The sequence below is a fragment of the Leptodactylus fuscus genome, chromosome 1 (genome assembly GCF_031893055.1).
Source record: "Leptodactylus fuscus isolate aLepFus1 chromosome 1, aLepFus1.hap2, whole genome shotgun sequence".
Lineage (NCBI taxonomy): Eukaryota > Metazoa > Chordata > Amphibia > Anura > Leptodactylidae > Leptodactylus > Leptodactylus fuscus.
Genome location: NC_134265.1, coordinates 247,924,889 through 248,180,291, shown reverse-complemented (window position 1 = coordinate 248,180,291; position 255,403 = coordinate 247,924,889). Strand labels below are relative to the sequence as shown.

The 255,403-nt window shown below is 43.7% G+C and overlaps 1 protein-coding gene across 3 annotated transcripts; it reads right to left on the bottom strand.

Annotated features, from left to right (window-relative positions):
• Positions 1–81,240: 81,240 nt before the first annotated feature.
• On the bottom strand, positions 81,241–221,476 carry LOC142217416 (melanopsin-B-like). Of its 3 annotated transcripts, XM_075285657.1 has the most exons (10): positions 221,300–221,476; positions 165,258–165,397; positions 162,670–162,803; positions 148,405–148,608; positions 142,851–143,022; positions 118,318–118,473; positions 117,049–117,156; positions 113,124–113,298; positions 95,667–95,810; positions 81,241–81,720 (listed from the first exon to the last, which is right to left on the bottom strand). In XM_075285657.1, the coding sequence occupies exons 1-10, from the start codon at positions 221,312–221,314 to the stop codon at positions 81,313–81,315; spliced, it is 1,656 nt and encodes a 551-aa protein (XP_075141758.1). In that variant the 5' UTR covers positions 221,315–221,476; the 3' UTR covers positions 81,241–81,312. The 3 variants fall into 3 exon arrangements, with proteins under 3 accessions (XP_075141758.1, XP_075141766.1, XP_075141775.1); XM_075285665.1 differs by lacking the exon at positions 95,667–95,810; XM_075285674.1 differs by lacking the exons at positions 162,670–162,803; positions 165,258–165,397 and adding an exon at positions 156,599–156,717.
• Between the last annotated feature and the right edge of the window lie 33,927 nt (positions 221,477–255,403).

Genomic DNA, 255,403 nt, shown 5'->3' with positions numbered 1-255,403 from the left:
ACGCAGCGCATATGATACACCACATACAATACTTGCATAATAAATAAATTACATTCCCATACCTCATGGAGCAGGGCAAGGCAGAGTCACAGAAAGAAATCTCCCTGAGTGCTCCACCTCGCCCCCACCCCATACCAGTATTTCCTAGCCCCACAGCATGCATGCATTCAACAACTAGCTATCTGACATGTGGAGGAGGGGGGGAAGGGAGTAAACACAGTGCCTGAAGCTTTATTGAAGAACACACAAACACGAGAGAGCAAAACAATACCTATTCTAACTTAAATAATAGCTCTGCCAGAGCACCCGAGCCAGCGTGGGGGAGGAAGGGGAGGGAGAGAGAGGGAAGACTGGCTTAGGGCTCTGACAGTGCAACCACACCAAATACACAGTCCTGCAAAAACAAAAGCACAAAATGGAGGAAACAATCGAAGAAAAAGGCCTCAGTCTTCTTCGTCTTCGCCTCTCAGGCTGTCCAGGATGGTGTAGTCCCGCAGCAGGCAGTGGATGAGCCTGCAGTAGTCCTGAAAGGTGACTTGTTCCCTCCTGAGAACAAGCCGGTTTCTGGCGAACCAGATGGCGTCCTTGAAGCAGTTAAGGATACGCCAGGCTTTCTCACAGTCAGTCTCTCGGTGGGTCCCCGGGAACAGTCCATAAAAAACGGAATGGTAGGAAAGGTGGTTCCTGGGGACCGAGTCCTGCAAGTCGTCCTCCAGGGCGTCCAACAGACCCTGAGCAAACGGACAGGCCCAGAAAAGATGGTGGGTGGTCTCCTCCTTGAAGGGACATCTGGCACAGTAGCGGGCATGCATGAACGACCTCACCGCCAAACCTCCCTGCACGGCCATCCACGACATGTCCTTGTGCCCGTTGGTCAGCTGGGCTGAAGAGATGTTTCACTTTGCACTTCCCGTCTCACACAGATGGCTTCAGATTTTTGTTCCTCGACAGTTTTGTTGCAAAACTCAGAAGCCACTGTTCTTTTAAGTCTAGGGTCACACATTGCTTTTACTGCGGTTTTCCTTTTTTTTTTTTTTAAATGCAAGATTAGAATAGTTGCAACTAAAGTTGTCCAGAGGTTATAATATGTCCAGTAGTTGCCAACTTTCCTTGAATGTTCAGGAAGAGCCGCAAAAAGAAGAGATAGCACAAGATAGTTGGCAAATCTGCCTGGGTGATGGTCTGTTGTAAAAGGGCTTGCTTGTGCCCCCCAAAAGGACTTCTGAGACTACATTGGTCCAGATGTCCCGAATGTCTGCTGATCTCAAGTTGCTTTAGAGACCAGAGTGTATTATGGGGCCACAAAGAGGGGACATTATAATGTGTGAAAGTCACAAGGGAGTCAATATAGTGTGTGAGGTATTATAAGATGTAGGGGCCACAAGGGGATATTTCTGCTGTGCGGGGACTACAAGGCGTCATAATAGGATAGGAGCCACTGTAGAGGTATAAAGGAATTGGGTGGGGTCAGCTAGAGGCACGGCTTATTATACAGAAATTTGCCCAGTACGTCCCTCTTACATTAGGATTGAAAAAATATGCTCTACATGTATGTATTTTAACTCTTTCCCACTTCAGGTATTTCTTTGTTTTTGACTCCCAGCCTTCCAAACCTGTAACTTTTTAATGTTTCCATTTACAGAGCCATATGAGGTCTTAAAGGGGTATTCCCACCTCACATACTCATCAGTCTTTACTGCTGTAAAATCTTTCTTCCTGGTTTCTTGCATCATTTGGTGGGCGGGGTTTCACGTGCAACCTGCCATTTAGCTCCGTCCCCAAATCGTGTGTAGCTCCGCCCACCCATATTGGACTATGAAGTACAGGCAGCAGCAACTCCATTCTGTGTTACATATAGAGACTGCCTGTCTCTGCCATAATGAACACAACTGAATTAGCTAGCCTGATAACTGGGAAAACAGAAGAAATGAAAGCAGCTCCTCTCCTCTATCTGAGTGCATGACCTAGGTCACGTGGTGTAGACACAGGAATAGCTAGATACACAGGCTGCTCGTGCACTTAGCCCCTCCTCCCTCCCCCCTGAGAGCAGCAGATACATCCACGTTACATTGTGTGCACGGGCCCTAACTCACAGATAAACAATGAATGCTTACTCCCTTGGTGACCTGCATGTGTTCTTGCTCAAGATGGCTCCTTCCTAGTCTCCAGAATGGTATTTCTTTAAATTGTGGTCCTCAGCATGGCTCCCCTTTCTTTCCTAGTCCACAAAATGGCATATCTTTAAGTAGGGGCTTAACTAGCAAAGACAGGACCCAATAGCATTTTTTTTTTAATGTAGATTGTTAGCCCCACATAGAGCTCACAATGCACATTTTTTCCCCTATCAGTATGTCTTTGGAATATGGGATGGAAATCCATGCAAACACGGGGAGAGCATACAAACTCCTTGCAGATGGTTTTTTGCCTTTGGCGGGATTTGAACACCAGGACTCCAGCGCTGCAAGGCTGCAGTGCTGACCACTGAGCCACCGTGTAGCCCTCAATAGCAAATTTTTGACTCGGTTCCCCCACCCGGTATAGCGCCTCCTTTACTGGCACCCACATATTATATTGCCTCCATATTTGCCCCCCTGAAGAATGCTGCCTCCTTTACTGTCCTCAACACAGTAAACGCCAGCAGGTAAAGGCTGCTATTTACTTACTGATCCCTGCTCTTGCCCATGGTCGCCTTCGCTCCCTCTTTAACTCTCCAGGGGCCCCATGCATTGCATATCATGTCACTGATGCTGATCATCTCAGTGCATGAGACCTTGTGGCGGGAGTGGATATAAATAGTGTCTGTTACCTGCTGTAGTAATGTATAAGCAATGGGCCAAATCGAGCCTTGCAACAGAGAGTAAACTGTAAATAAGCTAAAAGGGAGACACCTAGTGGCAGGAACTTTAGAGAGGTATTTCAGGCAAAAACTTTTTTAATGAAAGTGAATTACTTTTCATCCAGGATCACATTCTTTAGAAAATAAGCTGAATGTGAGAGAGACAGGAGGCACAGTATGATAACGGTAGAAGCTAAAGAATAAAAATCCACCTGTGCCAAAATGAGTAGGGCAGCAGCTATTAATTAATGTAAAGGGATGGACTTGTTAGAGGTGATGCTTTTTAAAGTTTAGCTTTATTATTTTTCTTATCAGTATTTCAGTATATGCCGGATTTTTCCTCTACTGACTGAGCCACAAGCTTCGTTAGCTTAAATAGGAGGGTTTTTCTTCTTATACTAAGCTACTATTGTAGTGTCCCAACAAAATGTATTCGTATATAGAGAGATCCCAATATCCCAGTACATTGTATACTTAATAATACATTTTTTAAGCATACTGTACACTGTACTGACACAGAGATTTCTCTATGTATCATTCGTATGCAGGGAAAGAAAAAGCTTTTTATGAGTAAAAAAAAACTAATGAAAAAATTTAAATAAGGCTTTAGCAACTAGCATATTTTTTAAATCAAATATACAGTGATCACTAAATGGTGTAAATAAAAATGGCACAATTGTTTATTTTAATTAACTAGTAACAATCTGGGGGGTCTATTATTATTATATGGGGTCTGGATATATGTAACTTTGCCCTTTTATAAAGGCCACATCCCTTAAAAAGGCTACTCCCATTTTCCCCACTACTTGCCATTCACAAATAAAAACACCCTGTGAAAGGATCTCCCAGGTTGAGGTCTCTGCCTCTGATAATGTTGTTTATGACTGAGACTATTAATAGTGAAGTACCTACAAGCTTCTAATGGCTAATATGGGTCATATGAATACTGTTCTCTGATAATGACTAGAGATGAGCGAACACTAAAATGTTCGAGGTTCGAAATTCGAATCGAACAGCCGCTCACTGTTTGTGTGTTCGAACGGGTTTCGAACCCCATTATAGTCTATGGGGAACATATACTCGTTAAGGGGGAAACCCAAATCCGTGTCTGGAGGGTCACCAAGTCCACTATGACACCACAGGAAATGATGCCAACACCTCTGGAATGACACTGGGACAGCAGGGGAAGCATGTCTGGGGGCATCTAACACACCAAAGACCCTCTATTACCCCAACATCACAGCCTAACAACTACACACTTTACACACTCAATACCACCTCTCTGACAGTAGGAAAACACCTTGAAACATGTGTATTTGGCACTTGCAGTGAGGAGAGCTTGTCACCAGCAGTGAATTTGGCCCTTGTAGTAAGTTGAGGTTGGCACCAACATTTGTTTTGAAAATCAGGGTGGATTGAGCCTCTAACCAGCAGAGTTTGGGCAAATTCATGGTGGAGGGAGCCTCTAAAAACCCCAGTTTGGACCAATTCATGGTGGAGGGAGCCTCTAAAAACCCCAGTTTGGACCAATTCATGGTGGAGGGAGCCTCTAAAAAACCCAGTTTGGACCAATTCATGGTGGAGGGAGCCTCTAAACAGCCCAGTTTGGACCAATTCATGGTGGAGGGAGCCTCTAAACAGCCCAGTTTGGGCAAATTCATGGTGGAGGGAGCCTCTAACCAGCCCAGTTTGGGCAAATTCATGGTGGAGGGAGCCTCTAAAAACCCCCGTTTGGACCAATTCATGGTGGAGGGAGCCTCTAAACAGCCCAGTTTGGGCAAATTCATGGTGGAGGGAGCCTCTAACCAGCCCAGTTTGGACCAATTCATGGTGGAGGGAGCCTCTAAAAACCCCAGTTTGGACCAATTCATGGTGGAGGGAGCCTCTAAAAACCCCAGTTTGGACCAATTCATGGTGGAGGGAGCCTCTAAAAACCCCAGTTTGGACCAATTCATGGTGGAGGGAGCCTCTAAACAGCCCAGTTTGGGCAAATTCATGGTGGAGGGAGCCTCTAAAAACCCCAGTTTGGACCAATTCATGGTGGAGGGAGCCTCTAAAAACCCCAGTTTGGACCAATTCATGGTGGAGGGAGCCTCTAAAAAACCCAGTTTGGACCAATTCATGGTGGAGGGAGCCTCTAACCAGCCCAGTTTGGACCAATTCATGGTGGAGGGAGCCTCTAACCAGCCCAGTTTGGACCAATTAATGGTGGAGGGAGCCTCTAAAAACCCCAGTTTGGACCAATTCATGGTGGAGGGAGCCTCTAAACAGCCCAGTTTGGACCAATTCATGGTGGAGGGAGCCTCTAAAAACCCCAATTTGGACCAATTCATGGTGGAGGGAGCCTCTAACCAGCCCAGTTTGGACCAATTCATGGTGGAGGGAGCCTCTAAACAGCCCAGTTTGGGCAAATTCATGGTGGAGGGAGCCTCTAAAAACCCCAGTTTGGACCAATTCATGGTGGAGGGAGCCTCTAAAAACCCCAGTTTGGACCAATTCATGGTGGAGGGAGCCTCTAAAAACCCCAGTTTGGACCAATTCATGGTGGAGGGAGCCTCTAAAAAACCCAGTTTGGACCAATTCATGGTGGAGGGAGCCTCTAACCAGCCCAGTTTGGACCAATTCATGGTGGAGGGAGCCTCTAAAAACCCCAGTTTGGACCAATTCATGGTGGAGGGAGCCTCTAAAAACCCCAGTTTGGACCAATTCATGGTGGAGGGAGCCTCTAAACAGCCCAGTTTGGACCAATTCATGGTGGAGGGAGCCTCTAAAAACCCCAATTTGGACCAATTCATGGTGGAGGGAGCCTCTAACCAGCCCAGTTTGGACCAATTCATGGTGGAGGGAGCCTCTAACCAGCCCAGTTTGGGCAAATTCATGGTGGAGGGAGCCTCTAAAAACCCCAATTTGGACCAATTCATGGTGGAGGGAGCCTCTAAACAGCCCAGTTTTGGCAAATTCATGGTGGAGGGAGCCTCTAAAAACCCCAGTTTGGACCAATTCATGGTGGAGGGAGCCTCTAACCAGCCCAGTTTGGGCAAATTCATGGTGGAGGGAGCCTCTAACCAGCAGAGTTGTGGGAAAGCAGGGTGGAGGGAGCCTCTAACCAGCAGAGTTGGTGGAAATCAGGGTGGAGGGAGCCTCTAACCAGCAGAGTTGGGGGAAATCATGTTGGAGGGAGCCTAGTATTAGCAGAATTGTGCAACGCTTATGGTGGATGAGTATGAGGATGCGGAGGAATTGGAGAGGTTGAGTACAGACATGGAGTTTCATGTTGGGGTGCTTTACACAGGTGGGCACAAAAATGAAGGCTCTATCCAGTGGTGGTTCATTTTTATCAAAGTGAGCCGGTCGGCACTCTCAGCTGACAGACGGGTGCGCTTGTCAGTGATGATGCCACCGGCTGCACTGAACACCCTCTCAGATAGGACGCTGGCGGCAGGACAGGACAGCACCTCCAAGGCATATAGGGCAAGTTCAAGCCACAGGTCCAACTTCGACACCCAATACGTGTAGGGCGCAGAGGGGTCGGAGAGGACAGGGCTGTGGTCGGAAAGGTATTCCCGCAACATGCGCCTATACTTCTCACGCCTGGTGACACTAGGACCCTCTGTGGCGGCACTTTGGCGAGGGGGTGCCATCAAGGTGTCCCAGACCTTAGACAGTGTGCCCCTCGTTTGTGTGGACCGGTGAGAACTTGGTCGCCTACTGGAGGAACTGTCCTCCCTGCCGCCAACGTCACATGCTGGAAACATCTCCATCATATTCTGCACCAATTGCCTGTGGCAAGCATTGATGCGATTGGCCCTCCCCTCTACCGGAATAAAAGACGAGATGTTGTTTTTATACCGGGGGTCAAGGATAGCAAAGATCCAGTACTGGTTGTCCTCCATGATTTTGACAATACGCTTGTCGGTTGTAAAGCACCCCAACATGAATTCAGCCATGTCTGCCACAGTGTTAGTTGGCATGACTCCTCTGGCCCCACCGGAAAGTTCAATCTCCATTTCCTCCTCATCCTCCATGTCTACCCATCCGCGCTGCAACAATGGGACGATTCGAAGTTGCCCGGAAGCCTCCTGTATCACCATCACATCATCGGACAACTCTTCTTCCTCCTCCTCCTCCTCCTCCTCCTCCATTAAACGCGATGAAGCGGACAGATGTGTGGACCTACTCTCCAGCTGTGACGGATCGGATGCTATCCCTGACTCCTCTGTGTGATCTGAGTTATCCCTGATGTCAATCAGGGATTCTCTCAGAACACACAAGAGCGGGATTGTAAGGCTCACCATCGCATCCTCAGAGCTCACCCTCCTTGTGGACTCCTCAAACACCCGTAGGATGTCACAAAGGTCTCTCATCCATGGCCACTCATGGATGAGAAACTGAGGCAGCTGACTTTGTGGCACCCTAGGGTTTTGTAGCTGGTATTCCATCAAAGGTCTCTGCTGCTCAACCACTCTATTCAACATCTGAAACGTTGAGTTCCAGCGTGTGGGGACGTTGCACAAAAGCCGGTGTTGTGGCACATGCAGGCGTTGCTGGAGAGATTTTAAGCTAGCAGCGGCTACTGTCGACTTGCGAAAGTGGGCGCACATGCGCCGCACTTTCACCAGTAGCTCTGGAACATTGGGGTAGCTCTTTAGGAAACGTTGCACCACTAGGTTGAAGACGTGGGCCAGGCATGGAACATGTTGGAGTCCGGCAAGCTCCAGAGCTGCTACCAGGTTCCGGCCGTTATCACAAACGACCATGCCTGGGCCCAGGTGCAGCGGCTCAAACCATATTGCCGTCTCATCGAGGAGGGCATCCCTCACCTCGGAGGCAGTGTGCTGTCTGTCCCCCAAGCTGATCAGCTTCAGCACAGCCTGCTGACGTCTACCAACGCCAGTGCTGCAACGTTTCCAACTCGTAGCTGGGGTCAATCTAACAGCGGAGGAGGAGGCGGTGGCGGAGGAGGAGGCGGTGGTGGAGGAGGAGGCGGTAGAGGAGGAGGAGGAGGGGGGTGTTCTTCTCGTGTCCCTGCCAGGAATGTTAGGCGGGGAGACGAGGTACACCGGGCCAGTTTGGGAAGCAGTCCCAGCCTCAACTACATTCACCCAGTGTGCCGTCAGTGAAATGTAGCGTCCCTGTCCGCATGCACTTGTCCATGCGTCGGTGGTCAAGTGGACCTTTGTGCAAAGCACGGAACTAAGGGCCCGCCTGATGTTGAGTGACACGTGCTGGTGCAAGGCGGGGATGGCACACCGGGAGAAGTAGTGACGGCTAGGGACGGCATAGCGAGGTGCCGCAGTTGCCATCAGGTCCAGGAAGGCGGGAGTTTCAACAAGCCGGAAAGCCAACATCTCCTGGGCCAGCAGTTTAGCGATGTTGGCGTTCAAGGCTTGCGCGTGTGGGTGGTTAGCAGTGTATTTCTGCCGCCGCTCCAATGTCTGAGAGATGGTGGGTTGTTGTAAAGAAGCGCCTGATGGTGCCTTTGATGGTGCAGGAGAAGGAGATAAGACAGGAACAGGGGAGGATGAGGGAGAAGTCAACAAAGTGGCGGAGGCAGATGAAGTGGTGTCCTGGCTCGTCCTCTGGAGTGCATCGCCAGCACAGTCAGCAGTGGCAGTGGCAGAGGCAGAGGCAGTGGCAGAGGCAGTGGCAGTGGCGTGAACGGCAGGCGGCCTTTGTCCTGCCGTTGCTGCCTGCCACTGATTCCAGTGCTTGGATTCCAAATGACGGCGCATTGAAGTGGTGGACAGGTTGCTCTTCTCAGAGCCCCTAATCAATTTCGAGAGGCAAATTGTGCAGACAACACTATATCTGTCCTCGGCGCATTCCTTGAAAAAACTCCACACCTTCGAGAAACGTGCCCTCGAGGTGGGAGTTTTTCGGGGCTGGGTACGAACTGGAACATCTTGGGAGATTCCGGGTGTGGCCTGGCTTCGCCTAAGCTGCTGACCTCTGCCTCTGCCTCTAGCTACCCTTTTTGGTGCTGCACCTGCCTCAACATCCACACTACTTTCCCCGCTTGACATCCCCCCTGTCCAGGTCGGGTCAGTGTCCTCATCATCCACCACTTCCTCTTCCAACTCCTGTCTCATCTCCTCCTCCCGCACAATGCGCCGGTCAACTGGATGCCCTGACGGCAACTGCGTCACATCATCGTCGATGAGGGTGGGTTGCTGGTCATCCACCACCAAATTGAACGGAGATGGAGGAGACTCTAGTGTTTGAGCATCTGGACACAGATGCTCCTCTGTTAGGTTCGTGGAATCGTGACGTGGAGAGGCAGGTTGAGGGACAATGAAAGGAGCGGAGAACAGCTCTGGGGAGCAGGGACAGTTGGGGTTATTGTTCTGTGAAGCTTGGGAATTTTGGGAGGAAGGAGGACAAGACTGTTGGGTAATAGGAGGAGAGGAGGCAGAGTCTGACTGGCTGCTGGACAATGTGCTGTAAGCGTTCTCTGACAGCCATTGCAAGACCTGTTCCTGGTTCTCGGGCCTACTAAGGTTTGTACCCTGCAGTTTAGTTAATGTGGCAAGCAACCCTGGCACTGTGGAGTGGCGCAATGCTTGCTGCCCCACAGGAGTAGGCACGGGACGCCCTGTGGCTTCACTGCTACCTTGCTCCCCAGAACCATTCCCCCGACCTCGCCCACGGCCTCGTCCACGTCCCTTTCCGGGAGCCTTGCGCATTTTGAATTTCCAGTTAGAAATTGGCACTATATACCAGTAGCAAAAATTGTGGGTGCACGTAACCCCAATATATTCTTTGAATTCCCAGTCAGACAATGGCACTATATACCAGTAGCAAGAAATGAGGGTATTTATAACCCCAATATATTCTTTGAATTCCCAGTCAGAAACTGGCACTATATGGCAGTAGCAAGAAATGAGGGTATTTATAACCCCAATATATTCTTTGAATTCCCAGTCAGACAATGGCACTGTATACCAGTAGTAAAAATTGTGGGTGCACGTAACCCCAATATATTCTTTGAATTACCAGTCAGAAACTGGCACTATATGGCAGTAGCAAGAAATGAGGGTATTTGTAACCCCAATATATTCTTTGAATTCCCAGTCAGAAACTGGCACTGTATACCAGTAGTAAAAATTGTGGGTGCACGTAACCCCAATATATTCTTTGAATTCCCAGTCAGACAATGGCACTATATACCAGTAGCAAGAAATGAGGGTATTTATAACCCCAATATATTCTTTGAATTCCCAGTCAGAAACTGGCACTATATGGCAGTAGCAAGAAATGAGGGTATTTATAACCCCAATATATTCTTTGAATTCCCAGTCAGACAATGGCACTGTATACCAGTAGTAAAAATTGTGGGTGCACGTAACCCCAATATATTCTTTGAATTACCAGTCAGAAACTGGCACTATATGGCAGTAGCAAGAAATGAGGGTATTTGTAACCCCAATATATTCTTTGAATTCCCAGTCAGAAACTGGCACTGTATACCAGTAGTAAAAATTGTGGGTGCACGTAACCCCAATATATTCTTTGAATTCCCAGTCAGACAATGGCACTATATACCAGTAGCAAGAAATGAGGGTATTTATAACCCCAATATATTCTTTGAATTACCAGTCAGAAACTGGCACTATATGGCAGTAGCAAGAAATGAGGGTATTTGTAACCCCAATATATTCTTTGAATTCCCAGTCAGAAACTGGCACTGTATACCAGTAGTAAAAATTGTGGGTGCACGTAACCCCAATATATTCTTTGAATTACCAGTCAGAAACTGGCACTATATGGCAGTAGCAAGAAATGAGGGTATTTGTAACCCCAATATATTCTTTGAATTCCCAGTCAGAAACTGGCACTGTATACCAGTAGTAAAAATTGTGGGTGCACGTATCCCCAATATATTCTTTGAATTCCCAGTCAGACAATGGCACTATATACCAGTAGCAAGAAATGAGGGTATTTATAACCCCAATATATTCTTTGAATTCCCAGTCAGACAATGGCACTGTATACCAGTAGTAAAAATTGTGGGTACACGTAACCCCAATATATTCTTTGAATTCCCAGTCAGAAACTGGCACTATATGGCAGTAGCAAGAAATGAGGGTATTTATAACCCCAATATATTCTTTGAATTCCCAGTCAGACAATGGCACTGTATACCAGTAGTAAAAATTGTGGGTGCACGTAACCCCAATATATTCTTTGAATTACCAGTCAGAAACTGGCACTATATGGCAGTAGCAAGAAATGAGGGTATTTGTAACCCCAATATATTCTTTGAATTCCCAGTCAGAAACTGGCACTGTATACCAGTAGTAAAAATTGTGGGTGCACGTAACCCCAATATATTCTTTGAATTCCCAGTCAGACAATGGCACTATATACCAGTAGCAAGAAATGAGGGTATTTATAACCCCAATATATTCTTTGAATTACCAGTCAGAAACTGGCACTATATGGCAGTAGCAAGAAATGAGGGTATTTGTAACCCCAATATATTCTTTGAATTCCCAGTCAGAAACTGGCACTGTATACCAGTAGTAAAAATTGTGGGTGCACGTAACCCCAATATATTCTTTGAATTACCAGTCAGAAACTGGCACTATATGGCAGTAGCAAGAAATGAGGGTATTTGTAACCCCAATATATTCTTTGAATTCCCAGTCAGAAACTGGCACTGTATACCAGTAGTAAAAATTGTGGGTGCACGTAACCCCAATATATTCTTTGAATTCCCAGTCAGACAATGGCACTATATACCAGTAGCAAGAAATGAGGGTATTTATAACCCCAATATATTCTTTGAATTACCAGTCAGAAACTGGCACTATATGGCAGTAGCAAGAAATGAGGGTATTTATAACCCCAATATATTCTTTGAATTCCCAGTCAGAAACTGGCACTGTATACCAGTAATAAAAATTGTGGGTGCACGTAACCCCAATATATTCTTTGAATTCCCAGTCAGACAATGGCACTATATGGCAGTAGCAAAAATAGTGGGTGTATATAGCCCCAATTCTATTGCTAGGGGACTTGCAGGGTATTTCTGGGGTGAAGGTGGGGGGGCACACCGTTGGAACGGGTATCGGGGGTATATATCGGGTATATGGGAATACACTGACAGTGTATTCCATTCAGGATCCTGGGAAAGCTGGGTTGCGGCGATTGAGCCCGTCAGTGCCACGTTACACTGACAAGCTTCTCCCTGGAATTTAGCTCTTACAAGAGCTGTTGTGGTTGTCTTCTCCTTCCTATCCCAGCCTGTCCCTGCCTACCCAGAATCTAAGCCCTAGCTAGCTGGATGGAAACCTCCGTCCTCGGTGAATTGCAAGCTCAGAATGACGCGAACCTGGGCGGCGCTGTTCTTTTAAATTAGAGGTCACATGTTTTCGGCAGCCAATGGGTTTTGCCTACTTTTCTCAACGTCACCGGTGTCGTAGTTCCTGTCCCACCTACCCTGCGCTGTTATTGGAGCAAAAAAGGCGCCAGGGAAGGTGGGAGGGGAATCGAGTAATGGCGCACTTTACCACGCGGTGTTCGATTCGATTCGAACATGCCGAACAGCCTAATATCCGATCGAACATGAGTTCGATAGAACACTGTTCGCTCATCTCTAATAATGACTGATAATAGAGAACAATATTGAGTGAGCACTGCAATCCCCTGATGGTAGATACTAGAATGGAGTGGGTAATATCAGGTGTTGGCTAGTATGTTGTGGATTCAGCAGGTGGCACTGCCTCCTGAGACTGTTGAATGCTTCAAACAAGGTGGGTTAGGGTTACACGTAGGAGAGGTGTAGTTAGTCTCTACTTCAGCAAGTTTAGGCTCCGTTCCCACGGAGTAATGCGCCGCTCATTTAGACACGTAAACACGTGTCAGAGTGCAGAGCTTCAAAACAGATCCCATTGACTTCAATGGGTGCCGGCATACGTGCGCTACACATTGAAATCATTGGGTTATAAAGCCTCCCATTGAGTTAAATGGGTTCGGTCTTACGTGCGCTATGGGATTCTGTTTTACTGCGCTCACTCTGAACGTGTTAACTCCGTGTGAAAGCAGCCGTACAGTATGGGAGCTAACACAGGATTTTCTGTTTTAAACTGTCCTCACAGAGTTTTATTCTACAGTTTGCAAAATGAAAACAAAACATATACTCGAAATGTTAACCTTTGTCCAGTAGCTAAATAAAAAAAAAAAGCAGTTTCTGACTACTGTAAAACTATGCTAAGCTCTTCTCAGGCCAGTCAAACACAACCATAGTGGTTGCAGCAACCTGTTATACTTGCAGTTTTCCTTGTTCAGTATTGAGCAGTGTCCTCTCTCCTTTTCCAGATGTCTGAGGAATCTTTTCCTTAGGAGTCTTCTTAGCTGAAACGTAATGAGGTTCATTAAGCAACCCAAACCTCGGTGCGCCCTGCTAGATGGAGTGGAACTGACTCTTTTCTTCACACTCCAGCAAATTAGCCATTTTTCAGATTTTACACACAATGAAAAAGGAGAAAAGTCACACATTCTTATTTTTGCATTTCACATTGCTAACAACCTGACCTTGGACAGCTGTATTGCCACAATATATATTTATGTCTATCTATCTATAGATATATAGTGATATATTGTAGTCCTCAGGGGGAGGTGCTATAGCTATACGCTTACCTCATATTCTGGAAGTGATTAAAGCCTCATTCACATGAGGTATGAAATGCTGAATTTGTTTTGAGCTTCAGAACTTTCAGTGAGTTGCCCTCTAGTTTTCCCAAAGACAGACAAGGGGAATATCTGTGACAACTATCAAAAAATGCCGAAGGAGCATACTCCTCCTTGGATTCACAAATTCTACTTAATATCCACCTAATTTAGACTAGTCTGTATGATGAGTGTTCCATTTCGTATTTACATGTGTTTCCTGCAATATGATACTGGCTTCTTGAGACCTGCTCTTTGCTGAGAATACTGGAGAAAAGTGATAACTGCTATGTTTAAATATATGTATTACTAGCTGGTACCCGCGACTTCGTCTGCGGTGATTGTAGAAGTGGGTAAATACAGGCGCGGGTAAGGTTTTCGTACTGTGTACAGGGCCGCCGATAGGCCAGTACTACTGGTACTGGCGTCAGGGGCCCGGCCAAATTAAAAAATGGGGGGGGACCCGGTTTTGGCCCGCTACCGTGTGCCAGCCCCCTGGCGCCCGTAGCAGTTATTGTGTATGTCCTATTTCAACTCAGATCTGCATCCAGAGGACGCAGATCTGAGTTGAAGACATACGCGGCTGAAGCAAGGAGCTGACACAGGTCAGCTCCTCACTTCGCCGCTGCGCGCCTCTCTCGCTGTCACATATGCGGCTGAAGCGAGGAGCTGACCTGTGTCAGCTCCTCGCTTCGCCGCCTCCGCTACTGGCTTGTAGACGCGATGTGATGACGTCACATCGCGTCTATAACTGTGCGCCAGTGAGAGAGAGGCGCGCAGAGAGCTGCGAGGGAACGAAGGAGAAGGTAAGTCAGTCAGTGTAATGTGGAACGTGAAACTGGGGGCAGAGAGAGGACGGCATGACACTGGGGGCAGAGATGGAGAGGACGGCATGACACTGGGGGCAGAGATGGAGGGACATGAATATGGGGGCAGAGATGGAGAGGACGGCATGACAATGGGGGCAGAGATGGAGGGACATGAATATGGGGGCAGAGATGGAGAGGACGGCATGACAATGGGGGCAGAGATGGAGGGACATGAATATGGGGGCAGAGATGGAGGGTACATGAATATGGGGGCAGAGATGGAGAGGACGGCATGACAATGGGGGCAGAGATGGAGGGACATGAATATGGGAGCAGAGAAGGAGGGGACCTGAATATGGGGACAGAGATGGAGAGGACGGCATGACAATGGGGGCAGAGATGGAGGGACATGAATATGGGAGAAGAGATGGAGGGGACATGAATCTGGGGGCAGAGATGGAGGGGACATGAATCTGGGGGCAGAGATGGAGGGGACATGAATATGGGGGCAGAGATGGAGGGGACATGAATATGGGGGCAGAGATGGAGGGGACATGAATATGGGGGCAGAGATGGAGGGGACATGAATATGGGGGCAGAGATGGAGGGGACATGAATATGGGGGCAGAGATGGAGGGGACATGAATATGGGGGCAGAGATGGAGGGCATGAATCTGGGGGTAGAGATGGGGGACATGAAACAGGACAGAGATGGAGGGGACATGAAACTGGGGGCAGAGATGGAGGGGGGGACATGAAACTGGTGGCAGAAATGGATGGGCGGACATGAATCTGGGGGCAGAGATTGGGTGGGAGACATGAAACTGGGGGCAGATGAAGGGTGTATATGAAGCTGGGGGAGAGATAGAGGGGGGACATATAATTTACGGGTGACTGTAGGAGGATTATACTGTGTGCAGGCACATGAAAAATTAATGAGAATGGATGGAGTCAACATAACAGTGGGTGGGGCTAAATTTTCCGCGGCGCGCAAAGCGCGCCGCACATTTTGTCCCTCTTTTGATTCTTCAAAAGTTGGGAGGTATGGGTACAGGGGGCAGTGGAAAGATGTTAGAAGGTGGACGGGGGGGGGGGGGGAGGGGGATTGTTGGGGCATCGTGTGTGCGGCACTGCGGAGAGGGAACTGGGGCAATAATATATAATATATAAGTTTTTACCTGGAGAACTACAAAGCACACAATACCTCCAAAGGTATTTGTGCTTTGTATTAATAATGATGTAGGCTGCTATGTTACTAGCATAGCAGCCTGTTTGGGGGTGGGACTTTCACTTTAAAGGAGTGTTCACATTGCGTTTTTGGCCTCCCTTGCCGGGATACGTTGGTAACCAGTCACAATCAGCTCCCCACTTATCCCTGCACGGAGAACTGCAGGCCCCCCTATTTTTTAATGGCCAGTTCTTCGTGCAGGGATAAGTTGACAGCTGATTCTGACTGGTTACCAACGTATCCCGGCAAGGGAGGCCAAAAACGCAATGTGAATAAGCCCTGAGGATTTAGAGAGCTCTTATAGATGGTGTTGGCTCTCTATAGGCGCTGTCACACTGAGCAGATTGTACCTGCAAATAGAATCTGATTAAGCCTTGTAAAGGTGCTAAATAAAGGGAAATGTAATACATAATGGGTATGTCGCAAATTAAAGTAGTTTTAAAATGGCGGCAGGGGGGGGGGGCAGACACTTAGGCTGTATGGGGCCCCAAAATTCCTGATGGCGGCCCTGACTGTGTATAAGGTGTGGGATATGAAATGTAACTTTGTATCTTGTTTTTGCTGTAATTCCGAGAATACGTGAGACTTTTGTGTTGAAGCTAATTTGTATTTCAGCTGCTATATGATGTTGTGAGAAACTGTACATAGTGTCTTTGGGACAGAGGTATTTGAAGTTAATATACTTCGATATACGACATTGTATGCGTTGTTATTTTCTGCCAGTAGTGTGTTGACATTTTTTTGTTTGTAAAAGTCGCCATATTCTGACAGCAGTCACTTTTTTATTTGTCTGTGTCAGGGGATGTGTTTTTTTGCGGGGCCGGGTGTAGTTTGTAGTTGTTGCATTTTCGGGAAATGCTATTGGTTTGATCACGTTTGATTGATATTTGTATGATAATGAAAATAGTGAAAAAACAGCGGTTTTGGACTTTTCAGTATGTTTGCCGCGACGGCGTTAAGCGTCCAGGCATAATATTTGTATAGCTTTGTAGAGCGGGCGATTTCGGACACAGGGATACCTAACATGTATGTGTTTCACAGTATTTAACTACTTTTATATGTGTTCTAGGGAAAGGGGGGTGATTTGAATTTGTAGTACTTTTTATTTTTCATTTTATTTTTTTTTCCCTTTTTTTGTTTTTGTTTTTGCACTTATTAGATTGCCTAGGGCTATTGACATGGGTGGGTGGTGTCGCGGATTGTCAGAGCGATGGGGGTCGGCAAACATGGCTGCTCCGGAGCGTTAAAGAGAGCCTCCTGGAGTATCGTTAAGGTGAGGGGCAAAGTGGTAAAGTATATGTATATGTGATTGTGTGGGGTTAGGGGCTAAGCTGTAGAGGGCAATATGAATTTTGGGACTTGCTATGGTCCAAAGTGTGTGAGATTGCAGAGATGGTGGTGTGAGTTTGGGTTTTGTGGGGGTCCTGGCACAAACGTATGTGTGCTACTGTGACGAAAAGTAGCCTATTGCGCAATCGGGTGTATTAACTATGTTTGTGGAAATTTTCAGCCAAATCAGTCGAGCGGGTTTTGCGTGATTGAGGAACAAACATCCAAACATCCAAATTTATAATATTAATAGGATTGTCAATGTAATGTATTTTTTATAAATTTTTATTTTCATGTGAACCATCAAACCACAGGATAAGATTGGTGCCGGAATTTTTATTTGCAATTTCAAGCTTAGAGCTCCATAGCCTATGTATAGCACATTACATAAAGAAGCGACAATATTTATTACTTATATATAATATAATAATAATAATAATAATAATAATAATAATAATAATAATAATATATATATATATATATATATATATATATATAATTATTTAATGTTATTCAAATAACATTTAAATGCTCAATAAAAATATATAATTAAACCGTGTGATGTACAAAATAAAAGGAATCCATAAAGAAATGAAGGAAATTCCCCAGACATACAATTATAAACTACCATATAAAAGGGATTCTACCATTAAAAATCTTTTTCTGTGGCTAACATATCGGAATAGCCTTTAGAAAGGCTATTCGTCTCCTACCTTTAGATGGGATCTCCGCCACGCCGTTCCTTAGTAATACCGGTTTTTACCGGTATGTAAATTAGTCCTCTGGCAGCGATGGGGGCGGGCCACAGCGCTGAAAATGCGATGAGGGCGTCCCCACCGCTGCCCGAGAACAGGATCCTGTGCCGCCTCTATCGTCTGCTGGATCCTCCCCTTCTTTCTTCAGCAGCGTCCCTCTGTCGGCTCTTACACTAGTAGAGCCGACTGCGCATGCTCGCAATTGCGGCCTCGGAACTATGGCCGCGCATGTGCAGTCGGCTCTACTAGTGTAAGAGCCGACAGAGGGACGCTGCTGAAGAAAGAAGGGGAGGATCCAGCAGGCGACAGAGGCGGCGCAGGATTCTGTTCTCGGGCAGCGGTGGGGACGCCCTCATCGCATTTTCAGCGCTGGGACCCGCCCCCATCGCTGCCAGAGAACTAATTTACATACTGGTAAAAACCGGTATTACTAAGGAACGGCGCGGCTGAGATCCCATCTAAAGGTAGGAGACGAATAGCTTTTCTAAAGGCTATTCCGACATGTTAGCCACAGAAAAAAGATTTTTAATGGTAGAATCCCTTTAAATATTTAATATTTGTTAAAATTTTCTTGGTGGTCAAAGGAATTCTAGAGTAGGTGAGGGTCTTAATAGCTAGGTATTGAATCCTGTTAGACCTAGCATATCCTTATGACCAAACTGCTATTGAAAGGGTACCTGAGTTTTTATGAAAAGTTGAAATATGTGCAGTTTTGCTGGGTAGTCTGTTCTACGACTGTATAAGCCTTCACATGTGATGTCCTAACAGTTTTTTTTCTGCTTCTAAAAATCACATTATGACTGCAGCACATGTTGCATTTGTCTTTGAGGCTACAATAAGAAGCAGTCTGCCCCCTTCCCTATCCATTACAACTAGATTGGTTTGTTTACATGCTATTCTGTCAAGCGTAACAGTACAATAGCAAACAAATAGCTGAGAAAAGTGCAAGCAGCTATCATATAGGAGATTCAGGACCACTGAACTATAAATATAGTGCAGATACATGCAAGTACCCACTCCATACTAGCATTCGCAATGCAGACACGACACAGGAAAAGACCACTCTATGAGCACAGTCAGGAAAGCTGTTTTCTGTCTGTGTATAATATCCCATCTGTAATCACACAAGCAGCAAGAAGTAGAGACAAGTACACAGAGGATGTTTCTTACATTGTAAGGGCTGGTTCACATCTGCTTTTGCATTCCATCCAGGGAGAGTCCGCATGGAGACCCCCCCCCCCTCCCCGAACGGAATACAAACGCAATTACAAGTGATGTCCTGTAAAAGTACGCGGACCCCATAATAGTCCCCATATGGGGTCCGTGTGCTTTTACAGCACAGTGCTTGCAATTGCATTTGTATTCCGTTCAGGGGTCTCCATGCGGACTCTCCCCAGACAGAATACAAAAGCAGATGTGAACAGGGCATAAGATGTGCGAACTCTTCACTCCTGTGCACAGAGCAGTTTGCAGATGTGCTGTGAGGAAAATTGGTCCCTCAAATCTGCATTCACTATTTGAAGAGATGAGCCACCTCCCCCTTACACTCACTGTGATCTGAATCACATCTATGGATAACAAAGTTATCAAGCTAAAAAGTTATCGAGCAAAAGAGAGAACTAGAAGGTAGACACCTAGTGGCAGAAACTTTTGACGTTTTTTCGACAAAAAGCAGCAATATTTTTTTATTAAAAGTACATTACATTTTGGTCCAGAATCACAATTTCTATTGAATGAGACTAAGTTGTTTGAAATGTTAGTGGCTATTTAGGTTTTCATTTTTTGTTGTACACCATTATATGCAAACAGACCTGTAGTATGCACATTATACACATACATCACTCTACAACGAAACACAGCTCTGCTATATAGCAAACACAAACCCGCTATACAACACACAGCAAATATAGCTCTACTATACAGCCCCCCAAATCCTGTGCACATACCCCTGCTATACAGCACACACAACAGACTCACAGCTCTGCTACAGGCTACATTTATACAGCCACACAGACTGCACGCACACCCCTGCTATTTAGAACATGCAACCGGGTCATGCGACACACTACATTTACATACAGCGCTGCTACATATACTTACGTTTACTAGGAATCTCTTCATTATTTTCTTTGAAGTTCATGGTGAGTTGATGCCAGAATGGAGTGGGTAAAATGAAGAGCTGCCTTGTGTGAATCCAGTAGGTGACACTGCCTCCTGTGACTGACTGGGTAGAGTTAGCATTGCATAGAGGAGAGGTATAGTTAGCCTATGTAGTGAAACACAGCTCAAAAATGCTGTAGAAATCAAACAGTAAAATTAATAGAAAAATACCTGAAAAAAAAGGCAAACAGGTATAAAGCACCATGTAGAATTAAAAAAGTTTTTTCAATGTGTGAAGAATTTTCATGTAATAAAATAAGACAAATTGGCACTGTTTTTTCAGCAAAAAAAAAGCCACAAATATATTGCAAAAAAACACCACAAAAACACATTTAAACCCCTTGCAGATGACTGTGTGTTAGGTGAGTGGGCTATCCAGGTTTTTTCCCAGATAGTACACTGACCCATTCATTTCTGTGGGACTGTGCACATGACCATGAATTACGTGGTTTCATATGCAGGCCAACAGTCCGGACTGCAAAATATGGAACAAGTCCTATTCCTGTTGGATTTTGCAGGCATGCTTCCGTGGTCCCTATTTATTGCAAAAATAATGTCTGCGTTTCGCAGGTTCACCAGCTGCGCTGTTCATTCACGCCCGGCGCTAACACACATTGCATTTTTTTCTGCTATTTTGTTCACTTTTTTGCTGAGTTTTTGCTGCGTTTTTCTCTATAGAAAAAAATGTGTGTAATTCCGCTTCTAAAATCAACATGCTGCAGTTTTCGAAAATGCGTGATATCTCATTTACTTTGTTAGCACAGAATTTATTTCCACTGCATTTCTGCACTAGGCAAAAATGCTGTTTTCGCAATGTGGAGCTGTGAGTACAATCTGCTCTAAGTATCACCGTATTGAGGTCTAAAGTATTACATTTATTTTTTACTAGCAGTTACCTGCAACTTCGTCTGCGGGTTGGCAGCGGCGCTGAACCGCTTATATTTCTTGTCCCCCCATCTCTGCCCCCAGTTTCTTGTCACCCCATCTCTGCCTCCACTTCCTTGTCCCCCCATCTCTGCCTCCAGTTCCTTGTCCCCCCATCTCGCCTCCAGTTCCTTGTCCCCCCATCTCTTCCTCCAGTTTCTTGTCCCCCCATCTCTGCCCCCAGTTTCTTGTTCCCCCATCTCTGCCCCCAGTTTCTTGTCCCCCCCTTAATCTGCCCCCAGTTTCTTGTCCCCCATCTCTGCTCCCAGCTTCATGTCCCCCTCCCTACATCGGCCCCAGTGTAGTTGGACTCACCTTACCACGCTCCCCCGCCGCTCTCTCCGCTTGCTCACTGCACATAGTTGTTGGGTGTCTGGCTGCATGTGGCATATATGAGGCAGAGTGGGGGCTGGCGTCAGGTTGCTATTACAGCCGGAAGCCTTGCGCTGCCTCCCTGGCCTGTCAGTTTTTTGCTTCTATTGCAGCCTAGGCAGGTAGACTGCAATAGAGGTGCCGGTATTCTGCAGTGCATTGCAGAATACCGGCACCTGTATTGCAGTCTACCTGCCATACGCAGCCAGCCGCCCGACACCTATGTGCAGTGAGCGAGCGGAGACAGCGGTGGGGGAGCGTGGCAAGGTGAGTCCAACTACACTGGGGCTGATGTGGGGGGGAGACCTGAAGCTGGGGAATGTGGTTGATCCCTGGGGACACCGACCTAGAGACACCCCCTCCCCAACCCCCTGTACCCGCTGCACTGACCTGTTATGTGGTTTGTCGGGTGCAGCAGCCTCCTCCTTAGCCATCCGCAAAGTGTGTAGGTGGCCTGGGATACCTGTGGCGCCAGGAACATGTGGGCTGGCCACATCTTGCTCACTGTGTCCCTGCTGAATTGGCATGCCCACCTTCAGCCCCCAACCTATGGTGCCGCAGCCCTGGCTTCAGAGCCCACCCACAGCCTGCCATGCACCAATAGGAGGTGCGTGCACAGACCAGCGCTGGCGGAATGCCAGCTGCTACAGCCGTGCTGGAGGGTTCTTTGGAGGGTCACAGTGGCGATTTGACGTGAGTGACCCACATTTAAAGTAGCCTATTACCTTTTCCTGGGCAATATGTGTGTGTGTGTGAAATTTCCCCAAAATCCATTCAGCCATTTGGCTGTGATTTAGGAACAAACATCCAAACTCACAAACCCACAAACATCCAAACTCACAAACTTTCACCTTTATAATATTAGTAGGATGCTAGCATAGAGAGACACACAAATACACTCAGCTATGGTGTATATAGTGGGTTCTGCTTTAATGGTGGGAAAGAGGAAGTTTAAAGGGGCTCTATCAGCAAAATTATGCCATATGAGCAACACATATGCCTCCCCCCCCCCCCGTTTTTAAATAATACGATTATAAAAATTATACTTACCCGTGCACAGTGGGCGGTTCGTGCACAGGATGTCGCTGGAAGAAGAAAGAAGAGGAAGGCGTGATAGCAAGATGACATCCACCAGTGCACAAACCGCCCACCAGTGCACGAGTAAGTATGATTATATAATCGTTTTAAGGGTATTATTTAAAAACGGGGGGAGCTTTTAAAATAAGATTAGCTGTGCCTGAATAGCCTTTTTAAAGGCTATTCAGGCATATGTGGGGCTCATAAGGCATAATTTTGCTGATAGAGGCCCTTTAAATATATTGTACATACAAAGGACAGCTTGGACTAGTATAAATAGTATAACATGATTGGTGGCAAAGTTGTAAAATAGTTCTGGCGCATGCCTATTGGATACGAAACTGGAGAGAATTTGTATCCCATTAAAGGGGGATGTGAGCTCTCTAAACAAAGAGGAGTTGTAAAATGGCTGCAGGCATGGGAGCACATGCCCCTGGAATCCAAAATGGAGGTTACACAAGCTGACAGCCTCCACAGGAGCCTTCACCTAAAACACAGTAAACAGTTATTTTTACTCACCTCCCCTGGACTAACTGCTACTTTCCACTGAAGGCTGGGTAGTGCTGTACTACAGATGTGTCTGCTAATCTTTATCAGCAGCCATATTGGGACTGCAGCAAAGCGGTGCATAGCATAATTACCCTTGGTGATTGACTTCCCTGGCAGTTTTCACATGACCCTCCCCCCAAACTATCACAAACTAAAGAACTGCTCAATATAGTATGGACAGTGAAGCTGTGAGGAGGCAGGGACTCCCAGCTTCATAGGTCACATAGATCTCCTGACTAGGTTTGGACCACAGAATTTGGCAGGTGTATAGAACAGATTTTCCTTTCTGTATTACCCCTCGTACATAGTGCTTAAGGGTAATTTCACATCTATGTTTATTTAGTCCCTTTTTCTGTTCCATCATCTGAAAAGAAAGATGGACTATGAAGACTGATCTATCTAATAACAGACACTAGTGGTTCCCAAAGTCGAAGAACTCCAATAACGCCTAACTAAGCCGTCGACACATTGTGTTGTATTTTTGGTATGAAAAGAACAATTAAAGGAAAGAAGATAATGACTTAAAAACTGTCTAAGCATGTAATAAAATTTACATATAGAGTGATGTGTTTGTAACTAACTGGTACTCTTTTAGGGGGCTTTCACCGTTTTTTTTCCGGCTGGAAACAAAGTCCTGCATGTCCGACTTTGTGACCAGCTGAAAAAAACGGTTTCCCCCGGACAGGCAGCAGGCGGACACAAACGGTCACCTTTACAAAGCCATTCAAGTGAATGGGCTTTAAAGCTGACCTCTGGATTTCCATCTCCTGTCCAGTTTTGCCGATGCTGAATGCACTCACCGGAAACCGGGTGCAAGTCTGAAAGCTCCCCTAGACAGAAAACATGGATGTTTCCATGGTCCTGAAAATGTTTTGTTTTCACTTTTATGAACAGTTGTCATACTCTTCGGATTGTTGATCATGTCATATAATAATAATTAATAATACATTTGAATTTTATAGCGCCTATATATTCTGCCGCACTTTACAAATCATAGAGTTCATTTACAGACAAAATGAGACATTATAGTGTAATAAATCAATTTACACAATAGGAGGGAGCTCAAGAGCTTACAGTCTATATGGTAGATAGGGGTAACACAAGAGTAGACGTGGTATACAGGGGACCAGTCTTTTTTTTTGTGGAAAAGGTTACTATAATTATACAATTAATAAAGCTGTATTAGCCAGTCAGACCAGACACATCTTAGGTTTTTTTTGTGCGGTTTTCAGCGTAGTGCATTTTTATCATATATGTTATTAAACTAATTTTTGTGTTTTTTTTTCAGTGACACATAGGGCTTTATTTTTATGTTGTTTTTATTTTTGCATGTGTTTTAATTTTTTTTTATATCCAGGAAAATATAGACAAAATAGGAGGGAAATTGTGTGTTTTTCACTTTTTTTTAAATTTAATAACACAAAGTGCTACTAAAAAACTTTAGAAAATAGTTTTTCCTCTCCATTACGGTAATTTTTATTTTGTATGGTGTCATTGGGGGTGGGGCTATAACCGTTAATAATGGCATTTTATTGGCGTATTATTTTATATATTTTTTAATTATCTTATTTACATTTTTTTTAAGCTTTTCTATTAATTTTTTTTTCTTTCTTTCTTTTTTTTCAGATTGTGTCCCCATAAGCTCATAATAGACCTTTGGGGGCATCAGATCATTTTATTTTTTTTTTATGTATTGAAGACTGATTTCCCCTGCAACTGGAGATGGTACATTTAGCCCAAGTTGCAGGAGGAATCCAGCCTCCTGCACACTACCATACATCTTATAGAGTGATCTGGGTCCTGTAGGACCCAGCATCTCTTACAAGATGCTGAGCCCGGCAGATCAAGTGGCCGCTGGGTCAGAGGGTGGCCGCATCATGGTGGCGCCCATAGCTGTGTATACAGCACTCATTGTGCTGAGCGCTGTATACACAGCGATTGAGAAGGCAGGGAAGTTAATAAACCTTCCCTGCATTCTCTCTGGGAGCTCTGGCTGAAGTTACAGCCGGCTTCCAGTTTCAGCGGCTGCACAATCTCGTGCAGCTTCTGTGTTCTGTTTGGACATACTGGTACATCTTATCAGAACAAGGAAACCACCCTCAAGACGTATGTAATCTATGGGCGGTCCGGAAATGGTTAATGAACAGATCCAAAGTGCCTGGGCATACATCAATATTTTTTTTTTATTATTATACACAGTAATTTTGTTCAGGATTTAACATCTGTAGCTGTTTTCTGAATCATATAACACTTTCTGACACTTATTTCTGCTTTTTTTCAGAAATTAGTCATCAGTTTTAAAACACTTCTTTGCATGATTTGTTATTTTCTATTATCATCATCAAAAAGTTGTAAGAATCCCTCTCCCTCTTTGAGAATTGTCAGTTGTTTCTTGACAGCAAGGTCAAGCCACATGTATTTTACAGCTGGTGTGCATAACGTTAAAGGCTATTTTATAAATTTTCAAATATGTCAATTTTGTGGTTTATTCCGATCCTGTGATGCTAATTGTTATTGTTCTAGAGAGTCCATATGGTTTGGATAACATCTGCAGTTTATTTTAAAATTAACCATAGTGGAAGAATCCTAAATACGCAGAGTATAGTTGTATATGTTTGATCACTAATATATCCAGCACTGATGGAGCCAGATGGGTTTTGGATTATCATTCAGCCATTTTATAGGAATGAAATTAGATTAGACTGGTAATGGAAGAAAATAAACATATTCCTGAATCGTATTTCTCAGTAGTGCTTCTAGTCAGCTTTGTATCCTGAGGTTAAAAAATGAAATTGTGCCCTCCCCAAACTGGAACATTTTCCAAAATACATATTTTTTTTACCTACAGTGACTGAGATTTACTATTTTAGCTACAACTAGAAACTGGTGAAAATGTGACAGATCTTTAATGCATCATGGCTCATCTAGTGTAGGTTAAAAATTTTTTAACTTGCTATACACATGGTTGTGAATGGTAAGGAAATGGAGTGTGGTTTAAATGAGCCATGATTCACCAAAAGTGCGCCAAGATGGTGGTGTAACATTTTAGTTCAAAGCAAAGCTAGCCATCTAAAAGGTGGTATAAACTTAGACTAGACAGTCTAAAGTTACACCACATTTAACATCAAGCATCACAATAAATCTGGGTCATGATATTTTTTTAAATTGACTACAGTAGATATAACTACAGTGTAACAGGAGATGGAAGTTGTGCTTACTAGAGATGAGTGAGTAGTATTCGATCGAGTAGGTATTCGAACGAATACTACGGTATTCGAAGTACTCGTACTCGTTTGAATACTATAGCTATTCGCAGTAAAGTTTTGATTCAGAACCAGCGTTGATTTGCTGAATGCTGGTTCTGCAGCAGGCTTGCGTTTATGCAGAAGCTGACCTTTTTCTCATAGGAATGCATTGACCAGCGTTGATTGGCCAGTGTACAGCATTCGGCCAACCAACGCTGGTTCTGCCGGAGGCTCGTCTGTGAGGAGGCGGAGTTTAAGCTCGGACAGCAGTCTCCATTTTGCTGTACACTGTGTAGCATTCGGCCAATCAACGCTGGTCAATGCATTCCTATGAGAAAAAGTAAGCTCCCTTGTATTCGCAAGCTGCCAGCTGTCCTGACTAGCAAAGATGAGCCTGCTACAGGAGTAAGGGCTGGTTCACAGCGTTTGCCTCCCATCCAGAAGTAGTCTGCAGGAGGACCCCTCGAACGGAATATCAGCGCAACTGCAAACGCTGTGCAGTTAAAGTGCACGGACCCCATAGACTATAATCCTACTCTTCCTAAACATTCTCCTCCTGCTACTCGTAGACTTGGTGACTCTCCTTTAGTCGAATAGTGGTTTCCCCTGAAACGAGCATTTTTCCCCATAGACTATAATGGGATTCGATATTCGATCGAGTAGTCGAATATTGAGGCTCTACTCGAAACAAATATCGAATCTCGAATATTTCACTACTCACTCATCTCTAGTGCTTACTAATGAGGAAAAAAAATCACAAAATGTTGGGAGGAAACAGAGATCTTGGTGAGGATTTGAGAAACTCTCAGACCCCAATCATGCATGTGAAATGTTATGCCGATGGAAAAGGGGCTGATTATGTTAAAGGCCATGGACAACTTTGCATCAACACGCTTTTACTGAGTTCCATCTATTATGCATTAAGTTATTCACTGGTTTTAAATCTTCATTACCAAATAAAATACACTTTAAAAACGTCAACTTAGAAGATTTTTCATGAGAGTAGCGATAAGGGCTAGAGAAATATGACATATTTCATGTTGAACAAAATGTGTATCAATTGCACCCAACACCAAGGGCACCCCAAAACACCAACGCTCAGAAAACTCACAACGAAATAATATATTACATTCTCCATTTATTAGGCTGAGTTACTTTATATCTAGAAGTCTATGGAGAGGGGATGGAGGAGGAAGAAATCTTGGGTACTGGGTACTGTAGTTGTATCCTTTTCAAGTATCATTAGATACTGCTTTAGTACCCATACCAGTCACTGTCAATAACCCACTGTTGGGAGGGGGTAGGGAGCCCCGGACAAAGTTTGCAAACAAGTCCACAAGACTTTAGTTAAGCCACGGTCTCCTTGTATTGTTCCATGTGCTAATAAAGTAGTAAAATAAGATTAGGGATTGTTTGCTGGATTTCAATTAGGTAAATACAATAATATGAAGACATTTATAAGTAACAGCTGGAAGCTTTTTATGTTTTGTTTCTTTGTCCTTTGCAACCAAGCTCCAAGGGCAATGAGGATTAAGTTGGTATTATCTATTACCATATTGAAAGCAGTTGGTATTTTAGTAGGCATGAAGTCATTGTTTCTGTTTTGATGTGATTACTCATGTGATTTACGTAGCGGAAAGTGTTTTTCTAGGATCTACATGTACAAGTATATGTGATCTTAGATATTTTACTTATATTTTACAGCATGCATAGTCAAACCAAACTAGGACTAGGAAATATGTGCATCGAGTTAAGGGAAAGCGAATAACCCTCTGAAATCAGGGATGAAGAGAGACCACTTGATAATTTGCAAGGATCCAGCACCAGTTTTTATTTCATGTTAAAGGGGCTCTATCACTAGGAAAAGTCATTTTTAACTAATCACATCCTTGCATAGCCTTTAGAAAGTCTATTCCACACCTACCTTTAGTATGTAGATTGCCTCAGTGGTTTCTGAATAAGTCAGTTTTTATTCATATGCTAATTAGTCTGGTGCATGATACATCGTGCACTCCTCTCCTGTTGTTTCCTATGGGAGACTGATGATGATGATGACTCAGCTTCCTGTTTGCCTCACACACATAGGAGATAATGGGAGAGAGGAGGCTGCTGGGAACTTCCTGAGCTGGCTGGAAGCTCATTAGCATATAAATAAAAAATTAATTATTCAGAAACCACTGAGGCAATCTACATACTAAAGGTAGGTGTGGAATAGCATTTCTAAAGGCTATGCAAGGATGTGATTAGTTAAAAAATTACTTTTCCCAGTGATAAAGCCCCTTTAAAAACTTGATGATGTTTGAATGGGTGACTGCTTACGTGTTTCAAGGCACAGCGGCCTCTTAGTCATAGCCATAAGCCCAAATGACGCTAAAAACATTTAAAACCACAATCCATCATATGATCATCATACATATAATCAAAACACAGGGACATAAATAACATGCCAATATTATTGCATAATTAAGTTAAATCAAATCATCTCAATGTTACCCTGCATTCACACAGCCAAGTTTCATCTCTGAAACTCATTCTGTGTGTTGGCCGGATTTACCAGCCTGAACAGTATGCTAGGAGAGGGACTACTAGCATAATAGTCATGTATACTGTATCTATCTATCATGTACTGATTATATTACAGAATTAATCCTGCACTGATTATATTACAGAACTGTCCGTCTCTGGGTATACTGTTCAGGCCAGTAAATCCAGCCAGCACACTGACCACGTTTCACAGGTGAAACATGGTTATATGATTGCAGGATTACTGTAGTCCATATCGTCTTGCACAAATATATTTCTCGCTCACAATATGTTAATTATGCCCCATATCCATTCAAAACAAAGTTAAGTATCAACCAGCCTTACAAAATCCTGAAAATCTGTGTATAAAAACCAAAAACATAACATCAACACGAGTGCATATCATATTGTATATGGCACACCAAGAAACTTACATCATTGTAATGATAGTCCACACATAAATTCATAGAGAAATACAATAATAAAATTTTCACATCCTATATAGTATGCTCTATAATTCAATCATACGATCTCAGTTTGATATATAAACAAACACTGATGATGACATCAAAATGGTGCCACAAAAAATCCCCATAGGCAAGATAACAAAGTTAAGTATTGACACATTTATATAAGAGATAATGTAATGGGGGATCACAATAAAAAGTTATCAAACATTAAATATCCCATAATAATGATGTTACTTGATATTTACAAAAACCTGCATCCAAAGACAATGAAAAACCACCTGTGGCTTACCTTATGTTAATCCTGGGGTAACATGGATGTTAATAAAAAAAAATATACACACATGGACAAAATTGTTGTTACCCCTCGTTTAATGAAAGAAAAACCCACAATGGTCACAGAAATAACTTGAATCTGACAAAAGTAATAATAAAAATTCTATGAAATTGATATGAAATTGAACAAATGAAAGTCAGACATTGCTTTTCAACCATGCTTCAACAGAATTTAAAAAAAATAAAACTCATGAAACCTGGCCTGGACAGAAACGATGGTTCCCTTAACATAATATTTTGTTGCACATCTTTTTGAGGCAACCTTTTGATTCCTGTAACTGTCAGTAACTGCACCTCTCAACAGGTATTTTGGCCCACTCCTCATGAGCAAACTGCTCAAGTTGTCTCAGGTTTGAAGGGTACCTTTTCCAGACGGCATGTTTCAGCTCCTTCCAAAGATGCTCAATAAGATTTAGGTCAGGGCTCATAGAAGGCCACTTCAGAACAGTCCAATATTTTCCTCTTAGCCATTCTTGGGTGTTATTATCTGTGTGTTTTGGGTCATTATCCTGTTGTAATACCCATGACCTGAGACTGAGACCAAGCTTTCTGACACTGGGCAGCACATTTCTCTCTAGAATCCCTTGATAGTCTTGAGATTTCATTGTACCCTGCACAGATTCAAGACACCTTATGCCAGATGCAGCAAAGCAGCCCCTGAACATAACAGAGCCTCCTCCATATTTCACAGTAGGGACAGTATTCTTTTCAAAATATGCTTCATTTTTTCGTCTGTGAACATAGAGCTGATGTGTCTTGCCAAAAAGTTTAATTTTTGTCTCATCTGTCCATAGGACAATCTCCAAGAAACTTTGTGGCTGGTCAACATGTAGTTTGGTTATTATTACTTTTATTAGATTCAGGTTATTTCTGTGAACATTGTGGGCTTTTCTTTCATTAAACGAGGGGTACCAAGAATTTTGTCCTTGTGTTTACATATTAGAAAACCAGGGATGCAACGGTGATGTAAAGTAGTTGATTGTGGACTACTGCCTATATGAACACTTAATTACCATTGTTTTATTACATATATACATATTTTTAAAAATATAGGGCCTATAGCCACAGTAAACAATCCACGTTGCGTAAATGCCACGTTTTACAGTACTTGCAAAGTGGATGGGATTCTGGGTAATCCCATCCGCACATTGCAGAAAAATATTCGCAGCAGAAATGCTACAATTTCAAAAGCCATCAGGTCTTTGTAAATCACAGCATGTTTATTATACCCACAGAAATGCTGGTGTTTTCCATATAGGAATAATAGGGACAGAGAGTCGGCAAAGGCAAACTCTGGGGACTTTCTGTGAAAAGTGCGGCGGAGAAAAACGCAATGTGTTTCTGCCGTGTTCTTTTCCACAGGGCTCGCTAGTTGAGACCTTAGCCTAAGGGTTGGTTCACATCTGCGTTGGTATTCCGTCCGGGGGAGTCCGCATGGGGACCCCCCCGAACGGAATTTCAAACGCAATTGCAAGCGCTGTGCAGTAAAAGCACATGGATCCCCATAGACTATAATGGCATCCATGTGCTTGCCGCCAGATCTCCACACAGAACATGCAGACAGGAAAGTAGTTTACAATCTACTTTTCTGTCCGCATGATTCATGTGGGCAGCATGTAGCAATCACACGAACCCCATTATAGTCTATGGGGTCCGTGTGCTTTTACTGCACAGCGTTTGCAATTGCGTTTGGTATTCCGTTCGGGGGGTCCCCATGCGAACTCCCCCGAACGGAATGCAAATGCAGATGTGAACGAGGGGTAACTTAGGTAATAAGAGAGAGGCCTGAATTTAGACTGTATACTGTGGCTATATGTCCCTATTAGAGATGAGTGAACACTATTCGAAACAGCACGCTCCCATAGAAATGAATGGACGTAGCTGTCACTTTGGCCGCTTCCATTCATTTCTATGGGAGCGTGCTATTCAAAACGGCTGTTTCGAATAGTGTTCGCTCATCTCTAGTCCCTATATGATAACAAATCTGAATAAAATTTTTCTAAGTGTTCAGTCAGGCAATAATCTACATATATAATTTTAAAGGGACACACACCATATGTATCATTTATTTTTCTTTTGAAAGTAGTCGATTCCTCTGATTAAAAAACAAAGATTACTTTAACATTGAGGCCATTATCTTGATAACCAGAATGTACACTTCTATTCAGTACAATATAAAACACAAAATGCAAAGGCAAATTAATAAGTAAAATCCAAAGAAATATGAAAAAACGATGTCTATACCAGACTGGATCACTTAAATATTAAATAATTTTATTAAAGAAATAAAAACAGCACAGCTGTATGTAATAATAATAAAATTGCAATACATAAGGGAGGATGATTATAACCCAAAAAGGACAAGTACAAAAACCAGGTGGTGGGAGGCACTATATGATGGTAAGGCTGGAATATGCAATATAATTATACTAGGTAAGGTGCTACATTCAATACAAAGGCAACAACATGGAGTGTTAAACATGTGATCAATGAATACAACATAATACATATAGTGGAGTAATAAGAACACATGTGAAAACTAATGAAATAATGTGACCAACCAAGTAAATAAAATACAATACAAGTGGAAGTATAATAAGAGCCAATGCCTACCCGTGCCACCTGGGGACCCGACGCGCGTTTCACCTTACTCAGGCTTCGTCAGGGGATATACTTTCTCACTGCCCCTCTAGTTTATATAGTGGTAATTTGATTATTATTGGCCACAACCCCTGCTCCTAACTCATTGGTGGCAGTGTATGCCGTACAGCGGGAGCCGAAGGTACTGCGCATGCGCGATGTTAAGAAAAAACATCGCGATAACCTAAAGGCCGGCACGAACGCCGGGAACTCCAGGCGGAGAAAGTGCGCATGCGCGACGCAGAGAGAAAGCATCGCGAGAGCATCACTGTCGGCAAGAATGCCGGAGACCAAAGCAATAGGTCAGCAATAAGTGCGCATGCGCAGCATATATCGTGGAGCGCCGAAGATAAGGGCAATCTACTGTAAATTGCCAACCACAACACGTAAGAGAAAGATGGTATATGGGGATGACATGCCTAGATGTCTGAGAATATAAAGACATAGACAATGGCCACTGAATACATGAAACCACAAACAAGACAAACAATGACCCACATAAAAAACGCACAGTGTGAATACAGGCCAAAAGGCCAATATTATAAGTAAGGACGAACATAACTATGACAATGAACATAAAACAAAGATATATAATAATAGTGATGAAAAAATAAAGTGAAAAGCAAGTGCCAGTGCTCAGTGCAAAAAAAATGATAATAAATCATAATAATAAATTGAGAAATAATAAATAATATATGGAATCAAATCCAAAAGATGAATATATCATACGATGGTAGAAAAACACTGTGGGTAGATAATGATATAATAATTAGAAGCAGTGAAAAGTACATGCACAATAATATGAGGAATATATATATATATATATATATATATATATATAAACTGCTGACCAGAGAACCAATACCTTGATATAGCCAATGGATACATCAAACAAATGAAGCAAAACTCATCGACTCATTAAGGCCCTTAGGGTGTACAGTGTCAAGTTGGAATATCCACTTACATTCTTTTTGGGCCAGAATTTGACGCCAATTTCCTGAACGTGTATTAATCTGTATTTGGTCAATAGCTCGTACCCGGAGCAATGCTGAATCGCAATTATGCTGAGACTTAAAATGTCTCGGTATCGTTTTTAAAGTATGAACATCATTGCAAGAGCGTGCATTTTCAACACCTAAAACATGTTCACGGACACGTCTTCTAAGCTCTCTAGAAGTAAGTCCCACATAAATGAGATTACACGGGCACTGGAGAAAGTAAATAACCCCTGAGGAATGGCAATCAAGTGAAAACCTAATAGAGTACATTCTGGTATTGTCTGAATTCCAGAATGTATTACAGGTGTCAACATTAGAGCAAGCAACACAATTACCGCAGGGTTTACACCCATTAGTTGGTGGACCAGAGCCAAAAATATAAGGTTGGGACATAGAACGATAATGACTATGCACTAATGAATCTCGAAGATTGCGACTACGTCGGTATGTAATCATTGGACGAGATTTGACATAATGACCAATGATAGGATCCTGTGTAAGCAGATGCCAATGCTTTTTCAAAATATTATTGAGTTCAAAACTCCGTGAGGAGTAATTGGTGATATATCTAACTGCATTGTCTGAATCCAAATTCCTATGCCGTTTCTGCAGAGTATTACTTCGATTAGTAGAGACGGCTCGTCGAAAGCCATGCATAATGTCCTCCTCCTGATATCCACGATTGCGGAATCGGTCGCTAAGTTGTCAAGATGACTCAAAAAATGCCTCGTCTGTAGAGCATAACCGCCTGGTACGAAGAAATTGGCCAGTTGGAATGCTTTTAATAAGACTTTTTGGATGTGAAGAACTTGCATGTAATAGTGAGTTGGTAGCTGTCTTTTTCCGGAATAAATCTGTTTCAATTCTTCCATCCGTCGCAACCCTCATCTTAACATCCAGAAATTCCAATTGTAGTGCACTGTGTTGATAAGTGAGAAAAATATTCTTAGTGTTGGAATTAAGGTGATTAAAGAATAAATCAAGTTCTTGAACAGACCCTTGCCAAATAATAAAAATGTCATCAATAAAACGACCCCAAAAGTGCACTTGTTCAATGAAAGGTGTAGGTTCAGTAAAGAAAATTGTGCGTTCCCAAAGTCCCAAAAACAAATTAGCATAAGCCGGTGCGCAAGAAGCCCCCATAGCAGTCCCTTGTGTCTGTAAATAAAAACCCTCTTTAAAAGTAAAAAAATTGTGTGTTAGTGAAAAATGTAACAGATCTAAAAGGAACTTACCTAAATTTTCGTCTAAATTCGACATGGAGAGAAAATTCTGGACGGCATCGATGCCGTCATGATGACGTATTGAAGTATACAAAGATTCCACATCGCATGTTACCATGAGCATATTTGGCTCCAGGTGAATGCCATCAATTTTAGACAAAAAGTCGGTAGTATCCCTAATAAAAGAGGGTAATGTCTCAACCAGGGGCTTAAGATAATGACTTCTAAACACTGGGTTGGTAGTACCAAAGTAATTTAGTAGCAATTTAGTAATTTAGTAATTTTAGTCGGACTCGCTTCTATACTGCAGCCCACCATCTGGGCTGCAGTAAAATGTGGTTTTAACCGCAAATTATTTATTATTTTTTGTGACGCTCTACTTATTATTTGAACATCACTCTCCTGAAGAGTTTGAAATGAAACGAAACGCGTAGAGAGGGAATTATCTATATATGTAGCCCACTCCTGCATGTGAATACTGCCGGAGTGGATAGATATGACTCATGCAATCTTGTAAGCAATCTCCCTACCTAAAGAGGGCTCCCTTAATCTAGGGGTTGAGATATAAAGCCCTCAACGGAGCAACAGCTTTGAGACACTTAAGGGGATACAATTGTAACAACTTAGGCTCATGATCGAGAGCTATAATGTATGTCGGATGCTATTATGCATACGTGACCGACCACTTCAGTCAAAGCTGTGAATGTATGTAGTCATAACAGAGTGTCATTAGGGATACGGAGTAGCGCCCCTATATGAAGCTCTAGTGTTAGAATATCGCCGTTGTTGCACTGCAGGCAATAACATAGAGCTATTTTTGGGGTTTATTGCGGCTCCTCCCCCATTTGAATTATTGAGTGTGAACTTAGGGCTGGGAATTGAAAGAGTGCACCACTCCCACCCCTGGTGTGGTTTGATTTCACTTATAGATGGGACCGAGTCCCTAGATTTTAGACTGAGTAATAAAAGTTATGTTTTAGCGATTTTTTTGTTAGGAGTACCCTTCCCTGTGCTGCTTAAGATAATGATCAAGATATTTGCATATGGGTTCGCACAAGCTAGCGTTACCTGAGACTATGGGACGACCAAGTGGACAAGTTGTATTTTTGTGTACCTTAGGTAGTAGATAAAGGGTTGCGACGGATGGATGAGCAGGTAAAAGGTAAGTAGTTTGTTGTTGTGAAAGAATGCCTTTTTCCACAGCCCCCTGCAAAAGAATGTATGTATGTATTGCAATTTTATTATTATTACATACAGCTGTGCTGTTTTTATTTCTTTAATAAAATTATTTAATATTTAAGTGATCCAGTCTGGTATAGACATCGTTTTTTCTATTCAGTACAGTCACCTGTATGGCTGAGGCTGTGTATATAAATTCAACAATGATTCCTGAGACCTGTTTGAACACAAATTAGATAAAGATACATTAAATAAAACAGATGTACAATTGGAGTTGTTCTTTCAGAGTTGCTAATAAAACAGCAGACTAAAGGAGTTGTTTCAGAGTAATAAATTGGCAATCTATAACCATTAAGAACTTAAGGACTTTATCAATCACAGAATCAAATTGCTACACCAGACACATAAATAGTAAAATTATATTTCTGGAGACTAAACATGTAAAGATTAATAATGTAGGCTAATGAATTAAATATGTAGTTGCAGTTAGAAGTTATTTATGTGCTGCAAACAAAGCATGTGTTTTAGATTTTGTTGAAGTTTCTGAAAGAAGAATCACACCAAAAATAATTACACATTGCAAAATATTCCAATTGTAAATAGTATTTTTACGTGCATGCCCAAAGTATTGGCCAAACACATCCATGCCGGACCTGAATGGGTCATTCATGCTCCTGCATGGAACATTCCATTATAGTTGCAAGAAAAAATTGCACTATTTTTTCCAGTTTCGTGATGGACATGAAACGGCAATGTGCGTCAAAGCTAATGTAATGGCTGGCTGCACAAACTAATTTGTAATTCAAGCCAGGAGAGTTAATAAAAAACAGCAAAATAGGCCTAAAATGTAACTATTAATAATAATAATCTAAGATTATTAGAGATGAGCGAACAGTAAAATGTTCGAGGTTCGATATTCGTTTCGAGTAGCCCCTCAATCGAATCGAATATCGAACCCTATTATGGTCTATGGGGGGAAAATGCTTGTTTCAGGGGTAGGCAACGTTCGATCAAATTATACTTACCAAGTCCACGAGTGAAGGTCGGGCTGGATCCTCCGAGAAGTCTTCTCCTTGCAGCGTCCCCGTGGCGTCTTCTGGCTCTTCATTCACTCTGCCAGGCATCGGGCCTGGGCAGAGCCGACTGCGCATGCCCGCACTACAAGTGGACATGCGCAATCGGCTCTGCCCAGGCCCGATGCCTGGCAGAGTGAATGAAGAGCCGTAAGACGCCGCGGGGAAGCTGCACGGAGAAGACTTCTAAAGGTAGGAGAAGAACCAGCATTGATTGGCCGACTGTATAGCATTCGACCAATCAATGCTGGTTCTGCATTGAACTTTTACAATCGAACAGTGAGTGGTACTCGATCGAGTACGAGTATTTTGAATACCGTAGTATTCGATCGAATACCTACTCGATCGAGTACTACTCGCTCATCTCTAAAGATTATCAATTGGTACCAATTGATGATCTTAGATTAATTTATTAAAAGTTACCTTTTAATCCTATTTTGGTGTATTTGAAGTCATAAACACCATGATGAAATCTGTTGAAACCCCAATGGAAAAAGTCAATAGGATTAATTTTCTCCATTGTATAAGTTACTGATCATAACCACTGATCCATAACCATATAACCTATGACGGAAAAGAAATATCGAATGTATAAATAGAGTGCTTTACAGGAGTATATCCCTGTGCTCTATACAGACACATAGAAAGGCATGGATAGTCAACTGGCATAATTTCTTTTTCTATTATAAAGTAAGGGTACGTTCCACCCTGAATCTGCCTTTCATTGTTTTCTATAGGATGCAGAGATCTAAGCAGGACACTAAAAAAAAAAAACAGCATCCTGTTTGATCTTCCACATATTCCAAGAGGAATATGTCTAAGTTTTTGTCATGTGAACATACCCTAAAAGCCCTACCTTAAAATATATAATATTAATTTTACCCAATGATATTTGTTTAATAGTAGGTGGGGAAGGTAACCTGGTAGAAGCAGTGGTGTGGACAGTAAAGACAGGGATACAAAATGTGCAGCAAACAGGTTTATTTAAAAAATAGGAAATAAATAATCCTTCACTTCAAGCACAAATGAGCAAAAACAAAATACAGCCTTAAAGGGGTTGTCCCACGTCGCATACTTACCAGTCTTCGTTTCTGTGAATTCTTCTGTCTTCCGGCTTTGTCTCGTCATTGGTGGGCGGGGTCACATATGCAAAGCCAAGCGGCGAGATGCCGCCGGCCCTGCGTGTGCGCTCATAGACCAGTCTAGCCTTCACAGTGCAAATACAGACCCGACAGGGTGTCGGGTCTGTATTCGCATAGTGAAGGCTAGAACTGGTGTATGAGCGTGCACGCAGGGCCGGCGGCATCTCGCCGCTTGGCTTTGCATATGTGACCCCGGAGCGGAATAACATCATCGCTTCTGCCGCTGCTGGCTTCATGCAGGGCAGAAGCATAGCGATGTTGCTGGCTTCACCTGTGCCGGCGTCTAACTGTCCCCGGCATCCACCTCTCTATTACAGCGGATGCCGGGGAGTGTAGACGCCGGCACAGATGCCAGCAACATCGCTATGCTTCTGCCCTGCATGAAGCCAGCAGCGGCAGAAGCGATGCTGTTATTCCGCTCCTCCGCCCCCTGCCCCGAAATAGCAGCATCGCTTCTGCCGCTGCTTGCTTCATGCAGGGCAGAAGCATAGAGATGTTGCTGACTTCACTTGTGCCGGCGTCTAACCCTGTATTGGCGGCCCCTTCCCCCAAAGGGTAAACTACCCCTCCCTCCCACCAGGCTCGCTCCCGTGCACTTAGCCCCTCCTCCCTCCCTCTGAGAGCAGCAGATACATCACTTGACTCATGAGAAGCTAAGTCAGGGCTGTGGCCACAATGAATTGAATAAAGTAAGATAGTGGACAAACAAAGCAATTTTGCTGAAGCAATGTATTTAGGAAAAGTCTTACATTCACATTAACAAGCATTATAGATAGGATCCTTGTGACGGGACAGCCCCTTTAACTTCAGACAAAAATAAAACACATTTTTGCTTGTCTGAGCTACTAACTAAACAGAAGTAATAACCTAACTATACGTGTGGCTTACTACTAGCCACATGAAAAACAAGCACAATATTTTTCTCACCTGATTCAGGTTTACAGGACAGACCCTTGGGGTATACAGGAGGTATTATTATTTTAAAATGCAAAGAGGTATTATTCATTTCATTGGGGACTTTATACAAGTGAGGTCAATGTGGGTCCGGTACCTGAAAAAGAGAGGAGCCAAAGATGTCTGTGTTGCAAACTTTACAGAGACAAGTCTCAGCTGGAAGAAGTGGTCATGATGGCTTAGTCCAGATGAAAATGATGGGAAATGAGAACGATTACAGTCAGAGACACCACACAATCTTTGCACTGTACTGCACTGTATTGACTCGAATGATCTGCAGAAGCCTGTGGAGATCAAGTATCTACCACTAGATGTTCACTTTATGGTGGTAATATTGGTACTAGTGACTTGCCTCGGTACCGGTGATCTGTAGATCTAAAGTTCTACAATGCTTTTTTTTTTTATTTTGAAAGGGGGGGTCCAATTTTGACTTTTGCTTTGGAGCCCCGTGATTTCTATGTCCAGTCCTGTTTAACAGTCAAATATTTAGCAAAAAGAAGGTATTTTGTATTATAGTAATGGAAAATAGTAATGGAAAACTTCAGTTCATACTGTAGCTCCTTAAAGAGAAAATATCTTCTTTTTAATTAAAACCATACTCCTGAAACTTGAATTGTACATGCATTGTTCTTGGACCACATCGTCTAAACTCTGCATAACATTCTCCTCCAGCATTCCTCTGTTAATCCTCTGTATCAATCTTCTATATGTTTAGACCAGCTGTTGGTAAGTCCATATAAATTGTACTATAAATTCTTATGCTACAAATTTCCATAGAAATACCCACCAAATATTTTAGGATTTGTAAAAGAAAGAGACATTATGCTAAACACTTTTTTTTCCAGTTCTTGTCTTTTTCTTTTTTAAGACAGCAGAAGAATAGTTCAGTAACAGATAGGGCTTGGTACGTATCCTCTTTGCTTCTAATTTATGATACTTTGTAATGGTAAGGACACACGTTAGGGTTTGGTTGATGCTGTTTTTGAAGTGTGGCATAACAAAGCTGGCTGTGGCTCGGCTGAGGGTGAGCTCTGTTATAATTGTATTGAATTATGTCCTATTGCTTTGTAGCTTGTGTAACATCACCACACAGCACCACCTAGTGAGTCTCACACACATGCATCACACCTCCCATAGGATTGTATAGTAACCAAATGTCCAATGGGAGAACATCACCTGGGTAAAGGGGAGTATTCAGCTGATCATTGGTTTTCTGTGTGTTAGTGAGGAGATGGTGCAGTTAGGAGGAGGAGATGAGTGTGCAGTCTTGTCAAGAAAACTGTGAGCTTAGTGCAGGTATCTCAAGTTCTAGACAGGCCCAGGAAGGATGGAGAGTTGAAATACTGCAGCAGTTCAGAAGATCCTGTACCATCTACCTAGCCATTGCCCTGAAGGAAGTCAGGCATCATCATCTTGTAAGCATGAGCCTGTGGAGAGAACATTCTGGGACATAACGCTCCATAGTAAGTATCAAAAGATCCAGGGGCCAAGGCCAGACCTGTGGAACATCCCGCCACCCTGATTATTACACCCCAAAACTCTGAACTATCAGGACCACATAACATGAGTGGAGAATATTGTGTGCTAGTATCGTGGTGGGCACCCTCCTATAAGCCAAATAGGAACCCATATGCACCTTAGGGCTGTAACCCTGAAGTTTAAAAGGGCTAGGAATACCTTTCAGCAAATCTACCCTGCACCCCAGGACTTTGCTGTGTCACCAGGTGTCCCCTGTTATTGCCTATTGAAGAAACTGTTTAAGCATTTGTGCCTCCACACCCTTGAGGCCGGGGCCCCACAGGCCAGAAACACCGCGATTGTACAGTACTTGCGGCGCTGTACAGTACTTGCAAAGTGGATGGGATTCATGTGAATCCCATGCCCACTTTGAGGAAAAAAGCACAGTGTGGGCACACTGCGATTTCCAAAACTGTTTTGAAAATCGCAGCATGTCAATTATATCTACGGAAACGCCGGCGGCTTTCACATAGATATCATTGTAACAGAAAGTCTGCAGAAAAAAACTCAGTGAACTTTCTGTTCAAAGCACTGCGGGAAGAACCGCAATGCATTCACGCTGCAGTTGTTCCCGCGCGGTTCCGGCCCATGGGGCCTTAGCCTTCAAGTGGAATGAGGAACCATAATCCCCAAGTGAAGATCAGGAGCAGGTGTGAACCTAGCCATAATTGTTAGCAACACAACTTGCCTTTTACATACTATAATATTAGTATGACAATGGTATCTTTTTCTTCTACAGTACATTGTTGCCTCATTGTTTTGTCAAAATTGTTTTGTGGTATTTAGCATCAGCTTGATCTTCTGTAACCACCTTTGTGAACATAGAAGTATTTACAGAGGTAATGTAATGATGTAATATTTTCATATGCAATCTATTCACTCCCCCTCCCCCCACACGCCTTGTAACCTTTCCATTTAGTTCACAGGGTTACATAATATCCATAGGTTTAACTGAATAGGAATAATGGGGGGATTATTGTTGTTGTTGCAACCAGTCAGAGCTCAGCCTTACTTTTTTTCAAACTGCTCTAAAGGAATGAAAGCCGTGATGTGATTGGGGGTTAGTCTTGGCAAATTTGCTCCAATATATACAGTTTACCTTTAAAATAACTCATCTATTACAATAGTCCATTCATTGAGATGAGAGGCAGGATGAGAAGCCATGCCTCAACAGTTACACTAAACGCTTTGTATGTTTGCTTCAAGTGAAGGGTTTACACCAGGAGAGACAAAGTGAACCATTGGCAACTGAGCTTGCCTTTTATATACTAGTATGATGGGCACATAACTAAAGAATAATACTGTATATTCTATTACAAACCTAATACTAGTCTTAAAGGGGAACATTCATGATGCTAAAACTATCCTATATGAATGACATAATTAAAAGATTCTTAATACAGAGCACACCAATAAGCTTCTCTGAAAAATATGTTTAGTCAGATGACAGCGACATCTACTATGATATTGCAGTTATACAACTTTACAAAGGACCTATCACCACCCCCAACAATTACAATTTGTAATATCAAGTAATAGGCACTAATCCGCAGATTTTGAAACAGTTGGAATTTTTTCTCTAGCCCTCATCATTCCTGAGCAGTCAATGCTGTTTGTTTTGGTTAATCCCCCCTCAGGAATGAATAATGTCAGTGTGCCCTCAAAAATACTGCACTTATTTAATAATGTCCCAGTTGGACCCCTAACGAAAGAGGTTTTTCAAGTCATCCTACTAATATTATAAATATGAAACTTAGTATGTTTGTGTGTTTGTTACTTGACCACAAAAAAAATGGCAGAATGAATAACGCAGACAGATTGAAATTTGGCACATAGATAGTTTGTAAACTAGATTAACACATAGGCTACTTTTTATCCCAGTAAATGACATGGCTTCACGACTGTTATGAATTTATGTTCACATACTATATTATACCGCTCTTGCCAGCAGCAGTATCTCAGCTAATTGGAGTTTGCTGATAAAGACAGGTCTGTTATCTCTGTATGTACAACAAAAAAAAAATTTCCGCGGATATCTTGGTATACAATAATCAATCTTAGTCAATTTGAACATGCTGATTTCAAATATGCAAACAGTTTTTCTGTATCACCATCCATTCTTGAAATATCCACAATCTTAAATTTTATATTTCAATTAATTACTTCAAAACTTAAGGAATGTAATTTTTGCACAAAAACTTGTATTTTAAAAGTTATTGCTACATGAATTTTAAATGTAAACATGAACATGGCTATAGCTAAAGAAATTATATATATATATATATATGGGGCGTGGCCTAGGACATGGCGCTGTAGAGACGCGGTCTTTCAGAGCTCCCGGACCCCATCGGTAACTTACCTGCATTCTCGGGTCCCAACACTCACCTGCCTTCAGCCACGCGATGGTCAGACGGGTGGGCCGAAAATCTTCTGCTCCGGCCCGCATGGAACCTCCGATAGCGCAGTTTCTCCTCGCTGCGGCCTCTTCCAGTTCTCCGGCGGGGATTTCCAAAATGGCGCCGGCGCGCGCTCCCTGCCAGCAGCCTGAAGCTCCGGCTCCCTCCTCGCACCTTCCGACTGTGTCGGCTCCAGCTGCAGACCTGCCCAGCTTCTCTCCTGCCTCCGCTCTGCTCTCCCCTGGTGTGGGGACTCCCGGGACAGCTACTGACAAGGTACACTTAACCCCTGGGACTGTCTCCACTGGCCACATGGCGACCCCCCCTCCCCCACTCACTCCCCACTGTGCCTGGCTCTGGCTCTCCATTGCTGCCCTCTGCTACCTCTGTGCCTCAGTGTAGTGGGATGTCCCAGGAAAATGACTCCCCTCTCCCTCCTGGTCCTGCTGGAACGCCTCCTCTCCTGGCCCCTTCCACAGCTCCGGTTCCTGGCCCTGATTGTCCCTGGGCTCCTGTACCCCCGATCTTGGCCCCCCAGGCCTCTCCCATTTTGCCTGTGGTTCTCTCCCCTGAGACCCCTCCTGGGATAGACTCTCTGACTTTGCATTCCTCCCTGACTACCTGGGATGACCCCCAACGGCCTCAGCGACCCCCGGATTGTGATTTGGATTTTTCTTCTACTCCTGCGGCCCTACGGGCCCCTGTGGACTCTGATTCTTCTGGATCTTCTTCACATGCCTCCCTGTCTCAGGGGCGGCCTAAACGCCCTAAGTTATCGGATATATGGGAACTGCTCCAGGCTATACCCACTAAGCAAGACATAGAGGCTATGGTGCGCAGGGTAGAGGAGAAACAAGACAGGATTCTGACTGGGTTCAAGGCGGACCTTCATTCCCTCTCGACTACTGTTACGACTCAACAGCAACGGACGGATTCCATTGATCAACAACTCCTTGCAGTGGAGAACTCCTTGTCTACTCAACGCACGTTTAATCGCCAATTTCTCCTACAGGTGGACGATCAGGAGAATAGGGGCCGCCGGAATAACATAAAATCGAGGGGCATCCCTGATGCTGTTGCCACCAAAGAGCTCCGTTCTATTGCGGTTTCGGTCTTCAACACTGTCCTGTCCAGACCGATGGATACGGAGATCAATATTGATAGGATCCACCATGTGCTCGGACCCAAAAGAACCTCCTCTCCCGATCCTAGGGACGTCCTTTGCCAGGTGCATTTTTACAAAGAGAAAGAGGATATTCTTCAGGCAGCCTGGCGTCATGGTCCGGTTCCGTTTCTTGATGGTTCTATTACCCTTCTCCCAGATGTTTCCCGTCGTACCCTGGCGATGAGGCGCCTTCTGAAGCCTACTCTCCGCAAAATTCTGGACTCTGGCGCTACTTATCGTTGGGGTCACCCCTTCCATCTCCTAATCCGCCGAAATGGTGCCAACTTCACTTTACATTCCCCTGACCAGGTGGAGGATCTAGCCCATTTTCTCGACATCTCGGACTTAACCTTGCCGGACTGGTTAGAGTTCCCACTCCCGTCCCCACTATCTGCTGCTGGTCCCTCCTCTCCCCCACTGCCTCGACATTGGCAGCCGTGCGATGGGTTCCTCTGGGGCCCCCCTGGAGAATGTTTCATCTGGGCCGACGGTCTAGACTGTGCTGGGCCCGCCGAGGCCATTTGACTTTCTTTGTCTGATGCTCTTTTGTATTTTATTGCTACAAAATCTCTGTTCCCTCCCCGATCTGTTCTTCATGCTAAGTTTTGTGCCCCGTGGGCGCGTGGGGTGGATCCCTGTCCCCCCCGCGTATTCGCGGTGTTGCCCGCCCTCCTTCCTGCCCTTCGGCCTGTCCGGGGCACTCCGTGTACGCCCTCCCTGTGTCGTTGCCTCCATATATTGGGGCTTCGCCGCACGGTGGTCTGTTGGGGAGTGCTCTTTTTGTTTGCCCCATCCGCTGTACGCTCGGGCTGGCTCGAGGGTGGGTCGTTTGCTCCCCTGTAATTGTGGCTGGCCCTTTAGCTGGCTTTTGGTTGTGACCCCTTTTCTTTTCCCCCTGTTGTTGGTTAGGTTTTGCTGGTGTGGGAATGGGTGGCTCTGGTTTCTGAACTACCTCTCCCCAGCTTAGATAGTTCTAGCGGCTCTCTGGGCGCATACTGCGGTGTGCCCCTGAGACCTGCTCTAATGGGATTACCCCCACTGTTTGGTGTTTTCCCGAGCTCGGGTTAGCTAAGCTCGGTTCTAGCAGGTGTTTGTTTTTTGTCCTCTTGCTTTTGTTTGTTTTTTCCCCTTTGTCTCTCTCCGCTCCCCCTTTCCTCTCCTCCCTCCTCCCACCCTTTCCTCCCACTCTTCCTTCCCGATTCCCTCCCCCCCCCCTCGTCTGTTTCTCCCCTTACCTTTCCCCCTCTCCCTTCCCCTCAGGGGTGGTCCCGGGCCCCTTGTCATGGATTCCTTGACCTTTTCCTCTATTAATGTGAATGGGCTTAATACCCCTGAAAAGAGGTCCTCCCTCTTGCGATTGCTCTGGAGTAAGAGGACAACTGTGGCTTTCGTGCAGGAGACACACTTTAGGGAGGGCTCTGTCCCCTCTCTTTCCTCTCTAAGATACCCTGACATATATCATAGTTGTTTTTCTGAGTTCAAGTCTAGGGGAGTTAGCATTTTAATTGGGCGATCGGTGGCTTGGAAGTATCGGGCGGCCCTTTCAGACAACTCGGGTAAGTTCCTGTTTGTTAAGGGGGAGCTGGCGGGCACTTTATTCACCTTTGCTAATCTCTACCTCCCCAACTCGGATCAGATTGGTTCCCTGAAGCACATCTTAGATAGATTATCCGATTTTGCTGAAGGGACCCTTTTGGTGGGAGGGGATTTCAATTTGGCTCTGGACCCATCTATGGATGTCTCTAGAGGTGTTTCACATATGCCAACTCAGGCTCTATGCAGACTTCTCCATTCCCGCCAACTAATTGATGCCTGGCGCACGATCCACCCAGATGGTAGGGACTACTCGTTTTACTCTCACCCCCGAGACGTCTACTCCAGATTGGATTATTTTTTCGTTCGACACTCGGATGTCCCCTTGCTTCGGGGTTGCACGATTGACCCTATAACCTTCTCTGATCACGCGATGGTTCATGTTGTTCTGTCATCCCCCTCAAAGCGGCCTAGGTCCTGGCAGTGGCGCCTCAATCATTCGCTTCTCCAGGACATACCGACTTCCCTAGCGGTCACTTCCACCCTTGAACTTTACTTCAAGGAGAATAACACGTCTGATACCTCCCCTGTTATGCTTTGGGTGGCTCATAAGTGTGTTATTAGAGGGGTGCTGATCCAACATGGCTCTCGCTTGAAAAAGGAGAGGTCGCGGGAACTTGCAGCATTGATAGCTGACGTGGTCTCTCTGGAGCAGACACACAAACGCTCGCACGCGCCTGACGTTCGCGCGGCTCTCCTTTTGGCTCACAGGAAATTGCGCGAGCGACTTGACGTTAGAACCCGTCGCCTCTTGGCTAGGGGGCGCCAACACTTTTATGAGTATGGTAATAAATGTAGTAGAACTTTAGCCCGTTCCCTCCAGGAGCAGCGCTCTCGTAACTTTGTCCCCCTTGTCGCTGGGCCCTCGGGTACTCGTCTCACGGATCCGAATCGCATCGCGGAGGAATTCGCCAATTTTTACCGGCGCCTTTATAACTTATCTCCCCTCTCTGCAGTTCCTCCGGGTTCCCCGCTCCTCCCGTCGATTAAACAGTACATCTGCGAATCGGGATTACCCCGTCTCTCAGAGGAAGCCCTGGCGTCCTTGGAAGCCCCCATATCCGGTGAGGAGGTTGCGCAGGCTCTCGGTTCTATGCAGCCTAGCAAGGCCCCCGGCGCAGATGGCCTTCCCGCCTCTTACTATAAAAAGTTTGCGCTCTTGCTCTTGGGTCCCCTGGCGAGTGCCATTAATGCGGTTTCTGACCGTGCACCATTACCCCCAGATATGACCAGAGATCACATCACCGTCATACACAAGGAGGGTAAGGACCCCGCCCTGTTCTCCAGTTACAGACCCATTTCTCTCCTTAATGTTGATCTAAAGATTTTCTCCAAGGTTCTGGCTATGCGCTTGGCCCACCTCCTTCTTGACCTAGTGGATTCTGACCAGGTCGGTTTTATCCCCTCTAGAGAGGCCAGGGACAATACTGTTAAGGTCCTTAATGTTGTTCATTTTGCCTGCTCCCGCAATCACCCGCTCTGTCTTCTCTCCACTGATGCGGAGAAGGCTTTTGACCGGGCTGGCTGGCCTTTACTCTTTGCGGTTTTGGACCATATTGGCCTTGGCCCTTCTATGAAGTCCTGGATTTCCTCTCTGTATTCTGACCCCTCTGCATCCACTAGGGTCAACGGGATCTTGTCCTCCCCCTTCCCGATCAGAAATGGCACTCGCCAGGGCTCCCCGCTCTCCCCTTTGATTTTTATCCTCACCTTGGAGCCTCTTCTCAGGACACTTAGAGCTAATTCTGCCCTATCGGGACTTGAGATGGGGGGTAGACACGTGAAAATAGCGCCTTATGCGGACGATCTCTTGTTCTTTTTGCATGACCCTTTGACTTCGCTCCCGGTTCTGATGTCGGAGCTGGATGTGTTTTCCCGCCTAGCTAACTTTAAAATTAATTATCAAAAGTCGGAGGCGCTCGACGTCTCGCTCCCTCCGGGTCTTCGGGCAGCTCTTACCCTTGCTTTCCCCTTCCGTTGGTCTCGGACTGCCATAAAATATCTCGGTGTTTGGATCCCTAGTGCCCTTGACGAACTCTTCTCTCTTAACTACCTACCGCTACTTAGGACCGTCCGCCTCAATCTAAAAAAGTGGTCCAGAGGCACTTACACCTGGTTTGGCCGTTGTGCTATTTACAAAATGAATGTAATGCCCAGATTTCTTTATTTGCTGCAAACTTTGCCCATCCATATTCCTCCTAGTTTCTTCAAGTCGCTCTACTCAGACCTGATCCGATTTGTTTGGCAGGGCAAGCGCGCCAGATTGGCGCGTACCACCCTGACCCTCCCGAAAAAATGGGGCGGCCTGGGTCTTCCTGATCCTCGCCGCTACTATGAGGCTGCCCTTTTGCATCGGGTTCTGGATTGGTGCCGTCACTCTCCCTTCAAGCAGTGGATCTCCTTAGAGCAGGGGTGGGCAATTAATTTTCCCATGGGGCCGCATAAGAAATTGAAACTATGCTAGAGGGCCGTGCCACGGCCAATTTAGCTCCACCCACTTCTACGTTGACCCCGCCCACTCCCAATCATCTTTCCATGTGCCCCCACACAGTATAATCCTCCTACAGTCACCCGTACACTATATGCCCCCACATTATAATGTTCCCTTCCAACTGCCCCACAGTATTAGCTGCCTCTCCTGGTGCCCCAGTATAAACTGGGGGAAACTAGAGGGGACACAAAACTGGAGCAGCTGGAGGGGGACATTAAACAGTGGGGGTAGTTGGAGGGGGGCAATAAATTGACAGCTGGAGCGGGACATGAAACTGGGGGCAACTAGAGGCAGACAGGTCCCTCTACAGCTTCCTCCATGGTTTAATGTCCCCCCAGTCTAAGTGCCCTCTTCATCTACCCCCAGTTTCATGTCCCCCCCTCCATTTCTCCCTCAGTTTCATATCCCCCTTTATTTTCCCCATTTCATGTCCCCCCTCCATCTCTCCCCCAGTTTCATGTCCCCCCTCCATCTGCCATCTCTGCCCTAGTATAACATTCCCCTTCCATTTTTCCCCCCTAGGTTGCTGAGACACACACATACAGATAGACAGACACATATAGACAGACACACACACATATATATAGACAGACACATAGACAGACAGACAGACACACATATAGACACACACACACATATAGACAGACACACATATAGACAGACACACATATAGACAGACACACACACACTCTCCCCCCTGCACCTCACCTTACATCTCTCAGTACTTTATGACATGCTCCACATCTCCATCTTCGGCCGGCACTAAGACACGCCCCCTAGACACACCTCCCTAGTCAAAGCTGTGCGGGCCGGACTGAATCAGTCAGAGGGCCGGATGTGGCCCGGGGGCCAGACTTTGCCCAGGTCTGCCTTAGAGGGTTCCTTCTCACTTATCCTGTTGCACTTGCTCCCCTGGCTGGACTCGGTCTCTACCCCTGCCCTCACCTCTCATCCCACGATTGGGCCTACCCTCCGGGTGTGCCAACTGCTCTTTCACAAGGACTGCCTTTCCCCTTCTCCATCCCCCCTTCTTCCTGTTCTGGGTTCTCCATCCTTCCCTGCGGGGCTCTCACCAGGCCCGTTTCGCTCCTGGTTGAGGGCCGGTGTGCAGAGGGTTTTCCATTTTCGAGCTAATGGTCAGTGGCGTCCCCTTAGTGACATTCAATCGGACATGGCTCTCCCTGCTCTAGGGCCCTGGAGAGGTCTGCAGCTCACCCACTTCCTTTCCTCCTTCTCTGACCCTATCTCCTTTGATAGACCTCTCACGAGCTTTGAGAAGGCCTGTGTTGGCGCTGGTCTTCAACGCCACTCCCTGTCAGAGTTTTATGCCCTATTGGTCTTCCCTTCTCCGGACCACAGACCCTCTTTCCTCTCCAAATGGGAGGCTGATATTAACCTCTCCTTTTTGGATGCGGACTGCTCTAGAATCTTGGAGCTTGCCCATAAGAGCTCAATGGCCTGTAAATACCAAGAGGCGGGCTACAAGATTCTTACCAGGTGGTACCATGTCCCTTCCCTTCTGCATAAATTTTTCCCGTCCGCCTCTCCCCTATGTTGGCGGTGTGGTTCGGAGGAGGGGACACTTCTTCATGTTTTCTGGAGCTGCCCGGTTCTGAGAGAGTTCTGGGATGGTGTCCATCGTTTAACGTCTCAGATTTTCCAGACTGATTTGCCTAATACCCTGGCCTGCTTCCTCCTTTATCTTTCTGGGTCCTCCCGCAAGGCCTACCGAAAGTCTGCAGTTCGACACCTGATTAATGCAGCTAGGGTTTGCATCCCGGCCTTGTGGAAATCCCCTAATCCCCCGTCTCTTTGCCACTGGCTTCGCAAAGTGGAGGACCTCCAAGCCATGGAGGATCTCACGGCATCCCTGCAAGACGCCTATGATGTTTTCCTGAAGGCCTGGACCCCCTGGATCCTTTTCCATGATTCCGGTCAATACAGGGCCATAGTGGGCTGTGGGTGAGATTTTGTGGTAGGTGTGTCCCGGGACTCCCCCCCCTCCTACTCCCTCCTCCTCCCCGACAGCTCCCCCCGTTTTTCCTCCCCCTCCTCCCTAGCTTACCCCTTGTCCTCCCCCCAGATGCTTTTCCCTGGCTTCCTTCTGTCCCTCTTCCGTCCCCCTTCATTTTCCGTATTGACACTGTATTGGCCGCTCCTCCCCCGTATTGTTGGTTGTGGTGATGTCCGGCCCTTGAATTTGACTGTCAACCGTTATCGTAATTGGGTCCCCCTTGTTCTGTTGTATGATTGTTTATTTTGATATCTCTTATTTTCTCTCCTCTGTGATCTTGTTTTCATAAATAAAGAATTTATAAAAAAAAAAAAGAAATTATATATAACATACATAATTGTATGATAAACAAAAATTCAGTTTAAGGTCTAATATCTGTAAAATATGTGCAAAAATTTGTGAAACATGTTCATGGTTTAAATTTCTTGGCTGTGGACTTCTGCTTATACTGATGAGTTGACAAATCACGCTGAAGCATCCAACGGTAGTCTGCCAACATGGCTGCACTCCCTCGACCCTGATAGCGTGAGTCCATCACCGAAATGTCCTGCCGGTGGAAGCACTCGCCATGTTCATTGCTGACTGCGCCTAGGTTTTCTAGAAAGGCTATTCCACACATACATTTTGTATGTAAATTGCCTCAGTAGATTTTGAATAAGTCGGTTTTTATTCATATGTTAATGAGCCTTCTCCGGTGCATCCCGGAAGTCTCTTTGTGAACTGTCTCCTGTGTATACAGCACAGGCTGCTGCTGATGACTCCTCCCTGATCTCATACATAGCACACAGCAGGGAGATGAGAGCTGACTGTCAACTTTCTGTGTATGCAGAAGCTAATTAGCATATGAATAAAAAACGGACTTATTCAAACATTGCTGAGACTATTTACATGCAGAAGGTCAGAAGGTATGTGTCAAATAGCCTTTCTAAAGCTTATGCAAAGATGTGATTAGCTAAAAATGACTTTTGCCAATGATAGAGCCCCTTTAATAAATAATTATAATGCAATATTCTTATATATATACTAGCTGGTACCCGCAACTTCGTCTGCGGTGATTGTAGAAGTGGGTATATACAGGCGCGGGTAAGGTTTTCGTACTGTGTATAAGGGATGGGATATAAAATGTAACTGTGTATCTTGTTGTTGCTGTAATTCTGAGAGCACATGAGACTTTTGTGTTGAATGTAATTTGTATTTCAGCCGCTATACGGTGTTGGTATAAACTGTACATAGTGACTTTGGGACAGAGGTATTTCAGGTTAATATACTTCGATATACGACATTGTAGGATTTGTTATTTTGCACCAGTACATGTAAGTTTTGGGCACAGGATACTCTTGAGCAAGCAACATAAAGTCTGGCCCTGTGCATGACAGTTTAGTAACTCCATGTGCCTCTTATTAATAGCAATTAACCCCATCATGTCCCTCACATTAACCCCTGTGTAAGAGTTACTGATAGAGATGAGCGAGTACTGTTCGGATCAGCCGATCCGAACAGCACGCTCGCATAGAAATGAATGGACGTAGCCGGCACGCGGTTCAACGCTGGTTCTTCTCCTACCTTTAGAAGTCTTCTCCGTGAGGCGTCTTCCGGATGGAATTCACTCTGCCTAGGCATCCTAGGCAAAACTATTTTTTTCTCACTAACACGTAGGAATAGCCTTAAGAAAGGCTATTCTTTTCCTACCTTTAGATGTCTTCTCCGCGCTGCCGTTCGGTATAAATCCCCTCCATATATTTCTGAACAAATCTCCCACTACCTGCCCACACGTAACCTCAGATCCTCCAACAACCTCCTACTCCACTCTTCTCTCATCCACTCCTCACGCAACCGCCTCCAAGATTTCTCCCGTGCATCTCCCATACTCTGGAACTCCTTACCAAGACACATAACACTGATCCCCACAATCACAGGATTCAAGAAGGCCCTGAAGACTCACCATCTGAACTGTCTCCCACTCTCCTTCTGTCTCTACCCCCTTCCCCCATAGATTGTAAGCCCTCGCGGGCAGTGCCCTCTGCCCCACTGTGCCAGTTGGTCACTGTCAGTATTATATCTACCTGTATATTTTGTCTATTGTATGTAAACCCCCAAATGTAAAGTACCATGGAATTAATGGTGCTATATAAATAATAATAATAATAATAAATAAATGCCGGTTTTCGTCGCTATGCAAATGAGTTCTTTCACAGCACTGGGGGCGGCCCCAATGCTGTGAGAGAAATCTCCAGCGCCGCCTACATCTTCTTCAGGAACAGCCTCTTCACACGTCTTCTTCCAGCACTGGCGGCTAAACTTCTAGGCCTCGGGCAGAGCCGACTGCGCATGCCCGCGGCCACAAGAAAAATGACCGCTTACACAGTTAATTGTCCCTCTTCAACCCTATGGGCAATGTTCATTAGTCATCTGAGGTCTATTACACTTTGATTTCTTGATAGCTACTAATTTACCATACAGGTACTTTCAACTGCATTGCAGATCATTCCAGTTAAGGGGCTCAGACTGATACTGTCTGCAGTAGTAGCAAATTGTAGCAGGCACAGTCACAACATAAAAAACCCTTATTATCAAGGGTGGACAATCACTGATGGTTCTAGTGGAAGTTCTAGGTTTAACCACATCCCCTTGACCTCCACAAAGGTTGCTAGACACTAGCAAACACTGCAACAGTTTATTTTATTAGTCGGAGGATGCAGTGAACTGGATGAGAAACAATATACTTCGTCTTATATTCATCCATTCCTTCTAAGGATGCCACATGAGGGGCGATATATATTTCCGTTGGTATTGAGAAAGCGACTCAAAATCACATAAGCCTTTCCAATGAATAACACAATATGCTTGCTTCAGAATTGGAGCCTGAGAAGTTACCTGACGAGGTATCGTCTAGTCCTTACGTTATCCTTATTACCACCTAAATGAAGACTCAACACAACTGCAAGTGGAGTTGATTTTGGCCACAGCAGCCAATTTTATTAACAAACACCATTAACAATTCAAACATTTATGAAACATTCCTATCCCTTAAATTACCGGAGGTCCTCAGAGCCTACACCTTGGCCTATTAAACCAATTAATGATATGAACTTACCTCCAGCCGTAAACCTGGCTCAGAGGCACCAATTTTTTACCATTTATAGGTAAAAATATCCTTGCATAAGGATCCCGACTGTCGTAGGCCAAACCAAAATTCAGTTCCAATCCAACCAGTTGTTATTGGGAGGTCCAGAACCTTCCAGCTCCCCCCCCCAACAACTACCAAATAATTGCCCAACTCCGAGGACCCCCCCCTGCCACTAACGCGAGACCTTGAATACCTCAAGCCCTCACGTCCCTCCACACCTTTAATGCTAGCTCGATTCCTTCTTGAATCCCTAGGCTCCAGAGATCGATCCCAACCGCATTTAAATGAATGCCATCGTGTCTCCAAAAATTCCCCTCTCCAGATTCCAATTCCTTATGACGAATGGCAACGTGACCATTTCTTTGAAAGAACCGAGCCACCGATCTATTCACTTTAACCCTGGCTCGATTAAGACTGACCACACATCGAACTCCTCTCCAATTATGTTTATAAACAATATCTGACCAGACTGTGATCAAATTATGCTCAGTGGCCCACAATCTTAGCATGTCAAATTTTATGTCGCGTATAAGCTCCCGAAAAGGTCTAACACCTAAATCGTTTCCAACGTGAAGGACCATAATATCAGGAGATCTATCCAATCTAGAGAAACGCGTAAATTCAGGCAAAAACCTGGACCAGCACATTCCCTGTAAACCCAACCATCTTACCACCATCCTTTCCCTTGGGAATCCCAGTTGACGGCCCTCGTGACGAACCAAAGCCCTCAAAGCCCCCCAGAACACAAACGAGTGGCTCAGGATCCAGACTAAAATTGAGTCTCCACCTGCGAAAAACAGAAAAAAACGTAACTAAGAAATTACCAATGATATAGCCCAACATCACCCTAATGCAACCAATCTAACCGTACATAGGATTTAAACCGGATCGATTCCCACGTCCCAATTTTTTTTCACTATTTCTTCATTAAGACCATGTCGAGCAGCCTCTGTGGCGGCTCCAATCCGAAATGAGTGGCCACCATATTCCTTTGGATCGCGGCCAGAAACAATCAAACACTTCTTAAAAACGGCTAAGAATTGGAATCTACACTCACCGGCCATTTTATTAGGTACACCTGTCCAACTGCTCATTAACACTTAATTTCTAATCAGCCAATCACATGGCGGCAACTCAGTGCATTTAGGCATGTAGACATGGTCAAGACAATCTCCTGCAGTTCAAACCGAGCATCAGTATGGGGAAGAAAGGTGATTTGAGTGCCTTTGAACATGGCATGGTTGTTGGTGCCAGAAGGGCTGGTCTGAGTATTTCAGAAACTGCTGATCTACTGGGATTTTCACGCACAACCATCTCTAGGGTTTACAGAGAATGGTCTGAAAAAGAAAAAACATCCAGTGAGCGGCAGTTCTGTGGGCGGAAATGCGTTGTTGATGCCAGAGGTCAGAGGAGAATGGCCAGACTGGTTCGAGCTGATAGAAAGGCAACAGTGACTCAAATAGCCACCCGTTACAACCAAGGTAGCCAGAAGAGCATCTCTGAACGCACAGTACGTCGAACTTTGAGGCAGATGGGCTACAGCAGCAGAAGACCACACCGGGTGCCACTCCTTTCAGCTAAGAACAGGAAACTGAGGCTACAATTTGCACAAGCTCATCGAAATTGGACAATTGAAGATTGGAAAAACGTTGCCTGGTCTGATGAGTCTCGATTTCTGCTGCGACATTCGGATGGTAGGGTCAGAATTTGGCGTCAACAACATGAAAGCATGGATCCATCCTGCCTTGTATCAACGGTTCAGGCTGGTGGTGGTGGTGTCATGGTGTGGGGAATATTTTCTTGGCACTCTTTGGGCCCCTTGGTACCAATTGAGCATCCTTGCAACGCCAAAGCCTACCTGAGTATTGTTGCTGACCATGTCCATCCCTTTATGACCACAATGTACCCAACATCTGATGGCTACTTTCAGCAGGATAATGCGCCATGTCATAAAGCTGGAATCATCTCAGACTGGTTTCTTGAACATGACAATGAGTTCACTGTACTCCAATGGCCTCCACAGTCACCAGATCTCAATCCAATAGAGCATCTTTGGGATGTGGTGGAACGGGAGATTCGCATCATGGATGTGCAGCCGACAAATCTGCGGCAACTGTGTGATGCCATCATGTCAATATGGACCAAAATCTCTGAGGAATGCTTCCAGCACCTTGTTGAATCTATGCCACGAAGAATTGAGGCAGTTCTGAAGGCAAAAGGGGGTCCAACCCGTTACTAGCATGGTGTACCTAATAAAGTGGCCGGTGAGTGTAGATAAATATGAACCATCCCTATGCCTAAGAATTGGTTCCCCAGAAAGGCGAATTCCAGTTATAAAATCCCGGGACTTGGCTACCGGGCACATGCCACAGCCAGGAACCTGATATAAAGTAACCTTAACCCCTTTCCCATACTGATCAGTCTTGGATCGTTTAATTATGAACTCTACTCTGTCCGCCTTAACCTCCACGTCCTCCCCATACAAACCCCCTGGTTGCTTGGTAGAAGGGCTCACTAATTCCCCAACCCTCTTTGCCCCAAAGAAAGCTAACGAGAAAACAAATCTAAACAAGACGATGTACAAACGGTTCCTAACGCTTCCCCCACCTCATTTAACAAGCTAAAAGAGACAGGTCGTCTCTGGTCTAAAGTCACCCAACCTTTTCTCCAACCCTTCAGTGCCTGACGCACCAAAAATCCCTTTGTGACGTCTTCCAATCCTCTAGCCTTAAAACCAAAAGCCAAACCTGCTATCAATTTATTAATTCTGGACACAGACCACCCTTCCTCCTTGCAATGACCAACAGCAATAACAGCCCCCCATCCCCTAATCCATGACCTTGTAATGAACCTCTCCAGGACATCCACTGTTGCCAAGCCGAATCGTAAGATCTCCTTGTCTCGCCCGCTAATGATGCCTCAATTAACACGTTTGCCGACCGAATGGCAGATCCCAAAGCTCCTCCGGGAAGTTGACCCCAATTTCCTCTGCCTCCGGCGCTAATTCCCGAAATCGATTCCACTGCAAACGAGACAAGGCATCAGCGATACAGTTCTTAACCTCAGGAATATGTTTTGCCACAACCCATGCATTTAAAGACAAACAAAGCAAAACCAATTTCTGTAATACACACACCACAGGAGGAGATGACGCTGTCAAATTATTGATGGCCATAACAACCCCCATTTTGTCACAATTGAATCGAACTTTTTTATCCTGGAACTTTTCTCCCCAAATGGTTAATGCCACAACAATCGGAAATAATTCTAATAAAACCAGATTCCTCGTCCATCCCTGCTCCACCCACCTGTCCAGCCACTGACCAACACACCATTGCCCTTGGCAAAAAGTGCCAAAACCTATGCTACCTGCAGCATCTGTGTATAAGTCCAGATCCACTGACTCCACCACTCCACTCATAACCAAGGAATAGAGATGAGCGAACAGTGTTCTATCGAACTCATGTTCGATCGGATATTAGACTGTTCAGGATTGTTCGAATAGAATCGAACACCGCGTGGTAAAGTGCGCCATTACTCGATTCCCCTCCCACCTTCCCTGGCGCCTTTTTTGCTCCAATAACAGCGCAGGGTAGGTGGGACAGGAACTACGACATCGGTGACGTTGAAAAAAGTAGGCAAAACCCATTGGCTTCCGAAAACATGTGACCTCTAATTTAAAAGAACAGCGACGCTCAGCTTCGCGTCATTCTGAGCTTGCAATTCACCGGGGACGGAGGTTTCCGTCCAGCTAGCTAGGGCTTAGATTCTGGGTAGGCAGGGACAGGCTAGATAGGAAGGAGAAGACAACCAACAGCTCTTATAAGAGCTAAATTCCAGGGAGAAGCTTGTCAGTGTAACGTGGCACTGACGGGCTCAATCGCCGCAACCCAGCTTTCCGCGGATCCTGAATGGAATACACTGACAGTGTATTCCCGTATACCCGATATATACCCCCGATACCCGTTCCAACGGTGTGCCCCCCCACCTTCACCCCAGAAATACCCTGCAAGTCCCCTAGCAATAGAATTGGGGCTATATACACCCACTATTTTTGCTACTGCCATATAGTGCCATTGTCTCACTGGGAATTCAAAGAATATATTGGGGTTACATATCACTTCAATTCCAGGGAGAAGCTTGTCAGTGTAACGTGGCACTGACGGGCTCAATCGCCGCAACCCAGCTTTCCCAGGATCCTGAATGGAACACACTGACAGTGTATTCCCGTATACCCCATATATACACCCCAAATCCCCGTTCCAACGGTGTGCCCCCCCACCTTCACCTCAGAAATACCCTGCAAGTCCCCTAGCAATAGAATTGGTGCTATATACACCCACAATTTTTGCTACTGGTATATAGTGCCATTGTCTCACTGGGAATTCAAAGAATATATGGGGGTTATGTGCACCCACAATTTTTGCTACTGCTATATAGTTCCAGTTTCTGACTGGTAATTCAAAGAATATATTGGGGTTACGTGCACCCACAATTTTTGCTACTGGTATATAGTGCCATTGCCTGACTGGGAATTCAAAGAATATATGGGGGTTACGTGCACCCACAATTTTTGCTACTGGTATATAGTGCCATTGTCTCACTGGGAATTCAAAGAATATATTGGGGTTACGTGCACCCACAATTTTTGCTACTGGTATATAGTGCCATTGTCTGACTGGGAATTCAAAGAATATATGGGGGTTATGTGCACCCACAATTTTTACTACTGGTATATAGTGCCATTGTCTCACTGGGAATTCAAAGAATATATTGGGGTTACGTGCACCCACAATTTTTGCTACTGGTATATAGTGCCATTGCCTGACTGGGAATTCAAAGAATATATTGGGGTTACGTGCACCCACAATTTTTGCTACTGGTATATAGTGCCATTGTCTCACTGGGAATTCAAAGAATATATTGGGGTTACGTGCACCCACAATTTTTGCTACTGGTATATAGTGCCATTGTCTGACTGGGAATTCAAAGAATATATGGGGGTTACATGCACCCACAATTTTTGCTACTGGTATATAGTGCCATTGTCTCACTGGTAATTCAAAGAATATATTGGGGTTACGTGCACCCACAATTTTTGCTACTGGTATATAGTGCCATTGTCTCACTGGGAATTCAAAGAATATATTGGGGTTACGTGCACCCACAATTTTTGCTACTGGTATATAGTGCCATTGCCTGACTGGGAATTCAAAGAATATATTGGGGTTACGTGCACCCACAATTTTTGCTACTGGTATATAGTGCCATTGTCTGACTGGGAATTCAAAGAATATATGGGGGTTACGTGCACCCACAATTTTTACTACTGGTATATAGTGCCATTGTCTCACTGGGAATTCAAAGAATATATTGAGGTTACGTGCACCCACAATTTTTGCTACTGGTATATAGTGCCATTGCCTGACTGGGAATTCAAAGAATATATTGGGGTTACGTGCACCCACAATTTTTGCTACTGGTATATAGTGCCATTGTCTCACTGGGAATTCAAAGAATATATTGGGGTTACGTGCACCCACAATTTTTGCTACTGGTATATAGTGCCATTGTCTGACTGGGAATTCAAAGAATATATGGGGGTTACATGCACCCACAATTTTTGCTACTGGTATATAGTGCCATTGTCTCACTGGGAATTCAAAGAATATATTGGGGTTACGTGCACCCACAATTTTTGCTACTGGTATATAGTGCCATTGTCTCACTGGGAATTCAAAGAATATATTGGGGTTACGTGCACCCACAATTTTTGCTACTGGTATATAGTGCCATTGTCTCACTGGGAATTCAAAGAATATATTGGGGTTATGTGCACCCACAATTTTTGCTACTGCTATATAGTTCCAGTTTCTGACTGGTAATTCAAAGAATATATTGGGGTTACGTGCACCCACAATTTTTGCTACTGGTATATAGTGCCATTGCCTGACTGGGAATTCAAAGAATATATGGGGGTTACGTGCACCCACAATTTTTGCTACTGGTATATAGTGCCATTGTCTCACTGGGAATTCAAAGAATATATTGGGGTTACGTGCACCCACAATTTTTGCTACTGATATATAGTGCCATTGTCTGACTGGGAATTCAAAGAATATATGGGGGTTACGTGCACCCACAATTTTTGCTACTGGTATATAGTGCCATTGTCTCACTGGGAATTCAAAGAATATATTGGGGTTACGTGCACCCACAATTTTTGCTACTGGTATATAGTGCCATTGTCTGACTGGGAATTCAAAGAATATATTGGGGTTACGTGCACCCACAATTTTTGCTACTGGTATATAGTGCCATTGTCTCACTGGGAATTCAAAGAATATATTGGGGTTACGTGCACCCACAATTTTTGCTACTGGTATGTAGTGCCATTGTCTCACTGGGAATTCAAAGAATATATTGGGGTTACGTGCACCCACAATTTTTGCTACTGGTATATAGTGCCATTGTCTGACTGGGAATTCAAAGACTAAATGGGGGTTACGTGCACCCACAATTTTTGCTACTGGTCTATAGTGCCATTGTCTCACTGGGAATTTAAAGAATATATTAAGGTTACGTGCACCCACAATTTTTGCTACTGGTATATAGTGCCATTGTCTGACTGGGAATTCAAAGAATATATGGGGGTTACATGCACCCACAATTTTTGCTACTGGTATATAGTGCCATTGTCTCACTGGTAATTCAAAGAATATATTGGGGTTACGTGCACCCACAATTTTTGCTACTGGTATATAGTGCCATTGTCTCACTGGGAATTCAAAGAATATATTGGGGTTACGTGCACCCACAATTTTTGCTACTGGTATATAGTGCCATTGCCTGACTGGGAATTCAAAGAATATATGGGGGTTACGTGCACCCACAATTTTTGCTACTGGTATATAGTGCCATTGTCTCACTGGGAATTCAAAGAATATATTGGGGTTATGTGCACCCACAATTTTTGCTACTGCTATATAGTTCCAGTTTCTGACTGGTAATTCAAAGAATGTATTGGGGTTACGTGCACCCACAATTTTTGCTACTGGTATATAGTGCCATTGTCTCACTGGGAATTCAAAGAATATATGGGGGTTACGTGCACCCACAATTTTTGCTACTGCTATATAGTTCCAGTTTCTGACTGGTAATTCAAAGAATATATTGGGGTTACGTACACCCACAATTTTTGCTACTGGTATATAGTGCCATTGCCTGACTGGGAATTCAAAGAATATATGGGGGTTACGTGCACCCACAATTTTTGCTACTGGTATATAGTGCCATTGTCTCACTGGGAATTCAAAGAATATATTGGGGTTACATGCACCCACAATTTTTGCTACTGGTATATAGTGCCATTGTCTGACTGGGAATTCAAAGAATATATGGGGGTTACGTGCACCCACAATTTTTGCTACTGGTATATAGTGCCATTGTCTCACTGGGAATTCAAAGAATATATTGGGGTTACGTGCACCCACAATTTTTGCTACTGGTATATAGTGCCATTGTCTGACTGGGAATTCAAAGAATATATGGGGGTTACGTGCACCCACAATTTTTGCTACTGGTATATAGTGCCATTGTCTCACTGGGAATTCAAAGAATATATTGGGGTTACGTGCACCCACAATTTTTGCTACTGGTATATAGTGCCATTGTCTGACTGGGAATTCAAAGAATATATGGGGGTTACGTGCACCCACAATTTTTGCTACTGGTATATAGTGCCATTGTCTCACTGGGAATTCAAAGAATATATTGGGGTTACGTGCACCCACAATTTTTGCTACTGGTATATAGTGCCATTGTCTCACTGGGAATTCAAAGAATATATTGGGGTTACGTGCACCCACAATTTTTGCTACTGGTATATAGTGCCATTGTCTGACTGGGAATTCAAAGACTATATGGGGGTTACGTGCACCCACAATTTTTGCTACTGGTCTATAGTGCCATTGTCTCACTGGGAATTCAAAGAATATATTGGGGTTACGTGCACCCACAATTTTTGCTACTGGTATATAGTGCCATTGTCTGACTGGGAATTCAAAGAATATATGGGGGTTACATGCACCCACAATTTTTGCTACTGGTATATAGTGCCATTGTCTCACTGGTAATTCAAAGAATATATTGGGGTTACGTGCACCCACAATTTTTGCTACTGGTATATAGTGCCATTGTCTCACTGGGAATTCAAAGAATATATTGGGGTTACGTGCACCCACAATTTTTGCTACTGGTATATAGTGCCATTGCCTGACTGGGAATTCAAAGAATATATGGGGGTTACGTGCACCCACAATTTTTGCTACTGGTATATAGTGCCATTGTCTCACTGGGAATTCAAAGAATATTTTGGGGTTATGTGCACCCACAATTTTTGCTACTGCTATATAGTTCCAGTTTCTGACTGGTAATTCAAAGAATATATTGGGGTTACGTGCACCCACAATTTTTGCTACTGGTATATAGTGCCATTGTCTCACTGGGAATTCAAAGAATATATGGGGGTTATGTGCACCCACAATTTTTGCTACTGCTATATAGTTCCAGTTTCTGACTGGTAATTCAAAGAATATATTGGGGTTACGTGCACCCACAATTTTTGCTACTGGTATATAGTGCCATTGCCTGACTGGGAATTCAAAGAATATATGGGGGTTACGTGCACCCACAATTTTTGCTACTGGTATATAGTGCCATTGTCTCACTGAAAATTCAAAGAATATATTGGGGTTACGTGCACCCACAATTTTTGCTACTGATATATAGTGCCATTGTCTGACTGGGAATTCAAAGAATATATGGGGGTTACGTGCACCCACAATTTTTGCTACTGGTATATAGTGCCATTGTCTCACTGGGAATTCAAAGAATATATGGGGGTTACGTGCACCCACAATTTTTGCTACTGGTATATAGTGCCATTGTCTCACTGGGAATTCAAAGAATATATTGGGGTTACGTGCACCCACAATTTTTGCTACTGGTATATAGTGCCATTGTCTGACTGGGAATTCAAAGACTATATGGGGGTTACGTGCACCCACAATTTTTGCTACTGGTCTATAGTGCCATTGTCTCACTGGGAATTCAAAGAATATATTGGGGTTACGTGCACCCACAATTTTTGCTACTGGTATATAGTGCCATTGTCTCACTGGGAATTCAAAGAATATATGGGGGTTACGTGCACCCACAATTTTTGCGACTGGTATATAGTGCCATTGTCTCACTGGGAATTCAAAGAATATATGGGGGTTATGTGCACCCACAATTTTTGCTACTGGTATATAGTGCCATTGTCTCACTGGGAATTCAAAGAATATATGGGGGTTATGTGCATCCACAATTTTTGCTACTGCTATATAGTTCCAGTTTCTGACTGGTAATTCAAAGAATATATTGGGGTTACGTGCACCCACAATTTTTGCTACTGGTATATAGTGCCATTGTCTGACTGGGAATTCAAAGAATATATGGGGGTTACGTGCACCCACAATTTTTGCTACTGCTATATAGTGCCATTGTCTCACTGGGAATTCAAAGAATATATGGGGGTTATGTGCATCCACAATTTTTGCTACTGCTATATAGTTCCAGTTTCTGACTGGTAATTCAAAGAATATATTGGGGTTATGTGCACCCACAATTTTTGCTACTGGTATATAGTCCCATTGTCTGACTGGGAATTCAAAGAATATATGGGGGTTACGTGCACCCACAATTTTTGCTACTGGTATATAGTGCCATTGTCTCACTGGGAATTCAAAGAATATATTGGGGTTACGTGCACCCACAATTTTTGCTACTGGTATATAGTGCCATTGTCTGACTGGGAATTCAAAGACTATATGGGGGTTACGTGCACCCACAATTTTTGCTACTGGTCTATAGTGCCATTGTCTCACTGGGAATTCAAAGAATATATTGGGGTTACGTGCACCCACAATTTTTGCTACTGGTATATAGTGCCATTGTCTCACTGGGAATTCAAAGAATATATGGGGGTTACGTGCACCCACAATTTTTGCTACTGGTATATAGTGCCATTGTCTCACTGGGAATTCAAAGAATATATTGGGGTTACGTGCACCCACAATTTTTGCTACTGGTATATAGTGCCATTGTCTGACTGGGAATTCAAAGAATATATTGGGGTTACGTGCACCCACAATTTTTGCTACTGGTATATAGTGCCATTGCCTGACTGGGAATTCAAAGAATATATGGGGGTTACGTGCACCCACAATTTTTGCTACTGGTATATAGTGCCATTGTCTCACTGAAAATTCAAAGAATATATTGGGGTTACGTGCACCCACAATTTTTGCTACTGATATATAGTGCCATTGTCTGACTGGGAATTCAAAGAATATATGGGGGTTACGTGCACCCACAATTTTTGCTACTGGTATATAGTGCCATTGTCTCACTGGGAATTCAAAGAATATATGGGGGTTACGTGCACCCACAATTTTTGCTACTGGTATATAGTGCCATTGTCTCACTGGGAATTCAAAGAATATATGGGGGTTACGTGCACCCACAATTTTTGCTACTGGTATATAGTGCCATTGTCTGACTGGGAATTCAAAGACTATATGGGGGTTACGTGCACCCACAATTTTTGCTACTGGTCTATAGTGCCATTGTCTCACTGGGAATTCAAAGAATATATTGGGGTTACGTGCACCCACAATTTTTGCTACTGGTATATAGTGCCATTGTCTCACTGGGAATTCAAAGAATATATGGGGGTTACGTGCACCCACAATTTTTGCGACTGGTATATAGTGCCATTGTCTCACTGGGAATTCAAAGAATATATGGGGGTTATGTGCACCCACAATTTTTGCTACTGGTATATAGTGCCATTGTCTCACTGGGAATTCAAAGAATATATGGGGGTTATGTGCATCCACAATTTTTGCTACTGCTATATAGTTCCAGTTTCTGACTGGTAATTCAAAGAATATATTGGGGTTACGTGCACCCACAATTTTTGCTACTGGTATATAGTGCCATTGTCTGACTGGGAATTCAAAGAATATATGGGGGTTACGTGCACCCACAATTTTTGCTACTGGTATATAGTGCCATTGTCTCACTGGGAATTCAAAGAATATATGGGGGTTATGTGCATCCACAATTTTTGCTACTGCTATATAGTTCCAGTTTCTGACTGGTAATTCAAAGAATATATTGGGGTTACGTGCACCCACAATTTTTGCTACTGGTATATAGTCCCATTGTCTGACTGGGAATTCAAAGAATATATGGGGGTTACGTGCACCCACAATTTTTGCTACTGCTATATAGTTCCAGTTTCTGACTGGTAATTCAAAGAATATATTGGGGTTACGTGCACCCACAATTTTTGCTACTGGTATATAGTGCCATTGTCTGACTGGGAATTCAAAGAATATATGGGGGTTACGTGCACCCACAATTTTTGCTACTGGTATATAGTGCCATTGTCTCACTGGGAATTCAAAGAATATATTGGGGTTACGTGCACCCACAATTTTTGCTACTGGTATATAGTGCCATTGTCTCACTGGGAATTCAAAGAATATATGGGGGTTACGTGCACCCACAATTTTTGCTACTGGTATATAGTGCCATTGTCTGACTGGGAATTCAAAGAATATATTGGGGTTACGTGCACCCACAATTTTTGCTACTGGTATATAGTGCCATTGTCTCACTGGGAATTCAAAGAATATATTGGGGTTACGTGCACCCACAATTTTTGCTACTGGTATATAGTGCCATTGTCTGACTGGGAATTCAAAGAATATATTGGGGTTACGTGCACCCACAATTTTTGCTACTGGTATATAGTGCCATTGTCTCACTGGGAATTCAAAGAATATATTGGGGTTACGTGCACCCACAATTTTTGCTACTGGTATATAGTGTTATTGTCTGACTGGGAATTCAAAGAATATATGGGGGTTATGTGCACCCACAATTTTTGCTACTGGTATATAGTGCCATTGTTTGACTGGGAATTCAAAGAATATATTGGGGTTACGTGCACCCACAATTTTTGCTACTGGTATATAGTGCCATTGTCTCACTGGGAATTCAAAGAATATATTGGGGTTACGTGCACCCACAATTTTTGCTACTGGTATATAGTGCCATTGTCTCATTGGGAATTCAAAGAATATATGGGGGTTACGTGCACCCACAATTTTTGCTACTGGTATATAGTGCCATTGTCTCACTGGGAATTCAAAGAATATATTGGGGTTACGTGCACCCACAATTTTTGCTACTGGTATATAGTGCCATTGTCTCACTGGGAATTCAAAGAATATATGGGGGTTATGTGCACCCACAATTTTTGCTACTGGTATATAGTGCCATTGTCTCACTGGGAATTCAAAGAATATATTGGGGTTACGTGCGCCCACAATTTTTGCTACTGGTATATAGTGCCATTGTCTCACTGGGAATTCAAAGAATATATGGGGGTTACGTGCACCCACAATTTTTGCTACTGGTATATAGTGCCATTGTCTGACTGGGAATTCAAAGAATATATTGGGGTTATGTGCACCCACAATTTTTGCTACTGGTATATAGTGCCATTGTCTCACTGGGAATTCCACAAATAATTTGGGGATTCATTCACCCTACATCTCAGGCTCTTGCCATATTCACCCAGGTTGTCAGTGCTGCACCAGCTCGTTCCCAGACAGCTCGGCCCGAAAAACACGTTACCTCTATAGAGGATTTGGACAATGAAGACAACATGTTCTAAATCTAATGTCTGCACCTTCTCCAGAATTAAAATAAAGGCAGCGTTTAACTTTCAAATAGCACTGCACAAAGGAAGAGCTTATCAGCTTGTCTCATGACATGCTACTGAAAAGTGTCATTTGTGTATCTTAATGTAAATATAGCTGTATAAGCTTTTTGGGTTTTAGGCACTGCCAAGTTATTTATTACCACCCGCTCCCTTATAATGATGATGACGCCAAAGTCACTGTGGGTGTTCAGAGCTCACAGCTTTGGTTGACATTTGTCTTGCTCTCTGTCGGTACCAGCTGTCTTTCTGGATACCGTAAAGTTATGTTGACTTTATTAACAGCTATAGAAGCTTTAGCCAGGTTGTGACGGTGTGTAACCCTAACAACACTAAGTGCGATACACATTAATAGTCAGTCTATGTACGCTAAACGTATCACTGAAGTAATTTTTTTTCCCCTCTCCCCTAATATAAGAAAGGAACAGACATTAGACCTAGACCGGGGTTCGAGGCTTGTAAAAATCCAGTATTATTTGTTCTTCATGATGTGAAATATGTGTTGAAAAGCAACCCAAGATGAAGTCAGCCATGTGTGCCAGTGTGTTACTTGGCATGCCTTTGCTGGCCCCAACTGTAAGGGTCACTCTCCATTTCCTCCATTTTCCACTCCCCTTCACACCATTTGTGGTGAAGCAATGGGATGCACTGAAGTGCACCCTCTAGCCTCGTGTGGGACAGGGACATCAGATGCCACTCCAACCCCCTCGTCTTCCTCCGCCAGCCAACGGTGCGAAGATGAGAGGAGTGTGCTCTGAATGTTTTCTGCCTAGCAGAGGCTAGTTCTCACTTACAAAAATGGCCCCACTTTGACCTGTATATCAGGCACAATGGTGTAGGTTTCAAAGAAACATGGCACCAACAAGTTGGAAAACGTGGGCCATGCGTGGACCGTGTTTGAGTCTGGCAAGCTCCAGATCTGCTACCAGGTTCCAGCCATTATCACAGGCGCAAAAATGCCAGGCCCCAGGTGTAGCAGGGAAAAAAAAATGCCATCTCAGCCAGGATGGCATCCCTGACCTCGGAGGCACTGTGCTGTCTGTCCCCCAAGCTGATCAGTTTCAGCACGGCCTGCTTACATCTCCCCACGCCAGTGTTACAGTGTTTTCCGCTAGTAGCTGGGGTGGAGGTTGCAGCATCGTAGGGTTTCAGTCTACTCCTGCCATGAATTTTGGCCTGGGAGAGGAGATAGGCCACCCCAGTTTGCACCCGGGGACCAGACTCCACCACATTCACCCTGCCTGTCATTAAAGATAAGCACTGCAGCATCCCTGACCACAGGCGCTTGTCCATGTGTCGGTGGTCAAGTGGACCTTGCAGCAAAGCGCAGAGCTCTGGGCCCGACTGATGTTATGGGACACATGCAGGCGCAAGGCAGGGACTGCACACCAAGAGAAGTAGTAACGGCTAGGCCCAGCATAGGGAGGTGCCCCAGCTGCCATCTGCTGACGGAAGGCCTGGGTCTCCAGAAGCATAAACAAACACCAACATCTCCAGGGCCAGCAGTTTATCGATGAGGCTGTTAAAGGCTTGGGCATGGGGGTGGGTTGTGTTGTACTTCTGCCTGCAATGAAAAGCTTGGGAAATGTGGAGTGGCTGGGAAGGCACATGATGGTGCAGGCCAAAAGGGCGCATGAGGGTGAACTCCCCAATGTGTCAGAGATAGGTGTGTAGGTGTCCTTGCATCATATACTTGCACCATATTTGGCTTTGGAAGTTAATTTTGTGCCAAAAAGTGGTTAAGACAGCGATCCCTCAGCTACTCCCGTTACACTGTCTAGTGAAATTACCATCTTTGGAAGTGGACCACCACTTGTAAGATCCCAAAGGACGCAGGCAAGAGATGTGCAGTGCAGAAAAAAAGATGAGAAAATAAGTGTAGGCTGTAGAGCACAGAGGGATCGGAGAGGACAGAGCTGGTGTCGGCCAGGTATTCCCACAACATGCGCCTATACTTGTCCCTCCTGGTGACACTAGGCCCCTGAGTGTCAGTAATTTGTCCAGGGGGGCCATTAACGTGTTCCAGACCTAGGAATAAGTCTTCCAACAGGGTAGAGTTTTGCATGCCTTTGCTTCTACCCACTGTTTTTGCTGCTTAGCTTCCCTCCACATCTACACTGCTTTCACCCCTAAACATCACCCCAGTTTATGCCTTTGTTTCTACCCTGTTTTTTTTGTTGAATTAGCTTCCCTCCACATTTACACTGCTTTAGCCCCTAAACATCACCCCAGTTTATGCCTTTGCTTCTACCCTGTTTTTTTTGTTGAATTAGCTTCCCTCCACATCTACACTGCTTTAGCCCCTAAACATCACCCCAGTTTATGCCTTTGCTTCTACCCTGTTTTTTTTTTTGTTGAATTAGCTTCCCTCCACATCTACACTGCTTTAGCCCCTAAACATCACCCCAGTTTATGCCTTTGCTTCTACCCAGGTTTTTTGTTGATTTAGCTTCCCTCTACATCTACACTGCTTTAGCCCCTAGACATCACCCCTGTCCATGTGGGGTCGGTGGCCTCGTCATCCACCAACTCCTCTTCCAATTGCGCACTGGCCCCTTACTGCAAACCGCACATGACCACAGCTTGCCCTGATGGCAACTGTGTCTCATGATCCCCACTTAGGTCCAGACAAGTCGGTGGCGGGTCCAAAACCCCAAAATTGGAAGGAAATGGCGGATGCTGCAGTATTTCTAACACCTGTTCCTGGTGCTCGGGCCTGGTCTGTGTTGTACCCTGCACCCTGCTTAACGCAGCTGCCATATCCGAAGTTGTGCTGAGCGCATGCTAATGTTTCGTGTCCAGTGCAATGGATGGGATTTCACATAAGTCTGCCACCCATGGCCACTCATGGTTGAGCAACTGAGGGAGTTGACTTTGACGAACCCGAGGGTTTTGGAGTTGGAACTACATCAAAGGTCTGTGCTGCTCACACACTCTGCTCAACACATGATATGTTTAGTGCCAGCAGTGTGGAGACGTCGCACAACAGCCGTTGTTCCAGCAGGTACAGGCGTTGTAGGAGTGCATAGAGGCTAGCAGCGGCAACTATAGACTTTAAAAACTATCCGCACAAGCGCCACACTTTCACCAGTAGCTCAGGAACATTGGGGTACCTTTTTCAAAAGATTAGCAGCAATGAGTTAAAAACGTGGCCCAGGCATGGAATATGTTGCAGGCTGCCAAGCTACAGAGCCGATCCCAGGTTACGGCCATTATCACACATGACAACATGCCTGGGCCCAGGTGCAGTGGCAAAAACCACATTGCCGTCTCATCGAGGATGGCATGACTCACTTTGTAGGCAGTGTGCTGTCTGGCCCCCAAGCTGATGAGCTTCAGCACGGCCCGCTGACGTCTCCCCACACCAGTGTTGCAGCGTTTCCAGCTCGTAGCTGGGGTCAATTTAACAGCGGAGGAGGGTGGTGTTTCAGCCCTCCTCCCAGGAATGTTGTGTGGGGAGACAAGTCAGGCCACCACATTTTGCGACCCGGTCCACGCCTCAACTACATTCAACCACTGTGCCAAAATTGAAAGGTAGCGTCCCTGTCCGCATGCACTTGTCCATTCGTAACTGGTCACGTGGAACTTTAGGGCTAAGCGCTGAATTTAGGGACCGCCTCATGTTTGGGGGAAAGTGCTGGTGTGGACGGCACAGTGCAGTGGCGCAGTAGACACTCTGTCCAAAAAGGGCAGAGTGTCCCCCAGCCAGGATTCCAACATCTCCTGGGCCAGATTTCTTGAGATGAGGCCGTTGAAGCCTTGGGCATGTGGGTGGGTTGCGCTGTACTTTAGCATGAAATGAAAGGCTTGGGAGATGGGGAGTTGCTGGGAAGAGGCGCATGATGGCGTGGGCAAAAGGAGAAATGGCAGGAAAAGGTGAAGATGAGGGTGAACTCCCCAAAGTGTCAGAGGCAGATGTGGAGGTGTCCTGGCTGCTGGCCTGGACTGCAGCGCCAGCCCTGTCAACAGTGGGAGAGGCAGTGGCCGCCAGGCCAAACGACGATTATCCTGCGCTTGCTCTCACCCACTGAGCCCAGGGCTTGCCTTCCAAATGATGGCACCCGCAAGAGGTGTTGAGATTCCTCTCTGCAGATCTCCAACCCATCTTGGACTTGCAAATTGCACTAAATTTGTCATGTAACTGACATGTATATGATGAGTCTATCCATTGTCTGTTCATTTTGGTGAAAGTCAGCCTGTCAGCTGACAGACAGCTGTGCTTGTCAGTGATGATGTCACCGGCTGCTTGTACCCCCAGTTTTTGCTGCTTAGCTTGCCTCCACATCCACACTGCTTTTGCCCCTACACATCACCCCTATCCATGCCTGTGCCTCTAGCCATAAGTCTGCCACCCATGGAAACTCATGGTGCAGAAAGTGAGGGAGCTGACTCTGAGGAACCCTTGGGTTTTGTAGCTGGTACTCCATCAAAGGTCTCTGCTGCTCACACATCCTGCTCAACATACGGTATCTAGGGTTAGATCGTGTGGTGACCTCGCACAACAGTGGGTGCTTCAGGCAGATGTAGGCCTTGCTGGAGTGTATTGCGGCTAGCTCCAGGTACTGTAGACTTGGGAAAGTGGGTGTCCAAGTGCTGCACTTTCACCCTTAGCTCAGCTAATTTGGGGTATGTTTTTAAAAATCATTGCACCACTACATTGAACACATGGGCCAGGCATGAAACGTGTTGGAGGCTGGCAAGCTCCAGAGCCCTCCAACAAGACAAAAAAGCCTGGCCCCAGGGGCAGCGGGGATAAACAAATTGCCATCTCATCCAGGATGGCATCCCTGACCTCAGAGGCAGTGTGCTGTCCGTCTCCCAAGCTGATGAGCTTCAGCCCAGCCTGCTGACGTCTCCCCACACCAGTGTTGCAGCGTTTTCAGCTCGTAGCTGGGGTCAATCTAACAGTGGAGGAGGAGGAGGGTGGTGTTTCAGCCCTCCTCCCAGGAATGTTTTGTGGGGAGACAAGTCAGGAAAATTCTTGAAACGGGAGAGTTTTGCATCTTTGCCCTTGCTGCCTATGGACATCCCTTTGCCTCTAGCCACCATTTTCCCTGCTTTGCTTGCCTCCACATCCACACTGCTTTTGCCCCTAGACATCACCCCAGTCCATGCCTTAGCTTGTACCCCCAGTTTTTCCTGCTTAGCTTGCCTCCACATCCACACTGCTTTTGCCCCTAGACATCACCCCAGTCCATACCTTAGCTTGTACCCCCAGTTTTTCCTGCTTAGCTTGCCTCCACATCCACACTGCTTTTGCCCCTAGACATCACCCCAGTCCATGCCTTAGCTTGTACCCCCAGTTTTTCCTGCTTAGCTTGCCTCCACATCCACACTGCTTTTGCCCCTAGACATCACCCCAGTCCATGCCTTAGCTTGTACCCCCAGTTTTTCCTGCTTAGCTTGCCTCCACATCCACACTGCTTTTGCCCCTAGACATCATCCCTATCCATGCCTCTGCCCCTAGCCATAACTCTGCCACCCCTGGAAACTCATGGTGCAGAAACTTTGGGAGCTGACTTTGAGGAACCCTTGGGTTTTGTAGATGGAACTCCATCAAAGGTCTGTGCAGCTCACATACCCTGCTCAAGATATGGTATTGTAGGGTTTCAGCGTGTGTGAATGACGGACAACAGCCTGTGTTTGGACAGATGTAGGCCTTGCTAGAGTGTTTTTAGGCTAGCAGCGACTCCTGTGCACTTGCAACAGTGGGCGCACAAGCGCCGCATTTTCAACAGTAGCTTCGGTACATTTGGGTATGTTTTCAAAAAACTTTGCACCACTAGGTTAGACGTGGGCCAAACATGGAACGTGTTGGAGGCTGGCAAGCTCCAGAGCCGCTACCAGGTTCCAGCCATTATCACAGGTGTAAAAATGCCAGGCCCCAGGTGTAGCAGGGGAAAAAAAATGCCATCTCAGCCAGGATGGCATCCCTGACCTCGGAGGCACTGTGCTGTCTGTCCCCCAAGCTGATGAGCTTCAGCACCGCCTGCTGACGTCTCCCCACACCAGTGTTTTAGCGTTTGCCGCTAGTAGCTGGGGTGGAGGTTGCAGCGTCGTAGGGTTTCAGTCTACTCCTGCCATGAATTTTGGCCTGGGAGAGGAGATAGGGTACCTCAGTTTGCACCCCGGGACCAGACTCCACCACATTCACCCTGCCTGTCCTTAAAGATAAGCAGCATCCCTGACCACAGGCGCTTGTCCAAGTGTCGGTGGTCAAGTGGACCTTGCAGCAAAGCGCGGAACTAAGGGCCCACCTGATGTTGAGTGACACGTGCTGGTGCAAGGCGGGGACGCCACACCGGGAGAAGTTGTGACGGCTAGGGACGGCATAGTGAGGTGCCACAGTTGCCATCAGGTCCGGGAAGGCGGGAGTTTCAACAAGCCGGAACGCCAACCTCTCCTGGGCCAGCAGTTTAGCGATGTTGGCGTTCTAGGCTTGCGTGGGTGGGTGGTTAGCGGTGTATTTCTGCCGGCGCTCCAATGTCTGAGAGATGGTGGGTTGTTATAAAGAAGCGCCTGATGGTGCCTTTGATGGTGCAGGAGAAGGAGATAAGACAGAAACAGGGGAGGATGAGGGAGAAGTCAACAAAGTGGCGGAGGCAGATGAAGTGATGTCCTGGCTCGTCCTCTGGAGTGCATCGCCAGCACTGTGAGCAGAGGCAGTGGCATGAACGGCGGGCGACGTTTGTCCTGCCGTTGCTGCCCGCCACTGATTCCATTGCTTGGATTCCAAATGACGGTGCATTGAAGTGGTGGACAGGTTGCTCTTCTCAGGGCCCCTACTTGATTTTGAGAGGCAAATTGTGTAGACGACACTATATCTGTCCTCGGCGCATTCCTTGAAAAAACTCTACACCTTCAAGAAACGTGCCCTCGATGGGGGAGTTTTTCTGGGCTGGGTACAAAAGGGAACATCTTCGGACATTCCGGGTCTGGCCTGGCTTCGGCAAAGCAGCTGACCTCTGCCTCTGGACATGTCTCTGCCTCTAGCTACCCTTTTTGGTGCTGCACCTGCCTCAACATCCACACTACTTTCCCAGCTTGACATCCGCCTTGTCCAGGTGGGGTCGGTGTCCTCGTCGTCCACCACCTCCTCTTCCAACTCCTGTCTCGCCTCCTCCTCCTGCACAATGCGCATGTCAACTGGCTGCCCTGACAGCAACTGCGTCTCATCGTCGTCGATGAGGGTGGGTTGCTGGTCATCCGCTACCAAATCGACCGGAGATGGAATGGAGGAGACTCTAGTGTTTGAGCATCTGGACACAGATACTCGTCTGTTAGGTCCGTGGAATCGCGAAATGGAGGGGCAGGTTGCGGTACAGTCAAAGGAAGGGAGAACAGCTCTGGGGAGCAGGGACAGTTGGGGTTATTGTTCTGGGAAGATTGGGAATTTTGGGTGGAAGGAGGACAAGACTGTTGGGTAAGAGGAGGTAGAGGCTGACTGGCTGGTGGACAGTGTGCTTTAAGCGTTATCCGACAGCCATTGCAAGACCTGTTCCTGGTTCTAAGGCCTACTAATCTTTGTACCATTCAGCCTAGTTAATGTGGAACTTTTGTGCAAAGCGCAGAACTTAGGGCCCGCCTGATGTTAAGGGACACACGCTGGTACAAGGCTCAACTCACCCTAAGTGCCAAAAACACTGCTGGTGCAAGGCTCTACTCATGCCAAGGGCCTCAATCTTTGCTGGTAGCTCAGCTTAAGGTCCTGTAACTTTGTTTGGAAGGGCTCATGTTAAGGGCTAGAAAAGTGAATTTTGGAAGGTCTTACCACATCACACACACACACACACACACACACACACACACACACACACACACACACTCAAAATGACAGTTAAGGGTGAGGGCTTTTGGAATTCCCATTGCCTATTCCATTTGTGGTTGTCATGGGGAACGTGATTTAAAGGGGTGGTTGTTACTGTTTGTTGAGCTTAAATTGGGGTTTGTGTCCATCCATTTGGGGAGTAAAGAAGGTTTCCAGGTATTTTCCCACTTTGATAGAGGTTTTTTTGAATGTGGAAAGTGTGTAGTTGTTAGGCTGTGATGTTGGGGTAATAGAGGGTCTTTGGTGTGTTAGATGCCCCCAGACATGCTTCCCCTGCTGTCCCAGTGTCATTCCAGAGGTGTTGGCATCATTTCCTGGGGTGTCATAGTGGACTTGGTGACCCTCCAGACACGGATTTGGGTTTCCCCCTTAACGAGTATCTGTTCCCCATAGACTATAATGGGGTTCGAAACCCGTTCGAACACACAAACTTTGAGCGGCTGTTCGAATCGAATTTCGAACCTCGAACATTTTAGTGTTCGCTCATCTCTACCAAGGAAGACTCATTGTACTTCTCAAAAAAACTTCTCCAAACCAATAAATTGTCTCTCAGTACCCTACCCAGGCGCACGTAATGCTGAGGAGCAGTAACTCCAGCCATCGCCGCAGCTAAACGCCTGTTGAATATCAATTCTCTCAGCTGCAGTTTTTTTTCTTTTACAAGCCCGCCCAATGTCTACCTTAAGAGCAGCTAATTTGTCTTCGGGAAATTTACATTCAAACCTCTCAGCATCGATACAAATCCCCAAAAATATCAAACTTATGGTGGGACCTTCAGTCTTCTCTCCCACCAATGGAATCCCAAACCGACCCGCAATGCTCTCAAGAGTATGTAACAACAACGAACAAACATTGGAACCAGGTGGACCTACGCACAAATAATCGTCCAAATAATGTATAACAGACGACCAACCAGATTACTTCTTTACCACCCATTCTACAAAGCTACTGAACGTTTCAAAGTATGAACAAGACAACGAACAACCCATTGGCAAACAGCAGTCAATATAAAAACCCCCGTCCCAAAAACAACCTAAAAGATGCTGACTTTAAGGGTGTACCAGTAATAACTGGAACACCAACTCAATGTCCACTTTTGCTAAAAGAGCGCCAGCTCCAAATTTTCTAACCCAATCCAACGCCACATCAAAGGAAGTGTAGCTGACAGAGCATAACTCAGGATCAATCCCTTCATTCACTGACGCCCCCTTTGGGAAGGACAGGTGATGAATGAGCCTATATTTGTTTTACTCCTTCTTCGGTACCACCCTTAAGGGGGACACCCTAAGATTAAGCAAAGGTGGCTCCTTAAAAGGACCCACCATCCTTCCCAAAGAGACCTCTTTGTTCAGTCTCTCAGTAACTACCCCCAGATATTTTAACGCCGAACCTAAGTTACGCTTAACTATTGGATAATCACCCTCAACAAACGGTATTCTAAAACCGAAAATGAAACCATCCTCCAACAATCTCGCTGCACGTCTATCTGGATATTTATTTAGATATGGACGCATCACGTCCACTAGTACTGGCATCCGACCCTTTGCTAGAAGATTCCCCTCCTTTCCCCTTCCCACCCTTAAAACACCTGGATGCCCCATGTATTTCCCCACAGTTGGAGCACTCGTGCTTCAATTTGCACTTGGCCCCGAACTTGCAAGAGCCTTCATTGAAGGAAAAGCATAATCCTTTCTGAGAGGCCGCCGAGCGCCCTGCTTCAAGGCCGCCGAGCGCCCTGCTTCAAGGCCCCCGGGGCCTGACTGAAAGGACTCTCCTGACCTCACCGGAGCCGTCACCCGTAGCCATAACGCTATATCCTTATGGTCCCACCTAATGTTAGGGCGCACGGCCTTCCTCTGCCTGAACTGCTCATCGTATCTGAGCCAGGCCTGACCTGCATACACTCTATATGCCTCTCCAATGGCGTCCATGTAACAAAATAAAGCCGAGCAGTGCTCCGGCGTTTTTTTGCCAATAATACTAGCTAAAATTGCAAAAGCTTGCAACCAGTTTGAAAACGTGCGAGGTATCAGCCGATACCTCCTTTTTTCTTCCTCTTTTTTAGATTCATCTTTTTTGACCCTGTCCAGATTAAATCTCTCCAACGGTAATAGCGAAAAAATATCCACATAATCACCTTTCCATATTATTTCTCTAACTTCTTGTTTCAAATGAGCCCCTAGGGGCCCTTCGAAACAAACATATACTTCTCCCTTGGCGGAATCGTCCAGCCTTGGAGAATCTTACTCTTTTTCTTCTCGTCATCCTTTTTTGCCGAGTCGGTACTCTGCGACTGATCCTTATCTACCTCCCCTTCCACCACCGGCGCCCCTGCCGACAACCTACTAGCAGGCTCAGACATAGACCCGCCCGCACTACTAGTGCCCCCTATACCCGTGCCTACCCCCGACCCCATTAAACTCGATCCTAACCAAGCTGGCACAGGCGACAAAATCTGAGATGGGGCAGTAGCCCCTCTCCACAACTGCCCTAAGAAACATAACATATCCAACATCCCCCTGCTAGCCTCCCCGGGGAAACCTACTAACCCTTGGGCCTGCAACGGGGGAGCTAATAATGGAAACATAGTACTGGACTCACCTGACTGACTGGGTGCTGTGGGCCCAACAGTTGTCACTCCTGTATCCAACGACGACATAGGTCTTTGAGAAGGTGTAGGCCTCACCGGCATATGGATGGTAGACGGCATCTGGAATGAGGCGGATTCAGGCACACCAGCTCCCAGGAAGACGAGGCCGACGGTGCAGGGGAAGGCGCAGGCATGCGCATCTGAAGGCTGGCTTCTGGAAGGTCCTCGCCGCTAGAAGAGGCACGCTGAAGGCCCGAAACCCGAGGATCTTCCTGCACATCAAGCCGGACAACCCCAAGGTAAGGCATATCATACTCTGGGGGAAGGGGTGCCGCACCTGCTCCGGATCCCACAGACGCCATTGCTAGCAGCGGAGGCGCGGCTTGCCGCCTCCGCTCTGAGTCCCGCCGCCTTCCAGGATTCCGCCCTTCCCTTGAACGCAGACAGGCGGAGGTCCTGCTGGCATCTTGGGTCTGAGGGTCCCGTGAGGGGCTCCTACGGCGGCGCCGGACTCCAGAGGGGCCTTCATCCGGGCTTAGGCGCGCCGGAGGCCTTGTTCTCCGCGGCCGTCTGAGTGATGAAGGAGGAGGTGGAGCGGACGCCTCACTCGGCCCTTGTAGCACGGCTGCTACTCTCTCTTGCAGCCATTCAGCTCCTTGTGAAGTGGCTGCTTCCCGAATCTGACGAATCAGCTCTTCAATCGTCGCCATGAGGTAAGATGAGGCTCTGTAATGCGGCGCTTTCGGATGTTTACTTCGCCTCAGGGCAACTGCCTTTCTTCTTCGCGGGCTTTTTTTATTTATAACCCTTCCCTACAACCAAACGTGCCTCAACCTAATGTTGTTAATTAAACTATCCAATGACTGCTTTCCCTCCGAACCACGTCATGTGGTCCCTCTCCTCAGCGCTCCGCTTGACAGTCCGGTCCCATCTTTATTATAAGTAGATGGGTGGCTAGAATAGCTCTACTTTAAACATAATTTAATAATTTTTTTTTATAAATTATTTATATAGAAAAAAAGGAAAAAGAAGAAAAAAAACCCATAACAAGCCATACAAAATGGTCTCCGTACAAGTAGGAACCAGTAAATAAAATGTATCAAATACAGAAAAAGTCAACTTAAGAGTTTGGAAGACAACATAAGTAACAGCTCATGGAAAGGTTAATACTTGAACAGAGGGAGGGGATGGACAGGGGGAAAGATTAATATAAAAGAGAGGAAAAAAAAAAGGGGGGGAGTATAGACCAGAAGCTCCAGAGGACTCACTACAGGAAGCGTCTGTTGCTAGTAATAATTCAACACACGAGGTCCCTGTAATCTTGTGAACCCTGGAATAGGATCAATGGCGACCAGACGGTAATTAAAGATTCATGCGTGTCCCTGTGAGATCCTTCATTCTCTGGATATTCTCCACTCATGAACCCAGTGAAGCAGTGGAGTGCAGGTGAAGCAGAGGATTTTTGAGATTCTCTTTTTACGTGTTTACTACTAATCTAATATTCTCAACACATGGAATAATTTATCGCTTAATCACAAGTTTTTTTGTATTAACAGACAGAATTAACAGTTTTTCACTGCAAATGGAGCATGGTGTTTTTTACCCTGGTGAAGAAAATGGCAGGAAATGGTCCAGAGAGGATCCAGAGGAGGTGGATAGGCCTTACATGGTGTTGGAACTGGGCCTGCACAGTCAGAGTGAAACTAACACCTGGCGTTGCTGCATTTCTGGATTGTGGCCGATGCCACTCAAAAGATTAGCTCAGTGGGCCATGAAAGCCATGTATTGTCCTTGTCCATAATTACTGCTCCACATGTCGATGGTGGTGTCAACCTTTCAACAGACTCATGTATACAAAGTAAGGTCCACGTTATGAGACACATAAAGATATAAAGCAGAGACAGCTTTTTAGCGAAATAATTATGACTAGATATCCTCCATCGAGGCATTGAGGTTTAGTGCATGACAGAAGTAGAATCCACTAAGTGGTATGGCAGTGACTGCACCACCAGCAGCTTAGCCAGGTGCAGTGGTGTAACTACAGCCATAGCAGCAGAGGCAGCTGCCACAGGGCCTGGGACATTAGGGGCCCTGCGACAGCCGCTACCGCTGCTATCATTATACTATGGGATCTTTTCGGACCCCCGAGTATAATGATTGGCGGACCGGGAGAGGTAAGAAACATAAAAAACACTGTTACTTACCTCTCCACGATCTGGGCAGACATCGGCCTAGTCGTCTGACGTCTCATGACCCAGGCCTACGTCCGGGGTAATTGAAGATCAACTACTTCAGAGGCCGACAGCGTAGGAGACGGGAGATAGGTGAGTAACAGAGTTTTTTTAATGGAAGACCCCAGAGTATAATAATTGTTTATGGGTGTCCACAGTGGAACATAATACTGAGTGCAGGAGCCACTATGGGGGATAATACTATGTGCCATGTCAAAAGTTCGCCTTGGGGCCCCGCCATTCCTAGTTACGCCACTAGCCAGGTGTGAGTTAAGTTACACATCTACTGAATGGATGGGTGCATATTTTGGTCTCCTGGCCATACATTCCCCTATGGATGATTGACATTGACATGGAAAAGGAGGAGGAGATGGAACAGTTGATGATGATGGTGATGATGAGATTAATGACGACCATGTGCTAATACTACATGTAGATATGGCCTGCCTACCATGAAGATCACGGAGAAGTAGGAGAACAGCCTTGCTCACTTCCCCTGCCACTGTCACTGTCAAGTCTATTGTTCCAAATAAGAATTATACTGTATCTTTTAATGAGAGCATCTACAGATGTTGTTCCTACGTTTCTTCCTGTATGGCCATGGGTAAGTCTCTGCTTGCTGATCTTGCCCATCAACATGGGTTTATCTTTGGCTATATACAGCAACAAAAGAAACAAGTCTTCCACTACCACCACCAGTTCGACAACCCCTATCTAGCAAGGTTCCACTAGGTCTGCTCCAGGCAGACTTTTTGTTGACCTTGGGCCTGTGTAATGGCCTGAATTGTTACAACAATCACCTTCTTCGTCTGATGTCACCTTGTCACCCTGACCTGGTTTCCAGATCCTATCCAAAAGAGAATCATCAGCAGCAATAATATCATCACCTTCATCATCATCAACATTTTCCCCACTTTTTTCTAACACATCATCATGGCTATGAACATCATTAGAATTTCCACCTCCAGATATCCCCCTAGCTCTCATACCGGAATGACTACCAGTAGTAGTGCTACCACCACCACCCTGCCCTCCTCCTCTGCTTGCATACAATACTTATTGTTTTTATCCAGCTAATCAAATGGACGAGGATAATTGCTCTGACTTGGAGAAATAGTCCAAAAAGGCCCTGCATTAAATGACATTATGAAGGAAGAGGAGGAACATACAGAAGTCAGGCTCAACACCACATGAATCTCAGATAAAATATCCTCTTGAGATGAGTCCGCTAAATAATGTAAAAATATCAACAGTCTCAGGAAGTACCACAATCCTTCAGTGTTGCTAATGTCACCCACATTCTAACAGTTAGTAGTAATACTTACACAAGTGTTTCCTCCTACCCCTCCTTTTGTCTGTCCTATGTCCTGTTTTTTTGCACTATTTTTTTTAATGCACACATCGATCCAGGGTTTTAACCGCGCCGCGGTGTATTCACCCTTCTCACCATCTCAGAGTGGTGTTAGAATGTCAGGGAGTTATACCAGTAGACAATATTAGACCGAGTTGACACATTCTTAGTAGAGACGAGCGAGTAGTACTCGATCGAGTAGGTATTCGATCAAATACTACGGTATTCGAAATACTCGTACTCGATCGAGTACCACTCGCTATTCGAATGTAAAAGTTCGATGCAGAACCAGCATTGATTGGCCGAATGCTATACAGTCAGCCAATCAACGCTGGTTCTTCTCCTACCTTTAGAAGTCTTCTCCGTGAAGCTTCCCCGCGGCGTCTTCCAGCTCTGAATTCACTCTGCCAGGCATCGGGCCTGGGCAGAGCCAACTGCGCATGTCCGCTTGTAGTGTGGACATGCGCAGTTGGCTCTGCCCAGGCCTGATGCCTGGCAGAGTGAATTCAGAGCCGGAAGATGCCGTGGGGACGCTGCAAGGAGAAGACTTCTCGGAGGATCCAGCCTGACCCTCTCTTGTGGACTTGGTAAGTGTAATTTGATTGAACGTTGCCTACCCCTGAAATGAGCATTTTCCCCCCATAGACTATAATAGGGTTCGATATTCGATTCAAGTAGTGGAATATTGAGGGGCTACTCGAAACGAATATCGAACCTCAAACATTTTACTGTTCGCTCATCTCTAATTCTTAGTTGATTTGTCTCTCGATCTGATGGGTTGTTAGATATTCATTTACAGACACAACTTCATATGTGAACAAGGTCGCAAACAAAATATTTTTTGAGCTCTTGTATCTCTAGTAAATCAATCCTTGATACAACTGTCATATTACATTTTAACTTTTCACACACGTAATTTTTCTTTTATTTTTGCATCTGTAATAAACGTTAAGTTTAATATTTACACAAGATTGTGGCTAATCCCATACATTGCAGAAAAAAAATAAATCTGCAAAGGAAATGCTGCAATTTCAAAAACATGTAGAAAGAACTTGGCACTCCACGGGTTAAAAGTTTCAATATTACAAGTGCTTTATTGTGGAAAGCAATCCAAAATCAGTAACATGAGTGCATTTCATGTTCGCACACGCTAAAATTTCCTGGATTCAATGTGGTATTGTTTTCTATGTGTACGGTATAAAATCTACTCTTATTTTCTCACGCACTTTAGAACATAATAATACACGAATTCAAGTAATGTTAATTCCTGGGTTTAAAAAATGTACTACAATCGCTTGGATTGTCAATATTTTTGAGGACAACCCCTAGACAGGCACAAATGCTGTCAATTGTTGCTTATAGATGCCTAACAAATAAGGCTATGTGGCTTTATAATGATGTCACTGAAGTGTTCAGAGAAAGATTTGTCATTCTATAGTCACATTAAAGCCATTATAAGAAATTGTCTCTTCTCCCCAGTAACACTGTATGGATAAACTAAGCTTATGCTGCCAATGTTTGTCATGTATTCCTAACCTTTTAGTTCTGTGCATTCCTGACCTAAATTCTAAATTTTGTGTAATTCTTCAAATCTTCACAAAAATATTTGAACACTGTGTGTTTAACCTACCACGTATGGACTATTCTGGGGGTATTCAATATCTATATCTTCTACTTCTTTTATGACAAAAACTTCTCAACTACTTCAAAAAGGTCAGCAGTTGATGATAATCCTTCAAAGTCCAATAAACTTGTATCAATCTTAAAGTTGAAGAAATCATCATCCAACTCATTTACACTTCTTTCATCGCAGCTGTTGTCAATATCCTCTGGCCCTTCAGAGATGCTGCTTTCGGAAGTAGGGATGATGACGATGCGTGGAACCGTGGCATGAATGATCCAATCTAGACTTACACTCCCATCACTATCCTTCAGTTTTGGATTACTTACAATATTGTTATTAACAATGGGTTCTAAACCAAGTGGATAGGTAACTGTATTAAATGAATTTGATAGTAGAATTTCTTGAGTGCTTCTTTTTCCAGACTTCTTAAGTGGACGGTGCAGTGAACGTATGGTTGATATAGTCTAAAAGACAGAAATATAAGTTGAATTATTGAATGGAATGAAATTGAACTTTTTAATGAAAGTTTGTCAGCAGGAAATTTGTTATAAACCTATATAAGTCAGCTCCTGTATATCACAAGCTGACAGGGATCCCGACGTAATACAGTGACTTGCGCATGTTAGATGCCCCCAGACATGCTTCCCCTGCTGTCCCAGTTGCATTCCAGGGTGTTGGCATAATTTCCTGGGGTGTTATAGTGGACTTGGTGACTCTCCTGAGTCAAAGAGTGGGATCCCCTGAAACGAGCATTTTTTCGCCATAGACTATAATGGGGTTCGATATTCGTTCGAATAGTCAAATATTGAGGGGCTATTCAAAACGAATATCAAATATTTTACTTTTCGCTCATCTCTACTAAGTCAGTAGCAGATTTTTCCTCTAGCTCATATTTTCAGCTAGAGAGAGAGAAAAAAAAAGCAACATGACATATCTTCAGGCGGATTCTGCCTTGGAAAGCCCACTGAAACCATTGGGAGGCGGAAAAAATGTGATGTGGTTTTTCATGTGGCTTTTTATGCTTTTTGTGCAAAAACCTCATAAAAACAGTTAGCGGTTTTTTTTGTTATTTTTTGCTTCAAAGGTATTTATTGAATTACAAGGTACAACATAGCTAATGACAAGTTAATATCAAATATAAGCAGGAAATGATATAAAAGAAAAAAATACAGCAATCAACAGGATTAGCATCCATACAGTGTGCTGGTGTAAAAAACAAAAACAAAAACAAAAAACCCGTAAAAAACGTATCAAAAAAAGTTTCCTAACCCCTGAAGCAGATTTTTTTCAGCCTGCAAAAAACTGTGAATATACACTTGAGCCGGGGCCCCACGTCGTTTAAACACTATTTGGCTGTGGTGTAAAACCTGCAGAAAAAAAATGTGTTGTTTTACAGTTACAGCAAGTTGAATGGATTCTAGCAAATCTAATGAATCTCATCCACAACTTGTGGAAAAATACACGCAAAGCCATTATGGTTTTGGAAACTGGATAAACAGTGATTCACAAGAAAATGGGTGTTCAAAGTGCAGAATCACCTCCACAAGGTATTGTGTGATATTAGGTGTATAACAAATTTACTGCTGACAGACTCCCTTTAAAAATAAATGTTAATATAATATAGTTAACATAAAACACATACTGTATAATAAAATGTCTGAAAAAGCAGTCAAAGGCATTTACAAGCTATAAGTACTGTATTCTCAGTAATGTACCGTATATACTCGAGTATAAGCCGAGTTTTTCAGCACAATTTTTGTGCTGAAAAAGTCCCCCTCGGCTTATACTCGAGACAAGCGCAGGGGGGGATATTGTTATATACACTCCAGACACTGTATTGTTTGCACGGTGTAGGTTGCACTCCAGCCAGAAGGTCCACGGGGAGTGCAGCGGGATTCCCTCACTATCCGGCTCCTGCAGCAGCTACTCGCTCTCCGCCTTCAGCTGCCGCCGGTCCGGACCCACGGGGAGCGCCAGCATTGTCACTAGCTGTGCAGAGAGTCATCAGTTTCAGCGTCGAGTCCACAGGAAGATGGCGCTCCCCGCGGGTCCGTAGCGGCGGCAGCTGAAGGCAGAGAGTGAGGAGCAGCTGCACCTGAACAATCACCAGCCTGTAGCTGCCGCAGGAGCCGGACAGTGAGGGGATCCTGATTCTGCGCAGTGCGGGGTCCACAGGAAGATGGCGCTTCGGGCGGGTCCGTACCATGCCGCCAAAACTGCTGATGCTCTGCGCAGTTAAGGGACGAAGATTGCCGGGGTCCACAGGAAGATGGCGCTCCCCGCGGGTCTGGGCCGGCGGGAGTTGAAGGCACAGAGCGACGAGCAGCTGCACTTGAACCATCACCTGGAGCTGTCGCAGAAGCCAGACAGTGAGGGCATCCTGCTGCACAACCTTCTCTCCCTGGAACAACTGCAGCAGAATGTAAGTACACCGTGCAAACAATACAGTGTCTGGAGTGTATATAAAAATATCCCCTTCCACCCCCACCCCCCTTGAAATGAATAAGTAAGAGTGATCTTTCAACTATTTATCCCCTATCCATAGGATAGGAGATAAATACTAGATTGATGTTGATGGAGGGTCAGGGTTTGGGGTGCAGTAGGTGCTGGGGAAGGGGGGGGGGGGTTGGTTGTCTGTCTGCCCCTTCCCTGAGCTTAAAGGGGCAGACCCCCCCCCCCCCACACCACCACCATTTGGAATTCAGTCTGACTACAGCCAGGCTGAATATAGGGTATCTGCAGTGCTACTATTCCGTCGGGAATGGGTTAGTAGGAGCACTGCAGATACCCTACATTCAGCCGGGCTGAAGTCCAAGTGGGGGGAAAAAAACCCAGTCCTCAAGCTCAGGGAAGGGGCAGACAGATAACCAAAACACCCCCTCCCCTTCCCCAGCACCTACTGCACCCAAAAACTTCAACCATTTTAATTTTTGAAATTTTCCAGTAGCTGCCACATTTTCCCCCTAGGCTTATACTCGAGTCAATAAGATTTTCCAGTTTTTTGTAGTAAAATTAGGGGGGTCGGCTTATATTCGGGTCGGCTTATACTCGAGTATATACAGTACTCCATTTACAAATGTTATACTTACCGGTATGTTTATCCTGCAATATTAACCTCTTCCTGACATGGAAGAAATTTCCACATTGCACTGAACATGAAGCTTACAGTCAATGCCCTACTGAAGCATCTGCAGAGAGCTGCCACAGTGTATAGCAATTGTGGCATCTAAATTAATAAAAGAGGGGGCTCCTGCAGAGAGATTGCAGAGGATTGCCATGATGGCTTGCAGCTGAATATCTTCTATGCCAGCCACGTATGGTAGCCTGTTAAGTACAGCTAGTGCTAAGTGAGAAGTATGGCAATGAAATTATACAAGCAAACAATGACAAAATGATGACCCATAATTGGAACTAAAAAGTATTAAAAATGTTTTTGAAAATTAAGTAAAAAAATTATGTAAAATAACAAGGATTTACTATTTTCAACTACCAAACACTTTATTATTTTAAATATTGGGTTTGTAACTTCCATTAATGACCCAAACTATAAAACTAGCACATTATGCAGCACAGTGAACACCATGATTTAGATTTCTCTCTTGTTCATTTACTGAATTTTTATAATTGACAAAAATAAACTGGTTAACACAGACGTCCATTATGTTTTGTGACGCCAGCCTGGGTCAGGTGACGTATGGTCCAACATTGAAGAGATATGCGGGAAGTGTGGCGGAGCCAGGGAGAGGTAATTAACAGTGTTTTTTTATGTTTGTATCCTCCCTTGGGGCTGAAAAGAACCCAGAGTATAATAATTGTTCATGGGAGGTCCACAATGGGGCATAATACTGTGTATAGGGGCCACTATGTGGCATAATATTGTGTGTGCAGGGGCCACTATGGGGTGTAATACTGTGTGCAGGGGACACTATGGGGCATAATAGTGTGTGCAGGGGCCACTATGGGACATAACAGTGTGCGCAGTTTGGGTGGGGGTGGTTTTTTTTAGGGGGCTGGAGGGGCCCCACGTCCAATGTTCATCTTGGCGCCCCCCCCCCCATTTCGAGTTACACCACTGAATTTGGAACTGTCCTAAAGAATGTTTAGTACAACAAGAAACATAAATCAGTAGTCTTGATGCTTTGTAAAGAATTGTATTTATATGTCAAACAATCCAAAAGTGACGTTTCAATCATATGACCATCATTAGACTCAGCAAAGGGCATGCATTACAAAAATACAAGCTACATACAGGGGTACAAAATACTGTACAGGAGAAACAAAACAAAAGTGACATGCAATGTCAATGTAATATGCAAGAGTGCAATAAATCCATTAGGAATACCCAATTCAGTATGTCTACTGTATGTGAATAATTAGTCCACAAGGTGTCACTGTAGTACCATAAAGAAGATAGCAAACAAAACAACAGTCTATGTATAATAAAGCATGTCAAGAAAAGCTAAAATAAAATATGAATACATAAAACTAGCAACAAGATATACTGAGTATATTTGTTATCCACAAACTGGAGGTCAGTATATACACAAAGAGTAGGGTAGGGCAAAAGGTGGCAGGATGAAACAAATTTGATGGCAGGAGGTAACACAACATGTTACTTCTTGTACAAATAGAAAACAACTCATAAGGGCTCGTTCACACGGGGCAAGAGGAGGCAGATTTTGGTGCTGAATCCACGTCATAATCCGCCCCCTCACAATAGAGGTCTATGTAGACCGCTAGCTTACTTTTATGCGTGAGCGGCATGTTCCTCAGAGCTGCCCTTTCCTCAGGCGGATTCCGTGGCTGATTCAGCCCCGGCATCCGCCTCAGGGCAGCACCCTCTAGACCTTCCATAGACGAGCACTGGGGGGGGGGGGGGGTGTTCCTCACCGCTGAGCGTCATCCCCGGGCGGTAAGCAATGCAACCTCTCACAGTACAGCGCTATAGATGCTTCCGTGAGGAGGGGCGTTCCTGACTGACTGTCAGAAACACCCTTCTGACAGTGAAGAGCTACGGTACAGGCACCGAAAGCTCTTCACACGGGGCACGGGAAAGCGCACTGTCAGCTTTCTAGCGGTATATTACACCGCAAGTGCCCCGAGTGGTGAAAGGTCCTCTTTAAACCAAAGACAACTAATCTGCAATACCTGACCTGGCCACTACACAGAGAACAGAGCTATCTGCTTCCTGCTCCATTCTCTGTTTATCAGTAGCTGAGAACAGCAGATCAGTGGTGGATTTGGGTGTAGAACCCCTACAGACCTGGTATTGATGACCTATGCTTAGGGTAGATCATCTTCTTTCATCAGATTGTTGATGATGCATCAATACAGTAATTTAGGTTTAAGAAAATCCATTTTTCCATATGTTCCACCCGTTCACCAACAAGGTTCATCAGATTATCAGAAGACATTGGAATTTACTTACTAGAGTTATCCTCAGATTACCAAATTCAAAAACCATTCTTGCTATATTTGAGGAGACTGAAGAACCCTTGTGATATGTTATTTAAGGCTGATGTTGGTTCAACAACTAAAAGACTAAGACAGACTTCCTTTCACACTCCTCAAAAAGACATGTTTCAATGTTTGTCATGTCTGCAATACTCTAACGTAATAAAAGGGGACAAAATATTTCACCCACTCACAGAAGTTATTCTATCCAGCAGGTCTTTACTTGTAACATCGATTTTCTTATTTGCATTCTAAAGTGACCTTGTGGTTTCACATACTTTGGTGACACCTGTCATAATATACAACTACAGATTCCTGCAAATTTTATCCAATATAAACACAATGGTCCAGATTTAATAATGTAGCTATGACTAGATACTGGAGAAAACATGGTGCATCTCTGACACAATGGGAGACATCCAGTTTTTCGACTTACTAGATACGTGGTTGTGGATTCTTAGGAAAAAGGGGGCATGGTTTAAATGCTCCACAATGAGCCAAAATTGTGTTATAAAATTCTGCTAAAAGTATAATGTGTTATGGTGTATAAAAATAGACTGGACAATCTAAAGATTTATCATCCAGCCTCTACAACTGTGATAAATCTGTACTAGTAAATCCAGGCCAATGTATCTCAATTAAAATTTCAAGTAGTGGACGAGGTTCCCCCTCTGTAATGAAGTCCAAATGCTGAAGCACCACAAGGCATTCTGGATATACAGGCTAAGGGTATAGAACCACAGCCTGAACTGTGAATATGAGATTCATCTTTCAGTTATGTTTCTCATTGAAGAACCTTTTACCAAGAACAGACTTGTTTCAGAGATTTCCCCAGGTGTCATACTAGATCCCGCTTAGTCTTCACTGTATCCTTTCTCCTATGGCTCTATCAACTTTTATTTTTATTTTGCTTCTATGGGTATTTCCTTTGCCTTCCTTTACACCTTTGAGACCTATCATTTTTCTTCAGTTCTCTTTTAGCCTCCAAAGTGATTTGTGCTATCCTGTTAGCACTTATTGCTCTGTTCATAACCTCCTCTTTCTCTTGGCACAACGCCACTTACTGAGCATCTGTCTCTTTAGTCAGCCTTTGCGCCATCATCTCAACCCCATCCACTATTTCTTCTTCTTTCCTCTCATTGGAGACGCAATGACATCCTTCATTGAGCGTGCATGCCATCCACATCGGGGTGTTGCCTTCAGACTTCTATATTACATACTACCTTTTCTACTACATAAGTACTTACCTTGAGGATCTGCAACATGGTCTATCTTAATTGTTGGATTCTAATTTTTGCCACCTTGTGTACCTCACTATTTTGTACCTCCTATGTATTTGTTATATTTTTGTATTTCACGTCTTTCTCAGTATCTGATGAAGGTCACATGACTGAAACATCACTGGATTGCCTCACAAATAAATACAATTACTTATAAAGCATCAACATTACACAGTGCTGAATCTTATACTACATTGATGTTGGGTTGGGACCCTACTCTAGCACCCTGCAACCTTCTATACAGTGTGCCACTAATGCCTTTTTTTAATGGCAAGTTCCCTTAAAAAATTAGATAAGATTAGAGAAAACAGTAATGTTTGAATGTCTGTTCCTCAATCACAAAAAACGGCTGAACAGATTTGAATGAAATTTGATACATAGATAGTGTGTAACCTCAATTAACACACAAGCTACTTTTTATCCCACAAAAAGATATGACTTCATGACTGTTATGAATTTATATTAATATACTATATTACACTGTTCTTGGCAGCACCTTATCTCAGCTTCTGAGAAAGCCAGGGCTGTTATATCTCTGTGTAAACACACGCCAACCCTCAGTGGATTGTGTACATGCATTTGCATATTATCTGATCTGCTCCAGGTAGTGCGGACAAACTGACATGGGCAAACATCTTTAATCCAAATTGCAACTTTAAACATGCCTGGAAAAAGAAAATATAATTTGTCACAAACAACGACAGCTATGAAGGTAACCAGAAGTCAACAGAGTTCTCCTCAAGCAGAGCTGAGGGGGATCATTGACACTAACAACACACTCATTATATGGCATTCCAGTGAGCTGCTGAGATGCCAGAACAATCACGAGCACAGCGCGAGGAACGAGCTCAGCAGCAGGCCAGCTTGAGAGCTCCCGAAACACCGGAGCATGCGGATCATCAAAGCGAACAACACGCTCATTATATGGCTTCCCAGCAAGCTGCTGAGATACTGGAACTTTGCTGAATATAGGCGGATCATCGATGCCAAGAACCCACAGACGAAGTCGCAGGCAAAGGCTAATATATATATATACTGTGTATATATGTAACATCCGGCCGCATGCTGCGGCGCAGGAGATGTGTTCGGTTGTGATTTTTTTTTCTGTTTGGTTCTTCTTGCTCTGTCTGAACACTGCCCTATTCTTTCACCTTGGTAATTGATTTTCCACCACACCCATCTCCTTCACCTTCAGTTTACTCTGATCCTCTAGAGGTTAATCTGGCCTTGCCCTGTGATTGACAGCTGCCTTCCTGTCAACTCCATGGGCGGGTTCTTCCTCCCTATTTAACCTTGGTTCCTATTCACACCAGCGCTTGCTATTGCCGTGCGCATACCTGCTCTGACTTTCGCTGTTTTTGATTACTTTATTATACTTGACCTTTGGCTTTCCTCACTGACTTCTCTTCTTGGACTCCGATTTGGTACTGTATTGCCCGACTGTTACTGACCCTTGGCTAAGTTGACTTCCCATTGTTGTTGTTCGTCTTGTCTGCGTTTTGTGTGTCACATACAAATGTCTTCGTGGTTGCCGCCTATTACGTAGGATAGGGCCTGGCAATAGGAAGGGAGAGCGGGGGGCATAAGCCTAGAGCTCACTGTCTCTTGTGTCCCCGTTCCAGGGTTCCCTAACATAATAGCAAGCCCATAAAAAAAAAAAAAATTCCCTCCTATTCCTTACTATGGCTTCTGTTCAAGACCTGGTATCTCGGATGGAGGGTTTAGCAGGTTTGGTGTCTGAACTGGCTAATCAGGTGCACAACCTCTCCCAAAAACAAGCAAAGACTGCGGCTACACCTACTAATGTCATTTCCCTTCCCAGGGTTAAAATGTTACTCCCGGACCGGTTTTCTGGGGACAGAGGGAAGTTTGAGACATTTCGAGAGTCATGTTTGCTATACTTTCGTGTCAATCCTCATGCATCTCAGTCTCAGATGGTGGGGGTGGTCATCTCTCTCTTACAGGGGGATCCACAGACTTGGGCCCTGAAACTTCCCCCTGAAGCAGAGGAGTGGGCAGATTTGGGAAGCTTTTTCAAATCTTTGGGGGCCATTTATGCAGAGCCTGACCAAATTGGACTTGCTGAATCACAACTACTTACCCTCCGGCAGGGTAAACGCTCCGCTGAACTTTATTGCTCTGAATTTCGGAAACTTAGCATAACCACAGGTTGGTGTGATGCAGCGTTGGGGGCTCTCTTTAAACAAGGTCTCAATGACTCAGTTAAAGATGTTTGGGTAGGTCACCCAGATCCCCCCACCTTAGAACAGGCCATGACCTTAGCTGTTCGCATTGACCGGAGACTCCAGGACAGACGTAAAGAGAGGGTAGGGTCTGATTCTGTTAAGCCTTCTGTCTACCACTCTTTTCCGTTTAAAAAAACTAATTCTCCTCCTGTCACCCCTGGGGACGAGCCTATGCAGCTGGGAGCGCTGGATACCAAGGCTAGATGGGAATATCGTGTCCAGAATAACCTCTGCCTGTATTGTGGTAAACCAAGTCATTTCGTCCGAGACTGTTCCCTCAAACCACGCACACCAGCAGAAAAACTTCAGGGCCTGAGTGGTAATCGGGAGAACCACTCAGGCAACCAGGTATCTCCCGAATACTCTCATAGATTGATGTTACCTGTTTCTCTGTCCTCTGGAGACAGATCTGTGTCTGGGCAGGCCCTGGTAGATTCTGGGGCTGCCACTAACTTTGTTAAATTTTCATTTATTTCTGCTTTGTGTATTGATCTTGTGCCATTAGACACCCCCCTAGTGGTGACTGGAGCGGATTTTACTCCCCTGGCCAGGGGTAAAATTCGTTTTAAAACACCGCTGATCTCATTACAAGTGGGCTCAATACACACTGAGATCATAAGCTTTTTTGTTATGGAAAATTTGTCATCTGACATTATCTTAGGACTTCCCTGGTTAAGTCTCCATAATCCTACTTTCGATTGGGCCACTAAAGAATTGGTAAAGTGGGGAAATCAATGCTCTTCTCATTGCATAGCTTTGTGTACCTCCAATTGTCTCAGTGAGGAGACGGTTATTCCTGAATTCCTGTTTGACTTTTGCGATGTATTTGATCCTAAATCTGCTGAGGTGTTACCCCCGCATAGACCATATGACTGTGCGAATGAACTCCTTCCAAACTCTAAGTACCCTAAGGGAAGGATTTTTAATCTCTCTGCTCCTGAACGTAAGGCTATGCGGGAATACATCAGGAAAGCCTTCTGAAAGGTCACATTCGTCCATCTAATTCTCCCATGGGAACTGGTTTCTTTTTTGTGGATAAAAAAGATGGGGGTTTACGACCATGCATTGACTATCGGGAACTAAACAAAATTACTGTCAGAAACCAGTATCCGCTTCCACTGATTCCGGATCTTTTTAATCAGATTGTGGGTGCCCGCTGGTTTTCTAAGGTAGATCTCCGGGGGGCATACAATTTGATCAGGATCAAGGAGGGAGATGAGTGGAAAACTGCATTCAACACCCCGGAGGGGCATTTTGAGTACCTGGTTATGCCCTTTGGGTTGTGTAATGCCCCAGCAGTGTTCCAGCACTTTATTAATGATGTTTTTAGAGATCTCTTGGGTCGGTATGTGGTGGTCTATCTGGATGACATCCTGGTTTTTTCTCCAGATTGGGCTACACATGTGCAACACGTCAGGAATGTTATGTTGCTATTACGCCAAAACAATCTGTTTGCTAAATTATCCAAATGCCTGTTCGGAGTCCAAAAGGTCACTTTCCTGGGTTATGTCATTACCCCTGATTCATTCTGTATGGACCCACTCAAGGTCATGGCAATTAAAAAGTGGGAACGCCCTTCTAGTCTGAAGGCACTGCAACGCTTCCTGGGCTTTTCCAACTATTATCGAAAATTTATAAAAAACTTTTCTATCATTGCCAAGCCATTAACGGATTTAACTAAAAAGGGTGCAGATTTGACCAGCTGGTCTTTTGAGGCAGAATAGGCATTTGAAAAATTAAAGTCATGTTTTGCGGAAGCTCCGGTCTTAATACCACCAGACCTGGAGCAACCCTTTGTTGTGGAGGTGGATGCATCAGAAGTGGGGGTTGGTGCGGTTTTGTCCCAGTGTCCAGAGACTCTCACATGTTTGCAGCCTGTGGCATTTTTCTCCAGGAAGTTCTCCCCTGCAGAGTGCAACTATGATGTAGGGAATCGCGAACTTTTACCCATCAAATGGGCGTTCGAAGAATGGAGACACTTCCTTGAAGGGGCTAAACATAAAGTCACGGTCATTACCGATCACAAGAATCTGTTGTATCTGGATGGGGCTAAACGACTATCCCCTAGACAGGCTCGATGGGCCTTGTTCTTCATGCGTTTTAATTTTGTTGTAACTTATCGTCCAGGTACTAAAAATGTGCGAGCCGATGCTCTCTCCCGTAGTTTTTGTCCCAGTGGGGACCAAGAGATTGTGCCAGAAAAAATCCTGTCCCCTGGTGTGGTAATGGCCACCATAAACCCTGACCTGGCTACGTCTGTGGTTAATTCGCAAGGTCTGGCTCCCAGAAATACGCCGACTGGGAAACTATTTGTACCCCCCAACCTTCGTCTCCGTGTGTTGGAGGAGATTCACTGCTCCCCTTTAGCAGGACATCCTGGCATCTCTGGTACCAAGTATTTGCTCTCTCGATCATACTGGTGGCCCAGTTGGTCCCGGGATGTACAGGAGTTTGTAACAGCCTGTGAGATATGCGCTAGGATGAAAGTACGTAGAAGGTTACCAGAGGGCCTTCTTCATCCTCTTCCTGTACCTAGTAGACCGTGGTCCCATCTGTCAATGGATTTTATTACTGATTTGCCCTGTTCCCAAGGAAAAACTGTGATTTGGGTGGTTGTGGATAGATTCTCAAAAATGTGTCACTTTGTACCGCTCAAGAAAATCCCAAGTGCTCCACGTCTAGCCTCGCACTTCATTAATCACATACTCCGCCTACACGGCATCCCTGAAAGTATTGTATCTGATCGTGGTGTGCAATTTGTATCTAAGTTTTGGAAAGAATTTTGTGGTCGTTTTGGAATCTCTCTGTCTTTTTCATCAGCATTCCATCCTGAGACAAATGGTCAGACTGAGAGATTCAACCAAACCTTGGAGCAATATCTAAGGTGTTTTGTGTCTGATGCTCAGGAAAAATGGAGAGCCTTTCTTCCTCTAGCAGAGTTCGCAATAAACAACAGGGTTAATGCCACCACTAAAATGTCGCCGTTCTATTGTAACTATGGTTTTAACCCCAGGTACTCCTCTCTCTATAGTACTGAGTCTGTTAATCCCAATGCTGAGCAGATTTATCAACGACTGTGCACAGTCTGGGCCCAGGCTCGCCTGAGCCTGGTAAAAGCCCAAGAATACCAAAAAAACGACAGGCTAATAAAAAACGCTTACCTGGTCCAGAATACGGGGTGGGAGATCGAGTGTGGTTATCCTCCAAGAATCTGCGTCTTAGAGTTCCCTCAGGGAAATTTGCGCCGCGTTATATTGGGCCTTATGTAATCACAGAATGTATTAATCCAGTTTCTTTTAAATTACAACTTCCTAATTCTTTCCGTATCCACAATGTCTTTCATAAGTCGCTCTTGAAAAAATATGTTTCGCCCGTCCTTCCTTCGTCCAGTCCACCTGCGCCTGTGGTGATTCAAGGGGAACTAGAATATGAAGTAGAAAAAATTCTAGACTCCCGTCGAGTGCAGAATTCAGTCCAATACCTCGTACACTGGAAGGGGTATGGTCCAGAGGAACGGACGTGGGTTTCTGGTGGGGATCTCCATGCGCCACGTTTGGTCAAACTTTTTCATCGCCAAAATCCCTCGAAACCTGGTCCATCTGGTGAGGGTCCGGAGGCCCCTCGTAAAAGGGGGGGTACTGTAACATCCGGCCGCATGCTGCGGCGCAGGAGATGTGTTCGGTTGTGATTTTTTTCCGTTTGGTTCTCCTTGCTCTGTCTGAACACTGCCCTATTCTTTCACCTTGGTAATTGATTTTCCACCACACCCATCTCCTTCACCTTCAGTTTGCTCTGATCCTCTAAAGGTTAATCTGGCCTTGCCCTGTGATTGACAGCTGCCTTCCTGTCAACTCCATGGGCGGGTTCTTCCTCCCTATTTAACCTTGGTTCCTATTCACACCAGCGCTTGCTATTGCCGTGCGCATACCTGCTCTGACTTTCGCTGTTTTTGATTACTCTATTATACTTGACCTTTGGCTTTCCTCACTGACTTCTCTTCTTGGACTCCGATTTGGTACTGTATTGCCCGACTGTTACTGACCCTTGGCTAAGTTGACTTCCCATTGTTGTTGTTCGTCTTGTCTGCGTTTTGTGTGTCACATACTCAGGGAGGGAACGTCTTCGTGGTTGCCGCCTATTACGTAGGATAGGGCCTGGCAATAGGAAGGGAGAGCGGGGGGCATAAGCCTAGGGCTCACTGTCTCTTGTGTCCCCGTTCCAGGGTTCCCTAACAATATATATATATATATATATATATATATATATATATATATATATGTAATATACACTTATATATGTGTGTATGTATATATATATATATATATATATATATATATATATATATATATACACACACACACACACAGATGTAACATATTTAACCTGAGCTTTGGTTAAATCGGTTAAACTGCTGCAGCATTCTATCCTATCACAGAAGACAACAAAATTGTCCAGTGACGTTTTGTTGGTTTGTGTTGTCTTCTGTGATGAGATATCACACCGCAGAGGCTTAACCAGTTGCAGAAGTTTGGGTTAACACTCCTACATCTCTATTTGGAAAAATAGAAAATAGGAATATTTAATGTGTAAACAATTCCATAAAAATATATTTAATTGATTTGATGTTTCTACATAATAACTACAGATGTGGATAGGTTTTGCTATTGTAATGCTATACATTTCCTATCACTCAGAATCAATTCATGTAAGAATATGAATTAATTACATCTCTATCCTCCTTTCTACAAGAATTCCATCAAGAAAAATTGAGGAGTACATGGTACTGGGATTAAGACCGGAAAAGTAAGTAGTAACCATGTTCCAGAATGGCATGATAGGTACACAACTCTACCGATGTTATAATGCAGGGGTAGGGAACCTTCGGCTCTCCAGCTGCTGTGAAACTACAACTCCCATCATGCTCCATTCACTTCCATGGGGGTTCCAAGAACAGCAGAGCAAGTATGCATGCTGGGAGTTGTAGTTTTGCAACAGCTGGAGAGCCGTACGTTCCCTACCCCTGTTATAATGGAATGTACTTGGATTACATCCAAGTGGATTCCATCCCCCATTGACTTCAACAGAGCACTCCATTCCATTCTGTAGGTAGAACCTGCTCTATAATCATCAGAACAGAACATCAGACCCCTCATCGGATGAGCTTTGGCCGGCACACTCAGTCATGTGAGCAAGGCCTAATAGGTTACCATGGAATGTGGCGAAAAAGGAGATTGGCAGCAATAAATCTGTGGCGTGTGTGTGATATTATCATGTCAACTTGCATCAAATCTCCCAGATTGTCTCTAGTATAGCAGTGAATCCATGCCCCCAAAATGTAACTATTTAATTTGTCTAAAGAACAACCCGCCCATCTCCATAGTACAAGAATAGCATCTAACAAAGAAGTCTTTACTTAATCACCATGTATACCTTGTCTTCAGGTAAAGCATTGCAGCTCCATGCCTTCAAGAGCAGTTGTGCCTTTTGTTCTTGTTTCTGACTTGAAGACAACGAATTGCTTCTTTGAAAACACATATTCTTGTAGACTGCTTCCTGTTCTACATCACTTAATATCTAAATATGAAATAACAATTGTGAAGAAGCATGAATATTCACTCTTTTAGCCAATACTTAATAATAATACAGGTTAGCTTACATGATAGTTGAGGATTAGACTTTCTGTCTTTTAATTTGCAGTCATTTTGGATTACCATATCATTGTAAAAAGCAATGAGATGCAACCTTGAAAATTGTTGACAGAAATTAGTACTGCTGCTTTTTTTTTTCTAACAAAAGCCTGTACTTGACACAATTTTATGAAAAACTGGCGTTTCCATGGTGTTTCTTTGTTTAACATTGCATGTAATGATTGACTATGATCATTTTATAATATGCACCTTCTGCGACAACTGTCCAAAAAAATCCAAAAAATTTAATTTTTGTGCAACTGTGTAATTCCTGAAGCCAAGGTCAAAACTCCGAAAATATCTCTTGAGCAACTCCACCACCCAAATCTTTATGGAACAGAAAAACACTTTTCTCAGCCGTTGCAGCATCTCTAAGAGGTCACCACCAGTAATAATAATAATAATACATTTTATTTATATAGCGCCAACATATTCCACAGCACTGTACAATTTACTCTGGGAACTGTGGTTATGACTGCACTCTTCATTATTTTGTAATTTTGACTACTTTAATTATTTCTCTTGATGATCCTGGTAGTAATAGTCAAGGAGAAACGCGTAGAAATATTGTATGAGATACTATATATTCAAGATCGGTCTTTCCTGAGGGTGGATGTACGTCTTGACAAGAAGAGATTTACTGTGGTTGTTACTAAGGGGAGAAGAAGTGGTCATGGGGATAAAGGGAAAAGATCCTAGTGATCTCAGCACAATAATAATAATAATAATAATAATAATAATAATTAATAAATGTTATTTATATAAAGAACATCCCATTGATATTGGCATGATTCCAACCCCATAGAGATGTATACCATTTATATATATATTATGATCTCACTCTTATGGTGGAATTCCTACTGTTATTACAGTATGATGATCCTAACTACATAAAACTGATATTGTTGTGATCTCAGAATTTCTCTGGAAACTGAGAAGTTTTATATTGAGACAATACATTTTTTTTCTTATTTTGATTGCTTTTCACCGTAGACCTTTGTGTTTCTGGTAAATACAGAAACTTGATGGACAGGGTTATTTGTCAGCAAACGGGAACCTGCTGCTGGATGGTTTTCACTCAGTAAGTACTACGCTAATGGTTGAATTGAAAGCAGCTATCATTATCAGGATGCTTCCCTTTAACCCATTCCTACTCTCTGCACCACACTATTATTTCACGCTGAACTTATAGTTAACGCTCAGCACTTTAATAGTATGGCGCTGTAATACTGCAGGCACAGAATATGAGGGCCAAGACCATCCCCCTTAGTAGCTATCACAGCATCCAGGGTGTCAGGTGCAAGATACCCCCCCCCCCGTCACCACTCGGACCCCCCGCGATAAGATCACAAGTTCTGGGAAGTTGCCATGGGAGCCAGGAGGCCAGGCAATGGCCTTATGACTACCTATTGCACAGTTCCCATAGGAAGTAATGTGCGATGTTCTGCAATACTATTGCAGGACATTGCACTGGGGATCTAAGATCCCAGCTTCAACTCCCCTTGTGGGACATGTAAAAAGTAAAAAAAAAAAAAAAAAAAAAAAAACCCAAACACACAGTTTAAAATAAAGTGTAAATAAATATACCAACAATAAAAGTAAAAATTACATAATGTAAATGCTTGTGATGTGGGAACATCACAAGCGGAATCAGTAGATAAAGGGAAATCCGAAAGCAAGCCAAGAGGTCAGTTTGAAGCAAATGCGAACAACAGGTAACAGAGCCACACCAGGAGTAGTGAACAATTAGTTGGCGCCTATGTCAGGATGGAGTGGTCTTATATACGTCTCCTCAGCTGCTAGTTGGCCAAAGCAGAGAACTTCTGAACACAGGAGCTTCTCCAGTTTGACATGGCAACCTTAAAGGGATTCTACCATTAAAACCTCTTTTTTTGTGGATAAGACGACGGAATAGCCTTTAGAGAGGCTATTCATCACTTACCTTTAGATGTGATTTCCGCCGTGCCATTCCTTAGAAATACCGGGTTTTACCAGTATGTAAATTAGTTCTCTGGCAGCGATGGGGGCGGGCCCCAGGGCTGAAAATGCGATGGGGGCATCCCCACTGCAGCTCGAGAACACGATCCTGCGACGCCTCTATCTTCGGCTGGATCCTCCCCTTCTCTGTCATCTTCCTCCTGCGTCACCTCTGACGCCTGTGCAGTTGGCTCTGTCAGTGAGACACAAGCAGAGCCGAGTGCGAATGCCAGCCGGCGGCCATTTTTGGGAGGCCGCTCCTGCATTGAACTACAAGAGCAAGAGTGGCCTCCCAAAAATGGCTGCCGGCCGGCATGTGAAGTCGGCTCTACTAGTGTCTCACTGGCAGAGCCAACTGCACAGGCGTCGGAGGTGACGCAGGAGGAAGACGACAGAGAAGGGGTTATTAAGGCTATTCTGTCGTCTTATCCACAGAAAAAGAGGTTTTAATGGTAGAATCCCTTTAAAGAAGTAGCAGCTGACCTGACACTCCTGATAATAACTTAAAGCTCCTGAGCCCAAAGAAAAAAAATTATAGCAGTGTCTACCAATTAAGATGTGCCACTTATAATACACATTTTTTCTCATGTAGAAAGGCAGCTTCAGGGACCCACAGACATCTTGACCCAGATACAAATGCTACAGATGTAGCAAAGTGTAACATTACAAATCTTGGTTTAACTACACTGTAACACAAAGCATTACCTTGACTTTTTAAATAAATTTCAATGTTGTCTAATGTGACAAAATATCGCAGCACATTGTGTTATAGTGTAATATAAATTTTGCTACATCTGCATCCCCTTTGGCTATAATAGCAACGATTAACTTGACTTGATTAACTTGATTAATATGTTAACCAGACTGTGGAGAGACCTTTAACTTGACTTTTTCATTGACAGTTCAACGCTGTTTATTGAGTCAAGTTACAGTTTGCTATAGTACATCCGTGTGCTTCTGTCTGGCTGTAAAAAAGAGTTCCTGTTTCATCAACAGCTGGCATATAATAATAAATGTATATGGTGGAAAAAAAATAACAAAACATAGTATATCTAAAAGTATATACCCTAAAGCTTTGTTCACATGAGACTTTAAGTAGTCCCTTTAAGTAGCGTACTGTGTTTAGCTCCAATACATAATAATGCTTCAGAGCAAAAGCTACAATTTTAATTGCATGTGACTTGATGTCTTCTCTCATAAATCCAAAAATATCTTTGCAATCTGTCTAAACCGAAACATGTTTATTTTTAACATATCCATGCTTGCATGTCATAATATATGTAATGTTTTTAGCTTTGAGCTCACAGCTGTTGATTAATTGTAGCAGACAGGAACATCTTCAAGAAAGTCTCCAAACATTGAGCAACATGCAGTGTCTGCTAGAAACTTACCATGTCTTTGTTTCAGTCTAAGAGGCAGATACACTAAGCAGATACATAACTTTTCTAATGTGTAATAATTAGAGATGGGCGAACACTAAAATGTCTACCTTCTGAACTTCTCAGTGTACCAAAAATCTATAATTACCTAGATTTCCTAGGCACATTTTCCGAAGGCACACACCCACCCACACACACGCCCTAATCTGGGCGACCCACACCTGTACAATAGAGATCTGGACCGGAAGACAGGTAAGTATGATAGGGTGGGGGTGGGTTGAGTTAGTCACAAAGAGCTAGTAGTGGATGGCCTACCTAGGGAAATAGGGAGGGGGTGTGAAAGAGAAAGGGAGGAAGAGGGAATAATAAAGGGAGGGGAAGGGAGCCAGCTCTGAGTGAAGCCCAATGTATCATGGTAGTTGTAGGAAAACACAAAACACGAATATGCCCATGCAAACAAATGCAAAAGATGCCAGGATCTCACAGAGAAACCTAGAAATCACTCAAAACACTGTTAAAGGTATTTGGATGCACTAACCTATAGATAGCACAAACAGACCTTTTTTTGAAAAATTATTTTGTGCCCAGAAAACCCTTTAAGGCTGAAGCCCCACATTGCGGAAATGCCGCTTTTTTGTTGCAGAATTTGTTGCTGTTTTTTGAGCCAAAGTCAGGAGTGGCTACAAAATGAATGGGAGATATATAGTTAGTTCTTATACTTATCCCTTCTGCTCAATACACTCCTGGCTTTGGCTCAAAAAACTGCAACAAAATCTTCAACAAAAAAAGCTGCGTTTCCGCAACGTGGGGGCCTGAGCTTTAAAGATGGCTAAAGTAGTTTAAAGAAAAGACACTGAGGAAGGGGTCTGGAAACACATTGGGATAGAACCTCTGGGGTAGTAACAGTAAAACCCTAGGACCAGTAATAAAAAATAGCCTAATTAGTCAGTGTTTCTACTCCTTATAAGTGAATGCACTGCTGGCCCCAGCATACTATGCCACAAGAACACTGTGACTGTGCATTGTTACTCTTTGTTCACCAAAACTACTGAAGTACTATATTATATATCCTACTAATATTATAAATGTGAAAGTTTGTGTGTTTGGATGTTTGTGAGTTTGGATGTTTGTTCCTCAATCACGCTAAAACGCCTGGACGGATTTGCGTGCAATTTTCCACAAACATAGTTTTCCCTTAGGATTGAGTCACAGGCTACTTTTGGTGCCACTAAACAACATGGCTTCCTAGCAGGAGACTCACAAAAGCAGGACTCCTAACCCCAGCTATAGACTCACACACACTGCCTGGCATTTCCTGCCTCAACCTGCCTGCACACTCCTTACTGTCTCCTCAAGAGTAGCCCTCACTCTACTCACTCACATTTTACATATAGCTTTCCACTATATAACACATCACATTGTCTGTATCACGACATACACAATACAACACATCACATTGTCTGACACAATACAACACATCACATTGTCTGTATCACGACATACACAATACAACACATCACATCACATTTGCTGGGCCACCAAACTTTTTACAGCACTTTTACAGTTTCACACGTCTGTGTTCGCCCAATTCTCAAATCACCGCAGACGAAGTCGCGGGTAAAAGCTAGTTATATATAAATGTATATAATATATTACCGTATATACTCGAGTATAAGCTGACCCGAATATAAGCCGAGGCCCCTAATTTTACCACAAAAAACTGGGAAAACTTATTGACTCGAGTATAAGCCTAGGGGGGAAATGCAGCAGCTACTGGAAAATTTCAAAAATTAAAATGGTCAGAGTTTTTGGGTGCAGTAGTTGCTGGGTGCTAGGAAAGGGGAGGAGGGGGGGTGTTTTGGTTGTCTGTCTGCTCCTTCTCTCAGCTTGAGGACTGTTTTTTCTTCTCCCATTTGGAATTCAGTCTGGCTGAATATAGGGTATCTGCAGTGCTTTTATTAACCCCTTCCCGACGGAAGAGGAGCACTGCAGATACCCTATATTCAGTAGACTGGGCACTTTAAGACACAGGATACCTAATGTGTATGTGTTTTGCAGTAATTTTCTACTTTTGTATGTATTCTAGGGAAAGAAGTGATTTAGAACTTTTATTTTTTAAAATCTTCTTTTTTTTCCTTTTGCACTATTTTATGGGAGATTCTATACATTGATATTGTGGCTGGTCATAGACCCCCCCCCCCCCTATAAAAAAAAATAAATAGATAAAAAAAAAATTCCTGACTCGAGTATGAGCTGAGGGGGGCTTTTTCAGCACAAAAACTGGGCTGAACAATTCGGCTTATACTCGAGTATATACGGTATATATTAATATCTCTCTATCTTATAAAAATGAATTCTTGTCTGTCTGTTCTTTATGCGCGACCAAATGACTGGACCGATCTTCACCAAATTTGGTACAGAGATACTTCAGGTATCCGGGAAGGTTTAAGATGAGACTCCAACTCGCTTGGAAGTACCGTTGCTGAGATACAGCATTCCCAACACAATGCCTCCCCCCCTTAGCCAATACAAACCTGCAAGTCTTTCACTAATATTCAACCCTGCAATACACACGGTCATTCCACATGCACAATCCAACACTGATATCCAAACTGAGATACACGCATCAGAGGATTAGATACACAGATCAGCACACAGTATCACACGACAGAGAATTAGATACATGCGTCTGCACACAGTTCCACACACTTAAGGATTAGATACGTGCATCTGTACACAGTTCCACATGCCGAAGGATTAAATACACACGTCTGCACACAGTACCACACGCCGAGGGATTGGATACATGTGTATGCACACAGTACCACATGCCAGAGGATTGGATACGTGCATCTGTATACAGTTCCACACACCAGAGGATTAGATAGGCGCATCTGCACACAGTTGTACACAGGGGTGAACCTACCCCTTTCGCCGCCCGAGGTGAACTACAGAAAGCCGCGCCCCCCCCGGAGGAGGGGGCGGAGCAAAGGGGCGTGACGACGTGAAGGGGGCGAGGCTTAGCACCTTTCGCAGGCAGAGAGCAGGCATGGAGAAGACCGAGCGTGAGGGGAAGCTGAGCGTGAGGGGAGGCTGCTGGAGCAGCGCTGCTCCAGTGGCCTCCCCAAACCACCGCAAGCCAATCCAGGACAGATTTCCTGGACTGACTTAGATAATCAAAAATGCCGCCCTCCCTGGGGTCCTGACATAGCGCCGCCTGAAGCGCTCGCTTCAGGTCGCCTCATGGGAGGTGCGGCGCTGGTTGTACACGCCATAGGATTAGATACACCCGCCTGCAAACAGTTCCACACACCATAGAATTAGATACGCGCCTCTTCACATAATACCACACAGGGGAGGATTAGATACGTGCATCTGCAGACAGTTCTACATGCCAGAGGATTAGATATACACGTCTGCACACAGTACCACACGACCGAGGATTCGATATGTGTGTCTGCACTCAGTTCCACACGCTGAAGGATTAGATACGTCTGTCTGCACAAAGTACCTCATGGGGGAGGATTAGATACGCATGTTTTCACACAGTACCACATGCCGTAGTATTAGATACTCACGTCTGCACAAAGTTGTACACGCCATAGGATTAGATACACGTGTCTGCACACAGTACCACGTGCCGTAGAATTACATACGTACATTAGATACGCACCTCTTCATCTGCACACAGTACCACACTTTGGAGGATTAAATACATACCTCTGCACACAGTACCACACGCCAAAGAATTAGATATGCATCCCAGCACACAGTACCACACAGGGGAGGATTAGATACGCGTGTCTACACACAGTACCACATGCCAGAGGATTAGATACGCGCGTCTGCACACAGTTCTACACACCATAGGTTTAGATACACACATCTGCGCACAGTACCACATGCCGTAGCATTAGATACACGCGTCTGCACACAGTTTCACATGGAGGAGGATTAGATACGCACGTCTGCTCACATTACCACACGTCGGGGGATTGGATACATGCATCTGCACACAGTACCACATGCCAGAGGATTGGATACGCGGATCTGCACACAGTTCCACACACCAGAGGATTAAATATGCATGTCTGCACACAGTACCACATGCCGTAGGATTAGATACGTGCATCTGCACACATTTCCACACGCCAGAGGATTAGATACGTGCATCTGCACACTGTTGTACACGCTATAGGATTAGATACATGCATCTGCACTCAGTATCACATGCTGTAGGATTAGATACACGCATTTACACACAGTTCCACATGCCGTAGGATTCGATACCTCTTCACACAATACCACACAGGGGAGGATTTGATATGTGCATCTGCACACAGTTCCACACGCTGAAGGATTAGATACGTTTGTCTGCACAAAGTACCACATGGGGAGGATTAGATACACACATCTGCACACAGTTCAACACGCCAGAGGATTAGATACGCATGTCTTCACACAGTACCACATGCCATAGGATTAGATACGCGCATCTACACACAGTTTCACACACCGTAGGATTAGATACGCACCTCTTCACACAATACCACACAGGGGAGGATTAGATACGTGCATCTTCACACAATACCACACGACCGAGGATTTGATATGCGCATCTGCACACAGTTCCACACGCTGAAAGATTAGATATGTGTGTCTGCACAAAGTACCACACGGGAGAGGATTAGATACGCACCTCTTCACACAATACCACACAGGGGAGGATTAGATATGCACATCTACACACAGTTCAACATGCCGGAGGTTTAGATATGCATGTCTTCACATAGTATTAATGCCAGAGGATTAGATACGTGCATCTACACACAGTACCACATGGAGGAGGATTGGATACGCACATCTGCACATAGTACCACATCCCATAGGATTAGATATGTGCGTCTGCACACATTTCCACACGCCAGAGAATTAGATACGCATGTCTGCACACATTATCACCCGCCAGGGGATTGGATACATGCATCTTCACACAATACCACACACTGGAGGATTAGATACACGCCACTGCACACAATACCACATGGGGGGAGGATTAGATACGTGCCTCTGCACACAGTACCAAACGCCAGAGGATTAGATACGCGCCTCTCCACACAATACCACATGCTGGAGGATTAGATACGCGCCACTGCACACAATACTACATAGGTGAGGATTAGATACCTGCGTCTGCACACAGTACCACACAGGGCAGGATTAGATACATCTGCACACAATACCACACGCCGGAGAATTACATACGCATCTCAGCACACAGTACCACATGCCAGAGGATTAGATAAGCACGTCTGCACACAGTTTCACTTGTCGGAGGATTAGATAAGCGCCTCTTCACACAATACCACACAGGGGAAGATTAGATATGTGCATTTGCACACGGTACTACACCAACAAGTATTAGATACTTGCGTGTACACACAGTACTACATGGGGAAGGATTAGATACGCGCATCTGCACACAGTACAACACGCCAGAGGATTAGATACACGCCACTGCACACAATGCCACACGGAGAAGGATTAGATATGTGCCTCTGCACACAGTACCACATGCTGGAGGATTAGATACGCATATCTTCAAACAGTACCACATGCTGGAGGATTAGATATGCACGTCTTCAGACAGTACCACATGCCAAAGGATTAAATATGTGCATTTACATACAGTACTGCATAGGAGAGGATTAGATACGCACATCTGCACACAGTTCCACACACCGGAGGATTAGATACGCCCCTCTTCACACAATACCACACAGGGAGGATTAGATAGATGGCTCTGCACAGAGTACGAAACATTAGAGTTTTACTCCAGGTTTCCATAGCAACCCAGCCATTTTTCTTCACTGCTGTACGTCAGCTTTAAAGAAGCAGGGCACTGTGGATGACACTGTTGCACAAGGTCACATACACACAGCTTTACTCCAGGTATCCATAACAACTGATCAAAGGTTTTTCACTGATATCCAAAATGAGATACACATGATCACGTGATGCTTATGGACACACACAAACGACATAAAAAATATACCAGTGCAAAATTGGACAATTCTTATGGGGCCAATATACAAACAAAAAATGTAATATACCCGTGCAAAGTCGGGTCCTCCTGCTAGTAAAATATAATACCAATCAGCAGCAGCTATTCTACTTCTGAAATGTTCTTCAAAGGCATAGAATGAGAGTAAACTGAGAATATAATCAAAGCTAAAAATGATTAGCTAAACGTTTGATAATAAACTGCGAAGATGCCGGACTTATCCCAATCTGCTACCATTCATAGTAAAAGATGGTGTTTCCCTTTAAAGTAAAGAGAGAGTAATCTATGTAGGGTTTTTGTAGTTTAGAACTTTTAGGCTTTATTCTTATTAACCAAACTTTGAATTTATATGTATTTATGAAGATTATAAATTATGCTTTATTAGTATAGCTTCATTTTACACTCTATAAAGCCTATTATGCAATTAACAATTATGCCATATTTGTTTATTTTTCAACCAACTTTTTATGTAGTTTAGAAAAATTATACTTTAATGTTTTTGTTAATCTGTAAAAATATCTCACCCATCATTTCTCTTTCAGCTTTAAAGAGCAAATTAAATGAACTACTTATAAAAAATTAAAACATATCTAATGCATTAATCTTCTTATGTGTGGATTCCTATTAAGTGATTGAAAACAAAAAGGATTTTTTAAAATTATTTTCTACAGTGAAAATATATTTATCAGTCTGTGCTTTACCGTCAGAAGCTTCAGCCTTTTAACCTTGACAGGATTTATAGAACTTAACACCACAGACTTCATATTTTCTGTCAGCTTGAACTGTTTTTCTCTAGAGCGTAACTTTGGCAGTCTAGTGATACTTCAACCCACTGCTCGAGAACTCAAATAAAGATCGACAGGAGCAATGCTAATGCTGATGGACTTTGTCAGTAAAGTTCTTACTCAGGGTATATTGGGGATAGACATGCGTGTAGCAAAGGTAACATCCAAGCTACAGGAATGGCAAAAAAGCCAAGTACCATTACATGCTAGAACATTTGTATTTTTCTGCATTACTTGGATTGTTGTTACGTTTTGAAAGCTTGAATTTAATGATAAAAGAGGAAAGAAGATAAAATTGTTTTTTATTCGATCATGTGTTATCTATATTTAGTGTTCCCCGACCTTCCAGGGAAGGCCAAGCCATTTATGAAAGGGCGATCTGGCAGCTAGCTGCTCTTGCTGCTCTTGCTACTTCACATGATTATACTGTTATTTTTGAAGCCTCCACTAGTGAGTTCACTGCATAGAGATTTTGCAGCTCCTACTGAGTTACAGTTTTATAGCATAACTGCATTGAAGAATATGCCACTTGGTCTGAATACAATATTTATAAAAATATGGGGCTAAATGGATCATATATCGGGAAAAAAAAAACAATTTTCATTTACATGTCCCAGTGCAAAAAAATCTTGTGAAGTTTATATCCACTTGTGGGGTATTTGTGGAAATGAAAAATTGGGGTCAAAGAGACCCTTTCATATTTTTATGAACGTGCAGTTTTATATATCGCTAGAAAGCCGACCGTGCAATGACGTGAAGGCTAGTGTATTAGAGCAGATCCCATGTGTTGTTTGCAGGAAACACAATTCTGTAGTGTCCTGAAATAATGTAATAAATACTACCCCACATGGTCTCATAGCAGCAACCTAGAGAGTAAATCTAAGAGTGTTTTGATTTTCACGATAGCAAATGTATATGTCCAAAATGGTAACCAGATTCCATTTTACTCAAAACCTTGAAGAAATGTAAAATTTTTACACAGACCACCTCCTACTGTGCAATGATCTCAGCCTGACTAGGAACCCCCTTGTTGAAATGACCTCTGGTAGATCTCCCCTAGCCTACAATAAGCTGAATATACTGATGAAGGAATTCCATACCATGCACTTGTGTGATACATGGTGTCTAATGCATCCTGACAATACAGATTACACCTATTTATCCCATGTACACGGTTCATATAGGTGACTTGATTACATCTACTCTCATCACAGACTTCTTACATCAGTGGTCTTCTCTTCCATTGGAAAATACACTTTTTGGGTGCATTCACACTGAGTAAACGCTAGCTTATTCTGAACGTAAAACACGTTCAGAATAAGCGGCGTCTAAAGCAGCTCCATTCATTTCTATGGGAGCGGGGATACGAGCGCTCCCCATAGAAATGAATGGGCTGCTTCTTTCACTCCGTGCAGTCCCATTGAAGTGAATGGGGAGTGCCGGCGTATACGGCAAGCTCTGCTCATGCCGGAGCGTACACGCCGGCACTCCCCATTCACTTCAATGGGACTGCACGGAGTGAAAGAAGCAGACCATTCATTTCTATGGGGAGCGCTCGTATCCCCGCTCCCATAGAAATGAATGGAGCTGCTTTAGACGCCGCTTATTCTGAACGTGTTTTACGTTCAGAATAAGCTAGCGTTTACTCAGTGTGAATTCACCCTTTGGCCCACACACCAACAAGTGCTCCTTTCAACTCTCTTTCAATTGAGGATAAAGCCTTTACGTGACTTATTGAGTATCTTTTACTTGACCCTGCATGTCTCACAGATCCAAAGCAACTGAAGCACATTTCATAACTGATCATGAACATGGTACGTCTGTTATGACCCGGTCTTTGCAGTCTCAGCCTGTTAGGTTCAGGCACAGAGTGTCTGAACGGCTGCAGGGGAATGTTCACACTGGGTATGCTATTTCTGCAGTAGCACTCATGCATGGATCACTTGATGAGTTGCATTGTGGGTCAGTGCCTTAGTGTGTCTTTGCCTCTGAAGGGGTTAAGTCCTCTGCAGTGCTGAGAACTCATTACAGGCTGTGGGCGGTTCTTAGTGCTGCTTCCTATACCCTCTCCGGTTACTCCTTCTCTTTACTATTGAAATTCAACATGAGCCAACAGTGCGGTGCTGCTGCAAAAAAGGCTAATAAAATTCTGGGATGTATTAAGACAAGCATTGAATCTAGATCAAGAGAGGTCATTATTCCACTGTACTCTTCCCTGGACAGACCACACCTGGAATACTGTGTACAGTTCTGGGCGCCTCAATTCAAGAAAGACATAGATATATTGGAGCAAGTCCAGAGAAGAGCAACCAAAATGGTGGAAGGTCTGCAAACCATGTCCTATGAGGAGCAGCTAAAAGAATTGGGATTGTTTAGTTTGCAGAAGAGAAGGCTGAGGGGAGATTTAATAGCAGTCTACAAATATCTGAAAGGTAGTCACAGTGCAGAGGGATCTACCCTATTCTCATTAGCACAAGGAAGTACAAGAAGCAATGGGATGAAACTAAAGGGAAAGAGATACAGATTAGACATTAGGAAAAACTTTCTGACAGTGAGGGTAGTGAGAGAGTGGAATAGGCTGCCACGGGAGGTGGTGGGCGCTCCATCAATGGAAATCTTCAAGCGGAATCTGGATAAACATATAGCTGGGATGATTTAGGAAAACCTGCACTCGCAGGTGGTTGGACCCGATGGCCCTTGAGGTCCCTTCCAACTCTACCAAAAAATAAAAGTAAGTAAAAGAAATCCACTGTGCATGCTGTGAGGTGCCGGTCTTAAACTTCATTTTCCTGTGTTCCCAAAATGGTCTGTCTGGCTGAAACTGCTTATTCATCTATTTCTGAGTCCTGGCCCATTCAGCCTTCTTTGCTGCCTTTTCATACTATTTGGAAATTGGCTAAGTATTGAGCATTTTTATCCAAGCATAGTTGTTCCGGTTACCGTGAACCCTAGCCTTTTTACTGCTTGGATGGTTAGACTTTTCGTAGGGTTTTTGTTGTGTGATATTAAGTTCTGTTCATCCTATCGCTTTGCATAGTGTCAGTATTTCTGTGCTTCACGTTTATTTTCTCCTCTATACTTTGTGTTCCCTCACATTCACCATTAGTCCAGTCGGACACCTGTGGGGGACTTTTTCCTTTCCTTCCTAAATGTGAAACAAGTCATGTTTTCTGTTTCCCTTGTAGGTGAGTTTTTTCTCCAGCTGTGTTCGCGCCCACTCAGGTTAGTCAGTCGGGCCCACAACTACTTCTAGTGTGCAAAGCAGGGATTAGGAGTATCACACACAAGATAGTCCAAATGGCTCATACTCTTGTTTTTGTTTTTCTTTTGTGTTTTTCCTTAAACTTGACTGAGAGGTTATCAGTCAGGGACCAGTCCATAGTCAGAGATCCCAAGACCATAACAACTTCTTCCCCGGCACTGAAATGGGAAACCCTTAAATATGTTTTACATGGATACTAATCAAACACAGGTCCTGAAAGAAGAAAGTGACTTCACAATCCGTGAAAACCCTGTTGACAAAATTGAGTATCCTGCAGTCCCAACATAAGCAAGCTTTGCAGGCACACACATTAGGAGAACAGATAAAGGCTTGCCACAATATTGGCCTCCAAATATGCTCTAATTACAAAATAATCTCCGTCATAATTACTGACACCAAATTACTTGCAAAACTCTTTAACAAAGGGAACAGACTTTCCTAATCCACCCAAATCAAGTGGGGTTTGTGCCCACTAGAGAATCTCAAGATAACACTCTAAAGACCTTCTCTGTCAAACCATTTAAGATACCCTGTCTGTTTTTATACCTGGACGCTGAGAAGCCATTTGACCACAGCTCCTAGAGGCCACATTGTGTCAGAATGGTTTTGGATGTTCAATGTTAACCTGTATATGGGCACTATATAACTCACTGCAAGCTCACTTTAAGGTTAATGGTGTTCTATCTCCTCTACTTGCGATAATTGAACGCACTATAGACTATATAAAGATGGAGCTTCTAATCTCTTTTAGGAAAGACCCTAGCACACAGGGAATATGTGTGGATAGGCTCCACCTGAAGTGCTCAGCCTTTGCGGACGATGTCCTGTTGTATATTACTCAATCTATCATCACCCTACCTGCACACTTTAAGTTTCATATACCTCCTCATGGCAACTACAAGCTGTGAAGTACTTGGTCCTACATATATCAGTCAAAAAAAACATTCAAAAAAGGAAAGGTTCAGCTCACCTACATAATGCTTGGTTCCATCGGCTGTATCACATATAGTCCGGGGTGCACGGCACAGACACTCTATTCCGAGAGTGTCGAATGTTCAAATATACATGAAGAAAAAGATGTCCGGCAACTCTCCGATAAAATATAACTTTTAATGATAATGTCATAAAATGACAAAAATTGACATAGTACAGAAAAAAGGAAAATAATAAACCCCCTAAAAAAACGCGTCTGCGTTTTTTTAGGGGGTTTATTATTTTCCTTTTTTCTGTACTATGTCAATTTTTGTCATTTTATGACATTATCATTAAAAGTTATATTTTATCGGAGAGTTGCCGGACATCTTTTTCTTCATGTATATATATCAGTCAACTCCATGGACAATTATGCCCTGAAGTACACCCCACTCCTATGGATGATAGAAAAGAACCTCAACACTTGGGAACCTAAATATTGCTCCTGGTTGGGTAGAAGTAATATTCTGAAAATGAATGATCTTCCTCGCCTCTTATATCTCTTTCAGTCCATTCCCATCCCCCCACACACACACTCCAGATTCTTCTTTACCACACTCAAGAGAATCTTCACAGGATTAATATTGGCTTCCAGACACCCTGGAATAAGCCATATCTGTGCTCATACGGACCAAGTGCTGAGTTGGACTTGCACTCGCTTCAGGTAGCATTTTGGTTCTCAGCCGCCTATGATTATTATATTCAGAACTGAAGTTGCTTTACCACAGAATGTCTTATGCTAGGTTCACACCTGCGTTCTGGTCTCCGTTCTGTGGTTTCCGTCTTCTGCATGCAAGACCGGGTCCGGCCGTGAGTGGCGGTGAGCATCTTATGCTCTCCGCCGCGAAACCGTTTTTTTTAATCCGGACACAGAGTACTGCATGTCCGACTCTGTGTCCAGATTAAAAAACCCGGTTTCATGGCGGAGAGCATAAAACGCTCACCGCCGCTCACGGCCGGACATCTTTCTCACCCATTCAAATGAATGGGTGAGAAAGACTCCTGCAGGTTTCCGTATCCTGCTCTGTTTTATGCAGGAAACGGAAACCTGCAGAACGGACACCTGGGTGCAGATGTGAACGAGCCCTTAATCTCCCACTCTGACTTAGAGCCGTGCCCCCTGGATAGCATCCTCATTCCCTAACCCTTCCTTATTCTCTACCTATTTGGTTATCCTTTTTCTTTGTGTAATTGTCTAAAATGTTTACTAAAATAATGTTAAAAAAAAACCCAACTTATTGAAAACAACTCTGGGTCCAACCACAGTGGGATGGGGTCAATTCTGTATCACTACAGGGGGTCTTACAATTTTTGCATGCCCCTTCATTTATCAGAGTTCTATTAAAATTTTACATGTAATATAAATGTTGAGTTACAGATTTGCGCCCTGGGTCACTTTAGAGTACTTTGCCATCAGCATTGAAGAACATCATTTGTACAGATACAATTTTCTGTGTTGATGTTTTACAGCAATCTTCCACCACAGACTTGTTGAATAGCAGAACTTGTAGTTTCAGAGCAGAACTGACAGTAAACTAGATAGTTTTCAGTGCTTTCAGATCTGCATCTCCATGATGTGTACCTGTTGTTTGGTATCCAAGACTGATATCCTTGAATGTCTTTGTGCAGCACAGGTAAGCTGTAGATTTCTTTATTTTCTATGTCTTTTCATTGTCATGAATCACAAATCATAGCTCATTTTACATGTGAAATAGTATTGTAACACTCTTTAGAGCATAGTTGTCATTAAAAGTGAATAATTTACAGCACACTAGGCAATGCAAAGAGTTTCCAGTGCAGTATTTTTAGCCATCATTATCTGTTCCCTTCCCACAACAACATTAAATAGTGCAGGTCAATGCCTGGACAGATAGTGATGTGCTGAAAACCAAAGGCCATTTGCTCAGTGTGATATCCCTATTGGATGCAACCTTCGGGGACTACGAATATTTCTATTATCAACAGTTGCATAGTAAGATTTGTCGTGATTAGGAAATCAATGTATCTTGTTAAGAAGAGGCATAAAGATAAAACAAAAACTTTCATATACTGTATATGAACATTATACAGTGTATGCACAGTATACAGCTAGTTTATATAGTGTGTGGAATAACTAGAAGTGGTTGAACAGTACAATGGTGAACAAATAACTATTCCTATTTATAAACATTACATAATAAAGGGGTTATACAGGCTTATTTTTTATGGCTTATCCTCAGGATAGGCCATAAATATATGATCGATAGTGGCCTGTCCAGTACAGTGCTGTAAGCAGAAATCTCCGTCTGTTGTCTAGCGGCTCAGTGCCTTCACTGCAAGTCAGCTACCAATGAAGTCAGGACCGTCACCAAAAGTGGCTCCATACAGATGATTGGAATGGAGCCCAGATATCAATCAATCAATCAATCAATCAATCATATATTTATGGCCTATCTTGAGGATAGGCCATTAAAATAAATAAATAAATAAATAAATAAATAAGCCTTTAAAATTTGTTTTGGAAATCAACAAATCCTGTTAATAAGATGCATAAAAATAAAATTAAAAAGAACCAAAACTTTCCCATATATGAACTTTATATAGCATATGTACAGTGTAAAACTAGCTCATATTGTGTCTGGAATAACTGGAAGAGGTTGGACAGTACATAAAGTACATCAGTGGGTAAATGTTTACGTACTCTAATAATATGCTCTGCTCATTTATCCCAGCCATACCTACAATTTCCACTAGGTGGTGTGATTCAAAAAGTTGAACTTACTGTTTCTGCAGTAGATACTGTAGAAATGCAGCTGTTCTTTTTCCTTAAAGCTAGGGATTGGCGACTGTATACCGATCCTCTGAATGAAGATTCAAAAGTGCTTGTAGACATACTGTCCTTTTTAGGCAGTCTGATGAGGAATCGAAGACATGGTACAGTTTTGTGAATAGTTTCCCTAGGAAGATAAATTACTTTATTATATTGCTAAAAACCAGTTTTCATTTCAATTTGTGTCATATCAAAAACTATGAAACACTCTAAGAAAACAGGATCACTGTAGGAGTAAATAATACTAAAACATAACTTTTAATGATATTTGTTTAAAATTAGCCTAAATAAAATGATAACACAATTGCAGTATGACTTCACTATTATCAGGCAACAATTAATATTTTTATTGCCTTCCCTATACAGTCATCTACAAAATATCTTTTTTCCCATATGTAGCTCTCAGATAGTTTGTTGAGAACCACACAGTTTACCCCTTGATATCTGGGTACTAACAAATGCAGAGAACAGAGACCCAGTTGATCAGGTAGCAATCAACATCTCCCAACGGGTGAATGAAAGCTCTGTGGTCTATTTATTACATATGCAAGGCTGGCTGTGGAACAACTGGTCCCAGCCAGACCTTAAATAGCTCCATTCATCACAACGTTTTGATGTTCACATATGCTGCTAGGTATTTCTATATTGTGGAGCCTGTATTTAGCATTGCATCCACAGTATACCAGTAATAACGTCTGGAGCACTTCCTAGCACTGCAGCCTAGCCACAAGCCATAGTTCCATCTCTCCCTGTGTAGTGTTAGTCAAAATGTCTACCCTACAGCCTCATAGGAGCCCAGATACAGCACGGCCCCAGGGTTATTTAGTCTCCAATTTCTCTGCTATACAAAGTTATCAGGTCCTCCCCATTTACTTTAGAGGTCCCTGGTTTCCCCTCTACGCGGCGTTTCGCTAGGGAAACTAGCTCACCAGGAGGATATTGATATGGGAAACGTTGTCTCTGCAGTTAAAACTGCAATTCCCGTGCCCCTGATGGTGGGACACGGTACCTCTGTACTGGCAGTACTGGCAAGTTTTATATCCCCACCAGTGACTCCTGTGACATGAATGCTCTGGTCAATAATTTACTGGAGCAGCCATGTGTCAGAAATTCATATAATCCCTTCAGCAAGGCAAACTGCGACCAGTGATGGTGAACCGAAAATTTAACGGGGTTACCCACAGATGAGCTGTTTTGGAACAAGTAATGTCTGCATACTGCTAACCATACTGCCAGTGGCGTAACTAGGAATGGCGGGGCCCCGTGGCGAACTTTTGACATGGGCCCCCCCCATCCCAACTGACGCCGAAGACCTCGACTGACCCCCTCCTCCGCACTCTATTATGTCCCTTACTGGCCCCTGTACACAGTATTAACCCCAATAGGGGCCCCTGCACACAGTATTAACCCCAATAGTGGCCCCTGCACACAGTATTAACCCCAATAGTGGCCCCTGCACACAGTATTAACCCCAATAGTGGCCCCTGCACACAGTATTAACCCCAATAGTGCCCCTGCACACAGTTTTAACCCCAATAGTGGCCCCTGCACACAGTATTAACCCCAATAGTGTCCCTCTGTGGACACCCATAAACAATTATTATACTCTGGGGTCTTTTCAGACCCCAGAGTATAATAATCGGAGACCCGGGGAATAAAAACATTAAAAAAAAAAACACTGTTGCTTCTTACCTGTTCCCCGGCTCCTGTGCTGTGCTGTCCTCCTGTGCTGACCACCGCTCGCGTCCTTCGTTAATGACGTCGGACGTCACATGACCCGGGAAGCATGCCGGGTTCATGTGACGTCAGAGACGTCAGACAACAGTAGGACGGAGGCCTGGCAGGATCGCGGAGAGGTAAGTAACAGTTTTTTATGTTTATTACCTCTCCCGATCCGCCGGTCATTATACTCGGGGGTCTGCAAAGACCCCCGAGTATAATGATAGCCCCTGTGGGGCCCGCGGTGTCACTTGCCGATCCCGGCCCAGCCAGGATCGGCAAGTGAATAGGGCTCGTAACAGCTTATTTAAAAAAAAAACGCAGCGGTAGCGGCTGTCACCGGGCCCCCTAATGGGACGGGCCCTGTGGCAGCTGCTACTGCTGCTACCACGGTAGTTACGCCACTGCATACTGCATACTTGCCATACAATGTGTAGCTGCAGGATTATATACTTCACGCTTGACCTATAAGCTTTAGTGTGACACTGTTGCAGTACCTAAACTTGCTGCTGCTTGACCTCCGCAGATCTAATATTGATGGCTTATCCTAAGGAGGGGCAGACACCAGGCAGAGCCAGGGGTGGGTCTTAACACTGTTCTTTTCTGTTCAGGCTTTGTATCAGCCTGACAGGACTTCTGAACAGTAGCGTAACAGTAGCGTGAAGTCGCCATATTCTGACACCCTTACCTTTTTTCATATTTCCGTATACAGGGGTGCATAGGGCATCTTTTTTGTGGGCCCAGATGTTATTTATAGTTATACTTTTTTGCGGAACATCTGTTGCTTTGATCACTTTTTACTCAAATTTTTATCAAAGGTTGTAGAGGGGGCATGTGTGTATGTTTCAAAGTCATTCTTTTTGTTTCTTTTACATGTATTATAGGGAAAGGGGGGTGATTTGAATTTTTAGGGGTTTTTTAATATATATTTTTTTTAAACTCAGTTATTTATTTATTACTATTTTTATTAGCCCCCCCCCCCCCCCCCTCCCCTTAGGAGGCTGGAAGCTGCAATCTTTTGATTGCAGGTCCCATAGACTGTAATACAACTATATTGCAGTCTATGGGACTTTCACTGCATTACTATTGAGGTTGGTTATAGAGCAGCCTCAGTAGTAATATACCTATGACAAACCTGGAAGCCTTCATAAGGCTCCCAGCCATCTTAGGAACAAATTGGCTACCACAATCTTGCCATGCTGAAGCTGGTCTGCAATGACAAAGGTACAGATCTGATGGAGACTGGCCCTGTGGACTTTTTTTTTTAACTTTTTGGGGCCTTAGGAGGTAGCAATGCTACTCTGATTGCAATCTTGGGTATTAGCGCTGAGTCTTCGCTGTACAGTACATCTTTAAAGACCCAGCAAATATCAGAAAGGGGTAATGAGACAAATGTCATTGTTTGCATATTGAAAAGTTACACAATTTTCCAATATGCTTTCTTTATTAATTCCTCATATAAAATATGCGCAAATACCAGCAGGTGGAAAACATTATCCTTGATCAATGACTTCTGTGGAAAGCCAAATCAAAGCTTCACCTGCTGATGAGCTGTCTACTGGCCTCCACATGGTATAACACCACCTTTCCTAGCATCCCTGCATGGATGCCCCTGCATCCCCCTTACTGACTACCCACACAATATATTGCCCCTTATAAATCCCCTAAACAATAACTAGGCCACTACCTGGTGAAGTAATCCAGAAGGTATCAGCCATTAGTTGTAATCCAATTAGTAACTGCCTATTGATAAAGCAAAGGGGAGGGGGGGGGGGGGAAGGGGGTCTCTAAAGGTGTGGAGCCCACCAGGGGTTTCACTATGAGCCAGTCTGAGCCTTTATAAGATAGACAGCATACAGATAGACAGCACTTTGTTCTCTATTCTTTATACACAGACTGTAACTGGAAATGCCCAGTCAAGAGGAAAAGTAAGAAAGGACACATTTAAATACTGAATTAACGGTGTTTTTGCTAGTGGGAGACATGGTCTTCAAAGGAAATATTTTAATCATACATCAATTGTGTTTCGTGGCAAACACAATTGGTCTGAAAATTGTGAAAAGTAAGCCCATATGGAATTATAATTGGATAGCAAAAGAAAAAAAAAAAAAAAGAAAAAGAAACATCGCAGTTTTCTTCATCTTCTACATTGATTTACCTGTATTTTGGATGTATTATTCCATAGATAATAGGATTATAAATTGCAGAAGCTTTAGCTATAACTGCAGGAACTGTCTTGGTATATGGAGTTAAAGATTTTCCATATCTAAAAAAGAAAAGATTTGTATATTTTTATATCCTCTTTTAAAATAATTTAAATGAATATGTATTTGAAAGATATGTTGATACATGTGATAAACAAATATGATTTACAAAGCACTGTAATAGAAGTCTATAGATAGATAGCATTGTGCTGGATAGATTAACCCATTGACAGAGACAAATAATACACTGTGAAGAAGTAGGGGTTATATTCTCAGCTACTAAGAAGATAGACTTCACTCCTGTATTCCAACACCAAAACCACAGAATGATGGACCAGCACCTCAGTATTCAAGAGAAGTAATTCTCAAACTCAATGTTGCAATCATTTTTAAGCACCATTGTGGAGTTGATATGTTGTATCTGTGTACTATGGGTGAATACATCCTTCTCTTTACATTACTAGAATGCTGCTTCCATCAGTCTAGGATTTTTCTAATAGATGGATACATATTTGAGACAATGAAAGAAAGACATAGATAAATAATTTAAATGTTAAAAGTGACAGTATTTCAAAATTCAGAAATATGTCAGGGCTTTTTAGTCCATGTGCCAGTCTGACTTTTTCTGGATTTTGGAGTGCTGGGGATTGTTTTAGATATTGACATTTTTGTATTCAAACAACTACATTTCCTAAGGGTACAGCTACAATTCTTTGTTTTCTTTTCCAAGCGCCACATTATTAGATGGTACTGTTCTTAAAGACACAATAAAATGTATTGAGGTATTCTCATGGGCTATATTGATAGTATATGCCATAAAAATCTGCTGATATATATAGAACATACAATTATCCAAAGAATAAGGGTCTCCTGCTACCCAGTTTGACACTTCAGAGTAAAGGAGTTCAGATGAGAATGGCATTAGCATAGCTTTCTCCACTGTAGTTTATGAGAGTTATAGAAACAGCCCCTGTAAATTGACAGGTCAAATAGAGATACTATGATCCAAACCAAAGGAAGGAAGGAATCCTTGTATCTATACTAATGAAAACAGGAATAAACTGCAGATCCAAATATCAGAGAATCATTATATAAAAAAAACACATAAGCACTAGAGAGGAAATTAATAATTCATCAGAACCATATCTATGTCATACCATGACATAGGTAAAGTGCAATTATTTCCATAAAAATAAAACTTACATATCTTTTAGTTTGCTTACCCAGCCCATGCAATCAATGTGACACAAGCGTAAGGAGACCAAGACAACACGTAAACAATTATAATGACAAATGCAATTTTTGCCATTTTCCACTCATTCTTCATAGATGATGACAAGACAGTTTGTCGTCCACATGATGCAAGCTTCTGAACATTCCTAAGGAAGAACATACCATTAATACCATACTCAATAAACATCTGTAATTTGGTTTCAGCGATGCTTCCAAATCCTGAGTAAAAGCACTTTCACATATTAAATGCTTGTTCAATTTGTTACAAAAATTATTACTCTTGGGTAAATTGAGAGATCTACACTAAGATGAAACATTTCAATTAGTGCTAAGCCTAAAGATTCTTGAAGGGGTTTTCTATACTTTGTAGCTTTACATATGCACCATTGCCATAATAACTAGCAAATCCTTTGACTTTTATATCCCAATCCCAGTCTGTTTTTCCAGTTCTTGAATCAGAAAAAAAAATGCAATTTATTTCTATTTCACTTCCTAAAAGCAGATTATATAAGCCACAGTTTGAAAGTCAGAAACAAGGACAAGTAAGCTCCCTGGGTGAAAATGCAGATTTTAGTAATCTTCCACAATGTTTCCTAATGTTACAAAATTAACTGGTTCTGGTTGTAACAATGTAAGACCAGATGAAACCACTGTAACTTAAGATCATTACTCTGTGGAAAACTAGTAACTGTTTCCAAAGTTCCAAAATGTTCCGAAATTAAAGAAAATAAAAATAACTAATATCAGTATAGCAAATCCTTAACATAAAAGTCAAAAATGCCAACTGAAAACTGAAAACTGAAAACTGAAAAATGCACATGAAGGGTGGGAAATCTTCCGTAGGGAAATCATTAAAGCACAGGAACTAACAATACCTAGAAGGAAGAAAAATGGGAAGCACCTAAAAATATCAGGATGGATGACCAAAAAATTACATAACCTGCTAAAAAGGAAAAAGGAAACATACAAAAAGTGGAAGATGGGAACTATACCTAAGGAAGAGTACACAGCAGTCTGCAGACTCTGCAAGACAAGCATCAAAGGAGCTAAGGCTGAACACGAATTGAAGCTTGCAAAAGAGGCAAAGAGTAAGGTAAAAGGATTTTGGGGATATGTTAAAAGCAAAAGAAAAGTGAAGGAGACCATTGGAGTCCTGAAGAATGACAAAGGAGAAACAGTTAACATGGTGGAACAGCAGGTGGAGCTACTAAATTCATATTTTGTATCCGTCTTCTCCCAAGAAACTAATGGAAATATCGACATTAATGGTGATGGAGATGAGGGGAAGGAGGACTCCAAGCTGACTATAAGCAAAGGTCTGGTAAGAGAGCACTTAGCCAAGTTACAGGAAACCAAGTCCCCAGGACCAGATGATTTACACCCTAGAGTCCTGAAAGAGATAGCAGAGGAAATAACAGAACCCCTTGCTATAATCTTCGGTAAGTCATGGGAAACAGGAGTGGTCCCTTTAGATTGGAAAAGGGCAAATGTTGTCCCCATCTACAAAAAGGGGAAAAGGGACGATCCAGGAAATTACAGGCCGGTAAGTCTGACCTCGATAGCAGGAAAAATCTTTGAGCAAATTGTCAAGGAACATTTACTTCGGTACTTGGATGGGAAGGCATTAATTAACCAGAGCCAGCACAGCTTTAGGACCAATAAATCTTGTCAGACTAACCTGATTTCCTTCTACAACAAAATCACTGAATGGTTGGACCAAGGGAATGCCGTGGACATAGTATATCTTGACTTCAGTAAGGCATTTGATAAAGTATCACATAACCTTCTTATTGAAAAAATTATTAAGTATGGCTTTGACAAAAAATCAGTTAGGTGGATTCACAACTGGCTTAATGATCGGGCACAACGAGTAATACTAAATGGCTACACATCCAACTGGAAGAAAGTCAAAAGCGGGGTGCCGCAGGGCTCTGTTCTGGGCCCAGTACTTTTTAATATCTTTATAAATGATCTGGACGATGGAATTATTGGGGAACTCATAAAATTTGCAGATGATACGAAGATAGGAGGAATAGCCAACACTAGAGAGGAGAGAGAGTATATTCAAAAGGACTTAGACACACTGGAACAATGGGCTGAGGCGAACAAAATGGTATTTAACAGGGACAAATGCAAAGTTCTACATCTGGGTAACAGAAATGTAAAAAACATATATAGTATGGGAGGAATAGAACTAAGTGATAGCATAGGGGAAAAGGACTTGGGCATAATAGTAGATCACAAATTCAACATGAGCCAACAGTGCGGTGCTGCTGCAAAAAAGGCTAATAAAATTCTAGGATGTATTAAGACAAGCATTGAATCTAGATCAAGAGAGGTCATTATTCCGCTGTACTCTTCCCTGGTCAGACCACACCTGGAATACTGTGTACAGTTCTGGGCGCCTCAATTCAAGAAACACATCGATATATTGGAGCAAGTCCAGAGAAGAGCAACCAAAATGGTGGAAGGTCTGCAAACCATGTCCTATGAGGAGCGGCTAAAAGAACTGGGATTGTTTAGTTTGCAGAAGAGAAGGCTGAGGGGAGATTTAATAGCAGTCTACAAATATCTGAAAGGTAGTCACAGTGCAGAGGGATCTACCCTATTCTCATTAACACAAGGAAGTACAAGAAGCAATGGGATGAAACTAAAGGGAAAGAGATACAGATTAGACATTAGGAAAAACTTTCTGACAGTGAGGGTAGTGAGAGAGTGGAATAGGCTGCCACGGGAGGTGGTGGGCGCTCCATCAATGGAAATCTTCAAGCGGAATCTGGATAAACATAGAGCTGGGATGATTTAGGAAAACCTGCACTTGCAGGGGGTTGGACTCGATGGCCCTTGAGGTCCCTTCCAACTCTACCATAAGAAAATAAGTAAATTACTTTCTATTATCGTATAGAAAAGTATACAGAATACACCTGAAAAATATCAAGGAACTGCTGTCCCCTGGTGTCCAAATGAGCAGCTTATCTTGGTATCTAGGTAAAGAGCATTACAGAGTATTACAGAACATGCAATACTGCAGTATACACTAGGGAGGCACTACTAGGCAGACAATCAGTGCCTTCCCTTTTCTATTAGGGGCATTTTACCAGTGCACAGACCATGCTCATTTGTTGGAATCTACAGCCATGTATTATATGTTGAGTCCGGTTTCAAGTTACAATGATTTGAAAAAGACCATGGTGTGTTGAAAATAAGTTGAATTCTCAGGACATCCTAAGGAACCACAGAACAGATGTCACCTTTCTTTCCAATCTTCATGGCTAAATATCCAAATATGTGTGTCTCAAGATCATCAGCTTTTTAAAACAACGCTATTTTGTGATATTCTGTAACAAAATGTCTCTCCTATATGTGTGTGTATGGTCACCCAGTCAAGGATTTTGCCGACATGCTGCAATGAGGTATTGGAGTCCTTAACCAAAATCAAGCTAAGGTATGGGTGGGCATACTTGTATGTTCACAAACGTTTTAGAGGGAGATGAACAATAGCGATGTAATTGGAAACTCACAAAGAGTTCAAAGTTTACAGATTCTTAAAGGCCTAATACACCTTACAGACACAGACTTGATCAGAGCACCCATCGTGAGAAAGACCAGAGGGGTAGGCAGAGCAAGGATGCTGAAAAATGTGGCCAAGTGATACTACAACTATATATATCCTTGTACCGTGTTAGCCAGTGGATATGAAATGAAAGAAATTTTCTGAGAGAAGTCCTCAGTAGTTGATACCTTTTTTAATGGCTAACTCAAAAAGTTTTTTGATGACATATCGAGCTTTCGGGACTACTATAAAGGTCCCTTCATCAGGATGGTATAACACAATGTCTGAAGGTAGGCATATATATACAGAGAAATGGAGTGTTAGATGCAAAATAGATGGAAAACAGAACATAAACAGTTTAAAAAAAAAACATATATATCAGTTCGCAGGAAAGTTCTCTGGGTTTATGGCTTCTTTGATCAGTGATGTGGTGTCTAGTGGTTATAAAAGGCCATAAAACCCTGGGCCCTGTTTAAACCTTGTTGGAGAGTGCAAAGGGTCGTCATAAGTTTAAATTCCCATATGAGGCGATCTTTTCTGTCTCTGAAATTCCCCCTTAGTACCAGGATCTTCATATCCTGGGTCATATTATGATTTTGATTACAGAAGTGTTTTGGCACCGGGAGGTCCATTCTTTGCTCTCTAATCGTATGTCTGTGTGAGTTCATCCTCATCCTAAGTGACTGTCCTGTCTCACCTACATACAGGCCCTCAGGACACTTAGTACACAATATCAAATACACTACATTAGGTGTGCTGCAGGTGAAGTTACCTGGGATCTTGTAGTGTCGATCAGAGTTCGGGATCTTTATTTTGTCCGTGGTCAGTATGTGCGGGCAGGTTTTGCACCTCTTCTGTCCACATGGAAATGTTCCTTTGTTAGTTGGAGGTGACAGTGAGCTGCTAATAATCATATTCCTGAGGTTTGGTGGCTGTCTGTAACACAGGAGAGGGGGTTCTGGAAATATGGATTTTAGATGGTTGTCTTTTTGCAGTAGTGGATGTAATTTGCGTGTGATACCTCTCAGCGTCTCCAGGTGGGGGTTATATGTGACAACCAGGGGCACCCGAGTGTTCTCCTGTTTGGTATTGTATTTTAATAACTCTGATCTTGGTGTTCTGGTGGCCCTGGTGATTTGGATATCAATTGTTCTTGGATGGTAGCCCTGCCTCAAGAATGTGTTTTAGAGGCCCCCAATGTGCTTGTCTCTGTCCACCGGGTCTGAACATATGCGATGGTATCTGATGGCTTGGCTGTAGACAATGGATTTCTTTATGTGTTTCGGATGAAAGCTATCCCATCTTAGGTAGGTAGGGCGGTCAATCGGCTTCCGATACAGTGATGTCTCAATTTTGTTGTCCTGTATCTTGATGACTGTGTCTAGGAAGTTTATTTCTGAGAAGGAGTGATTGAGCGTCAGGTTGATGGTGGGATGGAATTGGTTGAATAGTTCATGGAAGGTTTTCAGCTGTTGTTCAGACCCAGTCCAAATGATTAGGATATCATCAATGAATCGGTAGTAGGCTAGAGGCCTGGTGGTGCAGGTGGATAGGAAGTCACTCTCAAGCTTGGCCATGAAGAGATTAGCGTACTGTGGCGCCATTCTGCTCCCCATTGCGGTGCCAATCTGCTGTAGGTAGATGCAGTCACCAAAAGAGAAGTAATTGTGGGTGAGGATGAATTTTGTGAGTTTCACCACAGCTTCAGCATTCATACCTTGTCTTTCCATGAAAAACTGACAGGCGTTTACACCATCCTGGTGTGGGATGTTGGAGTACAAGGATTCAAGGATCCATGGTGGCCAGGATGGTTCCATCTGGAAGGGGACCTATATTAGATAGTTTATTTAATAGGTCTGTAGTATCCTGTAGGTAGCTGGCTGTATCTTTCACTAAAGGTTTGAGGATGCCCTCCACCCATCCAGAGATCTGTTCAGTAAGAGTCCCAAAATATGAGATGATCGGTCTCCCTGGGTTCCAAGGTTTGTGCAGTTTTGGAAGCATATAAAAAGTCCCTGTCCTTGGACTTGCTGGTATGAGGCTGCTTAGGCCTTTGGCTCCATCAGATAGACCGGAGATCACCGTTTTTAGTTTTTTGGAGTATTCCACTGTGGGGTCTGAATCCAACTTGGAGTAGTAGTGTGTATCATTCAGCTGTCTGTGTGTCTCCTGTATGTAGTCTGATGTGTTCATCATGACTATAGCACCCCCCTTGTCCACTGGTTTAATGATGATATTGTTATTATTTCTCAGAGATTTTATGCCCTTCTTTCCTGGGCACTGATGTTAGATGGCAGTGCTTTATTTGTATCCAGTATAGTTGATTTGACCATGTGTCCAAAACAGTCTATGTAATTTTCAAGATGGATATTGTGTCCATTGGGAGGAGTCCAATCAGATGTCTCCTTTTTAACAAAGGTTGGACCCTCTGTATGAGTAGATTGGGTTCCCTTTGTGTCATCCGTGTCATGAAAATATTCCCTCAGGCGCAGTCTCCTGAAAAAATCCTCCATGTCACTGCACAGTTCTATTTTGTCCACGGTTTTTGACGGACAAAATGAGAGTCCCCTGGAGAGTACCCCAAATTCTGCTTCAGTGGGTTCATAAATAGAGAGATTGATCACACAGTTCGGTGTTTCCAAATCTGAGTGTGAGTGATGGTCCCGTTTGTTAGGTATAGCTTTTGCTCTGTGTGTATTCTTATAGACTCCTGCAGCAAGTCTCAGTCTGTGGAGTTTCTTTTGTTTACTGTGAATTAGAGATGTCCGCAGTTTCTCGTAGTAATGTTGCAACATTCTCCTTGAGTTTTCTTCAATGTTGTTCCAATCTGTTTCAATCCCCATTTGGATTTTGCTCTTGACGCTGTACAAATGATGTATAAGATGGTTCCTCAGTCGCTCTGAAGTCCTGTGACATAAGTTTCGTGCATAGTGAGTATTATAGGTGTGTAGGATTGTGTAGGGTTTTATGGCCTTTTATAACCACTAGACACCACGTCACTGATCAAAGAAGCCATAAACCCAGAGAACTTTCCTGCGAACTGATATATATGTGTTTTTTTTTAAACTGTTTATGTTCTGTTTTCCATCTATTTTGCATCTAACACTCCATTTCTCTGTATATATGCCTACCTTCAGACATTGTGTTATACCATCCTGATGAAGGGACCTTTATAGTAGTCCCGAAAGCTCGATATGTCATCAAAAAACTTTTTGAGTTAGCCATTAAAAAAGGTATCAACTACTGAGGACTTCTCTCAGAAAATTTCTTTCATTACAACTATATAATAATTAGAGATGAGCGAACAGTAAAATGTTCGAGGTTCGATATTTGTTTCGAGTAGCCCTTCAATATTCGACTACTCGAATCGAATATCGAACCCTATTATAGTCTATGAGGGGAAAATGCTCGTTTCAGGGGTAGGCAACGTTCGATCAAATTATACTTACCAAACCCACGAGTGAGGGTCGGGCTGGATCCTCCATGCAGTCTTCTCCTTGCAGCATCCCTGCGGCGTCTTCCGGCTCTTCATTCACTCTGCCAGGCATCGGGCCTGGGCAGAGCCGATTGCGCATGCCCGCACTACAAGCGGACATGCACAGTTGGCTCTGCCCAGGCCCGATGCCTGGCAGAGTGAATGAAGAGCCGGAAGACACCGCGGGGAAGCTGCATGGAGAAGACTTCTAAAGGTAGGAGAAGAACCAGCGTTGATTGGCCGACTGTATAGCATTCGGCCAATCAATGCTGGTTCTGCATCGAACTTTTACATTCGAACAGCGAGTGGTACTCGATCGAGTACGAGTATTTCGAATACCGTAGTATTTGATTGAATACCTACTCGATCGAGTACTACTCGCTCATCTCTAATAATAATGCATTATTTGTCTAAACTGATATACTTCTTTATCACTAAAAAAATATGGACTGAGCTTTTGGGGTCCCAATCTAGGTTGCAAGAGATCTTAATTTTTTGTTTTTTATCATTTCTTTATTTAAAAAAAGTCCAGGAAAAACACTTGCACAGGTTACTGATGATGGAGATTCATTTTACATATGTAAGTTGGTTGTTGTGTCCCACACAACATAGGTGAGCAAGTGTCTTGAAAATCTCCTGCTAAATACTAAATGGCTATGCACTGTCCTATGAGGTGTTCAGCCTTTGCTATTTTTTCTTTGCTTTTCTTAGGCTACAGTACATGCACACAACATGTTCATAGTCCATGGTAACATGGCACATGGATGACATCTGTGTGCTGCCTGTTCCTCCAAAGACCAATTCAATTCATCTAACGAGCCCAGGCCAAAAAACAGACAGTTATAGGACCTGCCCTAAGACTTATGTGTATATATTTCTTTGGAGACAAATGGATAAGTGTACTGGCCAAGAAAAAACAACTAGCGCGCTGACAGCACAAATCTATGAGAATAGAGCTTTACACAATTGCCTGAGACAATTGAAATCGATATCTAGTGAGATGTTCACATGGTCAAACTAGGAAATCTGATCAGCGGGATGACCTTTACTTGAGTGAAAAACCAATTATTTTCACTCTAAGCTACAGTTGAGGCATTTCTTGTCTGCAGCAAATAACGAAGCGTCTTGTGACCCTTAGAGAAGCAGCTAGGATTTGGATGATGTGGATGCTCCCCTGTTCAGTCATGTACTAAATAAAAGTTTTTAACTAACTTGTCTTGTGAATTGAACTTTTGAATGGTATGACATTTATGAAGAAGTGGATTTTTCATATAGCGAGCAGTATACTGGTTAGGGCTCATTCACATCTGCGCTCGGGAGTCCGTTCTGCAGGTTTCCATTTCCTGCACAAAACAGGGCAGGAGACGGAACCTGTCGGCATCTTTCAAACCCATTCATTTGAATGGATTTGAAAAGTGTCTGGCCGTGAGCTCTGGTGAGCATTTTATGCTCTCCGCGGCGAAACAGTTTTTTTTTAAACCGGACACAGAGTCGGACATGCAGTACTCTGTGTCCGGTTTAATAAAACTGGTTTTGCCGCGGACAGCATAAAACGCTCACCAGCGCTCACAGCCGGACTCTGCATTACAGGTTTCTGTCTTCTGCACGCAGAAGACGGAAACCTGAGAACGGAGTGCCGAATGCTGGTGTGAACCCAGCGTCACACACAAAACATAACTCTGAGCTGAACAATCCTCATGCTGAAGCTACTACTGTACGACAAATGGCTCTCTTAGTTTCAGCTGATGTTTACTGCCCTATGGATGGGGGAATAAGTCAGTGCCAGACACATCTGGCTTCACTTATCTGCCAGAGGAATAAAGAATCTGAAAGGATGAAATCCAACATGTCTGATCCTTGGTTCCTTTGTCAGCAGACAGTTGGACTGCCCCTACATTTGTAATACTGTTGAAATGTCCTCATACACAATACTGTACATACATTAAGAAGCGTTAATAGTTTATTTTTGTGAAATATTAAAATTAATTGAATAGACAAAAATATATAAATCACATCAATATTTGGTGTGACCACCTTTTGGAGGAGGAGTCTTGGAAGTGATACTATGGCTTCCCCCCCCAGTTTGTCTGGGATAGCATGAAGAGACAGAAGTATCTGAGCACGCCTATAACCACAGATCTGTGGTTAATTCTCCAAGATATTTGGAACAACCTACCTGTTGAGTTCCTTCAAAAATTGTGTTCAAGTGTACTTAGAAGAATTGATGCTGTTTTGAAGGCAATGGGTGGTCATACCAAATATTGATTTGGCTTAAATTTCTCTTATTTATTCATGTATTATTCCCATCTCAAGGGCCCTATCTAAACTGCTAGTTTATGTAAATTCAAGAATGTTCCTTTAGAATTTCTGAATTTCATTTTTTTGCTATGTTGTTAAGGTACCCAACCTGTTTTCTCATCTCAGGTAAGATGGCATGACTCACTGTTTCCCGGAGGAAAGGGGTGCTAAGTTTTCAGGACCGTGTTTGCTCTCTGAGCTATTATTTCCTGCTCTTACGTACTGGGAATCAGTTCAGCTAATTTCAGTTTGCTGATAAAAGCTCAGACAGTGTGGTATATTTGTGTGTAACCACAAAGGAATAGAGATGAGCGAACAGTGTTCTATCGAACTCATGTTCGATCGGATATTAGGCTGTTCGGCATGTTCGAATCGAATCGAACACCGCGTGGTAAAGTGCGCCATTACTCGATTCCCCTCCCACCTTCCCTGGCGCCTTTTTTGCTCCAATAACAGCGCAGGGTAGGTGGGACAGGAACTACGACACCGGTGACGTTGAGAAAAGTAGGCAAAACCCATTGGCTGCCGAAAACATGTGACCTCTAATTTAAAAGAACAGCGCCGCCCAGGTTCGCGTCATTCTGAGCTTGCAATTCACCGAGGACGGAGGTTTCCGTCCAGTTAGCTAGGGCTTAGATTCTGGGTAGGCAAGGACAGGCTAGGATAGGAAGGAGAAGACAACCAACAGCTCTTATAAGAGCTAAATTCCAGGGAGAAGCTTGTCAGTGTAACGTGGCACTGACGGGCTCAATCGCCGCAACCCAGCTTTCCCAGGATCCTGAATGGAATACACTGTCAGTGTATTCCCGTATACCCAATATATACCCCGATACCCGTTCCAACGGTGTGCCCCCCCACCTTCACCCCAGAAATACCCTGCAAGTCCCCTAGCAATAGAATTGGGGCTATATACACCCACAATTTTTACTACTGGTATACAGTGCCATTGTCTGACTGGGAATTCAAAGAATATATTGGGGTTATAAATACCCTCATTTCTTGCTACTGCCATATAGTGCCAGTTTCTGACTGGTAATTCAAAGAATATATTGGGGTTACGTGCACCCACAATTTTTACTACTGGTATACAGTGCCATTGTCTGACTGGGAATTCAAAGAATATATTGGGAATACAAATACCCTCATTTCTTGCTACTGCCATATAGTGCCAGTTTCTGACTGGTAATTCAAAGAATATATTGGGGTTACGTGCACCCACAATTTTTACTACTGGTATACAGTGCCATTGTCTGACTGGGAATTCAAAGAATATATTGGGGTTATAAATACCCTCATTTCTTGCTACTGCCATATAGTGCCAGTTTCTGACTGGTAATTCAAAGAATATATTGGGATTATGTGCACCCACAATTTTTACTACTGGTATACAGTGCCATTGTCTGACTGGGAATTCAAAGAATATATTGGGAATACAAATACCCTCATTTCTTGCTACTGCCATATAGTGCCAGTGTCTGACTGGGAATTCAAAGAATATATTGGGGTTACGTGCACCCACAATTTTTACTACTGGTATACAGTGCCATTGTCTGACTGGGAATTCAAAGAATATATTGGGAATACAAATACCCTCATTTCTTGCTACTGCCATATAGTGCCAGTTTCTGACTGGTAATTCAAAGAATATATTGTGGTTACGTGCACCCACAATTTTTACTACTGGTATACAGTGCCATTGTCTGACTGGGAATTCAAAGAATATATTGGGAATACAAATACCCTCATTTCTTGCTACTGCCATATAGTGCCAGTTTCTGACTGGTAATTCAAAGAATATATTGGGGTTACGTGCACCCACAATTTTTACTACTGGTATACAGTGCCATTGTCTGACTGGGAATTCAAAGAATATATTGGGAATACAAATACCCTCATTTCTTGCTACTGCCATATAGTGCCAGTGTCTGACTGGGAATTCAAAGAATATATTGGGGTTACGTGCACCCACAATTTTTACTACTGGTATACAGTGCCATTGTCTGACTGGGAATTCAAAGAATATATTGGGAATACAAATACCCTCATTTCTTGCTACTGCCATATAGTGCCAGTGTCTGACTGGGAATTCAAAGAATATATTGGGGTTATAAATACCCTCATTTCTTGCTACTGCCATATAGTGCCAGTGTCTGACTGGGAATTCAAAGAATATATTGGGGTTACGTGCACCCACAATTTTTACTACTGGTATACAGTGCCATTGTCTGACTGGGAATTCAAAGAATATATTGGGAATACAAATACCCTCATTTCTTGCTACTGCCATATAGTGCCAGTGTCTGACTGGGAATTCAAAGAATATATTGGGGTTACGTGCACCCACAATTTTTACTACTGGTATACAGTGCCATTGTCTGACTGGGAATTCAAAGAATATATTGGGAATACAAATACCCTCATTTCTTGCTACTGCCATATAGTGCCAGTGTCTGACTGGGAATTCAAAGAATATATTGGGGTTATAAATACCCTCATTTCTTGCTACTGCCATATAGTGCCAGTGTCTGACTGGGAATTCAAAGAATATATTGGGGTTACGTGCACCCACAATTTTTACTACTGGTATACAGTGCCATTGTCTGACTGGGAATTCAAAGAATATATTGGGAATACAAATACCCTCATTTCTTGCTACTGCCATATAGTGCCAGTGTCTGACTGGGAATTCAAAGAATATATTGGGGTTACGTGCACCCACAATTTTTACTACTGGTATACAGTGCCATTGTCTGACTGGGAATTCAAAGAATATATTGGGAATACAAATACCCTCATTTCTTGCTACTGCCATATAGTGCCAGTTTCTGACTGGTAATTCAAAGAATATATTGTGGTTACGTGCACCCACAATTTTTACTACTGGTATACAGTGCCATTGTCTGACTGGGAATTCAAAGAATATATTGGGAATACAAATACCCTCATTTCTTGCTACTGCCATATAGTGCCAGTTTCTGACTGGTAATTCAAAGAATATATTGTGGTTACGTGCACCCACAATTTTTACTACTGGTATACAGTGCCATTGTCTGACTGGGAATTCAAAGAATATATTGGGAATACAAATACCCTCATTTCTTGCTACTGCCATATAGTGCCAGTGTCTGACTGGGAATTCAAAGAATATATTGTGGTTACGTGCACCCACAATTTTTACTACTGGTATACAGTGCCATTGTCTGACTGGGAATTCAAAGAATATATTGGGAATACAAATACCCTCATTTCTTGCTACTGCCATATAGTGCCAGTTTCTGACTGGTAATTCAAAGAATATATTGGGGTTACGTGCACCCACAATTTTTACTACTGGTATACAGTGCCATTGTCTGACTGGGAATTCAAAGAATATATTGGGGTTATAAATACCCTCATTTCTTGCTACTGCCATATAGTGCCAGTTTCTGACTGGTAATTCAAAGAATATATTGGGGTTACGTGCACCCACAATTTTTACTACTGGTATACAGTGCCATTGTCTGACTGGGAATTCAAAGAATATATTGGGAATACAAATACCCTCATTTCTTGCTACTGCCATATAGTGCCAGTGTCTGACTGGGAATTCAAAGAATATATTGGGGTTACGTGCACCCACAATTTTTACTACTGGTATACAGTGCCATTGTCTGACTGGGAATTCAAAGAATATATTGGGAATACAAATACCCTCATTTCTTGCTACTGCCATATAGTGCCAGTTTCTGACTGGTAATTCAAAGAATATATTGTGGTTACGTGCACCCACAATTTTTACTACTGGTATACAGTGCCATTGTCTGACTGGGAATTCAAAGAATATATTGGGAATACAAATACCCTCATTTCTTGCTACTGCCATATAGTGCCAGTTTCTGACTGGTAATTCAAAGAATATATTGGGGTTACGTGCACCCACAATTTTTACTACTGGTATACAGTGCCATTGTCTGACTGGGAATTCAAAGAATATATTGGGAATACAAATACCCTCATTTCTTGCTACTGCCATATAGTGCCAGTGTCTGACTGGGAATTCAAAGAATATATTGTGGTTACGTGCACCCACAATTTTTACTACTGGTATACAGTGCCATTGTCTGACTGGGAATTCAAAGAATATATTGGGAATACAAATACCCTCATTTCTTGCTACTGCCATATAGTGCCAGTTTCTGACTGGTAATTCAAAGAATATATTGGGGTTACGTGCACCCACAATTTTTACTACTGGTATACAGTGCCATTGTCTGACTGGGAATTCAAAGAATATATTGGGGTTATAAATACCCTCATTTCTTGCTACTGCCATATAGTGCCAGTTTCTGACTGGTAATTCAAAGAATATATTGGGGTTACGTGCACCCACAATTTTTACTACTGGTATACAGTGCCATTGTCTGACTGGGAATTCAAAGAATATATTGGGAATACAAATACCCTCATTTCGTGCTACTGCCATATAGTGCCAGTGTCTGACTGGGAATTCAAAGAATATATTGGGGTTACGTGCACCCACAATTTTTACTACTGGTATACAGTGCCATTGTCTGACTGGGAATTCAAAGAATATATTGGGAATACAAATACCCTCATTTCTTGCTACTGCCATATAGTGCCAGTGTCTGACTGGGAATTCAAAGAATATATTGGGGTTACGTGCACCCACAATTTTTACTACTGGTATACAGTGCCATTGTCTGACTGGGAATTCAAAGAATATATTGGGGTTATAAATACCCTCATTTCTTGCTACTGCCATATAGTGCCAGTTTCTGACTGGTAATTCAAAGAATATATTGGGGTTACGTGCACCCACAATTTTTACTACTGGTATACAGTGCCATTGTCTGACTGGGAATTCAAAGAATATATTGGGAATACAAATACCCTCATTTCTTGCTACTGCCATATAGTGCCAGTGTCTGACTGGGAATTCAAAGAATATATTGGGGTTACGTGCACCCACAATTTTTACTACTGGTATACAGTGCCATTGTCTGACTGGGAATTCAAAGAATATATTGGGAATACAAATACCCTCATTTCTTGCTACTGCCATATAGTGCCAGTGTCTGACTGGGAATTCAAAGAATATATTGGGGTTACGTGCACCCACAATTTTTACTACTGGTATACAGTGCCATTGTCTGACTGGGAATTCAAAGAATATATTGGGAATACAAATACCCTCATTTCTTGCTACTGCCATATAGTGCCAGTGTCTGACTGGGAATTCAAAGAATATATTGTGGTTACGTGCACCCACAATTTTTACTACTGGTATACAGTGCCATTGTCTGACTGGGAATTCAAAGAATATATTGGGAATACAAATACCCTCATTTCTTGCTACTGCCATATAGTGCCAGTTTCTGACTGGTAATTCAAAGAATATATTGGGGTTACGTGCACCCACAATTTTTACTACTGGTATACAGTGCCATTGTCTGACTGGGAATTCAAAGAATATATTGGGAATACAAATACCCTCATTTCTTGCTACTGCCATATAGTGCCAGTGTCTGACTGGGAATTCAAAGAATATATTGGGGTTACGTGCACCCACAATTTTTACTACTGGTATACAGTGCCATTGTCTGACTGGGAATTCAAAGAATATATTGGGAATACAAATACCCTCATTTCTTGCTACTGCCATATAGTGCCAGTGTCTGACTGGGAATTCAAAGAATATATTGGGGTTACGTGCACCCACAATTTTTACTACTGGTATACAGTGCCATTGTCTGACTGGGAATTCAAAGAATATATTGGGGTTATAAATACCCTCATTTCTTGCTACTGCCATATAGTGCCAGTTTCTGACTGGTAATTCAAAGAATATATTGGGGTTACGTGCACCCACAATTTTTACTACTGGTATACAGTGCCATTGTCTGACTGGGAATTCAAAGAATATATTGGGAATACAAATACCCTCATTTCTTGCTACTGCCATATAGTGCCAGTGTCTGACTGGGAATTCAAAGAATATATTGGAGTTACGTGCACCCACAATTTTTACTACTGGTATACAGTGCCATTGTCTGACTGGGAATTCAAAGAATATATTGGGAATACAAATACCCTCATTTCTTGCTACTGCCATATAGTGCCAGTGTCTGACTGGGAATTCAAAGAATATATTGGGGTTACGTGCACCCACAATTTTTACTACTGGTATACAGTGCCATTGTCTGACTGGGAATTCAAAGAATATATTGGGGTTATAAATACCCTCATTTCTTGCTACTGCCATATAGTGCCAGTTTCTGACTGGTAATTCAAAGAATATATTGGGGTTACGTGCACCCACAATTTTTACTACTGGTATACAGTGCCATTGTCTGACTGGGAATTCAAAGAATATATTGGGAATACAAATACCCTCATTTCTTGCTACTGCCATATAGTGCCAGTGTCTGACTGGGAATTCAAAGAATATATTGGGATTACGTGCACCCACAATTTTTACTACTGGTATACAGTGCCATTGTCTGACTGGGAATTCAAAGAATATATTGGGAATACAAATACCCTCATTTCTTGCTACTGCCATATAGTGCCAGTTTCTGACTGGTAATTCAAAGAATATATTGTGGTTACGTGCACCCACAATTTTTACTACGGGTATACAGTGCCATTGTCTGACTGGGAATTCAAAGAATATATTGGGAATACAAATACCCTCATTTCTTGCTACTGCCATATAGTGCCAGTTTCTGACTGGTAATTCAAAGAATATATTGTGGTTACGTGCACCCACAATTTTTACTACTGGTATACAGTGCCATTGTCTGACTGGGAATTCAAAGAATATATTGGGAATACAAATACCCTCATTTCTTGCTACTGCCATATAGTGCCAGTTTCTGACTGGTAATTCAAAGAATATATTGGGGTTACGTGCACCCACAATTTTTACTACTGGTATACAGTGCCATTGTCTGACTGGGAATTCAAAGAATATATTGGGAATACAAATACCCTCATTTCTTGCTACTGCCATATAGTGCCAGTGTCTGACTGGGAATTCAAAGAATATATTGGGGTTACGTGCACCCACAATTTTTACTACTGGTATACAGTGCCATTGTCTGACTGGGAATTCAAAGAATATATTGGGAATACAAATACCCTCATTTCTTGCTACTGCCATATAGTGCCAGTTTCTGACTGGTAATTCAAAGAATATATTGGGGTTACGTGCACCCACAATTTTTACTACTGGTATACAGTGCCATTGTCTGACTGGGAATTCAAAGAATATATTGGGAATACAAATACCCTCATTTCTTGCTACTGCCATATAGTGCCAGTGTCTGACTGGGAATTCAAAGAATATATTGGGGTTACGTGCACCCACAATTTTTACTACTGGTATACAGTGCCAATTTCTAACTAGGAATTCAAAATGCGCAAGGCTCCCGGAAAGGGACGTGGACGAGGCCGTGGGCGAGGTCGGGGGAATGGTTCTGGGGAGCAAGGTAGCAGTGAAGACACAGGGCGTCCCGTGCCTACTCCTGTGGGGCAGCAAGCATTGCGCCACTCCACAGTGCCAGGGTTGCTTGCCACATTAACTAAACTGCAGGGTACAAACCTTAGTAGGCCCGAGAACCAGGAACAGGTCTTGCAATGGCTGTCAGAGAACGCTTACAGCACATTGTCCAGCAGCCAGTCAGACTCTGCCTCCTCTCCTCCTATTACCCAACAGTCTTGTCTTCCTTCCTCCCAAAATTCCGAAGCTTTACAGAACAATAACCCAAACTGTCCCTGCTCCCCAGAGCTGTTCTCTGCTCCTTTCATTGTCCCTCAACCTGCCTCTCCACGTCACGATTCCACGAACCTAACAGAGGAGCATCTGTGTCCAGATGCTCAAACACTAGAGTCTCCTCCATCTCCGTTCGATTTGGTGGTGGATGACCAGCAACCCACCCTCATCGACGATGATGTGACGCAGTTGCCGTCAGGGCATCCAGTTGACCGGCGCATTGTGCGGGAGGAGGAGATGAGACAGGAGTTGGAAGAGGAAGTGGTGGATGATGAGGACACTGACCCGACCTGGACAGGGGGGATGTCAAGCGGGGAAAGTAGTGTGGATGTTGAGGCAGGTGCAGCACCAAAAAGGGTAGCTAGAGGCAGAGGCAGAGGTCAGCAGCTTAGGCGAAGCCAGGCCACACCCGGAATCTCCCAAGATGTTCCAGTTCGTACCCAGCCCCGAAAAACTCCCACCTCGAGGGCACGTTTCTCGAAGGTGTGGAGTTTTTTCAAGGAATGCGCCGAGGACAGATATAGTGTTGTCTGCACAATTTGCCTCTCGAAATTGATTAGGGGCTCTGAGAAGAGCAACCTGTCCACCACTTCAATGCGCCGTCATTTGGAATCCAAGCACTGGAATCAGTGGCAGGCAGCAACGGCAGGACAAAGGCCGCCTGCCGTTCACGCCACTGCCACTGCCTCTGCCACTGCCTCTGCCTCTGCCACTGCCACTGCTGACTGTGCTGGCGATGCACTCCAGAGGACGAGCCAGGACACCACTTCATCTGCCTCCGCCACTTTGTTGACTTCTACCTCATCCTCCCCTGGTCCTGTCTTATCTCCTTCTCCTGCACCATCAAAGGCACCATCAGGCGTTTCTTTACAACAACCCACCATCTCTCAGACATTGGAGCGGCGGCAGAAATACACTGCTAACCACCCACACGCGCAAGCCTTGAACGCCAACATCGCTAAACTGCTGGCCCAGGAGATGTTGGCGTTCCGGCTTGTTGAAACTCCCGCCTTCCTGGACCTGATGGCAACTGCGGCACCTCGCTATGCCGTCCCTAGCCGTCACTACTTCTCCCGGTGTGCCGTCCCTGCCTTGCACCAGCACGTGTCACTCAACATCAGGCGGGCCCTTAGTTCCGCGCTTTGCACAAAGGTCCACTTGACCACCGACGCGTGGACAAGTGCATGCGGACAGGGATGCTACATTTCACTGACGGCACACTGGGTGAATGTAGTTGAGGCTGGGACTGCTTCCCAAACTGGCCCGGTGTACCTCGTCTCCCCGCCTAACATTCCTGGCAGGGACACGAGAAGAACACCCCCCTCCTCCTCCTCCTCTACCGCCTCCTCCTCCGCCACCGCCTCCTCCTCCGCCACCGCCTCCTCCTCCGCTGTTAGATTGACCCCAGCTACGAGTTGGAAACGTTGCAGCACTGGCGTTGGTAGACGTCAGCAGGCTGTGCTGAAGCTGATCAGCTTGGGGGACAGACAGCACACTGCCTCCGAGGTGAGGGATGCCCTCCTCGATGAGACGGCAATATGGTTTGAGCCGCTGCACCTGGGCCCAGGCATGGTCGTTTGTGATAACGGCCGGAACCTGGTAGCAGCTCTGGAGCTTGCCGGACTCCAACATGTTCCATGCCTGGCCCACGTCTTCAACCTAGTGGTGCAACGTTTCCTAAAGAGCTACCCCAATGTTCCAGAGCTACTGGTGAAAGTGCGGCGCATGTGCGCCCACTTTCGCAAGTCGACAGTAGCCGCTGCTAGCTTAAAATCTCTCCAGCAACGCCTGCATGTGCCACAACACCGGCTTTTGTGCGACGTCCCCACACGCTGGAACTCAACGTTTCAGATGTTGAATAGAGTGGTTGAGCAGCAGAGACCTTTGATGGAATACCAGCTACAAAACCCTAGGGTGCCACAAAGTCAGCTGCCTCAGTTTCACATCCATGAGTGGCCATGGATGAGAGACCTTTGTGACATCCTACGGGTCTTTGAGGAGTCCACAAGGAGGGTGAGCTCTGAGGATGCGATGGTGAGCCTTACAATCCCGCTCTTGTGTGTTCTGAGAGAATCCCTGATTGACATCAGGGATAACTCAGATCACACAGAGGAGTTAGGGATAGCATCCGATCCGTCACAGCTGGAGAGTAGGTCCACACATCTGTCCGCTTCACTGCGTTTAATGGAGGAGGAGGAGGAGGAGGAGGAAGAAGAGTTGTCCGATGATGTGATGGTGATACAGGAGGTTTCCGGGCAACTTCGAATCGTCCCATTGTTGCAGCGCGGATGGGTAGACATGGAGGATGAGGAGGAAATGGAGATTGAACTTTCCGGTGGGGCCAGAGGAGTCATGCCAACTAACACTGTGGCAGACATGGCTGAGTTCATGTTGGGGTGCTTTACAACCGACAAGCGTATTGTCAAAATCATGGAGGACAACCAGTACTGGATCTTTGCTATCCTTGACCCCCGGTATAAAAACAACATCTCGTCTTTTATTCCGGTAGAGGGGAGGGCCAATCGCATCAATGCTTGCCACAGGCAATTGGTGCAGAATATGATGGAGATGTTTCCAGCATGTGACGTTGGCGGCAGGGAGGGCAGTTCCTCCAGTAGGCAACCAAGTTCTCACCGGTCCACACAAACGAGGGGCACACTGTCTAAGGTCTGGGACACCTTGATGGCACCCCCTCGCCAAAGTGCCACCACGGAGGGTCCTAGTGTCACCAGGCGTGAGAAGTATAGGCGCATGTTGCGGGAATACCTTTCCGACCACAGCCCTGTCCTCTCCGACCCCTCTGCGCCCTACACGTATTGGGTGTCGAAGTTGGACCTGTGGCTTGAACTTGCCCTATATGCCTTGGAGGTGCTGTCCTGTCCTGCCGCCAGCGTCCTATCTGAGAGGGTGTTCAGTGCAGCCGGTGGCATCATCACTGACAAGCGCACCCGTCTGTCAGCTGAGAGTGCCGACCGGCTCACTTTGATAAAAATGAACCACCACTGGGTAGAGCCGTCATTTTTGTGCCCACCTGTGTAAAGCACCCCAACATGAAACTCCATGTCTGTACTCAACCTCTCCAATTCCTCCGCATCCTCATACTCATCCACCATAAGCGTTGCACAATTCTGCTAATACTAGGCTCCCTCCACCCTGATTTCCCCCAACTCTGCTGGTTAGAGGCTCCCTCCACCCTGATTTCCACCAACTCTGCTGGTTAGAGGCTCCCTCCACCATGAATTTGCCCAAACTGGGCTGTTTAGAGGCTCCCTCCACCATGAATTGGTCCAAACTGGGGTTTTTAGAGGCTCCCTCCACCATGAATTGGTCCAAACTGGGCTGTTTAGCGGCTCCCTCCACCATTAATTGGTCCAAACTTGGCTGTTTAGAGGCTCCCTCCACCATTAATTGGTCCAAACTGGGCTGGTTAGAGGCTCCCTCCACCATGAATTGGTCCAAACTGGGCTGTTTAGCGGCTCCCTCCACCATTAATTGGTCCAAACTTGGCTGTTTAGAGGCTCCCTCCACCATTAATTGGTCCAAACTGGGCTGGTTAGAGGCTCCCTCCACCATGAATTGGTCCAAACTGGGTTTTTTAGAGGCTCCCTCCACCATGAATTGGTCCAAACTGGGGTTTTTAGAGGCTCCCTCCACCATGAATTGGTCCAAACTGGGCTGTTTAGCGGCTCCCTCCACCATTAATTGGTCCAAACTTGGCTGTTTAGAGGCTCCCTCCACCATTAATTGGTCCAAACTGGGCTGGTTAGCGGCTCCCTCCACCATTAATTGGTCCAAACTGGGCTGGTTAGAGGCTCCCTCCACCATGAATTTGCCCAAACTGGGCTGTTTAGAGGCTCCCTCCACCATGAATTTGCCCAAACTGGGCTGTTTAGCGGCTCCCTCCACCATGAATTGGTCCAAACTGGGTTTTTTAGAGGCTCCCTCCACCATGAATTGGTCCAAACTTGGCTGTTTAGAGGCTCCCTCCACCATTAATTGGTCCAAACTGGGCTGGTTAGAGGCTCCCTCCACCATGAATCGGTCCAAACTGGGTTTTTTAGAGGCTCCCTCCACCATGAATTGGTCCAAACTGGGGTTTTTAGAGGCTCCCTCCACCATGAATTGGTCCAAACTGGGCTGTTTAGCGGCTCCCTCCACCATTAATTGGTCCAAACTGGGCTGGTTAGAGGCTCCCTCCACCATGAATGTGCCCAAACTGGGCTGTTTAGAGGCTCCCTCCACCATGAATTTGCCCAAACTGGGCTGGTTAGAGGCTCCCTCCACCATGAATTGGTCCAAACTGGGGTTTTTAGAGGCTCCCTCCACCATGAATTGGTCCAAACTTGGCTGTTTAGAGGCTCCCTCCACCATTAATTGGTCCAAACTGGGCTGGTTAGAGGCTCCCTCCACCATGAATTTGCCCAAACTGGGCTGGTTAGAGGCTCCCTCCACCATGAATTGGTCCAAACTGGGGTTTTTAGAGGCTCCCTCCACCATGAATTGGTCCAAACTGGGCTGTTTAGAGGCTCCCTCCACCATTAATTGGTCCAAACTGGGCTGGTTAGAGGCTCCCTCCACCATGAATTGGTCCAAACTGGGTTTTTTAGAGGCTCCCTCCACCATGAATTTGCCCAAACTGGGCTGTTTAGAGGCTCCCTCCACCATTAATTGGTCCAAACTGGGCTGGTTAGAGGCTCCCTCCACCATGAATTTCCCAAAACTTGGCTGTTTAGAGGCTCCCTCCACCATGAATTGGTCCAAACTGGGCTGGTTAGAGGCTCCCTCCACCATGAATTTGCCCAAACTGGGCTGTTTAGAGGCTCCCTCCACCATGAATTGGTCCAAACTGGGTTTTTTAGAGGCTCCCTCCACCATGAATTGGTCCAAACTGGGCTGTTTAGAGGCTCCCTCCACCATGAATTTGCCCAAACTGGGCTGGTTAGAGGCTCCCTCCACCATGAATTGGTCCAAACTGGGCTGGTTAGAGGCTCCCTCCACCATGAATTTGCCCAAACTGGGCTGTTTAGAGGCTCCCTCCACCATGAATTGGTCCAAACTGGGTTTTTTAGAGGCTCCCTCCACCATGAATTGGTCCAAACTGGGCTGTTTAGAGGCTCCCTCCACCATGAATTTGCCCAAACTGGGCTGGTTAGAGGCTCCCTCCACCATGAATTGGTCCAAACTGGGCTGGTTAGAGGCTCCCTCCACCATGAATTTGCCCAAACTGGGCTGTTTAGAGGCTCCCTCCACCATGAATTGGTCCAAACTGGGTTTTTTAGAGGCTCCCTCCACCATGAATTGGTCCAAACTGGGCTGTTTAGAGGCTCCCTCCACCATGAATTTGCCCAAACTGGGCTGGTTAGAGGCTCCCTCCACCATGAATTGGTCCAAACTGGGCTGGTTAGAGGCTCCCTCCACCATGAATTTGCCCAAACTGGGCTGTTTAGAGGCTCCCTCCACCATGAATTGGTCCAAACTGGGTTTTTTAGAGGCTCCCTCCACCATGAATTGGTCCAAACTGGGCTGTTTAGAGGCTCCCTCCACCATGAATTTGCCCAAACTGGGCTGTTTAGAGGCTCCCTCCACCATTAATTGGTCCAAACTGGGCTGGTTAGAGGCTCCCTCCACCATGAATTTGCCCAAACTGGGCTGTTTAGAGGCTCCCTCCACCATGAATTTGCCCAAACTGGGCTGTTTAGAGGCTCCCTCCACCATGAATTTGCCCAAACTGGGCTGGTTAGAGGCTCCCTCCACCATGAATTGGTCCAAACTGGGTTTTTTAGAGGCTCCCTCCACCATGAATTTGCCCAAACTGGGCTGGTTAGAGGCTCCCTCCACCATGAATTGGTCCAAACTGGGTTTTTTAGAGGCTCCCTTCACCATGAATTTGCCCAAACTGGGCTGGTTAGAGGCTCCCTCCACCATGAATTGGTCCAAACTGGGTTTTTTAGAGGCTCCCTCCACCATGAATTTGCCCACACTGGGCTGGTTAGAGGCTCCCTCCACCATGAATTGGTCCAAACTGGGGTTTTTAGAGGCTCCCTCCACCATGAATTTGCCCAAACTGGGGTGTTTAGAGGCTCCCTCCACCATGAATTTGCCCAAACTCTGCTGGTTAGAGGCTCAATCCACCCTGATTTTCAAAACAAATGTTGGTGCCAACCTCAACTTACTACAAGGGCCAAATTCACTGCTGGTGACAAGCTCTCCTCACTGCAAGTGCCAAATACACATGTTTCAAGGTGTTTTCCTACTGTCAGAGAGGTGGTATTGAGTGTGTAAAGTGTGTAGTTGTTAGGCTGTGATGTTGGGGTAATAGAGGGTCTTTGGTGTGTTAGATGCCCCCAGACATGCTTCCCCTGCTGTCCCAGTGTCATTCCAGAGGTGTTGGCATCATTTCCTGGGGTGTCATAGTGGACTTGGTGACCCTCCAGACACGGATTTGGGTTTCCCCCTTAACGAGTATCTGTTCCCCATAGACTATAATGGGGTTCGAAACCCGTTCGAACACACGAACATTGAGCGGCTGTTCGAATCGAATTTCGAACCTCGAACATTTTAGTGTTCGCTCATCTCTACAAAGGAACATTGACATGCTATGACTAAGGGGATTCTCTCCCAGTAATGCATATGTGATTCCTGTTGTACTCTGTAGGAGTGTTTCTCCTTGTTTTGTTTTTTTTAAAGTTTTAAGCATTTTCTGGCTCGCCTGGTTGCTGGATCACACCAAAATAGCATTGAGTTTACTGAAAGTCTATGGCGGCAGTATGTCAGGTTTTTTTCTCCAAATCTGTGTAATGCAATATACATTTACTGAGCATATTATTTGATGTGCATTTATATTGGATTTCTAGTACTAAAAATTAATCTTTAATGGTAAAGGCAATGTCTATATCTACTGAGGAAGTGCATAGAGTCCTGTCCATCAAACAGTTAAAGTTTGCCCACCAGCTTGTTGAAGTATACAGGAAGTGAGAAGAGAGAGCAAGTAAATTGGTGAGAGAGGGGGATAGGAAAACCCTTTTAATTGGCAAAAGTAAACTATTAATAGAGATGAGCGAGTAGTGTTCGATCAAGTAGGTGTTCGATCGAATACTACGGTATTTGAAATACTCGTACTCGATCAAACACTACTAGCTGTTCGAAGTTTAAGGTTGATTGGCAGAATTCTATACATTCTGCCAATCAACGCTGGTTCTTCTCTTACCTTTAGAACCTCAGACATTTTAGTGTTCGCTCATCTCTAACTATTAACACTACCTTTTAAAGTATACTTACGTTGCTACATTTTTTCACATGTACGTAAAACTTTTGCTCTGCACAGTATGTGGCTAGTTTTTGGCCTTACAAGAAAATACTAATAAACTCTCCCATTAATGAACATATTAGTCATCTTTAGGTATGTTAATTACTAGTGCCTTACCTACTAGTACTTCTGATTGCTAGGAACATGAGCAAATAGCAGTGAAATATCACAATGAGTGGGATGAAAAAGACAAAGCAGCACAGCATCATAGTGTAACTTTTGTTTGCAGATGTAGATGTGACATAATCCCATGTACATGATATCATTAAGCCTTCAGGCACATAAGAGCCTAAAAAAGAGAAAAAGAATTAATGATCCGACACATTAAACACAATAATAACATATGAAAAATTGAGAGTCTTCAGTAGTTGATGCCTTTTTTAATGGCTAGCTAAAATGATGACAGATTGCAAGCTTTCGAGGCTCTAGCCCCCTTCCTCAGACATAGTTCCACTAGCGGAAAAAGGAACCCATTGAAGTCAATGGGATGCTTTTTTTCCATGTGGATTCTGATGCGGATTCATCATCAAAATCAGCGCAAAAAAAAAACCCTCAATGTGAATGGACCCTTATGATACACAGTCTTCCACTGCCAGAAAAGAGAAAATTAACCCTTTAATGGCAAAATTAGTAGTTGGTCAGCAACATATAGTCTAGGACAGATAATGAAACGGAGTGTGTGGCACAAAAAGTGGCATGACTACTATGAACGTGGGCACTGACTGCAAATGGAAATTATGAGAACCTTGTGTACACAAACATACTATGATAAATACTTCATGATGGTCTGCACCCAGTTAGAGAAGAAAATGGAAATATAAATGTTGTTGAAATGCACAGAGAGGACCTAGTTGTGAGGGAAGCATTGTGCAACTTTTTCACCACATGATTCTCCTGAACACCATGGAAATCTATAAATCTATAGTTCGTACATTTGGTCATATACAGCTGTGAAGGGTCCAGGTCTTACATCCAAACTCGAGCCTTCTAAACACATGCATAATATGTACAGTGGGGCAAAAAAGTATTTAGTCAGTCACCAATAGTGCAAGTTCCACCACTTAAAAAGATGAGAGGCGTCTGTAATTTACATCATAGGTAGACCTCAACTATGAGAGACAAAATGAGAAAACAAATCCAGAAAATCACATTGTCTGATTTTGTAAGAATTTATTTGCAAATTATGGTGGAAAATAAGTATTTGGTCACCTACAAACAATCAAGATTTCTGGCTCTCACAGACCTGTAACTTCTTCTTTAAGAGTCTCCTCTTTCCTCCACTCATTACCTGTAGTAATGGCACCTGTTTAAACTTGTTATCAGTATAAAAAGACACCTGTGCACACCCTCAAACAGTCAGACTCCAAACTCCACTATGGTGAAGACCAAAGAGCTGTCAAAGGACACCAGAAACAAAATTGTAGCCCTGCACCAGGCTGGGAAGACTGAATCTGCAATAGCCAACCAGTTTGGATTGAAGAAATCAACTGTGGGAGCAATAATTAGAAAATGGAAGACATACAAGACCACTGATAATCTCCCTCGATCTGGGGCTCCACGCAAAATCTCACCCCGTGGGGTCAAAATGATCACAAGAACGGTGAGCAAAAATCCCAGAACCACGCGGGGGGACCTAGTGAATGAACTGCAGAGAGCTGGGACCAATGTAACAAAGCCTACCATCAGTAACACACTACGCCGCCAGGGACTCAGATCCTGCAGTGCCAGACGTGTCCCACTGCTTAAGCCAGTACATGTCCGGGCCCGTCTGAAGTTTGCTAGAGAGCATTTGGATGATCCAGAAGAGTATTGGGAGAATGTCCTATGGTCTGATGAAACCAAACTGGAACTGTTTGGTAGAAACACAACTTTTCGTGTTTGGAGGAAAAAGAATACTGTGTTGCATCCATCAAACACCATACCTACTGTAAAGCATGGGGGTGGAAACATCATGCTTTGGGGCTGTTTCTCTGCAAAGGGGCCAGGACGACTGATCCGGGTACATGAAAGAATGAATGGGGCCATGTATCGTGAGATTTTGAGTGCAAACCTCCTTCCATCAGCAAGGGCATTGAAGATGAAACATGGCTGGGTCTTTCAACATGACAATGATCCAAAGCACACTGCCAGGGCAACGAAGGAGTGGCTTTGTAAGAAGCATTTCATGGTCCTGGAGTGGCCTAGCCAGTCTCCAGATCTCAACCCTATAGAAAACCTTTTGAGGGAGTTGAAAGTCCGTGTTGCCAAGCGACAGCCCCAAAACATCACTGCTCTAGAGGAGATCTGCATGGAGGAATGGGCCAACATACCAACAACAGTGTGTGCCAACCTTGTGAAGACTTACAGAAAACGTTTGACCTCTGTCATTGCCAACAAAGGATATATAACAAATAGAGATGAGCGAACACTAAAATGTTCGAGGTTCGAAATTCGATTCGAACAGCCGCTCACTGTTCGAGTGTGCGAATGGGTTTCGAACCCCATTATAGTCTATGGGGAACATATACTCGTTAAGGGGGAAACCCAAATCCGTGTCTGGAGGGTCACCAAGTCCACTATGACACCCCAGGAAATGATACCAACACCCTGGAATGACACTGGGACAGCAGGGGAAGCATGTCTGGGGGGCATAAAAGTCACTTTATTTCATGGAAATCCCTGTCAGTTTGCGATTTTCGCAAGCTAACTTTTCCCCATAGAAATGCATTGGCCAGTGCTGATTGGCCAGAGTACGGAACTCGACCAATCAGCGCTGGCTCTGCTGGAGGAGGCGGAGTCTAAGATCGCTCCACACCAGTCTCCATTCAGGTCCGACCTTAGACTCCGCCTCCTCCGGCAGAGCCAGCGCTGATTGGCCGAAGGCTGGCCAATGCATTCCTATGCGAATGCAGAGACTTAGCAGTGCTGAGCCAGTTCTGCTCAACTACATATCTGATGCACACTCGGCACTGCTACATCAGATGTAGCAATCTGATGTAGCAGAGCCGAGGGTGCACTAGAACCCCTGTGCAAACTCAGTTCACGCTAATAGAATGCATTGGCCAGCGCTGATTGGCCAGAGTACGGAATTCGGCCAATCAGCGCTGGCTCTGCCGGAGGAGGCGGAGTCTAAGGTCGGACCTGAATGGAGACTGGTGTGGAGCGATCTTAGACTCCGCCTCCTCCAGCAGAGCCAGCGCTGATTGGCCGAATTCCGTACTCTGGCCAATCAGTGCTGGCCAATGCATTCTATTGGCGTGATGAAGCAGTGCTGAATGTGTGTGTTTAGCTCAACTACACCGGTGGAGTAGTTGAGCTAAGCACACAGATTCAGCTCTGCTTCAATCAGCGCTGGCCAATGCATTCTATTAGCTTGATGAAGCAGAGTGTGCACAAGGGTTCAAGCGCACCCTCGGCTCTGATGTAGCAGAGCCGAAGGTGCACTTGAACCCTTGTGCACCCTTGGCTCTGCTACATCAGAGCCGAGGGTGCGCTTGAACCCTTGTGCAGCCTCGGCTCTGCTACATCAGAGCCGAGGGTGCGCTTGAACCCTTGTGCACACTCTGCTTCATCAAGCTAATAGAATGCATTGGCCAGCGCTGATTGAAGCAGAGCTGAATCTGTGTGCTTAGCTCAACTACTCCACCGGTGTAGTTGAGCTAAACACACACATTCAGCACTGCTTCATCACGCCAATAGAATGCACTGGCCAGTGCTGATTGGCCAGAGTACGGAATTCGGCCAATCAGTGCTGGCTCTGCTGGAGGAGGCGGAGTCTAAGATTGCTCCACACCAGTCTCCATTCTGGTCCGACCTTAGACTCCGCCTACTCCAGCCGAGCCAGCGCTGATTGGCCGAATTCCGTACTCTGGCCAATCAGCACTGGCTAATGCATTGTATTGGCGTGATGAAGCAGTGCTGAATGTGTGTGTTTAGCTCAACTACACCGGTGGAGTAGTTGAGCTAAGCACACAGATTCAGCTCTGCTTCAATCAGCGCTGGCCAATGCATTCTATTAGCTTGATGAAGCAGAGTGTGCACCGGTGGAGTAGTTGAGCTAAGCACACAGATTCAGCTCTGCTTCAATCAGCGCTGGCCAATGCATTCTATTAGCTTGATGAAGCAGAGTGTGCACCGGTGGAGTAGTTGAGCTAAGCACACAGATTCAGCTCTGCTTCAATCAGCGCTGACCAATGCATTCTATTAGCTTGATGAAGCAGAGTGTGCACAAGGGTTCAAGCGCACCCTCGGCTCTGATGTAGCAGAGCCGAGGGTGCACTTGAACCCTTGTGCACACTCTGCTTCATCAAGCTAATAGAATGCATTGGCCAGCGCTGATTGGCCAAAGTACGGAATTCGGCCAATCAGCGCTGGCCAATGCATCCCTATGGGAAAAAGTTTATCTCACAAAAATCACAATTACACACCCAATAGAGCCCCAAAAAGTTATTTTTAATAACATTCCCCCCTAAATAAAGGTTCTCCCTAGCTATCCCTGCCTGTACAGCTATCCCTGTCTCATAGTCACAAAGTTCACATTCTCATATGACCCGGATTTGAAATCCACTATTCGTCTAAAATGGAGGTCACCTGATTTCGGCAGCCAATGACTTTTTCCAATTTTTTTCAATGCCCCCGGTGTCGTAGTTCCTGTCCCACCTCCCCTGCGCTGTTATTGGTGCAAAAAAGGCGCCAGGGAAGGTGGGAGGGGAATCGAATTTTGGCGCACTTTACCACGCGGTGTTCGATTCGAACATGGCGAACACCCTGATATCCGATCGAACATGTGTTCGATAGAACACTGTTCGCTCATCTCTAATAACAAAGTATTGAGATGAAATTTTGTTACTGACCAAATACTTATTTTCCACCATAATTTGCAAATAAATTCTTACAAAATCAGACAATGTGATTTTCTGGATTTTTTTTCTCATTTTGTCTCTCATAGTTGAGGTCTACCTATGATGTAAATTACAGATGCCTCTCATCTTTTTAAGTGGTGGAACTTGCACTATTGGTGAATGACTAAATACTTTTTTGCCCCACTGTATATATACATATACATTTATCAAGGCACATTTTTTATGTCTTATAATACAGTAACTGTAAGAACATAGACAGACCTATGTAAATCCTAAATTAAAACATTAGCTTATAAATTAAGGCTTTATTCACATCTGTGTTGGAGTCTCAATAAGAGACTTCTTTGCAGATTCTGACAAAAATCAGCAGAGAGAAAAGTCCTTCATGGAGGACCCCATTACATGTTATGGGGTGCGCAAATGTCCGTGGGTAACCACTGTTTTTGTGAGTGGGATCTCCGTTGTTCGGGTCTCAATACGAATGACGGAGAGCACGGCACAAGTGGGAACTTAGCCTAAGTCATAAAGTAAAAATAGAAAAAACATAGTTTTGCAAAAAAAAAAATTAATGAGAATGTATGGTACTAAATGTTCCTCGAAATAACATGATGAATAATATCATGTAAAAACCATACCATAAACCTGTAAGTCATTGTAAGCATTACGGTCTTAGACTTTTAGTCTTTTAATCTTAAGTAATATTACATCATATAAAATCTGCTTTCAATGTAAGACAGCGATTTAACCCTGATAGCAAGCAGTTAATCAGTCTGAGTGCCTCTCAGCTGTCATTCATTTCTGTATGTATCCATGAAAATGATTGCACTTACTCCAACCAAGTAACGGTGCCATGCTCCACATTAGCGAATAGAGCCAAACAAGAAGAATTACTTGCATTGTCCGCTTTTTTGAAGACCACTGTATAGATTGTAATGGTCTGGTTATAACTAGGTAACGATCAATAGCAATAGCCAGCAACGTCATCATTGAGGTTATTCCAAATAATGCCCCACAGAATGCATAGACATTACAGGCTGGAACAGAAAATGGAAAACAAGATTAGAAATAGAGGACAGTGTAAATGTAGCATAAAATATTCTAACTGTATACATAGACTCATATGCCTGTAGAAATAATATCAGGGAATAATGAGAATAATATTGAAAAATATCATATTCTGCCAAACTTGACAACATTTTGGGAGCCGTTAATAGAGAGTAGGACACCAAAATTAGATTTCAGGGTATGATAGACATACTATATAAAATATCATAAATAAAATTCCTCTCTATAGACAGTCAGTTCAGCAGTACAATATTTATAAAAGCTTGACAAGAAGGATTTGCTGATAGCAGGTGGATATGACTTCTGCTGCTCTGTTAAGAAGTTGTCTGGAATGTTAAGACATAGAGTCCCTAATCTGCCACTGGTCAAATAATGCTTTGACTATGGGAAAGTAGATATACAGTAGATTAGGAACTCACAGCATCATTAACTGCTATGATACTATAAGTTAGGTTCAGATGAGCCATGGTCAGTCTGGGAATTGTGTGGGAAATGGTTATTCTGTCCAAAGACAGCTGTCTGAATCAGACCTAGGGGTGGGAAATAATAGAAAAAAATTGAAAGCCATTACTCACACATAAAAATGATGAAAAAGGAACAAGTTTTCTCCCCAGAATGCACAATGAATTGGCCAGACCAGTATTTTGCTCTTTAAAAAATAACTTGTTCCTTTACTATATACTGAACTGTATAGCTTCTCACAGAAAGGTATCATACTTATCATTCAAGCACATAAAACAGGCAAACCATCTGGGTAGCTATCTTTGGGCAGCAACTTTACCCTGTCCTGTTCCTCCTGCATGAGCTTCAAGATCTGGCACTCTTCAGCTGATATATTTCAGCATCTTTGATCTGTTTTTAGCTGAAATTCTTAATGCATAGACCTGCTGACTACTGCACAAACCAAGAGCTTAAGAAATCACATGTCATATATGAAAGTATCACATCTGAGTCCAGTGATTGGCTATAGGAGTTATGTATGTAAAGTATGTGTCTGCTGCAGAGAGAACCAAAGAAGCAGCACCAGAGTCCGGAGTTCCAGCGGATTTAAAAGCTACCTCCGTTTTCATCAAAAAAGAAAAAATATGAATGGTCTTGCTGGGAAATCTGTTCTCTGGCTGAATAAGCCTTCATAAGTGGTATCTGCACATAACAGCCCAATTATAATTGCAAAACGTTTTGCAGGTGTCATGTACATTACAGAGCATTCTGATCCCACAAGCACAAACGTTACCAACGACACACAAGACGAAGGGAAAGTAAAATAGAATAATAATGTAACACATAATAAACATCACTGGATAAGATAATAAATAGTGAAAAAACATAATACTAGATATACTCTAATCATAAATTCCAAGCATATGTATCAAATCATGTATCTATGAAGCACAAAAAAGAATATTGCCCAAATATATCTAAAAGTGAATAATAAAAGCAACTCATACATTCATATCAAATATAAATAAATAGTAAATAATACATAATCCAGAATAAATCAAAATACTGAGTCTATGGCAATTCATAATAAATCAAAATACTGAGGCTATGGCAATTCATAATAAATCAAAGTACTGAGGCTATGGCAATTCATAATGAATCAAAATACTGTATCTATAGCAATTCATAATAAATTAAATGACCCACAAAAAAAAAAAAATCACAAAACAAAAAGTAAGTATACCTGACGTCATAATTCCAGACATGTACAGTCACCTGTACACACAGTAATTTTTTGCAGTTAAGTGCCAGTTGTGTAGGTGCCTAGACAGCATTTATCAAATAATTTTGGATACACTTCATTCATAATTAAAAAAAGACCTTCTAAAAACCTGCCAGGGGCAGACCAAACACATGATTTGGAAGTGGTGCTGGTGGTAGGATCACTGCCAGACACGTCTACACTTTTGGCTCTTTACTCACCTTAAGCAAAAGCACCATTATGGCTTCTCTCTCAGAGGTAGGCAAGTTACCCTCCTCTAATGCTTCCCAAAACATGGATATAAGTCTAGGCAATAAAATCTTTCCATATTTATTTTGCTTCCATACATCTTGAAAAATTCCCTGCACAGCCTATTCACCCCAGGGCCTTTTTCATTGTGAGCTTCAGGGCTCAGCAGATAATCTAGCCAAAGATATATCACCAAGGAAGTCAGTAATCTTTGGTTCAGTGTCCTGCATTCATGCACTCTCCCTGGTCTACTTGTAGGCCATCCTGAGCCCCTACAATAAGTAGCCAGTAGAGATGAGCGAACACTATTCGAAACAGCAGTTTCGAATAGCACGATCCCATAGAAATGAATGGAAGCGGCCGGCACCCAGACTTTGCCGGCGGCCGGCCGCGTGCTCGCTACGTCCATTCATTTCTATGGGAGCGTGCAATTCGAAACGACTGTTTCGAATAGTGTTCGCTCATCTCTAGTGGCCAGCACTTTCTCCCTCTTTAAAGTTCTTTTGTATGGTAAACAGTTAATTTTGAGTATTTTTAATTAAGAATAAGTTCACATGAGATTTTTTGGACCGGAACCTGAGGTGCAGGCCGCCTCAGGCTCCGGTCCAAAAAATGGGTAGCCACGACTGAATGTACTGCACCGGCATCCAGTGCAGTACAAACCGCTCCCGGAAAAAAACACCTCAACAGCTCCCATTGATTTCAATGGGAGCCATCTTTTTGGTCAGGGCTTTGAGGCGAATATGGCCTCAAAATCCTTACCAAAAACCCTGTGTGAACTTATCCTAATAGGTCACTAAAGGGATCCTTTTCCCTATCCAATTAATAATGAGACCTCACATGTCTGTCCTCTGCCTTAGTAACCCTATTCTACAACTCTTGGCTAAGTTCCTTATTTTTAGATTTACTTTTAATAGTTTCCCCTATATATAGCTCTCAGACATAAGCCTTAATAGCATATGATTCTACTTCCTTGCATGATGTTCCCGCATTCATAATAATATATTCTATGAGTTTGTCCTGAAACTCATGGCCATGGCCATGAGGAAGGGACGAGCTTAGTCCTGAAACGCGTAGCTGCTCCTACATGACATAGTTCAATCCACCAGTTATGCTGTAACTTTTTATCAAGATGAAATGATGGCTATATTTTAACCGTGAATGCATGCGGATCCTTCCTGTGGACGTTGGATTTTACCTTTTTCTTTACATTCATTGCCTACTCAAGTCCTGCAGCTGTCCCTGGATCCCAGGGTATGGATCCTTTATTGTGGATATGGTAAGCAGAAGGATTTTACTTTTGCTATATTCATTCACCTATTAACTGCATCCAGAATGGATTAAATCACCAGAGGGAATAGCATGATTATTGTCTGGAAGTGGGAAATTTACTGCGTCACAAGTCTAACAACCCCACCTCTGAGAGCAGTACAGATGGCGATGTTGGCATTGCTGTGGCAGGAATTGTAACGGCATGAAATCAATGCCAAATTTGGTACCAATATGAGTTGTTAGTCTCTAATAGAAAATATTGCCGCATGAAGTAACTATAATAAAAGATAGTGTTGTTGTTGCCACCCATGGTCTTGTTGTTAGTACTTGCATGTGTATTTCCTCCTTCCCTTACTTTTGCCTTAGCCTCTGCCTTTTGTTCCAGTCAATTCACTTTACGCTGCTTAATTATAATAGTGAATGATTACAATTCTAATACTGTGTATTCTTTTTTGTTGTTGTTGTTACAAAATTAGTTCAAGAAAAATAGCAGAGCACTAAAAGGGACTTGACCAGTGAATATTACTTTAGAACTGCATCAATCAGCTTGTTGTAACAAATGGAATCAGTTTAACAATTTTTCAGATTAGCAGGGTGCAACATTGTTTTGGGTGACCAAAAAACCCCCAAACTTCTACTTCTATAATTATTGAACTCTGTTGCAAGCTTTGCTTCTGTCAGTTTTGTGTGTTCCAGTAGAACAGCATTGGCAAACCCCGACACACATGCCAAGAGTGGCACGCAAGCTTCATTTGCCTGGTACAGCAGATTGTGCTGGGTGAAAGTAAACAAACTCCAGCAAGGATTCATTTTATTGTTTTATGGCCAGATGGAGAACAAGCAAGTCGACAATGCATGATCTGAAGAGAATGTCCTCATGCTAGCGTTGCGTCAGGTCAAGGAAGGAGCAAATCAATTACGGTAGTAAATCATCGGCCCTTGACCTGATGCAGCCACTGTAATCTTCAAATATTTTGTTCCCTGCGTTGCTTGACTCAGTAAGGTTAACCTTTGCTGAATTTTACTCGCTTCCTCCCAGCCCAGTCTGTATACAGCTACAGCAGGTAAGTGATTTTAATTTTTTTTTTATTGGTATGGGTATTCTCTAAAGTATGGATGGACCAACAGTCCCCTGAATGAAGGTGATATTAACTCCTGGCTACACCAGCCTTGTGTAAAGCCTAGACCCCTTCTTTCCTTACATAGGACTGCTGTAAACTGCAGCACTTCATTTTCCACAGCAGTTCTGTATTCCTTTTATTCCATACATATGTAAGGGATAAAGAGATTGCAGTAGTCCTAATGTAGGAGATGGAGGGATCTCGTACATTATGGGAATGCATCCCATTTTACCACACAAAAAAGTGCAGCATGGTGCTCTATTTTTTTTTTTTTTTTTAAGCAATAAGGGCAAGTTCACACAAGGTTTTTTGGTTAGGATTTTGAGGCCGTATCCCCCTCAAAATTCTGACCAAAAAGTCGACTCCCATTGAAATAAATGGGAGCTGGTCAGTTCCTTTATCTGGGAGCTGGAACAAATGGCTCCCAGAAAAAGAAGCGAAATGCTCATTCTTTCAGGCAACATCCACCTGAAGACACTCCCTCCCGACTAGGCCCATTCATTTGGGCCTAATCCGGAGCAGAGTGCGTGGCTGGATGCTGGTGCACTACATTTTGGGCCTCCGCCTCAAGTTCTGGTCCAAAAAACCCTGTGTGAACTTACCCTCACGAATGCTATTAATAGGATCCAGTGAACGCAGCTTTAGGCCAGGGCTTTAACCTCTACCTGCCGGATGTTTAAACATGGTGGTCGCTCGGGAGCCGGGTGGCTGCCATAGACGCTAGGTGTCTACTGTTTTATACAATAGACACCCAACACTAATCCCCATTATTGGTGCCCACACCAATCTTCGGCTTTGTCCGAGGCATCGTTTTCCCCACGGCGCATTTGGCCGGGATTGCATTAGCATTGTAATGCATTGCATTAGTGATCAGACCCCCTGAGGTTCAAGACCCCTAAGGGGTCTAATAAATGCATAATTATTTTTTTTTTTAAAGTAAAAAAAATATTTTAAAAATTCAAAATAATAAAAATTCAAATCACCCCCTTTCCCTAGAACACATATAAAAGTACTTAAATACTGTGAAACACATACACATATCCCTGGTCTACTCCTGGTCTACAAAATCTATGGAAATATTTTTCCCATACAGTAAATGCCGTAGCAAAAAGTCAAAAGTGCCAAACCGTCATTTTTTTCACTGATAAACATTTGAATATAAAGTAATCAAATCAATTCCCCAAAATGGTATAACTGAAAAGTACACCTGGCCCCGCAAAAAAAGACGCTCTATGCATCCCGTACATGCTGAATAGTACTATGCATGTTTCACTGAAAAAAAACAAAGATATAAAATATAATTTTTATTAAAAATAGCTGATAAATCTAACTAAACCTACAGTAATAAAATAGTGTTCAACTCAGCAGTATAGCAAATGAGAGAGTAAAGGAAAAATAATTTCCCCTAAAAAAATCTTAGGATCAGTTCACACTGAGTTTTTTGGAGAGGATATTGACACTGAATCCGCCTCAAAATCAGACTCCAAAAAAGCCTCTCAATAGAGTTCTAATAGAGGCTATTCATCTCTTACCTTTATTTTGAAGGTCCGCACCGCTGTTTTTGAATTTTGTCTTCTTTATCTAATTGTGCTCAGAAAGCACAGGGGGTGTTCACCCTGTGCTCTGAGCACAGCATTGTCATCCATCCAGTGCTGCCTTTCTTCTGCTCCATCGGCCATTATCCTCCTCTTCTTACAGGAGACCACAGCAAAATGGCCGAGGGAACAGCCAACTGCACATTTTCCGTCACCATTTTGTGGTGGTCTCCAACATGAGACCACCACAAAATGGTCAACAGACATGCAGAGTTGGCTGTTTCATTGGCCATTTTGCGGTGGTCTCCTCTAAGAGGACAGACGAAGCAGAAGAAAGGCAGCGCAGGATGGATGACAAGTTGTGCACAGAGCACAGGGGGAATGCCCCCTATGCTTTCTGAGCACAATTAGCAAAGAAGAAAGAAGACAAAATTCAAAAACGGCAGTGCAGACCTTCAAGGTAAAGGTAAGAGATGAATAGTCTTTATAAAAGCTATTCCTACATGGTTTTAGTTTAAAATGTATTTTTAAATGATAGAATCCCTTTCAGTAGATTAAGTGAATGAACAAAAGAGAAATCTAAATCAAATCAAGGTGACCGCTCTTTGGCACCAAATCAGCATTGAATCTTCTAGAAATACTTGAACACAATTTGTGAAGGAATTTGTCAGGAAGGTTGTTCCAAACATCTTCGAGAACTGACCACAGATCTTATGTGGATGCAAGCTTCCTCAGACCTAAATGGATTACATTGTCCTTTCTTCTGTCAATCTTCTATGCTTCTCAATATTAGCCAGGATTAACAAATCTATCCCACACAGACAGTAGCATAACTAGCCAAGACTGGGCTCCCAACAAATGTTTGACTTATGGCCCCCCATGGCATAGCGCCCCCTTTCCTGGCCCCCACACAGTACAACACCCCATTTACACAAACTATAGTGTTCCAAACTAGTCTCCAGACAGTTCAATATCCCAGAAAGCCCCTATACACAGTATTATGCTCCATAGTGGCCCCTGCACACTATATTATGCCCTATAATGGCCCCTGAACACAGTATTATTCCCAATAGTGGACCCTGCACACAGTATTATGCCCCATAGTGACCTCTTCACACAGTATTATGCCCCATAGTAACCCCAGCACACCGTACTGTGCCCCATAGTGGCCTTGCACACAGTATTATATCCCATAGTGACCCCAGCACACCGTATTGTGCCCCATAGTGGCCCTTGCAGACAATTTTATGCCCCATAGTTACCCCTGCATCCAGTATTATGCCCCATAGTGGCCCTTGCAAACAGTATTATGCCCCATAATTACCCCTGAAAACAGTATTATGCCCCATAGTGGACCCTTCACACTGTATTATGCCCCATAGTGGACCACCCATGAACAATTCAGACCCCAGAGTAAAATGATTGGAGACCCAGGGAAGGATACAAACATGAAAAACAACATTACTTACCTCTCCCTGGCTCCAATGCACTCCCCACTGCTTTCAGCCCTATTCAATGTTGGTACGGACGTCATGTGAAACAGGCCGGTATCGCTATGCATAATGACACCAGTCTGAACCACGCGACGTCTGGGACATCATCAAAGAGGCCTGAAGCCTCCTCCGATAATTACATTCTGGGGTATGAAAAGACCGCAGAGTGTAATGACAGTGTTTGTTGGGGTTTGTGAGCCTGTGGCCTCACTTACTGATCTCTGCTCCTGCTCAGCTCTGCCTCCACTTCCACAGAAGGGGGAGCGCAGGCAACCGTGAGCAGGAGTGGGGATTGGTAAGAAAATAAGGCCCATTACCTGTTGAGGTTACTCCAGCAGGTCAAGGTCTATTTTTTAATAAAAAGGCAGCAGGGTCCTGCCAGATGCCCCCTAATGACTCAGGGCCTGTGGCAGCCACTACCACTGCTGCCCCAGTATTTACGCCACTGCACACGGACATTACATTGTGATACAAGATTGAGAACGCACTCTGGCTTGAAAAATTATGACACACATATCAAGATAGGTCCAGCCAAGGGGAAAGAGAAAAAAACACATATCTGGGATAAAGGGAGAGAAATAACATACCTCTAGGATTCACCTTGGTCTGACTGGTGCAGTGTTCTGTCATCTTTGTGACATCACATCCAGAAGCAGCTATTTTTGTTGTAGACAGCTGGCTGGAGTGCCAACAGTAATATAAGAAGCTGCCAAAGAAAAAAGGAGTGACGTCAGAAGATGTTCGGTTAATGAAGGCATCGCACTAACAAAATAATTAGATCAATGCCATGCATAAACCAATTCACAACCACACCAGACAACCAACGCAAGTCACACAAGAGACAGAAGTCTATGTACTGATCATTGCCTTCTATTCTAATATCTTCCAAAACAAACTATAGAAAGTATGTATAGTGATTATAATGTAAAATACAGACCGGTACAGGTTGTGATACAGTAGAAGGTTAGAAAAGCACCTTTTATTAAAACTATTTTTAATAACTAAAATTGCCTAAGTTTTATAATCATGTCATACCTTTGTCATATACAAACCTAACATTCTACTTTTGATTCTGCACATGGAGACTGTAATCTTAGTTTCGACATCTTCTGATAGTCAGTCATTATGTATTGTTTTCTAATATGGTCATCCAGTTTTATGTTTCTCGCCAATTTTAATATTTCTTCTTGTGGTCAGTGAACAGAGATATTCTTGTTTACATCCAAAGACTGGAAAAACCTATTCATAAATTCCTAATACTTTTCACAGCTGAGGATTGTATTCAGAGTAAACTTCTGTGCGCTGAACATTATAAACACCAAATTAATATATTTCACCTGCACCCCTCCCACCCCCCCATCTCCCTTCGAGGGTGTCAGTTCCAGGCTCTGTATATGCCTATAGGGAAACCACCAATGTTTTTGTTGGTATAATTGACATTTCCAAAATGCATGCAATGTGCGGACAGTATGCTTGTGTAAGCGGCCACAAGAAAATGGCCGCACAGACATTCGCAGTCAGCTCTTCCCAAAGCCCAATGGCAGAGCCAACTGCGCATGTGTGGGATTTAGATTCCGAAGATACCATCGCCAGAAGAAGACATTGCAGAGGACACGGCGGAGAGGCATGCCAGTAGAAGATAGAGGCAGAGTTGGAGAGTTTTCAAGTGGTACAGGGGGACGCCCCCAGTGCTGTCTGAAAACTCATTAACATAACGACAAAAACTGGGATATCTACCGAACGGCGGCACGGAGAGGAATTCTAAAGGTAGGAGAAGAATAGCCTTTCTAAACGTGGTGTTTGTGGATAATGGGTATTCTAATGATAGAATCCCTTTAAAGTATAGTATAAAGTTGAATAACTTTTCATAGTATAGTGATTAGACTGGACAAATTAAAAAGTCCTATAAACTCTAAAGTGCCAAAAGTATATTTATTTAGTAATCTTCACAGATTTACTTCATGTTCAGTATTATGATCTTAGACCAGAAGGCTTCCAGTTTGTTTCCATGGGAGGAATATGCAAATCTGTCTCCCAAGATGTAAATAGGGAGACAGTTCCTCTGTTATGCTGCCCTTTATAGGAAGCACCCTGAACATCATGTCCGACTTTCCCAGAAGCCTTTACTGCATAATGTGGGGTTTTTACCAAGTCAATTTCTCAGCGACGGATGGCCGTTTCAGTCTGGTTGGACCTCATCAGCGTAGCGTAGAGAGAATTGACTTGGTAGAGAGGCTGAGAGACCAGATTATGGGAATAATGTTCCTCCTTAAAGAGAAACCACCTATTAGGTGTGTGGAGACTTATACAGCCATAGTCGCTCCACTGCAAGGGAACATGGGAGGAATATGCAAATCTGTCTCCCAAGATGTATATAGGGAAACAGTGCCTCTGTTATGCTGCCCTCTATAGGAAGCATCTTGGGAGACAGATTTGCATATTCCTCCCATGTTCCCTTGCAGTGGAGCAACTATGGCTGTATCCCCATAGTTTGTTTCCGTGCATATAGCTAGTTTACCAACAGACTATGCATTGGGGCTCAGGAGCTGCAGGTTATGCCTCTGGTTAAAACATGATGAAATTACAACAAATGATATGTAAGTCTGATGCTAGGGCAGACTTATAAATAATACCCGAAAACGGCAGAAAATGCAGAGAGAAAAGCGCTGCTTGCAGGACTTTTCTCTCCGCGTTTTTAAAGCGCATTGGGGAACGGAATCCCCAGCCGAAGGGCAGGCACAGGGGTGAACCTAGCCTAAAGCATAACTAAACTTTTGGACAACTTTGGAATTTCTGGCAGTATTTGAGTCATTAATACATTTTGTAACAAATTTTTGATCCTTTCTGTAAAATCCTTCATTTTTCCACTCTCTCTTGTTTCTGTATTGAGATATTTTCCTGCTTCTCACTGACTGTTACTGTGTACATTATAAAACTTACTTTTGGTGTTATATGAAAGACGAGATTCTCTATTACTGAACAGATTCGTTCTACTTATATGGAATAGACTGTATTAATAGTTCACTTCAGTAGGTCTGCTTTAACAAAAAAAAAACAAAAAAAACACCCAATTTTGTTTGTTTTTTTTTTTTTTGTTGCCCAGTGAGTTTCTCCGAAAGAAGACCAAACAAACCTGGAGATGACCCTATCCAATATTTCTGCTTGTCACTTGTTCCTAACGTGCATGGAATAAAAGTTATAGTTTTATGAAGAGGAGCCTAGTGATGGATAAAATTACAGCTTACAAGCAATACAGCTGTCATTGCCAATACACTTCCCCTCTTATCTACCTGCACTGTCAGGAGTCTAGATCTCTTTCTCTCTATTTTCTATCTCTCAATACCAAAAATGACTCAAAAAAACTGTGTGCAAAAATGCATTAAAGAGTTTATCCAGAATAAATTCTATATATTAGGCCGGGGAAGATTAAAAAAACAAAACAAAACAAAACATACTCACCTGTCCCCAGTGCTCTAGTGTCTCCGAGTTTGGTCCACTCCTGCTGCTTTAGTTTTCTTCAAGCAGAACTTGACTACAGAGGACAATCAGCAACCTAAAGAGAGGGACATGGGATGTCACAGTGTGCCACGGACTTCCGGCAAAACAAGATAGCGGAGCACCAGGACTGGACCACGCTGAGAGACACAGGAGTATCGGGGATAAGTAAGTGTGACTTTTTTTTTTTTTTTCACCTTGCCTAATAAAAAAAAAAAAAATGTTTTTGTTTTTTTTTTATCTTGGACAAACTCTTTAAGTAGTATGAAAAGCTCTTCAAAATTGCTTAAAGGGGTTGTTCCATGAAGTAAAGCTCTTCAGGACCTTTGACCTGCTTTACATTCAACCTGAGCGCAGTACTTGCCTATCTCCAGCAATTTCACTTAAGTGAATTAGAGTGCTAACCCTCTCCAGTCCCACCCACATTAATCCTGGTTGTGTTCAGGTTGAATCTGGAGTGGGACAAAGGTCATGAAGAACATTACTTCCTGAGACAACCCCTTTAAGTCAGCTATCTAACTAGCAGTTTCATTTTCTAAGGCCTACATGCTGGGATTTCTGAGTAATTTTAAATACTATTATATACTACTTTCCCCATAGAACAGTGTTTCCCAACCTTTTTAGACCTAGGGCACTTCTGGAATTTTTTTTTTCATTGGGCACCCCTACCAAATAATTTTTACCTAAAAACAAAAAATATTGTTTTGATCTGTTTTTTTTAGCACAGTTTTTGAATGTACAATTGGAGCATGAATGCATGAATTTGTTTCACTTGTAAGTTCAGAAAACTGCATCAAAAACCACATTAGGCCGCGGCCCCACGGGACGTAAACACCACGATTTGCCCACGGTGGAAACACTGCGGGAAAAATTGCGGCATTTTACAGTGCAAGCAAAGGGGATAGGATTCATGCGAATCCCATGCCTACTTTGAGGAAAAAAATGCAGCGGGACCCGCTGCGATTTGCAAAGCCGTTGCGGCTTTGCAAATCGCAGCATGTCAATTATATCTACGGAAATGCCGGCGGCTTTCCTGTAGATATAATGTTAAGAGAAAGTCCGCAGAGGAAAACTCTGTGAACTTTCTCTTAAAAGCGCTGCGGAAAGAATCACAATGTGTTCACGCAGCGGTTCTTTCCGCAGCGTTTTAGCGCTGTGTTTACAGCCCGTGGGGCCTTAGCCTTAAGGCCCACTTGGCGTAAACACAATAGTTTTTACAGTCCCTGAAAAGAGGACTATAGTAAAAATATGTGCAGCAGATACACTGCAATTTTTAAAACTGTTAAAGTTTTGGAAATTGCAGAATGTCAATTATACCTACAGAAACACCAGCGGTTTCCCTATAGGTATAATGGAAATAGCAATTTTGCAGAGGAAATCTCTGTGGACTTTCTGTAAAAAACTATGCGTTGCCAACTCAGCTTTCCCCACAGCACTTTTTTGTTGTGGCCCACTACTTAGCGCCTTTGGGTCCATTCACACAGAGGAAAATGGCGCTGAATTTGGTGTGGAATTTCAACACTGAAAAAAATGCCTCCCTTTGACTTCAATGGGTTTCTATTTCTGCTAGCAAAAAAATGAACCCATTGAAGTCAATAGGAGGCTTTTGATTCAGCGCTAAAATTCCACATGAAATTCCTCACCATTTTCCTCCATGTGAATAACTCTTAACCTAAAACTGCATGCATTTTTCCCTTGCAGTGTTGATGCAATTGTAACTGCATCACAACTGCACCATGACAATTCACCCTCAATGCTACACCATCACATACAAAAATTCACCTTTTACTATCACCAAGCTCTGTTAGTGACCTCACATAGTAGCATTCTCCCCAGTATGCAGTATATGCTGCCCAGTCACCCCAGACAACTATTAATATCCGCCAGTGGCCTCCAGGCAAGTACTAAAAGTAGTAATACTCTGTAATAGTCTCCAGGCAAGCGGTAATTCTCTCCAGTGACTCCCAGGCAAGTAGCAATGTTCTCCAGTAGCCTCCAGACAGGTAATAATGTCCCCTCTGACCCCCGAAGAAAGTAATAGTGCCCTCCCCAGACAAGTAATAATGTCATCTATTGCCCCCCCAAGCTAGTAATATTGTCCTCCAGTGCTCTTCAGGCAAATGACAATGTCCCTCATTAGCCCCTAGGTAACTAATAATGTAGCCCCAACATTGTAGTTATATAGTAGTGCTATACTTTTAAGAAACAAATAACACTTACCAAACCTCAGTCCCCCGAAGTGCTAAGGTTCTCCCGTTTCTTGTCTGCAGTTCGATGCTTAAAGGGGTTGTCCCATCTCAAGGATCCTATCTTTACTGGTAGCTTATGTAAATCGAAGCCTTTTATTAAATATATTGCTTTAGAAATTCTGCTTTGTTCTCCTGTTATGTGACCTTATTCTTCCCATTGTTTACCTAGAGTTGCTATAACCTTGGACCTATAGGACAAGTGACGTCACTTACTCACTGCCTTGGCAGGACAATCATTCAGCTAATTGCAGTTTGCTGATAAAGCCAAGTCTGTTATCTCTCTATGTAAACACACATAGCACTGAGCCTTTTCTGTACAAGCATCTGCATATTATCTGACCTGCAGAAGTGTTCTATGTCCCAATCAGCCAGAGGGAGGAGGGGGAAGAGAAATACAGGAAGTGAGCAGAAGACACTGCAGGCAGACTAGTGAGACACTGAGATGGGAAAGCCCCTTTAAAGTCTTCAGCAGGCATCACTAGCTGATGCTTGAGTGATAGAGCAGGAAGCTAAAGACTCCCTGCTGCACCATTTCATTCAACTACATTGGTATCTTAAGGTAAAAGGGTAGATGCAGCCATTTTCCTTCCAGGTTGTCGCCACACCTGTTGTTGGAAATCGCGACTATAGAGTTACACAAAACTTGTTTGAAAATATCTTTAAAATTGTTCATTATTACTTGAATGATACTATACATTTTTACTACAAATAGTCTATTTCAGAATTCAGGATTAATTCTTTTGTTTTGCCAAAAACACAAACAAAGAAACTCTGATAGTATAGAATGCTTTTATAAGTTGATTTCTGGTTTGATAAAGAAAAGATTAAAGCAATTTCTTGTAATTATTTTCTTCTATTTAGACATTGATTTTTAATTAACAGACAAGAGGAATATGTTAATGCAGTTCCAGTACCTATTCCACCAAGAATCCACTGCCTGTTGAAACTGTTCAGGAAACAGACTGGTGCTTGGGTAGCAGACATGAGCAAGTCACTTACTGCCAAATTCATTATGAAAAAGTTTGGTGGTGTTCTCAGCTTCTTGTTACTGAAAATAGAAAATATTGGCTAATGATATGAGGGATAAAATATATGAAATAAGACCAAAATTACAAACTACTGTACCTAAAGGAACACCTAGAAATTCCATTAAAAAAATCTGAGAATTTCTTACATGATATCCTCTTTCCATTCTAATTAAACATATATCAAGAAACTCTCTAAGACTAGGCTTAAAGCTAAGTATTGAATCTGCCCCCGCAGATTCCTTAAAAAAAATGGTGAAGAGAAAAGTCCTGCATGAAGGACTTTTCTCTCCACTGGTTTCAGTATAAAACCGTCAGAAACCCAAAAGATACCCAGCGGACTCCATTATAGTCTATAAAGGAGAGACAAATGCTAGTGTGAAGTTTAGGTTTTCTTGAATAAAACCCTTTCTTGGCTACAAAAGGAATGCAAAATATAATGGAAGCCACAGCAAAATATGCAACACAAAAAGCAGCTTTTCTGCAATGTGGGACCTTATCCTTAGAGATTTTCGTTATAATTGTTTAATTAAGCAAAATCACCTTGTAGTGCAGCCTCTTTTCCAAAGGTGCCTTTCTTATTATGCATCACAGCTCTATTTTCATGAAACTCAGCATTTTATTCTTATACAAATTAGCTGAAAAGGGCTTTAAGGACATGGCATCTCCCAGCAGAACTCTCGGATCTAGATAATAACCACTAATTACCGTTCAGTTCTGCCCGCCATTACTTGAGTGGCATCTTCCCATGTCATACATTGTCTGCTTGTTAGGGGTGGTTAGCAGAGCAGAGCTGGAGCAGAGGACAAACCCTAAAGCCCTTTTCAGTTCATTTGCATAAAAACAAAATACAGATTTTTATCAAAATGGAGTTGCAATGCAGAATAGAAAAGGTATCTTGGAAAAGTGTAGAAGTTGCATCCACATCTGGATCCTAGATGGACACCCAGCGCACATCCATCATAAATCACAAAACATGGTACGTATAGATATACAGTAAAAGTATACCCTTCGTAATATTCACTAAAACATATATTCCCCCATCTTAGGCATTTGTGACATATCAACAGAGTCCCACATCTGGTACTCGCTCCCCTGCCTAGAAACGGCATCCCTGGACCCCCATCCTGACTGATGTTACAGTTGCTGTTAATGTAGAGCAGTCCAAATAGGCAACTTTCTTCATTCAGTTACATGAGAGTTAAAAAAAATTGCCAAGCAAGTGTATTCTGTGTTTTTAGGCAAGAATACCTAAAGCCTAGTTGGTATATGCAAGTGATGTACTTGCCTGGGGCACAGGCAGATGTGGCAGCACAAAAAGATGGTATCTAGAGAGTTTGCCTTTTACCTTCCCTCCTGCCAGTGTTCCTTTAAGCACTACAGGATCGGACCATTTTTCCTGCTTCCTATGTGTGGTCCTTAGTGGGTGTTGAGTAGGCCTAAGTCCAGGCATGGGTCCCAGGCTCATTACTGGCCATAAAAGACTGCAGAGACTGCACTTCAGGACGGATACAGGGAGTGAGAGGAAGCACCTGGGTCTGTCCTGACACTGTGAGTCTGCTGAGACTTTTTTGTACTCTTTTTGTTGAATTGTGTGGCTGGTAGTAAGCTACACATACAGTTAGTACTTATTTGCAGGGTTTTAACTCCTGAAGTTAAGGCTGTATTTTATTTTGCTCATTTTGTGTCTGAAGTAAGGGTTTATTTGTTTTGCTGTTTTTTTCCTAAATAAACTTGTTTTGCCACTGTTTTGTGTCCCTGCCTCTGACTGGTTGGGTCCGCACCATTGCTGCTACCGAGCTACCTTCCCCACAAGGGATATGAGTTTTATCCTATATTTCACTGGAGGATTTAGTTACGGTAAGTTCTAGATGTCTGTGTATGTACCTGACTCTGTGCCCCAGCTAAAGAAATACCTAGTTACAGCTCCACGTAGAGTAATATAACATTTGATGGAACAAGTCACATTTATTTCTGTGACATTCTCAAGAAACTCATGGCATGCTGCTTTGGATGGCATATTATAATAAATAATCTGCTACAAATTGTACTAACCCTTGGTTCACATCTGCGTTTGGTAATCCGTTCCGGGAGTCCGCATGGGGACCCCCATAACAGACTACCAAACGCATTTGCAAGCGGTATGCAGTGAAATCACATGGACCCCATAGACTATAATGGGGTCCATGTGCTTGCCACGCGCTGCTCACACGAATCATGCCGACAGAAAAGTAGATTGTGAAGTACTTTCCTGTCCGCATGTTCCCTGCAGAGATCTCGCGGCAAGCAAACGGATCCCATTATAGTCTTCAGGGATCTGTGTGCTTTTACTGCATGTCGCTTGCAAATGTGTTCGGAGTCTGCATGGGGACTCCCCCAAACGAATTACCGACGCAGATGTGAATAAGGCCTAAGATAGGTTTCTCACAACAAACAATAGTTTTTAGCATAAGTTCAGAAAGTTTTCAATACTGTACCTGTAAAACGCATAAAGAACTAGTAGATTTCCAACCACACCAACTGAACCAATAATAAGAATACAGCTCCCAATTATGTACAGTATTTGATTTGGAACGTCTGGCAGGGTCAAGTTTTTATGACGTCCGAGCTCCACTGCCTACGGAACAAATATATAATTAAATAAGACATGGGTTATAGATAAATAAGACATAAAGCTGTTCTTAGTGAATGGCAGCTAATGATATGCTACTGGTAACAGTCTACAGGTGTGAAGGCCCCATGTTGTGGAAAATCTGCTTTCTTGTTGCAGATTTTCCTATAGTACTTTGAGGCAAAGTGGACTTAACAGAAGAGAAAAGTATAAGTGCTTCCTTTATATTTCTCATTCTTGTTTAATCCACTCTTGACTTTGGCTCAAAAAACTGCAGCAAAATCTGCAACAAATAACAGCAGTTTTCCACAACGTGGGGCCTCGGTCTAAGGGCCCGTGCACATAGAGTTTATGTGTGCGCATTTTAGCATAATACACGTGTTTAGAATACATGTGTAAATATAGCAGTCCCATTGACTTCAATAGAAATTTTTACATGTGTAAAAAAAAGCGTCAAAAAAAGGGCCAAAAAAAGTTACGTGTTTTTGACGCGTTTTTTACACGTGTAAAAAATTCCATTGAACTCAATGGGACTGATGTATTCTATACATGTGTATTATGGTAAAATGCGCGCATGTAAACTCCATGTGCACAGGCCTTAAGGGTGCTAGCAGAAAAAGTCAATCGGAGGCTTTTTTTACAGCGCTGAAATTCCACACCAAATTCCTCATCATTTTCCTCCGTGTGAATGGACTCTAAGGCTGTCCCTGATTTTCCATAACCTAATTAATGACTTTCTTCTTCTTCTTTTCAGTATTCTCGACCACAGTGGTTAGCAGTTATCAGTTTTGAGAAACTTTTCTTCTAGTATTGATTTATATACAGTATATCTGCATAACTGCATTATTGAAAACACTGGGATAGAGCATATGGGGGTAATCTTTGATATTATGTATATTATATGTTCCATTTTGTGTGGAATGTTGAATCAGATAAGCGCAAGCTAGCCATTTCAGCAGAGTAGCACAGAAACTCCCAGAACTACGATGAAACTGTCTTAGGACGGGGCCCCACAGGACATAAATGCTGTGATTTGCCTGTGGCAGAAACGCTGTGGGAAAAATCGCGGTGTTTTACAGTGCAAGCAAAGGGGATGGGATTCATGCGAATCCCACGCCCACTTTGCAGAAAAAAATGCAGTGCAAACACACTGAGATTTTCATAACCGTTGCGGTTTTGAAAATCGCAGCATGTCAATTATATCTACGGAAACACCAGTGGCTTTCCCTTGATATAATTGTAACAGAAAGTCCGCGGAGAAAAACTCTGCAGTGTGTTCACGGCGCGGTTCTTTCCGCAGTGCTTTAGCGCTGCAACTACGGGCCGTGGGGCCCTAGCCTTAGAATGGCCTTGGATGAGATCACAGTACGCTCCAGGTGTCCACATTGCACATATGCTCTTTCAGTGAAAACATGGCCTTGATTCGTAGCTGTGGCTTGAAGCCCAGTTCATTTATCAGAAACTGTATTTCATCTGTATTTCTTCTCACACACATTTCTACTAACATGTGCATGTTTTGTTATTTTATCTAATAATAGGTGTCAAATGATGCTAACATGCTCATCTTTCCAGAATCTGCATGTCACACACTACTTTTGTGTGTTTGATTCAATATGGCCAGAGAATAAATCAGTCTATGAACTGTAAACAATGGAGCAGATTTATTATGCCCCTACAGCATAGTTTTGGTGTAAATATGCCCTGGTTTCTGTTTGTTTATTTTTATATAAATTTACGCCAATGAAGATTTTAATCTGCCATCACCACTTTTCAAAGATGGGACTTGGAGTATGAGTGCAGTGCAGGAGCCCCATGCTCCTGGGGGGAGCCCACTTGGCTGCTGGGTAATGACTAGAATTTAGTGATCGGGATTGGAAAAGATCGGATTACGATCGGCGATCGAGAAAATTTCACGATTGCGATCGGAATTCCAATCCCGATCTTTTTAGGCGGGATCGAGGCCGGAAGTTATTTCCCACAATGCTTTGCTACTGGCCAAGCATTGTGGGAAAAGCTAACAATGTTAACTAGGTTAAATATTATCTCTCTGCTTTATATTGGCATCATCTTTTGATTGTATTTTAATTTATTTTGGACGTTACAACGCTTACAAGTGTAACAGCGATTTTCCAGATTTACAAGAAATGTAACTATGTTTGTTTTTTTGTTTGTTTTACACACTTTATTTTTTTTTAAAAAACCCTTTTTTACATTTTTTTTATTTGTGCTGCAAGCACACTAGAACCAGTGATCAGAGAGGATCGCTGGTTCTATACTAACTATAGACTTGCAATACACGTGTATTGCAAGTCTATAGAGGAAGCCAGCTATGCAGATGCATAGACTAGCTTCCTCTCGTCCTGGCATCCAAGGGGTTAACCCTCCCCCCATCGCAGCTCGCTCCGATGGGGGGAGGGATTAAGGAGCAGCGTGTAGCTGTAAATTACAGCACACAGACTCCTTAAAGGGATTCTACCACTAAAACACATTTTTTTCTAGTTAACACGTCGGAATAGCCTTTAGAAACGCTATTTGTCTCCTACCTTTAGAAGTGCTCTTCGCCGTGCCGTTCGTTCAAAATACCGGTTTGTACTGGTATGCTAATGAGTTCTCTTGCAGCGATGGGGGCGTCCCCATTGCAGCTCGAAAACCGACCGCAGCGCCACCTCTATGGTCTTGCGTATCCTCCCCTTGCTTCTTCAGTGTCCTATCGCACGCCTGCGCAGTACGCTCTGTTCGGCGAAGATTGCCGAACGTACTGCACATGCGCGAAATTGCGGTCCCAGCCATAATGCGGGCACTGCAATTTCGCGCATGCGCAGTACGTTCGGCAATCTTCGCCGAACAGAGCGTACTGCGCAGGCGTGCGACAGGACGCTGAAGAAGCAAGGGGAGGATACGCAAGACCATAGAGGCGGCACTGCGGTCGGTTTTCGAGCTGCAATGTGGACGCCCCCATCGCTGCTCCTGCGATGGGGACGCCCCCATCGCTGCGAGATAACTCATTAGCATACCGGTACAAACCGGTATTTTGAATGAACGGCGCGGCGGAGAGCACTTCTAAAGGTAGGAGACAAATAGCCTTTCTAAAGGCTATTCCAACGTGTTAACTAGAAAAAAATGTGTTTTAGTGGTAGAATCCCTTTAAGCAGCCAGCAGCATGCTTTATAGCCGGCCAAACCCCTAGGGATCAAATCACTATGGATCATGGCACCTTAAGGGTTAAACAGCGGGGGTCGGTGCAATCAACGTCCCTGCTGCTACAGGGGAAGCCTGGCTGTCAGATACAGCCGGCCTCCCATGGAGATCGCACACGCTCTGCTTCTGAGCCCGTGCGATCTCCATCACGTACAGGTACGTGGGAATGAGGGAACTAACCACATTCCCTGACGTACAATGTACGTGATTTAGCGTTAAGGGGTTAAAATCCGATCTTCGATTATTAAAAAAATCCCATTGACTTGCATTGGGATCGGAATTGGGATCAGGTTCGAATGGAAAATGATCGTAAATCGGATTTTAAAAACGATCCTGAAATCTCAAGATCGGTTCAACCCTAGTAATGACTGCTTCACTTTATCTTCTCAGCTTTAATTGCAGGACATTTTGGGCAATGATGTAATTAAAACTGTGTGCATGGGTTGCCAGAGCTCCCCTCTGCCTCCAGTCTTACTCTTTGCTGAATCCTCTGTCACCAAGCTGATTTCAGGTGTCATGTTGTGATATCATTGTCATCTTATCTTACAAAATGGCAGCTCACAAGTAGGGATGGTGCTGGATATCAAGGGGGCGTAGCTATAAAGCAGCAGCCAAGAACAGCCTGGTGAGGGAGGAATCTACTGTGTGAGTACTTGTTGCTGACAGGGCCACCGATAGGCCAGTGTTACTGCTACTGGCGTCAGGGGCCCAGCCAAATTGAAAAATGGGGGGCCCAGTTTTGGCCCGCCACCGTGTGCCGGCCCCCTGGCGCCCGCAGCAGTCATTGTATGTCCGATTTCAACTCAGATCTGCGTCCAGAGGACGCAGATCTGAGTTGAACACATACGCGGCTACAACAAGGAGCTGTCACAGTTCAGCTCCTTGCTTCGCCGCTGCACTCCCGGCTACTGGCTGTGTAGATGCGATGTGATGATGTCACATCACGTCTACAACTGTGTGCGAGAAAGAGAAAGAGGCACGGAGAGAGCGGCGGGGGAGCAAGGAGAAGGTAAGTGTAATGTGTACACTGAGGTGGAATGTGAAACTGGGGGCAGATGAAGGAGAGGACGGCATGACACTGGGGGCAGAGATGTGGAGACATGAATCTGGGGGCAGAGATGGAGGGGACATGAATCTGGGGGCAGAGATGGAGTGGACATGAATCTGGGGGCAGAGATGGGGGGACATAAATCTGGGGGCAGAGATGGGGGAGACATGAATCTGGTGGCAGAGATGGAGGGGACATGAATCTGGGGGCAGAGATGGGGGGACATGAAACTGGGGCAGAGATGGGGGGCATGAATCTGAGGGTAGAGATGGGGGACATGAAACTGTGGGCAGAAATGGGGGACATGAATCTGGGGACAGAGATGGAGGGGACATGAAACTGGGGCACAGATGGAGGGGGGGACATGAATCTGGGGGCAGAGATGGAGGGGGGACATGAAACTGGGGGCAGATGAAGGGTGTATATGAAGCTGGGGGAGAGATAGAGGGGGGACATATAATTTACGGGTGACTGTAGGAGGATTATACTGTGTGCAGGTACATGAAAAATTAATGATAACGGGCGGGGTCAACCTAAAAGTAGGCGGGGCTAAATTTGCTGCAGCGCGTGCCGCACATTTTGTCCCTCTTTCGGTTCTTCAAAAGTTGGGAGGTATGGGTACAGGGGGCAATGGAAAGATGTTAGAAGGTGGACGGGAGGGATTGTTGGGGCATCAGGTGTGCGGCACTGCGGAGAGGGAACTGGGGCAATAATATATAATATATAGGTTTTTAGCTGGAGAACGACAAAGCACACAATACCTCCAAAGGTATGTGTGCTTTGTATTAATAATGATGTAGGCTGCTATGCTACTACATACTACTAGCATAGCAGCCTGTTTGGGGGTGGGACTTTCACTTTAAAGGAGTGTTCACATTGCGTTTTTGGCCTCCCTTGCCGGGATACATTGGTAACCAGTCACAATCAGCTCCCCACTCCCACTTATCCCTGCACGGAGAACTGCAGGCCCCCCCTTTTTTTTTAATGGCCTGTTCTTCGTGCAGGGATAAGTTGACAGCTGATTCTGACTCAGTGGCGTAACTAGGAATGGCGGGGCCCCGTGGCGAACTTTTGACATGGGGCCCCCCTCCCCAAACCGATGCCGAAGACCTCGACTGACCCCCTCCTCCGCACTCTATTATGTCCCTTAGTAAGCCCTGCACACAGTATTATGTCCATTAGTGTCCCCTGCACACAGTATTATCCCCCATAGTGTCCCCTGCACACACAGTATTAACCCCTATAGTGTCCAATGCACACACAGTATTAACCCCTATAGTGTCCAATGCACACAGTATTAACCCCTATAGTGTCCAATGCACACAGTATTAACCCCTATAGTGGCCCCTGCACACAGTATTCACCCCTATAGTGTCCAATGCACATAGTATTAACCCCTATAGTGGCCCCTGCACACAGTATTAACCCCTATAGTGTCCAATGCACACAGTATTAACCCCTATAGTGGCCCCTGCACACAGTATTAACCCCTATAGTGTCCAATGCACACAGTATTATCCCCTATAGTGTCCCCTGCACACACAGTATTAACCCCTATAGTGGCCCCTGCACACAGTATTAACCCCTATAGTGTCCAATGCACACAGTATTATTAACCCCTATAGTGTCCAATGCACACACAGTATTATTAACCCCTATAGTGTCCCCTGCACACACAGTATTATTAACCCCTATAGTGTCCCCTGCACACACAGTATTATCCCCAATAGTGTCCCCATATGTCCCACTGTGGACACCTATAAACATTCATTATACTCTGGGGTCTGAAAAGACCCCAGAGTATAATAATCGGAGACCCGGGGGATTAAAACCATTAAAAGAACAGAGACAGTTGCTTACCTGTTCTTGTCGGCCGCCGCTCTTGTCCAGCTTTAATGACTAGAGATGAGCGAACAGTGTTCTATCGAACTCATGTTCGATCGGATATTAGGCTGTTCGGCATGTTCGAATCGAATTGAACACCGCGTGGTAAAGTGCGCCATTATTCGATTCCCCTCCCACCTTCCCTGGCGCCTTTTTTGCTCCAATGACAGCGCAGGGTAGGTGGGACAGGAACTACGACACCGGTGACGTTGAAAAAAGTAGGCAAAACCCATTGGCTGCCGAAAACATGTGACCCCTAATTTAAAAGAACAGCGACGCCCAGCTTCGCGCCATTCTGAGCTTGCAATTCACCGGGGACGGAGGTTTCCGTCCAGTTAGCTAGGGCTTAGATTCTGGGTAGGCAGGGACAGGCTAGGATAGGAAGGAGAAGACAACCACAACAGCTCTTGTAAGAGCTAAATTCCAGGGAGAAGCTTGTCAGTGTAACGTAGCACTGACGGGCTCAATCGCCGCAACCCAGCTTTCCCAGGATCCTGAATGGAATACACTGACAGTGTATTCCCGTATACCCCATATATACACCCCAAATCCCCGTTCCAACGGTGTGCCCCCCCACCTTCACCCCAGAAATACCCTGCAAGTCCCCTAGCAATAGAATTGGGGCTATATACACCCACTATTTTTGCTACTGCCATATAGTGCCATTGTCTGACTGGGAATTCAAAGAATATATTGGGGTTACAAATACCCTCATTTCTTGCTACTGCCATATAGTGCCAGTTTCTGACTGGGAATTCAAAGAATATATTGGGGTTACGTGCACCCACAATTTTTGCTACTGGTATATAGTGCCATTGTCTGACTGGGAATTCAAAGAATATATTGGGGTTACGTGCACCCACAATTTTTGCTACTGGTATATAGTGCCATTGTCTGACTGGGAATTCAAAGAATATATTGGAGTAACGTGCACCCACAATTTTTGCTACTGGTATATAGTGCCATTGTCTGACTGGGAATTCAAAGAATATATTGGGGTTACGTGCACCCACAATTTTTGCTACTGGTATATAGTGCCATTGTCTGACTGGGAATTCAAAGAATATATTGGGGTTACGTGCACCCACAATTTTTGCTACTGGTATATAGTGCCATTGTCTGACTGGGAATTCAAAGAATATATTGGGGTTACGTGCACCCACAATTTTTGCTACTGGTATATAGTGCCATTGTCTGACTGGGAATTCAAAGAATATATTGGGGTTACAAATACCCTCATTTCTTGCTACTGCCATATAGTGCCAGTTTCTGACTGGTAATTCAAAGAATATATTGGGGTTACGTGCACCCACAATTTTTGCTACTGGTATATAGTGCCATTGTCTGACTGGGAATTCAAAGAATATATTGGGGTTACGTGCACCCACAATTTTTGCTACTGGTATATAGTGCCATTGTCTGACTGGGAATTCAAAGAATATATTGGGGTTACAAATACCCTCATTTCTTGCTACTGCCATATAGTGCCAGTTTCTGACTGGTAATTCAAAGAATATATTGGGGTTACGTGCACCCACAATTTTTGCTACTGGTATATAGTGCCATTGTCTGACTGGGAATTCAAAGAATATATTGGGGTTACGTGCACCCACAATTTTTGCTACTGGTATATAGTGCCATTGTCTGACTGGGAATTCAAAGAATATATTGGGGTTACGTGCACCCACAATTTTTGCTACTGGTATATAGTGCCATTGTCTGACTGGGAATTCAAAGAATATATTGGGGTTACAAATACCCTCATTTCTTGCTACTGCCATATAGTGCCAGTTTCTGACTGGTAATTCAAAGAATATATTGGGGTTACGTGCACCCACAATTTTTGCTACTGGTATATAGTGCCATTGTCTGACTGGGAATTCAAAGAATATATTGGGGTTACGTGCACCCACAATTTTTGCTACTGGTATATAGTGCCATTGTCTGACTGGGAATTCAAAGAATATATTGGGGTTACAAATACCCTCATTTCTTGCTACTGCCATATAGTGCCAGTTTCTGACTGGTAATTCAAAGAATATATTGGGGTTATAAATACCCTCATTTCTTGCTACTGGTATATAGTGCCATTGTCTGACTGGGAATTCAAAGAATATATTGGGGTTATAAATACCCTCATTTCTTGCTACTGGTATATAGTGCCATTGTCTGACTGGGAATTCAAAGAATATATTGGGGTTACAAATACCCTCATTTCTTGCTACTGGTATATAGTGCCAGTTTCTAACTGGGAATTCAAAATGCGCAAGGCTCCCGGAAAGGGACGTGGACGAGGCCGTGGGCGAGGTCGGGGGAATGGTTCTGGGGAGCAAGGTAGCAGTGAAGACACAGGGCGTCCCGTGCCTACTCCTGTGGGGCAGCAAGCATTGTGCCACTCCACAGTGCCAGGGTTGCTTGCCACATTAACTAAACTGCAGGGTACAAACCTTAGTAGGCCCGAGAACCAGGAACAGGTCTTGCAATGGCTGTCAGAGAACGCTTACAGCACATTGTCCAGCAGCCAGTCAGACTCTGCCTCCTCTCCTCCTATTACCCAACAGTCTTGTCCTCCTTCCTCCCAAAATTCCCAAGCTTCACAGAACAATAACCCCAACTGTCCCTGCTCCCCAGAGCTGTTCTCCGCTCCTTTCATTGTCCCTCAACCTGCCCCTCCACGTCACAATTCCACGAACCTAACAGAGGAGCATCTGTGTCCAGATGCTCAAACACTAGAGTCTCCTCCATCTCCGTTCGATTTGGTGGTGGATGACCAGCAACCCACCCTCATCGACGATGATGTGACGCAGTTGCCGTCAGGGCATCCAGTTGACCGGCGCATTGTGCGGGAGGAGGAGATGAGACAGGAGTTGGAAGAGGAAGTGGTGGATGATGAGGACACTGACCCGACCTGGACAGGGGGGATGTCAAGCGGGGAAAGTAGTGTGGATGTTGAGGCAGGTGCAGCACCAAAAAGGGTAGCTAGAGGCAGAGGCAGAGGTCAGCAGCTTAGGCGAAGCCAGGCCACACCCGGAATCTCCCAAGATGTTCCAGTTCGTACCCAGCCCCGAAAAACTCCCACCTCGAGGGCACGTTTATCGAAGGTGTGGAGTTTTTTCAAGGAATGCGCCGAGGACAGATATAGTGTTGTCTGCACAATTTGCCTCTCGAAATTGATTAGGGGCTCTGAGAAGAGCAACCTGTCCACCACTTCAATGCGCCGTCATTTGGAATCCAAGCACTGGAATCAGTGGCAGGCAGCAACGGCAGGACAAAGGCCGCCTGCCGTTCACGCCACTGCCACTGCCTCTGCCTCTGCCACTGCCACTGCTGACTGTGCTGGCGATGCACTCCAGAGGACGAGCCAGGACACCACTTCATCTGCCTCCAACACTTTGTTGACTTCTTCCTCATCCTCCCCTGTTCCTGTCTTATCTCCTTCTCCTGCACCATTAAAGGCACCATCAGGCGCTTCTTTACAACAACCCACCATCTCTCAGACATTGGAGCGGCGGCAGAAATACACTGCTAACCACCCACACGCGCAAGCCTTGAATGCCAACATCGCTAAACTGCTGGCCCAGGAGATGTTGGCGTTCTGGCTTGTTGAAACTCCCGCCTTCCTGGACCTGATGGCAACTGCGGCACCTCGCTATGCCGTCCCTAGCCGTCACTACTTCTCCAGGTGTGCCGTCCCCGCCTTGCACCAGCACGTGTCACTCAACATCAGGCGGGCCCTTAGTTCTGCACTTTGCACAAAGGTCCACTTGACCACCGACGCGTGTACAAGTGCATGCGGACAGGGACGCTACATTTCACTGACGGCACACTGGGTGAATGTAGTTGAGGCTGGGACTGCTTCCCAAACTGGCCCGGTGTACCTCGTCTCCCCGCCTAACATTCCTGGCAGGGACACGAGAAGAACACCCCCCTCCTCCTCCTCCTCCACCGCCTCCTCCTCCGCCACCGCCTCCTCCTCCGCCTCCTCCGCTGTTAGATTGACCCCAGCTACGAGTTGGAAACGTTGCAGCACTGGCGTTGGTAGACGTCAGCAGGCTGTGCTGAAGCTGATCAGTATGGGGGACAGACAGCACACTGCCTCCGAGGTGAGGGATGCCCTCCTCGATGAGACGGCAATATGGTTTGAGCCGCTGCACCTGGGCCCAGGCATGGTCGTTTGTGATAACGGCCGGAACCTGGTAGCAGCTCTGGAGCTTGCCGGACTCCAACATGTTCCATGCCTGGCCCACGTCTTCAACCTAGTGGTGCAACGTTTCCTAAAGAGCTACCCCAATGTTCCAGAGCTACTGGTGAAAGTACGGCGCATGTGCGCCCACTTTCGCAAGTCGACAGTAGCCGCTGCTAGCTTAAAATCTCTCCAGCAACGCCTGCATGTGCCACAACACCGGCTTTTGTGCGACGTCCCCACACACTGGAACTCAACATTTCAGATGTTGAATAGAGTGGTTGAGCAGCAGAGACCTTTGATGGAATACCAGCTACAAAACCCTAGGGTGCCACAAAGTCAGCTGCCTCAGTTTCACATCCATGAGTGGCCATGGATGAGAGACCTTTGTGACATCCTACGGGTGTTTGAGGAGTCCACAAGGAGGGTGAGCTCTGAGGATGCGATGGTGAGCCTTACAATCCCGCTCTTGTGTGTTCTGAGAGAATCCCTGATTGACATCAGGGATAACTCAGATCACACAGAGGAGTCAGGGATAGCATCCGATCACAGCTGGAGAGTAGGTCCACACATCTGTCCGCTTCATCGCGTTTAATGGAGGAGGAGGAGGAGGAAGAAGAGTTGTCCGATGATGTGATGGTGATACAGGAGGTTTCCGGGCAACTTCGAATCGTCCCATTGTTGCAGCGCGGATGGGTAGACATGGAGGATGAGGAGGAAATGGAGATTGAACTTTCCGGTGGGGCCAGAGGAGTCATGCCAACTAACACTGTGGCAGACATGGCTGAGTTCATGTTGGGGTGCTTTACAACCGACAAGCATATTGTCAAAATCATGGAGGACAACCAGTACTGGATCTTTGCTATCCTTGACCCCCGGTATAAAAACAACATCTCGTCTTTTATTCCGGTAGAGGGGAGGGCCAATCGCATCAATGCTTGCCACAGGCAATTGGTGCAGAATATGATGGAGATGTTTCCAGCATGTGACGTTGGCGGCAGGGAGGGCAGTTCCTCCAGTAGGCGACCAAGTTCTCACCGATCCACACAAACGAGGGGCACACTGTCTAAGGTCTGGGACACCTTGATGGCACCCCCTCGCCAAAGTGCCGCCACGGAGGGTCCTAGTGTCACCAGGCGTGAGAAGTATAGGCGCATGTTGCGGGAATACCTTTCCGACCACAGCCCTGTCCTCTCCGACCCCTCTGCGCCCTACACGTATTGGGTGTCGAAGTTGGACCTGTGGCTTGAACTTGCCCTATATGCCTTGGAGGTGCTGTCCTGTCCTGCCGCCAGCGTCCTATCTGAGAGGGTGTTCAGTGCAGCCGGTGGCATCATCACTGACAAGCGCACCCGTCTGTCAGCTGAGAGTGCCGACCGGCTCACTTTGATAAAAATGAACCACCACTGGATAGAGCCTTCATTTTTGTGCCCACCTGTGTAAAGCACCCCAACATGAAACTCCATGTCTGTACTCAACCTCTCCAATTCCTCCGCATCCTCATACTCATCCACCATAAGCGTTGCACAATTCTGCTAATACTAGGCTCCCTGCACCCTGATTTCCCCCAACTCTGCTGGTTAGAGGCTCCCTCCACCCTGATTTCCACCAACTCTGCTGGTTAGAGGCTCCCTCCACCCTGATTTCCACCAACTCTGCTGGTTAGAGGCTCCCTCCACCCTGCTTTCCCACAACTCTGCTGGTTAGAGGCTCCCTCCACCATGAATTGGTCCAAACTGGGCTGTTTAGAGGCTCCCTCCACCATGAATTGGTCCAAACTGGGTTTTTTAGAGGCTCCCTCCACCATGAATTGGTCCAAACTGGGCTGGTTAGAGGCTCCCTCCACCATGAATTGGTCCAAACTGGGCTGGTTAGAGGCTCCCTCCACCATGAATTTGCCCGAACTGGGCTGGTTAGAGGCTCCCTCCACCATGAATTGTTCCAAACTGGGCTCGTTAGAGGCTCCCTCCACCATGAATTGGTCCAAACTGGGTTTTTTAGAGGCTCCCTCCACCATGAATTGGTCCAAACTGGGCTGGTTAGAGGCTCCCTCCACCATGAATTGGTCCAAACTGGGGTTTTTAGAGACTCCCTCCACCATGAATTTGCCCGAACTGGGCTTGTTAGAGGCTCCCTCCACCATGAATTGGTCCAAACTGGGCTGGTTAGAGGCTCCCTCCACCATGAATTGGTCCAAACTGGGCTGGTTAGAGGCTCCCTCCACCATGAATTGGTCCAAACTGGGGTTTTTAGAGGCTCCCTCCACCATGAATTTGCCCAAACTGGGCTGGTTAGAGGCTCCCTCCACCATGAATTGGTCCAAACTGGGTTTTTTAGAGACTCCCTCCACCATGAATTTGCCCAAACTGGGCTGGTTAGAGGCTCCCTCCACCATGAATTGGTCCAAACTGGGCTGGTTAGAGGCTCCCTCCACCATGAATTGGTCCAAACTGGGCTGGTTAGAGGCTCCCTCCACCATGAATTGGTCCAAACTGGGTTTTTTAGAGAGTCCCTCCACCATGAATTTGCCCAAACTGGGCTGGTTAGAGGCTCCCTCCACCATGAATTGGTCCAAACTGGGCTGGTTAGAGGCTCCCTCCACCATTAATTGGTCCAAACTGGGCTGGTTAGAGGCTCCCTCCACCATGAATTTGCCCAAACTGGGCTGTTTAGAGGCTCCCTCCATCATGAATTGGTCCAAACTGGGCTGGTTAGAGGCTCCCTCCACCATGAATTGGTCCAAACTGGGCTGGTTAGAGGCTCCCTCCACCATGAATTGGTCCAAACTGGGTTTTTTAGAGGCTCCCTCCACCATGAATTGGTCCAAACTGGGCTGGTTAGAGGGTCCCTCCACCATGAATTGGTCCAAACTGGGCTGGTTAGAGGCTCCCTCCACCATGAATTTGCCCAAACTCTGCTGGTTAGAGGCTCAATCCACCCTGATTTTCAAAACAAATGTTGGTGCCAACCTCAACTTACTACAAGGGCCAAATTCACTGCTGGTGACAAGCTCTCCTCACTGCAAGTGCCAAATACACATGTTTCAAGGTGTTTTCCTACTGTCAGAGAGGTGGTATTGAGTGTGTAAAGTGTGTAGTTGTTCGGCTGTGATGTTGGGGTAATAGAGGGTCTTTGGTGTGTTAGATGCCCCCAGACATGCTTCCCCTGCTGTCCCAGTTGTATTCCAGAGGTGTTGGCATCATTTCCTGGGGTGTCATAGTGGACTTGGTGACCCTCCAGACACGAATTTGGGTTTCCCCCTTAACGAGTATCTGTTCCCCATAGACTATAATGGGGTTCGAAACCCGTTCGAACACACGAACATTGAGCGGCTGTTCGAATCGAATTTCGAACCTCGAACATTTTAGTGTTCGCTCATCTCTATTAATGACGTCAGACGTCACATGACCCGGGAAGCTGGCCTGGGTCATGTAACGTCAGAGACGTCAGACACGAATGACGGAGGCCTGGCAGGATCGTGGAGAGGTAAGTAACACTGTTTGTTATGTTACCTTACCTCTCCGGTCCGCCGATCATTATACTCGGGGGTCTGCAAAGACCCCCAAGTATAATGATAGCCTCTGTGGGCCCCGCGGTGTCACTTGCCGATCCCGGCCCAGCCAGGATCGGCAAGTGAATAGGGCCCGTAACGGACTTAAAAAAAAAAAAAAAACGCAGCGGTAGCGGCTGTCACCAGGCCCCCTAATGGCCCGGGCCCTGTGGCAGCTGCTACTGCTGCTACCACGGTAGTTACGCCACTGTTCTGACTGGTTACCAACGTATCCCGGCAAGGGAGGCCAAAAACGCAATGTGAAAAAGCCCTGAGGATTTATTAAGAGGGCTCTTTTAAATGGTGTTGGCTCTCTATAGGTGCTTTCACACGTAGCAGATTTTACCTGCAAATAGAATCTGATTAAGCCTTGTAATGCTGCTAAATAAAAGTAAATTTAATACATAATTGGTATGTCGCAAAATAAAGTAGTTTTAAAATGCTGGGGGGGGCAGACACTTAGGCTGTATGGGGCCCCAAAATTCCTAATGGCGGCCCTGGTTGCTGGCGGCCTATGGAAATCAAGATATAGCCCCTGGCCCCAAGGGAGATAGCTGTCACAGACTGGCGAGAATATCCTCCTGCCCCTGTATATAGATAATGAAGGTGCCACTGTGAAGTCAGGGGTGAGGCACTGCAGCACCTTTTTAGGCTAACATGTCTCCTCACTCCTCAGTGCCTTCTTTTGGTGTACCCCTTTCTCAAACCCCCTTCAGACGCGCCCCATCACTTCAGAGACCCCCCTACTGGTGCATCAGTTTCTCAGAATCCTCCTGCTAGTGACCTTACCTCCTCAAAATTATCCTGGAACAAATGTCTAGGCTGACTACTTCTCCTCCCTTGGAGTCTTACTCTGGGTAGTTAAGGGACTTTTCTGGTCCCATAATGATTTTTTGTACTGATGACCAATCCACAGGATAAGTTATCATTATGGGATCTTTGGGGGTCTGAAAACCAGGACACAGATCAGCTTGAATAGGAATATCCGCACACACTCCCCATCTACTGCTGTAAATTCAGTCATATTTTTTACTTTTTAGACAGACGAAAAAGTTGTGCATTCAGGAGTTTTTATTCTGTAACAAAAGTAAAGAAGCATTACAGAAGAAAGCTTGCATCATGTTTTTTTACCATGCCACAAAGGGGCCCACTGAGACTCTGTCACTGGAGGCCTCACATGACCCTGGACACGACCCCGGCCGTGATGCCACCAGATCATTTATGTCAGTTTTCAGCTGAATGCTGTTGTTTATTACCATCTATACACATGGATAGCTCAGATCAGCTGTGGATCTACTTTGCATGGGAAAAGTGAGCAGTTTTGCAAGCACCAAAATATACTGGCTGAAGTTGTGTCAACTGCAGAACTACTATTCCAGGTGGCACAAATTGTAGTTGTCTTCACCTCCCCACCATAAGAGAGATTTATGTGCAAGCTGTGCCTCTTTATACCCTATAGGAGCTTATTAGCTCTCTCCCAATGATTCCAGCCCAAAACATGGTCACCTCCATGCTTACTTGACAGCCTTATTGGCACATGGTGGCCATCCACCAACCATCCACTACTCCATGCAGCTGGATCGTCCAGGGTTGCATGGCATTTATCAGTAAACAAGATTGTTCCATATTTAGACTCCATGTATGTCTGGGCTCACTGCAACCATTTCTGCTTGTGAGCACTGTTTAGTAGTGTCTGAATAGTAGATCTATGCACAAATGCAAGTCGCTGGAGGATCCTACACCTTGAAGTTCACACCAGCAGCTTCTCATACCTGTTTGCTGCTTTGTAATGGTATTTTAGAAGCTTCACTTGTAATCAGATGAATTTTTTATCTTTTGGATTATTCAACTAATTTTTGCATCTTTTTTTTTGGTGACACATAAAGCTTTATTTTTATGTAGTTTTTATTTTTTTTAACTTTTCTATTTATTTATTTATTTATTTTTTACATTTTTGTTCCTATAAGGTCATTATAGACCTTTGGGGGCATCTGAACACTTTTTTTTGGTGAGGGAGGCTGATTTCCCCTGTACCCGGGACTGATACATTTAGCCCCAGTTACAGGAGGAATGCAGCCTCCTGCCCATGACTGTTGAGCTGATCTGGGTCCTCTTAGGACCCAAAAGCTTTTACAGTCTTTGATCCCGAGCAGTTCACGTGCCCATCGGGTCAGATGGGAGCAGGGTTGGTAATAAACCATTCCTGCCTTCTCTAGAGGAGCTCCGACTGTAGTTACAGCTGGCTTTCCACTTCTGCAGCTCCATGATTTCTTGCAGCTGCTTAACACATCCTTTCAAAACAAGACAACCACTATCCGGACATACATACCCAGTGGGTGGTCTGGAAGTGTTTAATGCTTTTGATACAGCTGAGTTTGCTTTGATGAAGAGGTGAGAAAATGTCTGGACAGAGGATATTCTGTGGATATAGTTTCCTGGATTTTGCAAAGGTGTTTGACACAGTCTCTCATAGACATTTAATGGGTTAAATCAAGTCCGTTGGCTTGGAAAATATAGCTTGTAATTGGGTTCAATACAGAATAATTAGCAATTCTAGATAGTTTTTATTGGTTTTTTTTGTTTTTGTTTTTACAGTATTCACAGTATGATATCTGTGTGTCAATACATTAATATTTTGAAAACTTTTTTTTTCTTCATAAAACAGATTAGAACTTCGCCCACGTTGCGTTACATTCTGATTATTAACATATGTGGCCCCGATGAACAAACAACAATTATGCTATGTTATTTAACCTATAAACTGTGACAATAGCTCTTTTCCATGAAAATAAATAAAACACTTTTACAGATATAGCACAAACAGTCATATATGCTTGTTGAAGAACTCTTGACCTTTAACATTTTATTTATGAAAGATAACACACAAAGCATTTACAGTGCTGGTTTTCAAGGATATTTTGCAGTGGAAGTGAAGAATTTTATATAATGTAACGATGGCAAAACTGCTCCACTTTGTTATAGCACTTTTAGGAGCAGAGGGGTAGTTTATTATTTTTGTTATGTTCCAACCCGACAAGCCCAGCTTTATGTATAACACAATGACGAAGATTTACTAAACTAAATGTGCCCAAGTTTGGTCCAAAAACTGGCAGGCATGCCTTGAGTCAGATTTATTTTAGTCACTTCTAATAAACCTTAATAGAGAGTTTATAGAAGGGGGTGGGTTGTGCTTTCACCAAAATGTCCATGGCTTTCAAATGCTCTAAATTGCTCCAAAATTTGCCACAAAATATTGGTCTAGATAAGTCCCCTAAGAAGTGATTTACATGTGTAACAAGATATGCTAAATCTATCACACATCTTGAGACACTTTTAAACCCTGCTATAGTCTTAAGTCTCTAAATTCTTTATTTTAGCTTATAATAAGACTTAACAAAGTAAAAATTATTTAGAAAACACCAAAATGGTATATATAAAAAGTGCATATGGTCCCGTAACAAAATACACCTTATGCATCCCCATATACAGAAATATTAAAAAGTCAGAATTCAAGAATTTTATTTTTTTTGCAAAGTTTTGGATTTTTTTTCTTAAGAGGTTAAAGGGGTTGGCCACTTTCAGACCAATATTGACAAACAAATGTACAATAAAAAGATATACACTTTTCCAATATACTTCATGTATCAATTCCTCACAGTTTTCTAGATTTCGGCTTGCTGTCATTCATTCTGTTACTTCTAGAGCAGGAGTCCCCAACCGCCGGACTGCGGATCAGTACCAGGCCACGGGGCATGTTGTACTGGTCCGCGTACCGATGGTGAGGAGTCAGCAGCTAGTGTGGTGCCGAGTGCCCGGGGTTGAGCCAGCCGGCTCCACAACACTGACGCTTGGTTGTTGCTCATCGGGATAAGGTGAGAAAAGTGCCAAAAGTGGGTTGAGCCAGGACCCGCTGTATGTCCGGGATTCTAGTACTATGCAGGACATGCAGTGGGTCTTGGCTCCACCCCGCACTTGCCTACCAAACTTTGGGCAACTACATTACACGTCACTTGTCCCTGTGACATGTAATGTAGCTGTAGTGAGGCTGTAGTGAAGTTAATAGCAGCATTAGGAGTGATATCCGTCATCAGTATCCATCTTCATAACAGTGTCTGTCATAGCAGCCATCTTCATAACAGTATCCTTTCATCAGTAGCCATCTTCATAACAGTGTCCGTCATCAGTAGCCATCTTCATAACCTGCAGTGTCCGTCATCAGTAATCTACACCCTCATGCTTAACCCCGTCGCCAATCACACCCCTTCACTGCCCCCATCCACATCCCTTCCCGCCCCACCGGGCCATAGAAAAATTGTCTTAGTGAAACTGGTCCCTGGTCGAAAAAAGGTTGGGGGCCACTGTTCTAGAGGATAAAACTCTGACCAGGGTCATGTGATTTGCGGTCCATGGTCATGTGATGAGCACACAGGTGTCGCTCGTTACAGTCACAGCACACTAATCAGACATCTGCCTGGTAATCAGCTGTACGCCTGTGTGCTCATCACATGACTATGGACTGTAAGTCACATGACCATGGTCAGAGTTTTATCCTCTAGAAGTAACAGAATGAATGACAGCAAGCCAAAATCTAATCTTTCTCCAATACCACCTAATTCTAATTATTTTTCCGTTTCCAAATACATTGTAGAGAATATTAAATGGTACTCTTATGAATTCCAATTTTCCCACAAACATTAAGCCCTTATGTGGCTCTGTGAATGGAAAATGAAAAAAGTTATGGGGTTTGGAATGAAATATTTAAAAAAGGAAAATCGAAAAATGCTGGCGGAGGGAAGGAATAAAACATACAACCCCAACTGCAAACCCACAACTAGTCCCAAAAGGGAGAGAAAGATAGATAAACAGGAGTAGAGAACACAGAGGCAACAAATCAGAGGAAGAAAAATCTTATAGTGTCAGTAGTTTAGGTAAGAGATCTACATTATGTAATTGATAATAGATATTCAAAGGTACATAGTTGGAGATGTCTGCTTGTATAGAATTGCATGTAAAATCTTATTGCCATTACCAAAAAGCAAACTAAGTAGTATGTATAAGCATGGATTGTAGTCTCACAGTGATGGATCATGAACAATGCTGGCCAAAGATCTAAAGTAGTTACTAAGACTTGATAAATAGAGATAAGTGAACGGTGTTCGATCAAATTGATATTCGATCAAATATCAGGCCATTCGAGGTATTCGATTACAATCGAATACCATGAGGCAAACACACTAAAAATTCGTATTCTCTCCCCCTTCCCTGGTGCTTTTTTTGCAGCAATAACTGCGCAGAGGAGGTGGGAGAGGAACTACGACAACGGAGGCGTCGAAAAAAAATCTGAAAAAGTAATTGGCTGGCTAAATCAGGTGACCTCCAATTTATATGAATAGTGGATTTAATATACGGGTCATATGAGACTGTGAACTATGTGATTGTGAGACAGGGATAGATGTACAGGCAGGGTTAGCTAGGGATTACCTTTATTTAGGTGGGAATGTCACTCAAACAGCTCTTTGGGGCTCTATCTCGTCGGAATCCCTGTCAGCTTGCGATATGAGGGAGCTGAATTTTTCCCATAGGAATGCATTAACCAGTGTTGATTGGCCGAATGCCATACAGAGTACGGCATTCGGCTAATCAACGCTGGTTCTGCCGAGGGAGGCGGAGTCTAAGATCGGTACACAACAGTTTCCATTCTGGTCCGATCTCAGATGTAGCAGTGTTGAGCGTACAACTCTGCTACACTGGAGATGTAGCAGAGCTGCGTGTGCACTGAGCTCTGCTACATCCAGAGATGTAGCAGAGCTGAGTGTGCGCTGAGCTCTGCTACATCCAGAGATGTAGAAGAGCTGACTGTACGTTGAGCTTTTCTATACCCGAGATGTAACAGGGCTGAGTGTGTACTGAGCTCTGCTACACCATCTCGGGTGTAGCAGAGCTCAGCACACACTCAGCTCTGCTACATCTTGGGTGTAGCAGAGCTCAGGGTACGCAAGGCTCTGCTACATCTCAGGTGTAGCAGAGCTGTGCGCTCAACACTGCTACATCTGAGATCGGACTGTGGACTGATCTTAGACTCTGCCTCCTCCGGTACTCAGCTCTGCTACATCTCTGGAACAGCAGAGCTCAGCGCACACTCAGTTCTGCTACATCTCATGTGTAGCAGAGCTCAGCGCATACTCAGCTCTGCTATATCTCTGGATGTAGCAGAGCTCAGCGCATGGCCAGCTCTGCTATATCTTGGGTGTATCAGAGCTCAACACACGGCCAGCTCTGCTACATCTCCAGTGTAGCAGAGCTGTGCGCTCAACACTACTACAACTGAGATCGGACCAGAATGGAGACTGCTGTGGACCAATCTTAGACTCCGCCTCCTCCGGCAGAACCAGCGTTGATTGGCTGAATGCTGTACTCTGGTCAATGAATTCCTATGGGAAAAAGTTAGCTCCCGCATATTGCAAGTTGACAGGCTAACAGGGATCCCGACGAGATACTTGGGCATGTTAGATGCCCCCAGACATGCTTCCCCTGCTGTCCCAGTAGCATTCCAGGGTGTTGGCATCATTTCCTGTGGTGTCATAGTGGACTCGGTGACTCTCCTGAGTCGAAGTGTGGCTTCCCCTGAAACGAAGCATTTTCCCCCATAGACTATAATGGGGTTCGATATTCGTTCGAATAGTTGAATATTGAGGGGCTATTCGAAACGAATATTGAATCTCGAATATTTCACTGTTCGCTCATCTCTATTGATAAACAATATGTTGTACATTACTCCAGAAAGATGACAGAACTTTACAGGACCAAAAAGTGTGAGGTAAGGTATTATCACTCCATCTCCAACAGTCATGGTCCACACCCTGGATAGAAGCATGTAGGTGAAAAAGCACTCGGTATCAGCATAAAAGCAATCCTCTCTGTTTTAGACTAAGGGACATACCAAGGTCAGACTCCCATTGCAGTAAGTAGAGGGAAGCGGGTTAGGATCTGGTCTGGAGGATTCATGAGAAGGGCATGAACTCAGGATAGCTCATGTCAAATAGGCCCCAAACCTGAACAGAGGGTTTGAAATGGTGTTTTATCACTTACAAAAAAAAAAAGTGGGGAAAACTGAATACAAAAAGTATTTGAGCTGAAACATTCTCACCAGACCCAAAACAACAATGTCTTAGGAAGAGCCCAGTGAGGCAGCAGACCGTACAAAATTTCTTAGCAGTAAGCCAGAAATAAAAAATTGAGCCCTGGAATAAATTGTGGTTTTCCGTGGGTTGTGAAGAGTTACAAAAAAGAAATGATACTTACAGTTACATAGTAGATGAGACTGGTTGAAGACTCAGGTCCATCAAATCCAACCTATGACCCTACAGTGTTGATCTAGAGGAAGGCAAAAATAAATCCTGAGGTTGATGGCAATTGCCCCATGTCAGGGTAAAAAAATCCTTCCTGACTCCAAAACCAGCAATCAGTATAAACCCATAACTCGTAATATTTTTCCATTCAAGAAAGGCATCCAGGCTCACTTTGAACTTGCACAATGTATCCACCATCACCACATCCTGTGGCAGTGAGTTCCATAACCTAACTGCTCTTACAGTAAAGAATCTCCATCTATGTTGTGATGTTCTCTCCTCTAAATATAGGGGATATCATTGTTACCAATCTAGGGTTAAAAAGATGATTTGAAATTTCTTTGTACTGTCCCTTTATATATTTGTACGTTATTAGATCTCCTCAAAGAGTCTTAAATTTTCACTTTACTAGCCCCACATGCTATATTGCCCCTTTCATTGACTCACCCAATTTGTACCACCCTCTCTTTACTGACTCCCAACACTATGCATTGCCCTCTCTATGGTGTATTCTCCTTTATTTTCTCAATACAATTTATTGCCTCCTTTGTAGAACCCCATACACTATATTGTTCTTCTTACAGGCCCCAACACAGTAAGTGCTCCTTTTACATGCCCCATACAGTAAATGTTCCTGTTCCTTTAGGTCAGTACCTACTGGATTACCACAGCAGATAACTTATTTATTGTATTTACTCATCCGCTCCTGTCCATGGCCGCATCTTCTTCAGCCTCCAGGGATTGCCAAATAATACGTTACAATTAGAGATGAGCGAACACCGTTCGATCGAGTAGATATTCGATCGAATATCAGGCCGTTCAAGGTATTCGATTCCAATCGAATACCACGAGCTAAACCAGTAAAAATTTGTATCCCTCCCAACTTCCCTGGCACATTTTTTTGCACCAATAACTGCGCAGGGGAGGTGGGACAGGTAGTACGACAATGGAGGTAGTTAAAAAAAAATTAAAAAAAACATTGGCTGCCGAAAATATGTGACCTCCCATTTATAAGAACGGCCGCCAGCATATTTGCCATTTTTGCAGTCAGAGATAGGAAGAGAGACATAGCAGCTGAGGGCTAGATAGGGTTTAGCTTCAGACAGGCAGGGAAAAACAGAAGAAAAACAACAGCTCTTTTCAGAGCTAAAGGGAGAGGAGTATATAGATCTTGCTATATACGTTCCAACCAGCTTTTATTAGGGGTGTCCGCACTCAAAATAGCAGGCATCCCCAGCAGTTACTTCTTGCTTATACACCTGTCAAACAGCTTTTATTTTGGGTGTCTGCACACAAAATAGCAGGCATCCACAGCAGTTACTTCTTGCTATATACATTCCAACCAGCTTTTAGGGGTGTCCGCACAAAAAATAGCCCGATTCCACAGCAGTTACTTCTTAATTATACACCTGTCGGCCAGGTACTCCCGCAACATGCACCTATACTTGTCCCTCCTGGTGACACTAGGCCCCTCAGTGGTGGTAGTTTGGCCAGGGGGTGCCATTAACGTGTACCAGACCTTGGAGAGCATGTCCCTGGTGGGTGGGGACCGGATGGCAGTTGTTAGCCTGTTGGAGGAATTAGTCTGGCAACATGGGCGAGTTTTGCATAAGTGGTTAGTACACGGAAAATCTTTGGCCTTGCTGCCTCTGGACATGCCTCTGTCTGTAGCCACCTTTTTCCTGCTTAGCTTGCCTCCACATCTACACTGCCTTCCCCACTATACATCACCCCTGTCCATTTAGGGTTGGTGGTCTCGTCGTCCACCAACTCCTATTCCAATTGCTCAGTCTCCTCTTACTGCAAAACACACATGACAACAGCATGCCCTGATGGCAACTGTGTCTCATCATCATCATCATCATCACTGAGGATAGAAAATGCTGGTTGCGGGTCACAACCACAAAATTGCCAGGTGATGGCAGATGCTCCAGTGTTTGGGCATCAGTACACACAAAGTCGTCTGGTAGCTCCTGGGATTCGGGAAGTGGTTCAACAGAGGGAGAGACAGTAAAAGGACCCGAAAAGAGATCCTGGGAGGGGGCAAGGGTGGGATGACTCTGTTGGGAGGATTGAGCATGTTGGGAGGAAGGAGGGGCAGACTCTTGGGTATGAACATGACTGCAGGTAGTGGCTGACCGGCTGCTGGAAAAGCAGCTGGAAGCATTATCCGCTAGCCATTGTAACACCTGTGCTGGGGCCTGGTCTGTGTTGTACCCTGCACCCTGCTTAACGCAGCTGTCATATCAGGAATTGTGATGAGCGCATGCTAATGTTTCTTGTCCAGTGGAAAGGATGGGATAGGATTTCACATAAGTCTGCCACCCATGGAAACTCATGGTGCAGAAACTGAGGGAGCTGACTTTGATGAACCCTTGGGTTTTGTGGATGGAACTCCATCAAAGGTCTCTGCTGCTCACACATCCTGCTCAACATACAGTATCTAGGGTTTCAGCGTGTGGTGACCTCACACAACAGCCGGTGCTTCAGGCAGATGTAGGCATTGCTGGAGTGTATTGAGGCTAGCACCAGGTACTGTAGACTTGCCAAAGTGGGAGCACAAGCGCCACACTTTAACCAGTAGCTTGTGTAAATTGGGGTAAGTTGTTAGAAACCGTTGCACCAATAATTTGAAAACGTCGGCCATGTGTGGTCCGTGTTTGAATCTGGCGAGCTCCAGATCTGCTACCAGGTTCCGGCCATTATCACATACACCAGCTTGCACCTGGGCCCAGGCGCAGCGGGGCAAAAAACATTGCCATCTCATCCAGGATGGCATCCCTAACCTCGGAGGCACTGTGCTGTCTGTCCCCCAAGCTGATGAGCTTCAGCATGGCCTGCTGACGTCTCCCCACACCAGTGTTGCAGCACTTCCAACTCGTAGCTGGGGTCAATTTAACGGAGGAGGGTGGGGTTTCAGCACTCCTGCCAGGAATATTGGGCGGAGAGACAAGGCAAACCGCCACAGGTTGCGACACGGTCCCAGCCTCAACTACATTCACGCAGTGTGCTGTCATTGAGATGCAGGGTTCCTGGCCGCATGCACTTGTCCACGCGTCGGTGGTCAAGTGCAACTTTGTGCAGAACTTAGGGCCCGCCTGATGTTACGGGACATGTGCTGGTGCAAGGCTCAACTCACCCAAAGGGCCAAAAACACTGATGGTGAATTTTGTTCTGTTCCAAAGGACTCTGTGTTTAGATTTGGCTCAGTCGCAGCTCCAGAACATGCCTTTGAAGGCAAGGTTTCCTTTAGTGGCTCCATCTCAGCAGGATGGTGATGGTGAAGCTTGGTTAAATCTGGAGTCAGAAGGGAAAGTGGTTTCTGATCTACAGCTAAAGTACTGGAGCATGTTGTTTGGACTATTTACACCTGGTCAGAACCATGTAGAGGTAATGTAGAGTCCCATATTATAGGATCATTACCGGTAGTAGTGGTTTCAGCCAATTCTCCACCTCTGCAGTCCTCTAAATAAAAGTTAACCCCAGGACTTGATGCCAAAATGTTATCAATTTGACAATTAAAATCAAGGTCAGTGTCTGGGTCCTCAGTCCAATCCACTGCATCAATCCAACACAATGAGAGTGATGGTTCTGGCACCACCGTTTTAGAGACTAAGAATTTTAAAGGCGCAAACACTCTGCTGGTGCAAGGCTCAACTCACCAAAAGGGCCTAAAACTCTGCAGGTAGAAGGCTGAAGTCACCTGAAGGGCCTCAATCTCTGCTGGTAGCTCAGCTTAAGGGCCTGTAACTTAATTTAGAAGGGCTCACATTAAGGGCCATAAAAGTGAATTTTGGAAGGTCTTACCACATCACACACACACACACACACACACATCCACAATGACAGTTCAGGGTGGATACTATTGGATTTCCCGTTGCCTATTCCATCTGTGGTTGTCATGGGCAACGTGATTTAAAGGCGTGCTTGTTAATGTTTCTTTAGCTTAAATTTGGGTTTCTGTCCATCCAATTGGGGAAGAAAGAAGGTTTCCAGGTATTTTCCCATTTTGATAGAGGTTTTTTTGAGTGTGGAAAGTGTGTAGTTGATAGGCTGTGATGGTGGGGTAAAACAGTGACTTGGGCTTGTTAGATACCCCCAGGCATGCTTCCCCTGCTGTCCCAGTTACATTGCAGAGGTGTTGTCATCATTTGCAGAGGTGTCATAGTGAACTTGATGACCCTCCTGAGTCGAATGGTGGGATCAGGGGTCAACCATGACTTTCTGCCGCCTGAGGCCGAGCGGAGCGAGCGTCTTGAGCAGGCAGAGAGCAGGCAGGGAGAGGACCTGCTCTCTGCCTGAGCGTGAGGGGCAGTCGCTGGAGCAGTGCTGCTCCAGCGGCCTCCCCAATCCACTGCTCAGTGACGGTGACCCTAAGCCAGTCCAAGACAGCTTGTCCTGGACTGGCTTAGGTCAGCAAAAATGCTGCCCTCCCCGTGGCCTTGGCATAATGCCGCCTGAACCGGTCGCTTCAGGTCGCCTCATGGGAGGTGCGGCGCTGGGTGGGATCCCCTGAAACTAAGCATTTTTCCCCATAGACTATAATGGGGTTCAATATTCAATCAAATAGTCGAATATTGAGCGGCTATTCAAAACGAATAATGAATATTGAATATTTTACTGTTCGCTCATCTCTAGTTACAATGTTGAACAGCAGGTATCTACTGGATTACTCCAGTACGTTATGGCCTTTAACAAAAAAAAAAAAAAAAGCAGTGGGGGACTGTGATGGACTCCATCATGTTTCCGGCCTCATAACAGCCAAACGTGAATTAAGCATATATTTAGGAAAAGGGGAAAATGTAAAAATTTGGCCCAGAAATGTAGCTCCCTTGGCTCAGAGCAGCAATGGTAAATCCATAGAATAAAAGATAAATCCAGCCAGGTCGTAGTGGAAAAAAAGAATCTTCTTCTTTATTGTTTGAAAATCCTCAGAATAACGGTAGCATACACACATAACAGGAATATAGCGTCAGACTGACGCATTTTGGATAACCTCCTTCTTCAAAGTCTGACTTTGAGGATTTTTAAACAATAAAGAAGAAGATTCTGTTTTTCCACTACGACCTGGGTGAATTAAGGATGTCCTCCAAGATGTAGGTATTTTAGACAGAGGCAAAGTATTTGAAAAATGAGGCACAGTTAAGAGTTTGGAGGTCTTATAATAATTATAAGATATGAGGTAAGAAGATCATTTCAAATTTTCTGCAACATACCAGCCAGATGAAGGTGTCGCTTGTCCATTTGTTTCAGTTTTCCTTAATAGAACACAAGGAGGTAAGTTAAGTTGATAGACATCTGATGGATTAGATGATAGGTTTCCAGTGAAAATTAATTCAGAGCAAGTAAATGCTGGAGTAGTGTTCATGGCTCATGGATTTAGAGAAATTGATTTTAAATTGGATAATTTAGAGTATACATGAAATTCCCACAACAGATTAGAAAGTGAGATTAAAGGAATGAACAAAAAAACACCAGTAGGATGAACGTGTAGGCAGCCACCTTTACATATTCAGTATGTGGATTGCTTATAAAGTAAATTTGCAGCATCTATTATCATAACGCTATGCTGCCTTTCCACTGTTATTCCTCTTACACATGTATCAGTGAATTGACAAGTGGGTGTTGCCCTTCTCCTTGTCAAATGTTTATGTTCCTACAACCACTGGCACTGTTAGCACTGATAGGACATTATCAGGTTGTGGCATGTGATACCTCCAACTGGTAATGCCAAACAATTGAATGGCAAAAGAGAGAATTTTAAGAAAAGATGCTCTAGAATTGTTATTTTACTATGAATACAATTATTTACTAAAACAAACAAGTCAGGAGAGATGGGTGAGTATAGAAATTAATGGGTATATGAGATAGCATTAACGTGCCAAAAATACATGCAAGTTTGTGGTTGTAAGGTGAGAAAATATGAGAAAGTTCAAGGGGTATGAATACTTTTGCGAGCCACTGCAAGTACAATCTATCTTAACTTAAAGTCAACTTTTATAATCTTAACAAAATAAATGCTTTTACTGGGTCACTGTCTCTGCATCTATCACTAAACGTTGAGAAGGCGATTGATAGATTGAGATTGGTCATACACATTCCAGGTAGTGGAAAAATTTGGTTTCATAGGACCGATACCCTGAGCAATTGAACCACGTTACTTTAACCCCTCAACCAAGATACTAACAAACAGACTGATATCTAAACCATTTAAAATAACTAATGGAGAGTATGTCCACTTTATCCCTTAATTTGTATTATAGTTTTAGAACCATTTGCTCAATCTATTAGAACAAACTGCTGAATTCAAGACATAAATTATAAGAATACTATTCATAAAATAGGCTTGTTTGCAGACAATATTATATTCAGACTTCAATAACTATTAACTTCTCTTACCACAACCTAAGACACCTGTAAGGGAATTGCAATAGGAGCTATTCCCCAGTAGCTGCTGGTGAACCCTGGGGTGAGGGGACAATAGACAGTGAGCCCTGAGCTGAATTCTCCCCACTGTCCCTTCCTGCTTGCCGGTCCTATCCTAAGCAATAGGCGGCAACTGATCGACGGGCCCCTCCTATAGAATTGACAACACAGAACGAAGACAAGACAAACAACAACAAAGGGATGTCAGCTAGCCAAAGGTCCAGTAACAGTTGGGAAATGCAGTACATAATAAAAAATCAAGAAAATAGTCAAAGGGTAAGCCAGAGGTCAGCAATAGAATAGTAGCAGAAGAGGAGCTTAGCAGGGACAAAGTCACAGGAGAGAGTCACAATAGCCACCAAGCCAGTGAAGCCCAATCTCCTGTATATAGAAAGCCCAAGACCCATCCTAAGCTTGATTGGAAGACAGGTAAGGCTAGAATTAACTATTTGATGGACATAGGGAACAAATGCAGGAGATGGGTGTGGTGGAAACTCAATTACAAGAGTAGTGTGCGAGCGGAGGGTGGCGCAGAGACCTGAACAGGTAGAGACGTTACAACACCATTAACAAGTTCATCTCTATCTCAGATTACAAAGCTAATGAAAATAAATCCTTAAAACTGGGTATGAACATACCAACAGACCTGAAAAACACTATCATTAATGGCTTCCCATATAAATTTAAAGAACATTCAATACCAAACCTAGAAATAAGTTTTACATACCCAACTAACCCAAGTTAATTGAATTAAATTGGAAAACTCTCATCAACAAAATGCAGAAAGATATAGACTCACCCAATAAATATAAATTATCCTGGTGTGGAAGAATAAACACATACATATATATCTATATCTATCTATCTATCTATCTATCTATCTATCTATCTATCTATCTATCTATCTATATAGATATAGATATATATATAGATATATATGTATGTGTTTATTCTTCCACACCAGGATAATTTATATTTATTGGGTGAGTCTATACCTTTCTGCATTTTGTTGATGAGAGTTTTCCAATTTAATTCAATTAACTTGGGTTAGTTGGGTATGTAAAACTTATTTCTAGGTTTGGTATTGAATGTTCTTTAAATTTATATGGGAAGCCATTAATGATAGTGTTTTTCAGGTCTGTTGGTATGTTCATACCCAGTTTTAAGGATTTATTTTCATATATATATTGTAAGCCGATGGCTGGTCAGGTAATGGTGGGGGTGTACATCTCACCCAGACTACTCAGGTGGGTGAGATGAGAAAACTCCAGGAATGTTTGCTCTCAGCAGACAACTTTTGTCTGCTGAGCATTTTGGTAAATGCTCAGTACTGGGCTGGATTTTTAGGAATGGCAGGTAGGTTGGTAGTGGGACCTGGCCTTCCACCCTCCTCCAGTCCACACTTTGTGGATGTTCTGGCAGCGACTCAGCTGCAGAGAGTCTCCTCATCAAGGAGGCTTAAGAAGTTGCTCCAGCAGCAACACTTTGGCGGAGCTTGGCTGGAGAGCTGACAGAGAGGTCATATTTTTGGAGCTCTGTCGTGAATGATTCTACTGGCTTTTTGGATTTCTGTTATTCTAGGTGAGGTAACCTATTCTATGTTCAGTTAGAGCCTAGCCGGGCAGGTATTTATTTTTATATTGTTTCCTTTGTTGCTGCACTACCTTTTTTGAGTGAAAATAAACTCTACTATTGTTTTGGACTAAAGAAACTGGACTTGTGTGTCTATGCCACCCCACCTAGCAACCCCAGACCCTGACAATATATATAATGATTTTTCTCCTCAAGACACTATAAAAGACCCCAACGATCCCTGTACTCCTTCTGAGACAAATTATAAATAAACTCCAAACTCAAATATCTTCTTATATAGGCAAAAAAGCAAGAATTGCTCTCAAACATTTAACCCGACCCAGATATCTAGATGGGTTTGGAGTATAAAATATTAAACAATGTTGCTAGATACAAACTATTTTCAGTATGAAAACTTTCACAGACGGGGCTAGACTTAAAGGTTATCAGTGACCTTGTGGCCACATTTAGGCTGTTCCAAACACACCTTTGCCTGAGGATCACACAAATGAAGTTGGCATAAAGAAAAAGGCATGCTACAGTATATATCAAACCAACCGCAAATACTTCATGCACCCAAAATATGCCCAAACCAGGGTTTCAAAGTCAAATGTAAAAGTACAAAGTTTTAGGATAAGGTCAAAACGGAAAAATAGCACACAAACATCTACATTAATTTGCTAAAAAAAAAAACACTACCAACACTTTTGACCTAAATCCAGAATACCAAGAGGTGATTGGTATATTTGTAATTAATCACATCGACTTCCATAAAATATTGAGATATTGTTTCAGATGGAGTTGGCTCATTTATGATTTGATCGTCAATCTAGGAATGGCTTTACCTGGCATTCTATAGTCGCCCATCCATCCACACCATATTCTCCAGATGTAATATCATCTCAGGACAATTCCATCACTACACAGATAGAGGATAATTCCACCCTCCATCCAATATTATTGGATCCACTAACGAATGCGAGAAGGATTTGAAAATGATCTCATGACAGAAAATTTATTCTGTGAAAATTTTTGTGAGGTAGAGAAGACTACTTGCCATCCAGTGCAAGAAATTTTTTTCTTGTGTTTGACAGTTGCCTTGACAAACCTACTGGTTTGGCAAGTTTGAAAAATATAGTGATGAAAAGATTTGACACTTATATAGCAGTGTACGTCAAGTGTGCCAAGTGGACATTATTATAGTCTCTTGAAAAGTCAACTAAAAATCAACCAAAAATCACTAGGAAATTTCATCATGTCCAGTGTAGTTCTAACCAATGGGAATACATATACAAAAATAAATCCGTTCTTAAACCTGTCAAGCATAATATTTATTTTCCATACTACTTTATCCGTATCAAAAAAGTTATCTCTTTCCAACTATGGACCACTTTTGGAAATTTGAACAAGAGAAAAATTTTCACGCCCTTGACAATTCACCTATTTGAATAGTGGGTGATGGTTAATGTGACTAACCTGACCATAGTGCTAAATATTTTTGCTAAACATTCTTGGATGTAGACAGTAACAAGATTTTGATATTCAACAGGTTTAAGAAAATTGGCTGTAAAAAAGCCTAGATGACTTAATTTCCAAGAATGTAAATGTAGATATCATCTGCTCCGACTATCATGCTGCTATCATAAAGATGAATAAAAAGAGGATCCAAACAACTGCAATGAATTCAACTTCTGGCATTTGACCAAAAGCACTGGAAAAACTGGGAACATTTATTGGACTGGGTTGGGGCAGTCAATAATCATTTGTGGTGGACTTCCAGCCCTTATAATAATGACCCAGAGCTCCTACGAAAAAAGTGCATGTGCCAAGTGGTAAATCTACTCTCATAGGAGGATCCACATTCCAACTACCTAAAATGCAAGCCTGATGATCTATCAATAGATATTGAACTTCGATAAATATGGCTGCCATAAAAGATCTGGCTTAGGAGCAATTCAAGACTGTAGTTTTGAATCCAGGATTGCAGAAGGATTATTTTGTACTTTTAGCCAATTTTTGCCATATTGGCAGCCTTGAAATTTATCTCTCAGTGCTCTACTGCACCAAAAGGCGGCATTTCTTCATAGATGTATACCAGGACACAGCTAGCAGCCTCAGACCAAACCTTTAATTCTGAGAGAATACATGCTGTATAGTGTAAAACTGATAAAGACAGGTAGTTCAGAATGCTTTAGCCTTGTTTACTCAACAGAAAAGAAATTCTGGTACGTGTGTGCAATGTATGAGTTGTCAAATCAGAAATTTCTTATTAATCTAATTGAAGAGGCAGCAGAATTTACAGCAGAGAAACGGTCTTTTGAGTGAACAAGTCTCAGAGAATATTGCTCCCATTGAGAGACCAAGTAGAGAATTCATGCTTGAAAGACATGACGCACGTTTCTAAGTTAAACTAGGAATTCCTTACGATTATTGTGCTAGACTGTCTGACCCTTTGATTTAAGATCATTGTTGGTTACTCGCCACTTACTTTTACAGCGTAGTAAAATGTAATGGTGTTAAACATATGTATGTCGTTTAGTTTATATATATTTTATATAGGCATTTTGTATTTTTGAATGGTTATTGATTGTTTGCTAAGGTTGTCATTACATCTTCAATCTGTATCCAACACGGGATACTTCAGATGCAGCAATTTTAATTGCATCTAAAGTGGGGTTATAACCTAAAACAAAGTTGCAATGAATCGGGCATTTTATCTCAATTATGATTAATGGCAGTTATTTAGGTCACACCCCTTTGAAACCTTTTACATTTCATTAAATGCCGAGCAAGCCCCACAATATTCGCCAGGCAATCTTTTCCGGCCAATAATCAAGAACAAGCAATCAGGGGTCATGTATTTTACCCATGTGTCTTTTTCCTCAATAAAGATAAGGACCTACGTGACGTCCCACAGCAAAAAAGCGCTGCGAGAAAAACTTTCTGTTACAATTATATCTATAGGGAAGCTGCCGGTGTTTCCATAGGTATAATTGACATGCTGTGATTTCCAAAAATGCCCCAGTTTTGGAAATTGTGGCGTGTCGGTTTTTACAGCGATGTGGGCATGCGACTCGCTAGAATCCCATCCACTTTGCCTTTACTGTAAAACACCTCGATTTTTCCCACTGCATTTCCGCCACGGGCAAATCGTGGTGTTTACGTATTGTGGGGCCCTGGTCTAAAAGTATTTGCTTTCTACTACATACCTGTTTCATGATATTACTATTTAGCCAGTTTTGTGGTGTAAATGATGCCATAAATCCAGGGGTGAACCTACCCCTTTCGCCGCCCGAGGTGAACGACAGAAAGCCGCCCCCCCCCCCCCCGGGAGGAGGGGGCGTAGCGGAGGGGCGTGGCTGAGAGGAGGGGATGGGGCAAAACGAGGGGCGGGGCTTAGCACCGTTCGCAGGCAGAGAGCAGGCACGGAGATGACCTGCTCTCTGTCTGAGCGTGAGGGGAGGCTGTTGGAGCAGCGCTGCTCCAGTGGCCTCCCCAAACCACCGCTCGGTGCTAAGCCAGTCCAGGACAGCTTGTCCTGGACTGGCTTAGGAAAGGAAAAATGCCGCCCTCCCTGGGGACCTGACATAGCGCCACCTGAAGCGCTCGCTTCAGGTCGCCTCATGGGAGGTGCGGCGCTGCATAAATCTATGCCTGTTTATGTTAATGATGGGGAAGGGATTATTAAGACTGGTGTGGAAAACAAAATAACACCAGCAAGGGTACTTTGTTTTTGCATTTGATGATTTTTGCTTCTACATGGCCATATTTTGTTGTAATGTTATAGTCCAAAAGAATTGTTGGACAGGTTTACATGAGGCAATGAATGGGAACAAATACTAATTCAGTCTATGAATACTTTTAGGTCTTTAAACTCACATTCATTGCACATAAAAAAGCACAAACACAAACCTCTAAACAGACAAAATGGCAGCCCCCTTTTTTAATTTTCTTTTGAAAAAGCTACATTTATTATAATAAATTATTTCTATTGTAGACCGAAAATGTAATTAGAATCTAGCGTATGCCTCCAGAATCTAACCAGCAAGGGTCTGTCGCTAACGCCTGCCAATTGCAAGATTGAAATGGCAAGGTCACCAGGAAAGGATACAATTCCATATCTCAACGCTGGAGTTTTATTTAAAAAAAAACAACAAAAAACAAAACCCAACACAACACTATCGGTTCTAAGCTGCTCACACATAGATCGGACCCAAAAGTAACAGCTTGTGATATACACTATGTTCAACACACTATGTTACTGACACCCCCACTTATAATGCAATGCTATGGAACAGTAGTGTTGGTGGGACGTTAATCATTGCCCAGTGACAACGCTGAGCAGTGAGGCCTGCCCTTCTGACAATGGAGAGATATCATTGCCGAAACTAATAGCACTGCTATCTCAAGCACTGGTTCACACATCGGGAAAACTGAGTGTCTGCTTTCTAGTGGTATATAATACTGCAGGTGCCAGAGGATGTGAACGGTCCCCTTTAATAAATGACTATTAAAGGAAACGTTCATACAAAAAAAAGAAAATATATATCTGTTGATGTTTTCTCTATATACACCTCATTCCAGAAAATGAAGTAGGGTCTTGGATTTCATTTTATGTCAGTGCCAGGGGACAAAACAACCATATTGCTACGAGTGCAATTTCTATAAAATGTAGTGTATTTGTCATTCACTATTTGTGCTTCTCATATACAAATCAGAGCTGTTCTTTGTGAAAAAAAAACTGATTTACAAATACTGCAAATTACTTTCCTTAGCAAGAGGATACAGAGAAGAAAGATAAGCTTCTATTTGCTGATAAGTCCTGCGCAGATGCATGAATGCATACATTCTTTGATTGGTTTACTTTCAGACAAGAAATGTAAAAAAATAAAAAAATAACCCATAAATAATTCTACACAACATAATTTTTAATATCACAGCCTGACATTACCATCAATACTACAAACAAGATTGTCCTTATCCTGAAATGACTGGACAGCTGTCTGCAAATAAATAAAATTGTGCTTAAACCAGGGCAAAAGAATTAAATAAATATATTTTTATTCTACTTTTCACTTCCAGAAATGAAAAGATGTCAGTAACTTTGCACTAAAATACCTGATAATAGAGCTGTCAACTCAAAAATCATCATTTTATAACCAAAGTCTTATGTAGTCAGTAATAGGTAATGTCTGTAAAAAGTATTTACCCCCAGAACTTGCTGACCTTCCAGATTTATGTAATAAAATTAACCACATAAGAATTCACTACATTTTTTCATACAAATTAAAGGGGTTATCCAGATTACAAAAATGATCTGCATATGCATCTACAGCAGTGCTATATATTCACTGTTCCCTTGTGCAGTCTTTTCTCAGCTTTATTTATTTGCTGCTCCTGGTATCTCTGCTATTTACATGCAATGAATCTGCAAACAAACTATAGTCCCCATGATTCATCTGCCTGCTCTCACTGTCTCTGTACCCCTCCCTTCTCCACTCTCCCCTCCAATGAAATCACAGGTAATAATTCACTCCCATGCCTGAGGTCACATGATGCTGTGATGTTTTGCATGCAAACTCACTCCCACTTCCTCCCTATGAGCAGCAAACTCAGAGAGTGAGAGCAAGAAGCTGCATCATGGGAAAAGTAGTTTCACTGCATGTAAATAACAAGGATAAAATGAGTCTTAACTAGAAATGAGCGAACAGTGTTCTATCGAACACATGTTCGATCGGATATCAGGCTGTTCGATGTGTTCGATTCGAATCGAACATCACGTGGCAAACTCAAAAAAAATTTGATTCCCCTCCCACCTTCCCTGGCGCTTTTTTTGCACCAATAACAGCGCAGGGGAGGTGGGACAGGAACTACGACACCGGAGGCATTGAAAAAAATCGGAAAAAGTCATTGGCTGCCGAAATCAGGTGACCTCCATTTTAGACGAATAGTGGATTTGAAATCCGGATCATATGAGAATGTGAACTTTGTGACTAAGAGACAGGGATAGCTGTACAGGCAGGGATAGCTAGTGATAACCTTTATTTAGGTAGGAATGTTATTAAAAATAACTTTTTGGGGCTCTATCGGGTGTGTAATTGTGATTTTTGTGACATGAACTTTTTCCCATAGGAATGCATTGGACAGCGCTGATTGGCCAGAGTACGGAACTCGACCAATCAGCGCTGGCTCTGCTGGAGGAGGCGGAGTCTAAGATCGCTCCACACCAGTCTCCATTCAGGTCCGACCTTAGACTCCACCTCCTCCGGCAGAGCCAGCGCTGATTGGCCGAAGGCTAGCCAATGTATTCCTATGGGAATGCAGAGACTTAGCAGTGCTGAGCCAGTTCTGCTCAACTACACCGTGTGCCGAGTGTGCACACTCGGCTCTGCTACATCAGAGCTACTATAGAGAGCTACTGAGAGCTACTGCTACATCAGAGCACACTCGGATCTGCTACATCTGACGTAGCAGAGCCTGCTACTGCAGAGACTTAGCAGTGCTGAGCCAGTTCTGCTCAACTACACCGTGTGCCGGTCAGCCCATCTGATATAGCAGAGCCGAGTGTGCACACTCGGCTCTGCTACATCAGATGTAGCAGAGCCGAGTGTGCACACTCGGCTCTGCTACATCTGATGTAGCAGAGCCTGCTACTGCAGAGACTTAGCAGTGCTGAGCCAGTTCTGCTCAACTACACCGTGTGCCGGTCAGCCCATCTGATATAGCAGAGCCGAGGGTGCACACTCAGCTCTGCTACATCAGATGTAGCAGAGCCGAGTGTGCACACTCGGCTCTGCTATATCAGATGGGCTGACCGGCACACGGTGTAGTTGAGCAGAACTGGCTCAGCACTGCTAAGTCTCTGCATTCCCATAGGAATGCATTGGCCAGCGCTGATTGGCCAGAGTACGGAACTCAACCAATCAGCGCTGGCTCTGCTGGAGGAAGCGGAGTCTAAGATCGCTCCACACCAGTCTCCATTCAGGTCCGACCTTAGACTCCGCCTCCTCCGGCAGAGCCAGCGCTGATTGGCTGAAGGCTGGCCAATGCATTCCTATGGGAATGCAGAGACTTAGCAGTGCTGAGCCAGTTCTGCTCAACTACACCGTGTGCCGGTCAGCCCATCTGATATAGCAGAGCCGAGTGTGCATAAGGGTTCTAGTGCACCCTCGGCTCTGCTACATCTGATGTAGCAGAGCCGAGTGTGCACACTTGGCACACGGTGTAGTTGAGCAGAACTGGCTCAGCACTGCTAAGTCTGTGCATTCCCATAGGAATGCATTGGCCAGCCTTCGGCCAATCAGCGCTGGCTCTGCCGGAGGAGGCGGAGTCTAAGGTCGGACCTGAATGGAGACTGGTGTGGAGCGATCTTAGACTCCGCCTCCTCCAGCAGAGCCAGCACTGATTGGCCGAAGGCTGGCCAATCAGCGCTGGCCAATGCATTCCTATGAGAATGCAGAGACTTAGCAGTGCTGAGCCAGTTCTGCTCAACTACACCGTGTGCCGGTCAGCCCATCTGATGTAGCAGAGCCAAGTGTGCACACTCGGCTCTGCTATATCAGATGGGCTGACCGGCACACGGTGTAGTTGAGCAGAACTGGCTCAGCACTGCTAAGTCTCTGCAGTAGCAGGCTCTGCTACATCAGATGTAGCAGAGCCGAGTGTGCACACTCAGCTCTGCTATATCAGATGGGCTGACCGGCACACAGTGTAGTTGAGCAGAACTGGCTCAGCACTGCTAAGTCTCTGCAGTAGCAGGCTCTGCTACATCAGATGTAGCAGAGCCGAGTGTGCACACTCGGCTCTGCTACATCTGATGTAGCAGAGCCGAGTGTGCACACTCGGCACACGGTGTAGTTGAGCAGAACTGGCTCAGCACTGCTAAGTCTCTACATTCCCATAGGAATGCATTGGCCAGCCTTCGGCCAATCAGCGCTGGCTCTGCCGGAGGAGGCAGAGTCTAAGGTCGGACCTGAATGGAGACTGGTGTGGAGCGATCTTAGACTCCGCCTCCTCCAGCAGAGCCAGCGCTGATTGGTCGAATTCTGTACTCTGGCCAATCAGCGCTGGCCAATGCATTCCTATGGAGAAAAGTTAGCTTGCGAAAATCGCAAGCTGACAGGGATTTCCATGAAATAAAGTGACTTTTATGCCCCCAGACATGCTTCCCCTGCTGTCCCAGTGTCATTCCAGGGTGTTGGTATCATTTCCTGGGGTGTCATAGTGGACTTGGTGACCCTCCAGACACGGATTTGGGTTTCCCCCTTAACGAGTATATGTTCCCCATAGACTATAATGGGGTTCGAAACACATTCGAACACTCGAACAGTGAGCGGATGTTCAAATCGAATTTCGAACCTCGAACATTTTAGTGTTCGCTCATCTAAACTAAACTACACTGTGTCTTAACTAAAACAAAGCCAAGAAACGTCTGCACAAGGAAACAATGAGTATGTAGCACTGCAATGGATGTATGTAACATCTCTGCCTGTTCGGGTCACTGCATTGCCCTCTGCTCGCATGCTGCGGTGCAGGAGGCGGGTGAAGTTTGGTTCATGGCTTAAAGTTTTTGGTCGCACTGTGTGAACACGGCTCTACTGCTGTGATTGTATTTGCACCACACCCGTCTTCTGCCCTTGTTTGTCTCTGCCCCTGTAATGGTTAATCTGGCCTAGCACTGTGATTGACAGCTGACTTCCTGTCAACTCCATGGGCGGGTTCTTCCTCCCTATTTAACCTTGGCTCTCATTCACACCAGTGCTTGCCAATGCATTGCGCATTCTCGCTCTGTACTGTCACTATTTTGCTTGCTTTATTATCCTTGATTCGAGTAGTCAAATATTGAGCGGCTACTCGAAACGAATATCGAATATCAAACATTTTACTGTTCGCTCATCTCTAATTTTTCATTTATAGCCCTATCTGTACTTTTTCTATGCACAATTTTTCACTTTTATTGTTTTATAAATCTTTAATAAAAAAAAATATTTCCAAATTAGAAGGGATTCCAATTGAAGCTCAACCTTCATTGACTTGAATACAAATATTGTAAATTTTCAACACCCACTCCAGACTAAAGATTCCCGAATTTTAAACACAAAAGGAATCTGTACAAAGTGAGCTAAATAAATTACAGTCAATGGTAATGTGTAAACACAAAATTAGCTATTTTTTACGTCTAAGGTGTCACATGCTTTTTGCTGCTGCAAAACAGTACTAGCAAAGAGAATATTTCATTAATCTCATCCACACATTGTGGAAAAAAGTTGCAGAAAAGCTGTATTCTCAAAAATGCTCCATGTTAATGTTATGAGCAGAATTGCAAGTATTTTTTCCTATAGATTTAATGGGGAAGAAAAAAATGCAGCAAAAACTCAATCACGAGCCTCTTTATAAATCACTGTACCAGACAGGCACTTTATTAAGACTGGCGTGCGATATACCAGTCTTAATAAATCTTCCCCAGACATTGCAAACTTGGACTAGACAGTCTTAAATGGGGCAAGTTCATCACAGTGTTTGATGTTGTTTGATAAATCTGGTGACTTTTTAGATTATCTAGTCTACCTTTACACTTTACTCCTGTTAGGGTGCGTTCACATATATCCAGATGCACACAAGCCAGAGGGAAACTGATGCCAGGATGTATCCCATAGTTTTCTATGGGATCGGTTCTGGCAAAAGAGGCATCAGTTCTGGCCGCAGATCGGTGCTAGAGCCGGATGGAAAGACATTATCTTTAGCGTTTTTCCATCCACCTTTCTGAAATTCCTCGAGCGCTGGAAGCTGCCGGGTGCTGCCTGAAGATGGATGCGGCAGCACCTGGCATTTTGCAGAGGAGTGCCCGAACTGCCTCCTCCACAGTCCATCTTTTAAGAGTAGTGAAACCAGCAATTGCTGGCTTCACTACTGTACCCAAGCAGGGGGTGCCTGCTGTTCGGGCCCCTGCCTCCCAGCACTTGCATGATGAAAGTGGGTAAGGGAAATTTCTATCTCCTGCCCACTGTCCCAAAGCCCTGATACCTTGTGCTGGCGTCTAGAATGGACTAAAGAACCTTGATGACATCATCATCACCATGTGATCATACTCTTGTGTGGGCGGAGCTATTCTGAATACTACAAGACTGTGTGGTGTTACAAAGAAAGAGGAAGCTACTGGGAACTGATGAAACTGATGGAAGGTAAGGAGGAGAGAAGAGAACGTGTGAGTAAGAGGAGGGGATGGGTGTGTAGGGTGAGTGTGAGCATGAGGGATGAATGAGGGTGTAGGCTGTGTGTGAGTAAGAGGGGGGAATGGAGGTGTAGGCTGTGTGTGAGCAAGAGTGTGGTGGAATGGGGGGTTCCCCCCTCTTTCTCGCACACAGCCTGCACCCTCATTCCCTCTCTTGCTCACACACAGCCTGCACCCCCATTCCCCCTCTTGCTTGCACACAGCTTGCTTGCATCGCCATTTTCCCCTCTTGCTGACACACACCCTGCACCCCCTCGTCACCCTCTTGTTCACATACAGCCTGTACACCCATTTATCCCTCTTGCTCACACACAGTCTTCACCTCCACATCAACCTCTTGCTCACACATTGCCTGCACACTCATGTACCCCTCTTGCTAACACACAGCCTGCACTCCCATTCCCTCCTCTTGCTCACATAGCCTGCACCCTCATTCCCCATTTTGCTCACACACACCCTGCACAACATTGCCACCCTCTTGTTCACATACAGTACAGCTTGCACGCCCACGTACTCCTCTTGTTCATACATAGCCTGCACACTCATGTACCCCTCTTGCACCACACAGCTTGCACCACCATTTTCCCCCTTTGCTCACACACAGCCTGCACCAGCATGTATCCCTCTTGTATCCCATGTACAAGGCATACACCACTCTTATCGTAAAAAGTGATAGTAAAAACTGATGGTAAACACTTATGTCAACTAATGACAGCTAATGGTTTAGGATTAGAAATTTGTGAAAAAGCCTGATACGGCTGATACATTTTCGCATCAGTTTGGGCATCAGTTGTAATGAATAAAGGACAAAAAAAACCTGATACTGATACAACTGACATATGTGAACCTACCCTTAGTTGACCTAAAAGTTCTTGGTGCATCTTTGGGCTCCCGCATTCCCAATAGACCACACCATACATACAAGTTGCAAAAGTAAAAAAAAAACACTGGATAAATGTGGTGTACAGTATGTTAGATAGCTTTTTTGGCAAATTATGCCAGAATTCTGGTGCATATTGCATAATAAATCTTTCCCATTATGTTATTTGTGACAGATATCACACTTTGAGCACAAATATATGTATTGACCACCATCCACAATAAGCAATAGACACAGCTTGTCTACTCTCCTTCACTTTACAATGATCTTTGCACAAGGCACACAGCATGTCTATAAAACCTTAAAATCTCAAGGAACATATTGCTAATTACCAATGAAACATTCTCTTGCATAAAGCAAATACAACTTAAATGCTTGCCTATTGTGCACTTTCTAGTGGCAGGATTCATCAGAGTTGCATCTGTGCTGCCCTGTGCATTACAGACTGTGCACAGAAGAAGAGCACGGGGAAGAGTAAGAGGAGACGAGTGAAAAAGACATGGGCACAGATGTTTTGCAGAAACTGATAGTAAGTGTTTAGTGGATGTATAGTGCTACTGATCAGTATTCATGTGAATAAAGCACCCTGATGAGATGTGGTTATATTTCACTTTTATCATGCAGGATGCGTGCGTTAAATCGCCGTTTTACAGTTACTGCAAGTCGTCACATTTTTTGAAATCGCAGCATTCAATTATACATACGGAAATGCTGGCAGTTTCTCTACAGGTATAATGGAAGCAGAAAGTCCACAGAGGAAAACCTTTTTTGGACTTTCTGTGAAAAGCACTGCGGGAAAAACCTTCAATGCGTTGCTGCCGCAGTTTTTCCCGCAGCACTTTTTGCTGCGGCCTGCTACATGGAGCTTTAGTCTCACTGTTATATGTTGCAGTATGCATGTGTGTGTGATTGTGTGTCTCTGCTTCTCTTTCATTTTGCTCCTTTTTTTCCTCCTCTTCAGCTCTCTATAGACTTCTATGGTCTATTGCCTCTGTTCATAGAATTCATTATTTATTTATTATGCTTATATAGCGCCATCATATTCCACAGCGCTTTACAAACATTGACAGTTACTGTCCCATATAGGGCTCACAATCTACATTCCCTATCAGTATGTCTTTGGTGTATGGGAGGAAACCGGAGTACCCGCAGAAAACCCACGTAAACACGGGAAGAACATACAAACTCATTGCAGATGTTGCCCTTGGCAGGATTTGAACCTAGGACTCCAGCGCTGCAAGGCGGCAGTGCTAACCACTGAGCCACTGTGCTGCCCATAGAAGACAGATTTGAGCAGTGATTTGAGCAGTGATTTGAGCAGTGATTTGAGCAGTGATTTGAGCAGTTTTGGAGAGGGAGCAAAAGAGAGGGCTGATAAGTGAAGAAAGACGCAACATTTTTTATATTTACCTGTTGAAGCTTGTGTTACAAAGAAATGAATGTTCATACATCTTCACAGAAAGCAATTCTATATTTCTCTTTCACAATAGTGCTCTGTAAAACTGCCCTTCAGATTTTATGACTAAGCTGAGGTTATAATACTCCATTCACTTTAGAATCACCTTGACCATTACTGGAAAAGAAGCTACATAAAGTAAAACATGTCCTATATACAAGGAATGATTTGTACTGGCTAATAAAGGTTGACATGTTGAACATAATAAATAATACTAACACTATAGGAAGTGTAAGATAACTTGTTATGTTGTGTGACAAACAGCAACTAAACAGCACAGGGTGATGCAACATTGATCACTTCTGTCAGTTGTATTACTCTAGGCTATTTCTAACCTTCTTCTTGTTCTTTACAATCCTGGGCATACTGCAATGAAGGCTTCATACTGCTACCTGGAACACGCTCTCTTTTTAATATTTTTCACTTTGTGAGGATCTTATTAGTAGCTACGGAAAATCAAATGAAATAAAGTAGCAATACAACACAGAGCTGTGCTTGGTATTGCATGAAGAGGCCACAGTGCTCTGGTCTCTTTACCCATCTAAATGCTGTGACCTTTTCAACCAGCTGATCTGTAGTGCTCAGATCCTCCATCACTTAATTATGAGAAATATGTAACTCCTGGAAATCCCCTTTAACCCCTTAGAGACACAGCCCAAAAGTGTGTTAAGGACCAGGCCTCTTTTTTCAAAACTGACATGTGTCACTTTAAATGGCAATAACATTGAGACGCTTTAACTTACACAAGTGAGTTTGAGATTGTTTCCTCGTAACACATTATACTTCATGTTAGTGGTAAACATTAATCAATATTTTCTTATTTACTTATAAAAAAAAATAGGAAATTTGATGGAAATTTGGAAAAAAGTGCAATTTTCAAAATGTGAAATTCTCTGCTTTTTAGGCAGATAGTCATACCACTCAAATACACAAATAAATATTATCTCTCTGCTTTATATTGGCATCATCTTTTGATTGTATTTAATTTATTTTGGACGTTACAAGGCTTACAAGTGTTACAGCGATTTTCCAGATTTGCAAGTAAATTCCCCAAACTAATTTTTTAGGGACCACTTCAGTTCTGAAAGGAATTATAAAGGCCTGTATAATAGAAACCCCCATAAATCACCCCATTTTCAAAACTACACCCCTGAAATTATTCAAAACAGCATTTGGGATGTTTGTTAACCCTTTAAGCATTTCATAAGAATAAAAATAATATGGAGGTGAAATTTAGACATTTAACCTTTTTTCACTAATACATTCATTTAGACCTAAAATTAACACATTCACAAAGGGTTAAAGTAGAAAATGCTTCTGACAATTTGTTATGTAATTTCTCACGTGCACAGAAATCCCCCACATGTGGGTGTAAACTGATTTTTGGGCAGATGGCAGTGCACAAAAGGGAAGGAGCGACACTGAGATTTTGAACAGCAGATTTTGCTGGAATAATTTTCATGCACCATGTCTCATTTGCAGAGCCCTTAGAGTACCAAAACAATGGAAACCCCCCCCCAAAGTGACCACATTTTAGAAACTACACCCCTCAAAGAATTCATCAAGGGGTATAGTGAGCATTTTGACCCTACGGCCGTTTCACAGATTTTACTAACAATGTCACTTTATTCCCAAAGTTTTCATTTTCACAAGGGGTTAAAGGAGAAAAAGCCCCCCACACACACACACACAGTTTGTTAAATAATTGCTCCTGAACACGGCAATACCCCATATGTGGTCATAATCTGCTGTAAAGCATAATGCTGTTTGGAATGGGCAGAGCGCTATTTGGCTTTTGAAGGGCAGATTTTGCTGGAATATTTTTCAAGTCCCATGTTGCATTTGCAGAGCCCCTAGAGTACCAATACAGCGGAAACCCCCTAAAAGTGACCCCATTTTGGAAACTACACCCCTCATAGAATTTATCTAGGGGTAGAGTGAGCATTTTGACCTCACAGCTGTTTCGCAGATTTTATTAACATTGGGACATAAAAATGAAAAATTACTTTTTTTCCAATAAATCGTCCATTTAGCGCCATATTTTAAATTTTTGCAAGTAGTTAAAGAATTATAAGCCTCCACAGTTTGTTACACAATTTCTCCTGAACGCAGCATTACCCCATATGTGGTCATAATCTGATGTATGGGTACATGGCGGGGCTCAGAATGGAAAGAGCACTATTTGGGTTTTGTAGGGCAGATTTTGCTGGAATAGTTTTGAGCTGCTGATATCACATTTGCTGAGCCCCTAAAGTGTCAACACAATGGAAACCTCTCAAAAGTAACCCCATTTTAGAAAGTACACCCCAAGGAATGTATCAAGGGGTATTATGATTTTGAGACTAAAAATGCTTCCCAAAAATTGAAAATTTAAATTTTAAAAGAAATATGCCATTTTGGTACCCAATAGGCTACACCCACTTTGTGTTGTCAGAGACCTGCACTCCTAAAACTATTAAGGGGCCATCCCGAGGGGCTAAAAATTATATATGTGGGTGTAAACTGCTGCTTGGGCACACAGCAGGGCTCAGAAGGGAAGGAGCACTGTGCTTTTTAGCTTTTGGAGTACAGATTTAGAGGGACTTCCTGGGGGCCATGATGTTTTTGCAGAGTCCTGGAGGTGCCAGTAAACTGGAATTCCCCAAGAAGTGACCCCATTTTGTAAGGGCAATTTTAGGGTCTCTGCAAAAGTGTCATGGCATCCAAAACCAAACTGTCTAAGTCTGTGCTCCAAAAATCCAATAACCCTTCTTCCCTTCTGTATCCGGCTGTGCCCTAATATCAGTTTATACCCACATATGACATTACGAGTGTTATCTGGGGTACTCCAGTGTCATACATGTGGCATAAACTGCAGTTTGGACACATAGCGGGGCGCAGAAGGGAAGTAGCGCGATGCGACTTTTGGAGTACAGGTTCAGATGTTTGGTATCTGGATGCCATGTCATGTTTGTAGAGCTTGTAAGGTACCAGAAAAGTGGATTCCCCAGTTTTTGAAAACTGCACCCCTCAAAGAATTTCTCAGGGGGTGTAGTGAGTTTTAGCAGGCATGTCAAACATGCGGCCCGCGGGCCGCATGCGGCCCTTTACAGGCATATCTGCGGGCCGCAGAGGTGCAGTACTCTCGCGGCTATTCGTTACTACACGCTGCTGTGTAGATGTGATGTGACGTGATGACGTCACATCGCGTCTATCTTCAGGCCCCCGGCAGCACCCTCCTATGTCGGCTCATTCATTTGAGCCGACAGCGGAGGGGAAAGCCGCGACCGCGATGGTCGCGGCAGGGGGGTTTTGACCAGAGAGAGATGCGGCTCGCCGCGTCTCTCTCGGTGTCAAAAACTGCACGGGCAGTTCACGTGTGAACTAGCCCGAGAGAGAGAGTGCGGCGGGGGAGCGAGGACTCGGAGTCATCGGAGAAGGTAAGTTTAATGTGTGTATGCATAGAGGTGGAACGTGAAACAGGGTAGATGAAGGAGGGGACGGCATGACACTGGGGGCAGAGATGGAGGGACATGACACTGGGGACAGAGATGGGGGACATGACACTAGGGGCAGAGATGGAGGACATGAATCTGGGGGCAGAGATGGGGGGACATGAATCTGGGGACAGAGATGGGGGACATAACACTGGAGGCAGAGATGGAGGACATGAATCTGGGGGCAGAGATGGGAGACATGAATCTGGGGACAGAGATGGAGGGGACATGAATCTGGCGACAGATGGGGACATGACACTGGGGGCAGAGATGGAGGACATGAATCTGGGGGAAGAGATGGAGGGGGGACATGAATCTGGGGGAAGAGATGGGGGACATGAATCTGGCGACAGATGGAGGACATGAATCTGGGGGCAGTGATGGAGGGGGGACATGAATCTGGGGGAAGAGATGGGGGACATGAATCTGGGGGAAGAGATGGGGGACATGAATCTGGGGGAAGAGATGGGGGACATGAATCTGGGGGCAGAGATGGGGGACATGAATCTGGCGACAGATGGGGGACATGACACTGGGGGCAGAGATGGAGGACATGAATCTGGCGACAGATGGGGGACATGAATCTGGGGGCAGAGATGGGGGACATGAATCTGGGGACAGAGATGTGGAGACATGAAACTGGGGCAGAGATGGGGGGCACATGAATCTGGGGGCAGAGATGGAGAGGACATGAATCTGGGGGCAGAGATGGAGAGGACATGAATCTGGGGGCAGAGATAGGGGGGACATGAATCTGGGGGCAGAGATAGGGGGGACATGAATCTGGGGGCAGAGATGGAGAGGACATGAATCTGGGGGAAGAGATGGGGGACATGAATCTGGGGGCAGAGATGGGGGACATGAATCTGGGGGCAGAGATGGGGGACATGAATCTGGGGGCAGAGATGGAGGGGACATGAATCTGGGGGCAGAGATGGAGGGGACATGAATCTGGGGGCAGAGATGGAGGGGACATGAATCTGGGGGCAGAGATGGAGGGGACATGAATCTGGGGGCAGAGATGGAGGGGACATGAATCTGGGGGCAGAGATGGAGGGGACATGAATCTGGGGGCAGAGATGGAGGGGACATGAATCTGGGGGCAGAGATGGGGGGACATGAATCTGGGGGCAGAGATGGGGGACATGAATCTGGGGGCAGAGATGGGGGACATGAATCTGGGGGCAGATATGGGGGGACATGAATCTGGGGGCAGATGAAGGGTGTATATGTAAATAGATAATTTTCTTTTATGAAACTAACAAAATCTTCTCAGAGAACAAGGCTGACTGATCACCACTTATAATCTAAAAAAGATTGAAAAAAATGATAGCAAATAAATGTTTAGTTTTTAATTGCTGTATTTTTGTTAAAGAGGACCTTTCACCACTTTTGGGCACAGGCAGTTCTATATACTGCCGGAAAGCTGACAGTGCGCTGAATTCAGCGCACTGTCGGCTTTCCCGATCTGTGCCCGGTGTAAAGAGCTTACGGTGCCGGTACCGTAGTGCTCTATGGTCAGAAGGGCGTTTCTGACCATTAGCCAGGAACGTCCTTCTGCCTCGCGGCGCCAATCGCGCTGTGCTGTGGAGCGGGGAGGAACGCCCCCTCCCTCTCCTGATAACACTCGTCTATGGACGAGCGCTGTGAGCAGAGGGAGGGGGCGTTCCTCCCCGCTCCACAGCACAGCGCGATTGGCGCCGCGAGGCAGAAGGACGTTCCTGGCTAATGGTCAGAAACACCCTTCTGACCATAGAGCACTATGGTACCGGCACCGTAAGCTCTTTACACCGGGCACGGATCGGGAAAGCCGACAGTGCGCTGAATTCAGCGCACTGTCAGCTTTCCGGCAGTATATAGAACTGCCTGTGCCCAAAAGTGGTGAAAGGTCCTCTTTAAATATATTAGTTGATGTTACATATTACTACTTCATATCTTGTTTTCATGACTGCTGTTAAAATACGTGTGTGACATTAGCTGCTGTGTGCGGCCCTCGCAACAACCTCTTGTTACTCATGTGGCCCTCGGGGTACCCTGAGTTTGACATGCCTGGTATTAGTATCCCAGACGTGACTGCACAGCAGATGGTGAAGAGGGAATATATAAGCGGTGCAGAGTACATTGGGAACACCAAATTCCCTACTATGTCCCAGTAGCTCCTATGATTGGGGGAGTCACTTTGGGGGTCACTTTGGAGATCACTTCTGGTATATTTTTTCTCATAAGCTCTAAATCTGGGGTGTCCCCTGATATCCGCTCAAACAGCTTATATATTCCCTTCCTGCCGCAGCCAGTTGTGTACTAATGATCTTGCGATTTTGGGGTTTTTTGTCTTCACATTGCTAGATGCTATATTTTCTTTTTTTTTCTGGTGACGTGGCCATATAAGGGCTTGTTGTTTGCGGGATGAGATGCATTTTTTAATGACACCATTTTTAGGTGCCTACAATTTATTGAATACATTTTATTAACTCTTTTTTTTTGCTGGATTTAAAAAAATAAAATCAATTCTGGCATTGCGTTTTACCTTTTAAATTTTTCACCATGCAACGTACAGTATAAGTAACATTTGACCTTTATTCTGCGGGTCGGTACGGTTACGGCGATACCTCATTTATATTATTTTTTTATGTGATACTAATTCTGCAGAACAAAAACACATTTGTGGACATAAATCTGTGATTTTTGCATCGCCATATTCTGAGAGGTGTAACATTTTTATTTTTCGGTTGACAGTGTTGGTTGGGGGCTTATTTTTTGCGGGACAACTTGTGCTTTTTATTGGTACTGTTGTGGAGTGTATATGACTTTGTGATCACTTTTTATAGCATATTTTGTAAGGTGAGGCGGCGAAAAATCATTACTTCTGGCGGGTTTTTTCCGTTTTTTTTCCAACGTTCACCATGTACATTAAATATTTTTTCTGTTTTATTGTACAGATTGTTACGGATGCTATGATACCAAATATGCATTGTTTTTATTAATTATTTGAATTGTTTTAAAACACTTTTTTTTCCACTTTTTAAAAAACTTTTTCATGTGTCCCTATGGGACACTTGGATCAGTGATGATTTCATCACTAATCCTGTATTATGCAATGTGAGACACAGGCTGCACTGCATGTGTCTCACAGGGCATAACAGGAAGTGAGATGTGTAGACAGCACAGCTCACTTCAGAAGGTCCTGGCAGGATCAACCAGGTAACTGGGGCTCAGGGCAGCCTGGGGTCACTAACCAGACCCCAGGCTACATAGTACAGATACCGGCAGCCCCCGGGCTCATGTTTGACCATCGCAATCAAAGAGTTAAAAGTTCCATTCGGTAAAAGCACCGACTGGAGGTTATGGAAAAGGGTGATAGCTGTTGGTAACAGCTAGTGAGCGGGCAGAATAGTCATGACATAGTATTACCTCATGGTGCACTAAGTACATAGTGCCCATGAGGTAATAGTACATCAAAGGGCGCTAAGGGGTTAAGTAAATAGTCACTGTAATACAACAATATATAGTGAAAAAATAGCAGTATAGTGTCATATTTATAGAGTATAGGGTCATACCTGTTTGTTCCCCGGTCCCTCTCTGTCTCCCTGTGGCAGGCACTCTTTTGTAACGTCATGTGCACCCAGAGCAGACAAGCAATTATTGGCACTTAACTTGTATGCCACAGGGTCGTGATGATTTAATGAGCAGAGCATGGGTGTCCCTGTATGCTGAAGAGGGAAGAGATGGCTGCAAGTAGGAGCAGGTATAAGTAAGTTAATAAGGGCAGTTATTGGACCTCTACTGCTTATTAAAACAGCAGTGAGGTTCGGTAGAGCCCCCAAAAGGCATAGATTTAAGCTTGCTCACATCTTTCTCTTCATACATTTCTATACAGACTTGATTTTGTTGATATCAGAGCTATGGGGGCAATATCATCACTTGCAGGACTCTTCTTTATGCTAGAGACAGTTCTTAATGCACTTTGTAAATTGTCAAAAATAACTCTTAATTCTATTTGTGAAAGCATTTATGTTTTGCAGCATTTTTTCCACACCCGCATAAAATATTTCTACAGTATGGTATGCACATTATTACAGCAACTGTACTTGGGAGGTATGCATGCTGTGTATGTGATTATGCATGGTATATTGAAGTTCAATGTAGCTTTTAGTGTAAGCTGTAGCACTGAACTGAGTCTGGATCAAATGTGGTAGCATACACTAAAGCAGTCTCACATAGCATTCTGACAAGGCTATGCATTATATAAGGGGGTGCTAATACGTGCATCATGGAAGTAGGTAAGCAAGAGAAAAGAATGCAGTGGCACTAACATATTATCACACTGACGCGGGGAAAAGTATAGCAGGTGCATCATCCAATAGTGGTGAACGAAAATGCAGGATATATCAATCTCTCAAAGACTGAACTGCTGTTGTTTTATCCATCTAACAGACCGATCCCTGATATTTCTATTACAGTCTCCGATCTTACCATAACTCGGAGTCAGTATGACCATTTCTTTGGGGTTATGTTTGATTCAAACCTTTCTTTCGCCCTCCATATCCAATCATGCTCATGTCATCTCCACCTCAGAAACATCTCCAGATTCCGCCATTTTCTTACCACAGACACATTAAAGACCCTTATTATCGCCCTAATTCACTCTTGCCTTGACTACTGTAACACTCTTTTTTAGTATGGTGTACCTCATACTAAACTCTGCCCTCTGCAATGTATTCTGAATGCAGCGGCCAGGCTCATCTATCAGTCTAGACCAGGGGTAGGGAACGAACGGCTCTCCAGCTGTTGCAAAACTACAACTCCCAGCATGCATACTTGCTCTGCTGTTCTTAGAACTCCCATGGAAGTGAATGGAGCATGATGGGAGTTGTAGTTTCACAGCAGCTGGAGAGCCGAAGGTTCCCTACCATGGGTCTAGACCAGACCTGGGCAAAGTCCGGCCCCCGGGCCATATCCGGCCCTCTGACTGATTCAGTCCGGCCCGCACAGCTTTGACTAGGGAGGCGTGTCTATGGGGGCATGTCTAGGGGGCGTGTCTTAGTGCCGGCCGAAGATGGAGATGTGGAGTGTGTCATAAAGTACTGAGAGCTGTAAGGTGATTTTCAGGGTGGAGAGAGAGAGAGAGAGAGAGAGAGAGAGTGTGTGTGTGTGTGTGTCTATATGTGTGTGTGTCTATATGTGTGTCTATCTATGTCTGTCTGTCTGTCTATGTGTCTGTCTATAGATATGTGTGTGTGTCTCTCAGCAACCTAGGGGCAGAGATGGAAGGGGTATGTTATACTAGGGCAGAGATGGCAGATGGAGGGGGGGACATGAAACTGGGGGAGAGATGGAGGGGGGGACATGAAATGGGGAAAATAAAGGGGGATATGAAACTGAGGGAGAAATGGAGGGGGGGACATGAAACTGGGGGTAGATGAAGAGGGCACTTAGACTGGAGGGGACATTAAACCGTGGAGGAAGCTGTAGGGTGACCTGTCTGCCTCTAGTTGCCCCAAGTTTAATGTCACCCTCCAGCTACCCCTACGGTTTAATGTCTGCTTCCCGATTTTAATGTCCCCCTCTAGTTGCCCCCAGTTTCATGTCCCACTCCAGCTGTCAATTTATTGCCCCCCTCCAACTACCCCCACTGTTTAATGTCCCCCTCCCGCTGCTCCAGTTTCATGTCCCCTCTAGTTTCCCCCAGTTTATACAGGCGCACCAGAAGAGGACTTAATACTGTGAGGCAGTTAGAAGGGAACATTATAATGTGGGGGCATATAATGTACGGGTGACTGTAGGAGGATTATACTTTGTGGGGGCACATGAAAAGATTATTGGGAATGGGCGGAGTCAACGTAGAAGTGGGTGGAGCTATATTTGCTGTGGCACGGCCCTCTAGCATAGTTTCAATTTCTTATGCGGCCCCATGGGAAAATTAATTGCCCACCCCTGGTTTAGACGCTACAGCGATGCCTCTGGTCTGTGTCAGTCACTACATTGGCTGCCTTCATTACAGAATACAATATAAACTTATTACCCTCACACAAAAAAACTTTCCAAAATGCTGCAACTCCCTACGTTTCCTCTCTCATCTCTGTCTATCACCCAACCCGTGCTCAGTCAATAACTTAAGTCTAACATCCTCTGCTATCAGAAACTTCCACTCCCATATCCAAGAGTTTTCCTGATTTGCACTGCTTCTCTGGAATGCTCATTCCCAGACAATCACATTAACTCCCAATTTCGATAACTTCAAATGCATCATAAAGACACATCTTTACGCCTATTTTGAATTATTTTTTTACACATGTAAAAAATTTCATTGAAGTCAATGGGAGTGTTTTAACATGTGTATTCTTTACACGTGTATTTTTTTTATGTAGATTGTGAGCCCTACATAGGGCTCACAATGTAAATTTTTTTCCCTATCAGTATGTCGTTTTGGAATATGGGATGGAAATCCATGCAAACACAGGGAAAACATACAAACTCCTTGCAGATGGATTTTTGCCCTTGGTGGGATTTGAACACCAGGACCCAAAGCTGCAGGCTGCAGTCCTAACCACTGAGCCACTGTGTGGCCACTTTATGTGTGTATTTTGCCAAAATGTGTGCACCTTTACGCCGTGTGAATGGACCCTTAATAGTAATGGACACAGAAGCAGCCCCCTCTGTTTGCACCTGTTCCCATTGACTAAGAAGTACAAGTGTCAGTGGACCTGCTGTCAAACATCCCCATAAGTTTCTATATCAATATGCAAAGACATAGCACTCTTGAGGCTGAGGCATGTTTCAAATCTTTGCATTCTTGTTTTCTTTAAATTTCACAAAGCGGCCTTACGTTTTTGAAATTGGGTTTGAACATAAATATCTCAGTAAAGGAGCCATTTGCCAAATGTTCCAATGTCAGCTTAGTGGAAGGGTTGATAAAATAAAATTAGTCAGCTCATATAATAAAGAACTGACATTTTATGATCCAGAAGATTTGTTTTCACTGGTGATTCACTATCTGTAAGATTCTGGTCATCAAATCAATACAACAGACATTTCAGAATACAACTTTAACATCTCAGAACACATGGTGAAATCATTCTGAATGTCAATGCATTTCAGCCTTGTAAAATTTTTATTGCTTTCATTTTCTTCAATGCAAGTAGCAAAGCAAATCTGACCCTCTCTATATTTTAACAGAGAACATAATTCCCTAATATGTACAAGTAGTGTGGGAATACCAAAGTAGGATCCAGTGGCGTAACTACCGGGGTAGTAGGGGTAGCAGCTGCCACAGGAAGCGGAAAATTAGGGGCCCGGCAACAGCCGCTACCACAGTGAGTATTTTATTTTATTTTTAATAGGCCGTTACCGGCTGGAGTTACTCCATACAGTAATGGGCCCTATTTACTTTCCGAACCTGGCAGGGGCTGGGATCGGTAAGTGACACTGCGAGACCCACAAATACTATTATTATACTCGGTCTTTTCCAACCCCTGAGTATAATAATTGAAGGCCCAGGAGAGGTAATAGAACATAAAAAACACGGTTACTTACCTCCCCAGGCTCCAAACGGGCTTCTGGCCTACTTGTGTGACGTCCCGGATGTCATTGAAGATTTCCGACACCACCGAGAAGTGCAGCGGAGCCATGATAGGTAAGTAACAGTGTTTTTTATGTTGTATACCCCTTTGGTCTCCGATTATTATACTGTGAGGTCTGAAAAGACCCCAGAGTATAATAATTGTTCATGAGTGTCCACAGTGGGGCATAAATACTGTGTGCAGGGGTCACTATGGGGCATAATAGTTTGTGTATGAGCCACTAAGGGGCATAATAGTGCACACAGGAATGCGGGGGGAGGGGGGGTCGATCGGTCAGAGTCTTGGGCATCAGTCAGAGGCCCGTAGTTACGCCACTGGTAGGATCACAATGATCACATTATTAGCACATGTTACATTGACCTCCAATAGATGAGATGTTAGCAGGTTACTGCATTGACCAGCGATGATTGCCCGAATGTCATACAGAGTACAGCATTCGGCTAATCAACGCTGATTCTGCTGGAGGAGGCGGAGTCTAAGATCGGTCCACAGCAGTCTCCATTCTGGTCCGATCTTAGACTCCGCCTCCTCACAGACGAGCCTCCGGCAGAACCAGCGTTGATTGGCCAAATGCTGTACTCTGTATGGCATTCGGCCAATCAACGCTGGTCAATGTATTCCTATGGGAAAAAGTCAGCTCCCGCATATCGCAAGCTGACAGGGATCCCGATGTAATACAGTGACTTCAGTGAATCATGTTAGATGCCCCCAGACATGCTTCCCCTGCTGTCCCAGTTGCATTCCAGGGTGTTGGCATCATTTCCTAGGGTGTCATAGTGGACTTGGTGACTCTCCTGAGTCGAACAGTGGTTTCCCCCTAAACGAGTATTTATTCCCCATAGACTATAATGGAGTTCGATGTTCGAATCGAACTTCGAACATTTCACTGTTCACTCATCTCTAGTGTATAGCCTTGTTTACTGCTTCTTTGCTGAGATAAAACTAATCAAATAAACTCGACAGTGCCCCTTTGGTTGCCAGGACCAGAGGTTACCTGCAGCTTCTTACCCTCCCTCTGTTCAGCACACATGCACAGCTCAGCTGAGCAGATTTCAGGCGAGATAACTATGTATGGGCTGCTTTAATCTGCAGGCTTAAAATGTAAAATAGAATGTTTTACAAGGATCTTTTTTGAGTTGTTTACTTGAAAAATCTGTGCTCGGTACAGATGTAACATTTGACAGTCACAGAGGCAGTTCTCATTAAAGATTAAAACATAAACTGGGAGCTTTAACAAGGGCAAAGAATCAATAAGCAACACAATTACTGACACATACTGTATAAGTGGTCAGTAATTCTAGATTATTTATCTTCATACGCTGGTTCTAATTCACACTTTATGGTTATAATACTTTATTGACCAGCTTTTTTTAAAAACATGCTGTGAAGTAGGATCATATTGAGATGCTGTATAGTATAGTATACAGTGTATACAGTGGATGCGACTTCAGTACCAATGGTATGTCACTTCCACAGCACTAGGATCGATGTAAATGCATCTTTTTATGTCAGCTTCAAAACTTTCTTTCCTCTTGATTTACCTCTCTTCTTGCTCATAGAATGCATAAAAAATCCTAAAGACTTAAATCTTTTTCCAGTACAGGCCATATTTTGCCTAATTTCTGCAGTTTTACATGGAGTTTATACCACAAATTTTAGCACAGCTCTAATGCACATTTGGCCTTACACTTCACCCTATGGATTTTTATGGATATAATTCTGTTTGTAATTATTCCTTCAGAGAACAGATCACCCATTATAACACATACACAGCTAATGTATAGGAGAACATATCTACACACCACCCACCTATAGTATGCAATAGCCTAAGAGTGACATGGTGCCAGCGCCAATAGACCCAGAATTGTTAACATATTATTTCAGTTCTCTCATTAATTAATGTCATAAGGTAACATGAAAGTGCTTCACTTGTACTGCAGCCACAGGGATTCCTATTTCCTGAGGATTCAAGTATGAAAAACACGCATGAATGAAGATGTGCTCATGTATTTCAATAAGAAATAGCAAATCCAACAGTTATGTAGTCTGGAGCGTTTCCTTGTTAAATTGTCGAATACGGCTCAGTGATGTCACATTCTTCTGAACACTTTATAGAATGTGTACATATCATAACAATCCGAAGAGTCATAATAAAAGGGAAAGTGATAATAAAAGGTTATACATAATAATATAGTTAAAGTGTATCAGATTGGAAACATATGACTTGAAATGAGCTGCAATAATACATTGTGTAATATCTATTCTGCGAGGTTCATGTTATGCGTTAAGGAGAGGGGTCCTAACAGACCCTAAAATGTGCCACATGGTATTGCCCTATTTTAATCGCAGTTACAAATAATTGTCACTTTCCCACATGACCCTTCAAATTGGTTCAGAAATTCAGAATACGTCAGGGTTATTTTTTAACCGCTCTTGTCCATTGCCATCTCGCCCTTAACACCTCTTCTAGATCTTTACAGGTCTTAATATGCTTTGCTAATATATATTATTCATAGAGGATATTCTGATCATAATGAGAGTTGTAGTGGACAAAGATCAGTATGGACCATAGTATACACAACAGCGCTAGTGTGTATATATATATATATATATATATATATATATATATATATATATACACATAGTCCTGCAAAACCTCTATGTGAGGACAGCTGAAAACACAGTCAACAGAGAAAATCAATATGAACTCTTAATACATGACTCCATTGTTCATGATTCACCCCTGCTATGTACCAGGGAATAAGACCATAGTAAACAGGTGTCCATCCTGTTTGATGTGACCCAAAGGTATATTATAGAGCATTACTATCTTCAAAAGTTCAGGGTTAAAGACCTGAGGACAGAGAGGTTGTATATTGCAGATAAATGCCCATCATAACATATAGAGAGAGATGAGGGAGGCTCGAAATGCTGCCATTTAAGCATCCTATACCAGTGTACTTGAGCCTCTAGAAATATCTCCTACATTATGTAACTGACATCTGAACAACTATTACAATTCTGACAAGTCTCTTTTCTCAGATGCAAAAAGAAGCAGGTGTAGTCGGTCCTTACCTCTAGCTCTGCCATGCTCTTGTCTATAAAGAACAGTAAATGTGCTGTGGATGAGGCAGATTGGTCCTTAGGAGGAGGAGGGGGGTCTCAGCCTGTAATGAGTTAAAAGCTGTATATTTTCCTCTGTCTCAGCACATGGTACAAGCAGCAGCAGCAGCACAGATGAGACCTCACTGTTTCCCCTCACCTCAGCATGTATACAGCCCTCTGACTACTGTCGGATACCTCTAGTTCTGAATGAGCTGGAGGAGGAGTGGGCTTGATAGACTCATGGATTATTGGCTGACTCTCGTTCATATCTGTACATGTGCAATTTTTTTTATGGTCCGCATTTTCTGTGCAGTGCCATAACATAGATAACATATTGTTAGAATGAACCAGTAAACATCTGTAGTATGCATAAGAAAGTCCATACGGCCACATACATACATAATAGACTTATTTCCAGATTAAGCACATTATTGACTTTCTGGAATATGGGAGAGCTAAAGGGGCTTGTGAGGGCACATATAACTGGCTGTGCCTGGCAGCTTATTGACTGCCTCAGTCCTTTCTGTTAGACTCTGTGCACATGAGTAAAGATGGCCATACACATTAGATTTTACCACAGCAAAAACAAATTTCTCCGGCAACTCTCTGATGATAAAATATAACTTTTAATCAGAAAACATCATAAAATGACAAAAAATTTGATGTCAATTACAAAATATATTTTGTGATTGACATCAAATTTTTTGTCATTTTATGATGTTTTCTGATTAAAAGTTATATTTTATCATCGGAGAGTTGCCGGAGAAATTTGTTTTTGCTGTGGAGATATTACACTCATGGAATAGAGTGTGTTGCCGTGCACCCCGAAGAATTCAACCATTGAAAAGCCGATGTCTGATATCAACCTGTGGGTGAGCTGAACCTTTTTGTACCTTTTTTTACATTAGATTTTAGACTGTTATCACCACAACCACTACTAGTCCCTCATACAGTGACCCTATCATAGGCCCCCATACAGTGAAGGGACCACTGTTTCAGGGGAACCAGTGAAGGGACCACTGTATGGAGGGGTCATTGAAGGGACCTCTGTATGGTGGACCAGTAAAAGGGATCACTGTATAAAATATACAACGCCGCTATCACTGGCCCCACCATATATCAGTATTAACTCATTACTTACCTGCCTACTCCATGATCCTACTTTGTCTCTCTACTTGGACATCATGTGCACCAGGAAAGGAGGGGCGAGAGAGCAGGCAGACAAGTACTACTTATTCCACTCAACTTGTTGGCCACAGGCTCAATTTGCATAAGAGTGGTAGAGCAGGAAGCTTACTGTAACCAGTATCAGATCTGGGTCGAGGCACCACTTCTCCTTGGTTCTGTGATCCGGTTGTTTTAACAACTGGATTGGTAGAATTAGAGAGAATTGGCTGTATCCTTCACTCACAGATCCCCGCTCCTGTTTGCGGACACCTCCGCTTCCCCTTCACCATTCAATTGGCCTTGTGTGCCAAACATCACATTGTGACGCAATGACATATTGTGAGGTGCACAGGGTCCCATAGAGGCCAAAGAATAAGTTGAAGAGGGCATAGGCAGGAGAGGAATCAGTAAGTTAATAGGCGCCATTATCGACTGGAGTAAGGCTGGTGTCAGGATCCAGGTGTATTGCTTTGCCCATTTTGTTGTTATCTGCCCTGTTCCAAGATGGAGAAGACTGCTTCTTTCGGCACACCCAGTTCCTGCTTGGACTTTGCTTAAAAAGCCTCACCTGCTGCTGCTTAGTGCCTCAGTATCAGCACTGGTTTCTGGACTTTGGCTGCTGAACCTATCTCTTCTGGCTTTGGGACCTTGACTGCAGAACCCCTCTCCCTCCTGGCTCCTGGACTCTGGCAGTGGAACTCTCTCTCCTGGCTTTTGGACTCTGGCAGTTGAACTCTCCCTCTCTTGGCCCCTGGAATCCATGACATTGCTACAAGACCTGCATGGACTTGGATAAGTTGTCTGCACTCTGTTCCTACATACCATTTGAGCATTGTCTGAACTCTGTTCTTGCATATCGTGGGAGCCTGTGTCTAAACTCTGTACCTGCACAAGATAAAGAACATTATTGACTGTATATTGTTGTGCTAGTCTGCTTGCGGGCCGGTGGCTCAAGGTATCCCTAGATCAGGGGCGTAACTACCGTGGTAGCAGCAGTAGCAGCTGCCACAGGGCCCGGGCCATTAGGGGGCCCGGTGACAGCCGCTACCGCTGCGTTTTTTTTTTTTTTAAAAGTCCGTTACGGGCCCCATTCACTTGCCGATCCTGGCTGGGCCGGGATCGGCAAGTGACACTGCGGGGCCCACAGAGGCTATCATTATACTCGGGGGGTCTTTGCAGACCCCCGAGTATAATGATCGGCGCACCGGGAGGGGTAAGGTAACATAAAAAATAGTGTTACTTACCTCTCCGCGATCCTGCCAGGCCTCCGTCATTCGTGTCTGACGTCACATGACCCAGGCCAGCTTCCCGGGTCATGTGACGTCTGACGTCATTAAAGCTGGACAAGAGCGGACAGGACAGCCGACAGGAACAGGTAAGCAACTGTCTCTGTTCTTTTAATGGTTTTAATCCCCCGGGTCTCCGATTATTATACTCTGGGGTCTTTTCAGACCCCAGAGTATAATAAATGTTTATAGGTGTCCACAGTGGGACATATGGGGACACTATGGGGGATAATACTGTGTGTGCAGGGGCACTATAGGGGTTAATACTGTGTGTACATTGGACACTATAGGGGTTAATAATACTGTGTGCATTGGACACTATAGGGGTTAATAATACTGTGTGCATTGGACACTATAGGGGTTAATACTGTGTGTGCATTGGACACTAGGGGTTAATACTGTGTGTGCATTGGACACTAGGGGTTAATACTGTGTGTGCATTGGACACTATAGGGGTTAATACTGTGTGTGCATTGGACACTATAGGGGTTAATAATACTGTGTGTGCAGGGGACACTAGGGGTAAATACTGTGTGTGCAGGGGACACTATGGGGGATAATACTGTGTGCATTGGACACTATAGGGGTTAATACTGTGTGTGCAGGGGACACTATTGGGGATAATACTGTGTGCAGGGCTTACTAAGGGACATAATAGAGTGCGGAGGAGGGGGTCAGTCGAGGTCTTCGGCATCGGTTTGGGGAGGGGGGGGGCCCCATGTCAAAAGTTCGCCACGGGGCCCTGCCATTCCTAGTTACGCCACTGCCCTAGATTAAGGAGTATCATTACAGCTGGGTTCACATCTTCGACCTGGCCTCCTTTATGCAGGTTTCTGTTTCCTGCCCGAAACTGGGCAGGAAACGGAAACCTGTAGTCAGTTTTCAAACCCATTCATTTGAAACGGCTTGGAAACTGTCTGGCCGTGAGCGCCAGACACAAAGTTGGACATGTAGGACTTTGTGTCCGGTTAAAAAAAAAAAACGGTTTCGCCGCAGAGAGCAATGCTCACAGGCGCTCACGGCCGGACACTGTCTGTCAGGTTTCTGTCTTCTGTCTGCAGAAGATGGAAACCCGACAGACGGAGATCGGGCGCAGATGTGAACGAGTCCTAATCCAGTCAGTATTGACCTATCAAAAAAGCAAGAACAGAAGAACGGCAAAAATCCAGTAATATCAGGGGATTATCCAAAAGGACATTTTCTTTTTATTACCCATATAAATATAAAATTGGTGTATAAAAAAGATTTTATCAATTCAAGTAATCCATAGGGACTAGCTTACGCGTTTCGGTACATAGTTTCTTAATCATAGCATGAGTATCTGATATTTGCTTCTTTACATCCATCTACAGCATGTCAAGAGGGTATTTGAAGAGGATTGAAATTAAAATCATTTTGACACTTTAGCACCTGAACCTTGCCCATTGATTATTGACAGCGTGTGAGTATCCTACAAATATCAAGGGTTCTTATCACCGAGTCCTTGAAGCTCTGTAAAAATATTTATATGTGCAGTTATTTAAAGTACATTTGTCCCTACAATAAAGAAAAAGTGCCAAGAATTTCAACTGAAGTACAACAACTAAAGTCAAAAAATGAATAGTTGCTCACCACAATGCATGCAATCCAAAAAGGAGCCAATGGAATGATACACTAATAAAACATGACCTTTAATGAACCGGTTAAAATAGAATATATAAATACATAAAAAAATACATAAAAAATTCCCGCATAAGACAAAAAACAAGTCCACCTCGATCACCACATATATGGACACAGCGGTCCCAAAAGAAAGTAAATTAAACCAATTGTGGACTCACCTACTTATAGTGGATGACTTGGGTTTTCTAAAATAAGTTCAGGGAAACCCAGGAAAAAAGGAAATGTCTCCGTCCTAATAGAACTGGTAGAGGTGTATGAGACAGTAAAGGAGGATGTCCCTAGACTAAAAGAACAGGAAGGGAGCTATGCACGAAAAGCCTAACACGGGGTCACCCCCCTAAATGGCCGGTGCCCCATCCAGAACCTTGCCCTAGTGATGGGGTGTCCCTATTAAGGCCCTCCTGAACAGAATATATACATATGAAAAGTTGCGCTGAAAAGAGTTAAATGCAACTCAAAATGACATACCCGACATGCATGTTTCGTGGTGCATAAATGACATTAACACACACACTCATCAGGGGTAATTAGCAAAGTTGCCAGTAACCAGTACTCATTCACAAGCACATAAACATATGGGCATATATATACATTCACCCAAAGGAGAACAAACAGTCACTCAGATAAGTGACAAAGGGACAAGGGGAATGTTTGGACGTACACTGCTCGGCACTCCGTGGTGTCATGAGGACTGAACATTAGTTTAACTCGTTCACTTCTCTGTCCTGCTCAGCTAACCACTCTACACCAGTGTGGTATGAATGTATCAAGGGTTATGCCTTGAGAGAATGTCTCAGACACATGTAGTTCCAGAATCTTGGTGGTTTTTGTGTCTATTACAATAAAGCAGCAGAATCTTGGCGGTTATTTGCACAGTTGTTAGTACAGAAGTGATTACAGTCACTTGAAGTCATGCTCAAAATGGGTGAATATGCTCAGGTAGCAGAACACTTGCAGCAATTTACAGAAGTTTCTTCCTAAGACCTGTATGGCTGTGGAACTTGATGGGACTTTAACCCCTTCCCGACGCAGTTTTTTTTTTTTCATTTTTGTTTTTGACTCCTCTCCTTCCAAACCCCATAACGTTTTTTATTTCTTCGCTCTCAGAGCCATATGAGGTTTTAATGTCTGCGGGACAATTTTTTCTTCATGATGCTACCATTAATTATTCTGTACAATGTATTGGGAAGCTATAAAAAAAAAAATCAGAATGGGGTGGACTTGAAGAAAAAGTGCATTTGTGTGAATTTCTTACGGGCTTCGTTTTTACGGCGTTCACTGTGCAGACAAAATGACATGTCAGCTGTATTCTATGTTTCGGTACGATTCCAAAGATAGCAAATTTATATAGTTTTATTTACAGTAACCCCTTAACAATTTTTTTTTTTTCTAAAAGTTGCCATATTCCACAACTTTTTTATACTTCCAGGGATACATAGGGCCAAGTGTACTTTTTAGTTACACCATTTTTGGGAATGTCTATTGCTTTGATCACTTTTTATTCAAATTTTTATCAGATGCAAAAGAGTGAAAAAATGATGGTTTGACATTGTTGATTTTTTTCTCCCGCTACGGTGTTTACGGTACCGAAAAATATACTTATAGATTTGTAGAGCGGGCGTTTTTGGACACAGGGATATATAATGTGTAGGTGTTTCATAGTAATTAAGTACTTTTATATGTGTTTATATGTGTCTAGGGAAAGAGGGGTGATTTGAACTTCAATTAAATTATTTTACATATTATTATTATTATTATTATTATTATTATTATTATTATTATGCATTGATTAGACCCCCTAGGGGTCTTTAAACCCAAGGGGTCTGATCACTAATGCAATGCATTACAATGCAATACTGGCATTTCTATTGCAGGCTACAAAGAGTAGCCTGTAATAGAAATAAAGTAATGAGAGGCCTTCACAAGGCTCACAGCTGCCATGACAATGGGATAGCAGTGCCAGCAGACATCCAGCGGTTATGGCGGCTACCTGGTTCCCAAGCAGCTGCCACATTTAAACACCCAACATCTGCTGTACTAGTATGGTAGATGTCGGGAAAGGGTTAACTCTTCAGGACACATAAGGCTTTAAATAAGTAGCCTTATTTGTTAAATAAATTGAATATTGAAGTATAGTATAAAATGTGAAAAAATGTAAATTTTACTTATTTTATGTAACACAAAATTTTATATATACTGTTGCACATAAACATATTAAATTTGATTTTCTAGTTTTTTTTATTACAGGTTCTATACATTTATTTAGTTTTTCAACAAAAAAAAATAGGTATTATATGGTTTTATATTCAGAATGGCTTATTTTATGGACCTAGAAGAGTAAGTGCAGCTGTAGCGGCTGCTACAAGGACCACAACCTTGGGGGCCCAGTGGGCTCCTGCTGTTTTTTTCTGTTTTGTTTTATTAGTAGGTAATGAATATGAGTAGGAATTTACTTAACAATTCCTGTTCCTGCTCATGGCCACCCTTCTATGCTCCATAGCACCCAGAGATGTGATATGGAATGCAAATGACCCCCTGGAGGATAGAAGGGGAAGCAGAGGTGGTCATGAGCAGGAGCAAGGATCGGTAACACCGTAGGCCCGTGGCAAGAGTATTCGTAACCCCTACAAATGAAGTTATTATTTTCAGACCCCCGAGTATAACGATCAGAGGCCCAGAGCAGGTAAGCGAACATAAAAGCCAGAAGACAGTGTTAAACACCTTTCCTGAGCTCTGTCACAGATGTCACAGGGGTCAGGTCGTTGTCATGATGCATAAAATCGCCAGTGTAACCCACATCTGTGACATCTTGTTCTTGACTTAGGGATTAAGCACACAAACTTCATATTTGCATTGGCACTTTATACCTACCTTTGCTTATTTAACACTGCTATATTTTTCACATATACGAACATTTGTAATTGTTAACTTATTTCAGGCATGTAATTGGTTGAGGCGCAATTGAGCCACGCCCCTTTGTTATACATACGCCCACAGTCCACCCATGGCATCTAATTGGTTAGAGCACAGACACGCCTTGCTTTTTCACGATTCCTTGCATTCCTGTGCACGAGACTTGTTCTGCTATGGTCCATTACGCATGTGCAAGCTCCGATATAGTCGTAGATTGATTCCGTCATCTCTATGCTGCTGTTCATGTGATTCCATTCCCCCAATCAATGTACCTTATTTATTCTATGTTCTTTGAACCAAAATTTGTCCCCTGACGAAGCCGAGTTAGCGAAACACACGTCGGGGCGCATGCTCCCGTGGTATGTGTGCTCTCTGATGCTCTAACATTTGTTATTTGTTTAGGTGCATGGTCTATAGTTCCTTTTATATCTGTTTGGGCAGAGTTCGTCATTATGACTTTACTTCACATTAGTGCATGACAAATCTCTTCATCTCTGCTTTATATTGTTTTTCATCACCATATTCCATTGTTAGGCCTTTTGTATTGTTATCTATCATCACTGCATCCATATTTACACTTACCACGTATGTTTTTCTGACAGGTTATATTAGTTCCCCCATTTTTTCTATGTTTGTTTAGTCTGTTTATATTCTTTATTAAAAATTTTCAATACATTATTGTTTTTTAACTATGATGATTCCCACTTTTGTGTTTGATAAACCCAGTGTAACCCACATCTGTGACAGCATTGAAGAGTCGCAAACACAACAGGGAGTCAGGCTGGAGCCCAGGAGAGATGAACCCCACTGATTTTTATGGGCCTCCAATGATTATACTCTAGAGTCTGAAAAGATATAGTATAAAGTATAATAATAGTTTGTGGGTGGTGTACCCTGAAAACTATGGGTTCTCCGATGATTATACGCTGGGGTCTTAAAAGACCCCAGAGTATAATAGTAGTTTGTGGGTGGTGTACCCCAAAAGTCTTTGCAATGTTTGCCACAAACAATGTAGGGGCCACAGTTGGACATAATGCTGTGTGGAGGAGCCACTAAGGGACATGATACAGTGTGGAGGGGCCACTATATGATATTATATTGTGAAAAGAGGATGCTATGGGATATTATTCAGTCTAGAAGCCACTTTTGGACATTATAGCGTGTGCAAATGGGGTTTTATACTGTGTGGGGTAGGGAAAGGGGGCAGTTTGGGGTAGGCCTCAAGTCAAAAGTTTGATATGGCACCCAGTGCAAGTTACACTCCTCTTTTTAACTGGCTTACTTTGAGCCTGAATTATATGACACAATTTTGGAGCATTTGTGATGCATCATGGGGCACTTAGGCCTCTCCATCTTTTCTAACAAACCGCATGTATAGCAAGTCAGAAACATTTTAGCCCAATATTTGCATATTGTGATATCTTGACAATGGAGGCACCAATTCACAAAATGAAAACACTGTTTGATTCAGGGGACCTTTAACCCATCTATCTATTGAGTACGATGATATGCTGGGTTCTGGTGACAGTCCCTTTAAATGCTTTCGGATGCCTAGTGATCTGCTGTCTGATTTGATACTAGCATAAGTACTTTGGCATACTGTAGGCTCTGATCATGGTCTATAGTTTCTGCTCTGTGTCATTAACAAGTTTGTGTTTGTGTAAAATAATCTAAATGACTTTTGTGCCTTGCTGAGATACTGATATGCCTGTTCCAATATTATTTTGGCAGTGATCTTCTGTTATTTTCAGGAGTGAAATGTTCCTTTTTAGGAATAGCAAGATACAGCTTATCACAAGGATGGTTCACCATGCAGTAAAAACTATTTAAAAGATTTGGGTGAGCCACTCAGAATTCATTTTAGCTATCACTGAACCACTAAACAAAGACACATATAGGAATTTTACTAAATAGGAATTTTATTGCATGGTTATGTCCATGGAATATGCCATAACTGTCCTGTGGATACAGTTAGTGATATGGAAACCCTGGTTCAGCACGGAGATGGATTATTCTGCTGGCTTCCTGATTCAATGCACCAGATCTTCCAAAAAAGGTAAGATGATTAAACTTTTTTTTTAACCCCTTCCCGCCGATGGCACTTTTTGACTTCCTGTCCAAGCTCGATTTTTCAAAACTGACGTGTAATTTTATGTGGCAATAACTTTGGAATGCTTTAACTTACCAAAGTGATTTTGAGATTGTTTTTTCGTAACACATTGTACTTCATGTTAGTAGTAAATTTTGGTTGATATGTTTTGTGTTTAATTATGAAAAAATAGGAAATTTGGTGGAAATTTTGAAAAATATGCATTTCATAAAGTTTGAAATGAATGAAGTTTGATTCATTGCATACAGACAGTCAGACCGCCAAAATTATATCATAAATCTCATGTCTGAGATCTCTGCTTTATGTCGGCATCAAACTTTAGTCACCCTTTTATTTTTTACGGACATTATAAGATTTACAAGTGAAACAATGTTAAAAATTTTCAAGAAATTTCTAAACCCCATTTTTTTAAAGGACTAATCCAGATATGAAGGGGTTTTAAAAGACCCTTGTATTAAACCCCCAATAAATCACCCCATTTTCAAAACTGCACCCCTTAAATAAGCCAAAACAACATATACCTAGTATTTTAACCCTATAAGTGCTTAACAGGAATCAAGACAAAATGGAGGTGAAATTTTCAAATTTGATTTTATTTTACTAATATTTTCGTTTAGCCCTAGAATTTGCACATTCACAAGGGGTTAAAGGAGAAAACGCATCCCACAATTAGTTATGCAAGTTCTCCCGACTACCATAGTACCCCACTTGTGGGTGTAAACTAATATATGGACGCACCGCGAGACGCAGAAGGGAAGGCGCGCCAAGGAGCTTTTAGAGGGCAGATGTGGCTGTGATCAGTTTCAGGAACCATGTTGCATTTACAAAGCCCTTGAGGTGTCAAAACAGTGGAAATCTCTAGAAAGTGACCCCATTTTGAAAACTGCACCCCGCAAAGAATTTATCAAGTGATGTAGTGAGCATTAGCAACCCAGAAGTGAATTTGTAAGCTGTGAGAAATAATTTAGGTACACCAAATCCCATTCTATTTTCCCACTAGCTCCTATGACACGGACGGGGAAGAGGGGCATTCTGGGGGATCAGCGCTGGTGTATTCTCTCTCATAAGCTCTAAATATGGGGTGTCCCCTGAAACGGTCATGTTGACCGCCGGCATCTCAGGGGTTAACACCCACGATTGGACCCGGTTCCGAGCGCGGGTGTTCCAGGGCAATGTCAGCCGTATGTTACGGCTGACACCCGCAGGGCATGGTGCACACACAGGTTCTGTGTGCGCACCCTGCAGCTACCGTAGTACTACGGCAGTTTGCGGGAAGTCCTTCCCAGCAGCACCGTACTATTACGGCAGATGTCAGGAAGGGGTTAAAAAAAACCAAAACAGTATTACTTACCTCTACTTCGCTTCGGCACAGTCTTCAGACCCTTCAATGATGTTATAAACCACTGAGCCCTCTAAATGGAATTTGAAATTTTTGCAAAATTCATACCAAACATCATGTATGGAGGCCACTATGGGACATTACACTGTCTACAGGGTCCACTGTGGAACATTATACTTGGTTAAGTGACCACTGTGGGACATTATACTGTGTGTAAATGAGGCGTTATACTGTTTGTGGGCCAGTAAAAGAAGCATTTTACCTTGTGGATGCCAGGAAAGTGGATGCTATGCCGTGTGGGGCCCCAAGTCAAAAATTTGCTATGCGGCATAGGTAGCATTTGAAGAGGACTTTTTATGTCCTCTGGCACCCATGTTTTTTTATACTGTTGGAAAACTGACAGTGCACGGAGTTCAGCGCGCTGTCAGCTTTTGACGTTATGTGCTTGGGTGCAGGAGATATCAGTTCCTGTGGTATCTCAGTGAGATTATGGTGGGTCTGTTTTTTGTTTGTTTTTTTTGTTGTTTTTTGACAGGGAGCTTCCAACCACATAAAAGGCTGAGATGGTACTGGCTCTGCAGAAGGAAGGCAACTATGACCGCTCAGCTGGCGTGTAGCTTGCCAGAGACCTTGTGTCACACAAGAAGCTTCAAAACTTCGTATCGTCCAGTACAAAAATAACCCAGTTTGTTGCACTGGAAATAAACCAAGATTTTCTTCATCAAGATGTGTGTCTGTGGCACACTAAAGCAAGTTATATTGATGCATCCTCAAAAGTCGCGGGATTGAAAATCGTGAATGATGCCGCAGAACGCTCTATTGCACTCATTAGTACATTCAGTTCGTCGCTGAGAACTCAAGAAGACCAGAAACAGTTTATTCTCCAGTGTGTAGAAAAGCATCACCATGACTATCCTGAACCAAATAAAGTGTGTGTTGCAAAAAAAAGTGAAACTGTGAAACCGCTTTAAAATTGTTCATTTACTTTGCTACAAGACATTCATTACAAATAATTGTTAGATTTGTGATGATTGAGCCACCAGTAAACGATGTTGCAATGATTCGTAATTTTGTGTATGTTACAATCACGCCAAAGGAAATCATTTCCAGGGGTGAGACTTAAAAAATTGCACGACATTTTTTTGACTGTCGCCCTAATATATACAGTGTTGGCCAAAAGTATTGGCACCCCTACAATTCTGTCAGATAATACTCATTTTCTTCCAGAAAATGATTGCAAGCACAAACTCTTTGGTATTAATTAGAGATGAGCGAACACTAAAATGTCCGAGGTTCGAAATCCGATTCGAACAGCCGCACACTGTTCGAACGGATTTCGAACCCCATTATAGTCTATGAGGGGAAATGCTCGTTTCAGGGGTAGACAAAATTCGATAAAATTATACTTACCAAGTCCATGAGTGACGGTCGGGCTGGATCCTACGTGCAATCTTCTCCCGGCGCAGCGTCCCCCCGTCTTCTTCCGGCTGAAATTCACTCTGCCTAAGCCGGATGCCTAGGCAGAGTGAATTCCAGCCGGAAGAGGCCGCGGGGACGCTGCACGGAGAAGACTTCTAAAGGTAAGAGAAGAACCAGCGTTGATTGGCAGAATGTATAGCATTCTGCCACTCAACGCTGGTTCTGCATCGAACCTTAAACTTCGAACAGCTAGTATACATCTTGCATTGAAATCTCTCGTCAATTTTTCTTTTGCGTCCACATCTAGGGAGGTTAGCCACAGTGCCATGGGCTTTAAACTTCTTGATACCACTGCGCACGGTAGACACAGGAACATTCAGGTCTTTGGAGATGGACTTGTAGCCTTGAGATTGCTCATGCTTCCTCACAATTTTGCTTCTCAAGTCCTCAGACAGTTCTTTGGTCTTCTTTCTTTTCTCCATGCTCAATGTGGTACACACAAGCACACAGGACAGAGGTTGAGTCAACTTTAATCCATTTCAACTGGCTGCAAGTGTGATTTAGTTATTGCCACCACCTGTTAGGTGCCTCAGGTAAGTAACAGTTGATGTTAATTACACAAATTAGAGAAGCAGCACATAATTTTTCAAACAGCGCCAATACTTTTGTCCACCCCCTTTTTTATGTTTGGTGTGGAATTATATCCAATTTGACTTTTTGACAATTATTTTTGTGGTTTTCCATTGAAGACAAATTAAATGAAGATAATAATACCAAGGAATTTGTGATTGCAATCATTTTCTGGAAGAAAATGAGTATTATCTGACAGAATTGCAGGTGTGCCAATACTTTTGGCCAACACTGTATACTAGGGTACCCTGTGCATGGCACTTAAATAATGCTCAGCAAACATAGTTGTCTGCTGAGAAACAAACTCTCTGGATTTCCATCATCTCACCCATCTAAGCAATCTGGGTGAGATGTACACCCCTTCCAGTATTTTACCAGTCATCGGCTTACTATGTGTGTGTGTATATATATATATAGATAGATATACAGTGTATATATACACTCACCGGCCACTTTATTAGGTACACCTGTCCAACTGCTCGTTAACACTTAATTTCTAATCAGCCAATCACATGGCGGCAACTCAGTGCATTTAGGCATGTAGACATGGTCAAGACAATCTCCTGCAGTTCAAACCGAGCATCAGTATGGGGAAGAAAGGTGATTTGAGTGCCTTTGAACGTGGCATGGTTGTTGGTGCCAGAAGGGCTGGTCTGAGTATTTCAGAAACTGCTGATCTACTGGGATTTTCACGCACAACCATCTCTAGGGTTTACAGAGAATGGTCCAAAAAAGAAAAAACATCCAGTGAGCGGCAGTTCTGTGGGCGGAAATGCGTTGTTGATGCCAGAGGTCAGAGGAGAATGGCCAGACTGGTTCGAGCTGATAGAAAGGCAACAGTGACTCAAATAGCCACCCGTTACAACCAAGGTAGCCAGAAGAGCATCTCTGAACGCACAGTACGTCGAACTTTGAGGCAGATGGGCTACAGCAGCAGAAGACCACACCGGGTGCCACTCCTTTCAGCTAAGAACAGGAAACTGAGTCTACAATTTGCACAAGCTCATCGAAATTGGACAATTGAAGATTGGAAAAACGTTGCCTGGTCTGATGAGTCTCGATTTCTGCTGCGACATTCGGATGGTAGGGTCAGACTTTGGCATCAACAACATGAAAGCATGGATCCATCCTGCCTTGTATCAACGGTTCAGGCTGGTGGTGGTGGTGTCATGGTGTGGGGAATATTTTCTTGGCATTCTTTGGGCCCCTTGGTACCAATTGAGCATCGTTGCAACACCAAAGCCTACCTGAGTATTGTTGCTGACCATGTCCATCCCTTTATGACCACAATGTACCCAACATCTGATGGCTACTTTCAGCAGGATAATGCGCCATGTCATAAAGCTGGAATCATCTCAGACTGGTTTCTTGAACATGACAATGAGTTCACTGTACTCCAATGGCCTCCACAGTCACCAGATCTCAATCCAATAGAGCATCTTTGGGATGTGGTGGAACGGGAGATTCGCATCATGGATGTGCACCCGACAAATCTGCGGCAACTGTGTGATGCCATCATGTCAATATGGACCAAAATCTCTGAGGAATGCTTCCAGCACCTTGTTGAATCTATGCCACGAAGAATTGAGGCAGTTCTGAAGGCAAAAGGGGGTCCAACCCGTTACTAGCATGGTGTACCTAATAAAGTGGCCGGTGAGTGTATAACCTACTGATATTATAAATGTGAAAGTTTGTGTGTTTGGATTGTTTGTTACTCAATCATGTAAAAACAGCTGATCAGATTAGGCTACTTTTTAACCTGGTAAATGACATGACTTCATGACTGTTATAAATTTATGTTCACACACTATATTAAACTGCTCTTGGCTCTGTTATCTCTCTATGTAAACATAGATCTAACCCTCAGTCCATTGTGTACACACATTTGCATATTATCTGATCTGCTCCAGGCAGAGTGCTGACATACTGGATGGGAAAACACTAGAGATGAGCGAGTACTATTCGAAACTCCCATTTCGAATAGCATGCACCCGTAGGAATGAAAGGACGGAGCTGGCACGCAGGGAGTTAAGCAGCCAGCCGGCGGCAAAGTCTGCATGCCAGCCGCTTGCATTCATTCCTATGGGTGCATGCTATTCAAAACGGTCATTTTGAATAGTACTCGCTCATCTTTAGAAAACACCTTTAATCCAAATTGGCAGTTTGCCAATTTTAACCTTTTCGCTGCCAAGGGTCTCTGGGAATTTTGCACCTCCAGTAGCCAGAGCAATTTTCACAGTTTTGAGATGGACAAATCAAACCTAAATTGCAACATTAAAAAAGCATCCAACCCCCCCATGCCTATATATTTTCTTAAAGTAGACACCTGCAGCATTGTCAGAATGCCACTTGGTACTGTATACGAACAGGCACCTTCATGCAATTTTGATTTAAAGTGAATGTTTTATGAAAAAATGCAAATAAATGTATATTAGTTGTTAAAAGCGGAAACCAAACAAAAAATTAAATGCACCAAACCTCCTAAAAATAAGAGTTCAACATGTGCAGAGTTCATACATATCACTATAGCCTGAACCCGCATGCACGTGTCTTCAGAAAATCGCTAGAACTGGAAGGAACAAAATTCTGCTTTGAAGCTGGAAATGCTAAAAAAGTATCATCCTATAAAATCTAGGGATTACACACCATGAAAAGTAAGTGAACCCCTAAACCCTATATATTTTTTGAAAGTAGACAATCTGAAGATTACAAATGTCTTAATGGGTCATCGATAGCCACATCCACCTTCATGCAACTTTGCGACCAACACAAATAATTTTTTGAAAAAATACGCTAAAACACATATTTGCACCTAAAACTCATGTTCAATCTCACATTCATATACAAAATACTTTTAAAATAATAGCTTATGGTGTATATAATGTGTATATATACTATATGTACCGCAAACATCAACTACAACAAGAGCTCGGACTCCCAAAAACACGAATACAGAAGACAAGCAGGATTTTGCTGTTGTTCACTAATATATTAAAAAGCTATACTGCACCTACCAAACTGTGACTGTGATACCAAAATCTAACTTTTTTCAGAGTACACAGCATACCGTATATAAAAACACAATTTAATAGTTTATATATACAACCACCTTCATTCAACTTTGCCGCAAACAGAGATTGCTAGCAAAAATTGCGCAAAAATTCAAATTTGCCACTAAAGTGCGGCTCAAGAAATCCCTTTCTGCAAACATAATGTACTGTCCATAAAACTGCAATATGGGAGGAGTTCATACATACCACACATGTATATATTTACAGTGGTGGGTGTTAAAGAATCGCCAAAATCGCAGAAATGTGCCATCCCATTCTGTGCATGCAAATTAAATAGGACTTTACATAAAAATGTTATTTTCCATCTCCCCATAATAATTTTAGTAATCTATACGTTCATCTCTAGTGATAATCGTTATTACTATTATTTTAGTGTGTAATGGACATCACTAGAGACGTACACTCACCGGCCACTTTATTAGGTACACCATGCTAGTAACGGGTTGGACCCCCTTTTGCCTTCAGAACTGCCTCAATTCTTCGTGGCATAGATTCAACAAGGTGCTGGAAGCATTCCTCAGAGATTTTGGTCTATATTGACATGATGGCATCACACAGTTGCCGCAGATTTGTCGGCTGCACATCCATGATGCGAATCTCCCATTCCACCACATCCCAAAGATGCTCTATTGGATTGAGATCTGGTGACTGTGGAGGCCATTGGAGTACAGTGAACTCATTGTCATGTTCAAGAAACCAGTCTGAGATGATTCCAGCTTTATGACATGGCGCATTATCCTGCTGAAAGTAGCCATCAGATGTTGGGTACATTGTGGTCATAAAGGGATGGACATGGTCAGCAACAATACTCAGGTAGGCTTTGGCGTTGCAACGATGCTCAATTGGTACCAAGGGGCCCAAAGAGTGCCAAGAAAATATTCCCCACACCATAACACCACCACCACCAGCCTGAACCGTTGATACAAGGCAGGATGGATCCATGCTTTCATGTTGTTGACGCCAAATTCTGACCCTACCATCCGAATGTCGCAGCAGAAATCGAGACTCATCAGACCAGGTAACGTTTTTCCAATCTTCAATTGTCCAATTTCGATGAGCTTGTGCAAATTGTAGCCTCAGTTTCCTGTTCTTAGCTGAAAGGAGTGGCACCCGGTGTGGTCTTCTGCTGCTGTAGCCCATCTGCCTCAAAGTTCGACGTACTGTGCGTTCAGAGATGCTCTTCTGGCTACCTTGGTTGTAACGGGTGGCTATTTGAGTCACTGTTGCCTTTCTATCAGCTCGAACCAGTCTGGCCATTCTCCTCTGACCTCTGGCATCAACAACGCATTTCCGCCCACAGAACTGCCGCTCACTGAATGTTTTTTCTTTTTCGGACCATTCTCTGTAAACCCTAGAGATGGTTGTGCGTGAAAATCCCAGTAGATCAGCAGTTTCTGAAATACTCAGACCAGCCCTTCTGGCACCAACAAACATGCCACGTTCAAAGGCACTCAAATCACCTTTCTTCCCCATACTGATGCTCAGTTTGAACTGCAGGAGATTGTCTTGACCATGTCTACATGCCTAAATGCACTGAGTTGCCGCCATGTGATTGGCTGATTAGAAATTAAGTGTTAACGAGCAGTTGGACAGGTGTACCTAATAAAGTGGCCGGTGAGTGTATTTTACTGTAGAAAGCTCAGGTATAGACAGGACAGGGATTGGGTGAAATGTAAACTTTATTTGCGACTTTATGTATATGTTGTGTAAGTGTTTGGTGCGACTTTTTTTTTTTGGCTTGTGACCTGGACAATGGTAAATGTCTGGGTCACAGTGCCAACAAACTTCCTGGTTATGTTCAGGAGGTATAACATAAGAATACCCCACTAGTAAAGCTCAGGGGGGAATTACATTATAACTGTATGTGACAATCAGAGACAAATGTATAGTATGTTCTCTGATTGGCAGGAGAAGGGTTAATAGGGACAATAGAGTCCCTGCCACCCCCCTCCTGCTGTCACATACAAGTTATGCAGAGAGAGAGAGATCGTTTCTGTGTCTCTCTCTCTCTCTCTCTCTGCTGGGCTGCTCGGTGTCCCTCTTCCTTTCTTGTTAGATCGCAAATTGCTTGCTTAGACAGGAGGGGGGGGGGGACACTTTGGAGCTCTATATCTTTGGACTGCATCAACATATCTTGATGCTTTCAATTACATTTTAAAGAGGAGAATCTCATCTTTAAAATGATATCAAGAACTCGATGATTGGATGTACAGTTTTGGAGAAATTCACTGTTGAAACGCTGTCGGGAATTGAGATCTGCAGTTGGATCTCAATGCCAAATAGTGTTTTCAACAGTGAATCACTACAAAACTGTAAGTAAAATCATCAAGTCCCTGATATCATTTTAAAGATGAGAGTCTCTTCTTTAAAATGCATTTTAAAGCATCAAGATATGTTGATGCAGTCCAGAGATATCGGCATTAGTAGGGAGGACGTACTAAGTACGTCCTCCGCTACTGAAGTGCCACCTTGGGAGCACATACAGTGTACGTGCCTGGCAGCGAAAGGGTTAAACAAGCCAGGAAAAAGAAAATCAAATTTGTTGCAAAACTCTAAAACAATGAGAGCTATGAAGGTACCCAAAAGTCAACATAGTTCTCCTCAAGTGGAGCTGAGGGGAATCAACAACACACTCATTATATGGTCTCCCAGTAAGCTGCTGAGATGCCAGAACAATCACAGGCACAGTGGGAGGAACAAGTTCCGCGACAGACCAACTTGAGAGCTGCCGAAACACCGGAGCATGTGCATCCTCGACGCCAACAACACACCCATTATATGGCTTCCCAGCGAGCTGCTGAGATGCTGGAATAGTCACAGGCACAGCGCGAAGGACCGCGCGCGAGTTTCTACACTTTGTAGATGGCGTCAGACGAGAAAAAAAAAAGAAAAAACATATACAAGATCATTCATCCAAATTTAATGAGCAACATGGAAGAGGAGAAAACCCACATGGTGAGCTGCAACACTTGCTATATGTTTACAGATCTGCCGGACCATAAAGCCAACTTCACCTGTATGAAATGTAAACTAGTGGCCCTTTTAGAAGAAAAAGTGCAGAGGTTGGAAGAAAGAATAGTGACGTTGAGAAGCATCAAAGAAAGTGAGGTCTTCATTGATGAAGCTGAAGCAAGGCTCCAGAACACAGTAGGGGATGAAAGTGCTAGAGAGCCTACAGTTGCAGAGACTGATGCAAGTCCCCCGAATACAGTAAGGGAAGAATACTTGAGAGAACCTACAGAGGCAGAAAACTGGACACATGTGACCAAGAGATGCAAATGGATCACAAGGCCATCACCACTCACACAGCTAAGTAACCGATATGAAACTCTCATGCAGGCGGATGAAAATGACAATAATAACCTATCAGCAAAAGAAGAAACAAAAGTCACCCAGAGACAATCAGGAGCAACAAGAAATGGTGTTGCAAGGAAGAAAAGAAGAGTAGTGGTTATGGGTGACTCACTGCTAAGAGGCACAGAGGCAGCTGTCTGCAGGCCAGACTTAACCGCACGAGAAGTATGCTGCCTCCCAGGAGCAAAAATCAAGGATGTGGCCGATAGGATACCAAGCCTCCTCAGCTCCAAGGACGACTACCCATTCCTACTGATACATGTGGGTACGAACGACACGGCAAGAAATGATTTACCAACTATCTATAAAGACTTTGAAAATTTGGGGAAGACAGTGAAGGAACTGGATGTGCAGGTAGTATTCTCATCAATCCTCCCAGTTGATGGTCATGGCATCAGGAGATGGAATAGAATACTAGAGGTAAACACCTGGCTTCGACGGTGGTGCCGAGAGCAAGGATTTGGATTTTTGGACCATGGCGTGAATTACCTCTACGATGGACTCCTTGCTAGAGACGGGATACATCTCACAAAACCTGGGAAAAACATATTTGCCAGAAGACTTGCCACACTCATCAGAAGGGCTTTAAACTAGAAGAAGAGGGGATGGGAAGAAAAAAGAAAGACAAGAACATGCAGCTAAAAGACATACTAAACAAGGTTACTAGATGTGGTAAAGAGGACCCAAGACAAGATACTCAGAAGGAAATTACGAAAAAGGATACAACAGAGCACAATCTGAAATGTTTTTACACAAACGCACAAAGCATGGGAAACAAACAAGGAGAACTAGAGCTGATGATACACAAGGAAAACTATAACGTCATCGGCATCACAGAAACCTGGTGGAACGACATGCATGATTGGAACATACAGATGGAAGGATACAACTTATTCAAAAAGAATAGAACTAATAAAAGAGGGGGTGGAGTTGCATTGTATGTTAAAAAAGAACACATCTCCACAGAAATTACAGTTTTACAGAATGATAATCTACTGGAAATTATTTGGGTAGTAATTCAAGGGAAAAACAATGATAAGGACATCATACTAGCCGTTTATTACAGACCACCAGGACAGACAGAAGACATGGATGAGATTTTTTCACAGCAAATGACCACGCTCTCAAAGAAACATGAAATAGTGATCATGGGAGACTTCAATTACCCTGACATTCATTGGGAAACCCACACAGCCAAGAGTAAAGGCTCCATCAAATTTTTATCCTCTCTAGCAGACAACTTCATTGCCCAGCTAGTAGAAGAAAACACGAGAGGAACATCCATTTTGGACCTAGTCCTAACCAACAAAGAGCACATGGTTAATGGACTACGGGTAGCAGGGACACTGGGATTCAGCGATCATGCTATGCTTGAGTTTGGGGTTGCAAGAAGAAGAAGACCTGAGAAGACACAGACTTCAAGGCTCAACTTTAGCAGGGCAGACTTCAAGAGCCTGAAGGCAAGGGTTAGCAGAATTCCATGGTGCAAAATTCTTAAGCACAAAAATGCACATGAAGGGTGGGAAATCTTCCGTAGGGAAATCATTAAAGCACAGGAACTAACAATACCTAGAAGGAAGAAAAATGGGAAGCACCTAAAAATATCAGGATGGATGACCAAAAAATTACATAACCTGCTAAAAAGGAAAAAGGAAACATACAAAAAGTGGAAGAGGGGAACTATACCTAAGGAAGAGTACACAGTAGTCTGCAGACTCTGCAAGACAAGCATCAAAGGAGCTAAGGCTGAACACGAATTGAAGCTTGCAAAAGAGGCAAAGAGTAAGGTAAAAGGATTTTGGGGATATGTTAAAAGCAAAAGAAAAGTGAAGGAGACCATTGGAGTCCTGAAGAATGACAAAGGAGAAACAGTTAACATGGTGGAACAGCAAGTGGAGCTACTAAATTCATATTTTGTATCCGTCTTCTCCCAAGAAACTAATGGAAATATCGACATTAATGGTGATGGAGATGAGGGGAAGGAGGACTCCAAGCTGACTATAAGCAAAGGTCTGGTAAGAGAGCACTTAGCCAAGTTACAGGAAACCAAGTCCCCAGGACCAGATGATTTACACCCTAGAGTCCTGAAAGAGATAGCAGAGGAAATAACAGAACCCCTTGCTATAATCTTCGGTAAGTCATGGGAAACAGGAGTGGTCCCTTTAGATTGGAAAAGGGCAAATGTTGTCCCCATCTACAAAAAGGGGAAAAGAGACGATCCAGGAAATTACAGGCCGGTAAGTCTGACCTCGATAGCAGGAAAAATCTTTGAGCAAATTGTCAAGGAACATTTACTTCGGTACCTGGATGGGAGGGCATTAATTAACCAGAGCCAGCACGGCTTTATGACCAATAAATCTTGTCAGACTAACCTGATTTCCTTCTACAACAAAATCACTGAATGGTTGGACCAAGGGAATGCCGTGGACATAGTATATCTTGACTTCAGTAAGGCATTTGATAAAGTATCACATAACCTTCTTATTGAAAAAATGATTAAGTATGGCTTTGACAAAAAAATCAGTTAGGTGGATTCACAACTGGCTTAATGATCGGGCACAACGAGTAATACTAAATGGCTACACATCGAACTGGAAGAAAGTCAAAAGCGGGGTGCCGCAGGGCTCTGTTCTGGGCCCAGTACTTTTTAATATCTTTATAAATGATCTGGACGATGGAATTATTGGGGAACTCATAAAATTTGCAGATGATACGAAAATAGGAGGAATAGCCAACACTAGAGAGGAGAGAGAGTGTATTCAAAAGGACTTAGACACACTGGAACAATGGGCTGAGGCAAACAAAATGGTATTTAACAGGGACAAATGCAAAGTTCTACATCTGGGTAACAGAAATGTAAAAAACATATATAGTATGGGAGGAATAGAACTAAGTGATAGCATAGGGGAAAAGGACTTGGGCATAATAGTAGATCACAAATTCAACATGAGCCAACAGTGCGGTGCTGCTGCAAAAAAGGCTAATACAATTCTGGGATGTATTAAGACAAGCATTGAATCTAGATCAAGAGAGGTCATTATTCCGCTGTACTCTTCCCTGGTCAGACCACACCTGGAATACTGTGTACAGTTCTGGGCGCCTCAATTCAAGAAAGACATCGATATATTGGAGCAAGTCCAGAGAAGAGCAACCAAAATGGTGGAAGGTCTGCAAACCATGTCCTATGAGGAGCGGCTAAAAGAACTGGGATTGTTTAGTTTGCAGAAGAGAAGGCTGAGGGGAGATTTAATAGCAGTCTACAAATATCTGAAAGGTAGTCACAGTGCAGAGGGATCTACCCTATTCTCATTAGCACAAGGAAGTACAAGAAGCAATGGGATGAAACTAAAGGGAAAGAGATACAGATTAGACATTAGGAAAAACTTTCTGACAGTGAGGGGAGTGAGAGAGTGGAATAGGCTGCCACGGGAGGTGGTGGGCGCTCCATCAATGGAAATCTTCAAGCGGAATCTGGATAAACATATAGCTGGGATGATTTAGGAAAGCCTGCACTTGCAGGGGGTTGGACCCGATGGCCCTTGAGGTCCCTTCCAACTCTACCATAAGAAAGAAAATAAGAAAATAAGGACGAGTTCAGTGGCAGGCCAGCTTGAGAGCTGCCTAAACGCCAGAGAGGGCGGATTATCAACACCAACAACACACTCATTATATGACATCCGGAACAGTCACAGGCACGGTATGAGGAACAAGTTCAGCTGCCGAAATGCCGGGGCAGGCAAACCATTGATGGCAGCAATTTGCTGAATATATGTGTAACACGCAGATGAAGTCGCAGGCAGAGGGTAGTGTGTGTATATATATATATATATATATATATATATATATATACAGTCCTATGAAAAAGTTTGGGCATCCCTATTAATCTTAATCAATTTTAGTTCTAAATATTTTGGTGTTTGCAACAGCCATTTCAGTTTGATATATCTAATAACTGATGGACACAGTAATATCTCAGGATTGAAATGAGGTTTATTGTACTAACAGAAAATGTGCAATATGCATTAAACCAAAATTTGACCGGTGCAAAAGTATGGGCACCTCAACAGAAAAGTGACATTAATATTTAGTAGATCCTCCTTTTGCAAAGATAACAGCCTCTAGTCGCTTCCTGTAGCTTTTAATCAGTTCCTGGATCCTGGATAAAGGTATTTTGGACAAACAATTCAAGTTCAGTTAAGTTAGATGGTCGCCGAGCATGGACAGCCCGCTTCAAATCATCCCACAGATGTTCAATGATATTCAGGTCTGGGGACTGGGATGGCCATTCCAGAACATTGTAATTGTTCCTCTGCATGAATGCCTGAGGATTTGGAGCGGTGTTTTGGATCATTGTCTTGCTGAAATATCCATCCCCGGCGTAACTTCAACTTCGTCACTGATTCTTGAACATTATTCTCAAGAATCTGCTGATACTGAGTGGAATCCATGCAACTCTCAACTTTAACAAGATTCCCGATGCCGGCATTGGCCACACAGCCCCAAAGCATGATGGAACCTCCACCAAATTTTACAGTGGGTAGCATGTGTTTTTCTTGGAATTCTGTTTCTTTTTGGACGCCATGCATAACGCCTTTTTTTTATAACTAAACAACTCAATTTTTGTTTCCAAAATGAAGCTGCCTTGTCCAAATGTGCTTTTGCATACCTCAGGCAACTCTATTTGTGGCGTACGTGCAGAAACGGCTTCTTTCTCATCACTCTCCCATACAGCTTCTATTTGTGCAAAGTGCGCTGTATAGTTGACCGATGCACAGTGACACCATCTGCAGCAAGATGATGCTGCAGCTCTTTGGAGGTGGTCTGTGGATTGTCCTTGACTGTTCTCACCATTCTTCTTCTCTGTCTTTCTGATATTTTTCTTGGCCTGCCACTTCTGGGCTTAACAAGAACTGTCCCTGTGCTCTTCCATTTCCTTACTATGTTCCTCACAGTGGAAACTGACAGGTTAAATCTCTGAGACAACTTTTTGTATCCTTCCCCTGAACAACTATGTTGAACAATCTTTGTTTTCAGATCATTTGAGAGTTGTTTTGAGTAGCCCATGATGCCACTCTTCAGAGGAGATTCAAATAGGAGATCAACTTGCAATTGGCCACCTTAAATACCTTTTCTTATGATTGGATACATCTGGCTATGAAGTTCAAAGCTCACTGAGGTTACAAAACCAATTTTGTGCTTCAGTAAGTCAGTAAAAAGTAGTTAGGGGAATTCAAATTAATAAAATGATAAGGGTGTCCATACTTTTGCACCGGTCAAATTTTGGTTTAATGCATATTGCACATTTTCTGTTAGTACAATAAACCTCATTTCAATCCTGAAATATTACTGAGTCCATCAGTTATTAGATATATCAAACTGAAATGGCTGTTGCAAACACCAAAATATTTAGAACTAAAAATGATTAAGATTAATAGGGGTGCCCAAACTTTTTCATAGGACTGTACATATGCAATGAGTGATGGACTTCGATGTTTCACTTTGCAGGTCTTCCGTACCATAAAGTTCGCCCTTTGTTTGCAAATTGGAGGAGTCTGCATGCTGAGGAATAAAGTCTCTAATTTTCAGTGTATTCAGGACTAGAATGATTGAGACTTTTACTGCACATTTGACTGCACATTTCATTTTCAATGAAAAAATCAGAGCAGCCTGACAATGCACCCAACCTACGTTTTAAAGAAAATATGCAGCAAATTGTCCCAAATGGGCTGACAGCAACTCTGGATCTGTACAGATGAGTCCAGACCATGTAAACCCATTTCAAGTTCCTGGATGTCAACCAGCAAATATTCTCTTTTGAGAAGAAATTTATGGAAGACTATGCAGGCTGTAAGCACATGAACAACAGCTTCTGGGTTCATCTGGATTGCAGTGTTGAAAATTTGCCATTTTGAAATGAGGATCCCAAACACACATTCCACAAGTTGCGCTGCTCTTGTCAGTCTGTAATTGAAAATGCGTTTATGGTAGTTTAATCTAGGACTGGAGTATGGTTTGAGAAGGTTTCCACACATCTGGAAGGCCTCATCTCCAACAACTACAAACTGCATAGGAGGACCAGCTGCTCTAAGAAATGGCTTTGGCAATCCAAAATTTTCAGAGTACTGTCTAGGTCATATTGGCCATCAGCACAAATGGCCATCAGCACAATTGAAAAAACTTTTTGTAGTTGTCAAACATGAGCCATTTCTAACAGGCTTCTGGATACAAATGTGCTTTCCATCAACTGCTCCAACAAAATTTGGAAATTGCATCTCATCCCAGAACTTGTCTGCATTGTCCTTCCATGCTGAACTTTTTCCTCTGCCAATTTTCGGTGGACACTCCAAGGGAGTCTTGAACAGAGATGTGAAGGTAGCCTTTGGCTAGCTTCTTGCAGGCATATTCAGATTCTGATTATGTTTTCCAGATCTAACACTGAGTCTGACCTAGAATTCAAGCATTATAGTCAACTGTAATTCTAGGAGACCCTGCCGCCTGCAGGATGACTGTCCCATACGGTGACCATGTTTTCAGTATAGAACAGTAGCCGTGCACTGAGGAAAGGACTTCACACATCATAGATGACTATTGTGCCTGGAGTCTGGGTCCTTGCCCACTGTTTGGTCTGGGAAGTATGGGGGACATCCATAAATTGGAAAGTAGCTGAGGAGATGCATACACAGTTTTATTTTGTGTGAATATTCCACAGTTCTAAGATGACCATAAACATGAGACATTCTGCCTTAAAGGGATTTCCAGAGAGTTAAACTTAGACTCAGTTGTTTCTTCATGCTGGTCCCTGGGGTTCCACCATAGTAATGTCAGCCCCCAAAGCACAGGTAAATTATCTGTGAAATCAAGAGAAGAGATGGGTATAAGGGAATTGCTAAGACAGCAATTCCCAGAACTGTTAAACCCTGGGAGGGGCACAAGAGACAGTGAGCCCTAAGCTGAAGCCCCCCGCTTTCCCTTCCTATTGCCAGGCCCTATCCTAGGTAATAGGCGACAACCACGAGGACAGTCCCTCCCTGAATATGTGAAACACAAAACGCAGACAAGACGAACAACAACAAAGGGAGGTCAGCTAGCCAGGGTTCGGTAACAGGAGAGCGATGCAGTGCCAAATCGGAGTCAAGAGAATAGTCAATGAGGAAAGCCAAAGGGCAAGTATAATAGTATAAGCAAAACAGGGACAGTTATTGCACACGGCAATAACAAGCACTAGTGTGAATGGGAACCAAGGCTAAATAGGGAGGAAGAACCCGCCCATGGAGTTCACAGAAAGGCAGCTGTCAATCACAGGGCAAGGCCAGATTAACCACTTAATGGACAGAGGCAACATAGGCAGAAGACGGGTGTGGTGCAAATGCAATCACAGAACTAGAGCCAAGTTCACACAGTGCGACCAAAAACTTTAATCCAAGAACCAAACTGCACCCGCCTCCTGCGCCGCAGCATGCGAGCAGAGGGTGGTGCAGTGACCCGAACAGGCAGAGATGTTACAGTACCCCCCCTTTTATGAGGGGCCACCGGACCCTCACTAGATAAACCAGTTCTGGAGGAATTCTGAATTTTCTCTGCCTTGTATTTACCATCTGTTTGAACAACAGACACTTGTGGATCAGCTAACTGTTTATTTACCTGGCCTTTTTGATACTGTTGGGTTTTAAGACTGGAGGGACGTTCCCAACTTTTAGTAGCTGAGACCTTCTCCTCAGTGACACAATCTACAGAATGCAAAGCAATGAGCACTGATCTCCCCACTTTACCAACTCCTTTTTACCCCAATCAAAAATAGGGTTATGGAGCTTCAGCCAGGGGAACCCCAAAATAACATCAGCAAAGAGATTCTCCATAACAAAAAGGCCTATGACCTCCGAATGTGTCGATCCCACTTGCAAAGAGATCAAAGGGGTTTTAAACCTGACTTTACCCCTGGCCAGTGGAGTAGAATGGACTCAGAAGCTAATCACCACTAGCCAGCATAATAAGCCATGGAAGTAATAAGGTAGTAAGGATAATTAGATACCTGTAGCCATATCAGCAATGACCACCCTGTCAGAGATGCACCACAATTGCGGGTACCCGGAGGGTCGCCTCAACGCGTTTCACCAGACGGCTTCCTCAGGAGGCATAACCCAAGCTCCATACACGCAGACTATATATAGGGGAATAGTATCCCACACAGGTGTGCGTAAGAGCGCGCCCCAGCCGCGATGCCGTCACACGAGCCGGGCCGCGCATGCGCACATAACGGGCACAGTCAAAGACGTGCCGATCATGTGACACAGAGGCACGTGACCGGGTCGCGCGAGAGCAGCGCGCGGCTGCCGCGCGACTCCCCCGATGGGACACTGGAGAGAGCAAGAGATTGCCAGCTATGTCAGCTATGTGTGTGTATAGATTAACTACATAGAGGGAACATCGCAAAAAAGCAATTACAGATGAAAACACACAAACTTAAAAGGAAAAGGAAAATACAGATGAAATGTGTATACATCAACATTTATGACATGATTATAGCATATATAGTGAATTTATACAAATGCCCAATCAAAATATGTGACACAAACAATGTAAAATGTGACAAATAATAAAGTGTCAGTGCATAAAAATAACAATATATAAAAATATAATTATATAAAAAAAAGTATATATAAAAATTATATATAAAAAGATATACAAAATATATAATACCTAATATATAATGTAATAAAGTGTATAAGGTGACTAGTGCAAACATCAAGTATATCAAAATAGTGTAATACTAATATATAATACCTAATATGTATTAGAGTTACAAAATTGTGTGGTGCAAAAAATAAAAATAAAATAAAATAAAATCAAAGTAACAAGTGCATGCAATAAATGTAATTATATTTAATACAAGTGAATAAATATGCGAAACCATGACAAGCTCAACATTTCAGGTACATAAACATTTCCACATATATCAACTTTTTCGTTTGCTCTTGCTGAAATCCCTTGACATTATCCAGACCACATAGCAGATCAGACGTTCATTTACACCCCTAAATATATATAGAAAGAAAAAGAAAAAGAAAAGGACATGTATAAATATACAATTACAAAAACAAACATAAAAACTGCTGTATGAAACACATTAAACATAAAACATGAAACATAAAACCAAAACCACCGGGACCCTACTTACAAAAAAGAACCAAAGTTAACAGCCTCATTGAGACCGTTTGGTGAAACAATATCCAAGACCGTTATCCACCGTGTCTCATATTGCAAAAGAATTTTTTTGAGATCTCCACCCCTAGATCCTAATTGAATATGATCAATACCACAGACCCTCAGACCCTTGGGGTTACAGTTGTGTGCCTCTTTAAAATGTCTTGGAACTGGTTGCAATTTTTCCAATTCCAACACATTAGCAGCCGCTCTAATCCTACTCACATGTTTGGACACACGTGTCTTTAATGCTCTCGTGGTCATACCCACATATATCTGGCCACAAGGGCACGTGGCATGATACACGACACCAGACGTGTTACAATTGATGTTATGTCTAATCCTGTAGGATTTAGTGCCTGTTGAGTCAGAAAATTCCCTGGACCTTATCATGTAAGCACACATAGAGCACTTACCGCACGGATAAAAGCCCCATTTTGGGCCCTTGTAACCAAAAATGCCTGTAGGTTTGCAGACATAGTGGCTATCCACCAAAAGATCACGAAGATTACGAGATCTCCTCCACGTAACACTGGGTCTTGCTGGTAGATGTTTAGCAACATCTGGATCTGTTAAGAGGATCGGCCATCTTGATTCCAGGACACCATATATGTCCCGCCATTTTGAATTGAAAGTCGTAATGAATCGAAGATTGGAATTTGCATCTTGTTTAACTTTTTTTTTTTTTTTTGGTGGTGGTGAAGTGACCTGAACAGGCAGAGATGTTACAATGGGATAGAGTTACCTGGAACTAGGGCTGGTTCCGATCACGCGGTGATCATGAGGTCTGCACATGCACGGTGAATCCGAGCTGAACTTGGAGGTTCAAAATGTGGGCATAAACAGCTTTAAAATAGGGTGTATAAGGACCTGTGGGTGGTTTACCCTGACTATTTAAGTACTGTAAAAGGTTCCTTTTACACATATTCACTTATTAAGCATATTCTTTGGTATTAACCTGTATGCATAAGATAAGATAAGATAAGATAATCCTGAGGGGCAACACGGTGGCTCAGTGGTTAGCGCTGCAGCCTTGCAGTGCTGGAGTCCTGGTGTTCAAATCCCGCCAAGGGCATAAAACCATCTGCAAGGAGTTTGTATGTTCTCCCCGTGTTTGCGTGGATTTCCATCCCATATTCCAAAGACATAATGATAGGGAAAAATGTACATTGTGAGCTCAATATGGGGCTCACAATCTACAATTAAAAAAAAAAAAAAAAAAAAAGATAATCCTTTAATAGTCCCACAGTGGGGAAATTTCAGTATGTTACAACAGCATAGTAATACAGATACAGGATAATACACAGTAATATATTACAGACGTAGACACACATATGCTGAGAAGAGAAGATATACTAGGAGTCCATGGCAGCTAAGGAACGGAAGAGAAAGAATGAAGACTTCATAGTCATAATCATTAGTTCTCTGTGCGGAGTGATCTTTGCTTGGTCTGATGTAGATTATACAGCCTGGTCGCGGTTGGAAGGAAGGGCCTGCGATAGCGCTCCTTCTCACACTTGGGGTGAAGCAGACCGTTACTTACAGTGCTGCCAAGTACCATCAAGGTCCCATACATGGGGTGGGATTTGTTCTCCCGCATGGAGCTCACCACAGACAGTATCCTTCTGTCACCCACCACCTGTACTGGGTCCAAGGGGCTCAGTACAGGCATAATGTAGGGTGATGTGTATCTAGTAGGCAACACAATACATGCCCTATGTAATATTGGGTTTATACATTCTATAGTGTTATAGTAACATCCATCCTATAGGCCTGCAGGGTTTATGTTAATGATTAGCTGCAGAAAATGAGAAACATGATTTAAATGTTGGAACTTAGTGGGTTGGACACCACTGGTTTCCATAACTAAATGCACCATAAACAGAACAGTACTGCTCCAAGGTCTGAAGAGACAAGATTACAAGTGACATGCTTTGATGCACTGGTTCAGCAGTTTATTGTACTTGAGAATACATAAAATGTCCAGTTTACTATTTTTAGTTTTAGAAATTACCACTTTTACATAACATATTCCATTGCCAGTTTGGATAACTGGAGATAGGCAAATTCCTTGCAATTTCATTACAGAGAATTGGATAATCCCTAAGCAATGAGTATTCAGTTGCTTGCTTTAGTACAGAGAGAAGAACCATCTTCGGAGGATGGTACCAGCACTAAATACATGTAATCCTTACCCTCTTAAGACCTCTAGCCTCTGAGCTCTCCATTTATTGAAATTGTCTCTCTTTTAATCTAGGGACAAGAAGTGGAATAGGACTCTTATGCCAATTATAAAGTATCCAATATATGTCTAGGCTCATCTTCTAAACAATGGTCTATGTTATAGAGGGGAACATATAGAAGAGTTTTTTTATATGTTTGCTGAAAAATAATACTTTTATGAAGGGAATAAATAATCATCAAATGTCGATTATTAAAAAGATTAAATTATTCTGCAAACTGAAGCTATTGAAATAATCTGAGCTTTGTTGCTTAGCATACACTCACCGGCCACTTTATTAGGTACACCATGCTAGTAACGGGTTGGACCCCCTTTTGCCTTCAGAACTGCCTCAATTCTTCGTGGCATAGATACAACAAGGTGCTGGAAGCATTCCTCAGAGATTTTGGTCCATATTGACATGATGGCATCACACAGTTGCCGCAGATTTGTCAGCTGCACATCCATGATGCGAATCTCCCGTTCCACCACATCCCAAAGATGCTCTATTGGATTGAGATCTGGTGACTGTGGAGGCCGTTGGAGTACAGTGAACTCATTGTCATGTTCAAGAAACCAGTCTGAGATGATTCCAGCTTTATGACATGGCGCATTATCCTGCTGAAAGTAGCCATCAGATGTTGGGTACATTGTGGTCATAAAGGGATGGACATGGTCAGCAACAATACTCAGGTAGGCTTTGGCCTTGCAACGATGCTCAATTGGTACCAAGGGGCCCAAAGAGTGGCAAGAAAATATTCCCCACACCATGACACCACCACCACCAGCCTGAACCATTGATACAAGGCAGGATGGATCCATGCTTTCATGTTGTTGACGCCAAATTCTGACCCTACCATCCGAATGTCGCAGCAGAAATCGAGACTCATCAGACCAGGCAACGTTTTTCCAATCTTCAATTGTCCAATTTCGATGAGCTTGTGCAAATTGTAGCCTCAGTTTCCTGTTCTTAGCTGAAAGGAGTGGCACCCGGTGTGGTCTTCTGCTGCTGTAGCCCATCTGCCTCAAAGTTCGACGTACTGTGCGTTCAGAGATGCTCTTCTGGCTACCTTGGTTGTAACGGGTGGCTATTTGAGTCACTGTTGCCTTTCTATCAGCTCGAACCAGTCTGGCCATTCTCCTCTGACCTCTGGCATCAACAACGCATTTCTGCCCACAGAACTGCCGCTCACTGGATGTTTTTTCTTTTTCGGACCATTCTCTGTAAACCCTAGAGATGGTTGTGCGTGAAAATCCCAGTAGATCAGCAGTTTCTGAAATACTCAGACCAGCCCTTCTGGCACCAACAACCATGCCACGTTCAAAGGCACTCAAATCACCTTTCTTCCCCATACTGATGCTCGGTTTGAACTGCAGGAGATTGTCTTGACCATGTCTACATGCCTAAATGCACTGAGTTGCCGCCATGTGATTGGCTGATTAGAAATTAAGTGTTAACGAGCAGTTGGACAGGTGTACCTAATAAAGTGGCCGGTGAGTGTATGTATTAGTGTAACTCCTGATTAAGAGGTATATTGTGGTGTGCTACTTGGAACCGAAAAACAATCAGTCCTCATGAGTTCACTGTGATGTACAAGCATGGACGAAAGGGTCTCCAATAGATATTCATAGTATTGAACAGATGAAGTTACTGTGGATTTTGTTTCAACATTATGTTTTTGTCTTTCCACTGCCTACGTGTGCTACCAAAGTGAATTACATTCATGGGATGCAGGCAAGTAAAAGGTTGTATGATATCCTGATTTAGCACAAATAGGAAGATTTGCCAAAGCATAAAAGAGATAATGCCTCCGGAGCGGTACGCAGGTGAGCTGTGGGGATGTTGGGGATTCATCCACCAGTGTGACCCATACATTGAGGCCTGTCCCAGTTTCTTCCCAGATGAGAAATCTAAGGTGCCCTTTGTGGATGGACGGCGGGGTTGGCTACACTAGCTTTGCTGTTGGAAGCACTACGCCTGGTGTTTCATGGCCCTGTGCCCCAGTCCACATATGCCTCTCAGCTCTTGAATTTATGGCAAGGCCAGAGCTTGGCACCGGACTTTTCTATCGAGTTTCGAACCTTAGCATCCAAGATGGATTGGCCAGACAGGGCACTGGAGTTTGTCCTCACGTATAAAGGACGAACTAGCAGGCCAGGAACCTTCTACCTCACTCTCATCCCTTATTAACTCAGCGACTCGTGTTGATACGCAGTTAGCTGATAGGAAAGTGGAGTGAGGGCTCCAGGGTAGCCTCCTGTCACAGAGGGGGACCTTTAAGTCATCCACTGCCCCGCCTGTTGAGGAGTGCACGGAACCTATGGACACCTCCCGTGCTTCCTCTGCTGGTGACAGAAGAAGTAGGAAGACTAGGGAGGTGGTCTGTTACCATTGCAACAGACCAGGGCATATTGCCCCTCAATGTTCGAGCCCACAAGAAAAACGGGCTAGCCAGGTGTCCATCGGGGGTGGGATAATTGGTACACAAAAATCCCATACTCGTATTTGGTTCCCAGTAGCCCTTAAGCTGGGAAACCGTTGGGTCAGTACTAGGGCATTTGTTGACAACGGGGCCATGGGAACTTTCAATTCAGTAAAATTCGCCCAGGAGAAGGGCATTTCCATGAAAGCTCTCCAGACCCCCATTGACATTACGGTGGTTGACGGGTCTCAGATTCGGCTGCAGATCCGGTTTCAGACACCACTGTTGCTTTTGCGGAGTGGAGCACTGCACACAAAGCAGCTCTCCTTTTACATTATGGAGGACATAACTGATGCAGTTCTGTTAGGTCTCCGTTGGTTACGTTGGAGACAAGGGCATTTTTTTTGGCAAAGACAATTGGTGTCAAAACAAGAGTTATATCTATACTGCAACTCTAAGGCCTGGTTCACATTTGCGTTTGGTATTCTGTTTGGGAAGTATGCTTGAGGACCCCCTGGAATACTGAACGCATTAGAAAGTAGTGAGCAATTAAAGCACACATAGTCTATGGGGTCCATGTGCTTTCATTGCTCACCACTTATTAATGCGTTCCATATTTCGTTCGGGGGATACTCCAGCTGACTCCCTGATCGGAATACCGAATGCAGATGTGAACCAGGCCTTAGACATTATGGTCCCAAACAGAGATCTCAACTTACTGTCTGTGAGTGTTTAATTCTTAAATACCCTTGGGTATGTATAGTTCAACCATATGAAAGACAAACACTCATGATGTATGGCAGTGATGGTGAACCTTTTGGAGACCAAATGCCAAAGTGCCAACATGGCAATTTAACCTTAATACTGTGCGGATCCACAGTGCAGACAATTATGGACCCATAAAATACGGTTGTGTGAATGGGGCTTTTTGCCAAGCTTTCAACTATATAAACAACTTTGTACTGCATTTGGTATCATTTTGAACAACTAATGTTCACTATTTACATTGCACAAATCTGTTTTATTGTGACCGTGCAGTGTTATTATGATCTGTACTAATATCACATATCTGCTATAAAACAGATACTGTGTGATATAAATATTGAAGAGCCCCCACACAGTCCAATCTGCTTCACAGTGGGCCCCACACAGTATAATCTGTTCCATAGTGGCCCTCACACAGTATAATCTGCTCCATAGTGACTCCCACACAGTACAATTTGCTCCACAGTACCTCCCACACAGTATAATCTGTTCCACAGATGGGTGCCCACAGAG

Bases quoted from the DNA above. Each gene is read 5' to 3' on its own strand.
- LOC142217416 (XM_075285657.1), bottom strand. The intron at 162,804-165,257 runs GTACAGTATTGA...TTCTATTTTCAG, and splicing joins GTTCTTTATGCGTTTTACAG to TAACAAGAAGCTGAGAACAC. The intron at 81,721-95,666 runs GTATACATGGTG...TCTGTCTTTTAG, and splicing joins ATGCTTTACCTGAAGACAAG to ACTATATCAACCATACGTTC.